Genomic DNA, 248166 nt, shown 5'->3' with positions numbered 1-248166 from the left:
ACCAAACCCTTTCTTCATGGGATGCCTTTGTTTTCTAGACACTGTGGGACCAGGGAAGACATCATTCTGTTGTCGTCTTCTTAGTCATTGTTCTCTTTCTTATTTTTCTTCTTTTTCCTCTAGATTCAGTTATTTTTCTCATGTGCATGAGCATTTTACCATCATGAATGTCCATGTACCACACCTGTGCTTCTGCCCACAGAGGCCAAAGGAAAGCATTCCCTGGAACTGAGGTTACAGATGCTTGATAGCCACTGTGTAGGTGCTGAGAATCGAACCCAAGTCCTCTCTTAACTGTGGAGCCAGCCATCTAGGCATCCTCCTCATCCTGCTTTCTTCTTCAATGTATTCTTAGGCCGAGACCTCAGCAGTCCTCACACAGAAGAAACTAGCTGTTCAAGGTCCCTGGTGATCTCATTTGCCATTCTATCACCACGTGGTAAAAAGCTTTGATTGTCTCCTCTATCATACATAGGTCCTCCTGGGCAAACAATCACTAACTGGTACTCCAAACTGGCCAATATTTTATATAAGGGATGGGGAGTGGGCAGCTAGAAACCTCACCTTCTGTTGTGACAGGAATTTACTGGTCCACACCTGCTCACAGTCCCCTAGAAGAGGAAATCTCGATATTTGAAAACCAAAACTTATCTCAAACCATTTTCACTAATATGTGTTTTAAAATCTTCTATTGACCTTTCTTGAAAAATTCTGCAGCGTATCACTAATCTACAGCTCTGACTGTCAAAATATGGCATTTTAACAACACAGAATAGAATGGAATATATCAGAGGGTATCAAAATTATAAAGATATGAGGAGACTTTTGCTCTCTCTCTCTCTCTCTCTCTCTCTCTCTCTCTCTCTCTCTCTCTCTCTGTGTGTGTGTGTTCTGGTTCACAATGCAAATTCTCTTCCTATAGGTCACAATCCCTGAAGTTTAAAGGTGCTGGACTAGAAGTTCCAAGAAAGAAAAGTACACACCACTACAAACAAATCTATGGATTGAGTAAGAGCAACTGTTTGGTGGTGAGTGGGAAGATTCATGGGAAACTGCTCTTCTGTCTCCAGAGATTAAGAGGGCACCTCTGGGAGGGGTGGACTATGAATGCCCCAAAAGAAACTCTTGTGAGGCTTCACTCCTACGGTGGGGGCGGGGGAGGTGAGAAGTGACTGGCAGAAGCCGTGGAAACTCTGAAAGCAGATTTTGGCAGTGCTTGAGCTGCATCGAAAGTGGAAAATGAACCATTTTGACCTTAAACTAGCAGAAAAACCAGGTAATGGTCAGCTAGCACGGGGCTCCACAAACTTCTTTTGCTAACCTATGGTAGATGCTTCTGGGTCACCAAAAGACTTGATTTTAGCTACAGCCTTAAGACACTGTACCTGGAACAAAGACCGTTTTCTTATTTACCTTCTATTCTCTAGCACCAAATGCTATTGAGCGACCAGCCTGTCCAGGACACATGCATGACAGGAAGAATTAGGCCTTGTAGGCAGGACAGCCTATCTTCAGGGCCATGGGCTGCGCAGGATTGGACCTGCAGCTCTCTTTACATCTAGACCGAGACAGATAAGGCTTTTTGCACAGACCCCTGGGAGGGTCATAGACCCATCATCGTAGCCAGTAGCTGGCATATCATGTGTGGGTGTTCATGAGCTCAGAGCCGCTTTTATTCCCAGAGAACACGCTGAGCCTGGAGTCTAGAGGAAGACTGAGAATGAGTACCCAGATGGTTTCCAGTCCGAAGGCTCCATCCCACTCCAGGGTTACTCACCTCCAGTCTGTTCTGACCCACAGCATTCAGCATTCCCAGGGGCAGGGAGTGCAGCACACTAGCTTTGTCACCCACCCGGAGGTCTCACTATGTATCAACCCAGCAGTTCTGACCTTTATTCTATTCCAGGATTGGCTCCTGGCCCACTGGCTGGCCTTGGACCTAAAGGCATGAAATCTGCTCTGTGGTCTCTCTGGGTCCTTGGCCAGAAGTCTGGTGTGACAGGCTTTAGACACACCTGATCAACCATGCATATCTACTGGAACATTTGGAAAGGCTTCAGCTCAATCGTACCTAGGTATACAAGTTTTTGTCTCTTAGCTCTTAGCCTGGCTGTTGGATTAGTTCCCACTCTCCACTCCCACCCCTATCCCCCATCCCCATCCTCTGACCTGGCTCATCAGCTTTTGCTTGCTCCCTCTGCACCTTGGACTAGGTGCTCTCCTCTGGGCTCCTACACAGCCCTGCAAGTGTCTCTCCAACACCACTTAGTCCTCGATTGGGAGTAGGTCCCTGTTCTGAGCCTGGTGCTCAGTGGGTGCTTTGTCAGTTCCTCCCGAGTGATCTCTCAGAACTTGGATTTGCTGCTCAGCCATCCTGTTTTAAAAAGACTATTCACCATCAGCTAAGCCACAGCTTTAGTTCAGGGTTCAAAGAACAGGGGAGGCAGCCTAAATGAGGTAATCCATCCTGAGTCACTACCTGAGTGCTCCAAAGTCACAGTTGAAGACTCCCAGGGACATAACAATTAAACTATGTGAGTCCCGTTTCTGGGGAGGCAAGAGAAGGATTTCTGCATGGAAACAGAATAGCTACAACTCCACTCTTGTGGAATGCCCTCTGCCACCTTCCCCAAGGCCTGTGTTAAAAAAAAATGAGAGTAAAAAGGCCGTGTCATGGCAAGATGAAGTCAAGGTGGACTTCTGACCGTCAAGGCCTCTCCCCAACCACTTCCTGCTGCCAGTGAAGGACATGTTCAATGTTCAATGGCATCTCTTGTGTTCTCCATGTCCTGGGCCTCCTGAAGGCCACCTGGGCTTGGAGAGCAGCAGATGGAAGTAAGGGTGTAAGGAGTACACGGCTCTCACCAAAGGGTTGGTGGCTGGGAGTCCAACAGGAGCCTGCCCTAGGCAGTATCTCAGTCTGGCCTGCAGGACACAGAGCTAGGAGGTCCCCTGAGGTCTGGGTGAGGAGCAACTTGAAATGGTAAGGCAGGCCTGGGCTTGCAAAGTTACCTACAAGTCCTCAAGGCCCATTTACAAAAGCATGTCCTCAGAAATGACCCTGAGGGGGATGTGGGGGTACAGGGGCCCCATCTCAGGGAAGAGAGAGAGGAAGACAGGGGGGGGAGGGAGAGAGCGAGAGCATTGAGACTTAGAATAAGAGGCTACTTCACTCCCACTAGTGTGACTGTCATCTAAAAGACACGCAATGACAAGCGTTGGCAAAAACCAGAATGAAACAAAAGCTGTTTCTAAAGTCAGGCCTTCCCTACCTAGGGAGGGAGGCAGAAACAGCCAGATTGCCCAGTCTCACAGCCCAGCCTGCCTACCCAGCAGGCTCCAGGTCAACAAGACCCCCATCTCAAACAATAATAAAAACCAAAACAACAACCACAATCTCCCAGACCAAACATCAGAGCAAAGTAAAAGGAGACCAACAGCTGAAGAGCGACACCTAATGTTGTCCTCTGTCCTCCACAGGCACGTGCTTAAGTACACACACACACACACACACACACACACACACACGAATGTGGAGACACATCTCTCCTAAAGAGTTAACTTAATGACCTGGCAGGCCCACTGGAGGTGTAGCTGAGAGAAATCAACCCGTTTACACAGACATGTATAATAACATTCTAGCCACTTTATTCGTAACAGCCCAAAGTGGGACCGTAGATAACCATCGATTGATGAATATAGCTAAACAAAACGCTTCATATACATACAGTGAGAGATGAGTCTGTCGCAGGCGCTGCTACACTGGACCACATACATACAGCCTGAAAACACCATGGAAGAAGCCAGTCACAGGGACCACATGTTGTATGACTCCATTTATAGAAAATGTTCTGAATAGGCAAATCCGCCGAGGCCGAAAAGCAGATTAGAAGTTTCCAGAGGCTGGGAGGAGGGAAGAATGAGGAAAGACTACCCACAAAGGTTTTTTTTTTATTTATTTAGTGGCCAAAATGTTCTGGAATTAGATAATAACTGTGGTTGCACAACTTTGTGAATATACCAAAACCCCACTGAAATGCGTACATTCAGCGTTATAGGATCCAATCTCAAGTCTTGTGAAAGGGATGGCCAGGGTGGGGGAATGATTCCTATGGAGTGGAACAGCTAAATGGTGTGCGACTGCCGCCTCCCATCCAGGTCACTAGCAAATTCGCATGACCTTTGAGGCCTAAAACTTCGCACCTAGCAGACCCTCAGAACCCTGGGGTTCTGGGGACGCTGTTGACAGGAGTCGTCTAGGCCTGGGGAAGCGTCCTCAGGTCTCAAATTGGCGGCGACTACGGAGAATTAAAGATTGGAGCTCCGAATCTTTTAAAACCTCCCGGGGCGAATTCTCATTAGGTGTTCCAAGTTCGGCGGCGGTTCCGGGCTGCGGATCGGTGCGGTGAGTGCGTGGGGCCTTGGGACACTGCCGGATGCCAGCTGCCCCAGCGTCCGCAGTGGTGCCGGTTTTGGTGGGTCGCCGCGGCAAACTGGAAGGCGCTCGAGGCGCGGGGTGCGCGGTCGCTTTAAGGCGGCGGCGGGGCGGGGACGGCGGCGGCGGCGGCCGGGCTGGCTGGCGTGGAGCCGTCAGTCGGCAGCGCGGGGCCCGGCGGGTGCGGGCGCGGCGCTGCTCCCTCCTCCCGGTACGAGCGAGGAGGCGGCGGCCGAGGGCCGGAGCTCAGCCCGAACCAGAGCGCGCGGTGAGCGGCAGGGCAGCCCAGCGGGGAGGAGGGCGGCGGGCGCTTTGTTCCGGGGCTGGAGGTGTGGCCGGCGGTGTGGCCCGCTCCGCGCTCCTTCGCCCTGCTGCGCTGCACCCCGGCGCCCGACTCCGGTTGTGCGTGGCCTCTGCTCTCACCAGCCACCCCATCGTAACGGTGTGCTGTGAAGTCGCTCGCCACCCGACCTCAGTGGGGAGGGCCTGGCCACCGCTCAAACAGACTCCTTCGACTGTAGTCACCCCGGGGTTCCTCGGCTGCCCGGGTAAGGACTCAGCGGGGAGGTGGGCGGCGGGGCGGCGGGGCTCTCCTGGCTAAAAATGGCGTTAACTGGGTTAGGGATCTGCGGAGGGGTGGCACACTCATGTAGATAATGAAAGGCAGCTTGCTTCATAAACAACTCTTTACTGTACCCCGAATTCGGGTTGCTGGGGCTCTGGTCACAACTGGGGCCTGCGCTCACACACTTAAGTGACATGGGCCCGGTGTCCCACCATGTGTCAGGCTCAGTGCCAACTCCTGTCCCACCCGGAGGGCAGGAGCACAAACTGAGCGACAGCCCAGTGTGGTCAGTGGGAGAACTCAAGAGACCCTACTCAAGGGTAGGAGGTCCGGGAAGACTCTGTAGAAGAGCAGATATGAACCTCTGCGTGGGCTCTTGACATCCAGTTAGACTCCCCCCCTCCCCCCCGAACTGAGCTGGCCTGGGGCTTGGGGGCAAATTGCAGTCTGGAGAGGGGACAAAGACAGTTTCACCTGAGCGCTGGGACAGCTCCTGGTGGTGGGGAACCTCCTTGGGCTTGTTACAATGGCTTTTGCTCCTCTGGACCATATTAGAGAGCAGACTGATGGGGCTCAGGACTGTGACCTCTAGAGGTATGCCTGGACTGGGTGGGGGTGGGGGCTTTTGTAAGTAGAGAACACTTAAAAGCAAAGCTTACATAGACTGAGCACTTGATAGGGGTTTGCCCATCGTCAGTCAGGGCGCCGGCAGAAAGATGTTATAATGGTGGTCTCCAGAAAGGGGGGGAAATGGACAGACACCCTACCCAGGACAGTGTCGCAACCTGTACTTTTGACCCCGTGTCTGTTCTGGCCTGTTGTGAGTGGGGCTCTCTAGTGCCTGGTTTTAAGGCTAGTGCAGCCGCTGTTGTGCATTTATAGTGCAGCGGTCCCGCATCCTGCAGTGGTGGGCTGAAATGTGAGGTGGCGGCTACAGATATTAATAACCGACACATGTCAGGGCTTAGCTAAGAACAAAGCGCTTTCACTGAAGCAGCTCTTAGAGTTTCTCCTGCCCCCTTTCCCAGAGAAGAAATTTGAGCTGCTAACATTCCGTAAATCTTCTAATTTCCTGTAAATTGCATGTCCCTGCCGACTGGGGCTGAAAATGTTTCAGGCGGGCCATGGTGTTTACTCATGGGTCTGCCTCACACTACCCAGCGGGCAGTTAGCATCTCTGTCTGTGGTTTATGGCATGGTTGGGCCTTTCTCTGCCAGGGTGGGGGGGGGGGTGTGGGCTCTGTGGCTGTGGGGTTTCAAGGTCAGAGTCTTCGGTAGTGGGAGGTTAAGCAAGCCCCATGCTCTGATGGAAGCTGTCACCCCCAGATGTGACCTTGGTTTTTCCTTATGAAGCAGAAAGGCCCTCTGGGAAGGCAGGTGACTGACTGACTACCTTCCAGAGCTGTCAGCCTTGCTTCTGCATGAAGCAGTGTCCATTGGTTGTACTGGAACTCACTGTGTAGACCAGGCTGGCTGGAACTCACTGAGACCTACCTACCTTTGCCTCCTAAGTGCTGGGATTAAAGTCACACACCAGTACACTTGGTTGCACTTATAAGATTTGTGTGTGTGTGCGCGCGCACGCGTGTGCACGTGACAAATGTAATTTTTACTAGTTTCAGTCACAGATATTTTACACTGTTTTATAAAGTGACAGGTCCACACCCTCCCCCAGGTTGGTCCTTGATTTCCAGTGAGCCTCAGGAATTACAGAGGACTCTAATGAATTGAGCCCTTTGAGTGACTGGTCCTGACATCATGTGTTTACCAGTCTCTTGGGTCTACTGAATTTACAGGACATTGTCATCTCTATGCTATATTTGACACACGTTGTTGTCGTTGAAATCTTGTCTACCGATGAAAAACCCCCAAACAGTGTGCCACCCTGGAAGTAACCTGAAAAGTCACTGCTCCCAAGTATTATGTTGTTTGTACAAATAGTACTAAGTGGGAACTGGTCCTTGTGCAATGCTGGAATGTGCTCTAGTGTCTGTCTACAGGGTATGAGTGCAGGCATGATCCAGCTATGGGGTATCATCACCTTTTTATGGAGATCAGAAAATCAAAGGAGCTGGATGTGAGCTCCTTGCAATTTGGAACACCTAGTAGGTGCTCTTATGCAGTTGCTGAGCAGAGCATTTTGTTGATAAGACTCTGAAGTTTTATATGATGCCTCTGGGCCCTATGGTCCAAACCCATAGGGATGCATTGGGTTGCAAGCAACAAAACTCAAATAACAATAGGCTAGACAAGGCTCAGTTCTCCCAAAGACACCCTTGGTTCCTGTGAGATCTACTTCCAGCAAGTTATTGTGTGGGGCAGGTAGCCTAGGAAGCTGAGGCTCTGGAGTTTAGAGTCATAACTTGCATGATCTTGAGACACCACTTTTTAAAATATGTGTATGAGAAATCAGAGAACGTTGGTGTGCAGAGTTGAGCCCGTGTGTTGGTTATTTCACTTGTCACTGTGACAAAATGTCTTACAAAAGCAACTTACAGAAGGAAGGGTTCATTTTGACTCGCAGTTTGAGAATACAGCGCCTCCTGACAGAGAATGCTGATGAGAATGCTTGGTCACACTGCATCCATAGTCAGAGAGTGGAGAGATGAATGCTGGCCTTCCTCTTGCTTCCTCCTTTTTTATTTAGTCCATTGAATGGCATCGGCTGCATTCAGGGAGGTATACCCTTCTGCATTAAACATGTCCTGAAACACCCTCACAGACATGCCCAGAGGTTAGTCTCTCAGGTGGTTCTAAATCTCATCATGTTAACAAGATTAGCAGTCATAGCATATGATGCAGGGTGGTTAGGAATCTCTGAAAGTGAGCCACGGATTGGCCCTCCTGCTCTAATGCCCATTGCTTCGGCATTGGTTTTTGGAGACTGTTGTGTGACCTAGCCAGGTACTGTTCTTCTCTAGAACAGCCTAAAAGGACAGAGATGGTGTCCTCAGCCTGTAGCTTACACTGGGAAGTTTCTGAGAAAGGGAGTTATGTTGTTACTGCAAAGCCAAAGGCCAGGCTGAGCCCATTATTACCTGCTGTGCAACCCAAGATGGTGTCTCTTATCCTCTAGGTAACATTCTTATTCCTTGAGAGTGTCACCCCACCAGTACTCCTTGGCTTGTCTTCCACACCCCCACACTCCCCAGAGAACCTTTCTGGTTGGCCTGTGTGCTCCAAGATCATTTTCTTCTGGCGTTTCTCTCATAGAAGTCATGGGGCAACCTTGTGAATTTATCCTGTTACTGTCCTTTCATATTCTTGGCAGCTCCATTAGACTGGCTTGAGGATAGCCAGATGGCCAAATGAAAATATGGGTCATCCCCAGCTGCTAAGGTGACACATTGGATCCCAGAAGGACGTATTCTCTGTCTGGAGAGCTTGACATGAGACTGCCTCTCAATGGATGAAAGTCACAATTTATATTTGGGTTGTTCCATTAGTGAGATTTTGGAAATTGCAAGAATGGAATTGATTCTGCAGCAAGGAGTGATGGGTTAAACTGGGCAGGATAGGGAGCTCTAAGGTTAGTCCTATTACTTTGAGACTGTCTATAGGGCCTGGGTGGATCCTGTGCACGGCAGGCCCCGGCTGTCTGTGGCTTCTCTGCCCAGAGTTGTCATGGGGATTAGATGAAATACACAGATGAAATATACTGATAGAGAGGGCCACAAGAATAAGAGCATAATCAGGGTTGTAGCCATCTCAAATAACCGAATCCTGACCCAGCAGGCCCCTTCAGAATATTTAGTGTAAAGTCACTCCCGGCAGAACCATTTCTCATCATGATGGGAGAGGTAATTTAAGATGTGGTTCAGACAAATCTCTCATTTGAATAGTTGTTAGTATGATATACTAAAAAAAAAACATACAAGCAGGCATCAAATCAGACTAGTTTTTTTTAATGGATATTTTTCTCAGATTAATGCTTCAAAACGAATTTAGAGCCAGGTGTGGTAATACAAGCCAGTAATGCCAGCACCTGAGGTAGAAGCAGGAAGATCAGATTAAAGTCACCCTAAGATACATAGCAAGTTTGAGGCCAGCTTTGGGTCACAAGAGACTGAAAAACAGTTAGATGGCTCAGTAGGTAATGGCACTTGTTGCCGAGCCTGTTGACCTGAGTTCCCCTGGGAACCACATGATAAAAGGATAGAACTCCCTCCTGCGATTGTCTTTTGCCTCTTGTGTGCACATGCACACACCCACGAGCAGACTTAAGTAAACAAATAAAATCAAAGCAAAAAGAAAAGAAAATACTTTTAGAAAGTATATCTTAAGGTAAAGATTAATAACAGTTGATCAGTGGACAGACATGGCCCCAGTGGGAAGCTGACCCCTGTGTAGAGGTAGGAAGCTTTCCACAGAGGAGTCCTTCCGTCTGTGACAGCTTTGCCTTCAGGTGGACCCTTGAAGAGGTGGCACTCACTGCCCCTGAGGTTAGTCTGTTCCACCGGGGAATCTGTTCATTGTCTCAGAGTTCTTTCCTTTCACCCCTTACCCTGTCCCCTACAAGCCACTCAGTTGTGTGTTTTATGGAGTGGGCAGTTTTACTTTCTTCAACTTCTCCTCAGTGGCTTGGTTTAAAGATATCCTACCTGGATGACCATCTATACATCCACCCATCTGTTCATCTGTCTGTCCATCCATCTGTCCGTCCATCGGTCCACCTGCTCACCCATTTACCTGCCCATCTCCCCTCAGCAAAGACCCGTGGACTTGCCCTGTTCTGCACACTTCGTGTCTGCCATCTCTGAACCTCAGAATGACCACTGGGTGCTGTTAGCCTTTTGCTCTTTGGAAACCAGGATTCAGGAAGGCTAAGCGGGTCCCCGCCATCACGAGCTTAGAGATGCTGTGCCAGGGAGGAGTCTGAGCAGTTCTATTTCAAGCATGTGCTACTTCTGCTGTCTCTGCTGTTCCCAGAACTGGAAGACCAGACAACCCAGTCCGTTCTCTGCTGGTGCTAGGAGGTCTGATTCTACATAACCAATACCATGGGGCCTTTTGAGGAGAGTGGGTGGAGTACCTTTTGCATGAAAACACCGTAGGCGGCAGAAACCTCAAAGATAAGCCTGTGGCTGATTCACACAGGTAGAGAGAACTGACTGGCAGTAACCCTGACTCCATTAATCCAACAACCACCTATGAACCCCTAAATCACTTTCTCACTTTATGGTTTTAACTTTGAAAAGAAAAATGTAAAGGATAATGTAATGAACACCATGACTCAGGATGAACAGGTGTGACCATTTTCTCTGCATTTGATCCTCCCAGTGATAACACAGGACTTAAAACCAGAGCCCCGTCATTTGGCCAGATGAGTTTGGGCCCAGGAGGAGCCTGGTGAGGGCTGTGCCTGGTTTCCAGGTTTTAGACCTCTGTTTGCCCTCATACCCAGGGAATCTACTGAAAATGCTAGTGAGGCCTCATACCCAGGTAACCCACTGAAAATGCTAGTGAGGCCTCATACCCAGGTAACCCACTGAAAATGCTAGTGAGGCCTCATACCCAGGTAACCCACTGAAAATGCTAGTGAGGCCTCATACCCAGGTAACCCACTGAAAATGCTAGTGAGGCCTCATACCCAGGTAACCCACTGGGGATGCTGACGGAAGCTCCATCTGTGACCACACTGGGAAGTAAGGTGTTGTGCACTGTTGGGTTTTGACCTTTCTCAAAGGTCTTTTTCAAATGTGTCCATCTGTTCATTTGTCTTCACAAACATCTGCCTTGGTCACTGAGTTTCAGAGTAAAATTTAGTTCTAACCCAGCTGTAATTTAAATGGAGACTAGAGGGGGTGGTTTGGAAAAGACAGAAAAGCTATGACTTTCTTTTTAGAATCTGATAATTTGTGACGTTCATCTTAAACAATCATTGAAAAAGTCCTTAGTAAATTCCGAACTGTAGGAGTAAGTTGGGCACAGAGGTGCATGCTTGTAACCCTGTTACTTGGGAGGTTGTGGCAGGAGGATCAGGGGTTGAAGGCCATCCCAGCTACATTTCAAGGCCAGTCTGGATTACATGAGACCCTGTCTCAAAACAAAAGTATAAGGCTCAGTATAGTGGCTCACAATGTTAATCCTAGCCCTTGGGATACAAAGGCAGGTAGATCTCTGTGGATTCAAAGCCAGTGTGATCTACATAGTGAGTTCTAGGACAGCCAGGGCTCTGTAGAGAGACCCTGTCTCAAAACACAAAACCCAACAAACCAAAGTACAGTACTAGCTTTAAGGAAGCTGACAAAGTCGAGTGGAGGCACTCTCTGATCCCCAGTTCTTCATGTTCCTGTTTTTCCTTCAGAATGAGCCCCAGGTGCCTCATAGGGGATTCTCAACCCTGCCAGGTGGGGATAGCCAGCTCTTCAGTCGCAGAGGGTGGAAGCGCCTGGTGATGACTGGAGGCAACCTCTTCTTTCCACCCACAGGCTAGCGTTCAGCTTGGGCTTGAGTAAGAACAGCAGAGAGCGACTTCATAAAGCTGCTGTAGAGATACAGAAGGTTCTGGAAGGCCTTCCTTACTGGCAGATTCTTTTTCCGATGCGTCACTAGTGGGGCTGAGATTCGAACTAGTTTTGTAATATGCCACAGGGACCTGGGGTGGTCCTGAAACCCTCATGAATTGGTGAGGGTGAAGCTCCTGTTTTTTGAGTTGCCAGCAAGAGGTCACACTTCTGGAGCCTTCTCCATCTGATGGAGATGCTACAAAAGTCACCAAGGCTGAGAGTGGAGACCTCAGAAGAACCTAGGGTTTGTCTTACTGTATACAAGGGGCACCGGTGAGAGTAGCCACATATAAAACTAAGTTCTATTTGACTATACAGAAATGTATGGGTGTGTTGTGTCTACAGACCCAACTTCTAAAGAAAAGTTTGGGTTCACAAGAACCTATGCCACATATTGTGTGTTGGGTTGCCCACAGTGTATCCCAAGCACTGAGATTAAAATATCTGTAGTCAAGTGACACTGTGTGTGAATTGGTAGAATCACCAGTCACGGGGAGGGAACTTGGGGGAACCACCTAACTCTTTAAGAGCTGATCATTTAGGGGAAAGTTTGGGGCAGGCTCTCGCCTCCCAAAAGTGTTACATTCATTTCAAAAGATGAATTAATTTCAAGTATTTACCGTCCTTCTTTTTTTCCTTTAGAATTTCAACACACTTTCTGGAAAATTCTCCCCTTTTTAGATAATCACAAATCCACCTCTTCATGCTTGAATTAATACCAGCAGAAACTGAAGCTCCAAGGGAGCGATCAGAGCAATGCATCTTTCTCAGCCAGGGACATCCTCTTAAGAATCGTGCCCAAAGTCCAAAATAGCCCCTTGTCCTGTGCTCTTGTAAAACCTGCTTTATCAGAGATGAGGAAAGAAGGGTGGAGACACTGTCCCAATGCCTTGGGGACATACGCTTTTTAAACCGTTATATAAGATACGTCTCCTCAGCCATCCTTCCACACCCACATTCCTCAGGTTGATATTCTTGGCAAAGAGTGGGAAGGTCTCCCACTAGGCACACCAAGCCCTTTTCCCACTGAGGAATTCAGGGGCTACAAAGGTCAGGTGCCCTCTTGGCATTTAAGGCCAGCAGGCTTCCAAGTCTCCTGTCCACTACACTCAGTGACCAAAGATCCACCCACCGTCCGTGGATTGTGGCCTGAGTCCACTTATCTGGGACTGGGTGGGTGTTTCCTGCATGTTTAAGATTTTATGGAGGAAATAAAAATAAAGGAACAAAGCCTTTGTTTTATTTCTGGACTCCGGCGGGGATGGCTGGAAGGATGGAAAGGGGTGCAGGAACCGGTCACTTGGCACCTTAACAAAATAACCATTCTAATAGGAAAAGCAGCTCACAGGGACGGTCTATTTAGGGTTGGTGTGGGTGAATAGGAAAGACGGGCAGCGGGTTTGGAGAGAGCCTGCGCATGGGTGGAATGGAATAGGACAGGGTGGAGTGGCATTGCCCTAGGCAGGGTCTCCAATAGTGCCAGGCAGGGGTCTGGGGCCACCCGACTAGGGTTCCGAGCAGGCAGCCTACCCTTAAGGACTCTCTGGTTTGTCTTTCTTGGAAGAAGACCCTGCTCTAATTTCTGCCACTCTGTTCTCTGTGAGATCTTAAGTGAGTCCCCTACTTCTGTGAGCCTCCCTTCCAAACATAATAGAAGAGCTGCCCCAGCCCCCTCCTCTCTGTCTTTCCCCGCTGGGTCAGGCCTGCATTCCATATGTGTGGGGAGATAGGTACCCAGCATTTCTCGGGTCTTCCCGGAGGATTTTCTCCTTACTTACTGAATTTCTTCAAGGGTACTGTTTTTTAAAAAGTTGCCTGGGACTGGAGAGATGGCTCAGTGGTTAAGAGCAACAGCTGGTCTTCAGAAGACCAGGGTTCAATTCCCAGCACCCACATGGCAGCTCATAACTGTCTGTATCTGGCACCCTTGTACATACATGCAGGCAAAGAAGTTAGTGCATATAATTAAATTAAGAAAAAATAAAGTCCTTAAAAGTTGTCTAAGCACCAGTGAAAACCCCTAGTACCCACTATTTCTGAGTATTTGAGGGTGAGGACCATGCCTACTGGCTGTCTGACCTCCAGTGTCAGCCACCTACTGTGCCTCACATGAGGATGTGACTACAGTAGGCTTGGATTATTCACTCCCTAAGCCCTTCCCGACTACTACTGTGTTACACAGCAGGCTTTCACCAAGGGCTTAGAGGAAAAGGGATTGCCCATGGCTCAGAAAAGCCAGAGGTAAAGTTGAGTTACATTCATCCTCTTCTTGCTTGGTCATTCCCTTGGAGAATTTCTCCAGTGGTTGACTCTCTCTCAAACCTAACTTACTACAGCTTCCCAGGGACCAGTTTTCCTGGACACTTTCAGGATCCCAGAACTAACAACCCCGCACTTCTGTCACTTGATTGCAGAGCTGTGATGACAGTCTCTTCTAGATTAAGCCTGAGTCCAACCCTCTAAATCCAAAAGGGCCATTAGAGCACTTCTCTAAGCAGAATTCAGTATGCTAGATGAGAACACGGGTGCTGTAGGGTGGTTTCTGCCATCGTTAAGGCTAGTGTAAATTCTAAAGTCAGGCTGTCTCTCCTGTGCTCCTGTGACCAAACCAGGAGTGGATTTATTTTTTAGCGTCACTGAGAGGAGCAGAAATGATATGGGACCATAGATGGTCACTGAGCTCCGCAGGGAAGTCACCCTACAGCATATACAACTAAGCACTAAGTACCAGCCTGTGAATTGTGGTCAAGGTAGATCGCAGGGTGCTCTGGGAGGACAGAGCTGGAATCTCACCAGGTCTAAGCCACGTTAGGAGTCAGGGCAGTATATCATGGGGCTTAGGAAGTGGTCGGGGTTTAATGAGCAGCTGTTATAATGATACTCCCAGGCCACAGGCCTCAGCCTGGTTCTTCTTCCAGCTGGTTGCTGCTGTCACTCACCAACAATAGCTTTGCACGGTTGTTAATTTGCTGGTGATTATACAGCTAGCAGAGGGGCAAGACTGATTTTTTTCCATGACAAGTTCTGTATCCCTGACTGACTTCAGACTTGTTATGTAGCCAAGAATGACCATGAATTCAGATCTTTCTGTGTCTGATTTCCAGGTTTTGGGACTTTGGATGTAAGCTTTTGTATGGTCTGTGCAGTACTGAAGACCAAACCCAGGACTTCATGAATGCTAGGCAAACACTCTACCGATTGAACTACGATTCTAGCCCCTAGATGAATGACTTTGAATGGAAGTGCTATAGAAAGCAGAGGGATCTAAGTGTGGTGGCACATACTTTTAATACCAGCACTTGGGAGGCGGAGGTAGGTGGATCTCTGTGATTTTGAAGCCAGCCTGGTCTTCATAGTGAGCTTAGGAGAACCACCATGTGTGAGTGGCCACCCAGTCAGTGCTGACCTTTGGTGAGCCTTGCCCTTGGGTCTAGAGCAGTCTGCCTGTTCTTCCTTTCCCTTCCAAATCAGATCTGCTTGGTTAGGAAAGCAGAGGAAAAACAGGAAAGCAGAGAAAAATATGGAGCTCAGAGGGCGAGATGTAGCAAGTGACCCCCTGCGTTTTCAGCTAGAAAGCTTAAAACCCTGGGTTTGGAGGGTTGCTGAGACAGCACCCTACCCTGCCTTGAGCCTTGATTGGATGCTCAGAGCCAGGCAGCTGGTCCTCCTCCCTGGGCCAGTCCACAGGCCTTCACACAGGAAAATCCCATCAGCCCCTTCATTGCCATGCCCAGCTCCTTTCCAGGAAGTTTCCCTTTATTTGGCCCGTGCATCTGGTTACTCTTTAAAAATGGAAATTAGCTTGCCTCACCCTACCTCTGGGAAGGGCCTAGTCCTCATTTCTTTCTTTTTCGGTCAAGCATAAAACATGTTCACATTCTTTGATAATGGCGTTTAATGTTTTGAAAATAAATGAGGGAAACAAAATGCTATTTGAATGTGCCTTTTGCCCTCACCTCCCTGGGTCTGAGCCGCTCCTGAGGCAGGCTGTGTACCCTCTCTGTGGAGAACACACCCCTGGAAATTTCCCTTCAGGCTGAGGAACCCTGTCACTGTATGGGGTCAGGTTCCATTGCTTTCATCCTTTGGCTCTTTGTAGCCAGATGCAAGCCAGGCTAGCAGTGAAAAGAGTCATCTGTCCCCAGGCCACCACAGCCCTGGGATTGTATACATGCTGGAAAGAGCCAGGGAGGTGGCCATTGATCCAGGACAGAGCCATTATGAGGTATGGGGGTCATTTTTTTTTTTGGCTTATACAATGAAAACCTTTTAAATTGATGGTCAGCATTCTAATTTATTTTTTATGTATGTCTATGTAAGGGTGTCAGATCCCCTGGAACTGAAGTTGCTGACAGTTTCTAGCTGCCATATGGGTGCTGGGAATTGAACCTGAGTCTTCTGGAAGAACAGCCAGTGCTCTTAAGCACTGAGTTTTCTCTACAGCCCCAATGGTCAGTCGGTATTTTAAAATCTCACACAAAACCCTAGACCTCTGGTTGCTCTAAAAAGGAAAGGTAGAGGCAGAATAAGCAAGCTCCAAGTCAGCCTCGGCCATTCAGTGAGACCCTGTCTCAAAAGGCAAACCCAACAAAACATCTGGCCTGCTGTGGCACTCTCTAGCTGCAGGTGTCAGCTGGGCCAGTTGAAGGTCTGCCTTCAGCCCCCTTCTCCATGCTAGCAGTGGGCCCTGGTAGAAGGGGCGGCACAAAGGGACATGCTCCCTAAAAGAGGCAGTGTGGCCGTGTGGCCAAGTAAGAGCTTTGTGGTGAGACCTCAGCCAGACGTGCACCAAGCCACAGAACCCTGTCCTTAAGGCCTCTGCCTGAAACTCCATAGACTGAAACATAGGACTCCATGGGGCTCAGAGAAAGAGGCCTTTTTGAGGTTCAGTCAGAAGGGCCTGTGAAGACAGAGGCAGCTCCTCAGAGTGCTGGAGGGAGTTCAATCGGAAGGTCCTTACTGGAAGGCTGACTGTGGGCGCTGGCATTCTGTAGTCTGGACACTGTCCCTGACCCTGAGGACGCCCTGCGACGCATTAGTGGGAGCAGAGACTGTATTGGGGAAGGAGTGCTGAACAGCTGAGGGAAAGCCCGGAAGGCCTCGTCTGTTCAGAAAGCGGAGATTCTCATGCACAAATTTCCAGGAGGGTCTTTGTGCTCAAGGGCACTAAAGAGTAACAGTGCCCAAGGATTGGGAGGACTGTGCTGGAGGAGGGAGCCCAAGCTGGGAGCAGACTGCAGCCACTGAGGCAAGCCGCTTGCAGCAGAGGTCCTGGACCTTGGCTTTGGTTTTGTGGTAAAAGGATGAAGTGAAGGAAGAAAGCAGAAGAGAGTTAGTTTGGAGTGAGAAGGTGGGAGAAGCCTGCCTGAGTCAAATGACCCTTTCACGGGGGTTGTCTGAGACCATTGGAAAACACAGATATTTACATTATGATTCGTAAGAGTGGCAAATTGCAAAGTAGCAACAGAAATAATTTTACGGTTGGGGGTCCGCGCAGCAAAGGGAGGCAGCATTAGGAAGGTTGAGAGCCCCGCTGTGCTGGCTGAATCTATCTAGCCTGAGCATGGCTGAGTTGGATGGGGCTGTGGAGTAGCAGTGAGAGAGGCTGTAAAAGAGTTCAGCTGAGGGAGAGCAGCAGGCGGGGCAGGACTGGTGTGGAAAGCCCTCAGTGTGGGGAACCCTCCCTGGGAAGTGACCACTAGGGTGACCTAACCCGGTCACATGCAGATTCCTGTGGTTGGCTGGAGAAATCTGTCCCTTCTCTGCAGGTGAGACTGCCCCAGTACTAGGGAAATAGTAATTGATTCCCCCGCCCCCAGGGACTGAGAACAAGGATTTTAAAGCAAACCAACGACATCTGCTGTTCCTCTCAGCTGCCCTCCAGCCGGAGCCCCGCCCTCACAAAGCCTGCACAGTTCCTCACCTTTGGACTGAGATCTTCCCGTTCCTCCTGTCCTTGATGAGGTACTGGGCACACATTGAGAAGCAGAGCTTCTGAGGCCAGGTGAGACCTCTAGCCTAAAGGCCGCATGGGTCCTGAGATACTGAGGCCCCTGCTAACCCCTCAGCTCTAGGAAGTGAGACAAACTAGTAGTCTTGCAACTTGGCCAGGACTTGGGGGCAAAAACCTCAGACTCTCCATTTACTAACCTTTGGGCAGATGCCTCAGTATCTCTGACTCTGTCTCCCCTTTGATAAAATGGAGTAGCAGCCCTCCCTTGGTTTCTGCCACTGGACCTCACATGGTTAACTGTCTCTTTTCCTGTCCGTCTGGACTGTCTAATCTTTCCCTAACCCTGCTGGTCTCCTCTAAGCTTCCAGTACTTTGAGTTTGTATTGTGCAATCTTTCCAGCCTCACACACACTCTGCTGGGATGTGTCTACTGTGTAATCTCCCTGTGGCCATCACAATGAGATGGAGGCCCTGTGTCACTGGGCAGCCGTGCAGCAAGCCTAATTGCATGATTGTGTTGGCCTGCGGGTAGAAAGGATCTGTGGGCCTCCAGCATGTGCAGGCTCACCAGAACCTCACCTGCCCGCCCTGCCGCCCTGGCCACTGGCTCCCTTATCTTCGGCTGTTTCTCCAGCAGCACTGTCTGCTGTTGCACAGCTCTGAGTATAAAGGTGTAAAGATGAAGATCCCTGGTTTCTGTCCCACCCTTACTCTCTTAGGCAGGAGAAAGGATGGGTGGGGCTGGCATGCAGAGGAGAGAGAAAAGAGAGGAGCAGGAAAAAAGAGGAGAGGAGGATTCGAGGGGCCAGCCATCCAGTCAGATATGGAGTAAGAAGGAAAGAAAAGATATGCAGAAATAGAGAAAGGTAAAAGCCCAGAGGCAAACGGTAGACAGGATAATTAAGAAAAGCTGGCTAGAAATAAGTCAAGCTAAGGCAGGGCATTCATAAGAAAGAATAAGTCTTCGCGTGATTATTTGGGAGCTGGGTAAGGGGCCAGCTCCAGGCCCAGCTGGAAGCAACTCTGAATGTGGATGGGCTGGGGGCAGGGCCCACATGAGAGTGATACAAAAAGAGGGTTCAGAGCTGTCTGGTTTCTCCCCCTTTTTCTCTGGTCCACAGGGTATCTGCTGAGACCAGATCTGTGCAGCAGGCTTTGTCCCAGCAGGGAGTGGGGAAATAGGTGTGTGTGTCTATCCATAGGCCCTGGCGTTTGCCCTGCTCTGGCCTGCCTTGCTGTCCACTGATTTGGCCCTTGTAGTGTCTGACTCTGACACCACGTCCCTGGCTCACTGCTGTGCCCTCTCTGCCCTGGCCCGACTTTGCACGCATATGTCTATCTGCCTGTCAGCCACAGGACACCCAGAGTGGTGAGTTGGAGGTGACTCTGGGGTCACATTACTACTTTACTTTCTAGCTGGGAGACCTGGGCAGGGGTAATTTTTTTGTTTTTTGGTTTTTTACGAGACAGGGTTTCTCTGTATTGTTTTGGAGGCTGTCGGTCCAGCCCGGCCTCGAACTCACAGAGATCCACCTGCCTCTGCCTCCCGAGTGCTGGGATTAAAGGCATGCGCCACCACTGCCCGGCGAGCGGGGGTAATTTTAACTTCTCTGTCTCTGTTGTTTTTAATTTTAGATTGCATTTACTTATTTATTTGTTTAGCTCATGTGTTTGTGTGTGTACACATGCCATCGTGTGTGTGTATACACACCATCGAGTGTGCATGGAGGTCAGAGGGCAACTTGTGAAAGTCAGTTCTCTCTTTTTTACCTCTTGGCAGCATGTGCTTTTACCCACTGAGCCATCTCATTGGCCCTGTGTTTCTGGAGCTGGATTCATCAAATCAGTACTTGTGAATTAAATGAGTTGTTTGGATGGTAGACTCTCCCAACAGTTTTGACACATTGTTTGTGTTAAGTGTTGGCTGTTGACACGATCATTGCTATCATGACTATAGCCAGAGGTTCCTGCACACTGTTTGGGGACTCAGTGTTAGATGGTAGATGGTAGATGGGTGCCCAGGCCCTGTCCAGAAGTCACTCCCAAGTGTTAATGGTTATGACAGAAGAAACCTAAGGTATAGGATAAGGGCCCCGGGCTTTCTCCTTGCTTGCTTCCAGAGTTGTCCTTCTGGTTCTCTTGATGGTAGAAGATATTGGCAGAAAAGAGGAGCTATTGAGTTAGCAGAAGACAGTGATAGAATCATCCAAAGATGACCAAGCAAGATGTTCCTAAAGACCCTGGGCCCTTCCCAAGCAAAAGGATAAACACTTCATGAGGTACTCGGCAAGGACAAGAAGGACAGGGGTTAGATCTGGGGTGCCAAATACATTTTCTACTATGCCAATCAGCTTGTGTCTGCCTGTCAGGAGCACTAGGTAGGAGAGGACTCCAGGAGGAAGGAAAAGGGCCACCATCAGTCAGCATGGCTCTGGGAAGGAGCAGCCACACATTTGTCAAAAGGACTTGGGTTTAAAGTCTTCTGTGGTGAGCCCTTACATACATAGCTGGCTGATGGTTAAATGGTAGCAATGGAGGGAGCTGGGTGCAGAGGTGGCTGCTTAGAGGTGATGAGTGGGTCAGGGACAGTGCTGACACAGATGCCACACAAAGAAGGGGAAAGAGTTAGGGGCGCTGCCAAGTGCCCCAGACTCCTGGTGGGTCCTGTATTACTTACAGCCTGTAGGTCAGCAGCTGGGGGAAGCATCCCATTTCTGGGAATTGTGCAGAAGGGAAGGGCAGCTCCTGGAATGCACAGCCATTTCCTCCATATGGGTTGGGTCGATCCCCCCAATGCGCCCTCATCCCCCAGTGCAGGGCACACCCAGACATCACAGAGATGAGATTAGCTTCCCAGGACTGATTCAGCTCCATGTGAATGCACTCTCAGAAGAGCGCCATTAATAATGAATGCAGCCTCCTCTCCCAGCCTGCTTTACTTAGAAAACTCCAGCCCAACTGTGGGACTCAGGAGCAGTCTTTAAAATAATTAGTATCAAACCAGAGAGGTAAAAAAATGGTGGGTACCAGATCTTCACTGAAGTTGGCAGCATCATTGGGGTACTTGTACCCCTGCTCCGGCCTCTTAACAAACTGTCGTCTTGTTTTCAGTGTCAGGGAAGCTGCCACAGGATAGACAATGCCCAGAGTAGAGAATTGCAATAGCAGATGAAATTGTGTGATGCTGCCAATGAACTCAAGGTCAGCTGACCAATCAGGGGCCACATGGCCCAACCTTTGGTATCTTCACTCACAGCAAAGATCCACTAAGGAATGGCAGTTGTTATCACTCTGGGCACCATAGGTTTAACCAGGACTATATGACATTGCTTTGAAAGTAGAACTAGGTGAGGTCAGTGGGTGGCCAGGGACCTCCTTGGACTCCTTGACAGCATCTGCCACCAGCACCATTTCTTTTGCAGGCACAGCTCTCTTGGAACAGTGGGTAGTGGGTTGGAGCTATTCTTCTGGGGGGGGGATGCTCTGTGGGACCTCTAGAACCTGGGAAGAGGGAAGCAGGCTGATGCCAAAGTGAGCATCCTCCCTCACCCCTGTGTGAGGTACCCTCAGTCAGGCCCATGCATGGGCAAGGAATTGACCTAAGTCACTGGAACCTAGCAGGTTGGAAGAGGAAGCAGGGTCAGTGAATTCCCCGTCCCAGCACACGTGCCTTTGCTCAGCTACCTTCCATGTTATTCCCACTGGGCCCTTGTTCTCTTGGCTTTTTTTTTTAAACTGGGGAACAGAGGGTCCAGGAGATTAAGAAGCCTCACCTTGGGGCATTATCGTCTGCCTGGCTGTAGAGTCAAGACTGCTACTGACCCCCACCCCGCCCCCAGGCTGCCATACTGACAGCCACTGAGCTTTGTTTGGTCTTGTCCCTGGTTTTTCTCAGATGTAGCCACCACACTTATTATTTACTTTAATTTTATGCACATGGGTGTTTTGCCTGCATTGTTGTCTGTGCACCACATATGCCTGAGGAAGACAAAAGAGGATGTCAGATCTCCTGGAACTGGAGCTGCAGTTTCGGATGGTTGCAAACCACCATGTAGGTGCTAGAAATTGAACCCGGGTCCTCTGGAAGAGCAGCCAGTGCTCTTTACTGCTGACCCATCTCTCCAGCCCCTGCACCCACCATACTTTGGAAACTTGCTGAATGGCAAGGTTATGCTAGGCCCAGCACCCAAATACCTGCTTCTCAGGGGTGCGAGCTGGTCTCTTGTGGAAGAAGGGCTGTTAGTGGGCAGAGTGTGGAAGGGCTAAGTGGGGCAGAAGGAAATGGCTAGGGAATGCACAGACCCCTGCAGCCCTAGGAGGGAATGGGAAGGTGTGGCCGTCATCCCCCTGGAGCTCGTGATTTGCTTGGGGAGGTGGTTCTAGAACTCAGGAAATAATTTCATGTTAAGATGGTGTTATGGAAAGAGAGGGGTAGAGGGTGCAAAAAAATGACAAAGAAAAAGCTTACTTCTCAATTTAAAGATGCTTGAGGTTCTTATGTAAAAACCATCTTAAAAAGCAACATTGCCTTTTAGGAGGAAGTTTCCAGTGCAAGTAATGGTCTAGACTGCTGGTGCAGCCTGTGGGCTGGGCGGGGTTCTGGGAGCAGTGGTTACCATGGGAACCAACTCAGCTGCCTCCACTGCCAAATGGCTGCTGTTCCAAAAGTTGGTTCCTATGTGGAGGGAGCTGGAGCCTCAGAGCCTTTCCCATGGAAACAATGCCCTAAACGATGGGCGTCATTCCCACACAGGCCTGCATCATCTGGCTGTAACAGAGATGAGGTGGCCATGGGACTTCAAATGAGGGACGAGGCCATGGCTAGGAGTCACGTGACTGAGATGGAGATGCTTCTGGGAGCACAGTAAACAGTCGAGAGAGGAAATATCTGGGTGCCTTTTCTGAGCTTGGCATGTTTCGTGCTGTTTTATGTCATGCTTAGAACAGATCCCAAGGCCACGAAACGTGGCTTACCCTTATACAACTGGTCAGTGGACAGAGACACATCAGAAGATGAATGGCAAAATGTGATGAGAAACCATGCCTATCTTGAGCTATTTCCCTACCTGCAAGGGGCCACCTATGATCCCCAAAAGTGAAGAACAAACATTCAACAATGACTTCTATTAGAACAGCAGAGTGCTACAAATATAATCAGTTTGCTCGGTGCCCCTGTGGTGACTGTTATTTTAGCCTTTGAGTAACATTTAAGGATCTCTTTTCTTGCACTAGATACAAGGTCGTCTTATTTTATATAAGTATGGCATGTACCCCCATTATCTTCATGACTCCATTTACAAAGACATTTGATCCATTCTTTTCCCATGGGTGAAAAACATGGCCCCCCAGGAGAAGAAGCACAGCCAAAACCACTTCTATATTAACTCTCTGGATCCATTTTGTCCTGGTAACCCCATCTTCCTTTTGGCTCACACTTATTCCAAAAGAGTCCTGTCTGTGAGGGTCATCTGACCCCCTGGACACAGTCCCAATGCCTTCCCTTAGCCCCGTGTATACTGAGGCCCGCTCTGTGGCTGGCGGGTTGTGTAACTGTTTTGGGAATGCCAGTGCTTAAGCCCTGGAGCTTTCAGTCTGTCTGTGCCAGGCTTTGTGAGGACAGAGGGGAGCAAAGGCGGCCCATTCCCTTAGTACATAACAAATATTAGAAGAGTCCAAATGTGATGGTGGCCTCTGAAGGGGACCATGGAGCTCCAAACACAAGGTGGAGGCTGTGTCTCCCCTGTGAAGTAACCCTTGGGGGGCGTGAGCTGGCTAGCCCCCTCTGCTCGCTGCTATTCTGTGTACAGCAGACATTTTATGACTGTAGGGCACACTGGGAGAGCAAAGGCTAGTTGGGGTGAGCATAGAGTGTGTCTGGTGCACAGGTGTGGCCGGAGCAGTGACTGGGGGTTCCTGGTGATAGGCTGTAATTAAGCGCAGTGTAGAAGTTTGGACTTGACTCATTAGCAGAGGGTGGTATGAAAAGGGTCTTTAGCCAGGTACAATGTGAGCCTGTTCCATTGAGTTCTAGGAAGAAGGAAAGACCAAGAGAAAGGGAACCCTGACCCGATGTGGTTCCCTGTGGCCTAGGGAACCTCAGTCCCTGAGGTCAGAGCACTAAAAAAAGGAGGGGGCCCTCAACTCACCACTTCCTGCCAGCTGCCTTAGCAACAGAAGGTTGTTTATAGCAAATCCCCAGGTGACTCTGCTGTGGGTGGTCTGAACTCTGACTCAAAGGGCAAGTTTGTAGAGTCCTGTCTTGCTAGTCTGTGTCTCACCTTGTGGTCTTTGACACAATCCACAGACATGGTTTATTTCCTCATCCGTCCCCATCTGCTCACTGCTGCTCGCTTGCCCATGTGGCTTCCAGTGGAGAACGAACAAGTGTCTCTTTCACCAGCAAGCACCTGAGCTCACTGTCACCAGTCTCGTTGTCCACTGGGGAGAGGACAGTAGTCGTTAACGAGGGGCAGTGGCACGAGGCTCTGCCGACCCCAGAGGCAGAGAAGAGGATGTCTGTCCTTCCTGTCGCTATGGTCCTGTGGTCTTGTGGTCCTCTCTCCTGTGGCCCTATATGTGGCAGCTCAGCCAACTGAAGCTGTAGCTCATCTTCATTGTTGATTCTGGGGCTGCAGCCACACCCGACTCCACCCTAAAGCGCTTAAAAGAAAGTGGGAAGAATATTTTCAGATATCCTGAACATTTTATTTTGTGAGGGACATTTTAACATTGTCAAACTGTTACACTATGCAAATCTATTACAGTCATGCCTTGGCATGGGATTGGAGCATTGGTTTCAAGACCCCTGACAGACACCCAAATCTGTAGCTCCTCAAGTCCCTTGCGTAAAATGTCATAGCACCCCCCTATACACTTTAAATCACCTCTGCATTATACATGCCCAATGTAATAGATATGCTGCATAAATAGTGATATCATACTGCCTGAGGATGACCTTGAACTTTTGACCCTCCAACCTTCCCCTCCCCGGTGCTGGAATTATAGGCATTCGTCACTACATCCAGTTTACGGGTGCTGGAGGTTTAGTACATACTAAGCAAGCACTCTACCAAATAACTTTTTCACATGCAAAAATGTTTTATCAATACAGCATGTATGAACTATGAAAGACTGATGAGCTTTAATGTGTGTATTGTGATACAGAGGTGGAAAGTCACCATCCAGGGCTGAGAGAAGGCTGGAAGAAGAGTGCCACATTTTATATTCCCAGTGCGGTCCTCATAGACCAAGGGGGTTCAGGTGCAGCAGCTTCCCAAGGCTCCCCCTGGCTGAGAGATCAGCGTCAGTCAGGCTGGCCATGCAGTCCAGAGCACTGGGAGGGTAAGAGCCTTCCCCCTTCCTGACAGGTGTCATCAGAAGCTGGAGGGGAGCGTTAGGTTTCCCACTGATCTTTTTCACAGTGAAGGTTGGTTGGTTTTGTTTGAAGGGCTGTCAGTGTTTTTGGGCTTTACTCTAGTACTGCTGACAATCCCCAGAGCCTACCTGCCAGCTTTAAGGCTGGTGAAACACGGACCATTTTCGCTAATTAATCATGTTAAACCTGTGATTTCCCATCTAAGGCCTTTAGCCCATCCTTAGGAGCCACATGGGTACCTGATTCTCCACTGTCCTTACCAACAAAGATCAGAGTGGCCACTGTAGGTCTCCAAGACTCCTACCCCAAATAAACTTTCAAATATTTACAACCTATGGTTGGCTGAATCTGTAAATGTGGATCTCATGGCTACAGAGGGTTGACTGTGCATATGTGTGTGTACGCGTGTGCGTGCGTGCGTGCGTGCGTGCGTGCGTGCGTGTGTGTGTGTGTGTGTGTGTGTGTGTGTGTGTGTGTGTGTGTGTGATAGAAAACAGACACAGGAAATCAAAGAACCCTGCAGTCTGATTTTAGGATAGGCATCCTCCAAATCTTGCTGTTCTGGGATCCACCCCTGGGCTGGGACAGTCATGGATGTGTGCCCTCCTGGAATAGGTCTGGTATTTTCCCGTATATAGTATATGGAAAATAAACAGATGGTTTGTTATCCATCCTGCTTTGGTTTTGTTTCTATGTATGCATGTATGTATGTGTGCAAGAGGGTTTTGCTATGTATCCCAGGTTTGCTTGAACTTGTGACCCTACTGCACTGCCTTAGCCTCCCCAGTTCAGGGATTACTGGTGTGCACCCAGCCAGTTAACTGGTTGCTATGTGTATTTTTTTCCTCTTAATTCCCCCCAACATATGAATTGTTTACACCTCCATCTCCCCATTCCTAACATTTTTGTCAAATTCCCCAATTCGACATTTTCCTTGCAATAAATTCTCACTGTAAAAGAGGGTGTACCCCTTTTTAATTTTGATCCATTTCTGAAAGCGTATTCTCAGCCCAGCTTTGACAGATTTATATTCCTCCCTGCCCACAAAGAAGCGTCTACTTCCCCCACACTTTGGGGCAGTCCTAAATGTCAACATCAGCTTTCAGTGACTGCAAAGGTCCAGCAGCAGCCTTGGCCTTTAGCCACATGCAAATCAACACGGCCACACAGCCCACATTCTTGTTAACACCCTTTTTGAGTTGAAGATCTTGTAGAGCTGAAAATAATTATAAAAACCTCTCAAAGCAGCCACTACTCTAGTGTAGAAGAAAACTATGATTCTGGGTGGGGGAGGGGGAGGGGTAGAGTGGGGGAGGGGTGGGGGTGAGGTAGGGAAGGGGTGGGGGAGGGGTGGGGTAGTGGCAGGATCCAAAGCCCTAGTCCTCTGGGTTATGCTACCCCCACCCCCACCCTTCTATACCAGCTACACCCTGAGCCTCTTTCCTTCCCAAAGCAGCACTGGAGTGTTTTCTTTTCATCTTTACAGAGACAGGAGCAAGCCTCTACTCCCTCAGTGCTTAGGATCAGTGTTTCTGCTGCAGGGAATGGCCTGCAGGGAGGAAGGCTTGCTTTCCCCTGGCAGGATCTTCAGTGGGCTGCTTTTGCCCCTGTCAGCACTCCTAGTTGTTCTTTTCAAAATATTTTTTTATGGAATGCATTTTGATCACATTCACCCCCTCCTCCTGCTCCTCTCACATTGCCCTCTCTCCCCTTACTTCCCTACCCACCCAACTTTGAGCGCCGCCCCCTCCCCCTTCAGTCTAGTCCAGTTTGTGTTACCCAGCTAACCAGAAAGCTGACTCTCCTCCGAGCGCTCCCCACTTGTGGTGTGGACTTGGTGCCCGACTCCACAGTGGGATTTCACCTGGCCTAAGCTTGTGCGGGGCTTGTGCATCTGTGAGTTGGTGTGTGCAACTCTTCATGTGGCTGGGAAATACATTCCTTGAAGTCGGCCACCACCTCTGGCTCTCACAAACTGTTCTTCCCTCCCCAGTGTGTGGCTTCTGCTGCCAGCCTGCTGGAGACTGACAGCACTCCCACTGTGTCCCCTCCATGACCCCTGCTTGCCACTCTTTCTGGGCACTCTGTGGCAGCATTTCCCAAGGTCACTCTTTATTTCTCTCATCACAATCAGTCTTGGCCTGTGAAGGCCCCCATCATTCTTCAGAACCCTGGGCCCACATTTCCAGCTCTCTCCTCTGCCTTAGCTGGGAGCTTCTCAGTCCCACAGATCTTTGTGGGAGAGGGCCAGGCTGTGATTCCCAGAATGGGAAGCAATATCCTTGGCCTCTGCCCACTTTGTGCCGGTGATACCCAGAAACATTCCGACATTGCAGATATCCTGGTAGGGGAGAGAACTGCCCTTGGCTGAGAACCACCACAACACCCGCTCCTTCCTCCTCTTTGTCCCGGCTTAAATGGATGGGTGAGATTCCCTTTAACACCAGCATGACTTTAGCGTGATACAGAGCAAGAAGACAGAGGGAAGGATGGCAGATTTGAGCTGCAAGGGGCCTCCCAGAGCACAGGCATGCTAAGCTTGCACAGCCCCTGTGTCCTCTGGGCTCAACAGCCTCAGCTCTTTCTCAGCAGAGTGTCCCAGTCGATAAAAGATGTTCTAGTTGATAAGAGGTGATGTGAAAGGTGAACTTTGGTGTCTTCTATCCCTCCAGAGCTCAGAGCTATCTTGCTTACGTGTGTAGCTCTGGGGCAGATGCTCGTTGTACAGGAACTCCCTGGACACAGCTTTTAGCTGTACTCATTAAAGACCAGTGGTATGATGTGAATCAGACCAGACCTGGCATGTAGTTGCTGTTCAGTGAGTAATGGTGAACGAATCCTATGAACAGCGATTGTCTCTGGGTGGTGGGACCATGTGTGACACACTCACATTGTTTTCCCTTGTTTCACTTTCTAATCTACCTTTGGGAGTTTTTGTTCCATTATAAGAACCAAACCCATGACTATTTCTCTCAAATTCAGAAAAGAACGCCCATGGATATTTTCCCCTAGTTCAAAAGGAAAAGACCCCTCCCTCATTCCATGTGTCTTTCTTCCCTAGGTTTGACTACCAGCAGCATGGCAACAAGCGCTGTTCCGAGTGACAACCTCCCCACCTATAAACTGGTAGTGGTAGGAGATGGAGGTGTGGGCAAGAGTGCCCTCACCATCCAGTTTTTCCAGAAGATCTTTGTGCCTGACTATGACCCCACCATTGAAGACTCGTACCTGAAGCACACGGAGATTGACAATCAGTGGGCCATTCTGGATGGTGAGACACAATGACAGTCTTGCATGGGGTGGGTCATTATATGGGTAGGATCGGGGAAATTGGATAGGCTTTAGTGGTTTCCTGCTTGATGTTATTATGGGATGGTTGCTATAAGGCAGTATGCAGCTTCCAGGGGGGAATTCTAGCTAGAGGTCAGGTCCCGGCAGAGTGCTTAAAGACCTTAGCGACAACGGAAGTGGACAGTGAGTGAAGAGGCCAGGTAGAACCCTGCCAACTCAGAAACGCTGGACTGCGAATTGTTTCTTTGAGCACAAGTTCTGAGGAGCAGGCACAGAAGTCCAAGCTAATGAGTGGGAAGACAGAAATCTTCCTTTTTTAGATTTATTAAGGAAAACCGAGGAAGAGCTCCCAAGAATAGGAGGCACTCACAACACCTGAAAATTTATTTCTTAATAATCAGAGTTTACTTAGGAGGTGTTCCTTTGTTGGGAGATCTTGCATCTGGGATTGTACTTCTACTCTAGTCAAAATGAGTGCTTTTCAAAGTGTGGTGGTCAAGGAGCTTCCTAGAAATGTGAATAATTCCCAGGCCCCTTCTCATTGTGAAACTCAAGGGTGGAGGGCAATGGCTTGTTTTTAGCCTGCAGGGGTTGCTGAAGCTGGAGACCACTGCTCTAGATTCCCACTGGCCATGAGTTCCTACTGCCGAAGTATCTTTTCTGGACACTGGTCTAGGAGGAGGCTTGGAAAGCTGCTGACTTACAAGTTTCTTTTCAGATAAATATTTTTCTCAGTCTGTGTCTTGTTTTCCATCTTCCCGACAGTTCCTTTCAAAGACTAGACGTTTTTTTGTTTTGATGACGTCTAGTCTATTCGTTCTTTTACAGGGTGTACTTTTGGTATTTTGTCTAAGAAATCTTTGCTTAACCCAAGGTCATGACAGTATTTCTCATGGTTTCTCCTGGAAGTTTAGTTGTTTGGATTTTTCATTTACATTTTGTTCCATTCTGTACACGTTGCATGTGGTATGGGGGTGGGGGGGAACAAACCTCCCAGAGTTCCTTGTTGCAGATTCTTTCTTCCAACTCCCAGTCAACTTTGTCCCAGTAGTGAGAACCAATTCCCCATGTAATCTGTTTTTGATCTGGATGTGTCATTTAGGACAAATTACCACTGCCTTAAAAAACTATAGCTTTATGATAAACTTAGTAGTCAAAGCCATGAGGATGAATATATGAATTATAGACTCAGTTAAAGTTTCTGATTTTGTTTGGAATAGTACTGAATTTGTGTACAATCTGAAGGAATTTTTGTAATGTTTGGTGCTGAACCTGGGGCCTTAACACATGCTAGGCAAGTGACATAGCCCTGAACCATGTCCTCAGTCCTGAGAGCTGTCTTAGCTGACAACACTGAACCTTTTAACCTGTGAACACTGTCTCTCTCCACTTATTTAGGTCTTCCTTGATCTCTCAATTGTTTTGTACTTTTGAATACATGGGTCTTTTACGTACATTTTGTCAGATTTATACTTATATCTGCATTGATGTTACGATAAATGTTTTAAATTTCAGCTTCATTGTTTGCTGCTAGAATATATGCGTATAAATGATTTCTAATTTCTTGGGGTCTTTTTGTTGTTGTTGTTGTTTTTGAGACAAGGTTTCTTTGTGTAGCCTTGGCTGTCCTGGAACTCACTCTGTAGACCAGGCTACCATTAAACTCATAGAGATCCACTTGTCTCTGCCTCTCAAGTGCTGGGATTAAAGGCATGCACCACCACCACCTGGCTATGAGTTCTAATTTTTAAAATTAGCTTAAGATAGTGTATGGGTTTCATTATGGCTCTTTACACATATATGCTATTATACTTTATTCAAATCCATTTTCCCTGACACTGCATTCCCTGTGCCTCCTGACCGCCTCCAATACAATTGACTTTTTCTATTAATCACAGAACCTGCTGGTTATTAACTTTAGTGGCTCTTTATGAGATTCCTTTCTGCATGGATGGCCATGCTGTGGTAAAAACAGTTTTATCTTTTCCTTTCCAATGGATGTTTTTTATTTCTTTTTCTTGCCTTATTTCAGTGACTAAAGCCGCCAGTATTATGTTGAGTGACATCCTTGCCTTGTTCCTAAGGGGAGTGTTTGGTCTTTGGCATCAGTCTGATGCTAACTGTAGGTTTATTTGGTGGAGATGCTTCTTCCCCTAGTTTTCAGAGGGCTTCAATCAGGAACGGATGTTGGATGTTGTCAAATGTCGTCTCTGGTTGAGATAATCACACGGCTTTCCTTTTTTAGTTTGCTAATGTGGTAAATTATGTTGCTTCCCCCCCCTAATTTTTAAAAACATTGCAATTACTTGTAATACTTTTATTTAGTGTGTGTGTTGAGGGAGATTGGGGCACGTGCTATAGCCTCTGTATGGAGGTCAGAGCACAATTTGGGGGAATCCATTCTCTCCTTCCACCATGTGGGTCCTGGGAATTGAGTTCATGTCATCAGACTTGGTAGCAAGTGCCTTTATGCACTGAGCCATCTTGCTGGCCCTTTTCCTAATGTGTAACTAATTTTTCATCTCTGAAATAAATGGAATGTGGTTATGATGAATTGTCCTTTCATATGCCATTGGCTTCAATTTGAAAGAATTTGATACTTGTCTTCTTGAAGGATATTAGAACATTTAAAATTTTTAATTTATTTATCTAACTTTAGTATGAAAGTAATTCTGGCCTTCTAGAATGAGTTGGAAATTAACTCTTCTTTTTCAGTTTCTCTAGGAGAGTTTAAGTGAGTCTCTTCTAATTTTTCTCTTACATGTTTAGTAGAATTCACCAGCAAGATCATCTGGACTACAAGCTGTATGGAGAAGATTCTAAACTACAAATTAAATGTCTTCAATAGATATAGTGTCATTGAGTTGCCTCTTTAGTCTTCAGTGAACTTTGGTAGCTTGTGATTTTTTAAAAAAAATTTGGTTCATAATATTCTTTTATTATCTTTACAATACTTGTAGATTCTACAGTGATGTCATCTCTCATTCCCAATATTAGTATTAGTATATTTTTTCCTTTTCCTGATCAGGCAGGGTTGGGTTTTATGAGTATTGATTTTTCTCAGAGTCAGCAATTGCATCCATTGATTATTCTCATTTAGTTCCATTGTTTTTTTTTTTCACTCATAACTATTCTTCCTTCTTTGTTATTTACTTTGGATTTAAGTTTCTCTTGTTCTCATGTCCTTGAAGAGGAGTGTCTTGCTGTTCTGCCCAGGCTGGTCACCTTCTCATGGGCTCTGTGATCCTTCCACCTTAGCCCCCAAGTACCTGAGACTCAGGGACTCACTGTCATGCCCCACTTCATTCTAAATGCCTGAAATGCAAGCTGATGCTGTTGAGTCATTTTTTCCTTTTCTTGGGATATTCGCTTAGCACTATAAAATTCTCTGCATTACTCCTTTAGCTGTACTTCACAAATTGTAACATGATATGTCTACCTTCCGTCTCTCCATCTGTCTGTCCATCCGTCTGCCTGCTTGCCTGCTCTCCCTCCCTCCCTCCTTCCCTCCCTCCCTCCCTCCCTCCTTCCTTCCTTCCTTCCTTCCTTCCTTTTTTCCCATGACAGGATCTTACTATTTAGCTCTCTCTGGAACTCACTGTGTAAACCAAGGTGGACTTCAACTCACAGAGATCTGCCTACCTCTGCCTCCCAAGTGCTGAATGGGTTAAAGACATTACACCTGGCATATATTTTAATTTCTATCCATATCAAATTCTAATTTCTCTTGAGAGTTCTTCTCTGACCCGTGGGTTATTTAGAAGTATCTTACTTAGTTTTCAAGAATTTGGGACTTTTCCAGAGATCTCTGTGTTCTTGATCTTTAATTCCAGTGTGTCAGGGAACATACAGTACATTATTTGAAGTCTTTTTTTTGGGGCTTGTCTCAGTGCCCAGAAGATGGACTGTCTTCATAGATGTTCTCAGAGTCTGCTGTCACTGCCTCATAGATCACACTGACTGATAACATCCAAGTCCTCTGTATCTTTATTGGTTTTCTGAATATTTGTTCTGTTTTATATAAAGAGGGGTACGTTTCATGTCAGGGTGTAATTGTAAAGTTCCTTATTTTCTACTGCACATTTTTTAAACACCCTGTTGTTAAATGCATAGATGCTTAGGACTGATAGAGCTTCTTGACAAATGGTTCCTCATAGGCGTTTAGGACTGATACAGCCTCTTGACAACTGGCCCTCTGGTCATATTAACATGGCTTTCATCATTCCTTGCATTCACCTCTCTGTACTGCCACTTGAAACTGTCAGGACTTTGCAATGGGCACCTGCATTCCACCTATCAGCAGCATCCCCACCCTCCACTGAGGGGATGCATGTTACGGTATGAGAAGTGCATCGTCTATGGAACACACCAGCCTTTGGGGGCTTGTCTGCAGTTATGGTATGAGAAGTGCATCGTCTATGGAACGCACCAGCCTTTGGGGGCTTGTCTGCAGTTATGGTATAAGAAGTGCATTGTCTATGGAATGCACCAGCCTTTGGGGGCTTGTCTGCAGTTATGGTATGAGAAGTGCATCATCTATGGAACGCACCAGCCTTTGGGGGCTTGTCTGCAGTTATGGTATGAGAAGTGCATCGTCTATGGAATGCACCAGCCTTTGGGGGCTTGTCTGCAGTTACGGTATGAGAAGTGCATTGTCTATGGAATGCACCAGCCTTTGGGGGCTTGTCTGCAGTTACCGTATAAGAAGTGCATCGCCTATGGAACACACCAGCCTTTGGGGGCTTGTCTGCAGTTATGGTATGAGAAGTGCATCGTCTATGGAATGCACCAGCCTTTGGGGGCTTGTCTGCAGTTACGGTATGAGAAGTGCATTGTCTATGGAATGCACCAGCCTTTGGGGGCTTGTCTGCAGTTACCGTATAAGAAGTGCATCGCCTATGGAACACACCAGCCTTTGGGGGCTTGTCTGCAGTTACGGCATGAGAAGTGCATTGTCTATGGAATGCACCAGCCTTTGGGGGCTTGTCTGCAGTTACCGTATAAGAAGTGCATCGCCTATGGAACACACCAGCCTTTGGGGGCTTGTCTGCAGTTATGGTATGAGAAGTGCATTGTCTATGGAATGCACCAGCCTTTGGGGGCTTGTCTGCAGTTACGGCATGAGAAGTGCATTGTCTATGGAACACACTGGCCTTTGGGGGCTTCTCTGCAGCCTGAGGTTTTGATCATGTCATTGGTGACAGGTAGACAGGTGTGTCCCTACTGGGAATTTGTGTGTGGTTCTCTCCCCTTCTAGCATGTCCTTCCTGCTGAAATAATTCATTAAGATTTTGTCTTTTGTTGTAAGGCAGATCTCATGTATGGCATGCTGGCTTTGAACCTGCTGTACGGCTGAGGTTTTGAACCTGCTGTGCGGCTGAGGTTGAACTTGAGTTTCTGATCCTCCTGCCTCTGCCTCCTGAGTTCTGGGATGATAGGTGTTGTGACAACAATAATAATTTTTTTAAAAAGCAGCACGAAAGAGGAAGATGCCATGCAACAGAGTTCAAACAAAGGTTTTTTGTTTTTTTTAATTAGGGAAAGGGATTGTAAAAAAGGGGAAAGAGGAGTGGGGAGACAGGCCTGGGGGACAGGAACAGCAGGAGAGAGGAAAGAGAAGGGGAGAGGGAGAGGGAGAAAGATGGGAGGTGGGCAGGGCCCTTTTAAAAGGGAACATGGTGAACAGGCACAGGTGGTCTCTTAGTGGCTGCAGCTGAGGGCCTTTCCTGTCAGAACTTCAAGGACAGGCCAGTACAGATGCCTGAATACTAACAATAGTATATGCCAGGCCTTTGGGCATTGTAGGCAAGCACTTTACCAACTTAGCTATGTTCATAGCCTATTAAATGTTATTTTATTGGTGAAGTCTTCTATGACCAAGGCATCTACATTAGTGTTCACTCACCCCTGTTATTTCTGTCAGTAATAAATAAATGAATTATCAAATACTGAACAATGACTGTACAATATCAGGTTCAATGGATTAGCTACATTATTTTCTTAATTCTTGTAAAAAATACTCATAACTATTAACATAAAATATTTACATTTATGCACTTCATTACATTTTATTTAGTGCATGTATGCATGCTCACACACAAGTGAGCTTCCCTTAGCTTGGGAACACATGTGGAAGTCAGAGGATAACTTGTGGGAGCTGGTTCTCTCCTTCCACAGTGTGGGTCCTAGGGATCAGAGCGAATCCTCAGGCTTAGAGGCTTTACCTGCTGAGACATCTATGCACTGTCTTTGTTGTTGTTTGGTTGCTTTTCCCCCGTCTTTTCCTTTCCTTTCCTTTCCTTTCCTTTCCTTTCCTTTCCTTTCCTTTCCTTTCCTTTCCTTTCCTTTCCTTGCCTTTCCTTGCCTTGCCTTGCCTTGCCTTGCCTTGCCTTGCCTTGCCTTGCCTTGCCTTGCCTTGCCTTTTATATGACGTCTCACTATGTAGCTTTGACTAGCCTAGAACTCATAAGGCCAAGCTGACCTTGAACTCACAGAGATCTGCTTGCCTCTGTCTACAGAGCACTTGGATGAAAGGCACATGCCACCATGCCCAGTTTTCACTTTCTAAAATAATTGCAGGCGTCATCTATTGAAATATATACCATACCTTAGGACAGACTGAATTAAATAAGTGGAAATAAGTTTCTTTACTACAGGCCTTATAAAACCCTTTACTGTACAAATGTATATTAGGAGCACATTTAGTAGAGTATATCGTTAGGATTTCCCAAAAGACCCATTTTTTTTTTTTTGCACTTCATTTTGGGCTCTGTGCCACAGAAAGCATTCAGAGACATATTGCATAATACATACAGAGAAGAACACGGCTTGGTACAAGTTGCGGCTCAGCCACTGTTATTTCTTTTTGTTGCCATGTAAGTCCCTTTAATGTTTTTCTAAGTAAATTTGAACATTTGATTCTGAGGGGGGAAAATATTTTCCAGAGTGCCTTTTAGATTTTGTGATAGCATTTCTTAGCAGCAGAGACAAGGAAAGCATGGCTGCGACATTGCTTTGGAAGCTCGGATCAATGAAACCAGGCCCTGACTTAGTGTCTTGTTAGAGTTTCTATAGCTGTGATGAAATACCGTGACCAAAGCAAGTTGGGGAAGAAAAGGTTTATTTGGCTTACAGTTCTTCAACACAGTCCATCGTCAGAGGAAGTCAGCACAGGAACCTGGAGGCTGGAGTTGTTGCAGACGCCATGGAAGGGTGCTGCTTACTGGCTTGCTCCCCACAGCTTGCTCAGCCTGATTTCTTATAGAACTCAGGACCACTAACTCAGGGATGATACCAGCCAAGGCTTTTCCTGGGCAACCAGTGTCCCGAGGTCCTGCTTCCCTGCTGGCTACCATCTAGAGATCTGCCAAACCTGAGGGTAGATGCCTTCAGTACTCCACATCCAGTCAGTCTCAAAGTGCTCTGGATTCTGCTTTCTGTTGTTCCAGACTAAGGGAACCAAAAGCATGACACCATAAATCCATGAATGATGATGGTAGTGACAGTGATTGTGTGTATGGGGGGGGGATCATCACGATAGGTATGATGTCGTTGGATGTTGCTGATGGAAAGCTCTTAGACACATTCTTTACTACTTATGAACACTCTAATGGTAGGTGCTGTTGCAGGTGAAAATAAGGGTCAGTGTTATGGTGTGAATACAGAATGTCTCCCATGGGCTCATGTGTTGAATGCCTGGTCACCAGGTAGTGGCAATAGTTTTGAAGGTGAGAGCTACTTGGCAGAAGCAGGCCACTAGAGGTATGCCTTTGAAAGTTCTACCCAGTCTCTGGTCCCTGCCTTGTGATTTGCTACCTGTCTACCATGTGACAAACAGCTTTGTCCTCCACATATTCCTGCCACCCTGATATCTGGTCTCCACACAGGCCCACAACCAAAATACCAAGTATAGTGAACAAAAAAAAATCTCCAAACAAATCCTTCCTCCCTTGAATTGGTTTCTCAGGGACTTGGTCACAGTGCTGGTGAAACTGACTGATACATTGAGTTACTGACAGCCAGCACTGGCTCAAACACCCAGTGACCACCCCATGCTGCATGATCTATTGGGCAGGAGAATCTTCTTCAGTGTGACAGCCTTCTGATGCCTCTTGGGAAATGGGAGTTGAACTCCCAGGGAGAAGGCACAGGTTGGATGGTCAGGATCCCATCCCACTCCTGGCCCATCTTCCTGTGCTCTGCTCCCAGTAGCTGTGGTCACGTATGCAGGCAGACTCAGGAGGAGCCCTCTGAGGTCCCACTCCAAGGAGGCCCACAGGCTTCTTGCTATCTTACAGATCTGCTTCTTGTTTTACTTCAAGGAGCCGCACTATCAGTGTCCTCCCAGAACATGGAGGATGGAAACAAGTCTGTTCATCCCAAGGCTGTGCAACCCTGGGCTTTGGAGCAAGTTGGCTCTGATTCTTTCCCACCAGGGTGTGAGACCCTCATCTCCCATCCCACAGTCATGAGTGGGGACATCTCCTCTACAGAGTCTGTCCACCCCTCGACTGAGGCTTTTCTTTGGTGCTTCCTCCTGGATTTCTGGTTCTCTTCTGGTCTCTGCCTTTGGATCCTTCCTTACCCTGGCTCGTACTGTGTGCCTTACTTCACTCCAGTTCTCCTGTTTCATGAATCAGGAAGCCCTGAACCTTCGGTAGAGTCTTGGAGTTGTATGTTTGTACACACACACACACACACACAGACACACACACTCACACCCTACTATTAGAACTATGTTTAAATATATAGGCTCTATAACCATCCTCACCACCTATTTCCAGAACTGTATCCCCCCGACCCCCGTGGATACTCTTTACCTATTTATTACACACTGACTTTCTGTTTCTCCCAGTCCGTGACATTCACTATTCTACATGCCTTGTGCACATGTTAAGGATCAGTGGGATTGTATCCTTATCCTTTGATAGATGACTTTGTTTACTTAGCGTTAGCTTTCTTTTTTTTTTTCCCAAGACAAGGGTTTCTCTGTGTATCCTATCCTAGAACTCACTTTGTAGACTAAGCTGGCCTCTGCCTCCCAAGTGCTGGGATTAAAGGCGTGTACCACTACCACCTGGAGGCTTTCCTTCCTTTTTAAAGCAGAATAATACCTCCCTACATTCTGATGATAAACACATGGGCCTTCCCCTCTTGACTGTGATGAAAAGATTGACTATGAGTAGTCTGTAATTCTCTTTGTGTCCCTCTGCTTAGCTCCTTGCTTTAGCAGTGTTGTGTCCTGTTGGTTCTGCCGGGTTAGCATCTGGAGGCTGCTGAGCTCATCGTGTCAGCCCGTGTGTTACACCCGGTGCAGATGGAGAAGTGACTTGCTTGGAACCACACCTGGCTAATGGCGGAGGTAGGCCTCAGCCTCCCGACCTTGCCAAGCACGTTCTCTGTCCTCTCATGTTGACTTCTACTTTGGCACAAGCTTTGAGTGTGCACAATACCTGTGGACACACACCTCTGTCCACTTACAAGAGAAGCAAGTGTTCCTGGACTTCCCCTCCCCACATGGCTCACTCCCTGCCAACCTTCCATTGCCACAAAGCAGCCAAGAGCTCTTCTCCAGACCCCTTCCTGCCCAGGAGCTCTCAGACCTTTGCTGTCCCTTGCTGTCTCCTCAGCAAGGGCTGTCTTTGTGAGGAACGAAAACCTGGCTGTCCTCTGGCACCCTGAGAAGCCAGGACATTTCCACCCTGGCTTCAGCCCCAAACACTAGACACAAGTGCTCTTGTCTTCTCTGGACCTGGCTTTTCCCCGAACATTTGAATCCACGTTCTTTCTGGAGAGCAGGAAAAGAGGAGGACATGGGAAGGGCAGGAAGGAACTGGAATGCTGCTTATGGAGAGCTTTTTCTGGGCTGAGTTTTAGCCCAGTGGTCACGTATGCTCACCACCCATGGCCAACAGTCGAGTGGGCCCATCAAATGCTGTCCAACCAAGAAGCGAGTATAGTCAGAGCTGGCTCTCCTACCCTTTGTCCTCTGTCCCAGACAGTGACTTGGAGAGAATTTCCCTTTTTCCTTGTATGAGCAAATATGGCCCCTGGCCTCAGGTGATAAATCCAACCTTGCAGGTCTGAACCTGACCCTTTCTCCTGGCTAAGGGAGCCATGCCTGCACAAATACAGTGGCCTGGAGCTCCCTGTTGTCCAGGGTGCTGGGGGCAGGGGTTGCAAGCAGCTCTCACTGTTCTCAGTGTTGCTTGGTGGGCCGTCTGCTAGCTCCATCACTTTAGGCCCAAGGTAAGGCAGCCCATCACTATAGCAGGAATATAGTGTAGGAAGCTGTTTTACAGGAAGCAGAGACAGAGAGAGAGTGGGGGGGGCGAGGAGAGGGGCCAGAGACAAGAATCCCTTCAAAGACCTGTCCCCAGTGGCCTGCTTTCTCCCTCTGCAAGTTTTCGCCACCAGCTGGGGGCCAAGCCTTCCGAGTGTCCCTGGCTCCTCTCAGAACTCCGGCGAGTCATGGAGCATCTTCCCTACAGTTCGCACACCAACCCAGGGGATCTTGGGCCTCACACACACCTACCCCACGGTCCCCTCTCTCCATGCACCATGACTGGAACAGTATGGCATCAGGAACACACACCTCTGGAGCTAGTAGCTGTGGAATATTACTTGCTGTTGTCCTTTCCCAGTCACGTTGAGGAAGCTGGGGTCATTGCCAAAGGGAATCCTCCCCCAAGGGCCAGGGAGCCAGCTGGAGGCTCCTTCCCTGAGGCAGTCCCGGGTGACCTGGCTTTCATAGCCTGCCAGTGCTTTGCAGCTGAAAAAAAAAATCCCCTTTTCTGGGGACAGTGGTGCACTCAGCCTTGCGGCTGGTCACCCAGCCTTACCCTATTACACGCCTGACCAGAGCGAGTACAGTTCAGACAGGAAGGAGCAAGCCTGTCGCTGAATGTGGTTTGATGCAAACCTGTAAGATAGCGAAGGAGGCCTAAAAGACAGGCTGACTGTCCTCCCTCCACACAGCAGGCGTGGGGAGTACAGGAGGCCAACGGCCTCTAGATGGGGTCCTCGTGGATGTTGTCATCTCTAGAAATCACTATCTTTATTGCTTTGTGTTCTGGAACCCTGATTTACCCCGATTAGTGAAAAGTCAGCTTTTAGTGCTTTTCCTCAAAGTCCAAAGGGACATGTCACCAAGGTCAAAGCATGTCTTGCCTGAGCCAGGGGATACGCCTTGTGCTTTTGCACACCTGTCTGGGCCCTCTTTGGAGCTGTGTCTTGGGTGAAGAGCCAAGGGAACGGTGCCTGGCTCCTGACCTCTGCCACTCGGCTGCAAAGTGTAGAGTTGAGCCAGGTTAAGAAGCAACTTAACCTGTGACAACCGAAGACACATGCTGGAGGCGGGGTCAGAAGCCTGCCACTGAGTCAAAGGACAGCTGGGACAACCGGTGGGGGCTTAGGCTTTCAAGTTGGAAGTCACAGCTTCAGCATCTGTTTGGAGTCCGGACAGCTAGTCTGGATCCAGGTAGCCAGGCCCACAGCTGGATAAATAAAGATGAGGAAGAGAGGAGTGGGAGTGAGAGGTGGGAAAAGGAAGTGAGAAAAGGAAGAGGAGAAGGGAAAGAGGAAGAGGAGGGGGAGGAGGAAGAAGAGAGGAGGAGAAGGAGGAGGAGGAGGAGGAGGAGGAGGAGGAGGAGGAGGAGGAGGAGGAGGAGGAGGAGGAGGAGGAGGAGGAGGAGGGAAAGGAGGCAGTCTCGACAGAGACATCGGGGACCCTGGCTGGCACACTTCAGTGCTGGCTGCCCTCCCACCTGAGACTTGTGTAAGCTAGCATGTGGGACTAGATCTTGAGCAGTCTGCACGTGACCCTGCCGCACTGGTGTCTTCCGTCTCTAGACTCTCCCTGCCTCCTAGTTGTGCCTGCATCAGCACACCCGGGCAGAACACCTCTTCCCACAGTGAGGAAGACTTTCTGTCCCCGGAGGCCTCCTCCTACCTTCTTGATCACAGGGAAAGCAGGCAGTTAACTTTCCCGAGAGCATAAGCTGGGTCCCTTCAGGGTCCTGGCCCTTAGGGAGGCTGGGTGGCAGGACATGGCTGGAGTCTGTCCCAGGTGTTTGCAGGTATGTGTGTCAAAACAGAGGCTGTCACCTCCTGGCTGCATGTCTCCTCAGGCCAAGAATAACTTTCGCTCATTTGTGTCCTCAGTTTTACATGCAGTTATTGGCATGCCAGGTTGTATGTGTTTTGATCATAATTTTCTATAATTACTATTTAAATGTTATTAGCATATAATATACAAAATAATGGGCCTTGTTATAACACTTTCATACATGCATATAGTTACTCCCGTTATCCCCTCTTATCCTCCACCCTTATTTTTTTCTCTTTCCAAATTGTCGCACACACACACACACACACACACACACACACAGTGATAGAATCTCTCTGTCTTAGACTAGGCTGGTCTCGAACTCAGTTTTCCTGCCTCTGTCTCCTGAGTATGAGACCACTCCTGACTTTTATTTTTAATGTAGATTCTTCATATGAGACACAATGTGGTCTTCATCTTTCCGAATCTGTTTTGTCTCACTCAGGGGGATGGTTTCTACTTCCATTTTTCTGCGGACAACAGCATCTCATTCCTCTTTATGCCTATGTAGTTCTGTAGTGGTTTATACTTGTTCCGGTATGTTCTCAAGAATGATATGGCTGGGCCATGCAGGTGTTCCGTTCTCGTCTTTTGAACAATTCCCATGGATTTCATAGTGCAGCACCCACTTCTATTCCGACAGCAGTGTATATGGTTCCTGGTGCCTGTGTCTTTGCCTGTGTTTGGTGCCAGTGCCTTGATGACAGCCATTCAACCAGGCTGGAGTAAGTAAGATAGGATTTCAGTAAACTCTTGATTTTCATTTCCCTCATTGTTAATGACAACGTACACTTTCCAGTTCTACTTTAGAGATTTGTCTCCTATGTGAATTTTAGAATTTTTTCTAGTTCTGTGAAGAATGCCTTTGAAGTTTTGATAGACTTATTTCTGCCACCTTGTTTCATAGCTACTTTTAATTAGGTTTGGTTTTGCCTTGTTGCATACTGGCCCCACATTCCTTGTTCTCCCTTTATCTCTTGTATTGACTAGGAAGTCTGAGGCTTTATTTCTGTTTCTCAGTGTTATGGTATAGACATAAGAGCATGCCTAGTTGTGTTTTTCTATCAGCAGCAGTACAGAATCAGGATCTGCAGTGTCTTCTCAGACAAAGCAAACTTCAGGTGGGGTTAAATATCCTTCACCACTGCCAGAATAAGGACATTGCTTAAGGCTGGGACATGGCTCAGAGGTTAAGGGCGTGGATTATTCTTGCACAGGACCTGAGTGGAGTTCCCAACACTCATGTTGGGGAGTCCACAAGAGCCTGCAACTTCAGCTCCAGGGGACCTGATGCCTCCTTCTGGCCTCTGGGCACTGCACTCCTGTGAGCATACCAACACACACACACACACACACACACACACACACACACACACACACACACACAATCCAAAACAAAAATAATTTTTCAAATTTAAACTAGTGTTTATCTCTTCTTCCCAAGGTTTTTTTTTCCCAAGGTTTTTTTTTTTAATTTCAAAATGCTTCAGATTTTAGAGATTTTATATTTGGAAATAAAACATTTCAGAGTCCTTCAGATGTTGAACTTGCTGGTTAGGTCCATTCTACTTGTAACTAATTACATTTTCCTGACCCCATAGCTCCCACATAGGTGATCATAGATTTTAGTTCTAAATTATCATACATTCTCTTACTCTGTATTTGTGCTGCTGCAGTTCTAACTAGGACTTCACCCATGCCTGGCCAATGCTCTACCACTGAGCTACACCCCATCCCCCCTTACCGGTTTATTTTGAGGCAGGGTCTTACTAAGTTGTCCGAGATCACCTTAAACTTCCCATCCTCCCACCTCAAGCTCATAAGTAGCAGAGAGGGTAGACCCGACCACCAAACCTGCCTTCCACAGTCTTCTAACTGAGCAACAAGTGCTATCTTCATTCAAATGTTTGCCTGACACCATTTATAATGCCACTCATCTTTCTCTTCCCTGGACTTAGTTTTCACTTTAATGACTTGTCTTCTCCCAGAATTCTCTTAGAAAGCATGGGTATGCTCCTGCAATGTCAGATACGAGTATTTCCCCTCCCAGAGGGTTTTTGTGTTATTGTTGTTTTGAAGATAAAATGTCTACATGTAGCCCAGGCTGGCCTTGAACTCCTGGTCCTTCTGCATTCACCTCCCAAGTGCTGGGATTAAGGTGTGTGCCATCACGTCAGGCTTCAGAGGGTCTCTTTTTTTCACATTTGTATTGATCTTTACTTTTTGGATGATCTCTAGGTTTTGTTTTTTGATAATATGTAGCTTCAAAGTCTGTGAACATAGTAACTACAGTATTAGTATCGTCACTTCTGCTCACAACTAATCTCGTCCCATGCACATAAACCAATCATACCACATTTGATTGGCAGTTAGAGTAGGCTTTACCTAGGAAGAAAGGCAGAACTGGAAGAATCCAGGCTACCTTAGACGTGGAATCCTGGGGGTCCTCAGATTACTCATTCTGTGGCTTTCCTTGTCACTTGTCCACAGGTGATTCTACATGAATACCCCTCCCCTCTTTTCTTCTCAGGATCTGACTTGAGGTGTTCCGTGGGCTCTGCCAAGCTCAGCAGCTCGAGTGAGAAACTGAGCCCCACAAAACTATCTTCACCTCAGTTGCTCAGTTCAGGGCCCAGCGGCACCCTCAGTTCAGCTGTGTCTTAGAAAATGTTCCACATCTTGTCACTTTGCCAACCGTGGTCCAGCCATGTCCATCACATTGTGCCTGGATTACCCTGAGCCTCCTGACTAGTTCCCTGCTTCTACTGGTGGCTTGTCCCTTGACCTCATAGCATGGGGCTAGCCTTTTCACAATGTCCTCTGGTTTGTGTCTTAGCCCACATTCTCCACTGGGCCCCATGATGCTCAGGATGAGGAAGGGTACAGGACAGCAGACCTTCCTCCCCCCCCCACTTCCAGCTGTTGGCCACACCCTTACCTCTCAGTTTTTTGGGGGGTGTTTACTCTGCTGGAATGTTGCTCCCGGGATCACATGACTCTGATCCGTCCTGCATTTAGTCATTGCTCAAAGGTTGCCTACTGGGAGGTAACTTCTTGACCTATCCAGAATGACAACAAAGGCTGCAGTCACCCTTCAGCTAACTAGATTGACCTCTATACTGTGTATTTGCCTCTGGTAAGGTTCCATCAGCCATTCAATTGCTTATCTGCTTCACCTCTGGATTTTGACCCCATTTATCCTATAACCAAAGGTCCTGCACCCTGCCTGGCATATAGTAAGTGCTCAGATATTTCTTAAATTAATAGACATAATTGCCTAGCTGTATACTCCTTTAATTATGTAAATACAACACAGGTATTTTGGGGGTTGGGTGTGAACTAGACAGGAACATTCTGTGTCAGGGAAGGAAGAGTGAGCATCAGGAGACCATGCAGTGGAGAGTGGGGGAGGGGGTGCTGCAGTGACCCTCCCCAGCTACACCTGGTTCCTGCCTCAGATGCCCCTTACTGCCATTTCCATCCTAAGTTGTGGACCTTGACTCCTGGAGGCTGTCCCTTTCTCAAGGCCTGCATGGTGTCTGTCTGCACATGGCTTAGACAGGCCCTCCTGACCGGGCTGGTTTCTCTGGCGCTTTCTCCACCCGAGGGCCTCAAGGTGGAGGCCCTGTTTCTATATAGGTGAAGGAGGAAATGGAGGTGCTGAGAGTCAGGCACACCCCAGAGAACCCCAGTTTGTAAGGGCTACACCAGCAACCCTAGCCCAGCCCTGGGGTTTTCCAGAGGGGCTTGTGAAAATTGACCTGTGACTTCATGAGGCTGGCCCCTGGGCATAGTGTTGTGATCCAGTGAGCACAGAGGCTGAAATGAGCCAGGCAGATCCTGACACTGAAGCAGGCTCTGAGGTGGCTGCCATCCTCCTGAGAGGACAGCTGGGCCCGAGCCGCAGCAGCCTGGAGGTTCTACAGTCTGTAGTGGCTCCAGTGGACTCAAGGGCACGAGTGACCTAATTCCTCTCTAGTCCTAGACACAGCAGGGCAGGAGGAGTTCAGCGCCATGCGGGAACAGTACATGCGCACTGGGGACGGCTTCCTCATCGTGTACTCCGTCACCGACAAGGCCAGCTTCGAGCACGTGGACCGCTTCCACCAGCTCATTCTGCGCGTCAAGGACAGGTGAGGGCAGCAGACAGGGCCTCCCTACTCTTGTTCCTGCCTTAGGAAAGCACAGTCCTCCCTCTCCCTCCCGGCCCTCCTCTCTACCCCCTCCCCCTCTTCCCTTCCCTCCCACCGCCTTCCCCTCTCCCCCCCTACAGATCTCCCCTTTACTTCCTCTGAGGTCTCCCTTGAGTCTTGGCTCCTTAGCTGCTCCCAAGGCTCCAAGGCCCCTCCTGTTTTTATAAACTATCCCTCAATCAAGGAATCGTTGGTTACATCTTTGTTTTCCAACTCCAATTTAACCAAATTGCATTATATGCAAAGAAAAGTGAATTTCCCCTCCAGAACACACTGAAATTGGTTAAATTGCATTTGACTACAAGATGTAAAAAGTCGCTCATTAAAGCCCATCTCACACTGCCAGTCAAAGAAGCAACACAAAAAGAAAACCCAAACGAAGGAAAGACAACAAGCTTTGCTAAATGCCGATAAAGATGCAGCAATCCAGTCAGTAACCATTCCACGGGGAAAGGGCTTGTAACTTTACCTGGCAGAGGGACGAGGGCATGCGGAGCAATCTGTGATTGGTTGCTGTGCATTCAGCCCATGAATATACGGACCTCAGAAGAGACACCCTCGGTGGTCCAGTGGTGGGGAACTCCTAATGTACTCACTAACCAAGGAAATAAAAGAGTAGCATATTTTCATTACAAATTTATATGAAAATATCTAATATTGCCCAGAATTCCATGAGGCTGATGTTTGGTTCACACGTCAGTAAGATGCGTATGGGGTACGCCTCTCCATCCCACACTTCCTCTTCTCAGAGCCGTGTTTATGTTGTAGCTGCCGTTTGTACAGTACCAGCCCTGAGTGTATCTGGGAAACCAGGCCCCTCACCAACAGCCTCAGGCCAGCCTCAACACTAACCTTGCAACAGACCCCAGGCTCCTTTCCAAGCCTTTGTCTTCTCTGGAAAAGAGGAGGCCCACTGGGGAGTTATTGTGGGGTGGCGTGGCACAAAGTCCTGTTGACATCGCCTTGAGTCGGTAGTGCAGGAGGATGAATCTCACTTGGCTATTGTTCTCCTGCTTCCCAGGGAGTCATTCCCAATGATCCTCGTGGCCAACAAGGTGGATTTGATGCACCTGAGGAAAATCACCAGGGATCAAGGAAAAGAAATGGCGACCAAACACAATGTAGGTGTGTGCGCGCATGTGCATTAGTGCGTGTGTGTGTGTGTGTGTGTGTGTGTGTGTGTGTGTGTGTGTGTGGTATGTGCATGCGTGCATGTGTTGGAGCCTCAGGGCTATGTGTGAAAGTCTGTATGTCATTCCTCCTGCAGTGCTGGTCTTTGGAAATGGGACTAAGGCTTCCTCCTGGGCAACTAGGCTCTGCAGAGAGGCCAGAGGGTGCAGAGTGACAGGATATTACTTGAAAGGGGCAGGAGGCCAGTGAGAGAGCACCCTCTGCAGCCATAAGAGGCTCTGGGGTGAGGGTGGACAGCTTCCTTCAGAGTGACCCAGAAGCTGTGGTATTTGGTACATTCCTAGCTGAGGGCTGCTCTGCCTGAGGCAGCACATAGCCAGCATGGGCCATGCTAGGTGATAGTTCTTCTGACTCAGGAACTGGCTCTTCCGGCTCAAGAGCTAGCACCTGATGACCATAAATGGTGGAAATCTGCTCTGTTCACTGAGCCCATCCTATGCCCAGCACTGTACTGGGGGAGCATGGATATCAAGTCCTCTACCCTTACAGCCATAGGCATCATTGTTGATAAACATTAACACTGAGGTCTCTCCAGCTGTACCCCATCACAAGCATGTTAGCTTTCTGAGTTCATTGTAATGTGCTTGCCCTCTGGATAGTGCTGGTCAGGTCCTTCCCATCCCCATATTGGCATGGTGCACTGACCTCCTTGCAAGGTAGTCCCATCTCTGCCCACTGGCTTACCCTACATTAGAGAAAGGCATGCTGGGAGCTAGTTTTGCCTGTTTAGCTTCTCTGTTTATTCCTTTATTAATGCCATTATCCTAGGTGCTGGGGAATAAGAGTTCCATGCCTTTTGGTTCTTACCTTTAATGATGGAGACAGGCAGTAAGCAAAGTGTACTGCAGTTTGTCTGAAGTTGACACATCTATGAAAACATGCAAACCAGGAGAGGGAGGTCAGGACTGGGGAGAGGAGGTGCCTTTTAAATAGGGTGGGATGGTCCATTTCACCAAGGACTTAAGGAGGCAAAGGGATACCCAGACAGATGTTTGAGAAAAGAACATCCTAGCAAAAGCCCCGAGGCTAGAGTTTGCAAGCTGTCAAACAAGCCACTGTGGCGAAGCAGGGGGATGAGGGTGAGTAGTCGGAGAGCTGACTGAAGTGTGGCTCTCACCGAGGCTGTGGAGGAAAGCCACTGGATGCTTGAGAGAGGTGTGACATGTGGCCACGCAGCTTCTCTCCTGTGACATGTTGAGAATAGTCCACTGGGAAAAGAGAAGAACAGAGAATCATGCAGGGGCTGCCCCAGCATCCCACGTGAGGCTGAGCAGTATGGGGGAGCAAGATTTGGGCTGTACTTCTAAGAACCAGCAGCACTTGCCCCCACACCGGATAAGGGGTGAGAGAGAAAGGTGGGACCATGTGTTCCGAGACGCCTAGACACTGAGGATTGCTGAGCTCCCAAGAGTGTGGGATGCCCAGGGGTAGGTGGTTTCCTGCCTCCCTTCCGAGTGTGTCCAGGGCTGTGCAGTATCTGATCCATAGGTAGGTTTCTACCTGGTTCCTAGCAGGGATGCCTACCACGGCTAGACATGTGTGGAGTTCACCAGAAGCTCCAAAGCTGATATAGCACGCAGCTGCCCGTAGGGGGCCAAGTCGGGAAGTAGAAGGTTCCCACTGACCCTCTGCTGGCCTGGCAATGTGGGGTTCTTACAGGCATTCCATTCTGAACCCTGTCTCCACACTGCAGGATGGTGCTTGCCTCCAAGGGCTAACTCAGCAAAGGCCAGGGACATGGAAACCTGGGAAGCCAAATAGCCACCCCACTGTGAAGGACACTGTCCTCTCAGGGTTATCAGCTCTAATAAAAATGCCAAAGGCCTGAGCTGGACCCTTCGTGTGTCTCTGCACTACACTAAGACCTGTGCTCGAAGCCACTGCAGTGTGTGGACATGTAACCCCACACTTGCAGACGCTGACCCCCGGTGTATCGTGGGCAAAGCTTCCCACTGACTGCTGTAACCCCTCGGCTTCCCCTGCCACTCTCCCCCACCCAGCCCCCATGCATTTAAGGAACCCATGACTCTAATATTCCTCACTGTGCTTAGCTTCTCTAAATGTAGTAGAATAAGAGGCACTAATTTTGTGATCAGGAAAAGTGAATGTTACAAAATGTAGCAGTCCTTTGGTCTAACCTCAGCCAGCTTACTTCTGCCCCACCCAGGAGGACAGGGCATGCTTGCGTGTGGAGGGATAAGTACTTCCTGACTCTCTGGGGTACCTATCTAGGACCTAGAATTGTACCTTAGCCTCCCAGAGCCTTTGCCCCACTCAGCCTGCCCAAGGCGTGGTATGGATGTGATCTGTGAGCCACAGCTCCCAAGTGCTGCCCCCATCAGCATCCTTGGATAAACATGGCTGCCGAGCTCCCAGGCTTATAGATACAGAGTCAGCCCAAGTGGGGCTGGGCTAGAGAGCTGGGGGCAAGGAGCCAGGGGACCCAGGTCCAGAATCCTTTCCACAGCACACCTCTCCTCAGCCCTCCCACTGACGTTCAGGAGCCCAAGGAAAAGGTCAGAGGTCACCCCAAAGGAGGAGTGTAGGAGATCACAGTATGCCTCCGTGTGGGAAGCGAAACAGTTTGCTCTGGAGTGTAAAAAACTGTCTGGGTTCTATTCTAGGAACTGTTAAGTACCTCTGTGACTAGGGAACAGGAGGGAATTAGAGAAGCCATTAGTGACTCTCTCTCTCCAGCCTTGCAAGGCAAGAAGCCTCAGGGCCTTGTGGGGGTTCTGTCCGATCCTCAGAATCTCTAGAGTCTGTTTTAAATGTGGGAGAGGTCTTTGTGGGTCACTGTGCCAGGCTGACTAAAATGAGCTTTGCCTTCCAGATCCCGTATATAGAAACCAGTGCTAAGGACCCACCTCTCAATGTGGACAAAGCCTTCCATGACCTCGTTAGAGTAATTAGGTAAGCACTGTACCCTCCCTGACAGCTGTGCCCCTCCCTGGCAATGGCCTCTGTTGTGGAAGGGGACAGCCATCTTGCAACTGGAATGCAAGAGGAGCACAGTTCCTGTGCTGGGCCAGGAGCCTGGGCAGTCCCAAGCCTGGTTTGCCATGTCTTGTACCTCCTTGCATTTCCCCCCTGCCCTTTACCTCACCTGTTCACTGCCCCCAGATATAATGGGGTGCGGGCGTGGAGGCTGCAAGCATTGCAGCATCAGAGGTCCTGGTACTCAGAACCCTGAGCTTTCAACATACCCACACAGCGAGGACCAGGCCCCTCTTTCTGTGCCCCGAAACAGCCAATTATGGTTCCTGGGCTCAAATTTCAGAGACCCTGTGTGTGTGTGTGTGTGTGTGTGTGTGTGTGTGTGTGTGTGTGTGTATGTGTGTCTGTGTGTGAGTGTGTGAGAGAGTGTGTGTCTGTGTGTGTGTCTGTGTGTGAGTGTGTGTGTGTGTGTGTGTGCTCCTAGACTTACAGCCTGTGGGTCTTCAACTGCCAGCAACCCCAAGAACAGATTCCTGAACATTCCTTTAAAACCTTACTCACTTCATGTTGGATGACTGAAGTTGCCTCAAATCTAGGTTCCCTGCCACCATCAAATCTGTATTATAAACCTTTAATGTTCGCAACAGTTAAACCTCTGTCTTCAGTACCTTATGTGGGCGACTCAGAGGCTGTTGGTCAGCTGTGACTCAGATCTCACCTTGTAACGTGCCCCTTGTTTACCACCTCATGGTCCCCTGCCGGATGCACCCCCTGCCTAGAGCCCCCACACTTCACAGCCTGATCTCATCTTCACTCCTCTGTGCGGCCCTCACTTAGTGTTGTGTGGGCAGTCGGGTGTGTTGGAAGTGATGTGGTCACCAAGCTGCCGTGTACTGCATCAAAGGAACCCCTTAGACCTAGGAGATGTTAACAGAGACCACGTAAAAGGCTTTTGTACTCAGCTGCCTAGTTTTTATCTAAAATATAAAAAATAGAAAAACAGAAGCCAACACAGTTACAAAGCACGATCCAAATAAACTAGTCAGCACCTATTGCCACTGGTTTCCAGTCCCTTCCTCTCCAGTCTTATTACAGTGACTGCTTCCCAGCCTGGTCTCCACCCTAAGGCTGTCCAGAGCAGGCTCCTGGAGTCACAGAGAGGGCACAGAGGAGAAAAGCTGGTCTGACTTCATCTTTCCATCCTTCATTGTTTGGCAGGCAACAGATTCCGGAGAAAAGCCAGAAGAAGAAAAAGAAAACGAAGTGGCGAGGGGACCGGGCCACTGGCACTCACAAACTTCAGTGTGTGATCTTGTGACAGCCTGGAACCTCGGGCACAGCACCCATGAACTGCCAGCCCCCAGGACCAGCCCACTGCCTAACTGCACTGAGAATCACTTCTAACCACAACCCTCGGCTCTGGACTGGGCACAGGAAGGGAGCGAGGGAGGACGGCAGAGCAGACAGGGTCTGGCTTTGCCGCCTCTCCCAGGAGAGCAACAGCTTCCAAGCCCCTCGTGTGTTGACTGAGCCCTGTTCCCAGTCTCCTGGTGGGTGTGTTGTTTCTTTTAAGTACATAGGGCTGGTTTTCTGTGGAAGTTTTATCCACACCCAATATACCAGACAAGCCATGAACAAGTTTCCTCGCCCGCCCCATCCCCAGTGTCTGAGCTCTGGTGTCTTTTGTAGATTTTTAAATTATTTGAGTAATGATTATTTTATTAAAGAGGTCTGTGCCCATTGCCTGGTGAAGCCCAAGGCTTTGGCGGACCTCTCGGCTAGTGTCTGGAACAGTGCTCTTGTCTTTTTAACTGAGAGTTCCTAGCAGTGCCAAACTCCAGCCAGGATGAAGGACTTACCTTGGCAGAAGCCTGGGGTGGAGTCAAATCCAGGAAGCAGACAGGCCCCGGAGACTGGAGAGAGGGAGATGGGTTTATCTGGAGGACTCGGTGTGGCTGAAAATGCAGAGATTAGAAGAGAAAATGCCCTCACTGCTACCCCACCCACCCCCGCTGCCACCGAAGTGAGAGCTAGCCGGGACCATTTCCCCACTAGAGGGGTTTCCTTGTCCTGAAAGTGGGTGAGGCGAGCGGCTGGCTTTGCCAAAGCGCTCCTTTGCTTTTCAGGCAGTGGATGAACTTTTCAGGCGTTCAGATGTGGACAGGGCCCTGGGCTTCTCAGATGTGTCCCTTCCTGCTAGCTCACATCCCGTGTGTTGCTGTGCCTCTGACACAAACATAGGGGCATGTCCAAGGAGGTAGATGTGACACCATCCAGAAAGCTGTTGTCTATGATGGCTCTGACCTGAAAGCGCCCAATACCGTTACCACAGAAGCACCAGGACAGAAGCCATTTCCACCTGAGTCGGCTGGCCAGCCAATGAGCACGCCCCTTCTGGCCAGCCAATGAGCACGCCCCTTCTGGCACCAGCGGTATGGCTTTCTTCTGGTGCACACTTTCCTTGCCCTCTCTGTCTTAGGTCGAAGGGGAAAGGAGGGTTGGGCTGACAGCACAGTCCACACACTCATTTCATCAGGACACCCCTCTCCTACCACGATGCGCCCCCCCCCCCCCGTGGTTCTGCTGCTGGGGCAAAGATTGGGTTTTCCAGCTGGGATCTGGGTGGGGGGACAGCAGAGACCAGGTACATCCCGTGGGAGGGTCAGCAGAGGAGGTGGCACAGCTAGTGAGGTCACTTGCCAGCTCACCGTGCAAAATGGAGGGCCCCCACCCGGTGGCTGGGCCACTCTGGAGAAAGAAGTTCATGGAAAGAAATACAAGGCAAGGGAGCACCAAGTGGATGTCCAGCCTCACGATCCTTTTGCAACCCAGAAAGTCCTAAAAGGGTCATCATCACAGAAAGCCCGTCCAAGGGACAGTTCTGCTTCAGAAGGAAATGATTGCCTGCTAAAGATGAAACTCCTTAGTGTCAAATGCAGCCCCCACCGCCCCACTTTTTCCTGTTCCTAGAAAGGATACCAAAGAACATTCCAGATGCGGTATCTCACCATTTCCCGGATCCCATAGTACTTAGGAATTTTTCAACACTAAAAGGACCAGGATTTCTCCAGCCTTAGGCTCCCTGAGCTGCACCCACAGCACCTGCCACCTGGGGAGAGGGGGAACAAAAGTGAGGTCCTGGTGCTCCGCAGAGACAGAAGGCTCTGCATTCACGACAGCAGCCACTGCCAGCGAGGCCCTGTCTCTTGCCACCTGCCACCAGCACACCCTGCCTCTGTGGTGGACACCTCCACTGTGCCAAGTGGGGACTCTCACTAGAAGCAGAGCAGTTGCCTAGACCAGACTCCCAAGTCACACAGGTAACTAGAAGGGAGGCTCCCAGCATTCCTGCTCCTCTCAGAAGAGGCAGTGTATCGAGGCCCGTCATCCAGGGCATCCCTTCTAAACTGACTCCATACTGGCCAACATCTGGCCTCCTACAGTCTCTGATTCAGGGCTCCTGGTAAGCCTCATCTCCCAGATTCCCATTTCTCCAATAAGTGAGCTGGATATGTAACACCCCAGAGTTAGAAATGGGCCTTTGACAGAGTTTCCAGAGAGGCCCAGTAAAGTACACTCAGCACACCTTCATCACCAGCTGTCAGGGAAAGCCTGAAAACCTGATTGGCCATGCACCGGGTGACTGGGGACCCTTTGGATCTATAGCCAAGTTGTCATTCTGAGGTTCCCTCTAATTTTGCAGAAATGTGTGTTCCCATCATGTCCCCTGGCAACCCCTCACCATCCCTGGCAACCCCTCACCCCACCCCTCTGTTGTGAATCCCCTCACCCCTACCCCTCTGTTGTGAACCCCAATTTTCTCCCACTGCTCTGACACCACCTTATAGGCTCCTTTTCTCTCCTAAGCCATCCCTCCCCCTCCCCAGAATGGGGCTATGCCATGGCCCTTCCTTCCCAAGCACTTTGCCACGAGGGGGACATCTGGATGTTTCCCTTAGGAGTTTCCCACCTCCCCATGGCTCTTGCTGTGAGAGTACCTGATTGAATTAATGTAGCCTGTCTTGCCTGCCAGGAGATGTGACCCACAAACCCTGGCAGCTCTAACCCTAGCGCCCCTCAGACCTGCTACACTAAGTCCAGGGCCACAGAAGCGTCCCTTCCTTAGCAGCCCTCCTGGGTGGAGACTCCACATTGGCTGGGGTTTACCAAGAATGCCAGATACTTGAAACTGAGCCCTTTGAGTGACAGTATTAACGGATGGCCGTTGTCGAGAAACGAGAGTGATATCTAGACATCTTGATGATGCTTGAGTCTCTTATGTAACTTTTTATCGAGTCTTTGTGTATCTCTACTTATTAATAAAGAAACAAAGAGAAATGCTGGTCTTACTTCCTGTGGCTCAAATACCCCTAGTTTCGCATTTATCAGTCCTTTACCCAAACACCTCTTCCAGAGCACGGCCGTGGGCTTAGCTGACCCTAAAGCACAGAGGATGCCCACTGGTGGCCACAGGGCACCTCCTGTAGGAGCCCACTTCATCAGCGGCATACCATCTGTCCCTCTGTCTTTCCGTGGGAAACGGTTCCTATATTCAAAATGGTGTTCCTGACCACCCTCCCCCATGACTATTTCACCCAGCTCCTTGCTTCCAGTTCTCAACCCCAAAGTCTTGGACTTGGCCTTCCTCCACCTCCACCCCGTCCTGTAAGCAAAGACTGGTGATTCCCCCCTGCAAGCTATATCTAGAATCCACCCTTTCCTAATGCCTCCACTGCTGACATTTGAGCTGCGGGCGCCATTGTTCATGTCTTGCTCTTACATTCCCACAATTCATTCTCAACACGGCCAGCAAAGAGGTCTGGGGGAAATTTATGAACTTATGTCTCTACTCTGTCTACCCCACCCTCTACCCAATAGCTTCCCGTTATTTTACAGGGATGCTGAGGTGGGCTATGTCATTACACACAGGCAATAGATGAGTAGGTGGCCGTCAGCTGCAGAGAAGAGCAGCCGAATGTGTTCCTTCACTTGATACTAGATGCTCACTGGGTTCTGAGCCCCACCGCAGCATCAACAGAGAACATCAAAACCACTGACTAGTTGAAAACCACAGTCACATGTGAGACCCACCAATCGCATCACTGTTAAAGTGTAAGACCTCTCTCCTAGGCCTAATCTATAAAAGAACCACCTCTCTCTATCCCCCCCCCGTATATGGTCCACGTTCAAGCTGGTGTCACGTGTCCTCCGCAATTGCTCTCCGCCTTTTTGAGACAGGCTCTCCCACTGAACCAGCAATGCATCAGTTGCACTAGGCTGGGCTGACCAAGCAACTACAGGGATCAGGCTGCCTCTGCCTCCCCAGTGCTGTGATGACAGTACGCTGCTCGATCTGCTTTGCACAGGTGCTGGCACTCAGGACCCCATGCTTGCACAGCAGACATTTTACCAACTGAGCCGCTTCCGTCTCTAGAAGGACTATTTGAAGAATCCACTCTGATTTCTTTTGAAGAGGCTGTGGGTCAAAGGCCCCAGGTGTCACAGGCATCAGCGTTGTCATCACGCCACAACTTACTGACATGTAGACCTGGGCCCTGTCACCAGACCCCAGAGACCTCAGTGATTCGTGTGGAAGGTGACTCGAGCAGCGTTGCCCTAGTAGCAATTCAGTCCAGGTTCACTACCTCCGGACAAAACTCTACCATATCCACCCACAGGGATTGCCCAAGAACATCAGAAAACAGATATTTACATTATGATTCATAACCGTAGCAAAGTTACAGTTAAGAAGGCAATGAGAATAATTTTGTGGTTGGGGGTCAGCACACATGAGGAACTGTCACAGCATTAGGGAGGTTGAGAACCGCTGCACTAGAGGAAGACAGACTGCTGCAAACAGCTGCAAGAGTCTGCCTAGTGACAACATGAACGCGGAAGTGTCGTCCCACAGGCACCGCACGGAGCCATCCGTAACAGGAAGATTTTGCACAAAGGACAAATGGGCTCCCAGGGTTTTTGTTATTTATTTATTTATTTATTTATTTATTTATTTTACTCTTGGCCTATTCTCCAAATGGGCTCCCAGGGTTTCTGTTATTTATTTATTTACTTACTTGTTTTACTCTTGGCTTTTTCTTAAAGTGTAGGCAATTGCCACCTTTAATCCCAGCACCCAGGAGGCACATGCATGCAGACTACCTGTGAGTCCAGAGGCCAGCCTGGTCTACACAGTGAGTTCCAGACTAGCAAGGCTTACATAGTAGGACCTTATCAAAAAAAGAAAAGAAAGAAAGGAAAAGAAAAAGCAGTCAATAATCTTGCAGACAGTGAAATCCCACCATCTGCCATCCAGGCTGGGGATTCTTTGAGCATCTAGATAAAGGGTAGAGCATTCTCTGCAAGCAAGGGATGCTCTCATTCCCAGGATCTCCATTCTCTGCAGCTTCTGGAGCCTCAGCATCGTGCCAAATAGCTCATCACTATGCTTAGGTGAACATTTAAGGATAAAAAGCGCTGAGTTCCCAGGAAGCCAAGAACCTACGGGGGCTTTCCGTGCAGAGTGCAACTGACCACACTCATGCACACAAACCCTCTTTCTGTTCGGTCCTGAGACCTATGCCTGGGTGACAAAGGTAGTAAGATCCTGGATAAGTGCTTCTTTCTCATCATGTCCTCCAGAGCAGTGGCTTCAGCATCAGCAGGCCATTTGTTAAAATGACCATTATCCTGCTGCGCCCCAGACTGTCTGCTGAGCTGAGGTCCTACACTCTGTGTTTGACAAGGCCTTCATGGTACTCTAACGCTCCCTGTAGTTTGCAAATGACCAGGTTAGGCAAGTGTGGTAAAAAGTCAAAGCTTCTCCACGGTGGAAATGAACAGCTGCAGAGGTTGTTCTTATCTGCTAAGCAGCTGTGGTCCCATTGGGTGACGACACTCAGGTCATTCCTCTTTGCTTCCCGCATCTAATTCATAAGGGTCCCTCAACATCAGTGTGACGATGGAGCAGCCCAAGAGCTCTCTCGTCAAAGCCAGGCTCTTCTGGTGGTTTCACACAGCCCCAGAGAACAGGAAGGGGAAATGAAAGGAGTGAGGAGCCAGCTACTCTGAAGAAGCGCTGACAAAATTGTTAACTGAGTGGACATGTCCCTGCAAGTCCTCCTACGACATCCTGCAGGAGGGGATGGGGTCAAACTGCCTTTCTCCCAGTTCCCCCTACATGACCAAGTGTGTGACCTACATGACTCACCTACCTCCTTCCCCACTGTGGCAAACATCATGAGTGTGTGTGTGTGTGTGTGTGTGTGTGTGTGTGTGTGTATTTGTAGCAGTGCTGGAAGGGAACCCAGGAACTGTGCATGCTAGGTCAGAATTCCACCACGGACCTAGATTCCCAGCCCCACAAGCAACTCTTATATTTTCATTAAAGCAGGTCCCCTTTGAGGCTGGTCACAAACCTCACTGACATTTCATTTGTCTATCTATATTCCTTACATTTTTATTCTCACCCAGAGAAGGAGCTGGTGGCACAATGGTGATACCTAATGCTTATAAAATAAATCAGTATTACAGATATTGGCCTCTAAGCCTTAAAAACCCAATCCTCAGTTCAGATGGCCTTTTTTTTTGCCCCTATAAGGTATGGAACTCTCATACCTTATAGCAGACCCAAGGTCACCGCAAACTTCAGTTTCCCAAAGTCTCGCTCTCACAGAGACCTCTGTATCTGCCTCATTCCATAGCCCCTCCCCTCCCTGCCCCAGTTTCCACAAAGAAAGCCCATCCTCATAACCACCCTGAACTTTGCTGAGGATCAGCAATGCCATGAGACCCTCTCCCAGCTTAGCTCCTCCCCCATGTCAAATGCCCTCCCCTCAGACCCTCTGGATGCAGATGCGTTTTAAGAACCACACTCCACAATGTCTTCTTAGGGTGAAAAAAGAGGGTGACCCAAAGTCTCCAGTTTGCTCAGGTAAGGAATTTTCTGGATGCTGTTTGTCACAGGTGTAGCACAGGTCTCAGCCAAACTTACGCTAGTGTTAAGAGGCAAATGTTCATCCTGTTCTAGCATAAAAGCCTAATAATTATGAATTATTAATAACCCTATGAATTACTGGCAGGTCCTCGGGCCCTCGTCACTGTCATCCTCCCCTCGGGGGAGGGATAGTTGGAACACGGGCTTGGGAGTTAGCATCTTTAACGTGCTTTTAGAACAGGTTCTAGGTCGTTGTGTGCTGTCTGTCTGGGCCCTCTGAGGACGGGGAATTAGCACATCCAGGGGACACACGGGGAGAGTACTTGCTTGCATTGTAGAGTACTACTTCCTGGAAGCCATTGTAGAGTACTACTTCCTGGAAGCCATTGTAGAGTACTACTTCCTGGAAGCCAGGCACTGTCCGGCCTCTGTGCCCACCTCCTTACTCACGACCCCACTGTGACATAGGTGACAGTGTTTTGTAGAAAAAGAAACTGAGGCCAGGGACAGACAGGAATGACTGAGCCTCGACAAGTACCCAGCTTTGCTCCCGAAGCCTACGCTCTGTTGCCCATCACCCAACACCCTGAAAATCGAGCTAGCCCAGGCTGTCTCCCCACACCCGTTTTCTATCTTACCCGGGTTTGAGAGAGCATTTCCAATGCGTGTCACACTTCCTTACTTTCCTTCAAGAGAGCCGAACGCAGCCCAACTTCCCCCGAGTGACTCATCACAGCATTTGAGCTCCAGTGACAGTCATTTTCCAGTGTCTGCATTGGACCTCCACCCAGGGCAGCCCTGGCGTGACCTTGGATGACCTTGGAAACCACCTCCAGTTCTTTCCCTCTTACTGTCCTGCCAGCCGAGACTGCCCAGGTTAAGAAGCCCCAGTGGATAACGTATCGGGTGCTCTGGCATTCTGCCTAGAGAACCACCCATCACCAAGGGGGCAACTGCCATCATCTGCCATCACCCCCTTTGGGTGGGAGTAGTTAGAAAACAGGATTTAGCAGCTTTCTTGTTTGTTTGAGACAAGGTTCCTCTGTGTAACAGTTGCTCTGGCAGTCCCGGAACTCGCTCTGTAGACCAGGCTGGCTCCAGACTCACAGAGATCCGCCTGCCTCTGCCTCAGGAATGCTGGGATTAAAGGCGTGTGCCACAACCAAGCATCTTGGGTTTATCAGTTTTAATTTGCTTTTTGAACGGGTTCCAGGTAATGCTGTGTCGGGGCCTCTGAGAACCATAAGTTAGCAAACCCACAGGACAGACACACACTTTCTTTGCCCCCAGTCTCGATGCAAATTTCAAATAGTTTCCCAAGGTCATGCCCTCATGGTGGCCTCTTCATCTGCCTCTATCCCACGGCCCCTCCCCTCAAGTTAACTCATGCCTCAGTTTCCACAAAGAAAGCACTCCCTCATAGCCACCCCAGAGCTTGGCTGAGGACTTGTGGGCCCTAAGATGGCCTCTCATGACACGCTTGACCCTGCTCCTTTGCTGTAGCAAATGGTTTGTGGAGGCAAGGCACCATGACTATGATTTGTCAATAGAGAAGTTCCCCTCTCTCCACTCCGCCCAGCCCTTCGGGTCCCTCTGTGGTTGGCATTGCTGAGCCTCCAGTGTTGCTGGTGCAGGGAGCGTGTGAGGTGGTGGCCAGTACACAGGCTGCCTAGGTCTAGCTTGGCTACTCCACTCTCTGGTGACCTTAGCCGAGTGGCCCAACCTCCTCGAGTCTCAGTTTAGTTGTTAAACTTTAAGTGGATTGATGATAAGGACGCTTCTTAAGGCTACAAGGCAATTGTTAAGTTTTAATTTAGCATATGTCTTCAGAATTTTGACTGACACATAGAAATTCTAAATGCCAGCCAGGATCCCAGGATGAAATCAATATATGCTCCCCAGGCTCCAAAGCAGCCTTTTGTCGTCCTCTTGTCTGGATCCTGGGGCTCGGCTCCTGCCATCTCTCCTTGCCAAGTAGATTCAGAGGCTTGTATGCTTGCTTATAATCCCAGGAAGGGGAGTCATGTGTTTGAGAGTAACCCGGACTATACAAGTTTCAGCTCAACCTAGAAGACAAAGTGAGATGCTATCTAAAACAAGACAAAACAAAAAATAAATAAATAGGGCCAGGGGGATGTCTCAGTGGATGAAGTGTTCGCTTTATAAGTGGGAGGCCCCAAGACTGACTCCTTAGCTGCCATGTAAAAAGCGAGGAGGGTTGGTATGTGTGCTACGGGACTATCTGCTGAGCCAATTGGCTGCCATTGTGGGAAGTTCAGCAGCACTCTCTCACAAAAGGATGGTACCAGCTGGGCTGGCTAGTAGTTTATAGCCCTTCACGGATGGGTGGGAAGAACCACAGACTCTCACCTGAGCTGCCGACCTCCTGATGAACGAAGTGCTGCCTTAGGCGAACTAGGGAGGAGCTAGAGTGTACATGCAGGGAAGCCCAAGGGGGAGGGACTCCACTTACCTGGCTACTGGAAGCCTTCATCCCTTTGGGGTAAAGACTTACCAGTCGTGACCTATTAAGGGAAGAATGTCCACGCCTCTGTGAGCAACTCCTTCACCTATGATCTGTTAAGGAATCCCACAAAATTCATTGGTCTTCCAGAGTGAACTTTGATGGAATTGTGCCTCGATTTGTCTTTGGGACCTTAGAGGAAGGGGAGGTGGGACTCACATCTCCTGTGGGAAGGAGTTTTAGCAACTGTGTGTGTCTGAGGGACAGAGACAAGAGGACTCTGGAGCTCACTGACCAGCCAGCACAGCTGAAGTGGACCTCCTGGTTCGGTGAGAGAGAGTCTGTCTAAAAAATTAAGGTGCAGGCTGGGTGTGGTGGCACACAGGTGAGGCAGAGGCAGGCGGATCTCTGTGAGTTGGAGACCAGGCTGGTCTACAGAGTGAGTTCCAGGACAGCCAGGGCTAGGTAGGGAGACCCTGTCTCACAACAAAAACCAGTTAAATCTGGGTTTCAACCTAATGCCTCCCCCTTAATGTCACCATCTCCTAGTAAATAATCAGAGAGCCACAGTTAATAAAGATGGTCTTTGCATTCATAAACAAAGTGTGTCAAGGACCTAAGTGAATCACGGTTAGGGGATGTTTAAAAAAATAAAACTACACCAGTATAACTGACTGGTGACTAGCTTAAAATCTTCATTTCCCGAATTCTCCCAGATCTAGAGGTTATAATCTATTTTGAAAGACCTGGGTGTCTCCAGATGTCACAAACCTGGTGGCAAAGCTAGATGGGAGCCTCCTGCACCTGATTCCATTCCTTGCCACGCCCAAGGAGCAACTGCGATGACTTTATGGGCCTGGGTGCCTTCCTCTGAGACTGGAGTCACATGACCACTCACCTCTAGTGCTAATGTGGGGATTAAACGAGTTAATGCGTTGGAAGAACCTAGCAAAGTATACTGGCCATGTGCCGATGAAGCTTCTCAGAGCCCTGTAGTTGTTATTTCTAGACTCTCTGTCGTTATTGTCCTCACTTGAGGACACTCCGGCTGCTTAAGAAAGCCTGAGAAGCTGGGCCAATGTCCATCTTCACCACCAGAGGGCGCCATTGTAGAGCGAAAAACAGCCTCTGGCTGCATCTCCAGACTTTTATTCAGACAGGTTTTCTCTGTGGCTTTGGAGGCTGTCCTGGAACTAGCTCTAGCTCTTGTAGACTAGGCTGGCCTCGAACTCATAGAGATCCTCCTGCCTCTGCCTCCTGAGTGCTGGGATTAAAGGCGTGCGCCATTAATGCCCTGCTGCATCTCCAGACTCAGGGAAGCTCTTTCCTCCGCGGTGGCAGTTCCTGCTTACTTTCTTGCCCATGCCCTGTAGGACTTCCTAATCTTCTAGGGCTGGTAGTACCAGAGAAATGTACACTTGGGAGTTGAAGTTCACCATTTGTATGTGTTAAATGCTTGTCACACTGCCAGACCAAGGGCCCATCTAGACAGCTGTTCCATCAGGCTTCTGGAATTAAAGTTTGCCTCCCCAGGCTCACCTGGCTCTTGCGGACACTTTGTGCCTAAGGACCATCTCTAGTCCCTCACAGTTGACCTCAGATGCCTTATGGGGACTTCTCCATCTGCTTGAGCTTTCCAGGTAGGTGCAAAGAACCCGACCTTCCTGAGGTCCCCAAGATAGACTTCCAGTCTGTTTTCTTGGCGTTGTTCACACGATTCTACATTCTACACGTGGAAAAGGCGTCTTCCCTGAGTTCAGCCTTCCTCAGTCAGATGACCCCCCTTGACCTTTGGAGTCTTGCACACTCTGAACCCTGTGTTTCACCATGTTTGGTGAGGGCCACTTCCGGGATAGGGCTTCAGGGAAGGATTCTTAAGGTCCAAGTCTGGGTCGGTAGCCTTCAAATAGCAGTCCTGGTACAAAGGCTACATTCCTGGAACATTCTCCAGACCCACTGCACCCCAGTCTCTGGAGCAAGGCTGGGAAGCTCAGTGGGTAGCACTCTTAGAGTGGCACTGGGCTGTTGGGGATGTCTCAGCCTGCACTCTGCCCATCTTTGGGAGATCCACGATCCCTTCCCCAGACAGGTGAAGCTTGTCTAACTTATAATTGGCCAGGTTGAGTGTCACCCTGTCTGACATAACCTTAAACATTTGTCTGCAATGGTATGGGACACTACTGTGGTTTTAGCCCCAATCTTGATGAAAATATGTCCTGTTTTGCTATAGTTGCTTAGCGAAGAGCCCCAACTTATGACAGTCACTCCACAAACTATCAGATAATGTGATTCTGCTGAGATACTGCCCCTTCAAGGCTGGGGCAGTTGGCAATGAGACACAGAGGGGAGAGGAGAGAAGGCAGGGAGTTTATAAAAAGGGTAAGAGGCTGAGAGGATGTGAAAAAAATACCATAAGCAGCCCTTTCCCAGCAGAGGACCGGCTCCCATCCCAAAAGAGACCCTGTTTCTCCACCAGGCCGCTGAATTCCATGTCCCCATTTCAGGGGTTGGATAACTCAACTGAGGAGTGCTTGACCAGCATGTGTGAGGAGTCCCCGGATTCCATCTCCACCATCACAGACATCAGAGAAGAGTGCTGGGATTCTCACGCACAGTGGCACAGCCTGACCCTGTGTCTTCCCGTCACCAGCACAGGTGCCCCACTGTCCTGGCACAGCTGCCTTTGTTCTTCCGTCCTTCACTATCCCCATGGCTGGCCCGCTGGCTGAAGAAGGTGGCTGAATTCAGCTGCCACAAAGGAACATGCAACTCTCACGAGATCACATGGTCAAAACCCGGCAGAGGCTGAACTGCAGGACAGGGTCTAGGAAGTAGATGCCTTCCTAGGCATTGTGGACTTCTCAGAATGTTTGTTTTACTGTGATAACTAGAAAAACAAAAGATACAGAGAGAAAAGAAGAGAACCTTGAGGCGTTCTGAGTCTTTGGCAGTGATGGTTACCTTAATGCAACAGAACTACGTCTTGTGATGATCTATGAGAGCCAAGCTAACAGAACATGAAGTCATCAGAGACACAGACGGCGATGGAGATGGGCAGTCAGCTATGAAGAGCTTGCACAGCTGATGGTCATAAAATGAAAACCAGCATAAATAAGTCCTCTCTCCAGTAGGATGAAACTGAAGGCTTTACACCCTTGTGGCATCAAGGTCCTTTATCCCTCCTGTTTCTATTTAAGGAGAAATACCAAGTCTTCCCAGTTTATAATGGGCATGCCTTCTCTCACCAATAAAGAAGGGGATCCTTAAGATTCTATTTATGAATTCCAGCAAGATGGCTCAGTGGAAAGAAATGTTTGCCACTCAAGCCTAACGACCCAAGTTCGAGTCCCAGAACCCACAGCAGAAGAGAATTGATTCCCAAATGTTGTCCTCTGATCTCCACACATGTACTGTGGCACACATGTGGCCCCCATACACATCATGCACCCACAATAGCTCTTTAAAGTTGCATTTGTTAAAGAATGATAACCTGGGCTGGTCAAGTTCTCATCAATGCAGCTTGATGTTTAAGCATAGTCAGGTGTCTGTGTTGACTGACACACTGAAGAACAAATTCAAAATCTGTTTAAATGGTCTGTAGTTCAGTTCATTAGTGTATGTTATCATAGACGGTTTTCAGTGAAAAACAAATATTTCAAGTTGAAATGTTGGAAGGGTGTGTGTGTGTGTGTGTGTGTGTGTGTGTGTGTGTGTGTGTGAACAGACACTATTGAAATCCAGAGAATAATTAGAAAAGAATAAGTTTCTCAATGCATATGATCTGCCAAAACTGAATCAGGAGAGTGGAGAAAGCCTCAATAGATCAATAACACATTATAAGGCTAACGTAGTAAATAAGTCTCTCACCAAGGAAAATTGCTGGATGGAAAGATTTATTGTTGAAATTTACTGGACTGTTAGGGTAGAACTGATGTCAAAGTACCTCAAGTTCTCTCTAGAACTAAGGTGGATGCTTCCAAGTCTATGAAGCCAACATCAAAATATGACAATAAAGAAAACTAGACCAATGTACTTGATGAACATATATGCAAAAACCCTTAAAGTACAAGCCAAATTTGACAATATGTAAGAAAGACCATAACACCTAAATTAAACATTGTATTTTGTGGAGATCTCTAGAAGTCTCTTTTAATATTTAAAAAAGATCAAATTTGAGGGATGAGAGGATGGTTCAACATATATATGCAAAGCAATAAAAGTAATGTAGTGAACAATAAAAGGTATACATGAAGACCCGTGGACCATATCACACTGAATGGACAAAATCTGAAAATATTTCCTTTAAAATCAGGTCATTTAAAATAGTGCCTCATCACTAATAGTCAGTGTAGTATTTGAGACCCTACTCACTGCAATAAAGCATGGGAAAGAAATAACAGGGGCAGAAACAAAGGATAAAGAGGTCAGACAGCTCTACTTACAGATGCTCAACTTAGAAGACCTAAAGAGTCCACCCAAACCCTTCCAGACCTTCCAAGAAAGATTATAAACTAACAATAGGCAGAATTAAAGAACAAAAATCCAGTAGTTTTCAAAATACCAGTAACAAACCCATTGAGAACCAAATAAGTAACACAGCACCATTCAAGATAGCCTCAGAAAGAATAAAACATGTAGGCGTGAACTTAACCCAAGTGGTGAAAGATTTCCCTAATGAAAAACTACAAAAACTGTAGAAAGGCGTTAGAAAAGACAGAAGGACTGACATGCATTAGCAGAGTTAATATTGTGAAAATGGCTACATTACTAAATGTGGCCTTAGCAGATTTTATGAAATCCCCCATCAAAATCCCAATAATTTGCAGAACTAGGGGGGAAAAAAAGTAAAATTACCATGGAGGCAGAAGGACCCAAAAGAGCCAAAGTAACTCTAAGCAAAAAGAGACATGCTGGAGGTGTTGGAACGACTGACGTTAAAGTCTGCCATAGAGTTGTAAGAGGAAGACCAGTGTCACACTGGCATGCAGACACTGCACTGATTAGTTTTTATTGACAACTTGATGCAACTTAGAGTCATCTGGGAAGAGGGAATATCAACTGAAGACCTGCTCATAGCCATGTCTTCCAGGAACCGTCTTGATTGGTAATTGTTGAGGAGGGTCCACTATGGGCAGCACCATCCCTAGCAGATAAACCCAAGCTATGTAGGAAATCTAGCTGAGCAAGTGAGAGAGTGAGGCAGCAGGCCGCATCCCTCTGTGGCTTCTGCTTCAGGGCCTGCTTGCTTTCTCCCCTGACTCCCCCAGTGATGGACTGTCATCTGGAAACGTAAGCTAAAATAAGCCCTTCCCTCCCCTAGGTTGCTTTGATCAAGGCGTTTTTATCACAGCAACGGAAAAGCAAACAGGAATAGAGGCCGACAGAAAAGAACAGAGAATCAGCCCCCAAAAGAACAAAGAACCCATAAACAAATCAAGTATCTACCCACAGCGATCTAGTTCCCAATAAAGCAGCCAAAACATATTAAAGAAAAGACGGCCTTTTTTATAAATGGTATTTGGAAAGCTGGATTTCCATATATAAAAGATTTAACTTGGAGCCATCTCTCTTCCACACTCTCTAAAATCAACTCTATGTGCTGGATATGGTGGCACACTTCTGCAATTCCAATACTCAGGAGGCTGAGTCAGAAAAACTACGTTTGAATCTGGCTTAGGTCATACAGTGTGCTAAAGGCCATCCTGAGCTATATACCCAGACATCATTTAAAAAGAGTCTATTCAAAAGGGATCAAGATCTGAAACAAGGGAAGTACTGGAGGAACACACAAGGGAAACACTGAAATACAGCCATAGGCAACGGCTTCCTGAATAGGCCTTCAAGGGCCTGGGAAATAATAGCAAACTGACAAATGGAGTTGGATCCATTTAAAAGGGTCTGCATGGCACCGCAAAGGCAATAGCAGCATGGTAAAGAGACAGCTGCAGAAGGGGAGAAAACCCTTGCTGGGACTCTCCCCCAGTGGAGGTGAAGGATTTGAAAAGTGGAACACCTAAGGAACGATCGATCCTAGTGACAAATAGTGAGCAAATGAACTCAACAGACCTGGCCCATTTGTTTGTGGCCAAGTCTCTCCCACATAGCCTAGACTGGTTTTGCATTCTGATCCTCCTGCCTCAGCTTCCTGAGTTCCGGTGCTACAGATAAGCATCACTGCGGGTGGATGAACAAACTTGTTTTAAAGGAGGAAATGCAAATGACAATTATATGAACAAAGTTCAGCGTCATTAGGGATTTTTTATTACATTCCTGAGTTTGTGTATGAATGCATATTTGCTACTGTGAAGGTCAGAACACAATTTTCAGCAGTTTTCCCTCACTACCAGGGTTCAAACTCAGGTCATCATGCCTGGCAGCCAGTTCCTTTACCTACTCAGTCATTTTGCCAACCCGTGTTCAACATCTTTACATTTCCTATGAGGGAAATACAAGTCAAAAGTATGTTGAGATTCCATTGTACCCTAGTCAAATGGCTATCGTAAGAAGACAAAATAAAACAAAAACCGTATAGCCAGGTAGTGGTGGCAGACACTTGGAATCCCAGTACTTGAGTGGCAGAGGCAGGAGGATCTCTGAGTTCAAGGCCAGCTTGGTCTACAGAGCAAGCTCCAGGACAGTCAAGACCACATCAAGAAACTCTGTCTCAAAAAAAAAATCCAATGAAACAACAACAAAAATGCTGTCAGATGTGGAGGCAAAAAGAGCCTTTATTCACTGTTGATGGGGACTTTATTAGCTCATTATGAAAATCAATATGAAGATTCCTTAAAATAAAAGTGCAACTACTATGTGATCCAGCTATATACCCATTGGGTATGCTCCCGGAGGAACCAAAGTCAGCCTATGGTAGAGATAACTGTGTTTATTGCAGCACTGTTTACATCAGCCAAGGAGGAGACAGCCTGAGTGTCCGTCAGCAGATGAACATTTATAGAGTGGAGTATCATTCAGCCATAAAGAATGAAACTATATTGTTTGCCAGAAAATGAATGGAGGCGGAGGCCATCATGTTAAGTGAAATGAGCCTGAGGCACACAAACATTCCGTGTGTCCTTTTCCTACATGGTGCAAAGAAAGGCACAAAGCATGAGAGTAGAGGGGGTGATTTTGGAGAAGAATCAGAGACATGGGAATAGATGGGAAGAGAATATTATCAAAGTACATCCCGTGTATGTATGAAAATGTCACAGTGCAGACCATGATTTTGTACAATTAGTATGCATTTAAGTAACCACTACCAGAAACCGAAGGCTCCTTTCTGTTGGAAACTGTTGCTACCCAGCACAAGCTCCCAGCATGACTGGCTTCTCTTTCCTCCTCAGGTTAAGGACGGGGTCTCCCAGGCAGAGGCTACAGGAAGCAGTTCCAAATGGGGAGAGCGCCTGAAGCCACTGTTGTCCAGTGGCACACTTTGTGAAGGCATTCTTAAGCAGGAGGCATGGTATTTGCATATTTCCTATGGACTGGAGGGAACCCTATAGGAGATAGGGGAACTTACAAGGGACTCCCCAACCTTGTTAAAAAAAAAGGCAGGGGACAGAAAGAAAGCTCTATTGGAGGTGTTCTCTATAGGAAAGAGAGCCTATGTTGGGGAATGGGTGACCCCAAATTGTAAGTGCAATACACCCAAAGACACCGCAGCCCACCAAACCACCCTCCTCCTCTCTGCTCTCACCTTAGGGCTCCAGTAGTGGTTAGCTTGAGTAGATCACAGGGCACCAAGACATTTGCTGTAATGTTATCTCTGGGTATTTCTGTGAGAGGATTTGGGAAGAGATTAGACTGGGGTTAATATACTGTCTAGAACAAATGGCCTTTGCCGTGTGGGTGGCACCATCCAATCTACTGGTGTCCTGAACAGCACCATCAGTTGTTGAAGGAGAATTTAATCTCCCTAAACCACTGAGCTATAGCATCTGTCTCCCTTTCTTGGACCGAGAATCATGTCTTATGGTCCACAGGACATGAGACTCAAACTGCACCACATACCTGGCTTTCTTAGGTTCCTAGCTTGCAGATGGCAGATCATGGGACCCCTGGGCCCCATAGTCACATGAGCCAATTTCTGATCATGAATTTCTATATCTGACTGGTTCTGTTTCTCCAGAGAATCATGACTAATGTAACCTCCAAAACAACACTTAGGAGAGGTGAATGAGGTGAAGCCATTGTCCCCATATTTCTGAACTGATGCTGGTACAAAAAGAAAGGGGAAATTTAAATCAGATGAAAATTAGGAATTTTAATATTAGATTGCATAGGACCTCATTATTATCCTCATTAGGAAATGAAACTGTTCTTAGAGCAGAAAAGACTGAAGAACTCTGAAAGGTGGCTGCACTTTCTTGCAGGGTCTTTGTGGATTGCCTGAGAGTTGAAAGGCCTTCCCCACTGGACATGGCTAACCACGCTGGTGTCTGCAGCACTGGGAGAGTCTATGGGGCACAGTCATGGGTCCTAACAGTTATTCAGGGATCTGAGGAGCGATCTTCAGCTGTGTAGTAGGCTCAGCCTGGCAAACACATAGAAGCCTAGACAGCGTGAAATGGCAAGACCTGTCTCTGACACCTGTGTGTGAGGGGACCCGGGACAGAGACTCTGCTGGTCACTAGGGCTGCTGACTGAGGTCAGGTTTGTTCCTAGCCACAGGAAGAACCTCAACAGTTATTTTAGTCCCCACAGGGTAGACTTGAAGACACTTGACCAAATTTGCATTAGCTAGGCAAGTGGGTTGAGAAACCAAAGCTATAATTAGTTTACTGAAACTATCAGCCTTAAAAATGAAGGCCAAGGGCTGGAGAGATGGCTCAGTGGTTAAGAGCAAAACTGACTGCTCTTCCAGAGGACCCCGGTTCAATCCCCAGGATCCACACGGAAGCTCACAACAACTGTTTGTAACTCCAGGATCCAATACACAGATATACATGCAGGCAAACACAAAATGTACACAAAATAAATATAAAAATTATGTTGTGAAACATTTACTACGCTGTGCAAAGGCATGTCATTGTGATTGGTTTAATAAAAAGCTAAATGCCCAATAGCTAGGTAGGAGGTACAGGGGGACTTCTGGGAAGAGAGAGCTCTGGGATAAAAGGGGTCAACAGCTGGATGCAGAGGAAGCAGGACATGCAGGAGGAGAGGTAAAAGCCAGGAGCCACATGACAGAACATAGATGAATAGAAATGGGTTAATTTAAGTTATAAGAGCTAGTTAGGAACAAGCCTAAGCTAAGGTCAAGCTTTCATAATTAATAAGAAGTCTCCATGCTGTTTTTTTTTTCTGAGCTGGCAGCCTAAAGAAATATCTGTTTACAAAATTTTTAAAAAGGAAGGCAAGAATATGACAAAGCAGGAAGGAAGGAGGGGTTGAGTGTAGCTGGGCATGCTGGAGTCCCAGCCACTCAGGAAGCCGAGGTGGGAGGGTGTCTTAGATCCGGGAGTTTGAGGCCAGCCTGGGCTATGTGGTCAAACCTCAAGGATTTCTTGACACACAGTACTGTAGGAATGACTCTAAGCAAAATAAGCCAGTCATAGAAGAGAGAAAGCATCCTGTGCCTCCCCTTAGTACATGGCACCTAGCCCAGTGACAGTCCCAAAGACAGAAAGTTGTTGACACCAGGGTCTGGGTAATGGGGTGGGTGAGGATTCATGTTTGTAATGGGTACAATCTTTTAGGTTTACAGGATGGTAAGAGTTGTGGAGATTGGATGTGCCAATGACACACCACAGCATGAGTGCCCTGTACACCAGGTAAAGCCATGTGAAGACTGAGGACAGAGGTCACACACAGGCCTGGGTTTGATCTCTCTGCCCCCATCCTCTATCCCCCCCCCTGGCCAAAACACACCATGAACTGATTGTGGTGGTGTCCTCCTGTGATCCAGCCATCAGAGATGGAAGCTGGAGGATCAGGAATTCAAGGTCATCTTCAGCCACAAGGAGAGTTCAAGGCCAGGCAGGACCGCAGTAGACTGTCTCAAACAGAACATGTAAAAATTAACTCAATTTGAAAATTGTAAAAGGTGTACCCAAAATGTACTCTTGCTTTAAAAATCAAACAATTCAAACAAAATAAGTTTCCCCTGCCAACTTCCTCAGCTGTGCCGGTGTGCCCAGCATGCCTTACATACAGCAAGGCTTACACGACAGCACAGCCGCCCTCTGACTCAAGCTTTATACTAATTCCCATGGTAAGGATGAGGAAGTAGAACAGCCGAGAATCATGGATCTTTTCCACCATCCCAGAGTCCAGAAGTGCCTGAGCTCGATTTAACCCTGCAAGTACAGACCCCTCTTCTCCAGGTAGCTCCTGGAGTCAAGCGGATTCCCTGGTACCGAGACAAGAAAGTGTGTCACTAGCAGATGCTGTCCTCAAGGAAGCCTGGTGTGACTGTGAGGAGCAGGACCCATGTGGGATGCAGAACTAATGGCACACACGTGACAGGGGGTTTTACCTTCCTGTTCCAGAGGAGAGACGATTCGGCAAGGTACTGAAGGTTTTTAAAAGGATGAAATTGTATGTACCACACGTTTTATATTTAATTCTTAACTCAAATGCCAGATCTAAGTTTCCAAGTCACTCTGGCCAAAGCAGCCGTCTGCCCCTGCTTCTCTGTCTCACACACAGGCTTCATTGTCCCTTTCCTCACCCACATTCACTGTGTGTCATCGGTTGGTCGGAGACAGCATCCTCTCTGCCCCCCTCATCCGGAATCTCCCATGCCTGGACCAGTCTGGCAGCTGCTAAGTGGCTGTGCACTTTTCAGAGGATTATGCTGCCAAGTTACATAATTTGTGTGCCTTGAATTTTGTTGTAAGACTCTGGTAGCCTGAAAACAGGGTCTCCTTTGCTTTCTTTCTTTTTTTTTTTCTTTTCTTTTCTTTAAATATATGTGTTTTTTATTTATTTATGTATTGTGTCTACAGTCTTCTGCCTGCATGCCAGCAGAGGGCACCAGATCTCATTCAAGGTGGTTGTGAGCCACCATGTGGTTGCTGGGAATTGAACTCAGGACCTCTGGAAGAACAGTCAGTGCTCTTAACCGCTGAGCCATCTCTCCAGCCCCTCCTTTGCTTTCTGCTGGGCAGTCAGCATCCATCCTTTGGTTTGTAGCTCCATTACTCCAGTCCTAACTTTCGTCTCCACACGACTTCTCTTTCCATATTTCCCCTGTGTCTCCACGCACAAATTTCCCTCGTGTGTGTATGTGTGTGTTTCGTGTGTGATGTGTAGTTATTTGTGTATGTGAGTGCCTGTGTGCCTGTGAAGCAAGAGGTCAAATTCAGTTGTTTTCCTTGATCACTTTCCACGTGATTATTTATTTATTGATTTTGAGATAAGGTCTCGCTATACAGCCCTGCTGGTCTGGAACTCACTATATAAACCAGGCTGGCCCTGAACTCACAGACATCTGCTTGCTTCTGCCTCTGGAATGCTGGGATTAGAGGTGTGTGCTGCCATTCTTTGCTCCACCCCCTTTTTTAAAAAGACAGGTTCTCTCAGTGAACCAGAGACTCCTGGTTTCGGATAGGCTGCCTGAGCCTCAGGACCTACCTGTCTCTGCCCACCCACACAGACACTTGCTGCTTGTGCCCAGTTACTTACGTAAATGCTGGGAATCTGAACTCAGGTCCTCATGTCTATACAGTAGGTACTTTATTGACTGAGTTTTGTTCCCATCTCCAATTATCCCCTTTATTAAAAGGGTACTGGTCGTTGGAGTTAGGGTTTATCGTATTCTGGCCTGATTCTGACTTACTTTCACGTGTAATGGCTATTTTCACATAGGAACATTCTACAACAAGGGTTAGGACTTTAGCTTTTATACCTCACCTGTAACAGCAGTCAATTCCCATTTAAACTGCTCTTCTGTGAAGAGCTGGTTATAGTGTGATGATCTCTCAGGTGAGTGCAGGCACAAACTCTGGAAGGTTCTCCCTGGAGTGCCCTGTGATCAATCCCCAGAATACCTCCATGGGACATTAGGACTAGATTCAGGTGAAGAGAAGGAACAGCAGTCATGTTCTCAGCACAAACCTGACTGGGGTTGGGTTGTGGAGTTAAGATTTTAGATGCAATATTTTCAATCATCTCATATAGGTAACTTACGAAGGTGATTTATTGTCATTATAAACAGGTTTAGTAGAACAAAATAAATGTCTACTAACATTCTCACCACTCTGATGTGGTGCGTGGACGACTCAGGAGGTGACCATTCTGGGGAGAGGAACCCAAAAACTTTGGTGTAGGATGAACTTAGCATGTTCAGGAACAGAAAGAACAAGGCAGCTGGAACATCCCGAAGGATGTCCACAGCTCTCCTGTTGGATATCTGTCACATACAACCAACTACTTCCCAATAGCAACCCTCCCTCATGTCCTCGTTCTCTGTAAGCACACTAGCCAGGTGGTACAGGAGGCTCGAGCCTGGAGAGCATGACAAGCTAGCGAAGGGATTGATAGACAGCAACGCATCCTTTCCCCCAAGGAGTCTGGCAGTCTAACAAGGACTGGGCACTGTCTCTGAACCTGTGCCTGCGGTGTTGGATGCCGGGGGGGGAGGGGGGAAGGTGCGGAAGAGTGAGGAGATGGACCCCGGGGGAAGGCTCGGCCCTCTACAAGGGTGAGGAGATGGACCCCGGGGAAGGCAAGGCCTCCTACAAGGGTGAGGAGCAGAGTGCCGACAGGTAATTTCTCCATCTATGAACCTGTGAGTTCCTTCTTCCTCACAGTCCTGAAGACAGCTCTGAATCCTTGATATACATGCTCATGTCTTTGGCTTCTGAAGACAGCTCTGAACCCTTGATACACATGCTCATGTCTTTGGCTTCTGTTGACCTGGGCCAACCAAAAGAGAAGTGTGAGGGATGAGTTCTACAGGAAATAGTTGGAGAAACACTGGGTTAAATTGTGTTTTAACAGCCTTCATCTGTAAGACTTTCAGAAAATTAATAAGCTTTGAGTAGAGTTGGCTCTTCAAAGGCACTAGAAGGTACAATGCTTTTGTTGATTTTCAGGGTAGCCTGAGGCCAGGAAGGCCAAGATGGGAAGGGAGGATCCTGGTAGTCTGACCTCCAGGAACATACCCATTGTTGTAAAACCTTGCTGCAGCAAATGACTCTTTTTGAAATTTTTTTTTAAAGACAGGTTATCTCTGTGTAGCTTTGTAGACCAGGTTGGCCTCGAACTCACAGAGATCCATCTGCCTCTGCCTCTCAAGTGCTGGGATTAAAGGTGTGCACCACCACTGCCCAGCTTTGAGATTTATTTTTAATTTTGAATTATGTATATGTATATGTGTCTGTGGGGGGGTGTGCACGTGGATGCAGGGGTGTATGAGGCCATCCCTTGGAGCTGTAGCGACATGAACTTGGAGAGCCTGTTGTGGGTCTGCATAAGCCGTAAATGCTCCTAACCAAGGAGCTGTCCCTCAGACTCCTAGCAGCAAGTAATCCTATCCTGAGGGAAGGGGAAGAGAGGTGGGAGGGTTCGAGAAAGAATGCTGTCATCTTTTGATTGTTCATGGGGCCGAGCCTTTCGTCAGGTGATGGATGAAACTACTCCAAATCGAGCCTGGACTGCTGTCAAGCTCTGTGTCACCATCTGCTCATTGCCGTGATCTCTTGCGTGGGCACCTACGATGAGTGTTATCCACAAAGTGAGTCACGGTCTGAACTTTAGGGATCCATGCTCCCTCTTGGTCTGATAGTTCAGACATGGCTACACTGACTTCCAAGCACCGCAAGGTTTGCTCCCCCTTCTTCCGCTATTCACGGGTCATTTGCCTTCTTTGGGTGCACCAAGGGAGAGCCAATGACTTGTGAGTGAAGATGGTCAGGCTCCTGGAAGCTCTGGGTGCCGCGAATGGTGATCCAGACTAACTGACTCCCCTTTAGAGAGGGTTTTGAAAGTGATGCTGTGGATGGGGGTTACAGAGTGTCCCTAAATTCAGCTTGGCTGTGCTGGAGGCTGAGTCCAGACTTGACAGATAGCTTAAGAGAGCGCAGTGCAGCACTGCAGACTCTAAAGACCAGCTGCAAGTCCCAGACTCAGAGTTAGCTCCACCCTGGTGATGATCTGGTTCCTGAAGGGCCTAGAATGCCCAGTGGAAAGTACAGATAATACTGTGTTTAAAGAACAGGATTTAGGTGACGTTTATCCATGGTAAGCCAGTTGGGCCCCTTCGTAGAGCAGCGCTTAGCCCATCCCAAATGGCAGCTGCACCCCTACAAACTTTTGGATCCCAGGGTGCCGGCTGCTGACCACGCCCCCTCCCACACGGGTCCGCCTCTGGGGGCGGAGACTTCCGGATTTCTCTGGCTGTCACGGCTCCACCCAGTTGGCCCTATTCCTAGACACGGCAGTCTAATGCCAGAAAGAACCAGAAATCTGAGCGCGCTGAGGCTGTCATAGCAGGGGCGGTACGCAGTGCAGTCCTCCTGCTGTGAGGACAGATGTGCCCAAGCATAGGGGTGCTCCAACCTGAGCTTGGGTGAAGCTTCTGGAGAGGGCAAGCCGGCATCAGCGAGATGCAGGCGGAGGAGCCGCGCGCCCCGAGTGCGCCCCGAAGCCCCGACATCCCGCAGAGAAGTCAACGCTCGCGGAACCCCGAGCTGCGCCTGTCGGGCCAGCTGCTGCCCGAGCTCTACGGCTTCGTGGCGCGCGTGCTCTTCTACCTGGCGCCCGTCTACCTGGCAGGCTACTTGGGGCTCAGCGTCACCTGGCTGGTGCTTGGCGCCCTGCTCTGGATGTGGTGGCGCCGGAACCGCCGCGGGAAGCTGGGGCGCCTGGAGGCCGCCTTCGAATTCCTAGAGCACGAGCGCGAGTTCATCAGCCGCGAGCTGCGGGGCCAGCATCTGCCGGCCTGGGTGAGCCGGGTTGTGGGCTTGAAGGGGAGGGGTGAAGCTGGGACGCACACCCGGGCTTCACGTGAGGGCTCTGCGGCCTCAGAGAAGAGTTGGGGGCGGGTCACACCCAGGAGTTAAAAACAGGGCGTCCAGGACTTCCCAAAGTTACTGGGAAACAGAAGGCGCTTCTTGTACTCGCTTGTTGATTGAAAGAACTCGCGCAGGGCGTGGCACGTAGATGGTCACACACACCAGCGATAGGAGCAGCGGGCTCTGGTCGCCTTCAACCAAGGGCTAGCAAGAGGCCCTGCTAGGCTGGAGGTGCCTGGCCTGGATGCTGCGCAGACCACTAGCCTCTTCCTCCCTATGCCATGGGGATGCTCAGGCCTTGTCCAGGGACAAACCCGCCTCCTGGTGGCGGCTGGCCTGGCTATGGTTTCTCAAATGCATCTGGTCCGGAGAACCACCTGAACCACCTGGCTCACTTAAAAACAAGTCTGTGCCCGCAGCTTATCTCCTCGAGTAGGGCCCACAGACGCTGGGCAATCCTTAGGATTGATTGGAAGTCTAAAGGAGTCTATTTCCAAGGGTTGTTATATGACAGATCTGCCCCTTCTGGTCCTGGGGCCTTCTGCTCCTCAGCTGTAGCTCAGACTCACAAGACAGATTTACAGAGGTCCCCAGACTCCTCATTTCCTCTGGTTTGCATGTTTTGCATGTGCCCTGAACTCTAAAACCCAGCTAAATGTAAGCGCCTCACACCTGCCTGGGATAGTAGCCTCTACAGTGGGTTTCAGAAGAAAATGTTAGAATGGCCTATTGGTACTCATTTGGAAATTAAGTCTTGCTGTATGTAGTTTGCCTACAAAAAAGCAAGGTACCACAGAAGCAGTGGCTCGAACAACGGAAACTTAGTGTCTCATGGTCTTTGGTGATGAGTTCAAGATCCAGCTGTGTCTGCAGGGTCTGTGTCTTCTGTGGCCACCCTCTTCTCTGCCCATGGATGGCTTCTGTGTTCACACATGCTTCCCTCCATGTACCTGTGTCCAAGTATTTCTTTTTCATGCAAGGACAGCAGTCATGGCATTCAGGTCCATTCTAATGACCTTATTTAATTATATCTGTCAAGACTTTCTCCAAATGCAGTCACCTGAGATCCTGGGGGTCGGGAACATGCAAATTTTGGGAGAGGAGGTTGAGTTTATCCCATAGCATTAATATGTGGATCAGCAGCAAAGCTTTGTACATATGAGTAAATGTATTTGGGTATATACACACTGTGAAACGTTAGTGAGTACTTTCCTAGAGTAGAACTGTTCCTATGGGAACAGATCTGATCTCGCTGGCCATGGAGCACACAGAGGAAGATGACGGTGTCTTATCGATGTCCTTCTCAGGTAGGAGATTGGCACATGATAGGAAATTGTTATGGAGGTCTTGGGTAAGTCAAGAGTAGGTGTCAGGGGGTCAGAGGCCTGAAGTGGACCTTACTGATTCTCACATCAGGTTGTCCCTAGCCCAAGCCTCCTGCTTTCTAGAAGTCTGACCTCTTAGCTGGTATGGCTGGCTGATGTTGGGGGCTAAATCCTAGTTAAGCTTTGGGACTGAGGGGGTGATGCTAGGCTGGGCTCTGCAGGCCTAGAGGGCTTTGTGAATACAGTCCAGGGGAATGAACTGGGCGCTCTGAGGAGCAGTGCGTGCTTGGCCTGTCTAACGTGTGTTGTCAGGGTTGATTGACACGGCTGAGAGGAGGCAAGCATGAAGGAGACAGGGTCAGATTCTGAGGGCTGTAGCTCTTGTAAGGTGCCGGTGGGAGACTTTGATAGACATTGCAGACAGGAGGAAGGAATAAGCAGGAGTAGAAACCCCCCCTGGGAAAATTATTTGAACCTGGCAGTAGTGGGCACAGCCGGAGGAGATGAGGAGCATGATGGAGAGAGACCATGGCTGCTTGTGGTCTCTAGAGTGAGGGAGAAGCCTAGGGGTCCAGGTGCTGCTTTCTGTCGAGAACTGTGATCGTTAGGATGCCTGGGGTAACAAGTCTAGAGAGCTTACTTTCCCATGAACACCTGGGAAGGGTGCATGGCTTGATGCAAACGTGACCCTTTGGCCAGCCTCATGGAGGACAAGGCGGGAAAGCCGGGGCCCGCCTGGTTGAATATTCTGCGCACTTCCTCTTTTTCTACCTCAGAATAGGAACACGCATACTCTACTTGCAAACCCGAGGAGCGGGGGAGCCCTGCCTGCAGTGTGGAGGGTCACAGGCAAATAAACAGAAGACCCTTCACACTGCTGGCTGAACCCCCAAAGCTCTGTCTCCCTGTGTTGGCTGCAATGAGTTAAATATTCGAAAACCCCAAGTTCAGAGCCAGGCACACCTTTAAGAGTCTGAGCACTCTAGAAATAGAGAGAAGAGGACCAGGAGTTTAAGGTGAGCCTTCACTACACAGCAAATCTGAGGCCAGCCTAGGATATATGAAGCTCTCTCTCAACAAGGCTACCAAAATAAAGTGCTTGTTCCGAGCCAGTCACGAGTGGATGTTCAGTAGAAGTTGTTGCTTTATCATCCTCAGTTTTCTGAGCCTTCTCAGGACCTTTGCCCAGTGTTAAATTAATAAATAAGTATCTCAGGAGAAAATGTGTCTTTTGGGACCTGGTTGATGGCAGAGAGTGAAGAGGGGCGGGGACACAGAGAACCTCAGGGAAACCTCACTCTGCCAGGCTCCTGCTGGGCCTGCTCTGTGCTCCTGGGCATCCCGGGGAGTATTCGCCCCCTGGCCTTCAGAGCTCAGCCTCCCCGCTGGTCCTTGAGGCTGGCCACGGGGTCAGCATCTGCTGCTTTCCTGTCACCATAGCACAGAAGTGGGCCTCCACCAGTCCCGCCATTCCCAGGACACTCACCGAACCACCCATTGGCCTTATTTATCAGGTATTTACTTTGGCTCTGCTTTGGTAAAGAGTGAAGTCTGGTGAACGCCTCCCCTGGCTCCTGGTCTGATGGGGTGTGTGAGGGATGAGAGCTTCTTGGTAGGCAAACAGCTCGAGGCAGGGTAGAGACTGGAAAGAACTGTGGGAAACATTGGCAGTTTGTCTGTCTGTGGTTCTGGGTCTAGCCCAGCTTGTTATTGCCAGCTGATAGCAATCGGCTGGCAGCCTTGCTGGGGACAGTTAACCCTTGTGGAATTGCTGGCAGGTTGGTGCTGTCGTGAAGGGGGAGGAGGCAGAGACTTGGAGGTCTCACAGCATTCACCAGGGTAAACCTGTCTCAGGGCTTCTGAAAATAATGAACCTGTCGGAGATGCTTATCTGGAGAGTCCTTTCAGCCACAAATCAACCCCAAGTCAGCTCATCTCTGGCTTCACCCCCCCCCACACACACACTAGGACCTATTCCTTAATCTTCCTTACTCACCCTCCTTGTGACTGGGGAAGCCAATGCAAGAGCCAGGGAAGACGACCCACCCACTCAAAGTGATGAATGTGTGGAGGCCCCAGCAGCATCCCCGGACGGATCCAGCATCCCTGCCGGCCATTCAGGCAGACAACTAGGGCCTGAGTGCCGCCTTTTCTGGGGCCAACCATCAAGCATTCTTACTGTGGAAAGAGCAACACCCCCTCACCCCCCAGGACCCATCTCTTCTTGTCTGTCCTCACTGATAGTTCTGTTAATGAGAGGAAGTCAGTGCAGGTGAGCTGGGCACTCTCAAACAAGCTTGCAAAGCCTGACACTGCAGCCAGTGCCACGGAAGCAGCTGAGGAGAGCCATGGGGGATGGGGGATGGGGTGGGGGGGGGGGGTGGGGGTGGGGGTGGTGTGCCCACAGCCCTAAGAAGTCATATGAGTCATTTGTAGTTGGGCCTGTCCTCAGGAAAGAAGAGGCAGGGCTAAGTCATGTCCTTTGTGTCTCTGTTCCATGTCTTGGTGATGCTTCACGGACTTAATGTGTCCTAGGCTAGAATTGGGCAATATGTGTGACAGAGTGTGGGCGTCCTTTTCCTCCAAGCCCAGCACAGGGATTTTAGGCATCTGTGTGTTCACCCTCTACTCAGTCAGCAGACATCTAGAGAGGGCTTGCAATGTGGGAGCCCCAGTTCTGAAGGACGAGCCACAGATGTAAGTGTCCCATGTCTCTGCCCTTGAGGTGCCATCGAGCAGAGTGGGGACACAGGCCCGTGGGAACAGTCTGTTCTAAGACATATCAGAATCCAAGCATTTCAGGGAGGGATCTGGAGCAGGTGGGGAATGGCCCAGGAACCCTTCCCAGAAGAGGCCCTATGGAGTGGACTTGAGGACTGTGGTCAGGGTGGAGGACTCTGAGCCCAAAGTGTCCCACAGGTTTGATCACTTAAGATGCAGATTCTAAGAAAATATTTTACAAAATTCAAATTCATTTGAGATTGCCTGTGGCTTCATTTAAAAGTCCTGATTATTGCTTGGACAGGAGTGTCTGGGGCAACCTCTCCTGCAAGCAGGTGCCCAAAGACCTGAGTGACCAGGGGGTCACATGGAAGATTCAGGTTAGTGCCATGGGTGGGAGTAGCCCCTGCCCTCCTGTGTTGTAGGCCCCTCCCCACAGAAAGGAGTGGAGGCTGGCTGCTGGATTCCTCTAGCTCCCGTTGTAGCACTTCAGAAGCAAGCAGAGATAGCACTTTGTGGGAGTGTCCGTGGTGACTTAGGGACATAGGGACATTCATGAAGAAATGTGAGGGTCACAGCATGAGGGCCATAATCCAGAGTGAACTGGGTTTTGGGGACCCTTGCCTGTCTTTCTGTGATAGCTTTATCAATGTAACAAACACCTTGGAGAAACAGTGTTTAGAGGAAGGTTTTATTTTGGCTTGCTAACCCAGTGGTTTCTGACTGTGGGAGCATGTGGGACCGGCTACTCACACCGAGAGTGATCTGCCAGACCCGCCCCCTAATGCTTCCATCATCTCCCAGCAATGCCGTCGAACTATGACTCTACCGGGGATTAATTCATTCATGAAGTCAGAGCCCGTATGATCCGGTCACTTCCTCCAAGCCCCGCCTCTGAACACTGCTGCGCTGGAGACTGGGGCCTTCTGCACATGGGCCTATTCCAGGACACTTCATATCCAAACCATAGTACATTTGTCTTCTCCTCCTCCATGCACAGCTCCTCCTCCCAGCTGAGCCCCAGGGATTCCCAGTCTCTGGGACCCTAGAGCTTCAGTACAGAGCTGCTCACAGGTACCAGAGGCAGAGGGCCTCCTTTCTCCCCCTCCTCCTCACCCCCTCCTCCTCCCGCTCCTCTTCAGTAAATATTGAGACAGGATCAAGGATATGTCTGGTTGTCTCCCCGGCTCCCATGGGACCTGTTATAGGGACAAAGCAACATTTTTGACACACCCTATATGCCAACTAGGGATGTGAGACTTGGTCCTCTAGTCTCACAGGGACCCAGGACCCATGTCTCACACACCCTATCTCTACACCAAGACAAGGTCACTCCTGCCCAATAAACCTATGTGTCATGTGTCCTTGAAACCAAGGGACCTTTCTGGATCATTTCAGAATCCCATAGTCCCCCACCCATCTCTTTGCATATTTATTTTTAATTAAAAAAATCTCCCTTTCTTCAAAATTTTGTTTTCTCTAAAATTTTAAGGTTAGAATATATTGTGGAATTTTCTTATATATGTATGTCATGTCAGTATGTCAGCTTTTTCCTCATCATTTCCCTTCCTCTCTGCCCTCCCATTTTGTCCCCTCTCACTGGTCCCCTTGCTTCCCCTGGCACCCCTGCTTTCATAACACGTATTATATATGATATTATCCCCTCTTTCCTCCACTCCATTAAGATCTCTTCCTCCCCTCTCATGATCCCCTTTCTGGTTTCACGACCACATATACGAATGTACACGTCTACACATACCCTATGTGTGACTTTAAATTTCAACCACTCATGTGAAAGAAACTGTGCTATTTTTTTGCATCTGGCTTATTTCACTTAACACAATGATTTCCATATTTTCCTATAAACGTCTTGATTTTCTCTTCTTTATGGCTACATATATACATATGTACCATACTTGGTCTGTTCTTCTAGCTGGTTCCATTTCCTGGCTCTTGTGAACAGTGCAGCAATAAACATGGATGTGTACGTCTCCCTGTGGTCTGTCAGCTTTGGGTCGGTCTGGTGTAGACCCAAGAGAGGCGTAGCTGGTGCACGTGGTACCTTTATTATTTTCTTCCTAAGAAACCTCTCCACTGCTTTACATAGTAGCTGCACAAGTCTACACAGTGAATAAGGAAGGGCTCCTCTTTCTCCACACCCCCATGTGCCAGGATTTGTCACTTGTTTTCTTGGTGACGGTCATTCTGAGTAGCATGAAGTGGAATCTAGAAGTAGTTTTGATTTGTCTTTCCCAATGTTTTCCTTTTGTGTTTACTTCGTAATATTTTAGTAGTGGTTATAAACCGGTTCAAACTCTGGCTTTCTTAGCTATGAAGGCACATGTATGTGGACGGTACAAAGTATAGACTTAGAAAACACACAGGTCCTCCACCCAGAGACACATGTTCTGCTCGAACACTCGTGTGCAGGTGGTATGTGAACGTTAAAAGCAAAACAAACTCATACCTTTCCTTATTGTTAAATATTCCCTTAAAAGATTTATTTTATTGGATATGCATGAGTGTTTGCTTGCATGTATGTATGTGTATCGTATGCATGCCTGACTCCCTCAGAGACCATAGGTTGTGACAGGGCCCTTGGAACTGGAGTTACAGTGGTGGTGAGCCACCGTGTGGGCGCTGACAATCAAATGTGGGTTCTCTACAAGAGCAGTCAGTGCTGTTAACTGCTGAGCCCTTCTCTCCAGCACCATTATTACTTTTGTATAGTCTTAGTCTATTACAAACATTCTCTAAGAACACTGTTAACAACTGTGCTTCCATGATGTGGATATGCCATTTCTTTAACCCCGACGGTGTGTCTTCACCTTCCCCCCTACGGCCAGCTAAGGTCCCTGCTTGGAGTTTCTCCCTCAGATCTTCCAGTCTGAGGCTTTCCTAGCTCCCCAGCCTGAATCATCCTCAGGCCTCTAGGGCTCGGGCTCCCCAGCACTCTCTCTCCCACACTGATTCGCTCCTTCCAGTGTGTGTCTGACTTTCCTCCAGACTCAGTCTCTTCTAGGGCAAGCCTGCTGCTGCTTTTCTGTTCCCTGGGCTCCTGGCTCAGGGCTCAGCTCACAGGCAGACCTCAGTAAAAGCCTGCTGGGCTGGAGAGAATGGCTGTCATCAAGTGGTAAAGAGCACTGCTCTTCCGCAGGACCTGGGTTCAGTTCCCAGCACCCACCTGGCAGCTCACAGCGGTCTGTAACTCCAGTTCCTGGGGATTTAACATCCTCTTCTGAACTCCAAGGGCACCAGATACACACATGGCGAACAGACATGCTTACATGCAATATACTCAAACACATAAAATTTCAGTCTAGAAACAAAAGAGTAAATAAATATAAAAACTCCTTGAGCTATAACTGCTGTAAAACTCTTAGTCATTTCTTTAACTTTCCTAGAGTAGGCTCATAACAAAGCTTATGAACATTTTAAACATATGTTTTATTTGTGCTTTTGAGAATTTTATGCATGTTGCAATATATTTTTATCATATCCACTGCCCAGACCAGATCTCCCGACATGTACCACTCGCAATTGGATGTTTTCTTTTTTAGGGTTTTATATATCAGCACATTGTATTTGCATCCTTTCCATGCCCTTCTCTTCCTCCTCTAATTCCTCCCTTGTCCTTCCCCAACCCCACACCTCCTCTTGAGTTCATAACCTCTTTGTCTACATGCATTGTTGTTACACACACACACACACACACACACACACACACACACAGGCCCATTAGTGCTGCTCTTATTTGCATGCATTTAAGGCTGACCCCTTAGGATTGGGGTCTTATCCTTGAGGGAAAAATTAAAAAGAGGAAGGAAAAAAGAGAACAAAACAAAACTGGTTCTCCTGTTGGCAGCCATTGACTACCTCTAGCTCTAGGGCTAAGGCCTTTTCTTGTATCCATGTTGGCCCTTTGTGGGTCTTGTGCAGGCAGCCATCTTACTGACAGGCATGGAAGCAACAACCCTGTCCTGTCCAGAAGAAACTGTCATGGAGCAGTCCTTGTCCTCTAACTCTTACAGTGCTCCCTGAGTCTCAGGTATGGGGTTGTGTTACTGATGTCCCATGTGGAGATGGGTACCTCACGGTCACTTTATCTCTATGTCTTGACTGGCTGTGGGTCTCTCTTGTAGTCTCTGTCTGTTGTAAAAGGAAGGTTCTTTGATGAGATGCGAGAACCGTGAAATCTAGTTAGTGCTGCCTGTGTGTGCATGGTTGTTGGACCATCCACTGGATGAGTGGTTCTCAACCTTCCTAATGCTGCCCGACTCTTAAACACAGTTCCTCGCATTGTGCTGACTCCCCCACTGTGAAATATTTTCATTGCTACTTCATAGCTGTAATTTTGCTACTGTTATGAATTGTAATGTAAATATCTGTGTTTTCTGATGCCCTTCTTAGGCGACCTCTGTGAAAGGGTCATCCAAACCCTCCCACAGGTTGAGAACTACTGCACCGGGAGCATGCCAGTACCCCTGAAGAAAACTACCTCTGCCTGCTCCAGCAGCTTTCAGCTACCAATAGCTCCTCAGCTAGGGTTTGCGACCCCCTTCCCCACCCACGCAGGAGCTTCGACGGCTTGTTCTTGTCCAGGTCTTGTTCCGACCGCCACAGGGGCTCATGCATTCCTGAGTGCAGTGGTCCCGTCATGTCCAGAAGACCCTGTTTTGCAGCAGCTCCCCCCAGTCGCCGACTCTTACGACCCCTTTGCCCTTCTTCTGTGATGCTCGCTGACCCCTGGAAATAAGAGGGCACAATGCGGATGCCCCATTTAAGGCCCAGCACTCCCCTGCCCTTGGCCCAGTTGTGGGTCTCTGTATTAACTGCTCTCCACCGCAAGGGGTCTCTCGGATGAGGGCTGAGAATCTCACTAAGCTGTGGGTATAAAGATAAATGTATGGGAGGCAGTCTGATTCTGTGTCCGTGTAAAGCTTACATCCATTTTAAAGAGACTTTTGTCCACTTCGTTGTTGCCTCACCGGCCTCAGTGACTGTTATTTTCTGCCCTTTATTAGTCCAATGAGCAAGATGATAATATTTCTTAACCTGTCCAGATCAGTGACCTTTCTAGCCACTTATGCTATCACTGAGGTCTCCTGGGAAATCTGCTCTGGGGATGGGCAGAGGGCTCAGTTGATAAAGTGCTTGTTGTGCGAGCATGAGAACCCAAACTCAGAGCCTCAGCACCCACATAAAAACTGAATGTGTCTGTCACCTGAGTGCTGGGGTGGAGCAGGTAGACCTGGAGCTTACTGTGTAGTCAAATGGTGAACCCAGGCTTGAGTGAGAGGCCTTGTCTCAAAAATTAAAGGGGGGGGGGGGGGTGGAGAGATGGCTCAGTGGCTAACAGTGTCTTCTGCTCTTGCAGGGGACTCTGGTTTGGTGGCCAGCACCCACCTGGCAGCTTACAACCATCTGCAACTCTAGTTCCAGGGGATTCAATGCCTCTTCTGACTCATGGGTGCTTTCAGGCACATACATGTGCACATAAATAAATACTGAAAAAGGATTTTAAAAGGGGGGGGGAAGACACCCAGTGTTAACCTCTATTCCCCACACATATGTACACACACCTGCACATACATAACATGTACACATCATATACGAGAAAACCTGCTTTGTGACCAGCTCTGAGCCCCTGTCTTTGGCAGGCTGCTGGGCATCTGGTCACTGATGGCTGCTAATTGGAGCTCCAGCTGATCGGGTCTTCCTATTGTTGGGCCCAGCTGGTTTAGACCAGTTTGCTAGCTGGGTGTGTTAGTAAGAGCCTGTGGATTACAGGATAGCACCAGACAGGTTGGCAGAGCAATTACTTCTGTGAAAGCATGTTTAGCAGGGTAATTTACAGCAGAAAGGTGCAAATTAAAAGTAGTTGTCAGCCAGGTGTGTCGCACACCTGTAATCTCAGAGGGTGAGGCAGGAGGACAGCCAGGATTTCTTAGTGAGATTCATCTCAAAACAAAAGGTAAAAATGGGGGTAGTTTTCACAGCTAAATATTTGCCTCCTGGCAAAAGGGGGAGGGGCAGACTGTGCTTCCTCATGAGAAAAATTAGGGTAATAGAGGATTGCTTTCCTGTGGTGTGGTCTCCTGTCCCAGACGGGGCAGCCTTTACAGGACGTCTCTCTGCAGTACCCAAGACAGGTCTCTCTCACCTGGGCATGGGGGTAGCAGTATCAGTTTGAGCCAGCATGTGTGTGTGTGTGTGTGTGTGTGTGTGTGTGCACGCGCGTGTGTGTGTGTAAAGCCATTAATGTTGCCGGAGAGGGTGCAGCAGCCCAAAGCTCCATAGTGACACCTACTATATGTGATTGGTGGGATTTAACTGTCCCACTGGGCAGTTTTTTCACTGCTTTGGAACTGTTGCTCCTAAAGGCTTTAGGAGGTATATTTCAGGCCTCTACACATGAAGATGGACACAATGTGTTAGGTGGGTTCTGTCTCACTGGGGATTTGACTTGATCCTCAGCTTGCTTTAGTTTCTCTCCTCAAGCTCCTGTTACCTCTAGTTTCCTGGTCAAACTGTCATTGGAAAAATAGCAGCTATGGTCAGGCATAGGCTGCCAAACTTGATGACATGTACCTGTTTCCCAGGACCCATATGGTTGGTGGAAAGAGAGAACTGACTCCCTCAAGCTGTCCTCTGACCTTCTGACTTCTATATGCATGCAAGGAATGGTCCTGTTCTAGGGACACATTCTTGTCTGCGGTACATCAACTAGGAGAGTACACAAATTTCTCTGGGAATGAAGCAGGCCAGCACCCTAGTCCACTTAGAAGTAGGCCCACTTCCGTATTCCTGGATCCTCTATATGAGTGGAGCAGGAGTGAACACACACACACACACACACACACACACACACACACACACACGCACACGCACATGCACATGCATGAAAACTATGGGGCCATCTCTTCAGATCTTATCCTGGTACTTCAGAGAGCTCAGGGGAGATACAAATGAAACCTTTACTGTGAAAAGGCCCTGGGGTAAGGGATGTTTTCCTGTCAGATTCTCCTGCTCTTAAACTTGTCAAGAGAGTGCTCAATGGCTCTTGAGCCTAGGCTGTGGCTCCCTGCTCTCTGTTGCCATGGTGACCTAAGCATTCAGGATGCTAGCACTCCACTCCCTGGCTACTCTGCCTCCAGCAGCTCTGCAGACACCTTGGCATCAGCTGCCTGGGAAAGCCAACCTTCCAATGGCCGGCCAGCCGATCACAACTGGGTTCCAAAGCTCGTTCATCTCAGGAACCCAGACCACCCCCAGATTCTGCGTCAGCCCTGATGATCCAGGTTTAGAGTTAGTTAGTCTGAAGGCTTCCTGGTAGGACAGAGCAGTAGCAAAGAAATGGAACCAGGCTTGACATCTAGCGTATCGATGGATGGATAATGACAAAATGACATATATGTAATATGTGTACAATGAATGGGTTCTACTCAGGTCTTAGGAAAAATGGAGTTATTGGAATTTCAGTAAAATGGGTGACTGGAAGGTATGAAGTGAGGTGACCTAGTCTCAGGAGGACAAAAATCACACGGTGCCTCATGAGTGGATCCTGACAGTAAATGTCTGTGTTTATGCAAATAAAGGTTCGTGAGAGCAGGTGTAGACTACGGGGATAGACAGGAGGCCATGAGCCAGAGCAAGAGGGGAGAGGACATGCAGGCACAGGTGCTATGACAGAGGAAGGGCGGCTCCCAGTGGAGAGAGAGCACAGGGAGGATGCGGGAGAAGAAGCGGACAGAGAAACAACAGAGATGATTTTTAAAATCCCCTCTGAAGCCTAATTGTTCCTAAAGACTTTTTAAAATTACATTTCTATTTTATTATCTTTTGCACTGGCTCCCCTGCCCCGTGTGTGTGAACTTGTGTGGAGGCCAGAAGATAACTTGGGAGAGTTGGTTCTCTCCTACCATGAGTTTCAGGGATTGAATCCAGATCATCAGGCTTAGTGACAGGTGTCTTTGCCCACTGAGCCATCCTACCAGCCCCCAAACTTAATATTTTATAAGCTAGCAAAAGAAAAACTTAAAGAAAAAAAAAGGTTGAGGGCTGAGAGTCCCACAATTACGAGAAGTTACTGTTATGCAGAAGCCCTGAGCTCAGTTCATAGCATCCGTGTTGGGTGGCCCACAACTGTCTGTAACCCCAACTCTCCGCTGGCCCCCTCAGATATTGCACTCGAGTACACATATCTCAAAGTCTTTTTTTTAATATTGAAAATAGTATGTAAAGGATACAACTGAGCAGTACGGCAACAGCAGCAGTCTTAAATAGCAGTTGCCACATTAGACAAAGTGGAGTTTAATGCAAGTCTGAAGGCAAGGAAGGGTGATGCATGCTCGCAAAGGGTGATAATTAGATGTCATCATGGACACACTGATTTCACAGTACAAGGCTGAAATCGAAGTTGGCGGCTGTGTGAGGAAGTAGATGGACCAGCAGTGGGGCTTGGAAATCCTCGTCTACCCCTCTGTGACAATAGCCAGCCACGCAAAAACCAAACCCAAGGCAAAACATATCAGCAAGACATCATTCATAACAGTCACCCATGGAACGGTCACAGGGGTTAATCATGTTCTAGACCCTAGAAGGATTACCAACAGGTTTCATCTTTGTTCATATCACAAAGAAATAATAGAAAATTTTATTAGATTTATTCATTTTATTTTACTTGTGCTTTATTTATATGTATGTATTGCACCGTGTGCATGATTGGTACCCAGGGAGGTCAGAAGTGGGCATCAGATCCCCTGGAAGTGGAGTTAGGGATGATTGTGAGCCACTGTGTGGATGCTGGGAACTGAACCCACCATATATAGCTGGATTAGTGAGCTCCAGGGTCAGTGAGAGACCTCATCTTGGAATTTAAGGTGGAGAGAGATTGAGGAGGACACCAGATGTTAACCTGTGACTTCTATGTGCATGTACATACACATCTCTCTCTCTCTCTCTCTCTCTCTCTCTCACACACACACACACACACACACACACACACACACACAGAAAAAGAGAAAAAGTTTTAGGCATCACTTTGAATCCCATGAACATAAGGCCCAAGTAAAATATAACATCAAATGGAGTTTATCCCAAGAGTTAAATAGTTTTTTTTTCATTTTTAATCATTTCTCCTTAAAAGTTACATTTTTGAGAAGGTTATGAGACAATTAACACCATTTGCCCTGTTCCTTTCCTCCTCCAACTCCAAATACTCCCATGTACCTCTACTACCTTGATTTCTTTCTAATTCATAGTCTCTTTTTAATTGTTCTTGTTGTGTGTGTGTGTGTGTAGACACACATGCATATAATCCTAAACACATGAATACAACATGCATATTGCTCCTTGTATATATGCATTTTCAAGGATGATCAGTTGATTTGAATAATTGATGGGTGTGTTTTTCCCTGTCTCCCCAGCTCCCAGCATTCCCTAGTTGCCTGTAGTTCTTTGTGTAGGGTTGAGACATCATGGGCTTTCCTTTGTCCATTTTAGTTAGCATGGCTATGAGTTGTCCTTGTTCAGCTTGTGTTTATGCAGTCATGTTGGTGAGACTTTATGGGTGTAGCTTTTGGCATTCCTAGGAGAGACAAGACAATCCAGTAGCAAACTCCCTGGTCCCCTGGCTCTTACAGTCTCTCCCCCTCCCTCTTCTGCAATGACCCCGAGCCTTAGGTGCAGGAGTTGTTTTGTACATGCATCCATTGGGACCAGACTCTGTAACTGCGTTTTGACTGCTTGTGGTTTCCTGTAATGGCCTACATCTATTGCAAAGAGAAGTGTTCTTGATGAATGGTGAACACTACACGTACCTGTGGGTGTAAGGACAGATATTTATAATGTCGTTAGATATTATGTTGGTTTAGTTAAGTTGTAGTTGCAGGGTTTTCTCTAAGGTCCATGAATTAACAGCCCAAAGTAGTTAACTAGGCTTCCAGTATCAGGCATGGCTCCCCACTTGTTGGGTGAGAGCTGGCTCTGTTTCAAAAGCACGACCACTTAAGCGGACAACATTGATGATTATCTCAGTGGGCATGAGAAAAAAACTAGATATCATAAATGCCCTTGTGGAATGAAAGCATGTCGATTAAAGAGCCTCCCCGACTCCAGCAGGTGCTGACCTGCGTCCACAGTAAAGTGTTTTATAAAAGAGACCCTAGGAGCTTCCCCTGAAGGCCAGGCAGAGATGCCCCATTTCTCCACTGCTGCTCCTCAAACACAGGGCCTGGCTGGTTAGGAAAAGCACAGGAAATGTGCAAAGACAAGGTCAGCAAGGAAGAAAGAGAAAGAATGCTACAGGAGACAGTAAATATATAAAAATAACCTAGGAGAAAACTGATGGGTGTGGATATGGTGTGTATCTGTATGTCACGCCAGAAACAGAGAGGGAGGAAGGGAGGGAGAGAGAGAGAGAGAGAGAGAGAGAGAGAGAGAGAGAGAGAGAGAGAGAGAGAGAGAGAGAGAGAGAGAGAGAGAGAGAGAGAGAGAGAGAGGAGAACAAATAACCCAGGAATATCAAGGAACAATTATTAGAACTATTCAAAATTCTCAGCGAAGTTTTTCAGAAAGTGAAACAGCAATTTTGTTTAAACTGCAAACCCCACAAAGTTATCTGACAAAATGTATAAACTTTTTATAGAAAAGGTTTATGGTCCTAAACACAAATGTGATAAACCATGGTGTAAATTTCAAGAGGTACAAGTGTCAGTGCCCCTATGGGAGAACAAATGTCCACTGCAGGGGTTTGAACTGGAACCCCCCCCAAGCCCTGTGGCAAGGGCTTGGTCTCTGTCCAGTGTAGGTGGAAGGTGATGAAGCCTGTAAGGGGCGGGGCTTAGTGGAAGGAAGTTAGTACATTCCTGGTGTCCTCAAATGGGGTCCTGGGCCTCTGTGAGCTGAGTGTCTCAGGTGTTTTATCGCAACCACGCAAAGTCGGCTAGCACCTTCCCATTATCTACATATGTTTGGGAAAGAAAAACAGAAAGGGACAATCTCTGCCCAGGTCATTTAGAAAAGACACGGTGACTGCAAGTCTGAACAGGCAAACAAGCTGATGGGGTTGACGCTTAGCTAGAAACACACTCCAGACACACTCACGTGGACCATGGAAGACTGCCGTAAGGGAAGTGGGACGGAGACATATAGAATGATATCCTTATCTTATCCTGTTAAAAAATTCCAGGGAGAGTACAGATCTAAATCTTCAAGACGCAAATAAAAACTTAGGATAGCCTTGAGAATTTGGCATGGATAGACAGTCCAGAAAGACAATAAATAAATAAACAAACAAACAAATAACTAAATAACTAAATAAAAGGCAGGTGTGATGGGGAGATAAGTTGGCTGGCTTTTCCACATCACAGCGTGTTAGTATCGGGCTTCTGTTTCCTGCTCACCGGGCACAGTGTGTCATGGCTCCCGTGTGTCAGCTCTCCAGGGTAAAGATAGGTGCCAAGATTCAGGCTGGGGGTGGGGGGGAGGCACCAAACTGGACGCCCTGGTGGTGGTAAAAAGTTTTCTTAGACTGACTTGCTGTCCTTGGTGGGAGTTCAAACCATTTGTGGAGAGCCTCAAAGGCAGGCTTGGTAAACTGACGGAGACCGTGGCAACTTCAGAAACATGGGCCTGATCATTTTCTTGTTCCCACCCTTTTAGGGCAGGTGTGGGTCCCCTTAACACGAAGCGTGGGCTGTTCATTGATATCTCACAGCCAGCCCTGACTGTGCTCCAGAGTCACCCCGGGAGCTTGTTAAAAATAAGTCAGAGGGCCCCACCCCAACACACTCTGATTCAGGAGGTGCCAGGCTTAGGAACTGACATTTGACCAGCTCCCACGGGTGACCAGCATTGGACCTGCCAAACTGGATCGACCTCCAGGGTCCAGAGGCAGAACAACTCAGCTCCCAACGATGGAGACCCACCTGGGCTGGGAATGTGGAAGGATCCACGCCTAGAATGTGCTAGGGCAGGAAGTATGGTAGCTTGGGATGGAGAGGGAATGGTCCAGCAAAGAGGCAGTACCATCAAGGACCGGGCTGAAGCCAAACTCTCTCCTCCTGGTCCCTTCCTCCTGTCTCAGTCCTGACCCTGTGCCCAGGTGGTCTGCTCTCTACCTGTCTCCTTCATCAGCCTGAGCCCCAAGGGCAAGAAGCTAACCTTCATGCCTGCACACATTCAATCAGTGTTCTTCCATGTCACTTCATTCCATGAGTGTTTAATGGGACATTCCTATGCTAGGACCAGGCTGCAGCAGGAAGCCAGACATTTCCAGGCTGGTAGGGAGAGAGGGTGACACCAAGAGGCTGTCGTGAAGCCAGACATTTCCAGGCTGGTAGGGAGAGAGGGTGACACCAAGAGGCTGTCGTAAAGTGTATTGAGTTCTACAATGGAGAACCATCAGACACCCAGAGGGACATCTGTCCTCTACTTTGGGAACTAGAAGTAACAAATGGCAGTCCAAGAGAACAGGGATGTGTCAGGGGGACTGTTCGACACCCTGGGAACTGGAATGTGTAGGACCTTGTTAGGAAGGTGGGTGCTTGGACTAAGAGATCCAGAGGATATCATGAGGATAGAGGCAAGCCGTGTAGAGGTTAGCCTGCAACCTGGGGCCCACTAGCCCTGCTGGCCCCTCCAGCTCACCAAGAGCAGGAAGAATGGCTGAGACTTAGAGGAATTTATGTGGCTATGTGACAAGGCCTGAGGGTTCCTTTGTGCTGGAGAGAGGGAGGCTTGTGTGGGACTCCTGAAAATAAGGAGAAAGGAGAAAGGATAGATTCTTCATGACAGCCACCCCCTAGTGGCCATCGGAAATGGCACCCTGTTAAAGATGGCTGTCACTGAGGGGTGACATTTTCTGATAAACTTCTGAATCTCCCTTTGCTTAGCTAAGCTTTGCATTTGTGTTTGTGTTTTGTTTTAACATGGAGTATATCTCTTGCCTCCTTGAAGTGAATGAATGAAATCTGTAAGGTGCAAACTTGCTTACTAGCTCAGGGAACCTGGGGATGTCCAGTGCAAAGAATCTTCCTCAGGCTACCACAGGCCGAGACGGCACTGTGGAGCTGGCTTCTCCTGTGAAATGAAAGCAGGGCTAGGAGAGTAAACTTGCCCCAAATAGGCAGGGGCAGGTGTGCAGTGGGTGCTGAGGACACCCTGTGACCTACACAGAAGCAAGGGGTGAGAACTCACTGAGCCACCTTCCAGGCAGCAGGACAGGGCTTGCCAAGCCTCTTGCTGGGGGCATGTGGCTCTTGCCTAAATTCCTTTTGGGGTTTCTCTTTTCTAGATACATTTCCCAGATGTGGAGCGTGTGGAGTGGGCCAATAAGGTAAGGCCATTGGTGGGCAGGAAGAGCTGGGTCCGTTGCAGGCCTGGGCACCCCACATGCTGCCCTTTGGTGGGCAGGAAGAGCTGGGTCCGTTGCAGGCCTGGGCACCCCACATGCAGCCCTTTGGTGGGCAGGAAGAGCTGGGTCCATTGCAGGCCTGGGCACCCCACATGCAGCCCTTTGGTGGGCAGGAAGAGCTGGGTCCGTTGCAGGCCTGGGCACCCCACATGCAGCCCTTTGGTGGGCAGGAAGAGCTGGGTCCGTTGCAGGCCTGGGCACCCCACATGCAGCCCTTTGGTGGGCAGGAAGAGCTGGGTCCGTTGCAGGCCTGGGCACCCCACATGCAGCCCTTTGGTGGGCAGGAAGAGCTGGGTCCGTTGCAGGCCTGGGCACCCCACATGCAGCCCTTTGGTGGGCAGGAAGAGCTGGGTCCGTTGCAGGCCTGGGCACCCCACATGCAGCCCTTTGGTGGGCAGGAAGAGCTGGGTCCGTTGCAGGCCTGGGCACCCCACATGCAGCCCTTTGGTGGGCAGGAAGAGCTGGGTCCGTTGCAGGCCTGGGCACCCCACATGCAGCCCTTTGGTGGGCAGGAAGAGCTGGGTCCGTTGCAGGCCTGGGCACCCCACATGCAGCCCTTTGGTGGGCAGGAAGAGCTGGGTCCGTTGCAGGCCTGGGCACCCCACATGCAGCCCTTTGGTGGGCAGGAAGAGCTGGGTCCGTTGCAGGCCTGGGCACCCCACATGCAGCCCTTTGGTGGGCAGGAAGAGCTGGGTCCGTTGCAGGCCTGGGCACCCCACATGCAGCCCTTTGGTGGGCAGGAAGAGCTGGGTCCGTTGCAGGCCTGGGCACCCCACATGCAGCCCTTTGGTGGGCAGGAAGAGCTGGGTCCGTTGCAGGCCTGGGTACCCCACATGCAGCCCTTTGGTGGGCAGGAAGAGCTGGGTCCGTTGCAGGCCTGGGCACCCCACATGCAGCCCTTTGGTGGGCAGGAAGAGCTGGGTCCGTTGCAGGCCTGGGCACCCCACATGCAGCCCTTTGGTACTCAGCATCAGAGTCCCTGGGCAACCCCAGCAGGAGTGCTGTGCAGACCCAAACCTCAGACTGCACTTTCCTTGCTAGGGATGGGCGGAGAGGCCCTCCACTGCCGAGCTCCCATTGGTTCCTCCATTGAGTGGTTCACAGAGTTTTCTTCTCTTTAAGTTTTTCCTTTAAGTAAGTTTTAAATTAATATCTGGACTAAAATTACACAGAAAATTTATAGAGAAAAAAACAGCCCTTATTTCCCTCCTCTCAAGATTATTTTATAAGTAAAGGAAGAGACTAGTTAGACACAACATCTGGGTTCCATGTGGCCCCCAGCCCTGCCACAAAACCACTGGTGTACAACCTTGGGCAATTTGCCCAACATCTCTGAGCCAGTTTCATTATCTGTAAAATGGGAGTGGTTATGATTCCTTCCCAAACCCATGGTGAGTATGTCACTCTTGTGACTGGTGGAAGGTTGTCTACGGGAACTCCCCTTGTTCTGGCTAGCTGCTCCATGTTCTGCATCAGGAACCCTGAATTTCCAGATGAGAAGCTTAGGTCTCACCCCCTGACCTGATCTATCAGGGGTCCCCTGCAGCCCATTCCTGTAGACTCCTGACTCTCTGACTTAACCCTGGGAGGAGACTTGGTCCATAGCGGCACTCACTTAGGTCAGATGTTAGCACATGTGACAGTTGTTCATCTAAGATTGATATTTCACGTTCCTGCAAAGGCCGTTGCCAAGTGCATCAAAAGCTGTCCCAGCTCACTGCTTTAAGAGTGACCTGAGTTCTGTAGTGAAGAACTGGGTACCAGGCCTCAGGACCATACTCTGCAGAGCCCTTCCTGTGAGTGCCAGCCAGGCCCTGATCACTGCAGAGCCTGCATCTTCACTGAGTGCTACTTGACCATGGAGGCGGCTGTTAGGATGAGGACGGAGGCAACTGTGAAGGGAACTGTACATGAGGGTGATGCCACAAGCGCTGGAGAACACAGGAAGGTGGTGCAGGCAAGGCCTCCAAGAAAGAGACCATAAGCCCCTGGGTCCCATATAGCTTTAGGCTCTGCTGTGCTTATAGGGAGGAGCAGAGTGGAGGAGGAGCATCTTTACCCTGAAGCCCAAAGCCCCTGCTACTACTGTCACTTGCCCTTGCTACCCAACATCTTCACTTCACTCCCACTACAATAGGAAGTTGCCATTACTAAAAGAAACTAAAACAGTCTATAGGTCATCTGAAAACATTGTGCCTTGCCAGTGAGAGAGCTTGCCCATCCCTACAACATACATGTTAGACTCCTGTAATCGTCCTCTGACCTCCACGTGAGTACTATAGTGCAAGCCCACACATACACACAATGTAAAGAATAAAAATATTGTGTCAATGTCCTTTGGGCAAATTTTGATCTTTTTTATGTCATCTATGAACCAAATACTATAGTGGTCCCATAGATTATAATTGGAGCTGAACATTTCCTGTCCAGTGTTTCAACCATGTCTTTTCTAGGCTTGGTTCTTTTTACAAACACTGCCTACTGTGTCATGGTTGCCTGCAGTATTCACCACAGTAACTTGCTGGGCAGGTTTGTAGCCTAGGAGCCATAGGCTGTACCAATCAGCTGGGTGTGTAGTAGGCTAGACCATCTGGGCTTGTGTAAGCAATTTGATATTTGCATAAGGACTAGAGCATGGGTACATGAGGCCCTGGCATCAGGAGAAACTTGGTCCCAAACATGACTTTCAGACCAGCCCTTTGACTCATCCTGGTACAGAAATGGACCAAAGTCTACCTTTTCTGGCTTGTAGAAATTATACTCACAGAAAACAATTTATCAATCTCCTCTGCTGCTGTTTTTTTCTTAAACAGTTAGCATGTTACTGTGTATGAGCTGCAGTGCAGAGAGAGGATGTGTTTGGGGCAGAGTTGATGGCCTTATATTACTGAATTAAACATAAGTGTGTTTCCATGGTACTCTGAAAAACTCTAACCCTCTGCCTAGAGGTGATCTGCTGCTGTCCTCAGGTGTTACAGAATGGATGGATGGGTAGGTGGGAGGCCTATGGGCAGGCATCATGAAGACTGTGGACTCCACCCATGAGACCAGGCTGCAGAGGATCTAGGCTGCTGCAGATCTGCATTCTGGGGGCACAGACCTGACCTGTGAGGGCTTCTGTCCCTACTTGCAGATCATCACGCAGATCTGGCCCTACCTAAGCATGATCATGGAGAACAAGGTGCGGGAGAAGCTGGAGCCCAAGATCCGGGAGAAGAGTGCCCACCTCAGGACCTTCACCTTCACGAAGCTCTACTTCGGACAGAAGGTTGGTGCTCCCTCAGTGAGGTCAGCCTGGACTTGCTGGGCAGTCTTTTCTCTGTCCTCTCTTCCACCCAGGACAGTCACTTGATTACAAGGACTCCACTGGGCCTCAGAGAACCACAGCCTTTGCCTGCATTTCCCAGCTCATCAGTTCCAGTGCACAACTCTCGCCTCCTGTCCCCCTACCCAACTTTCCAGGTTCCAAGGAAGCGAGGGCCAGAGAGCAGAAAGAAGCTGGGGGAACTAGTACCCCCTTTTCTAGAGATTTTAGAAACATGCATGGAAGGAGCCAGATGGAGAGATGAGCAGGTTGTAACTGCTAACCCCAAGTCAGCTGTGACCTCTGCCTAGTGGTTTATGACAGTGCCACAAAGTAGTTCTAGACCTTAGGAGTTCACACTTGTTCTGTGGAGACCACAGGCATTCCAAAAGGAGTGATGTCTGAATTATGGGAAAATTTAGCAGGCAGAGCAGGGGGACTTCATACTGCTGAGTTTAGAGCAGAGCCTGTGCCACCCCAGGCTACCCCTTGGGCACTGAGCCTGAGGAGGTTGACCAGATGTTCTAGCCCTGCAGGCGACTGCTCTCACTCTCCATCCTGCCCTTTCAAGGCCTTCTGTTCTTGGCCTTGCCCATCCCATCTGTTCCTCATCCTCCCATTTCCCCTCCTCCCTCTGACTGTGGTGTTCTCCCAGGACCTAGACAGGCTCAAGCATACCCCTGTGTATTTGTCCTACCTGCTTCTTTCACAGTTGCCAGTGTCTTTAGCGTCCTCGGTGCTGCAGTGACCCAGCTTCCTAACACATAAAAGGAAAGGACCCATTTCTAAGGGCTGCCGTAAGCATGGACCACAGGCCAGGCCTCAGATGGCTTCTGCAACTGTGTGAACAATGTCTGGCATGTGGAAGCCACGTTCTGGTCTGGTGCCCTTGTCCAACTGTGAGCCTGAACCAGGACTATCCTGCCTGGCATACAGTGGACACCCTAATCATCCCTGAAGATGAGGTATTGGGGTAGCTAAACATTCATAAATGCCAGGCAATCCAGTAGGCCCCAAGAAATGGTGACTGAGCCCAGTACCCCTCCCCCCAGACCAGACTCCAATGAGCCAGGGCAGAGCCAAGCTGTGGGTGCCCTTAGCAGCTTTTACAATTCTGGAGACTTCTAAAGAAAAAGGTAATATAAAATTCAAAGTTGCCCAACACATGGAAGGTCTTGGGCTCAATTACAGGTACCACAAAGAATCTAAAATACAAAATGAATATTAATTGTGAGAAAACAAGCGGTACAGATAAAACATTGTTTTAATGAACTCCATAGTCTGAGAATCTATTCAAAGGTTAATATATTTCTAGATTTTATGTATATGCCTGAGTGAGTTTATATGCATCGCACACATGCCAGAGGCTCCGGGGAATGAGGGGAGGGCAGCAGACCCCTGAGCCACTATGTAGGTTCTGGAACCAAACCCTGGTCTTCTCTGAAAGCAGCATATTCTATTAACCACTGCGCCCTCTCTCCAGCCCCAGTAATACATTTTAAAATGCCCCTTTCCATGGAGTGAATAGAAACTTAATAGAATCCCTTCTCCTTTTATAACTGGTTAAATTTTTTCAATCACTTATTGCAAAAATTTTCAAACATATAAAATGTTTAATGAATTATTCAATGAACATCACAGATCTGTTATCTCAACTGTACAGATTTTAATATCTTGCTGTGTTTGATTTATTATGTCCATGCATCTGTTTCTATATTCATCTTTCTGTAAAATGCATTCCAAACTCAAAGGCAGACGCCCGTGAACTTTCCACCTCCGCACGTGGGCATGCGTGTTACTAGTTCAGGTGCAAATGAAATTTAGTTTTTACTATTGATTAGTCTTAGAGTACCTGAGAGAACAGTGAGCAGAGGGAGAGATGAAGACAGGAGGGACTGGATCCCTGAGCCAGTGACCCTGCCTTCACCATACCCGTGTGGGGCCAGCTCCTTCCCATTTGTCACACTCCTGTTAAACTCTCGTCCCCCAAGTCCCTCCTGGTGGGGAACAGAGTGGCTGTTCCTTATTTCCATTCCACTGTCTCGGGGCTAGGCTGTGGACATATGAGGCCAAGCTGTGTCCCCCATTGCCCCGTGTCTTCTCCAGACTGGTCAGTAGCTGTGATAGGAAGGAAAAACAAGAAGGGGACCCACAGCCCTTCTTCATCTCATCTCTTCCAGTGCCCCAAGGTGAACGGTGTCAAGGCACACACTGACAAAGGCAACCGAAGGAAAGTGACCCTGGACCTGCAGATCTGGTGAGAACTGCAGTCTTGGGGACAGGCAGGGTAACTCTAGTCAGCAGCTGAAGCCTTCCGAGACCCCTGTCTTTGTAAAAGATGGGGTGCAGAAAAGAGGATGGGGTGACTTGTCTCAAATAGCCAGCCCTGGCTCACTCTTCAGCCTGAGCCTCATCTTGCACCCCTAGCTGCTCTGAACAGCACAGCCAGGGCGGCAGAACTCTCTTGCAAGCCGCAGCTGGGCCACTTGGAGCATCAGTGCCGCCTCCGCAGAGGAGATGGTTTGAGGGGGCGGGTGTGACAAGAGGAGACAGGCACTTGTGCTGAGGCCAGGGAGCTTCGAGCACAGAGAAAAGCTGTTTGGAGAGCTGGCCTCTGACATGTCGGGAAAACCAGAGAGTCAGCTGGGTTGGCTGTTCAGTGGGCTGCACTCCGCACTGGTCGTGAGCATGCCTTTCCGGTGAGGCTCATGATGGGCTTGGGCCAGGAAGGGAGAGTCAAGCAGTAAGTCTCTCCGGAGGTGCTGAGGCATTGAAGGTGCGTTAGGGGACAGCACTAGCCCCTGCAGCTGTCATTCCTTCCCAGAGTCTCTCATTCCTGGGCCAGAAACAGACGCTGGTTCCGGGGCCACCCACTTAGGAGCTGGCCTCCATTGTGTCGGAATGGTGGCAGACCACAAAGTGCTCCCGACCCCGGATGCTGTGCTCTCATATGAATAGTTCAGCCTCTTGGGTGGTGCTTGGCACCCCTGTCACCCTGTTCTGCTTGTCCCTGGGCGTATGCGCCTTCAACAGCAGTTCGTACGCCCAGGTGTGCGGGTGTGTGACAGTCACCTCCCCTTAGCCTCCTTCAAACCTTTGGCAGTCTCCTGACCTTTACCCTCAAAGACACCCATTCTGGGCTCCTTTGTACCCATCACCTGACAGGGGCCGCCAGCTGGTCCTGTCTCCAAGGCTTTATCACCTACCTCAACCTCCAGCAACAACTAGGGGCGATGGCGGGATGAACCTGGGGGCGGTGCACATGCGTCCCTTTGGTGGGGATACGGAAGTGGTAGAGGAACAATATATTTCCCACAAGTCCATCCTTTTCATCCATGGGTGCCCTGGGATGAGGTGGTAGTGCAAAGCCCTGCTTTCCTAGGCAGAGGTGGGAATGTGCCTAAGATGCTAGGTGTAGGAGTCTGGGAGGGGCCCAGGAAGGCTGAGGCTACGGAAAAAGTGACATGAGACTCGATGGCCAACAATGAGGGCTGAGGCTGCAAATCACTGGGCAAGTTTCCTGCCTGCTCTGAGCAGGAGCCCCGCCCCCGTCCTGTCTTCATCACCCTCCCTATTTCAGCTACATTGGGGACTGTGAGATCAGCGTGGAGCTTCAGAAGATCCGGGCAGGTGTGAATGGCATCCAGGTGAGTGAGGGTGCCATGATGGCTGCTCCAGCACCCCCCCCCCCCCCCCCGCAGTGGGCCAGGGAAATGGAAGCAGCTCACACTGGAATGCTGCTTATTACTCCTTGTTCATTTGAGGAGCCCACAGCCCAGCTCCCAAATAAACCCCACACAGAGGCTTATTCTTAGTTACAAATGCCCTGCCTTAGCTTGGCTTGTTTCTAGCCAGCTTTTCTTTCTTTTTTTTAAATTTATTTATTACATATACATATACATATATTACATATACAGTGTTCTGCCTACATACCGGAAAAGGGCATCAGATTGAATTGTAGATGGTTGCAAGCCACCATGTGGTTGCTGGGAATTGAACTCAGGACCCCTGGAAGAGCAGTCAGTGCTCTTAACCTCTGAGCCATCTCTCCAGCCCTAGCCAGCTTTTCTTATCTTTAATTATCCCATCTACCTTTTGCCTCCAGGCTTTTTCCTTTTCTTCTATATATCTTACTTTCACTCTTACTCCGTGGCTGACCAGGCAGCTGGCCCCTAGTGTCCTCCTCTACTTGCTCCTCCTAGTCATCCTCTCTGCCTGCCAGCCCCGCCTGTCCTTGCTCCTGCCTCGCTATTGGTCATTCAGCGCTTTGTTAGGCCATCAGGTGTTTTAGACAGGCACAGTAACACAGCTTCACAGAGTTAAACAAATGCAGCATAAACAAAAGCAACACATCTTTGCATCATTAGACAAATGTTCCCCAGCATAAACAAAAGTAACACCTTAAAATAATTTCCCGCCGGGCGGTGGTAGCACACGCCTTTAATCCCAGCACTCGGGAGGCAGAGACAGGCGGATCGCTGTGAGTTCGAGACTGGGCTGGACCGATAGCCTCCAAAACAATACAGAGAAACCCTGTCTCGTAAAAACCAAAAAAAAAAATTCCCACGACGCTGGAACACGCTGTGAAGGACACAATGGTACCAGGCAAGGGCTGGTGACACAGGGGCAGCTGTGAGGTCACAAAAATCAGCAGGTGGTGCTGGGCTTCACTAGCCTGCTGGACCTTGGGCTCTTGAGCCGCCTTGTGTCAAGTTTTATCTGCATCTGCCTAGGGAAGTGAGAGGGTGCCGTAGCTGAGACCCAGGTAGGCCTGGGAGGCGGACACATCCTCTATAGAAGCTGTGTGCAGATTTGGAAGTCACTTCTGTGTCCCAGCCACCCCAGCTGCCCACACACCACAGTGTAGTTAGTTCGTGGCCTTTGGTGGCCAGCAGTGGGGTCCTAGCTATGTCCAAGTCCCTGAACATGAACTATGGTCCCTTCAGTGACAGCAAGTGACCTAGGCAGGTCATCCTGACAGTGAGGGAGGGTGACGTGAGTGATAAGGAAACCATGGAGGACTGACCTGAGTGGCGGGTCTGAGAAGAGGTCTGGTCCCTCCCTCACAACTCTGTCTCACAGTTGCAGGGTACCCTTCGTATCATCCTGGAGCCCCTGCTGGTGGACAAGCCCTTTGTGGGAGCTGTGACCATATTTTTCCTTCAAAAGCCGGTGAGCTCAAAGCCTAGGGACAGGCCTGGAGCTCTCCATGAGCCGACATCAGACCTCACATATTGGGATTTAGGCAGAGAATGGACATTGCTTCAATCCACCACGCTGGACGCCTATGGCCCAAACCTAGCTGGGTCCTTAAGGTGACCTCGGGGAGTTAGACTGAGCTCTGCCCATGATGAGAGCTGAGCTGGAAGAGGGTTCCAAGGTCAGGAATGGAGCTGAGACAAACCTGGGCTCTTGAGAAGTGGCCAACCGGGCTGTGTGGCACAGCCCCCTTCTCTGGTGGTCCTGGCACGAAGCAGCAGGCCTGACCTGCCTCAGCTAAGGCCTGGGGCCTTGTTCTAGTTTCATTCTGTTGTGTTCAAACACTGCCCAGAAGCTACTTGGGAGAGGAATGGGTTTGTCTCAGCTTATGGATAACAGTCCGTCACTGAGGGAAGTCGGGGTAGGAATCCAGAGACCTAAAGCAGAAACCAGGGAGGAAATCTGCTTGCTAGCTCACGTAGTCTCAAGCTTACCTAGCTTGCTTATTCAGCCCAAGGCCCCTCCTACCTAGGGGATAGTGTCACCCACAGTGGATGAGCCCGCCTATATCAATTAACAATCGAGGCACCCTCCTATGTATGATAGGGGAAAATCCCTCAGTTGAAGCTTCTCAGCTGCCTCTAAGCTGTGTCAAGTTGATAAAGCTAGCTGGGATACTCTCCCATGCCCCAGGGCAGAGTTAACAGGCTGAGAGACATCTCCCCTACCTCAGTCCTGCAGCAGGGGCACCCTAGCAAGTGGGCTTCTCCCTTTGGGGGGGGGTATGAGGAGTTTGGAGAAAGGTATCAGTCCTGGGTTCCCAGCTTCTTGAGCCTAGCAGCCTCCCTCTGCCCTCTGCAGCACCTTCAGATCAACTGGACAGGCCTGACCAACCTGCTGGACATGCCAGGTATCAAGTAAGTGCCTGGGGGGGCGGGGCGGGCTCCCTGGAGTCCTTACCGTGCTGTGAGCAGCACAGAGGCTACACCCTCTACCCCACCCTGCAGAAGCAGTGGGAAAAGGGGGCAAGTACTGGTGTGTGTGTGTGTGTGTGTGTGTGTGTGTGTTCATGTGTTGTTGGGGAAGACTAACCTGTGGACAGGTGCACACATTCCTGCTGAGGTTCCCAGAGCACACACACGCACATATGTATGGTAGAATCATACTGTGTGGTGAGTGTCCTCACTTTCACCCTTCACTACCCCAGTGCACTGAGAAGCCCAGGTGGCTCCTGTGACCGTGGTTGACAGGCACGGAGATGGGAAGGGGGCATTTCCCAGCCTTCCCGGGATGGAGGGACATCTGGACTGGTCAGGAAAGCTGTTGGCTGTCTCTCTAGGATCCAAGGAGGGCCACCCATGTGCTCACTGGCTTGTCCCCTCTGATCTCACTGTTCCCAATGGAGCGAATCCAGTCCCTGCACCTCTTCCTCCATTCTTTGAAAATCTCAAACATGCAATGAAATCTATCCACCTTTCACTTCCTCCTCTAACTCTCCCTGCCCCCCCCCAGCACATCCTTCTCCCAACTTCATGTCCCCTTCTTATTTTTATTTTAAATAACCCGTGAAGTCCAATTAATGCTGCCTATATGTGCACGAGTGAGGGTCCATCTACTTAAGCACAGGAAAATCCACCAGTGGCCACACCCTCAGGAATGATTCTCCCTCTACCAACAGCTGTCCATTGCCAAAAGGTTCTCAGTTATTGGTGAGGCCTGGAGAGCTCCTCCCCATTTAGCCTTAAATTTTGACTGCTTGGGTCTTGTGTACGTCCTGTGCAGGTAACCACAGCTGCTCCGAGTTCATGAGTATGATAGCCATGGCATGTCCAGGAGCCAGCATGTAACTTACCCTGTCCTCTGGCTCCCCATTCTCCCTCCTCCTCCATGGTGCTCCTTGAACTTTGGCAAGGGGGTTGATGCGGATGTCCCATTTAAGCAGTCATGCGCTATAATTCAAAGGAGACTTTTTGAGCACCTTTTGTGTGCTGGTCCTGCTCTCTGGGTACTGTCCCCCCAGCCCCCCTTCCCCCTCCCTCGGGGGAAGGTGAGCCAAGGAACAGAGAATGTCACAGGGTCAAGGAGGAGAAAGGCTTCAGTGGCCAGCTGTTGGGTCTTGTGACCTCAGCACTGTTCTCCATGCTGTACCCACCACTCCCCTCGCATCCACTCCAGGTGCAGCCATTAGCAACCCTGTGTCAGGACCCTGATGTCAAGGGACGGGGACACCCATCTGAGCCAGGGCAGCTAGGGAGTAAGAATGGGAATCTTGACCTAGGCCTGGGATCTGTCCTTAAAGTGCCGTGTTGCCTGGGAACAAAGCAGGGCCCCTTTTTTTTTAAATTGGGGTTGGGGAGTGCAAGCAGGATGCTGCTTCTTGGGTCAATATGTCCACATCTCACAATGTGTATCTGCTTGGAACCCAGCAGCTGGTCAGGAAGAGATAAGTGTAGTCTCTCTGCTGGAGCCTTCTGCCAAGCTAGTCTCCCAGTGCCAGCATTGAGGATGGGTACAGGGCAGGTGGCTCGGGGAAGCAATGTCACCCCTCCACAACTGGTCATGCTTGATGTTGTAGTGATGTGTCAGACAGCCTGCTGGAAGACCTCATCGCCGCCCACCTGGTGCTGCCCAACCGTGTGACTGTGCCTGTGAAGAAGGGGCTGGATATAACCACCCTGCGCTTCCCTCTGCCCTGCGTGAGTACCAGCAGGCAGCCGGCTCCAGAGCATCGGGCCAATGAAGAGGGACGCTGGCCAGGGCTGGGTTCTGAACAGGGCTCATTGGTGGCCATTGTCATCCTCTAGTATGAGCCAGGGCAACCCATTTCACAGGGGGCCAGCGGCTGGGAAGGATGTGTGACTTCCACACTCCATGACACCCTTCCTCCTCAGGAAGGCTCCTTTGACTCTGTTTAGTGGTGGAAAGGACCTTGGCATCTATAGAAATAGAAGGTTCATGGTTGAACCAGGATGCGAATTCTTTGGGTTCTGAACTGAGCCCATTTCCCCCAACTTTCCTGAGGTCCATTCATGAGGCCCCTGGAGATTGCCCTATGGCTGCCCTACAAAAAGTAGCACTGGCTAAGGGGCTTCATTTAGGGACCCTGGAAGAGGAAAATGTATCTATTTCTCCCTCTGCCAGGTGAAGAGCCTCAGGCCTTCTGCTCACGCTCAGCCTGACACACACTGTAGTGCACACGAGTTCAGGGGTCCGGGCTGGGTGGGGTGGCAGCGTGGACCTCCAAGTCTTCCCATGGCAGCTCACTGGCTTTCATTATATTACGTATGCAGCAGTCCTGTAGCAATGTAAACACCATCTCACCCATGCAAGAATTGCTAAAAACATGTTCTCAAATGCGCATATTCCACTAGGAATGCACTGACAATTTGCCACATTTAGAACTCTTTGGGGGATAGCTTCTATGTGTTTTTGGTAACTGGTCGTGAATATTTACATTTATTTCATCATTCTCTATCTTCAAGTTTTACTTTTTAATTTCTTATTATAATATAGCTATGTGTTTCTAAAGGTCAATACCAAAACTGCATCTTAAAGAGTTTCACCACTCCTTGTTCCTTTCCCCCAACCCCTGCCCCCACCCCCTGCCACGTAAGTAATGGTTTTCTCCCATTGTATGTGAGTGTTAGTAAATGTGGGCACAGACACATAGTCATATGTGTGCACTTTGTTTATATTCATGGTCCCCATTTCTTTCTTAGATTTTGATTCATTTTTTGAGAATTTCATTAGTTTATTTTAGAGAGGGGAGATGGACACAAAGGCCATGGAGGCCCAGTCCAATTAGCTGAGGAGCTACCGGAAATTGGTAGTTGCCAGTAGATTATAACCTTTCTGTCTCCCTGGAATTTTGTTTGAGCTTGCACAGGTCCTGGGCGCGCTGCCACAACCACTGTGAGTTCACATATGCAGCTCCCCTGCTATGTCTGGGAAATACTATTTCTTTGTAGTCACCCATCACCTCTGACTCTCACAATTTTTCCTCTTCCACAATGATCTCTGAGCTGGGTTGTGATATATCCCATTTAGGGCTGAGCATTCCAGTCTCTCATTTTCTGCACCTTGGTGAGTTATGGTCTCTGTGCTAATCACCATCCACTGCAAAAAGTAGTTCTGGTGAGGGCCAAGAGATGCTCTAATATACGGGTATAACAGTAAGTCATTGGGAGTCAGTTTAATACTGCATTCATTTAGCAGAATAGTGGTATATTCTCCTCTGCAGCCCTGGCCTGTTTAACTATAGAGTCTAGAAACCAATGAGTCCCAGGTATGGATTTCATTTTGTGGAGTGAACCTTAAGTTCAGTCGGAAGGTGGTTGTTTACTTCTCTGCTATTTGTGCTGCTATTGCACCAGTGGACATGTATTGCCAGTCATTCTTGCAGCGTTCAGGGGTCACAGCTGGGTAAGACTGATCACTTTTCTCTCCATGAAAGTAGAAAATGAAGCTTCCAGAAATCAGTGCCAGCCTAATTTCTCCAAGTTCCATGACTCGGGGATATGATATCTTCAGCAACAGGGTTGTCTTAGGGTTTTTATTGCTGTGAAGAGACACCATAACCACGGCAACTCTTATAAAGAAAACATTTAATCGGGGTGGCATACTTACAGAGTTCAGTCCATTATCATCATGCAGGCAGACATGATACTGGCTACATTTTGATATGCAGGCCACAGGAAGTTGAATGAAAGTCACATTGTGGGAAGTTTGAGCAAAAGAAACCTCAAAGCCTGTTCCTACAGTGACACACTTCCTCCAAAAAGCCACACCTCCTTATAGTGCCACTCTCTTTGGGGGCCATTTTCTTCTACATCATCACAAGGGTCTTATCAAGTCCTGGAGGTAAACAAGAGCATTGGCAATAACCTGTAATGTTTGGGAGTCTGTGAAGCCAACAATTCCCACAGAGGAACCCCTTCCTGGTACCTGAGTTCTTGCTAGCCGGGGAAGTAGGGACACCGTCACCCTACTGTTACTGAGTAACTGTGTGTGTGTACATGCTTTAGGAAGCTTCTACAGTAGAAAAGGCCTTAAGTGGTAGTTATCATGGCCCCCATTTCTTTGATAGGTGTTAATGTACTATTTCCCTTCCTTGCTTTTATTGCTAAATCTATCACAGAACCCCACTGCCACAGTACGGATAGAGCCTTCTGCATTCCTGCCGATGGCTGCAAAGTACTTCACTGTGGGAGTTACCATCACTGCACCACAGCCCTGTTGATGGATAGTCAGGTTGTGTCTGGACTTTGCTGCTATAAGCAGTAGGGCAATGAGCAGCCCATGTGCAGATCTCTTATGATTTTGGCCAGTGTACCCATGGATAGATTCCCCAAAGTTGTTTTGGAGATCAAAGAAAATGTGTATTAACTGACGGTTTAAAAAGTATTGGTCTAGGAAAGAGGCATACCCTGAGACTCAGGAACTGTGACTTTCCAAATGGCTTTGCATTTCTTTTCAGCAGTGGGAGTATGGTGGGTGATACTCAGGGCATTTACACATAGACACCTACCACCAGTGCAGGCAGGCCCACAGCATGCTGCCTGGAGTATCCCTAGTGTTCAGTTTATGTACAAGTTTCACAGCAGTACTGAAGTGTAGCACAGATCATAAAAAAACAGGGATAGATATTGGGGTTCAAGCTGATGGGCAGATAAGCAGCCAGCTACTAGCTCTTACATCTACCTCAGACTGAAGGGTGATCCTGTCTCCACCAATCCTCAGAATGAAGTCTCTCAGACTGCACTGACTTCTGCCTTATATTTTCTCTAATGCTGGATTAAAGGTGTGAGCTCTGTATCTGTTTTAGACTGATTCAGTCTTATGTATTCCAGGGTGGCCTTGAACTCACAGAGATCCATCTGCCTCTGTTTCCCAAGTGCTAGGATTGAAGGTGTGGCCACCACTGCCTGTCCTCTAGGGCTAACTAGTGGCTTAGCTCTTAACTAGGTGTGTGGTTAACTAGTGGCTTAGCTCTGCATTCTGATCTTCAGGCAAGGTTTGTTAGATTACAAAATGTCACCACAGTGAGGGAAGGAGGGACAGAAACAGCCTCAGCTGAACCAGCTGCTCACGTCGAGTCTAGAAGAGTGTGTGGGAAGGCCAGAGCCTTGGGCAGAGCAGTGGGCCCTGCCACCAACTGTTATGTGGCCTTGGCTAGGTCACTGTTATCTCCGGCTGCCATCTTTGTTCATACTGTGGAAGGGTCAGCAATGACCTCTGGTGGCTTTGGCCTTGGGATCCTGGACTTGAGGCTGTCAAGTCAAGGAGGCAGTTGTGACCCAGGTCATGGGTGTTTCTCAGGGGGTGATCAGAGTCCATTTGCTGGAGGCTGAGAAGCTGGCCCAGAAGGACAACTTCCTAGGGCTTGGAGGCAAGTCAGATCCGTATGCCAAAGTGAGCATTGGCCTGCAGCACTGCCGGAGCAAGACCGTCTACAAGAACCTGAACCCCACCTGGAATGAAGTGTTTGAGGTGAGGTTCTCTTCAGTCTGTCTGGGGAGTCCTAGTGTCTCCAGGCTTCATTCACCATGGGCTTTGATGAGCACAGCGATTCTCATGGCCCAACAGGCAAACCATGGTTGGGGAAGAGACTTGTTAATGAGCAGGCAGGTCTTTGTAAGCCCTGTCTAGCAGGCAGGCTATTCTGACCCTGATTTCTGTGCCCTTTCCCCACAAGAATCGCCTGTTGGGTGTTTTCAAGTGGAAGGAAAGCAACAGTGCACAGGCATTTCCTATGGCTCCCAGCCTTGCCTGTTGCCGGAGGGGTAGAACCGACGGCCTGTCAGTCACATGCTTCAGGGCCACCTCCTAGTGCCCCTTTCCTTACATCACTGTCTACACGCCCTGTTATGTCTAGTCCCGGGCAGTGGAAGCGGGATAAGAAAGGGAAGCTTAGTTTCCTGATGCCCCACAGCCCCCAGGTGAGGAGAATGTGACAGATGGCAGCCAGTGTCCTCTGGGCACCGTGCTACACTGAGCTTGTGCGGTATCTGGTCCTCTGCTTCCTTATAGGCAGGGCCCTAAGCTGGGCTTAGACTGTGTGACTGATTCAGCAGTCAAGACCTGTGGGGCAAGATGCTTCTCTCTCCTTGCAGTTCATGGTATATGAAGTGCCTGGGCAGGACCTGGAGGTGGACCTGTATGACGAGGATACAGACAAGGATGACTTCCTGGGCAGGTGAGGGGTGGGGATCTGGGCTTTGGAGCTTCTTCACTGCTTCACTGGGATACAAGGCTGGACCTTGGGGCATTTAGAGGGCACAGGCCTCACTGCTCAGTGACTTCAGCTCTCTGTGGCCACCGTGACAAGAGCGACTGTACCAGGCAGTCTGCTCTAGCATTGTGCAGTCCTGTTACAAACTTCCCCAGGTGTCCGCAGCCCTAACCTAGGCCCTGGAGGAGAAGGGTAATACAGAGTGGACCCCACGGCTCAGGTCCCCACTGAGAATCTACCCAGAGTCCCATTTGGAACAGTGAGTAAGGTGACATGATGACTAGGTACTCCCCACGTGCTGATACCCAGAACTCAAGGCGGAGGAAGGACTGAAGTGACCCCATGGACTGCTTGGCAGAATCTCACTTTTAGTCTAGACAGGTTCTGCCTTGAGGAGTCACCTATAAAGGTGCTAGCCCGTAAATGCTTACTGTCAAAGTTTCTATGACCACATAACGTCCCCTCCCATGGAAGACACTAGCTGAATGCTTGACTGCATTTGCCTTTCTGTAAAAAATATTCGGTACAGAGCTTGTGTAGTGAACAGGGCCATTGTGGTGTGCTATCGATCAGGGAAGGGCACAGTGCAGTGGGATCCAGCCTCCAGAAGAGGGGCCAGGATGCATTTTTGCCAGTGTATGAGAAGAGGAGCATGAGGGGGTGACATAGCTCAGAGCCGGAGGCAGGTGAAGAAGCAGCTCAAGTCTTATGCCCTGTAGTATGCAGCTTGTTTCCCTGAGTATGGAGGTATAACAAGTTTAAACATGACCAAGTAAATGAAAAACAGAGCTCACTGCCGGGTACCCCTCACTTCCAGTTTCTTCGTGGTGAGCCTCCAGTTTTAGTGTTGCAGGTGGGAAGTGAGGCTGAGTTCAGGCCCATGGTGAATGCATGCACACTTCAGAGTCACATAGGAACCGCATCCTCCCTCTGGCTGGCAAGACCTACAGGTTGGGTTTGGCTCATGATAGGCTAGGGGAACATTGTGGTATGGGACTTCCGGGCTTCCTCACACATACATATATCTTCAGTTAGTGCCACTTGCAGGGCACTGGTACCAGTTTTCAAGTCAGGGGGGCATCTGACTGTTAAAGAGCCTCTGGCATTTAGATGGCACAGGTTCAGCCAGAAAGCCAAATTCCTGTGATGCATGGACAGTTTTGCACAATGAAGAGTCACCCCACTCAACATGCCAACATCTGTGTTGTTGAAAAACCCAGAAGTGATGAATGCAGACTTCTGCTTGTCCCCTTTGGGGCGGGGAGCCACTCCCTCCCCACAGCATAAGTCCAATGGAGCATAAGGTTAGCTAGTCCCTCCCTTCTCCTGAGCTGCAAATGGTCTACTCTGTCCCAGTGGCCACATCCACTCATTGAGAACAGAGTCAGTGTGTGCCCCCAGGGCCTGCTCTGGCTATGCTTGTTTTCACTCTTTCCCTGTCTTCCAGCCTGCAGATCTGCCTTGGAGATGTCATGACCAACAGAGTGGTAGATGAGGTAGAGGTGGCGTCCCCCCGCCCCCCGGGGGTCCCGGGACACCCCTTTCACTGCATGGCTCTAGCAGGTCACTTCAACCATCTGGCCCTATGCGATGGGTCCGCTCTCTTCAGGGCTGTACCCATACTCCTCCTCAGGGACAATGGGTGATGAGGTCCAGATGACTCCAGGGAGGACCTTAGGGCTGGGGTTAGAGAGGAAGGCAGGCTGGAGCTGGCTTTCCCTACCCCCAAGTGTAAGACTTCTGCCCCACACCTGCCAGTCCCGCTGCATGTGCTGTGCCCTCTTTGGGATGGTTAATCTTTTCCCTAGTATGAAAACTAAGCAGTCCCCATCTGTGAGTAGCGCGTCTCCATCCTGAGCTCTCCTTTCCTTCCGCCCCACAGTGGTTTGTCCTGAATGACACCACCAGTGGGAGGCTGCACCTGCGGGTGGAGTGGCTGTCCCTGCTCACTGACCAGGGAGCGCTGATGGAGGTGAGTGGCCAACAATGGATCCGTCACAGAAAGGATGGTCAGCGGAGGAGACTCACTTCTACCTACTGTGTGCAGGCAGAGGAGCGGAGTGTCCACTTTTGCCTAATGGGTCAATAGAGACAGGAAATACCCCACTATGACCTACTGTGTGCAGGCAGAGGAGAAGAGTGTCCACTTTTGCCTAATGGGTCAATAGAGACAGGAAATACCCCACTATGACCTACTGTGTGCAGGCAGAGGAGAGGAGTGTCCACTTTTGCCTAATGGGTCAATAGAGACAGGAAATACCCCACTATGACCTACTGTGTGCAGGCAGAGGAGAAGAGTGTCCACTTTTGCCTAATGGGTCAATAGAGACAGGAAATACCCCACTATGACCTACTGTGTGCAGGGAGAGGCAAGGAGGCTCCGTTTGTTGCTCATTTCCTAGCGAACATGATAGTCTAGCTCTTCTTCTCACCAGAGCAGCTTCCTCACCTCTCTCAGTAAACAGTCTCTGAACTTCATTTTCAGGAAAGATGGGTCCTTAGAGCTCGGTGTCATCCAGTTTCATAGGGATATCTACCTCTGTCTAACATGAACCTATGCTGCTGCAGATGTGTTCTCAGCCAACATAAAGCTAGGTTGTTAGTGGTGGGCTGGCTGGCTTCCTTCTGCCCTGAGTAGACTTTTCCAAAGCCTGCCTGTCTTCTGGTTCTGGGAGTATTCAGTGAGGGCCGTGTCTGTTTGCAGGACCATGATGGCCACTCCTCCGCCATCCTTGTGGTCTTCTTAGAAAATGCCTGCAACCTGCCGGTGAGTCATGGTACCCATCTGCCTTACACTCGCCACAGCAAGATGCCCATGTGTTGCTTTAACCCCAATTTTTGTGCTGCAGAGAAACCCTTTTGACTACCTGAATGGTGAATACCGAGCCAAAAAACTCTCCAGGTTTGCCAAAGTAAGTGCATATAGCTGAGAAGCTGACTCCTTTTCCCTAAAGTGACTACAGCCAGGACCTGTCTGTCACACAGCCTGGGCTCACTGGGTCTACTCTGCAAGGTATTAGGCTTGACGATTCATTGTTCTGAAGTCCCATAATGATGTATTCCAGGTTTTCTTGTTTTGGGCAAGAGTGGTTGCCATTTTATAAAAAGGACCCAGAAGGTGGAGGGCCTGGGCATAGTGGAAGATGGAACTGGATATGTTTGTTCTAGTTCTGGTCTCTGGTCTGCAGCTCAGGGTTCCTCCTCAGGGTTAGTCCCACACAGTGCTAGGGCCATAGTGGAGGCTTGAACACTAGGCAGATCTTTCACCAACAGGAGCTGCCCTACAACTGTTAGCATGCCTGACAGGGAGGAGTGAGCATGGGGAAAGGTGAGCTGTCTTGGCTCCCCCCTGAAAACATGACTTTAAACATTGTGGGTTTCCCCTTACAGAATAAAGCCAGCAGAGACCCTTCTTCGTATGTCAAGCTATCTGTAGGCAAGAAGACCTTTACTAGTAAGGTAAGACAGTTCGTGTTTAGGCCTGAGGTAAGGAAATGGCACTGCCACCCCTTTTTTAAGGAGAGGAATAGTGAAGGGAACTCCCACCCTGAATGCCTAGAAAGCCTTCAGACTTCCCTCCCTATGTGGCCTTTTCATTCAAAACCTAAAAACTACAGAGCTAAGTGACTCCACCAAGAAAGGGGCAGCAGAATTAGGGTTTACGTTGGGGCATGGTCTGAAGCATGCTTCTCCTGTCACACTGGCTGTCCCCTGGTTCCTCACGGCCGGTGGTGGTCACACACAGCAGAGCATGTTGAACCCGGCTGTACCTGACCTCTCTCTGTTCTCAGACCTGCCCCCACAGCAAGGACCCGGTGTGGAGCCAGGTTTTCTCCTTCTTCGTGCACAGTGTGGAAGCCGAGCAGCTCTGCCTGAAGGTTTGCTTGAAGCTGGGCGCTGGGGATGCTGGGAGCTCTCTAGTTCTCCTTGCAGCGGTCTTCATGGTTGCACAGTGGGAGGGTCCTGGGCTAGACTCGAGTCTTTACAAAAGATCTGCAGAAGAATGCCCTCCTTTTGACATGAGCAAATAGAGCTAAAGCAACCATCTGCCCAAGCATGCATGGCCTACAAGTGCTGGAGCTGAATGGCATCATTTTGAGCCCTGAACTGAGCCTAACCGCCCCACCATACTGCAGCACAAAAGCCCCACTGGCCCTGGGTGTATGCCAGACTGGCCTCACGCAGACCTCGGTCACCTCTACTCCGAGTCACTCCCTTCCCTAGACTCCAGGCAGGTACAAGGTCTGGTCTGTTGCCAATCTCATCCGCTGAATAGCACCAGATGCTAATTGCTCCACAGTGCAATACTTACTGAAGTAAGCTCAGACTCACCAGGGCCAGATGGCAGTGGTGGCGTAGTGGGCTCAGCTCTCCCCTGGTTTTGTGACTGGCTCACTGCCCAGGTGCTGGATGATGACCTGGAGTGTGCTCTGGGAGTGCTGGAATTTCCCCTGTGCCAGATCCTCCCCTGTGCCGACCTCACCCTTGAACAGCGCTTCCAGCTGGATCACTCGGGCCTGGACAGCCTCATCTCCATGAGGCTGGTGCTTCGGGTAAATATCTCCTTTCCTGGCGGGCAGGGCTGGCGTGGAACAGGCCTCAAGCCTGAGTGAGTATCTGCTGAATGCAGAAGTCAGGAGAGAGGTTTATGTCTTAAGTGCTCTCAAGGGTATGAGTAACTTTGCTGTGAGGTCTACCAAAAGTTCAGCCTCTTTGGGGCCAAGAGATATTTTCATAAAATGTATCAGCCATCATCTCTTGGTTGCTTCAAACCCTGCCTCTCCCATTCATCTAATCCTTCCTTCTAGAACTTCCATACTAGACTCTTCTTCTATTTTTGATCCATGCCTCAACCTTACCTTCTGTTCCCAACCCTGTGATCTGCTTCCAGTTCTTACGTGTGGAGGAACGAGAACTGGGAAGCCCATATACTGGGCCCGATGCTGTAAAGAAAGGCCCTCTGTTCATCAAGAAGGTGGCCACCAACCAGGGACACAAAACCCCATCCCAGGGAGAAGACCCTGCAGATGTGACAAGTGCCTCGGATCTTGCCTCTGACATCAAGGAAGCCTCCAAGAGCACCGATACCAGCAGTGCTATGACCAAAGCCACTGAGCCTGAGCCCCAAGAGACAGGCCTGGAGCCCAAAGGCAAGGACAGTGCCAAAGGACTCTGTGAGTCCATGGGGAAGAAGAGGAGCCCAGCTACCATCTTCCTGACTGTCCCAGGCCCCCACTCCCCTGGGCCCATCAAGTCACCCAGACCCATGAGCCGCCCTGCCTTCCCATTCGCATGGCCACCCACAAGGCTGGCTCCCAGCATGTCCTCACTCAACTCCCTGGCCTCTTCCTGCTTTGACCTGACAGATGTCAGCCTCAACACTGTGTATGCATCTCTCTGCTTGATCTTCTCTAATATAACCTGCATGGAAAGTAGGTTCTTGAATGGCAGAGTAGATAGGAACTTACAGACCTGTACAAGTCCAGGTTTTTCACAATATGTCTTTACAAGGGGCAGCCTGGACTAGTAGGAAGAACATGGGGTAAGAGGGCAAGCCCTACTCTTGGCCTACAGTTCTGGCTACATAATGACTTCAGTTGTTAAGGTCCCTTCCATAGAAACTTTCCTGAATTCTGAATATAGAGAGATGACATGAAAAGTTTAGAATGTAGACTTACATAATAAGTGGCTGCCATGTATTAAGTGCTTCCTATGGCTTAGCAGGTTATCTGATGTAATTCAATCTTCCTTATAACCCTACAAGACAGAGGAGACCATTATAAAATCCCAATTCCCTCAAGCCCCACAAGCAGTCAGGATATAAGGGCTAATTCTAGAGTTTGTTATGCTTTCTGCTGAGAAGTAGAATAATTGCACTGAATGCTGGATGGAACCTTGAAGAGAATTATTGACCCAGCCTGTGTTCCTCACGTAGTCATCCTTCTCTATCTTCAGGTGAAAGGAGAAGGACAGTTTTTACTGTGACACGCTCCCCTTTTTTCCTACAGAGATGGGGATCCTAGGCAGCGACGGTTGGGTGAGATTCAACTCACAGTGCGCTATGTGTGCCTTCGACACTGTCTCAGAGTGCTAATCAACGGGTGCAGGTAAGGAGATTCTGGGACCATAGAGGTCCTTTGGAAGTATCAGGTGACCATATAGCAGGGTTGCTTAGGGTGATGACAAGAGTCATATACTCCTAAGTGACATTTGAGGACCTACAGGCCATGGGTGGCAAAAATCCTCAAAGGGCCATGTTGAGTGGCCATTCTTTGTTGGCACTGATGGGCTCAAGAGTCAAGGCTCTGCTCAGACTCACAACTGTCTCGGGGTGGCCAAGCGCAAGCAGGTTTTCTAAGCAGGAACCCCCAACTTCCTTGGGTACAAAGTTCTTGGCTCTATCCCAGACAGCACAAAAATGTTCAAAAACAAAAACTCAGCCGATATCTTGTCCTTTAATTCTGTAGGCTTTTGCCTTTTGTTTGAGTACAGAGACTTTTAATCCTCCAGCCCATCTAATCCCCAGTGTCTGGTAAATGAGTACTCAGGCACTCTTTTTCTCTGCACATCAGAAACCTGACACCATGTACCAGCAGTGGAGCTGATCCCTATGTTCGCATCTACCTGTTACCGGAAAGGAGATGGGCAAGTCGCAAGAAGACCTCAGTAAAGCGGAAGACCCTGGAGCCCCTATTTGATGAAACGTGAGCAGGGCAGGGCTTAGCAGACCACTTACTTTCATAGTACAGAATGTCAAACACTGGCGGGTGCAGGCAGAGGGAAGCCTGAGTGCTGGGCTGAACGGGACACTGTGGTCTGACCTCATGCAGTACCTATATACTTTTTAGTGGGGAAAAGGGCTGCTAGGCCAGTTTATCCAATAATGTGACCAAGCTGCTCACATTTGCTGTTCTGAAGAGGATAAAATGTTCATGGTGGGATAGTGTACACTCCCATTCTATGGCCTATCTTCCCTCCTGAAACATAACAAGGTTGGCAGGTAAAAGAGATCCTTTCTCTTCATCTATATCTTTGAGAACAACACTTACAGACAGTCTGTCTCGGCACATTCTTGCTTTTGGTGATGAGTCCAGTAGCAAGTCCTTAAATTTTTTATTTTTTATTTATGTGTATTCCACATCTGTAGTAGTGCCTTCAGAGTCCAGAAGAAAGTGTTCAGTCCTTAGCAGCTGCAGTTACAGATGGTCTTGAAGCACCTTATATGGGTACTAAGAATTGAGCTTCAATCCTATGCAAGAGCAGTGTCTTAATTAGGGTTTCTATTGCTGTGAAGAGACACCATGATCACAGAAACTCTTATAAAGGAGAACATTTAATTGGGTGTCTTACATTTTCAGAGGTTTAGTCCATTACCATCATGGTGCAACATGGTGGTGTGCAGGTAGGCATGGTGCTGGAGAATGACTACAAGTCCTATATCTTGATCCACAGGCAACAGGAAGTGGTCTATCTCACTACGTGTAGCTTGAGCATGGGAGACTTCAAAGCCTACCCCCACAGTGACACACTTCTTCCAACAAACCCACACCTCCTAATAGTACCACTCCCTTTGGAGTCTATATTCTTTCAAGCAGCAAGTGCTCTTAACCACTGAGTCATTGTATTCTTAGTATCTTCCTCTGTTTTGCAGTCCTAAGACAAGACATTTCTAGCCAGGTTGGAAACATGATTTTTCTTTTCTTCTTATTTTAATTAATCATAACTAAAGGCTGAAGCCAAGTCCTCTTTGATCTATGTCTATCCTCACCAAGAAAGACTTCAAGAAAGCCCATCGAACATTCACTGAACCCTATGACGGGCACACCGTCCGCAGCCACAAAGTGGACACTGTCTTGAAGGATAACTCTGACACAATTATACAAATATGTTAAAAAGAACACAGGAGGGAACATCTGACTATCAAGACAATCTGTTAGACATTCTTTCTAAAAATTGCAACGAGATGAAAGCCAGGGTTATCTGAAGGCAGACTGAGCAAACCCCACTCTAAATAGAAACCTAGAAGTAAGGTTCCATGTGCCTCTCTGATGAGGCTGATCATGACAAGGCAGGGACACAGTCCTCTGAGGGACACAGTCATTATTCCCCATGCAACTCCAGCAAGCCTACCTCCTGAGCACCCCGGCCTTCTGCTGTCAGAGCAGAGAGGGGTAAGGTGTTCCTCTGGGAGGGTCCAGATGAGGATATCAGTGAAAGCACATTCGGTGTAGAGTCAGGATGCAACACACTCCACACAGCAGCCATCTGAGAGGCTCATCATGGGTCTCTCGACACTTCACAGATTTAGATGACATGTTACCTGTGAACCTAGGAGCCAGTGCTGATTCTGTCGCTTTTAAAAGTTGACAGCTCTTGTTTTAGTGGGAAGTGGAAGAAACACTGTTTTCAACAAAGGTGATTACATGTAAATCTCATTTTAATGTTTTGACTTTTAAAGATTTGAATTTTTTGTTCCCATGGAAGAAGCACAGAAGAGGTCACTGGATGTTGCAGTGAAAAACAGCAGGCCTCTTGGCTCACACAGAAGAAAGGAATTAGGAAAAGTGAGTAGTTGTCATTTCCTTGTATCCTAACACCTGATGGAACCAGTCAGCTCCTACTAGAGCAGAACGTGGAAGGATGGACAGCCTCCTTGAAAGGACTTTTTGTTTTCATATTCTTCAGGCCTAATATAAAAATATAAACTAGTGTATAGACTTTAACAACCCAGAGACTATCCAAATTCCATATTCTGTAAGTATGTGGCATCTACTCTGGTATTACCTATTACTGTTATAAATAGATCATTAAATAAAACTTGAATTGAATTAGGTCAAGGTTTCTGTGTTAACAGAATTTTACTTAAGAGGACATATAATCCCAGGAGTATACCAAGGAGATTCTGCCATGGCATTCGTACTGTAATTTTATTTTAATAACTACTTTCTGCACTCATCTCTCTATCACCTACTTCTATAAAACTGGCAGTATTTTCTGCCTATGAAGCAGATGGTATTATGCTCTTTTTTTTTTTTTTTTTTTTTTGGTTTTACAAGACAGGGTTTTTCTGTATTGTTTTGGAGGCTGTCGGTCCAGCCTGGCCTCGAACTCACAGAGATCCACCTGCCTCTGCCTCCCGAGTGCTGGGATTAAAGGTGTGTGCCACCACCGCCCGGCTTATTATGCTCATTTTTATGGGTAAGTTTACTTTTTTATAACACTCATAAATAAACTTGAAAATTAAATATCTGTAATTCTTGAAGATAGTCTTTGAATATCTCAAATTGTATCCCAAACAGGAACAGCTTTTGTTTTGTTTTTGAGACAGGGTGTAACTACATAGCCCTGGCTGGCCTCAAACTTACAGTGTTCCATCTGCTTTGGCCTCCCTAGTCCTGGGTAGAAATAGTTATTCTAGAACACTGAGGCCGATGTTTGCATTCTCTCTGGAAAGATTCCAGGATGAAGGAGGGGTTCAGAGAGTCCCACCCACAGCTGAGGAGCTATTGGCAGTCAATAGGAGGTAGAGGCATTCTTCTTTTGGGGCATGGCCACACAGCTGGCTCCATACTATGCACATATGAACAGCCCTAATTGGATTTAGTGGGTTGTTCAAAAGAAAGACATGAAGTTGGGATGTGGCCATATGGCAGTGCTCTAGTGGGAGCTGGAGGAGAGAAGTGGGGCATGTGTGGATACAGTTATATTTAATTATGTATGTGTATGAAATTCTCAAATGATACATTTTGAAAAGAAAATACCCTGCTGAAAGCTGAGACCCTTCACCCTCAGCCCAGTTTATCCCAGAGTGTTCCCATTTAACACGGTGCTAATATTTGTGATTGTGTAGGTACTGATTGACTTATCAAAAGAAGATCTGATTAAGGGCTTTTCACAGTGGTAAGTGTGCCTTTCATTATCACTGTTAACTGTGGAGGACACTATCTCAGGCAGCTGCCCTGGTCTCCAGACTTCTTTCCCTTTCAGTATTGTTTCAGGTGCTTTGGTTTCCAAATACTCAGGTTATGACTGTAGGCCTGCCTGCAGCCCTCTATAAATGCAGAGTTAATCCTGGCCAGCGCCTCTCAGACAGTTGGGTTTAGCCGTCTCCAGAGACTGTGCTGCTTGTGTTGTAGCAGCCCCACATCCTCATTACTAACACAAAGCCAAATGTGACTGTCTTACAGGTATGAGCTGACTCCAGATGGACAGCCCAGAAGCTGACGAAGAGCTGTTGTCACCAAATGTTAGAAGGTGTATGGGTGTATTTTTATTTAAAGAACATTTATTTGATGGGAGTGTATGCTGAATGAACTCTAACTACATGACTGGATAGAAAAGGGGGTATTGTGTGTAAAAGAACTATTTCTTGTAATTCCACTAGTTCAAAACCAGAAATTGTTCACATCTCATTTAGGACTTGCTTGAAGGTAGTATGCAAGAGAGAGTGCCCTGTCTCCAGCACCAGGTTGGGGTAGCTGTTCATAGAGCACCTACCAGCATTCCTGGGCAGTTCTGACCAAAGGAGAGCACTCTTTTGTGGAAATAAAAAGTAACCAAACTCAAAACTTCCCAGAACTAACACTATCAAAGCCCCTTTGCCTGTGATGCTTGTGAGCCCAGACATTTGCCTCTGGTTCTGACTTGGAACTACAGTGTATTTCCTAGGGGCAACAATGTTAGAGTGATCTCCTTAAGTATCCCAAGTTAAATTTTCTGGGAAGGCCTAGGGACAAACCTCTGGCATATGGCATTATTTCCATAGGAAAATTTAAGCCTAGCCCCAAACCCAGGTCTACATCTGAACTCTGGGTACTGGAGGCTGCAGAACGGTCACTTCCCAGGAAGAAAGGGAGCTTTCTGTATTTCTCTTAGACAATTTTGAGACTTAGTTCTGCTGTCCTAATAGATTGTTGGGTCACCCAAATATACATGTTAAAAGGAAAATATGTAAATTGTATATTTAAACGAGTGCCTTTTACACATTTCAGTTTGTAAGACCAGAATTTTTGTTCTTATGTTTCTTGGGTGATTGTCAAGGTTACACCTTCATCTTTCATCCACTCGGGCAACACTCCCTGCTGTGTTTCTGTTGTCTTCAATGATGCTGTTTTATTTATTATTATTCTGTGTATGGTGTGAGCAGGAGGCACCCATGTGTCATGGCATACATGTGGCAGTTAAAGGACAACTCTGTGACAGAGTTGTTTGTCTCTAACACCTACATAGGTTCTGGTCAGGGTTGCACAACAAAGCCCCTTTACCCACTGAGCTGTCTCACAGGCCCTTCTCCCATGCTCTTCTACAAGAATGGAAACACAGTTGGGGATGGCAGCACACGTGTACTGGGAGGCAGAGGCAGGTGGATCTCTGTGCATTTAATGACAGTCTGGTTCACATAGTGAGTTCCAGGCTAGCTAAGGCTACAAAGTTGAGACTACATTTCAAAAATCAAACAAAACGAGAAAACCCAATAAATCCAACTGGGCATGGTGGCTCACACCTGTAATCCTAGCACTTGGGAGGCTGAGGCTGGCCTGCCTGGGTTAAATAACAAGATTCTGTCTCAAAAAAGAAAACGATAGTGTTTGTGCACTATAACTTGTAAGTTGTCATTTATTATAGTGTGTAATAGCCATGGCTCTAACACTCCTATCAAATGTGAGACAGCCTGGTCTTTGATTTCTCCTACTGTACTCCTGTGCAGATGTGTCCAGCTGCTGTGTGTTCAGCAGCATCCTGAGAACAGAATAGTACAGCTACTGTATCATCTTTTCCAATGGCCAATCCATACTGTGTAGCACTTTCCATTTGAATAAGTCTCAGTGTAATTTACAAACTCTCTACTAGGTCACATGCCAAGAAGCTACAATATAAGTTTTAGTTTATATCTCAATTGAACCACAGACTACTTGATGGATAATAAAGTTTTTGCAGATATTTCTATTTTGTGTGTGTGTGTGTATGTGTTATATATGTGTGTGAAAGGGAGACTAGAGCATGCCCCTCTCCCAGGATCTCTCACTGGCCAGGAACTCATCAGGTAAGCTAGATTGGCTGGCTAGTGAACCACAGAGATCCAAGTCCCTATCCTCTCCAGTGCTGGGAACACAAGAGGCACCACCATACCTATTTTTATTATTATTGTTATATTTATTAGCATTGAGTTCTGAGGCTCAAACTCAGATCCTTGTAAGACACACACTTTTATAACTGAGCCAACTCCTCAGCCTGATATTTCTATTTTAAATAACAAATTCTCTCAATAAAATATGGCAATTGATAACTACTTTACATCACGATGATATTTTTATTTCTTCCTAAATAGACAAGTATCATGAAAATGGAAAAGCACCAAAGAGAAATGGATGTACCATATAAATATTAGCCATTCTAAAACTGATGGTGACTGATAGGGGGAAACTTACCACTCCCCAAACCCATGAAGAACTGGAATATTACTTACTTTGCTGTGATAAACCTCCATGATTAGAGCAACTTAAGTGTTCATTTTAGCTAATGGTTCTAGGGAATTCTACAATGACAGGCTGTAGCATGGCTGCAGGCAGCAGGCATGGTGGTAGGAACAAGAAAGAATTCACCTCCTGGATGGAAAGCACAAACAGAAACAATGAACTACAAGTAGGTTGAGTCCTTAAACTCCCAAAGCTGGATCCCAGTGAAGTACTTTCTTCAACAAGGCTGCACCTCCTAAACCTCTCAAACAGCATCACCAACTGGTGACCAAGAGTTTAAGCATCTAAATCTACATTCTCATTCAAACACGTACATCTAGTTAAATAATGAGCATGGCTAATTTAAAAGTACCATGGGTGAAGTTTCTAGTGATAATATAGAGAAAAACTGAAGCAGTGTTCAGGAATTAAAGGTTACAACTGAAAACCAAATTTTAGTATCAGAGGAAAGGCACCATGTGAGGACAGGACCAGTTAGCAGCATGTACAACAGCTAATCTCTGCTACTGGAGTGTAGGGTCTGACAGTATACAGAGCCAAGCTGGTGTAAAAACACCCAAAACTAGAAAATGGGTTTAGAAGCTGCTACCCTGTGGAGCCTCATTAACCAAGCACAAGTTCACACTTACAGTTCTTATTATTTGTGTTACAGGTGGGTACTTCCAAAATTCCCCCAGTGATTTTTCACGGTCTAGTAGAAAAGAAACTGCTTCTTAGAATAGTTACCACTTTCCAACCAAGGAGGACAGACAGAAGAGACATCTCAGGTTCCTGTTTGACACCAGCTGGACTGGAAACCAAATCAGGCAGCTAAGTGCAGAGGCCTGGGACTGTGGAGGGCAGAGGAACTGTGTCAGTGTGGACAGGCAGGCTTCTGGTGACTGACTGACTATGTGATACTCGTGACCATCTCATGTATATATGCATGAAGCTGAAAGACTTTCTGAGTTTCAGTGGGGTTCTAGGCATGGAAACTGGGCAGCTGGACTTAGAGGATATTCCGATTTCTAAGCAAGGATTTTCACAGTGATGCAAGGCTACTCACCCATTTTCTTAGAAGGTGGGTACTTTTCTGCTCCTGGTTCTGACAGTCTTCTGGGGTTGTCTATAGTTCCACTGGTAATTTCTGGAGGGATGGATGACGAGTCAGGCTGGATTCTTCAGCCTTGCAGAATTGCTTAACCCTGCTGAGCAACAAGCTGTAAGGTTAGGTCAGTGGGTCAGGTAGAAAACGCATCAGCAGCATAATGCATGCATAAACTAGTGAGTGCTATTGCCAGCCCACTTGGAGAGCAAATGGTTTGATTCTTGCCCATGGCTGTGGTTTCTAAGGATGAACTAAACTCTTCTTATTGCAAGATACTGAAGCCATGGCATCAAATACTGAACCAAAGAAAACCTATAGGCAGTTGCCAATGACGGTTCATCCTGATAAAAATCATCTTTGACTGAGGAACTTGTCAACATTTTGTCAGCAGCTTGCCACACTGTCAGCTACTGAAAGGCAGAAGGAATATGAGATGAAATAAATGGTAGCGAATGTGCCAGAATGGTTAGTGAGTTGCTATGCAGTATGTTAGAGGACCTCAAGAAGGCAGTGACTACTATGGTGCATAGCACACAGCTGATGTCAAGGAAAGCTTCAGGGGTTTGAATTGCACCAGGCACTTAAGAGTGCCAAGGGTAATAGACTATACCCTGCTGAGGAAGGAGACTTTGGAGTAGCAAAGCATGTTGGGCCTCAAGATCACTTCCCTTGTACTGATGAATGAAAGTCTATGACATCAGAGTGGGAGATGCCAGCATAAGAATCTCCCTAGATACCCAGAGTTCCATACCACATGACATTTGGTTCTGAGTTACTAGGTACCAGTGGTCAGAAGAGAGTCATCCCAGATGTCTCTCCTACTGATCTTCAGTATTTCTTGAGATTCATTTTTCAATTAGCCCCAGGCCAGATGTCCACTGGGAACTTCTGTGCTGTTCTTCAGCCTGGCCATGGGGTCACTGTAGCCTCCAAGTCCAACATAGTACACAAGAGCTGTGGAAGAAAGTGAGGAGGCCTCCACTACCAACATCCATCGCTTCCTTCCTCAGAATAATCTTAGGGTGAGTCAAGAGGGTTGGGTACCACACAATACAGTACCTGGTTTGTCTCAAGTATTTAGTAAAGGGAATTTTTAAACCATTCACTCAGTCTCTGTGAGTTCAAGGCCAGGCTGGACCGACAGCCTCTAAAACAATACAGAGAAACCCTGTCTCGTAAAAACAAAAACAAACAAACAAACAAACAAAAAAAAACATTCACTCAGTACTCATAGGAAGTTCCTGAACCACTCTCCCTCCTCTTCAACTCAGAAACTGACAGCATGAAAGAAGCAGTGGCTGGCTAGAGAAAGTAGGACCTGGGCCTGGAATGAATTGCGCATTCCTTTATGGTGAAGGGACGGGGCATTTCTCTGAGTCTGCATGCCTTTGTCTTGCCTTTAGCTTCAAAGCAGATGACATATATTCCCCCACTTTTAAACTGAGTATATCTCACTGATTAATTAACGCAGTTCAAGGAGATCCCCTTTTCACACCAAGAACAAAAAAGCATGCAGCCTAATTTTGGAGCTTTACAGAGTTCAGAGTAGAAACTGATTTGTTTTTCTATATACAAGAAGCAACTGCCACTGAGAGCCAGCATTTACGGTTTGGGATACATATGCTAGAAAACTTGCACATGCGTATAAGAACACGTGCTGACAGCAGCACAGTTCTCCATAGCCAAGACCTGGAAACCACTCAAATGCCAATGCTCAGCACAACAGGAAGACGAATACTCTATAGCAATGAACACAAAGCACAACATTGAACAAAAGGAACATTAAAAATAGCATGCACACTATAATTACATTTTTATAAAAAGAGGCAAATATTGGTTCTGGCATGCTCATGAAAATCTCCCATTTCTTTAAAATACTAAGGAAGTGATTGACATAAAAGTTATGATGACAGTGACCTCTAGGAACTTTTACAAGGTCTGAGAGAGCCATCCATGCACTCTATTTCTTGGTTGTTACATGGGTGTTGACTTTATAACAATTTAATTACACATGGCATTTATAATTGATACATATTTTAAAAGTTAGTACAATAAACTAATTAGTCACCATTAAAATAAAATCAGGAGCCAGGCATTGGTGGCACATGCCTTTAATCCCAGCACTCGTGAGGCAGAGGCAGGCGGATCTCTGGGAGTTCAAAGCCAGCCTGGTCTACAGAGTGAGTTCCAGGACAGGCTCCAAAGCAATACAGAGAAACCCTGTCTCAAAAAGTAAACTAAAGTAAGATAAAGTCAGGCTGCTGAGATGACGCAGTTGGTAGAAGGAGAGAACTGATAAGTCAGTTGTCCTCTGACCTCCACATGTATGTTGAGGCGCATGTGTGCGCACATACACACACATACATAACACAAACTAAAAAGTGTAATTTAAAAATGATCAAAGCCAGGCAGGGTAGTGCACGTCTTTAATCAAGAGATAGATTCAAGTGGATCTCTATGAGCTCCAAGCCAGTCAAGGCTACATAGTGAGTTCCTGTCTCAAACAAAACAAAACTGTAATAAAATGATGATGATATATGAAAACAGAAAAGAACAAAATTACATTCAAGGCAGTGAGCATGAATAGCAACAAAGAGGGATATTAAGATAGCATATCAGGTATATTTATATGAAAGTAGAAAATGGGTTCAAAATACACAATGAAATTTGGCAAAAGTATAGAGATTTTAGTATCTCCTAGAAACTGACAAATCAAGCAGACAAAAAAAAATGATAGGTCTATGAGTCTCAATAACACAATAAGCAAAATGTACCCATAATAGAGATTCATTTTTTTGAGATTCAATTTTTAAAATAGCTTGTGGAATATATAAAAATGCATCTCTAATCATAAAGTCTGAACAAATTCTAAAGGCTCAATAGCAAAAGACCATATTCTGTTGCTGTGATAAAACACATGAACAAGGTGACTTATAGAAGAAAGTTTATTTGGGCTTACGGTTCTAGTCCATCATGGTGGGGAAACATAGTAGCCAGCAGCAGTCATAATGGCAAGAAGCAGGATGCTGAGAGTTCACATCAGAAAAGGTAAACACAAGCAGAGGGAATAAGCAGGAAATGAAACATGTAAATACTCAAATCCTGCTAGTGATGTATTTCCTTCAGTAAGGTTCCATTTCCCAAAGGTTCCCCAACCTCCCCCAAACTGTGACACCAACTGGGGACCAAGTGTTAATAGCTAAGTCTATGGCGGATGCTCTCATTCAAACCGCCGCAGCATTGCAAATATAGGTATGCACCAGAACTCTTCAAATTTTATACTCCATGTATAGTTTTTACGTTAATATACATCAAAACTGTTTTAAAGCAAGTGTGTGTTTTGAATGCTTATATTTAGATAGTTCTCTATCTAAGCCAGAAACAACTGTAGTCCTTTTAGTTTTAAACAGTTAAAAATCGGATAAAGGTAGACATAACAGAAGTCTAAAGCTACTTGCATTAGTGTAACTGTCCTTAATGGCCTTTGAGGTACTTCTAAAATCCTGGAAAAGGATTTAGAAACTTCTGTTTTAAATTGAGTTAACTATGAGATTAAAACAAGCCACTGAAATTTACATAATCTTTTAAGATTTTTATTGTATGAATACAGGTGCTCATGGAAGCCTGAGGCAGGAAACACTGGATCCCCTTAGAGCTGGAGATACAGGCAATTGTGAGTCACCCAATATGGATGCTGGGTACCAAACTAGGATCCTCTGCAAGAATAAACTTTTTGTTTGTTTGTTTTTATTTGTTTGTTTTTTGTTTGTTTGTTTGTTTTTCTGAGACAGGGTTTCTCTGTGTAGCCTTGGCTGTCCTGGAACTCACTCTGTAGACCAGGCTGACCTCAAACTCACAGATATCTGTGTGTCTCTCTCCTGAGTTGCTGGGATTGAAGGCATGCACCATCACAGCCCAAGAATAAACACTCTTAACTGCTGAGTCATCTCTGTAGCCCCCATTATGATCTTAATTGTATTTCTTCTTTTATTCCTAAATATTGTTAAGGCCAGGTGTGGTGGCACACGCCTACAATATTAGCACTTGGGAGTGATAGAAAGAGGTCCAGGAGTTCAAAGTTAGCCTTGGCTATAGTGGACTCAAAGCCAACCTGGAATACGGGACAACCCATCTCAAACATGTGCATGCACACACATTACACACATTGTCAAGACTTGCAACCTTTGGGCTAGAGAGATGGCACAGTGGTTAAGAGTGCATAGTGCTCTTGCAGAGGACCAGAGTTCAGTTCCTAGTACCCACATTGGGCTGTTCACGACTGCAGGTCACTCCAGTTCCAGGGGAGCCAGCATCCTTTTCTTGGACTCCAAGGGTACCTGCACTCAATACACGCATATACATGTGCACACAAACACACACACACACACTTTAAAAATGAGAGTAAATCCTTTAAAATAAAAGACTTCCAAACCTCTTCACAGAAATTTCTTAAGAGTAACTTCATCAATTCAGAATGAATAACCAAATGCTTTTTCTAAGGAAGCTATCAAACATTCTACAGATTATGGGTTAGTTACATTGGCTTCTCAACCTGTGAGTCACAATCCCTTTGGGGGTTAAGCAACCCTTTCACAGGGTTTGCCTAAGAGCATCAGAAAACACAGGTAATTACATTATGATTCATAACAGTAGCAAAATTACAGTTGTGAAGAAGCAAGGAAAGTAATTTTATGGTGGTCAGCACAGCATGAGGAACTGTATTAAAGGGTCGCAGCATTAGGAAGGCTGAGAACCACTGGGGTTAACTGCCGGTTAAAAGAACCTAAGGTATTATTTTATGCCATTGAAGTCACAACCCTAAGGATCTGGATGCCTGTTTTTTGGCACTCTCCACACTACCATGCTGCTTCCTAGAAATGCTTTACTATAGTAGTTCGTATCAACCAACAAGCATTTGTAAAGGAGGATATGGATATGGGGTAGCCTAGAGTAGCTTGTGTTCATGGATGTCATTCAGAGCACTGCCCGCCCCCTTCATACTGAATATAGAGCATCGAGAGTAAGTAGAAAGCAGTAAGAATAGGACTCTTAGGTAAAATGCCGCGAGGAGGAATCCATGGCCCAAGCAAGCCTCAGCCTAGGAAGATACTATGACTCATGATTTGTGAATAATACAAGTAAGTCACTAACGACACTTACATTTGGAAATTCTTTATAAAAATTTTATTTCTTTATAAAAGTATACTACATCAGTATTGCAAATAAAGACACATTTTCTGAAAGACTTCTACCTAATCATCCATTTCACCTCATGATTAACTTCCTATCTTAATACAAAGACAAAACCTTTTCTTTCTGCTTTGAAAGGCATCTTAATAGAATATGCCCATTAATCCTGGTGGGAAAGCAGTGGCTTCCTATTGGTTGGGCTTAGAAAGCAATTGGCATTCTTTCTCTGACCAAAAGGTCATTAAAACCTTGAACTTAAATGCCACTTTCTATAATTTGCAACCTCTCCCTTAAAATAACCATTACATTTAAAACACTCAAGCATTACTTAGGAAACGATTAAGAGATCTAAAGTGAATTTACTATTTTAATAACTTAACAGCTCCTTTCTGTTAAATAATCAAAAAATAAAACTTATATGATTGAAAATGATCCAGTGCTCAGAGGCTGAATTGAGAGCTGATACATTTTAGAATCTTGTCTCAGGACTGGTTCTTTGAAATACTTAAAATGTTAAGAATACAATTTACACGGTAAAATTGATTTGATTTGTTTTCAGTATGAAAGTACTTTTAATTTCTTTACTGCAGGTACAATGGCATCCAAGTCATCAATTTCTGTAATAGAAAAATAAGAATTATAAACAGTAATTTTTTGTAGTAAAAAGCTCATAAAAATAAACTCTCCACAGGCAAAATTCAAACCCTAGGGCAGCAATAGCAGTGAGTGTTCTCATGCACACAGAGTCTTCTCCAAGAGCAGCTATCTGTGAACTACCACTGCCCTGCACAGGTGTTCCATAGGGTATCTGTGATGTATGTCCCTTTGACTTTATCCGCAGCATGGTCTTGGTAGCGCATCCAATTGACCACATTTATGATACCTTGGTACCTCTTAAATGGGTAAGCCAACGTGGGTCCCCCAACATGTGTGGTCTCCACCTGAGGATCTGGGAATTGATCTCTTAAAGAACACAGCATTCTTTCCTGATCCTTTTATTCTCAGAGTGGGTGCTCTCAGGCCTTCTTTTGGGAGGTCTGTTCAGTTAGAGGTGTGTGGCACACCAGAACAGAACTCAGAGACACAGCTGATCCTAGTCTGCATTTTTAGACAAAGCAGTTCAGGTTCTTCAGCAGCTTCTTTCTGAGTTTGCTCGCTTTCTAAGACATCAGATTTCAGTGAGCCTCAGCCAGAGTTCACTTTCTACAGCTCCTGCTCACTGAAGAAGCAATATTCTCCTTTATCCAAATTCTATCCCTATTAGCAGGTTTCAAGTGGCAGGGTATGCCTTTTTCTAGCTTATTTTTGCTTGGTCATTGTCTATAAACAAAGACAGAGCTAAGAGTCTCACAGAATAATGCCATTTCCCATGAGAACGTCCCAAAACAAGACAGTCTCACAGGGGTGGAGAGATGACTCAGCAGTCAAAAGCACTTGCTGCTACTGTAAGAGGACCTGGGTTCAGTTCCCAGCACCAACAAGAGATAACTGTAGCTCTAATTCTAGGGGATATGACACCTCGTCTGGCCTCCACAGTCACCTGCCCATACATATAATGCAGGCACACTCAAACACATAAATAAAATATTTCAAAAGAAAAAGATAGTTCCTATCTCCTTTTAGACTGTCTTTTTTTTATTCTGTGAATTAATCCTAACCAAATTTTCCTGCAAAGCAGTTAATACTTTATAGACACTTTCCACCAAACACTAAAGATAAAACATGAAGTCAGTATCTAAGGAACACCCTTCTCTCAAACCCACTGACATCTTAAGATGGAAAATTTAGCCACCATCAACAAATCTTACCTAATATTTCAAGAAGATCGTTAGTAAAAGCTTGAAACGCTGGAAAAAATTCATCATGTTCTTCCAATTTGTTGATAATGCTGTTTAAAAAATAGTTTATGAAAGTTTCCAACTTAGAGTTTTTGCATTTGATTGTAACAGGTAATTGCAGACAGAACATTTTCGAAGTGAGAAGAAACTGTCTTGCTAAATTAAAGATAAACTTAATGTTCAATTACACTAATACTTTCTTTTTAAGATCTTAATTCATATACCATTTTCCTTTTTTAAAAAAGTGTATTATTTAGAACATTTACTAAAAGTAGGCTTCTCTACTCAGTATGCTATTAAACATTAAATACCAGTGTTCAGCAAAACAGTGAAAAGGAGGGAAGAGACCAAAAGTGAAAAGCATTAAATATGAAGACTCAACTGCCAGATTATATAAGGGTTCTTCCAGGAAAACTTGCAGAATATATGGATGATGTGAGGTGTGTGTGTGTGTGTGTGTAGGGAAGGGTGTGGGTGTGTTTCACTATATTCTGCAATATAAAATTAGTTTGCTAAAAGTTGCTGAAAGCATGCTAAACACAAGCTCTACCATTGAGCTATACATCAACCTTAGCCCTATAATATATATATATATATATATATATATATATATATGTTTTTTTTTCTCGAGACAGGGTTTCTCTGTGGTTTTGGAGGTTGTCCTAGAACTAGCTCTTGTAGACCAGGCTGGTCTCAAACTCCCAGAGATCTGCCTGCCTCTGCCTCCTAAGTGCTAGGATTAAAGGTATGTGCCAACACTGTCCAACTTAATATATATTTTCTTAAATATCAGGTTTTATATTAGTGGTGCCTAGTCTTTTTTTAAAAACCTTTAATACTTATCTTCTAAACAAAAAAATATATGACTAGTAATTACTCAGTAATTTTGATTGTATCCTAGAAATAGGTTATATGTTATAATCCAACTCAAGAATTGATTATAAATATTTTAATTTCCCTACATGGAACTCCCCCCTGGGAGGCAGAGATAGGCAGATCTCTTTGTGCTCAAGGCCACCCTGGTCCACACAGAGTTTCAGGACTCAGACCCTGCCTCAAAAAAATTATCATTCCTGATAAGTAACTTATAAAGCTTTGAAAGTTTTTACTTTGCATCACTTCAAGCATTTTGGATATATTTCTAACATGTACCTTTGTAGGTCTTCGGGTCCTAATACTTGTTTAACTTGCTCATTTACATCCTCATTGATTATCTTACACAATTTTCCAACTGTGCTGACCACCACACACAACGAGGATGAACTGTCTGCAAGAGAAATGAAAACGTAGGATATATACATACACACATACACACACACACACACACACACACACACACACATATTTTTCAAGAATTTCCAAAATCATTACACTCACCTAACATTTCCTGCTTTAGTTACTCATTTTATTTTGGGTGGGGGAAAGGGATTAAGATTTATTTTTATTAGTTAACACATTTGTATGGTTGTGTAAGTATACGGGTGTGTGTACCTCTGAAAGACAGAGGCCAGAAGAAAGCATTGAGTATCCTCCTCTATCACCCTTTGCCTATTTCTTTAAGACACACTAGCTCTTTGAGCCTGGAGTTCACATTTTCTTAGCTAGGCTGGAATTAGTGGGCTTCAACAGTTCTGTCTCCATTCTCCTCAGAGCTAGGGTAACAGATGTTTGTGGGATACCCAGCTTGGGATCATAAGTCTGGTGCTCAATATTGCAGAGAATGTGTTCTTAACCACTGAGCCATTTCCCAACCCTGGGGGTGGTTGTTTTAAGCCAGGCTCTTGAACTTTAAAAAGAAAAAGATTTGCCATGGTGTAGCAAACACCTTTAATCCCAGCACTCGGGAGGCTGAAGGCAGGTGGATCTGGGTTAATGGTCAGCCTGGTCTACAAAGTGAGTTCCAGGACAGTCAGGGCAATTACACAGAAAAACCTGGTTTTGAAAAACCAAAAGAAAAAAATAGATTTGAATGTGTGTGTGTGTATGAGTGTATGCATGTATGTATGTGTATGCAAGTAATTTTGCACACATGGAAACCAGGAAAGGATGTTGGATTCCTTGGAGCTGAAGTTACAGGGACTTGGAAGATGTCTGGCTTGTTATAGAGGTGCTGGCACACGAACTCCAGTGCTTATAATTTCACAGCCAAGTGCTCTTAAATACTGGGCCATCTCTCCAGCCCCTGACCTTGAACTTCTAATCCCCTGCTTCCCATCTACTGAATATAAGGATTCTACATGTGCACCACCATGCCCTGTTTATGCAATATTGAAAAATCAAACCCAGAGTTCATTCATTCTAGGCAAGCACTCTACAGACAAGACAAAATTCCTACCCCTGGTTTTTATGGTTTTGTTGTTGTTTTGCTTTTTAATTAAAAGGAGTTTTGTGAGGTGTGGTGGTGCACACCAGCAACCTGAGCTCTTGGGAAGTGAAGGACAAAGAACAGGAGTTGAGGTCACAATGGCAACAGTGAGAGCAAGGCAACATTGTGAAAACAAAACTCCACACCTAATTTTTGTTGGTTTATTAGGAATAGTTCTTAAATCAGTGCCCAAAATGACAAGGGTCATCACCTAGTTCTAAGAGCTCCTGGAGGTTTCTCACGGCATTGTTCATTTCTCCAAGCCTGGTATACACTTCATTCATTCGGGGATAGACTCCATTTAGAGACTGCACATCAAATAGCTTTTGGAAGTGAGAAACAATAGCTTGCAAAGTTTGAAAGTTTGGCATGTTGCTGTTCTATAAGGAGAATGTGAAAAAGATAGTTCACAATTTGAAATAATATTAAATATTCAATGTAAAACTTTAAAATGGGAACAGTTTTATAACTGTGAAGTGTTACCTCTTTCTTGTTTTCAACCTCTTCCAACATGGTATCCACCATAAACAACAGATCTTCTACTTTGACACTTTCATTTTCATTCTGTTTCTTTAAATTATGCCAAGGTACCAGGGCTGCAGACAGTATTTTTAAGGACTTATGCAAATCCTTTACAATAAAAGAAACTACATGTGTTAATGGTTATAAAATGGTTCATATTATAACACTAACAACACAGTAGTAAGGTGGTCTAAAAATACATAACCCTATGATCATCATCAGTATATTTTAATACCATTGACAACTTAAACAAGTCTGGATGCTTTAAGTATTATGTTATTTAAGTAGTTATATTGTTTTAAAATTATTTTTTTATCAGTGCTGGAGATATCCCAGGCCCTCCCTCACAAATATAAGACAAATACTTTACCCCTGAACCATATCCCTAGCCTAGGCTTTATGTATTTTTGGAGCACCTTTGAGGTAAAATTTATATTCCAAAATACTTTTACTAGCACATAATTTGATGGTTTTCATCTTTTCACAATGGTACAAAACACCACCACTAATTTTACAACCTGTCGTCCAAAAAGAACTCCCACACCCAGGGCTGGCGAGAGGGCTCAGTACTAAGAGTGCTTTTTGGTCTTCAGAACACCCAGGTTCAGTTCCCGGCACCCACACGATGGTTCACAGCCATCCATAATTCCAGTCCAGAAGATCTGACACCTTCTTCTGACCTTCCACAGGAACCAGGCATATATGTGGTGCACAAACATATATGCAGGCAAAATGTTCAAACACATAAAAATTTTAAAATAAAAAAAACCCACACCCAAAGTTCTTTTCTATTTTTCTCCAGCCTCTATAACCACTAACCCTGCTATAACTACTAACTTCCTGCTGCGATGGATTTACCTACACTTGGTGTTTTATGTAAATGAAATTATATAAGTGGCCACACATGACTGACTTGTTTTGAGAATCACCTACATTTATTATTGGTGGGAATGAAAATTGTATAGCTATCATGAGGTGCCTCAAAAAAACTAAAGATAAAACTACCACACAGCCTACAATCCTACATCTGGGTATATATCCAAATAAAATCAAACTATAATATGTCAAAAAGATGCCAGTTCTCACATGTTTACTGAAGCATCATTCAGAACTGCTAAAACATGGGACCAATGTAGGTGTCTGATGATGGATGAATGACTAAAAGCAAATGTGTATGTATGTGTGCATTCAAACATGCATGTTTATAGAATGGATACTGGCCATAAAAAGGATGACATCTGCCATTTACTGAAACATGGATAGAACTGGAAGATATTATGTTAAGTCTATAAAATAGACACAAATACCGCATGTTCTTACTTATAGGTAAAAGGTTCAAAGGTTAATCTCATAGTGACTCCTAAAGCCTGAGAAGGGTTTGAGTAAGAAGGAACAAAGACAGCATGGTTAACAGTCACATTGTGCAGTTGGATAAGAGAAATCATTTGTAATGTTCTATATCACAGTAGGGTAACTAAAGCTCACAAAATTAACTATTTTAAAATGGCAGGGAATTTTTCATGTTCTTAACACTGTCCCACTGTATGTACTAAAATGTCACACATATTAAAACATATAATAAAGCCAAGTGGCACATGCCTTTAATCCCAGCATTAGGAGACAGAAGCAGGTGGACCTCTGTGAATTTGAGGTCAGCCTGGTCTAAATGGTGCATTCCAGGCCAGCCAGACTTGTATAATGAGGCCTGACTCAAAAAATAAATAGGCAAGCAAGCATGTAGGGTTCTATAATATGTATTGCTACATTTCTATTTCCCATTCATCTCTCAAACTGGTCATTCTCTTTTAAGTCACAAATCAGACCTAAGGAAAAAATAATTACTGGGGAGATGTCTGTCCCAAAGTAGAAAGTTCTACATTATAAAGAATTCTCCATATGCGGCATCAAAGGACTTCATGGGCTTTCTAAGTTGGCTCCTGAATCTGTATTGTAAATATTAGAAGCACTACTAAAGGCCATGAGCTATTTCAATGGCAGAAGAAACTAATTCTAGCCAATTTCCTCAAGTGTCCTTACAATATTCTAACTATAAAGCTAATTTCTTGTCTCTACCTATTTAGAAAACTACACAGTAGCAAGAACTCAGCACTCTTGCTAAGCCTTTCTTGGGAGCTATGATCAGAGTGATCTCCTTTCTACCAGATACTGGAGTACAAGTCATCCATATCGCTTGCTTGTACTTCACCACAGGTGCCCATCTTTATGACAGTCACATTTTTCTAACAATATACTGCAGAGTTATTTAATGTTTTAGCATATTTGTCTCATCAATTAGTCTAAATTTTATGTTCACATTTTTGTAACACTTTCCCTATCACCTCACACATAGAAAAATAACTGTCTATTAATTTGGTTCTTCCCTTTGTCACTTTTCTCATCTCATCTTTCCCTTCTGTTGGAAAGGCAAGGGCTGGTCCTATGCTAACTCTTCTGAAAGGGAGAAAATAATTAGCCCTGTTATCTCATAGAGAGAGAACTCTGCCAAGCAGTTTCCACAAGTCATCTTTTTTCACCCTTTCCTGAGAAACAAACTAGAGAAACTCAGTCATATAAAATAGTATATTAATCCAGCACTGTCAATCAAAAATACTTATATATTATGTAGCTTTGTCTAAACCCTAATGAAAAAAGGAAATAAAAGTTAGGCAGACTGCCAAGATTCTTTCATGACTTGCATAAAGATAAAATTTTATAAATTAAACAAAAACCTCAAGCCTGGTGTGCTGGTGCATGCCTTTAATTCCAGCTCTTGGGAGACAGAGGATCTGTGAGTTTGAGGCCAGCCTGGTCTACCAAACTGAGTGCCAGAACAGCCACAGTTTGTTACATAGAAAAACCTTGTCTTAAACAAAAAACTAAAAGAAAGAAAGAAAGAAGGAAAGAAAGGAGGGAAAGGAAAGATAGTAATAAAGTAGTTTTTAAAAGACTGAAAACAAAACAAATAAATGAAAAATACCTCTAGTTATCTGGGACTATAGTTATTCTGGATAATTAGAATAAATACTAATTGAGCATTCATGCATCATGAAGATCTTTGAGGCATATAAGAACAAATAAAACTTTTTGTTCCCAAGAAGGTCCTCATTCTTAACAAGTTTCTTCAGATATCAGGACAAAATACTGACAAATGCTGTCACTGAATCATATCTTCATTAACTATAGCAGGATTTTGTATATTAGTTACTGAAAACAATCTAAAATTTAAAAGGCCCAGAAATGCAATACTATTAACTTTATAGCAAATCACTTCTCAATAAATCAATCAAGAAAATGCAATAAATTCAAGTTACACAATAATCTATAAATCAAATGTGAACACATTTAATTTCCTAGTTGCTTGTTGACTATCACTTGCTCTAGTGATTAGACAAACACAAAAGTAAACTCAGTTCTGAGAAAGAAAAATAAAATGTGAAGACAGGAAAAATAGTCCCAATAAAGATGAAAACAGGGATAAGACACAGCATCTGAGCACGTGCAAAGGTCAGGAAATGTGCAGCACAGATAGTAGCAGCAGGGAGAGGGCAGAACATGGAAGAGCTTGGAAGTACAAAGATAGATCCAGGATCTCAATGAGGCAAAGTCTAAAAATCTTCTAAAGGACTTTAGAGGAGGCAAGCTTAACAACAACAAATTTACAAGATTGGAAATACATTAAGTCTGGGCATAGTGGCACATGCCTTTAATTACAGTGCTCATGAGGCAGAAGCAGGTGGATATTTGTGAGTTCAAAGCCAGCCTGGTCTATATACAGAGTTCCAGTCCAGCCAGGACTACACAGTTGGACTCTGTCTCAAAATAAATAAAACTGGCACAAAACATGTAAGCAGCAATATTCCAGTTTTAGAAAAGCATTGTTAGCTTTCAGTTAAAGAACAAAAAAGCCAAAGTCCAACAGATTTTCAAAACATGTAAAGAATATTCAGTTACTCACCTTTAAGGATGTCAGTTCATCTGCCCACATTTCTATTATAGGAACGAGATGTTCAAATCCACAGTCCTGAACAGTATCTCTATTAAAGTTTGGGGGTCCTCCCTTGCTCTGCTTATAAATAATTACTGGAGCTCGAGGATTGTGGATAACTGAGTTGATGCTGCACAGCACCTGTAAACATGGACAGTGTTTGTAGTTAAAATGTCTGAGTCTGACCAGGGAGGCATGGGAAAGGAGTGCACAGATGCCACATGGCGTCATTTCCAGACATTTGTAAATATTGTTGCAATGCAGTCTCCTCAGCACAGCTATACAAATTCTAAGGGAAACTAAATAAATTAATATATGTTTGAAAGCAGTTAGCATCCATTATAATCCCACAGATTAATAACCATCTAGACATCCTTATCTAAGTCTGGATGATTCCCTAATTCTGTCTCCTCATATTTAAGCTAAATATGGGTATTAAGGGGAGCTTTCTATTTATTTCACAATTTCAGTTGAAATTTCAAGTAAAGATAGTTACTAATTAAACCCCACTCACTCTACAGAGAAGTCCTGGCCAGCCAGTCCAATAATTCTTAACGCTATAAAATCCCAAGACAGAGCTCTCTGAGAGTGTCTGCACAGGGTTTCTAGAGCTAGGAGCAAACACTACTCTTCCCATCTGCCCAGAGCAAGCTACAGCAAACAGGTGCTGAGAATCTGACTTCTGATGCTTCTTTATAAGCAAGTTTTTGTTTTGGATTCATTTGTGTTTCAACATTTCATTTCTATTAAAAACCCATATTCTTCTCCAAGTTATGAATCAAAGCAGGGAGACAGTCCTCTTTCCCCGGACACCAAACGTCAGGAAGCAGCTTCTCCCATCAAAATGGAGAGAATTTTTTAACCTTTGAATCTGAGCTGGTCTAGGGTCTTACTTTGGTCCACAGAATTTACTAAGAAGAATGTCATACCAATTTGAGTCTTTAAAAAAAGTTTGCTTGGCCGGGCATTGGTGGCGCATGCCTTTAATCCCAGCACTCGGGAGGCAGAGGCAGGCGGATCTCTGTGAGTTCGAGGCCAGCCTGGTCTACAGAGTGAGTTCCAGGACAGCCTCCAAAACAATACAGAGAAACCCTGTCTCGAAAAACCAAAAAAAAAAAAGTTTGCTTGTTTTGTTTTGTTTTTTTATTTTTTCAAGACAAGGCTTCTCTGTATAACAGCCCTGGCTGGCCTTGAAATCAGAGAGATCTGCCTGCCTATGTCTCCTTAGTGCTGAGATTAAAAGTGGGCACCACCATGCCTAGCCAGAGGGGGGAAAAGGTCTTAAGTGGTCTAGATCACTGTTTACACTCTGCTGCCGCCACATGGCCAAGTCCAGGCAGAACTGCACAGGCCCATTCATCCCCATCACTTATGTAGAATTTCACTCATCTGCCACAAGAAGAGGTCTAATGACACACTGTCAACTTATGGCCAATATCAGCAGAAATATATACTGTATGACCTATTAAAGGTTACTGTAAGTCACTAAGTTTTAGAAGATGTCTGTCACATAGCAAAGATGAACTGGGCCATATGTGGACATCACAGTGGAGAAGAAGAAAGGGACAACAAGAGAAACCTGCCCCTTCGTCTTGTGACAGGGTAAGAATAGACTCTGGCCAACTAGAAATATTGGAAGAGAGGTAAGCTTTACTTTCATAAAAACAACAACAACAAACTGTCTATGGCTGGAGGACCACAGCAGTACAGCACCTAAGGACGGGAGAAGAGTTCATAAAAAGTCAGTGTAAAATTCACTGCCCACAAAATAAATGCTGTGTTGTTAAAAGTCCCCATTTAAGAGAAAGGAAAAAAACTAACCACACACACACACACACACACACACTCCATGAAAGAAAAGCCGAGGCTATATTTGGACATCAGGCCACCAAGGGCACCAGCATTATAACACAGCAGCACCAGAAAGAAAGAAAGCCCCGCCCGTCCTTCTCTCTTCTCACCCATCATCTACCCTTTACTGCCACTCCCGGAAATGCCAAACTTAGTAGGTGACCAGAAGAAACAATCAAGCAAGGAGAACATACCCCTTGACCACATGGTAAAACAGCTCAGGTATGAGCTAGAATATTTTTTGACTGAGGTTTGAATGGATTGTTTTAAATTGCCCAATTTTTCATTATAAAACATTAAAACAAGCCTGGCATGGTGTCACATGCCTTTAATCATAGCATTCCAGACAAGACTAGCTTGGCTAACAAGTTCCAAACCAGGCAGGACTACAGGTGAGACCTTGTCTCAAAAAGAAATTAAATAACAACCAATATTTTAAACATACAACAGGTTTGCAACAGAAACACCAACAGGTAATATATTTGTGTGTATAGATAAGTGGGCCTTGTGAATTCACTTGAAGGCTTGAAGGCTCAAATACAACACACACACGAGAGAGAAAAAGAGAAAAAGAGAGAGAGAGAGAGAGCTCACTATATTTAAAATAAAAAAGATTTACTATAAGAAATTGGTTCAGGCACTTAATCCCATGACTATCAGTTAACAATTTGAAAGGATAAGAATTGTAGTTCCAAAGCTCTAGAAGGTTGATATTTTGATTCAAATCTAAAGGTAGGAGAACTAATCAAAACCAAACAAAGCATGTTAAAAGCATGCATTAGAAATTCCTCCTGGTTTTTTGTTGTTGTTGTTGTTGTTGTTGTTGTGTGATTAGATGAGATCCACTTACCACAGGAGTGCAATGTGTTTGTCTGCCATTCACCCACAGGCACACCGTTTAACCAAGTATCTGGGCAATGTTAAAGCCCAATCAAACTTACACATAAAATTAACCACCACAAGCACTCACTCTGTCTGCAGGGTCAGCTAAACCAAGGAAGGAAATACAGCTATCATCATTCTTTACCCTCAAATAGTAAAGCATACATCCCTTAAAAGTTGATATAGTCTATACAATCTAGTGCCACTGTTACACTGGAGAAGAGTGACAATTCCTTTATATCACTGATATCTGAAGTTTTATATCTTATTATGTGTATTATTTGACTCTCTCTCTAGATAAGTACTACATTAGGCACATCCCAAAGACAGGTAAAACAGATCATTCTTTCAATATTGTTTGTTTTCTCTCTTATTTTACCTCTTTAACTTCAAAGCCTTTTAGAAAGTGTTTTAGTGAGGCCCCAAGTCTGTCATATGGCCTGCCCTCCTGTCTCTACCCTTTCATAAACAAAAATGGTCCTTGTGTGGTGCTTAAAAAACAAAACACACATAATTTCCCATTTATCAACATCAAGTCTAGCCTATTTAAGAAATAATCATCAAGTATGAAGATGAGGGCCAGTGACATGGCTTGTTTACCACAGAGCTGAGTTCCATCCCCAGGACCCACAGGGACCACACACGACTTGTTCTCTAACCTCCTCTGTATACCTGGAACCCATGAATTCATGAATACATGCGCACATACGAGCGTGCGCGCACGCGTACACACACACAAATAGAGCATGACAATGAAATCAGCATTTTATCTTGAATTTCTGTCCTGTGCATACTTCAAGCTGCAACTAATGGGTCTCCTGATAATATGACTTCAGAGGTAATTGAAAAGGTTTTTAGTTTTCATGAAAATATATCTCAATATTTCATTTCAATTATATGTAAACTCATGATTTTAATGGAAGAAGTAATTCCATCAGAATTTTTACTGATGGCAATTTATATTCTCCTGTATGAATTAACTACCTTTTTGATGATTGGCAGTAAAAGACAGTAACAATGTGGAAACCATAAAGTGACTTAAAACAATTCCAGCAGAGATAACAATTTTTAAAAGAAAAGCAGTAATTCATGTCATTCAGAGAGCTCACTGATACTGATAAAAACTCCCTGTGTTGTTGTTTAAAGCAATCTAAAGGTGATCAGAGAACAGGAAAAGTTAAAATGAATTAAGTTAATTAATTATGGTAGGGAATTTTCTTAAAGGACAAAAAAAGGGGTGGGGTGGCATAAGCCTTAAATCCCAGCACTCAGGAGGCAGAGGTAGATGGATCTATGAGTTCAAGGCCAGCCTTGTCTACCTAGTGAGATCTTGTCTCAAAAAAACAAAAACAAAACAAAATTAAATTAAAAAGGACAAAGAAACATGTGTCAATCTAGCAAATGCCAGAAAAAGAAAAGAAAACCAAAGAGTAGAGCAGGAAACCAAGTGTATGAAAAGCAGTAAGACGCCAACAGTAAGTGAAATTAGAGCTGGTCTCCACACTCCCAGGCTCTCAGACTGAGCCATGCAAATGAAAGAGACCCAGTAACATACTCACAGAGAGACAGTTAAAGTAAAATTCTCGCAAAGTTGCCTGGATCTTATTCACAACAGCAATGAAAGTCATTAAATACCTAGAAAATAAACCTGACAAGAAATACACCTGAACTAAATTTAAAATATATAAAACTTTATGGAAAGCTGTAAAAGATTCCCCCCAAATTAGAGATGTTTCTGAATGGGATGACAAGGACACGGGGAACGACAGCTGATGAAAGGGCGCGTGCTCACAGCTGACGAGGGAAACACGTAACTCTGCTCTGATAACTGACATGAGGAAATCAGAGCATTTTAAAAATACACTCTTAGAATTGAAAATGTTAGTAATTAAATTCAAATTTCAAAACCCATGGCCAAGTATGATGATGCATACTTAATCTCAGCATTTGGGAGGCAGAGTTTGAGGCTAGCCTGGCCTACATAATAAGTTTCAGGACAGCCCAGAACTTCAGAGAGAGAGACCTATCTCAAACAAACAAAAACAAACCTTTCCAAATGGCTAGAGATCACATGTTCAAACACATGGACCTTTAGGGGGCATTTCACATTCAAATCACAACACAATGTGGCATTTTGCAAATTTGGGCATCCACAACTATCACAGAACCAAGCCCCCACAGATACCTAGAGCTGTCTGTACAAACACTCTTACCAAGTGACAATGAATTGTACTGCATTAAAACCAAGGATCCTCACAAACACCAGTCTTAATCAGCTATTCAATACCTGAAAGTATCTCTGGTCAATTAGAGCCTGTTGATGGCTGTCTTTGCTGGGTTCATCTTTTTTCTCCATGCCATCAGTCTTTTTTTGACCAATAAGATCTTGTAGTCTAAAGGGGGGGGGAGTCAATAAAAAATGCTTTCTTAGATAGAAGATTAAAATAATTAAGCACAAAGATGTGAAATATGCCAAAAGATTAACCCACCAAACAGGTACTCTCAGTCCCCAGGACCCAAAGACAAGCACTTTGTCTAGGAGGAGACTAGCAATTTCACTTCATTCAAATGCGAGGAAGGCCAAATTCTATGTCCTTTTAGTTTTAGTGAATACCTTCATGGTCTGGATAGGCTTTTCCATGCAAAACACAAAGGGCATCAGGCATGGTTAAGATTTTACTAACAGAAACAATCCCTTGATTTGGGCTTTCTAAATGCCTCCAAGTGATAACAGATCTGCCTTTGGGGCAGAAGTCACTGAACTCTAACTTAACACTTTAAGAATTCAGTTTCATCTACATTGTACCTGTGTCTTCAATTATCAGGCAAGCTGGGAGGCTAATGAACTTTAAAGTGGCATTTATTTACAGAAGCTCATTTGGGAAACCAGATATCCTTAAACTAAATTACCCCTAGCTTTAGGCAGACTTAGAAACACCCCTATCAGGGCCTAACCCTCTTTGAGGCACTACATGGCAGGCCATTGCTTACCAGTGATTTGGGGTCTTAGTTAAAATTCCTGATGCTTGCTCACCCGCTATGAGACAACCCACATCCTGTTATTGTACCCTCACCTACAGCAGCATGGACAGCAGGATGCATAGATCCTAGCCTCAAACCTTAAACTGCTTCTCCTGATACTCCTAAGCTATCAGTGGATCCTGAGACCAAGACCAGCTCATCTCAGTTACTCTTGCGAGCCACTGGGGGAGCTTAAGCTGCTCTTCAAACAACACCTCCAACTAAAGAGAAGTTTGTATGAGTGTGAAGCCACTGTTGCTGTGGCTTTTCATTTATATCTCACTTGTGTTGTGCCTACGGTAGTTTGTGGTGTCACTTTCCCCATTCAGGATGACTCCTACAGTCACTCTGTTGTATCTCCAGATGAATTTTTTTAACTACTCTAACATCCACTCTTCCCAAATTCCAATGTCCCACCCGGGAACCTAGTATTTTGAACCAAGTTCACAGACCTGGAAAAAAAAAAAAAGGAAGTTCCTACATTATCCGATTTGAATCAAATACAGGACTGTCCCAATTTTTGGAGTGGAAGAAAACTACTCTAGATCTTTATAAAGGGGACCATTTCTCAGGGATTCTTTACTTCATATCTGGAATTCCAATTGATAAAGCAATTCCTTTTGGGAATCCCTTTAACACAGACCAAAATAAAATATCTGGTTCTTTCTCTCTGCTATGGGAGGAACAGGGGGGTAATCCTTATTAGACATCACTCTCACTATTGGGTTGCTATTAACGTTCCACCTGAGGCCTCTAAGAATCCCTTCAAGGACTGGGCAAAAGTCTGCAAGGTCCATTGTTCTGCCACACATTGCCCATCAAATTCCCTACCTGCAGCTGTGGATGGATTATTGAATTCCCAGTGACACAAAAGTCTCAACTTGTTGGAGTGACATGGTGGACCCACATCCCAACGAGTAATAATGCTATCCTTAGGCCTGGAAGACTCTGGAAACCTTTATGGCACACTCAGGCCTCAGCCTATCTGGGAGTCACTTCTACTAGGCTAACTCTACACTGGGACATTTTGAGACTTTGGGTCCATACTCATTACCCTAACTGTACTTAAGCTACTGCCCTTCAATGGAGCCAATACTCCCAGTGAACTTCCTAGAACTGGCTTACAATCCGAAAGAAAAGAGATCTTTTTGGTAAACTAGGCACTGGACTCATGGAACAAGTTGAATGGGCCACAACAGAGGGAGACATTCTCTAGAAAAAAGACTCTCCAGAATAGGAGACAAGGTAAAGTTACTATTTCAGAAGGAAACTGGAGGATGGGAGACACTCCCAAATGAAAATTCAAGCCCAACAGATTGGCTATCTCATATTAAAGCAGGCTTTACAAAATTATTCTCTAACCCAAAACTGGGAAAGGGCCTGCACTCTAACTCAACAGGGACTATTAACTATGCTGGTGCAGATGGAACCAGAATTAGCTATGGGACAATGACCAACCATCCTTAATGCAGAAGCACACACCAAAAACCTATGGAAAAACTATGGGGAACTCAGGCTCTGGAAAATAATAACTAATAAATGCAACATGAGTCATTGCACTCTAACGGCCTAGGTTCCTAGGTTAAATGAATCAACAAAGTATATCAGCAGTTAATTGGGCTAGGGGAAATAGAAGAGGATATTTGCATAATGCCCATTGGACAAAGGTGGGCAGTCCTCCAAAATGAGTCTCAGTGGAACTTTATTTCTCTGAGTGTGAACAAAAAGGTGATATGTGGCTATGTCCCCAAAAGAAATGAACTTCTGATTTTTCCCAGGTCTGGCCCTTAGTCTCAGTTCCAACTAGGAATACCGTTTGGCACATGGGAAAAGGAATATTTGGGAGGGAATACATAATGAAACTGTCATGTTATCAGACTTCTCCTGTAAGAAGACAAATCATACACTCCCTCACACTGGAATTTGGTGAAATAAAACAGATCTACTTAAGGTCTACTAATAAGACCTATGATAACCTTGATGTCCAAGAAACATCAACTCTAGAGCTAAAACAAAACACTCCATGACATTAAAATCATGGGTGCACAATGGCCTAAGACCCAATTAGATTTGGCAAATAATAAGGAATCAAATTTCTTAGAGAAGACAATACAAGAATAATTATATATGAATAAGAGAGGAGGAATACTGAGTGTTAAGGGGTCAGGTGGGGGTAGGTAGGGTTAAAGAGAGAACCTATTAACTGAAAAACTAAAGCTGTATGAAAAAGCCTTCTAGAAGCCCACTAGCTGGTTTGAGATTACAACTTAAAAATATTTTTTAATGAAAATACCCTACATGGGTGGAAAATGACACTCCTAGAATACATGGGTGTAAGGTATGGGATACTTTCTAGGAATTAATGGTCAGGGAGGCCCCCAGAGGTCTCCAAAACAACACAGGCTATTCTCATAGCCCCTGGTTACCCACCAAACTATTTGGCAAGACTCTATAAACCATATTGGTGAAGACACAAAATACTTTGGCTGTATGACATACAGAAATAGATCTGAAACCAACCAGGAAACTTTCTAATGCTGGTGCTTTCATAGAGATGCTATGTAGGCTTCTGAAGGAGAAAAGACATCAATGGTCTAACCAGTGCTGGACCCTGAATGCTGCAGCACTGGCCTGCCAGGTGAGATAAGCCTGCTGGCTCAACAGTGGCATGGGATGCCAGCTTTGTGGTTGGGTTTGAGGACTGCTCCACAAGAGGGAACTTCATGCATGGTCCTTTAGTTCTCGTCAAAAGCCCATGACTCAGGAGTCATAGGCCCTAGGGGAGAACCTGCAATTGTTATTTTGATGAAAATGCTATCTAAACATCTATGTTTATACCTATAAACCTAGGATGCTCTCAGCTTTGATCAAAGTAGTTTCTTTGGGAAGTGAGCAGCAGTCAATGAAGAGAAACACAATTGGTCAAAGTGCTGAGAATAAGGGGCTAAATGCTCAGCCCAATCTCATCCCCACACCCCAGAACTAAGGCAGAAAGAACAAAAGAGTCAGGCAATAATGGAGGGGTGCTGTGAAACTCTGTATTCAGGACATGACAATCGCAGTCATGAACCCACAGCACCATGATTATGAAAGTAAGCCAGACAAGATTCCAGCATAGATCATCGAGGCCCTACTCTTTCTGTTACTGGTAGTTAAGTTTCTGGGGGGTGGAGGGTGGAATCATTCCTTTTGAGGATGTGGACACCAACAAGATTCCCATGCTTCAGTGAACAAACCAGATCCATACACATATGGGTAGCCCCCAACTGGATTTGAAGGATAGTTTTTTTTTTTTTTAAAGCACAAAGTTAGTTGAGGGACATGTTAAGGAGAAGGGAGTTACAGAGGAGAAATGATGTATATGATCGTATCTCATTATCTGAATGCATGAAATTCTCAAGAATATGTAAAATAAAAAATAAAGCCAAATCCAAATTGCTTTTAAGCTGTTAGAATCAGAACTATCCCTTTTTATTGTCTTGTTTTTTGAGACAGAGTTGTAATATATAGCCCAGCCTAGCCTCATATTTGTGATCCTCTTGCTCAGCCTCCACAGTGCTGGGATTTATAGGTTCATGCTAGCATGTCTGGCTCAAAACACTTGTAATGTCACATCTCTCATCAGCCTGGCAATTCCAAGCCAAGGTTGCTATAGTATGATACACAATAGCTGAGAAATATAAAAACAAGGTTGCTGTAATATAATACACAATAGCTGAGAGATATAAAAACAAATAATAAAATACAGGACCCAACTATAAGCTATAACTTTGACAAAATGTAATTACTTGATGCTTTTCTTAAGGGCTTTTTCCAGTTTCTTCACCTGTTGTTTATAAAGTCTTAATTCATGTTCTGTAGGCCTGTAAAAAAGAAATCATGGTGAATACATTAAATTTATTGAAAAGGACAAAAATACTTAGCAAAAAATACATCTTGTATTATCAATAAACAATAAACTTATTAAATTAAATTTTATGTATATGGGTATTTTGCCTGAGTATATATGTGTGTGTCTAGTGCCTGTAGATGCCAGAAGGCAGCATTGGAACCCCTGAAATTGGAATCCACATGGTTGTGAGCCACTGTGTGGGTTCTGAGAATCAAGCCCTAGCCATTTGGAAAGTAGCCAATGTTCTTATCTGCTGAGCCATCTCCCCAGCCCTTTATTAAAATCTTAATTCTTATGTGTTTACTAGGCATTTGATTTATTCTGTATAATTTATTTAAAGTCTTTATTTACTTTCATGCTATTATGTAATCTGTGGTTTTGGTGAATACACTATCCTCTGTAATGGATGGTTTTTGTCAACTCGACACAAACTTAGATATACTAAGAAGATGAAATCTTAAATGAGAAAATGCCTCATTAAAATTAGTCTGTAGATGTTGCAGAGAGGAAGGAATGATGAGCAAAGGGATCAAGATAAGGCTGGAGAAACCCACAGAAACAGCTGATCTGAATAAGGGGGGAGTTCATGGACCCCAAACTGGTAGCTGGGAAACTATCATAGGACTGATCCAGACCCCATGAACATGGGTGTCAGTGAGGAGGCCTCGGCAATCTATGGGACCTCTGGTAATAGATCAGTATTTATCCCTAGCATATGAGTGGACTTTGGGAACCCATTCCACATAGAGGGATACTCTCTCAACCTAGACACACAGGTGATGGCCTAGGACCTGCTCCAAATGATGTGACAGACTTTGAAGATCCCCCATGGAAGGCCTCACCCTCCCTGAGGAGCATAAAGGGGATGGGATACAGCATTAGTGGGATGGGGATAGGGAGAGGGAACTGGGATTGACATGTAAAACAAGCTTGTTTCTAACTTAAAATTTTAAAAACAGAATTTAAAAAATTGGCCTGTAGGCAAGACTTTAGAGTACTGTCTAGGTTATTGATTGATGTGAGAGGGCCCAGCCCACATCTGGTCCCAAGGTCCTGGATGCTAAGCAAGTCATGAGGAACAAACCAGTAAATACATCACTCAATGGCCTCTACTTCAGTCCCTGAACCAAGGTTCCTGCCCTGACTTCCCTGGATGATGGACTATAAGCTATGAAATGAAACTAATTCTTTCCTCCCAAAGTTGAAACCCTAGCTAAGACATCCTCATTAGTATCATTCCTGTTTCTCTCATATCACAAGTAACTACTACCCTAAATCATAGTTTGTTATTCCCAAACATGCTGCTAAATTCTTATTTTTGAGATAGGTTCTCTCATTGGACTTAGAGTTCATCAACTGTCTATGCTGGCTGGCCAGACAATGAGCTCCAGGAATCTGCCAGTCTTCACACCTTCTCCTGATGCTGCAATTACAGATATACACTGTTACAACTGGCTGGCTTTTTACATACGTGCAGGGGATCTGAACTCAAGTCCTCACATGCTTGCACACAGGCAGTTTTCCAGAGAAGCCAACTCTCCAGCCCTCACTCTAGTTAATTTTAAAAGAAGAAGGAAAAAAAAAAAAAACAAACAAAGACTGAACCTGGGCCTGGGGAGACAGCTAAGTCAGAGTTCAAGTCCAATAACCTAAAAAGGCATGGGAGTGCACACTTACTACCCCAGCACTGGGAAGGGGGTGCTGAAGACAGCTGGATCCCTCAGGCTCACTGGTGAGGCAGCCTAATTGGCATGCTCCAGACAGGTCTCTCTCTTTTTTTTTTTTTTTTTTTTTTTTTTTGGCTTTTCGAGACAGGGTTTCTCTGTGGCTTTGTAGGCTGTCCTGGAACTCACTCTGTAGACCAGGCTGGCCTTGAACTCACAGAGATCTGCCTGCCTCTGCCTCCTGAGTGCTGGGATTAAAGGCGTGCGCCACCAACGCCCGGCCAGACCGGTCTCAATGAGAGATCCTGTCTCACAAAACAAGGTGGACAGAGACTGAGGAATGACAGAGGCTGACTCTTGTTTCCATATGCATGAGCACAGATGCACACACACATTTGTACCCATACATATAAACACACAAACACAAGAAAAGTCTGAATCTCCTCAAAGTTCTTATCCAGTTTTATCAACAACATGGATTCCTATTTTCTCATTTCCCTTGCTTGCCTAAGGATTCTTACTCATCATTTGCCATGAAATACAACCAACCAGGAGGAGTATAAAAGTGTCAAGAAGGATTCATCTAACATTCTAAAAGGTAAAGAAAACTTAAGTTTCCCTCACCTGCTCTCCAGGTCTTTTTGGAGGTTCAGCTTTTCACCTAACAGTACATCAATCTTGGATTTTGATTCCTTGAGTTGATTCTGTAACGACTGCAATGCATTTCACAGTAAAATAAGTAACTCTCCTAGGGGATTATTTTGCTCTATAAAAAGGTATTTATCAGTTCTCTGGTCTCCATACCATCAGAAGGCCTTTATAACTTGGTGAGGCATGCATGTCTCTGTAGTCTTTTTCTTCTTCTGACTGACTGTCGTCTTCCTTACCCTGTCTGAGGGGAGACAAACACCTTATATATCCTTAAAGAAGATATTTAGCTAGCAAAAATAAGCCAATCTAATGAGGGCTTAAAATTTAAACATGAATTAAAAAAATCCCAATTTCCTACGTGTTCTACAGTGAATAGTATCACAGCACAGCACAGTACTTTCTAGTCCTAGAGTACTCTGTTTACTATTTTACTTAGAATGTGTAAGGACCAGAAAATTCTGTCACAGGACACAGAGGGAATAAAAAATACTTCTTGAATGAACAAACAAAACACAAATAGAACATTCCTGGTCCTAAAAAATATACTGTGCATACTGTTTATTCCTTCTAGTACTTTCAATTCATAAAAAAAATCAAGAAAAAGTGTCGAGTGTAACAATACACAGTGCATGCACAACTCACCTACGCTGTGCTTCAGACTGCTTAGATTACTTAAAATTCCTAAATACATTCACTCTTCCTGCTGTGTATTCATCTAACTGAAAAATCCTTTATCATATCTGTCTTGGAAACTCTGCAGTCCATATGCAAAGCCTACCCATTCTCCTACCATTCACTCCTGTCTCTCTTTGCCACACAACTGTCCCACCTGCCTCACAATTACACACCACTACATCTTGCATTTACTTACACAAGTATTGACACACATCTTCCTAAGTACATTATCAGGACAATCTCATTCTAATTCAAGCCAGCTGGGGATTCACTATGTAGCCCAGGCAGGCTTCAAACTTGTGGCTACCCTCTTTTTCCTTCACTTCCTCAATGTTACAACCTCTACCTCAGGCTACAAGGAGTAGGAATACAGGCATGAACTTCCATAAATAGCAATAAGACAATTTTTCACTGTCATTCTATCTTTGGTATATTTAAACTTTCATAACATTTTGCTCCACAGCCAATATACCATATGTCCATATACCTTATAAATATACTTACTATCCAGTGGCTAAATAACATAATGCTTCAACAAAATAAAGGAAATAGCACATTGTTTACCTAAGCAGTAAAATACAATCTTATAGAACTTCATTAAAAGAATTTCAACACAAAGTTGTGAGGAAGATGTGAGGGGGAACCAAAATTTGTTGGGGAGAAATGGAGGATAAATATTTCCAAAATACACCATATGCCCCCCAAAATACACTGTATGTGTAGTGGTTTGAAAGAAAATGCCCCCCAAAAGGAATAGCACTTGTTGTGGCCTTGATGGAATAGGTGTGACCTTGTAGGAGGAAGTGTGTCACTGTGGGGTGAGCCTTTTGAGTTCCCCTATGCTCAAGACACTCCACTGTCACAGTCTACTTCCTTTTGTTGTCTGCCTGCACGCCACCATGTCCCACCATGATAATGGACTGGACCTCCAAAACTGTAAGCTACCACCCCAGTTAAATGTTTTCCTTTGTATGAGTTGCCATGGTCATGATGTCTCTTCACAGCAACAGAAACCTAAGAGTACCCATGTATGAAATTCTCAGAGGATAAAAAATACCATATTTGAAAAAGAATTTCATAATAATAAACAGACTTCCAGAACATAAAGTCTCAAAAGCTACAGAAACTTAATTTGTTCCTGGATAATATCCATTCTATATTATTTGCCAGATGGTGGTGGCACATGCCTTTAATCTCAACACATGGGAGGGAGAGGCAGGCAGGTATCGGTGAGTTCCGAGCCCAGCCTGGCCTACAGAGTGAGTTCCAGGACAGGTTCCAAAGTTACACAGAGAAATCCTGTCTCAAAAAACAAAAGAAAAATTATTATTATTTATACCTTTGTGTACGGAGTTTTCGAAGTTTAGATTCATAGTAATCAATTAGACAAAGCAATCTAGAAAACAAAAATGTGTTATTTTCAAAAGGTAGTATCTACTATTCTTTTACATAATTTCTAATCATAATGATAAAAGTTAGCACATGCTGGGTATAGAGAGATAGCTTAGCAGCTAACAGCATACTGCAGGGCTGAAGAGATTGCTCAATGGTTAAGAGCAATGGCTGCTCTTGGACCCAGGTTTGATTTCTAGTACCTACATGGTAGCTTACAATCATCCATGACTCTATCCCAGGATATCAAACGCTTTCTTATGGCCTCCACAGACACCAGGCTCACATGTGGTACATACACATACATATAGGCAAAAACTCATACATAGAAAAACTTTAAAGATTGTCAGGTAGTAGTGGCACATGCCTTTAATCCCAGCACTTGGGAGGCAGAGGCAGTTAGATCTATGTGAATTTGAGGCCAGCCTGGTCTACAGAGTGAATTCTAGGACAGTAAAGGCTACAACAGAGAAACCCTGTCTCAAAAAAAAAAAAAAAAGATTTACGCACGCACGCGTGTGTGTGTGTGTGTGTGTGTGTGTGTGTGTGTGTGTGTGTGTGTGTGTGTACAATCTGTGTTCAAGTGCCCATGGAGGCTTGAAGAGGACATCTGATCCCTGGAGCTAGACAGTTGTGAACCCGTGAACCACCATGTGGGTGATAGAAGTAGAACCCAGGTTCTCTGCAAGAACAATAAGCACTCCCAACCTGTAAGCCATCCCTCCAGCCCTAAAAAAACCTAAAGTGTATACTGCTCTTGCAGAGGAGCCAAGCTCAGTTTCCAGCACCTTCTATAACTCCAGCTCTAAAAGGCTTCCTGCCTCTGGCAGTACCTGAACTCACAAGCACATAAACCCATATACACATAAACACATTATTAAAAATAATAATCCTTTTTTTGGGTTTTTTTGAGACAGGGTTTCTCTGTGGCTTTGGAGGCTATACTGGAACTAGCTCTTGTAGACCAGGCTGGTCTCAAACTCACAGAGATCTGCCTGCATCTGCCTCCCAAGTGCTGGGATTAAAGGTGTGCACCACCACAGCCCAGCTATAAAATCCTTTTTAAAAGTAAGGATTGTCTGGCAAACTTAAAAATTTTTCAACCATTCTTGCCAGAACACAAGTATTACACTAAGCTATATTTATATTAATATATTTATAAACATGTCTCATTTTTTAAAATACATACTCTTCCTGTCCTAACTATCCTACTTCTGGCAATCTGCCACAGAAATATTTGCCCAAGGCTCAGTGTTTAAGGGCACTTGCTGCTCTTACACAGGACCTGGGTTTGATTCCCAGAACCCACATGGCAGCTCACAATTGCCTGGAATTCTAGTTCTAGGGGACCCAACACCTTCTTCTGATCTCTGAAGTCTCCTGCAAACCTGTGGTAGACATACATATACTCTCTGACCTCTGTGGGCACTTGTATTCAAATACACATATTCCCACCCCACCCCTACATAATTAAAATAATAAAGGATTTAAAATAAAAATTTATGCCAGGCATTGGTGGTGCAAACCTTTAATCGCAGCACTCAAGAAACAGAAGCAAGTGGATCACTGTGAGATCGAGGCCAGCCTGGTGTACAAAGTGAGTTCCAGACAGCCAGGGCAGAGAAACCCTGTCTTAAATAAATAAATAAATAAATAAATAAATAAATAAATAAATAAATAAATAAATAATTTCCTCAAAATACTCTAAGAGAAACTTACACACCCCCATACACGAACTGAGAAAAAAAGACAAAAAGGAATTTCTCTAGCAAAAGATATAATCACTGTCAAGATAAAATCAGCTGAAAAATAACCAACTTAGTTCCATTATCATCTTATGTACTAAGCATTACTGTTTATCCAAGACTGAGTGAGGAACTCTCTTGCAGAGATAGGCAAATACTCTGTTTTGCGTGACAATACGCTCTTCTTCCTCCTTGGTTAATCTGTAGATATTCTTTTGCAAAGAAGCAATGGTCTCCTCTTGCTCCATTCGTTTTTTCTTATAATGCTGGCATTTCGTCTGTAAGAAAATTGTAAATCCGTAGTTATATTTATACATGTAAGACATACTACTCTATAATATCCATGTCACCATTTCCACTCAGCTGCTTCATTCAATAATCTCATCAGGGCTACTTAAAAACTGACGCAAAAAATAATATTCACAAACGTGAAAACCTATAAAATGAGGAAACTATGACAACTACATGCATTTAAGATTTCATAATAAGTATTTTAAGAATCTCTACAAAGTCAATATAATTTTATATTTCAATGGTTTTATGAGATCAGGTTTCTACATAGCCCACACTGGCTTCCAGCTTGCAATCCTTTTTTATCAGCCACCTAGTTGCTGGAGTTACAGGTGTGTACCACCATGCCTACCTTTTATCTAAGTTGAGATAAAACTAATAATCAAGAAGAGAACTACATATTTAAAATATTTTTAATGAGCCACAAAACAGCTGGGTGGTGGTGGCACGTGCCTTTAATTCCAGCACTCAGGAGGCAGAAGCAGGTGAATTTCTGTGAGTTAGAGGCCAGCCTGGTCTACAGATTGAGTTTTGGGACAACAAGGACTATTACACAGAAAAACCCTGTCTCAAAATACCAGAAAGAGAGAGAACCACAAATGAAAATTAAGGTTTCTTTTTTAAATGATTTGTGGATTACAAATGATGTAGTCAGTTTGGGCATCCAGGCAATGGAGAAGACTATAAATCAGGATAGGTCCATAACCAATATGTGCCTTAGATTTATAAAAAAAAGATACCACTTTCAAAACATAACACTCACAGCTAAGCACATGGTCATCTGTCCAAAATGTCAAATTTATTGAAACTTAACAACCCTCAAAGGGGAAATAGTCTTAGTTTCTGGTAACATAACATCTCCTAGGGAACATGAAATATGCAGTACTCCACCCTCTGCCTTGGCCTTCCATGAAACTAGGCACGACCTCTACAGCTAAGTGATGAGGGTGCCAGTCTCCCCTCAACATGTAAGTTAGCCAAAATCTAGAAGTAATCACTGAGGTTTTTCCTTGGCATATATTCATTACACACTGTGATGAGATTCACAAGAACATTTTTGTATACCACGTATTTTGACCATGCTCACCTCTGTATCTTTATTTTTCCTCTTCCCTATTCTGGCTTCAAATTTCAAGATGCATGTGCATACATACACACATACATACATATTTACACACACACATACACACACACACTTTTAGTTCACTCATCTCTTGGACACTTTGACTGATTCCATAACTTGACTATCAATCTTACTGCAGTAAGCACAGATGTGAAAGTGTCTCTGGGATCATTAACCTAGTCTTTGGAGTATATACCCAGAAAGAACAGAACTAGGTCATAAGGTAGTTCTAGTTTCAGTTTTTGAGGAAACCTCCACAAATTTATACTCCCTTCAGTACAGGTTCTCTTTTTCTTCAAAATTCTTATTATCATTTGTTGTTACCTTTTGCCTTAATGATAGGCATTGTGACTAGGTGTGAGATAGAATCTCAATGTAGTTTTAATTTGCATTTCCCTTCTTGTTAGGGTGTTGACTATTATTTGTCTATTAGTCACTGGTACTTCAATTTTTTGAGAACAGTCTATTCATTAATTAGCCTATTTATCAAATGATTTATTAGACTGCTTGGGTCTAGTTTTTGTTTTGTTTTTCTGAGACAGGGTCTCACTATGTAGCCTTGGTTAACCTGGAACTCACAAAGATCCTCCTGCTTCTGCCTCCTGAATGCTGGGACTAAAGACATGTGACACCATTCTTCCCTGAGTCCTTATATATTCTAGATAGTAATTCACAGGTAGTATAGTTTTCTCCCCTTCTATTAGTTGTCTCTTCACCCTGTTGGTTGATTCCTTTCCTGTACAGAAATTTTTAAAATTCATGCAATCCTACTTGTCAATTCAAAGTTCCTGTCTATGTCTATACTTTTAAGAGGTTTCTTTTTTCCTAACAGTTATAATTTAGATTACTGAAATCTTTGGTTCATTATTAATTTATTTTTATGGGGTAAGAGATAAGGATCTAGTTTTATTCTTCCACATATAGACATCATGTTTCCCTGTACTATGTTGAAGAAATTGTCTCTTTCTCTGATATATGTAAAACCAAAATTCAATTGGGTATATAATGTGTTCATTTCTGGGTTGTCTATTCTATTTCACTGATACACATATTTTTGTGACAGTACCAAATTGTTTTTGTTACTACCGTTTTGTAGTTATAACTTGAAACCAGAATGATACTGTGACCAGCATTATTAATTTTCAGAATTGCTTTCACTATCAAGGGCCTTTTGTGCTACTATATGCATATTAGGATTGTTTATTCAATTCTATGAAGACTGTCACTAGAATCTTGATGGTAGAAATTACTTTGGTAATATAGCCACTATCTAGTCTGATAATCCATAAACTGAACAGAAAGTCTTTCCATCATCTAATGTATTCTTCAATTTCTTTTTTCAGTGTTTTACTTTTCATTGCATGGCTGAGATGAGGGCTCAGTGGATAAAGTATGTGCCAAGCAAGCAGGAGGATCTGTATTTTGAGTCCCCAAACCCATATAGAGCCAGGCGCAACAACACTCATCTATACTTCAGCCATTCATATGACAAAATGGGAAACAGAGACAGAAGAATCCCCAGAGGCTCACAGGCCAGATAACCCACGCTCTGGACAGAATTCATTACTATCTGCTCACACAGCTTTATTACACATAGTACAAGGCAATATGACCACATAAGAGAAATATCTATGCAGGCCACTTAAACCTTACATAGGGCACTGAGATCCATAATGAGAACTATGATCTCTAGCATGGATTCAATAAATTTCCAATTTGAGCCTCCAATGGGTGGAAAAGATCTCTATTCATGAGCATTATGACACCATACTAGGCCATGATGAGCTCTGTATAGGACACTGAGCTCTAAACACAGCAGCATGAGATGTGCCCATAGCACTGTAATCTATATGTAAGACACCATGAATTTTATGAAAGGCATAGGACCTCTTTAAAGTATCCTATGCAATCAACATACATGCAATATGAAACTTCTGTAAGCTGCATGTAAAGTGCACTATGAGCTACATAGATGAGACTGTGAAGCTTATATAAAGGTGCATTATGATCTGTACTACTTCAGTATGGGCTCTAAATCATGTATACTGTGAGCTCTATAAAACAGCCACTGAGAGCTCTGTTAGGGCACCTGGAATCCATAAAGGACACTATGAGCTCATTATGTCCTTTAATCTACGGAGGTACACTATGAACTTCATAAAGGACATTGTACAGATACACTGTTGGTTCAATATAACTCTTCCACATGCACAGAGGGGTGGGTGGGTGTGCACTGCAAGCTATTTACTTGGGATTATGAAGTCTAAACAGGTGCTTTATGAGTCCTATTCATGTGTGATGTGAACTCAATTGGAGAGACACTATGCTGGCCCAACCTGGTTTCTTTTTTTTTTTTTGGTTTTTCGAGACAGGGTTTCTCTGTATTGTTTTGGAGACTGTCCTGAAACTCGCTTTGTAGACCAGGCTGGCCTCGAACTCACAGAGATCCGCCTGCCTCTGCCTCCTGAGTGCTGGGATTAAAGGCGTGCGCCACCAACGCCCGGCCCAACCTGGTTTCTTTTGGGTGTTTTGTTTTGTTTTGTTTTGTTTTTCAAGACAGGGTTTCTCTGTGTAGCTTTGAAGCCTGTCCTCAACTCACTTTGAATTCACAGAGATCTGCCTGCCTCTGCCTCCTAAGTGCTGGGGTTAAAGGTGTGTACCACCACCACCCAGCTTCCAACCTGGTTTCTTATCCAGGATCACCAGCCCAAGGGTGGCCTTACCCACAATGGGCTGGGGCCTCCCACATCATCAATCAGTAATTATGAAAATGCCCCAATACAGGTACTCTATATAGAACACCATAAATTCGAAACAGCATTATGGGCTATATGAAAGCACAGAGAAATATATGCTTAAAACAGGGCAACAAAGTTGTATGCTGGGTATTGTGACATTATAAAACACACATTGGTTGGGCGTTGGTGGCACACACCTTTAATCTCAGCACTCAGGAGGCAGAAGCAAGCGGGTCTCTGTGAGTTCGAAGCCAGCCTGGTCTACAGAGCGAGTTCCAGGACAGGCTTGAAAAACCAAAAAAATTTAAAAAATAAAATAAAATACACATTTACTAGGATTTCTTTGTAGATAACTATGACTTTCTACAATATTCATTATGGGATGTACATGGAGATTATGAGGCATTTACAATGAAATCTGAGCTCATTGCAGGGCAATATGAGATCTACTCAGGAATTGTTACCTATACACAGGACACTGTCTCTAAACATGGCACTATGGTTGCTATCAGGTAGACTACTAGACATTATAAGTACAGGAAAATCCCTGTGCAGGCACAATGAGCTATGCAACAGTGCAGTATGAGATGCCAAAGGACTCAGTGGTTAAGAGCACTCCTTGATCTTCCAAAGGATGTGAATTCAGTTCCCAGCATCCACATCCTGCAGTTCACAAGCTCTTGTTGTTATTACTCCAGTTCCAGGAGACCTAACACCCTCTTCTGGCCTCCAAAGGTACCCATACATATGTGGCATACACTCACTTAGACCACACATGCATCTTTTAAGGATACTCATGAAACTATAACATGCAGCCTCATAGATGAATCTCAAACATGAGGTGCTAAGTAGAAAAGATCACCCATTAACATTATTACCCTATGCCAATGTAAATTGCTTTCCTCTAACAATCTTTACACATACCTCAAGCATTTGGATTTCCTTGACCTTTGCCACAGACATACTCCCTGGAAGTGACATGGAAATTACCTGGGACTATGAAGAACTTTCAGTATTAACCATCAAATAAGAAAAGATATGTCGGGATGGAGAGATGGCTCAGGGGTTAAGAGCACTGTCTGTTCTTCCAGAGGACCTGAGTTCAATTCCTAGCAACCACATGGTGGCTCACAACCATCTGCAATGAGACCTGCCGCCCTCTTCTGGACTGCAGAGATGCATGAAGGCAGAACACTGTATACATAGTAAATAAATAAATTTTTTTAAAAAAAGGTATGTCAATAAAATACCTGTAATACTTTATGCTCCTTTTGAAGGTCTTTTATTCTGTTTTGTTGCTGGCAAACCCTGTTTAGGGACTCATCTTCTAATTCACCAATTTTGGATTTCACGCTGTCCATAATCTGCTCCAGGTCATTGGCTCGCTGTTCCTGGTGTGTTGCTCGGTTCTGTTCCAGTTGAAGTTCACTTCTAATTATGAGAGACAATTCCTTCCCTCAGTGTTAAAATAAATCAGATCATACATGACATATAACAGACAGCTTTCCAAAATGTCTCCACATTCTTAACATTTTTTACTTTTTTTGGTGCTGAGAATCAAAAATTAGCATAATTGGCACTGAGCTGTACCCCAGTCCCAACACTTCTATCTTGTAACAGGTGTGTAGCCATGCCCCTGACACACCCAATCTCACCTATGTTATAAGAGAAAGTAAATAGAATAGAGGGTACCATTACATAACGATGCTAAGTGCTACAGAAAGTCATCTATTTAATTTTTGCCCGTTTATTTATAAAAACAATTTTGTTTTACATTTAATAAAAATGAAATTTCAGGGGGCTGGAGAGATGGTTCAGCAGTTAAGAGCATCAGCTCCTCTTCCAGAGGACCCAGGTTCAGTTCCCAACACCCACATGGTGGTTCACAATCATTCATAACTCTAGCTCCAGGGGATCTGATGTCCTCTTCTGAACTCTGGGTTCAAGTACCCACATGGTACACTTATGTACATTGCTGACAGAAACACTTATACATGTAAGAAGTAAAATAAATTTTTTAAAGTGTACAACTAAATTTCAGAATCCTCCTCAGATGAGTTGTACTTAGAATGCATGCAAACAATCCCACTGTCTTACTTAAGCTGTTGGTTCGTGTCTATGAGCTCCCGTATCATGCTCTGCTGACGAGTTGTTTCTTCCATCAACATTTTCAAAGTCTGCCTCATTCTTTGTGATGACTGCTTGTCAAAAACGATGAGCTCTACATTGTAATATATATATATTACACATAATATATATACATACACACACACACGCACGTGCACGCGCCATGGCAAGAGCAAAGAGAAGGTAAAGCCATTTTAAGATAAACACTTTTTAAAGAAAAACAAGCTTTGTTCCTAACAGAGCAAGAACAGTGTCTAGTTACCTTTGAGGTCAGTTCTTTTGATTAGACACAAAGGTTTGAAGCCATGTGCCATCAACAGTCCATTTATGTTTTCCCATTCTGCTTCCTCCTGCTACAATCACAGTAGAGAAAAAAGGAACAACTTTAAGATGTGAAGAAAAACCTTTTATATAACATCCAATGTTTTCAGAACAGAGCCTGTATGCATTTGTTTGTCTATTATGTGGGTATGATCTTGTGAAGTTCCAGTGCAGCAGAAACCAAAAAAGGGTGTCAGCCCCTGGGGTATGAGGAGGTTGTGAGCCACATAACACGAATGTTGTGAACTGAACTAGGGAGCCGTGGAAGACCAACAAGTGCTTAAAAACAGTCTTATAATTTTTTTAGACAGGGTCTCACTATGTATCCCTGCCTGGGACTGGAACTAGCAATGTAAACCAGACCAGCCTTGAATTAAAGAGGTGTGATCGCCTCTGTTTCCCTAGTGCTGAAATGAAGGATGTTTGGCATGCCTAGTTTTTTTGTTTTTTATGTTTTTTTTGGGGGGGGAGTTTGTTGTTGTTGTTGTTTTGTTTTTCGAGACAGGGTTTCTCTGTGGCTTTGGAGGCTGTCCTGGAACTCACTTTGTAGACCAGGCTGGTCTCTAACTCACAGAGATCCGCCTGCCTCTGCCTCCCGAATGCTGGGATTAAAGGCGTGCACCACCAACACCCGGCGGCATGCCTAGTTTTAATATGAAATTTTATGTATCAAATTATAATTTTAAAAGATTTAGGTTTTACTAAAATCAGCAACAGAAGTATGCAAATGAATAAATTGTTGTATTACATAAAATATCCACATGTAGGTCCTTTAATGAGCAAATTAAAACAAAAACAGCAACAAAACTTGTGATTTCAGTGAAACAGGTAAGTCTAATTGAATAAGGTCAGGCCATACTCAAAGGACACAACTGAAAACTAAAACTAGCCACTCTAAAATAAGTATCCCTTTAACAATGATGAAAACAGAAAATCAAGGGTCATGTGAGGGCTGGACTTGGAAAATGGCAGCTTCAGGGATATGGTAGCTTCCAAAAAGCCAGGGCTCTGGGCAGGTGGCACAGAAGAGGCTTTTGTGATCTTCTTCAGTAAGGCTAAACAAATAGAAGTTCTACGTCTAAAAATCAGACTGAAAGATTGACCTGTCCAGCTTCCTCTTTAATGTGAACCCATTTGAGATTTTCCAGCTATTCCTGAAGTGACAGAAAAAGAAATAAGAGAGAGGTTTCAGCAGCTGTATAACACTGGTACATCCTGACAAAAACCAAGACGCTGCAGGTGGTGCACAAAAGGCTTTTGACGCTGTGGACAAAGCTTACAAGTGGGCTACTGCATCCGGAACAGAAGAGGTTCTGGATGTGATTCAGGCAGAAGAGAACACACTGTTAAGAGGCAGGAGTAAGGAAGGCAATCCTACAGATGTAGAGGATTACCCTGAACTGACAAACAACCACTATACAAACAAACCATGAAACCATTTGCTAAGCTGGACATGAAAAGAAAAGAGATGTCAAAGACGCACAAAGCAGAGGCTGAAACTCAAGAAAAAGACAAACAGAAAAGAAGAGATGGTCAAGTAAACAGCTGGTGAAATCTGCAGGCAAATACCAAGCGGAAGAACACAAAGAATCAGACCTTCCTGGGCCACTGAAAGTAAAAACGGAGCATGAGCGGCCAGCTGTCCCCTTCCTGCTTCAGGGGACTCATTCCTTCCTCCTATTTCCACCAGCACAAAATAACATTGGCTTTTTCTTCCATTTTGTCTTCACTACAATTTAACCTCAGAGTAATCCTCTGGTGAACTGACAGAAGGGGCTCCCAGCCCCTGCCCACTGAACAAGCACCACTGGGAGAAGCCACCATGCTGCCGCCTTCTCTTCTCCCCTGGCCACGCCTTCATGTTCTGTGCCTCTCTGGACTGGGAGAGTCAAACTTCATGTTCTGTGCCTCTCTGGACTGTGAGAGTCACAAACTTCATGTTCTGTGCCTCTCTGGACTGTGACAGTCACAAACTTCATGTTCTGTGCCTCTCTGGACTGTGAGAGTCACAAACTTCCTGTTCTGTGCCTCTCTGGACTGTGAGAGTCACAAACTTCATGTTCTGTGCCTCTCTGGACTGTGACAGTCACAAACTTCATGTTCTGTGCCTCTCTGGACTGGGAGAGTCACAAACTTCATGTTCTGTGCCTCTCTGGACTGTGACAGTCACAAACTTCATGTTCTGTGCCTCTCTGGACTGTGACAGTCACAAACTTCATGTTCTGTGCCTCTCTGGACTGTGAGAGTGACAAACTTCATGTTCTGTGCCTCTCTGGACTGTGACAGTCACAGACTTCATGGATGTTCGTGGAAATCACCTTGCTTACTGTGAATTCAGACAAGGCCATATCAGGAAGTCCCTGTGCTTGCTCTGAAGGTATCATCCTTAAAGAAGGCATTTGTGAACACAGCATGCTGTCAATCAATGCCCTCAAACCCTGTGGTGTTTGATGTATGTCCTCTGTTGACTGACCAACCATTGTGATCAATAACAACTGTCCGGGATAACCCCTGAGCAGCCACACCTAGACCTCCAGTCTCCTTACTATCATACCCCAGAGGAGCCACAGCTGCCAGAACCTGCCCCAGTCACCATCACCTCAACCCTGAACAGCGAGACAGAGAAACCTAACAGCTGTCTCTGCCTCCACACCCTCAGCCACCGAGCTGGGCACCATAAAGAGCTATGTATGCAGTATCAAGGGACACTAGGATTGTAACTCTAGCTCCAGAGGGGATTCAATGCCTCTGGATTCAACAGACACCAACAGTCAAATCTTCTGGAAATGTAAAATTGGGGAAGCTAAAAAAAAATAAAGACACTTGATAGTCTTTAATCCCAAATCCTTCAGTAATTTATCCAATCTTTTTTTAAGATTCATTTTTACTTATTTATTTATTTACTATGTATACAGTGTTCTGTCTGCATGCATGCCTGCAGGCCAGAAAAGGACACCAGCTCTCATTACGGATGGTTGTTAGTCACCATATGGTTGCTGGGAATTGAACTCAGGACCTCTGGAAGAGCAGCCAGTGCTCTTAACTGCCGAGCCATCTCTCCAGCCCCAGAAGATTCATTTTTAATTACATGTACTTGTGTATGAGTTTGGGGTTGGGTACAGGGAGGGATTGCATTTTCAGGTGAGTGTAACTACCTGGAGCTGGAGTTACAAGTAGTTGGGAGCTGCATACTGTGGTGCTAGCTGGGACTAGAACTCAGGTCCTCTAGAAGAGCAGAATACACTCCTTTTTTTGAGACAGGGTTTCTCTGCATAACAGCCCAGGCTGTCCTGTCACTCTGTAGACCAGGCTGGCCTCAAACTCACAGAGATCTGCCTGCCTCTGCCTCCTGAGTGCTGGGATTAAAGGTGTGCACCACCACCGCCAGCTCAAGCAGCTATATCCTCTTAACCACTGAGCCATCTCACAATCCCAACCAACCATCTTTTTAAAGTCAGAATTTCAGACCAGCAAAAAGTTCAGTAAGTAAAGATGCTTGTCACCAAGCCTGACAATCCAAGTTTGGTCCTGAGATTCACATAGTAGAAGAAGAGCATCTTAGTCCCTGCAAGGTTTCCTCTGACTTCATGCATACCACATACAAAAATAAATAAATGCAAAAGAAAATATGCCAGAGTTTTCTATTTGCACACCTATCATTCTTTTGGCATATACTCTGAGAAACAGTGATCTAAAATATTTTAAGCTTACCATTTTTTCAATCAGGAGTCTGTTTGATAACTCACTGGAGTCCTGGGCCTTAGGGGCGGCTGGAGGCATCGTTTCTTTTGTAGACTCCAAAGTAGAGACAGGCAATAAAAAAATTTGAGTTCCCTAAGTGAAAAAAGAAAAAGTGCAATAGAAGTTTAAGAGGTTTGGGGAGGTAGCTCAGCTGGTAGAGTGCTTGTCTACTATAAATACAGTGCTGGGTTCATCCTCCAAATCTACATAAAACTAGTGTGGTACACAACTATAATCCAAGGACTTGGGAGGGGGAGGCAGGAGGAGCAGAACTTCAAAGTCATTCTTAAATACCGAAGTTAAAGGAATTATACATAGGGCCACACTCTTAGACAAAAACCACACCCATGTTCTTAGGTATATCATATTTTCTCCTGAGTGCCTTTTTCCTTCTTAATCTTCATGCTTACACTCTATATTTACTGGGCATAGTGCCATACTTTTAACCCCAACCCTTAGGAGGCAGAAACAGGTGGATCTCTTTGAGTTCAAGGCTTTTCTGGTCCACATAGTGACTTCTAGGACAACTAAGGCTATGTAGAGACCTGTCACAAATCTAATGTAAAATGTTGTTTAATAATTTTGCCCCCAAAATTATATTTAAAAGAATCCACAGCCAGGTGGTAGTGGTACACACTTTTGGTCCCAGCACTTGGTAGGCAGAGACAGGAGGATCTCCGAGTATGAGGTCAACCTAGTCTACAAAGTGGTTCCAGGAAAGCCAGGGCTATGCAGAGAAACCTTGTCTGGGGGTGGGGGGTGTAAAGAAGGAAGGAAGGAAAGAAAACAAAAGGGAAAAAGAACCACTTTTACATGGCAAATTAGGCTACTCTTACGTCAAAATTTTTACTTTGTAGACAGCATGCTTGTACATGATTTATTTGGATAAATTCTATGTTATGCTGTTCTCTGGAATATAGCATTCTAGTTTCTCATATAAAGAATGAGAAAAATAATATATGAATATATGTGTTATATAAATGGCAGAGTCTCTGATGTCCTGGCTGTCTGGAATTTCTTATGTAGACCAGGCCGGCATAAAACTCAGATCTACCTGCCTCTGCCTCCCTAGTGCTGGAATTACAGGCATGTGCTATCATGCCCAGTCCCAGATATTTTGAAGATTGTGAGACTCCTGAACTTTTAACATTCACTGGGCTACAAGGAGAGACTAGGATCACTTTGTTAAGCAGTCTTTATTCCTAAGTAGATCAGAAAACAGGAAGAAGAGGTTCTGTTTGACCCACAAAAAACAAAAACAAAATGTTCAGTCTACTTTATCATCACTCTCACAGTATAAGATTACCATTCTGGGGGAAAAAGAATTCCTTGATTTCTTTGATACACAGATAAAACTTTCCAGTGGTTAAAAAAATAATCATATTCTTTAGCATAGCAAAATTGCTTAACTTAAAACTTCTAACTGTTCCTAGCTAGCAGGAAGTTTGGAGAACAGACCAGGTCAGGAAAGATCCCAGAGAAGGCACAGCAATCACAAGAAGTAGCAAATCAACCATACATACCAAGGAGGGGGAAGGTAGCATTATTCCCGGTTCCCAGATGGTATGCAAACCAGGCATTATAGGTCTGCTGAGAAACTTGTCCTTGAAAAGAAGTGGACTAGAAATGTAGCTAGCTTTGCCTGGACATCAACTCAAAACTTGAGTCTAGGGGCAGTGGGAAAATAAAGGACAGACACACAGATGTGCATATAATAAAGCTAGGATTTGGTGAGGTTCCCTAGTACTACCACCACAACCTGGAATCTCACAGCATTTATTAGGTACAGCATGGGGGAAGGGCTAACTGTAGGTAAGCAGTTTCAGCCTGTAAGGATATAGGACGACACCCCAGTTGCTAATTATTGTACTGATCACTCTTTCATAACCAGGCATGACAACTTGTGGCAGCTGAGGAAAGCTTTGCCACCCTCTTTAGTCTGGCTGAGAAGTACCTATTCTCCATGGGCCATTTGGTCGCCAAGTCCCCCACAGGCTTTGCTCATGTCACAATACACATTCACTCGGTGCTTCACTCACTCAGGGCTTCCTTCACTGCCTACCACAAAGAAAGTCCTGGTTGTGTCCCCAGCACTGTTTAAGTTGGATGTAGCATAAATCCTAGAACTTACGGACAGGCCAGACAAACAAGAGGTGGAGCAAGCAACCAGTTGACAGGAAGTGAATATAAGATGATTAAGGAAAAAACAGAGTAAGAGGGAGTCAGGAGGACAGATGCAGATAGAAGTTTCTGTCCCACCTGTATGTAAACATACAGATGATTATATTAATTATAATCTGTTTGGCCGATGGCTCAGGCATCTTACTGGCTAGCTCACTCTTAATTACTAACCAGTCTCTATTAATCTATGTGTCTCCACATGGTCTTGGCCTACCAGAGAATTCTCAATGTCCTACCTTCCTGGTAGCTACATGGTGTCTCCCCCCAACTCTTGTCTCTGTTCCTCTTCCCAGAATTCTCCCAGTCTTGTGGCCCTGCCTATACCTCCTGCCTGGCTACATCCTGCCTGTCCATTGGTCAAAACAGCTTTATTCATCAACCAGTAGGAGAAACATATATTCACAGCTTATAGAAGGACATCCCCCATGAGATAACAGACACACAGGAATAGAAGGGAGGACATTGAGTTAGGAGAGGTTGGTATGAGACAGCATAGGAGGAGGCGGCTTTGGGGATGTCAGCTGAGGAGGTTAGCTGGGTACTTTCTCTGTCTCTCTTTGCTAGCAGGCTTTGACTCCAGCATCTGACTCCTGAGTCTTCATTGAAAAAAAATTGAACGATTGAGGTTTTGTTAAAAACATTTGGTTCTGTGAGTTCGAGTCCGGGCTGGACCGACAGCCTCCAAAACAATACAGAGAAACCCTGTCTCATAAAAACAAAAACAAACAAACAAACAAAAAACCCCAACATTTGGTGACCAACATGGGGCATGACTATACAGAGAAATCATGCCAGCTGCAGACAAACTGAATGCAAACATGCTACTCAGTTCCCTTTCTCTGCTTGTATGACATAGTATTCTATCCATGTAATGACACCACCCAACTCCGGTGGGTTTCCCACCACAATTAACATAATTAAGGTAAATCTCAACAGGCATGCCCAGAAGCCAAACTTCCAGGTGATTCTAGATTCTGCCAAGCTAACATTAATCATCAAAATTGGTAAAAAAAAACTACAGTCCGTATCCAAATAAGCCAGGCCAGCTACTTAAACTAGTCATTTTTTCTCTCTTTCCACGTTAGTCAGGAGGCTTCTTGCCTATGAGGTAACATCACCCCTAAACTCCATGTTGCAATATTAAGCTCAATAAAGTCGTCTCTCAATTGATGTCTTGCCTGCTTGTAGACTTTAATCACAGGAAGACCTGATTAAACTGGTTGCCCAAAAATTCAACAAAATCAGCAAGCTTCTTGCTCTGGCAGAGACAGCTGAAAAGTTTCTGAACGCCACCAAGAGCTAAGACAACAGGAGTCAATGGAAAATTCCATTGAGCCACTATAAGCCAAGGGCATGATACCAGAACCATCAGACAAGAAAGCAGTTGAGTTCCAGAGAACAACCAAGAGCAGAAAGAGCAAGATGCTAAAACCACAAAAAAAAAAAACTGGTGTGCTATAAAAGCGAGAGTGTCAAAGTAGAGAGACTATGAAGAACTTCAGGCAGGAGCTGAGGCTGTGAGGACTGTAAGTCTCAGGTTCAAGAGCACAGGTCAAAGAGCCATAGCTCAAGAGCTGGAACTGTAGCTGCTCAGTGTTGGCATTCCAAGCCTTTGAAAGCGTGGAGCCTAAGCCTCTAGTCCTCAAACTCAAGGCTATCAACACTAAGGAACTGCTTCTTCCCTATCCAGGATTTCTACACAAGCTCCCAGCCAGCCACTTGAGACAGGTTTTCCAAATCAAAACAGCAAGAAATGTTTAATACAATACTAACAAAAGAAAGCTAGCATATAACCAAACTGCCTGGGGATTCTACCATACAACCAGGAGATACTAATTCCTCTCTGCTTTGATTTCTTCATAAAGGAGGAGGAGTAGGAAATGTCCTTAGCTTGAAGAAGTACTGCAAAGATTAGAAGACTAAATACGCGCTGAGCATGGAGGATGCTAGCCCATCATAGCACGACAGATTCTCTGTGTATTGAACTCATTGGACTCCTGCTTTCTTACTGAGCTTTACTTACTGAGAATTATCAGGTAGTCTAAAGGAGAAAAAAAACTTGTAATATCCAGTAATTTTTTTTGCTATCTCCCTAAATTGGAAAAAAACTAGAATCATCCATTATATCAGACATACCTCAGTCATGGTGATTCCTCTTGCAGTTTCCACCTGGTCATCCAAGCTGATCTCAATAAAATGATCACCCAATGAGTCTCATGTCCAAAACTGGATCTTGATCTAGGCTTCAAAAAGATACAAGCCAAAGTCTTAAAATGTTCAGCCTGTCATTAGAAATAACCGTGCGTTATTAACAAGGCAGGAAACCGTGGTGCAGATAACCATGGAACCAAAGCCTAAAAACCCGCAGCAACAAGAATGACCTAGAGCTCTTCATCAAAGGCCTCCCCTTGTCTTTTCTTTGCTTTGTTGAAACGTGCTGGATATCCAAAGCTACCATTCTGATTTGTGGCTTCAAGGGTAGTTATTCTTATTTGCCCGTGTATTGAGAACACTCAAGTAAAACCAGGCAGTGCAATACTCGCCTGCACCTGTGATCAAGCTTTTCCCAGAATTGAGTTACTGTTCTGCAAGTAAAAAGGAGAGTTAGGCCTGGAGATCATCTCAGTCAGATTATTGCATCCCTGATGACAAGAAAGGCCAGAATTGGCTTGTCCTGTGCTGAAGCAAAAACTGTCAATAAAACGCCTTCCTATCCTGCCTTATCAACACAGCAAGCAGCACAAATTCCTTTCCCAAGGGAAGCTGGAGGAGCAGGTGTATTGGACAATAAAGACAAAAGCACTTTCAATGCAGAAGGTAGAAACCCAACATCTGCCGCGCTAAAAGGTACGGTGACAAACAGCTCAGTGGGTATAGGCAAGAAAGCTTGAGACGCAATCCCCAGAACCCAGGGAAACAGAGAATTCTGTAACTCCAGCACTCCCGTGGGCAGGTGGAAGGATACTGCAGCTCTCCTTGCTAGTCTGAGTAGGACGCAGAAAAACAAAAGACCTTGTCCCAAACCAGGTGGAAGGCAAGGACCTACACCCGAGGTTGTCCTCTGTTCTCTCTGGTTCATAGTGATGGGAACCTTGATTAGACTTTGTGGTATTTTTCACATTAATCAACGTGGACTCTACATAAGGGCGGAGTTCCCCCTGAATTTCTAATGAGTCTGACAGGACGGAGGGACACTCCCCTACCCTTACTCCGCGATCTCGCACTGCGCTCCAAACCGCGGTTACCTAACAGCGCTGCAAAAAGAGCTGGAGTGAAATCAGTCCCGAGGACCTACAACTAACCCAAACCCAGCCGGCGCCACGTACGAGTCTAAGCTCCAGTTCCTGCCTCCTCTACCGGCTCTCTCACCTTACTCGCTCGGACAGGAGCCGGGGCTCGGGGCTGAGTGGGAAGCGAGCCGCACAAAGTGTCAGGCGGGCTCTCGTAGGGTGATCCACGCTCAGCCCTGCACGCGCGATTCCCAGCTCGCACCTAGCCGCCGGGGCGACTCCGCCCTGGGGGCCCTGGCTGGTCAGTGTGGTCATTCGGGTCCCCAAAGAGGACCCCTTTGAGCGTGCTCTTGAGAAGGGACCCCGCGACGCCCTCGGGGACCCCAAGTACCACTCACCTCAGCCGCAGCCGGCAGCTTGCAGCGCGCCCGCCCCTCAGCCTGAGCCCCGCCTCCCCGACCGTTGGCGCAGCCAGGCTGACCAATCGAGCGGAAGTAGTCGATGGCCTCCCCGCGGGGCGGGAGAACCATCTGGAGCGCCCGGGAGGCGGGCTCCGCGCGTGGAGCCGGGGCTTCCCACCCACATAGACGCGCGGCGGCGGGTCCTTAGTAGGCACTCTGGCACCCCCGGGACACTCGGTCGGGTAGACGCTCCGTCACCAAAGTGGAGACTCTTTGATCCGCGGTCGCAAGTGAAAGTGAGGCTCGGGCTGCCTCGCCGTCACTGGACGGTTGCCCTCCCTACAGTGTGTGTGTCCCATCAGCGTTTCTTGATTACCTTTTATCTCCTCCTTAAACACTTTTAAACGTCTATTTAGATGCCCGACTGAAGAAAGTCGGTCTATTTGGGGGGCGGACTCCTGTGAGACACGGATATAAACATGTTTATTTAGCAAAGGGTTTGCAGCTACCGAGAGGAAAGGACCATGACGTGAGGGGGGCACGACCCTTCCCGTTTGAACGGCTGAAAAGCTTTGAAAACTTGATCCGCGGGCCTCCAGGTTAATTAAACAGAATCTCTGGAGTGGGGGCCCACGTGTCCAGAGTCTGTAAGGTTCCTCCAAGTGACTCTAATGTATAACTAAGGGAGAAGTGCTCACGGAGATGTAATTAAGGCCGATTCTAAACCTGGTGGGGAGCAGGAACTGGGGATATAATTCAGTTGGCAGAATGCCCAGCATGCACGAAGCCGTTGGGTTTGATCCTCAACACTGTCCAAGACAGGCGTGGTGGCACATGCTTGTAATCCAAGAATTTAGGAGGAAGAGGCGGGAGATTAGGAGTACATACATAGCAAAAGTCAAAGTCACTGGGAGCTACATGGGGCCTTGTCTCAAAGGAAAAATAAAATTAGGGTCCCTCTCCACTGATAGAGGGTTAAGAAATCCAAAACATTTAAGAGAACATCCACCCTCCATAAACCTGAATGAAGACCTCAAGTTTCCGGGATCTACCGTACTTGTTCTTGCACCTGGTAGCCACGTGGTGTCGCTATTGACAACAGGCCTTCCTGAAAAGACTGTGGACATGCAAGTCCCATCAGGGCCTCCTAGGACCCAGCACATCAACTAAGGTGACTCACCAAGAGGTCCAAGGGCCCATCTCTTAGAGAATACTGCTTTCAAGCCAGGTGAAACTGCCGTGAGTATGAACCATATCTATTCCCTGCAAACATGGCTCCCTCTATTCCCCATCCCTGTCTATATCTAGGTATTCACATTAACAAAGGCTGGCAGATTTTCAGTTTCCACTCCCTAATAGTCTTTCTGCTTGCCCTTTCCTTAGTCCACAAGCTAAGCATCCCTGGGTTATAATTATTTCTGATGCCAGTAACAGAAAATCTAATTCAAACTGTCTTAAACAATATAGCAATTGATTAGTTCACAAAACAGAAATCCCAGAGGTAGTGGACTTAAAGATTGGTTAATTAAGTGGTTCAATACGTCCCAAAGGATCCAGTTACTATTAGTCTGTGCTGTTGTAAACATGATAAATTCATACTAAAATGAGTTTCCAACTGACATGAGGAGCAACCAGAGCCACATACTTCCTTTTCCCTCAGAAACGTCTCAATTTTGCTTTTTGTTTAATTGAGACAGATCTGCAGATGCATCATGCCTCCTGATCAGTAGTTGCTTAAGAGATGCACAGGTGGTGTAAGCCTGAGTTCCAGAAAGGAAGCAGTCTGGAGGCACCATAACTGTAAGTGGTTTCCAAAGTGATGTTTCCTCCTTGAGTCCATAGCTAATATTGGGAGGGAGACAGTAAAAAAATTAAAATATCTGGGCATTTGATGTAGTTACTTTCCTTTTATTTTATTGTCCATTATTTTTAAAACTACATTTGGAAAAAAATCGGAACTCGTTTCAAAAGGAGACCCCCAAACAAGCACATCCCATTGTGATGGAAGTATTTCCAGCTGATCTCTTAAGGCAATAGTGTTCGTGAGCACATTGGTGAGAGGCAGTTTCTGAAGCTGAAGAGCCCTTGGGTGCCTCCTGAGAAGCAAGGAAGCAATCTGAGACTCAGAGCAAAGGCAAAAGTTCAATGAGCTCCAACAAGAATGTTTCATGCTAGTCCAAGACCTTTCGTGTGTTTCGTTGAGACATGATTTCCTGCCATATAGTCCTGGCAGGTAAGAAATGACTGTTCTCCCCATGGGTGTCCTGCCTCTGCGGAACAGATAGAAACCACAGCCCCAGCGATTCTTCAAACCCAGTATTCCAGAGCAATTTCAGTGTACCTTGGGGGATAAACCCGAAATATTAAGCCCAAGTTTTTCTTCAAGCACAATGTTTTTCTAGAAATATGTTCTCTTAACATAAACATTTCAAATCCTATGTGCCTAACTCCAAATATAAAGCCTATAACTTCTGAAGGGCTTTTGGCTCCCTGTGTAAAATAGAATAAATATAATTACTGGGCTGTTGAGAACTAGAGGAATATAGCAAGAAATTCATAGATTGTTTTATTAGTCTCATAAAAGATAGCTAGATTCCTTGAGTTTTATGAGAAAATATCATCCTTCACAAAGCTGTGAGCTGTGACTCCACTAGAGTTTCCTGGTCCTTCCACCTCAGAGTTGTTTCTCATAATTAAGGACTTGAGGAAAAGGAATTCAGAAGGGGACAACTAAGTATGGGAGAGGGCGGTCAGCCAACCCTGTCCCAGCTCTGGAAACTTCACCACCACCTCTTCGTTCTTTCAGAAATCATTTATTACAAGTAAAACCATAACAAGGAAAAGGCTGCAGTTAAGTCTTCCTCTTTAGGAATCTTTCGATGCAAGATCGGGAACAAACCATTGCTCTCCTGGCAAAATCTCTGTAGCACAATTTGCTGAGGGATTCAGTCATATCACTTCCAAGATCTAGTACCTAATCAATAGGTCGTTCCTCTGGTCAGCTGTCTTCTCTCCCAGACTGTACTTGCTTAGTACCTCAAAACTTTATCCACCGCATCAATCCTAACACTGGAACAATCTTTCCTTTCATTGTCATCCACTGCAGAAACAAACTGCAAACCTGGTCTACAGAGTGAGTTCCAGGACAATACAGCTTCCAAAACAATACAGAGAAACCCTGTCTCGAAAAACCAAAAAAAAGAAAAAGAAAGAAAGAAAAACTGTAATATGGGACCCATTCCAACCCCTATAACAAAATGCCTTTGACTAGATAATCTCTAAACCACAGAAATTTGTTCCTTTTTCTTCTGGTTAAGAAGCCCGAGACCAAAGTGCCCAAAGATTGGGAGTCTAGAGAGGGCTTGTTTTGCCCATTTCAAAGATGGTGCCTTCTTCCTGCCTCCGTATGAAACCAAAGAAAACGTAAACAAATTCTTCACACAACCAGTTCTACATACTCTCAATTCCAGACTAAACCCTCTAGACTTAACCTACTTCACAAACTCCTGGATGCTTGCTTTTAACTGGTTTTAAAAATCACCAGTTTCAGAGCTGACATTTGGGTCATTGTCATTGTTAAGGTTTGATCATGAATGTCCAAACCAGCCCTTAATCTCTTCTCTCCATGCCCCAGTCCATAAATATTCCTAAAACCCTGTCTTCCCTGTGATTGTTGTAATCTTCACTGTCAGCTTGACTGGATTGAGAAATGCCTGGAGAACTAGTGAGTCAAGTCTCCGTGTGATGATGTTTCCAGAATAGATCACCAGGACTCTGACCTAACAAATAGAATAACCCCTTGATGATTCACAGTCTATCATGGCTTTATCAGGAGGGGCTGAAAGTAAGAAACAGGTCACTGGGAGCATGTCCTTGGATGCTGTCTTGCTCTGGCCTCTTCCTGTATCCTCTTTTCTCTGCCGCCAGTCTGTCTGTTATAATATGAGATGCCAGCTCTGCTTCCTGGGGACCAAAGTGTAAAGTGCTCCATCATAGCATGTACTCATAAGTGGATACCAGACATAAAGCAAACGATACCCAGCCTACAATCCACAACCCCAGAGAAGCTAGAACCCTCTTCCAGAAACAGACAGAAGCAAATGCAGAAATCTACAACTAACCATTGGGCCAAGCTCCTGGAGTACAATTGAAGTGAGGGAGGAGAACAATATGAACAAAGGAGTCAAGACCATGATGGGGAAACCCACAGAATCAGCTGACCTGAGCTAGTGAGAGATCACTGACTCAGGTCTGACAAATGGGGAACCTGCGTAAGACAGAACTAGACTCCCTTGAATATAGGTAACAGTGGTCCAGCTGGGACAATGTATGAGGCACTGGCAGTGGGCCCAGGATCTAAATCCAATGCACAGACTGACTTAGTGGAGCCCATTCCATATGGAGAGATACCTTGCTCAGCCTAGACATGGGGGGTGGTGCCTTGGGCCTGTCTCTACTAAGATTTCCTAGGGGAGGCCTTACCCTCTCTGAGGAGCAGATGGAAAGTGAGGTGTGTGTGGGGAGGGTGAGGGGAGCCAGAGGGGGGCTGGGATTGGAATGTAAAAAATAAATTAATAAATTAGAAAAAATGTTTTTGAAAGTGCTCCACCTACCATGCCAACCCTGCTGGTGCCTCTAGAATCCTGAGCCAAAATCAACAGTCCCTGTAAGCTGTTTTATCACTTTGGTCACTAACACACTTGAGGAGGCAGACATAAAATTTGCCCCCCCCATCTTCACACACCTCTAGAATCATCTCTCTTTCACAAAAATCATCTCGGTGATGGACATATTTTGAGCCGAGTAGAATAGGACCTGGTTCCAAAACATACATCCAGTGGAAGAGACAAATGGAATCTGTCACATTTATAAAGGCACTAATCCCATTCATGAAGGCAGAGCCCTCGTGACCTAATCACCTCCCAAAGGCCACACCTCTTAATATTTGGGTTGGAAGCCAGATTTCAACACACAAATTTTGAAAGGACACCAGCATTAAGATGACCATGGCCCTCAAATCTGCTAGGCCCTCAAAAGCCCTCAATATCTTTGAATGTCTCTATTCTGTTACTGGGCCTTCTGTCTGGGACCACTGGTTAACTTGTAAGGTGGCTATGCAGGCTAGTTTTAAAAACAATATAATATATATATATCAACTCCAAACTGGCGTTGGTGGCACATGCCTTTAATCCCAGCACTAGGGAGGCAGAGGCGGGTGGATCTCTGTGAATTCGAGATCAACCTGGTCTACAAAAGCTAGTTCCAGGACAGCCTCCAAAGCTACAGAGAAACCCTGTCTCGAAAAACCAACTCCAATATGCCAAAAAAATCTTCAGAATGTCCCATTCTCCTACAGTAATATTTTAGAGTCGGTATATCCTGAGCTCTAGTCTGCCCAAGCCTCTATTCTTCATTCACATGTAATCCTAGGGCTGGAGACGCTAAGGTACGACAATCAGGAATCCGAGGCAGCCTGAGTTATAGTGAGTTCCAAGCCAGAACGGATTTCACAGCAATTTTAAATTTTAAAAATAAATGAAAGACATTAGAAAAACAACTCAACTGACAAAGTGAAATTTTGGGGAAGGGATGGAAAGATGCATCGGAGCAGAGCGAAGCGCACTTGGGAACGCGCCTAGCAACAAGTACCTGCCTGCCTCCTTAAGGATGGGAGTAAAGAGACGGCAAGGGTTAGTTCACACAGCGATGAAAATCCACCAAGAGGCGGCTGAGTCTTTAAAGAAATAAAGGATGAGCTCTGGAGAATTGCAAGTCTGAGATCTGTCTGGGTTACAGAGTGAGTTCAAGGCCAGTGTAGGCGATTTATGAGACATCGAGCATCGGCCCAATCTCCAGTATCACGATGGGGAGAAAAGAAAAGGGATGCCAGAAAGTGGTTTTTTGAGAACCAATGCCACAAACATTTACCTTCCTCGGGCTTCAGAGCAGCACCACTCCTAGGGTTTTGCCCACCAACTTCACCCCAGCAACGGAGCCAGGCACCCTGTGAAGATGGCTCTTAGCAACGTTTGTTGATGGGCGTTGCTCACAGGGTGGGACTTGGTGATGTCTGGCTGAGGAAAGCTGTGCAGAGAGCAACACATTAGACAGCCACACCGGTAGGGTCAAGAACGCAGGGCGGCAGGTGGCAGCCTGTACTGTTCCGCGCGCATGCTTCCAGAGCTTCCAGTCCCCAAGCTGGCTGCAGGAGCAAGGCTGTGCTGTCTAGAGTCAGACCCAACACGCTGCTTTGCAACACTCTGCTTGCAAAGTGGTCCGTAGGAAAAGATTGCACAGGTGAGACCACAACCCAGATTGTTGAACAAAAGCCAGCTTGAAGCCATCCATCTATGGTGGTCATACCCACACCTCAGTAGCATCTGACCCTGTGACCAGGCAACTTGCCCCTGTGGTTTTATGATATCCTACTCAAGAGGCTCCAGCAGTAGATTTAATGCTTTGCCCATCCTTCCCCACAATCCCTCCACCCCCACCTATTAACAACACTTCTGCTGGTCCGCTTCCTTTTTCCAACTGGTCTCTGCTTTCATGCTTTGTTTTTCTGGTCTGTTTTGCTTTGGGTCTTTGTTTGTGTCTTTCTCTGTTTTAATTTAGATTCATCATGTAACATCTGCCCTTCTGGTGTGGTTCCTGTTCCTCAGCATGCTGATTTTCAGTTCCATTCATTGTCCAGGAACAGCATGATTGCATCCTTCTTCCTGGATAAATGATACCTCACTGTGTTTACACAGACTTCATTTTCTTTATCCATTTACATGTTGATAGGCACTTAGGCTTATTCCATACATATTGCACAAAGTGCCCAAATAAACATGGGTATATAGTTATACCTAGCATATGCTGAGTTAGAGTCCTTCGGGTTTCTAATTAGTCCTGTAGCTACATAGTTTTTGTTATTTCGGTTTTTGTTTTGTTTTTGAGGCCCTGGTGTCTTGCTTCCCCAGCAGCTACATGGTGTCTCTTCTACCCGCCTTCCTTCTCTCTCTGTCTTTTATTTGGAATTCCCACCTAGGTATATTCACCCCGGCCATTGGTTGAAACAGCTTTATTCATCAACCAATAAAAGAAACACGTATACATAGCATACAGAAGGACGTCCCATATCAGTTCCCTCCCCCTCTCTTCCCTTCTTTATCCTCCCTCCCTCAGATAGACTCAGTCTGTAGCCTGCCTGGCTAGTACTAATCATAAAGGTGTTCACCACCATGCCTGGCCCCAGTAAATACTTTTTAGATCTCGTCTTTCGATAATTGTCTAGTTTTCCCCTTTATTGGTTGGATTATTTGTTCTTTTAGATTTTTTTTTATTGAAAACAATATATTCTGGATATTAACCCTCTGTTGGGTGAAGTTCTGATAAATATTCTCCCCTAGTCTATTTGCTGCCTCTTTTGCCTGCTGCATCATTTGCTGTGCAGAGCTTTTTAATATCACAAAATTCCATTTGTCTTTAAAAGTTTTACTTAGATTTATTTATTTTATGTGTGTGAGTCTTTTGCCTGTATACGTGTCTGTGTACTTATGGTCATGCCTGGTGCCCAAAGAGTCAGAAGAGGATATCAGATGGTTGTGAGACACCATGTGGGTGCTGGGAATCAAGTCTGAGTCCTTTGCGAGAGCAGCAAATGCTCTTACCTGCCTTGTGAGTGGTGGGATTCCAGGCGTGCTGGACATATGTCTTCTTTCATAAATAACCCACTATATATTCAAGACTGTACTTATGGTAGTCAGATGTGTTAGCTCATGCCTGTAATCCCAGCATGTAGAGGCTGAGTCAGGAAGAGTGGGAAGTTCTAGTGGGAAGTGGGAAGTTCTAGGGCAGCCTGGGCTACAGAGTAAGATCCTGTCTCCAAAAAGCATGTATATTACTCCTTTTCTGTGCATTCCTATAATTTCTGCAGTTGCCTTGCTGCTCATTCCTAGTTTTAGCCCATTGTGATCTGATATAATAAAAAAGAAATTACTTCAATTTTGTCATATTCATTAAGATTTGCGGCCTAAAAAATGGTGTTTTAAAGAAATTCTAAGGGCTACTGAGAAGAAGATGCATTCCACACAGGCCCACACATGCTTAAGCACATGTAACCACATACGGACAAGTCTTTTAAAAGATATGAAAAAACAAAAGGTAAGAAAGATAAATAATAAGATGAAAACATAAAAGATTGAAAAAAATCAAGCCAGGAATGGTAGTGAAAAACAATAAAGAAAAACCAAGCCGGGAATGATAGCTTCCATTTGTAGTCCCAGCACTCAGGAAGCTGAGGCTAGCCTGGACTGTAAGTGAAACTAAAAAAATCCCTGAAAGCAAGTGAGACTATCTCAACACCCCAGAAGGGATGGGGTTATACCTTAGTAGTAGAGTGTTTGCCTGGCAGGCACAAGGTCCTGGTTGCTTTAATTATTACATTTTAAAGGTGTGGGGTCTAAAATATACTTGAAATAAATGCACTTGGTGGGGTCTAAAATATACTTGAAATAAATGCACTTAAAAGGTAGATTTTAGAAATTTTTTAAAAGGGAAAACAGCAGCTTCCTTTTGGTCCTGTATTATTGGCATCTGCCAGGGGCCAGACTTTTTTTTTTTCCTGCCATTAAAGCTGGTGTGCAGGGTATAGCACAGGTCAGAATCGATTCTTTCCTTCCTGAAGCCACTTGTAGTCCCAGGGAACTTCATGGCCTGTGGGTCAGGTAGGTTCCCACAGGCCTCTTAGTTGTTCATTTCCAAGTAGCAGTATATCTGAATGCAGAAGAACAAACAGAACACTGGGATATGCTCTGAACGGGGGACACTGAGATAACCTAGCACTCTTCTTGTTTCAAGGTGTGCAGATCCCACTCAACAGGAACCAGGGCACTGGGACTGGGCTTGGAGCATACGTCCCTCTCATGGGAGGTAGGGATGCTATACCAGGGATGGCACTCTGCACAGTGATTTTAGGTCTTCCTTGCCACGGAGGACAGGGCCATCAGCCACTACATCAGTCATCGAAAACAAACTACTACTTTTCAGTGAATCCGCTGACTTTATGCCATGTTGTGGTTTGGTTTGGTTTGGTTTGGTTTGGTTTGGTTTGGTTTGGTTTGGTTTAGATTCAGTCTCTGGTGGTGTCACTGTATCAGAAAATGACCTTGGACTCCTGATATCCTCCTGCCTCTGCCTCCCAAATGCTGGAATGGCAGGTGTGTGCCACCATGGCTGCCAAGAACAGTATCCTTTGAAAACAGGTTCAAATAAACAATGACTTGAAAAGCTGAAGGCTGACATTTATAGGGAGAGTACATGGCTTTGAACAAATAAAGAACACAGCCACTGCAGAGCCCATAAAACCACAGACTCGTGTTTTCTATGATGTGTGAGCATGTGTGTTGGGGTGTGTATTATGAATCACGTGTGGAGGACAGAAGACAACTTTGTGGAGTCATTTCTCTCCTTCCACACTTTTCATGGGTTCCAGGGGTCAAACTCCAATCATCAGGCTTGCAAAGTATATTGAAGGCAGCCTGGAATACACAGCACCCTGTCCAAAAGAAAAAAGGAAAGAAAGAAAGAGTGAATGAAAGAAGGAAGGAAGGAAGGAAGGAAGGAAGGAAGGAAAAAGCAAAAGAAAGAAAAAAGCAAAGAAAGAGAAATTGTTGTTTTCATCTTGAGAGGATTAACTGGATATTCATTACTGTTTTAGCCCATTTTAATGGTTTCATCTTTATTTCCTTTGCCCTCTTTATAGCCTGGGGAAATGACAGATATTGTAGCTATTTGGGATGTTATTTTAAACGATGGAGCCCACAAGATTGAATTTGAACATGGGACGACATCAGGAAAACGAGTTGTGTATGTGGATGGGAAGGTAGGAAAACATAATGTGACTTTGTAAAAATATGCTACAAAGAAGCTCACATTCCTTCATTTCTCCCTCTCTCCCTTTCTCTATCTATCCCTCCCTCTCTCTTTGAGGCAGAGTCTCTCTCTGGGTGTCCTGTAACTTGCTATATAGACAGGGCTGGTCTAGACCTCATAGAGAACCTCCTGTCTCTGCCTTCCCAGTGCTGGAAGTAAAAGTATGCAAGACTACATCAGCATGCTTTCTTAAGCATTTCTATTTATTTTATTTGTATGTGTAAGGGTATTTTGCCTTATGCATGCATGTGCAACACATGTGTGTCTGGGGTCCTCTGAGGATACAACAGGATATCAGATCCCCTGAGCCTGCAATTATAGAACCATGTGGGTTCTGGGTATTGAACTCAGGACCTCTGGAAGAGCAGCCAGTGCTCTTAACCTCTGAACCATGTCTCCAGCCCTGAAGCTTGGTTTTATCAGCATAGCTTCTTCATATATAAAGTTAGGGCTTTTTCTCACAGTGGTTATGTTTTTTCATCTATTTATTTTTCTGTATAATGCAATCTAGTGGTAGTTACAAAAGAATAATTACATAAAGGAATATGAAATCTTCACAGAGAAACCCTGTCTCAAAAAAAACCAAGAATATGAAATCTGGTATTTAAACTTAAAATGGTTTTTTTTATTTTCAGACAGGATCTAAGTAGTCCAGGCTGGCCTCAAAGTCACAGAGATCCACCTTCATCTGTCTCCCAAGTACTGGGGTTAAAGTTATGTGCCTCCACATACAGAAAAGTGATTTTTAAGAAAAACCTTAATATTATGAATTCATAAAGTACAAATAACATTGGCTTTTAATCCCTGTCTTAGTCAGTGTTATATTGTGAAGAGGCATCATGGCCAAGGCAACTCTTATAAAGCAAAGTGTTTAATTAGAGATTGATTACAGTTTCAGAGGTTTAGTCCATTGCCAGCACGGCAGGAAGCATGGCAGCAGGCTTGGCAGAAACGGTGCTAGAGAAGTACCTGAGAGTTCTGCAGGAAGAGAGAGAGCCACGGAGCCTGAGAGTTCTGCATCCGATCCACAGGCAGCAGGAAGAGAGAGAGCTGCTGAGCCTGGCATGAGCTTTTAAAACCTCAAAGCCCGCCCCCAGTGACACACTTCCTTCAGCAAGACCACACCTCCTAATCCTTATAATATTTCCAATAGTACCACTCCCTGATGACCAAACTTTGAAATATATGAGCCTGGGGGGGGGGCATTCTTATTCTAACTACAACAATCAGCCAGGCAGTGGTGGCGCACATCTTTAATCCTAGCACTGGGGAGGCAGAGGCAGGTGGATCTCAGTAAGCTCGAAGCCAACCTGTTCTGCAAATCAAATTCTAGGACAGTCAGGACTGTCTCACAGAGAAACCTGTCTTGAAAAACAAAAACAAACAAACAAAACCCACCACAATCACCTTGAAGTTTTTATTATTTCTTAAATGTTAAATATTAAAATTCTCTCCATCTGTACATTCTAACCTAGTCTATTTTATCATCTAGGAAGAGATAAGAAAAGACTGGATGTTCAATTTAGTGGGCAAAGAAATCTTCTGCGTTGGAGTGGGAAAAACCAAAGCCGCCATACGTATACTGTCTGGCAAAGGTTATGTTTTTAAATATATCCTGGAAATTGAGGGGAAAAGCTTCAGGAAGTACATGGAGAACAGATCAAAGACCACCAACACCTGGATACTGCACTTGGACGGCAAGAACTTTAGAATTGTTTTGGGTGAGTCAGGGCTGTTTCTGAGGATGATTTTTTTAAAGATTTATTTATTTATTATGCATACAGTGTTCTGCCTGCATGTATCCTTGCACACCAGGATAGGAGTCCAGATCTCATTATAGCTGGTTGTGAGTCACCATATGGTTGCAGGGAATTGAACTCAAGACCCCTGGAAAACAGCCAGTGCTCTTAACCTCTAAGCCATCTCTCCAGCCCCCAGATTTTTTCAATTAAAAATTCATAAAATATATTCTGCAGTATATTCTGATCATGGTTTCCCTTCCCCCATCTTCTCCCAGATCCTCCCCACCTCCCCACCTACCCAACCCCATGCTTTCTTTATCTCTTTAGAAAAGAAACAGGTAAATAAAAAAACAAACAAACAAAGCAGAATTTAAAAATTGGAAAAATCACAAGAAGCACACAGAGACACACAAATAAAATCAGTAAGAACACAAAATTGGAAACCATAATATACAAGCAAAAAAAACCTAAATTTTTTAAAAAACTGAAAGAAAGCAATATGAGACAACAAATCTGTAAGAACACCACTGAGTGTGTTTTGTGTTGGTCACCTACAGCTGGGAGTGGGGCCTATGCATAAGTGAGATTCCATTGGGAGAAAACTGATTTTTTTATTTGCAAGGGATTGTCAGTAGGAAATCGCGTCCTGTTTAAGGATGGGAGACTGTGTTCACTTCCCCCTCTCGGCTCTGTAACCCCATCTGGCTTAAACCTATGCAAGCCATATTAGATTTTTATAGTGATATGTGTTTCCTCCATAGAATTAAGTAGGGGATTTGAACAGGATAAAAGAGTGCAAGAGCCATGCTTTCCTCATGCATTCACGTGAGCAGGTCATCATTCAATATTCAATCAACCCTCAAGGTTTTTGTTTTGTTTTGTTTGTCAGGAGAATAATTTATTTTTACATAAACTTGTGAAGAATTTTATTTCTCTCATTATTTTTTCCATATTTTTTATTTAACTTTTTATGAATGTCACTTTCATTTCCCTCTCCCTCCCCTCCTCCCCCACCCCCAATCCTCCCAACCATCCCCTCCCTCCATCCCCTTCCACTCCCCAGGGAGGGCAAGGGCTTCCATGAGGGATTTTCAGAGTCTGTCACATCATCCTGGGAAGGGCCTAGGTTCTTCCTCCTATGTCCAGGCTGAGAGATCATCCCTCCACGTGGTATGGGTTCCCAGAGTCCCTCTGTATGCCAGGAATAAATACTGCTCCACTCTCCAAGGTCCCACAGATTGCCAAGGCCTCCTCTCTGTCAGCCAGGTTCGGTGGGAGGGATGTCTGGATCAGTTATTTCTCTCATTATTTAACAGGGAAAGATGTTAAGGGCTGGTTCAAAGGAGAATGTCAAAACAAAACATAGAGCTGAAGATGTGGGTTGGTGGTACAGCACCTGACAAGCATCGCAAGGTGCTGGGTTTGATCCCCAGTTCCAAGATAAAAGCAAAAGCAAAATCACCCCCAAGCAAACTCATAAAAACAGAAATCGGAACAAAACTCAACATATGTACACAGGCAGTAATACTTACATATATATGTACACATGCAATTACATTTGTACATACATGCTTTAGTGTGCAGATCTGAATTTAAAGTCATCATCCATCCCTTGCCTCCTGAGTGCTGGCGTTACAGGCATGACCGCCATGCCCAGGTTTTTCTTTTCTTATTTGGTGCAGATAATTCAGGGGAAGGGAATCTGGCACCCTCTTCTGGCCTCTGTGGGCACTTGACACACAAGTGTTACACAGACATATATGCAACCAGAACACCTTTACACGTACAAATTAAAACAAATACAGTAAGTTAACTTTGAATGCGGAATTATAACATTGAAATGTTATTACTTTTACAGAAAAAAACACTATGGATGTGTGGTGCAATGGTAAAATAATAGAGTCAGCGGTAAGTCAGCCTTTAATTATTCCTAGTGCATACGTGACCAAATGTTACTGCATTTCCTCATTCTAGAACTTCTATTTTCCTGTGTAGACTAGGCTAACCTCAAACTCAACCCTCTTGCCTCAGCCTACTCAACATTGGGGTTGCAAATGGGAACCACCACCACAACCGAGTTCTAATTCTAGTGATTATGTAATTAACCAAGGTAATCCGAGTAAAACCAAAAAGTATAGGAATTGCCTTTTACTCCAAGTTCTGAAAATCTTTGCCAGACGGTGCCTGGGGCAATTGGAGACATAGCCACACAATCCACCTTGCCTCTCCTGGCTAGACTTTTCTCTCTCTCTCTCTCTCTCTCTCTTTTTTTTCTTTGGTTTTTCGAGACAGGGTTTCTCTGTGGCTTTGGAGGCTGTCCTGGAACTCGCTTGGTAGTCCAGGCTGGTCTCAAACTCACAGAGATCCGCCTGCCTCTGCCTCCCAAGTGCTGGGATTAATTTAAAGGCGTGCGCCACCAACGCCCGGCTTCCTGGCTAGACTTTTATCCTGAGACGTGTTCATTTTCAAAAGTTACTTCCCCGAGAGCTGCTGTCTTCCTGGTTTTGTTCCTCTAGAAATCAAGTGTAGTAGTCCCCTAGGAGCTGATAATAAACAAATTCTAGCTTTCAGCCCTCTGCACTGCCAACGCTGCTGACCCAGATCCCACGTGGGTAGGAAGGCTTTGCACATATCCTCAAAACCGTGGGGGTACTTTCCAAAAGTGAGGGGCCTTTGGTTTGATTTTTAAAGAAGTAGTGATGTACACAGTGTCAGATGACATGAAGGTAAACATCAAAGGACACTGTCACAAAAGCCAGAAGACAGGTGGAATTTGTAGACCAGTATTGTCAAGGTAGGAGGGGAGACGCTCCTCTGCAGGGAGGCCAAGCATCCCGCAAAAGCCAAGCAGGCTCCAATGTTCTCAGCTTTGCTCTCCGGGACTGGGAGTCGTGTGACTTGGAGGGAAATGGATATAGGGATGAATTTCAAGCAGAAATGAATTAACATGGTGGCACAGGGAATGTGGGACCAGGAGCTGAAGTCATTGGGAAGAAACTCCGTGTCTTGGGGTCTTCTGGCAACACAGCAAGTGTTGTTCCTAATGCCCGAGTTTGTGCTCTAGGGAGGAAGGCCCAGGTTGGCAATGGTGAGCAGCTAACTCTCTGCTCTACTCGCCTTCTCTCTGGTTGCATGGGTCAGTTGCTCCCATTACAGGTGTAGGAAGGTGAGTTAAGGCACTCAGACGAAAGGTTGCTTTGGGGGTAACAATTCAGTTGATTACCTCGAATCTACTCGATCTCCTAACTGTCTGGCTGAGGAGACAAGAATCCACAGTCACAAAGGTAGATGTGTTCTCATTTCTATTCTGGAGGGTGGGGGTTCAAGATAGGGTTTCTCTGTATTGTTTTGGAGCCTGCCCTGGAAGTCACTCTGTAGCTCAGGCTGGCCTCAAACTCGCAGATCCGCTAGCCTCTGCCTCTCAAGTGCTGGGATTAAAGGTGTGTGCCACTAACACCTGGCACATTTTCATTTCTTAAGCCTGGCAGATGTAACCTGGTCTCTCCAGCTTTGTCTCTGAGAGACATTCCCTGGAATAAACCTGCTGAGAGAAGCCTTGTTCATGCAGAGGTCCAGGGAGCTCTCCAGGCCAGAAGGAACCTGTAGAAAAGAAGTAATTACCATGCATTTGGTCAGGTACCTACTGTGGGCCAGCTACACCAGACCTATTGAGGTTCAAGCTTCAAGCTGAAGATCAGAGGAACAAAGCAGCCAACCCAGTAACTCTTAACTCTACCAAGCTGAAATAGTAATCCTGTCTCCACAAATCCTCAGAGGCAAAAACTCTCAGTTCCTGTCTCCACCTGCTTATGCTCCTTTCTCTGCCCAGCCATATCACTCCAATCTTCACCTCCCTAGTGCTGGGATTCCTAAAGGAATGTGATCCCAAGTGCTGAGATCACCTTTGTGTGAGCTGTTTCTTTTATGACTGGAACAAGTTCGTGTTGTCAGTGTGGCCTTGAACTAACAGAGATCCATCTACCTCTAAATTCTGAGTTCTGGGATTGAAGGTATATATCACCACTGCCTAGCTCTATGGCTGCTGGATTTAAAGGGGTGTAGTACCACTGTCTGTCTCTAGTGCTTGAGGCTGACTTTGCTTTCTGAATCATCGGGCAAGCTTTAACAAATCATAAATAGCATATCACCACAGAAGGAATTATAATTTAACATGTAATCAACAAAGGATTTTATTAGTGAGTTATACATATTTATAGGTTTCAGATCAGGTAAGTTTCAGATCAAGGTATGTACTTTAAACTTAGGGTATGAGTTTCATTTCTAAGTAGACACATTTAAAGTGCTCAATAAATTTAGTAGTCTGGTTTTCATTAGTAAGCGTGTATTTTATTACAAATTACCTTTTCCCCAAAGGAAGCAGAATTTTGAAGTGGTTGAGAGTAGTCTCCTCGCAGAGTGGCACTTTCAAGTCATCTGCCTCTGTTTTCTTATCTGTCAAGTGGGCATAATAAAAGTATTTCTATAGTGATCATTGTAATGATAGAATTAAGTGAAGGCATGAGGATCAGGAGATTAAGGTCATGAGCTCTGGCTTAACCTAACCTTGGCTACACAGTAAGATCTTATTTCAAAGTCAAAATAATGAATGAATGTGAGGAAAGGAAGAAGCTCAGTTTATAACAGAATCATAAAGGTATGTGAACACAAGCTTCAAACTCTGAGTCTGCAACCCTTAACATTTTACAAACGTGTGATTTCATTATACCGCTGGTACTTTTTAGATGAGGCTAGTGCCCCGACAGAGATTTCTGGACCACTGATGCTTCCTCCATTGCTGTCCTAGGGCAAGTTTGTAGATGATGGAACTGAAACACACTTCAGTGTTGGGAACCATGAGTGTTACATAAAAGCCGTCAGCAGTGGGAAGAGAAGAGAAGGGATTATCCACACACTCATTGTGGACAACAGGGAGATTCCAGAGCTCCTCCAGTGACTACTTGTTAATGGGTTCTGAGCTGAAGAGGAGACATCAGGACTTGCTAATGGCTGTGGTAATTAAATGTGTTCACTGTGTACATATCGGTAGATTTAGTCTGCAATGTTTTCATTTTTCTCTTTTGTTACTTGAAACTGTAATATTCCAATGGTCAGAAAAATGTGTTTTATTATTTCTATTGCATTTGAATGCATGCTTGCATGCCACACTGCATGTATAGAGGTCAGAGAACAGCTATCTGGAGTTGGTTCTCTCCTCCTGAACTTAGGTTGCCAGGCTTGGCAGCAAGCTTCCCATAATTGCTGCCCCATACCTCATCTTTTAAGTGATGTAAAAATGTTGTAAAATTAAATGGAAAATAATATAGAAATCTAAATGAAGAACATTGCACATCAGTAATCTTCACTGGAGTGTACCCTGTAAAATAAAACCTATGCTGTACCCCATGTATTTCTACAAGTAAACTTGTCGGCATAACTTTTCTTCTCCTGTGCAGATAGGTTGCCTCTACATTAAAGCATATCTCCAGGGGGTTATTGTCATTTTGATTTTGTAGCCCTGGTTGTCCTGAAACTCACTATGTAGACCAGGCTGGCCTCAAACTCAGAGATTCCCCCTGCCTCTGCTTCTTAAATACTGGGATTAAGGGTGTGTGCTACCATTGCCTGGCTGATACATCCAGTTTAATTGGAAAAAGTAACATTTTCTATTTGAAAAACATCAAACAGTGTCACATAACAATTTCATTTGAAACTGTGCTTCTGAAATTGCCATTATTTAATTAATACCATAACAAAAATACAAGAAGAAAAACGGCAAGCCTGTTTGCACCTGTTATGTTACCTTTCCTGTGGGGGGGGGGGTAAAGAAATACCCATTTACCTGTTAAAGCATACCAACAGACCAAAGGAATGATTCCATCCGAGCTCAGCAGGATGAGCCTAAGAACTTATTGACATTACCTGCAGGGCCAGGGTGACTCCAAAGCGCTAATCACTGGAGTCCTGGCCCCCTGGTAAGCCTGCCACTTCCTCTGCTCTAGAACCTCATAGCACAGTAAGCCAGGAGACAAGCGCAGCTGGAATCTCAGATGAGAGTCTTCTGGCCATCCCTCATTTCTTCTATGAAGGAATGTTAACCGCCCCCATTGCCGATGCCGTAGATCTGGCTCTCACTGTTTGTTTATTGTTTTCATCATCGTGATGTCCAACCAAGAAACCATGTAGGTCACAGCCATTTGGCTTCATGATGGCCATCTCTCTCTCTCTCTCTCTCTCTCTCTCTCTCTCTCTCTCTCTCTCTCTCTCTCTCTCTCTCTCTCTCTCTCTCTCTCTCTCTCACTCACACACACACACACACACACACACACACAAGCTATTCTGCAAAAACTCAGGCTACATCAGACCAGGTGCATCCTCAGGTGGGGTTTCAAAGTCAGCTCAGCACCAGAGTGGGTGTCCCTGTGACAGAGCAGGAGCCCCCCCCAAGGCAAACTCACGAAGAAGCAGTGTCATAAGTGCTCCAGCATGGTTTGTTTCCCTCCCGATCTTTGCAAGTCTTTCAGGTGCTTGAAGCTGGTACAAGGGGGTTTGTTCTTAAGTCTCCTCACAGGAGAAGATGCTGTTACAGAGAGATGTTCTTGGTCTCACACTTAGCTTCTGAAGTGCAATCACAGGCAGGCATAGCACAGCCTCTATGCAGACAAGTGCACAGTAGAAATTAACTGCACCTCCACCAAGAAGCCCCTGTAAGAGCACTTAGCTTGCCGACAGATGTGCTGAACTCTGCAGAGCGTGGTTTGAGAGCCCAGCCGTAAATGGAATGAATCTCACACACCTCTTTTATATTGCCTCGGTATTTCTGGGTTGAAGAATCATGGTTTCTTGCTAAGTGGATTGTGTTCATTGCCTGTTTTTCCCAATTTTGTGCTGAAACCACTGAGGATTTCAAGCGGAGTCTCTATGGAATTAGACTTCAGGTATTTTTCTTGTTTTGTTTTTTAAAATAATTTCTGTACCAATTTTAAAAATTCTTTCATAGTCCTATTTAAATGTTTTCAAAACTGAATTTATATGACTCAGATGAATCACCCTCTGCCTGTGAAAGTCACATATAGGAGCACGAGATTCCTAATACACAATTCAACCAGTGCAACCATAAACACTTAAGAAGAGGATCACAGCCAGGAGGTGGTGGTGCCTTCGATCCCAGGACTCAGGAGGCAGAGGCACATGGGTCTCAGTGAGTTTGAGGCCAGCCTGGTTTATTATAGCAAGTTCCAGGCCAGTGAGGACTACATTGGGAGACCTTTTCTCAAAATCAAAAAGGTGTTGGAGGAGGACAGGATAGATGAAAAAGACAAGAAGAAAGTGGGGGGGTTGGGGAAAGAAGGGAATCAGCTGGGTTGGCAGGGTGTGGGGGTGTAACAGGGAAATGGGGGCAGCAAGTGAGAACAAAGTAGAATGACATTTGTGTGTAAAAATGCGAAAATAAAGCCCGTTACTTTGTAGGCTAATTAAAAAGAGAAGGAATCTAGTTAGCAACTCTGGCCGCATTCCGGTACTCAGCAGTCACCTGTCCAGGTATGTGGTTGATGCAGCTACCGACTAGGTCCATCACCACCCCAAGCTCTGCTGGGCAGTGCTTGTCCAGACACTGCCTCAGGCTCTGGGGATTGCTGCCCAGGAAGGGTTGAAACTCAGGGTTTCCAGACATTACCACCCACACCATTTAATACTTTGTAGTGAACTAACGTCGTTCCAAGAGAGGCTGGGCAGACATGAGGCAGACACAAGTTCCAACACCAGGAAAGAGGAACTGACAGTCAGGAGACAAGTGAGGATGGAGGTCTGGACAGGACGTGATGACAAGGAACAAGTGAAGAGCCTTTACTGCTTGTTTTCTCTAACAGCATTTGTTTTGAGCTCAAAATACTTACCTTTTCTCCTGCGCGTGCGTGTGTGTGTGTGTGTGTGTGTGTGTGTGTGTGTGTGTGTGTGTGTGTGATTCATTAGACTGTTTCATAGGATGTGATCTGGGTGGTCTAGCAATGACTGACAATGGAAAGACTTAGAATTCCAGGATTGTTTGGGCCACAAAGCTGGATGTCTCAGCTTCCTCAGTTGAACACTAGAGTTTGGAGGATTCCTGGAGAGCTGCTGGTCTTCAGTTTGTGTTGAGAACATGGAGAAGCTTTGTTTAATACTGGCCACAGGAACAGGGTAGATGAACTTGCCAGAGAAAGTGAGGGCAACAGGAAAAAAAAGCTAAGTTTCTTTCATGATCTTCTTGTATGTGGGCTGCAACCAGAAGATGTGGCCCAGATTTAGGGAGGGTCTTCCTGCTTCAGATAATGTGATTAAGAAAATCCCTCAGGCTGGAGAGATGGCTCAGCGGGTAAAAGCACTAGCTGCTCTTCCAAAGGCCCTAAGTTCAATTCCCAACCACCACATGGCGGTTCACAACCATCTGTAATGGGATCTGATGGCTTCTTCTGGTGTTCATGAAAACAACACTCATGCAAAAAATAAATAAATATTTTTAAAAATGGAAATCGGAGGGCTGGACTCAGTGATTAAGAGCACTGACTGCTCTTCCAGAGAACCCAGGTTCTATTCCCAGCACCTACATGGCAGCTAGCAACTGTCTACAACTCCAAGATCTGACATCCTCAGACATACATGCAGGGGAAACACCAATATACATTTAAAAAAAAAGAATGGAAGTCAGAGAGAGACAAAGAGAGAGGGAGGGAGAGAGAGAGGAGAGAGAGAGAGACAGAGAGACAGAGAAGAAAAAGGAAGAGAAAATCCTCATTACCTATTGCTTGGTATGGTGGTATATGCCTCTAGTCCCAGGCAGAGGCAGTCAGATCTCTGTTGAGTTCCAGGACTGCCTGGTCTACAGAGAAATTCCAAGACAGCGAAAGCTGTACAGACAGTGAGACCTTGTCTCAAAATCCAAAAAAAGAAAGAAAGGAAGGAAGGAAGGAAGGGAAGAAGGAAGAAGAGAAGAACATCCCTCACAGGTATGTTCAGCAGCTTGGGTTTTATTTCCTATGTAGTCAAGCTGACAACTAAAATTAGCCCTCACAGTCAGTGTGCTGGCACACTTGAAATCCCAGTGCTGGAGAGATGGAGGCGGGAAGTTCCCTGGGGCTCATTAGACAGCCAGGCTAACTTAATTGGTGAGCTCCAGGGCAATGAATGAGACAGCAAATCTCAAGGGAGGGAGACAGTGTTCCTGAGGATGACACCAGCGCTTGTCTTCTGATCTTTATACACACGCACACGTGTGCACACACATACACATACACACACATTCTTACACACTTATATACTTCCTCTCACACTAAAAACATCTATATTTACCAAGCTGAACATTGTGACACAGGCCTATAACCCCAGTACTCTAGAGGTAGAGGCAGGAGGATCAGGACTTAAAAGTTATCCTTGGTGATATATTAAGGACAGCCTGGGCTACATGTGAACCTGTCTCAAGCAAACAAATTTACTGAGAAAACCAGCTGCTATTCCCTTTGCTTCACTGCCTCTAGAAACCAGAAAGACAAAGTTCAGTGCTGAGGGACATTAAACTCAACTGCATTTGTTTTCAAGTGTTGGGATGTTGTGGTTTGTTTACATTTTCTCTTTTAGCGGCCGTATTTGTATCTGGTACAAAAGTGTCTTGCCTCGAATTCAAAACAACAATTAAAAAGAAAACACACACACACAAACGTTTTGTGTTGAACTCTAGCTATTAGAATCAAAGCCTGTGATTTCTTTCCCCCGAGTTTCATGCAACTCAGCACACACCAGGAGGACACTTTGATTACATCTTCCTGCGCTCACACTGTGGGAATGTAGTTTTGATTTAACTGGTGACTCATGTTTCAGTTTTGTTTTTTAATGAAAAGCAGCGTGTTAGTGTGGATTTGGTATAGACTAGGCCTGAAATCTGTCACAGCCTGAATTCAAAGATAATGAAATTGTAGACATGCCAAACAAAAACCTAAAAGTCTAGCTGCATAATCCCAGAACAAGGACTGCTACAAATTCAAAGCCAGAGACATAGTGAGATCTTATCTCAAGATACCCACAAATAAACAACTAGTTTTCAAAATGATCAATGGCTTCAAAGAGGATTAAGACGCCCAGTTGACAGCCTGGAATGTGGCTCAGTTGGTTAAATGCTTGCCTGGCTTGCACAAAGCTTTAGTGTTTCATCCTCAGCACCACATAAAAACACATGGCGCTATATGCCTGCAATCCAGGACTCAAAGGATGAGATCAAGGTCACCGTTACCCATATAAGGAGTCCAAGGCCAGCTTAGGCTACATAAGAACTGGTCTCAAAAAGCAAACAAACAACAAATGAAGTAAAGGAATCAAATGATAAAGCAGATGATGAAGTCCGCAACATGGATGAGTTTCAGTGGCATGAATGAAAACAAAATCCATGTTTTGAAAACAAAATACATTTGGGAAGAGAGAACCTTCATGTAATAAAAACAAAGTGGTGAGTATCATCAGTGGGCTAGACCAAGCAGAGGAATGCAGATTAGAGATGAACGATGAAACTGAGAAAATATTATATTGAGACAAATCATTGAGGGGGTAAACAAATATAAACACATCTTTCAAAACCCTCTTCTGCTATACAACACCCAGTAATACCTAAGAAGCCATGGTACAAGAGGTGCTAGGATTCAACCCAGAGGCACAGAAAATTAGAGAAATTATAGCAGAAAATTGTTCAAACTTGGGAAAAGACGTGGACATCCAAATGCAAGAGATGTGGATGTCCCTAATACATACAAACAAAAGAGAACTTTACATACAACTTTATACTAAAAAAAAAAATCACCTTACACTTAAAGTCATTTAACTTAAAAATACAACGAATAATATTTCAAAAGACCTTTTTAAATGCACATAGGCAAACTCTGAAGAACATTAAACTTCTCTCCAAAAATCTTGAAGCCCAGAACACACAGAATGAGATATTTCATGTCCTGAAACTAAGTAACTAGTTAGTTAGATCCCGTGACATGAAAAGTGGAAAGCCAAAAAAAAAAAAAAAAAAAAAAAAAGTGGAAAGTGTTATTGGGTGTTGTCTAACAGAAGAGGAGAAAATAGAACTAAAGAGTGTGGTAGTGTGGGCAGATAAATATGAGCAAAGTACATGTTATGCCTGTGTTATAACGTCATAATGAGGGACGGAGACGAAGCTCAATTGGTAGAGTGTTTGCCTAGAAAGCAAAAGGCCTAGATTTGACTCTTGACAATTTACATGCTAGGCATGGTGACAAACACCTGTCATTCCATCACCAGGAAGGTGAAGGCAGAAGGATCATAAGTTCAAGTTTATCCTTTGCTAGCCTGTGACTCCTGAGACCCTATCTCTCTGTGTGTGTGTGTCTCTCTCTCACACACACACCATAATGCAACTTTTTATATATTCGTTAAAAACAGAGAAAGAGACTTTCCTCAAAACAAACGTTAAAACCACCAAAGTGACAGATAACCCAATAAATAAATTAACAGAATAGTTAAAGTGACATTTCAGAAGGGAGAAAATCCAAGTTGATAAAGACAAATATGAAAAGCTAATTACTACTAATTAGATGTGATAGTCTGAATGAGAAGTGTCTCCGTGGGCTTGTGGTATCTGAGCAGTTGGTGGTGCTGTCTGCGGAGGTGGAGGAGGTTCAGCCTTGCTGGAGGAAGCTATCGATGGGGGTGGGCTTTGAGAGTTTGGGAACTCCCTCACTTCCAGTTTGCTCTCTCTTCTCTGTGCTTGCAGTTGCCATGTGACCTGTCACCTTCCTGTTCCAACCACTGTGCCTTCCCGCCACCATGCCTCCCTACCTGACAGACTCCTATCCCTCTGGAACTATAAGCTCAAATAAACTTTTCCTTCTGCATGTAGCTGTGGGAATGGTACTTATCACAGTGACAGAAAGGTAACTAATATATCAGGGAAATGGAATTAACTCACTACACACCCTAAAGGAACTAAATGATTGTAGGTTTTAAGGGGTTCCCCCTGACCTTTGTTTTTCCAGATAGGGTTTCCCTGTGTAGCCTTGACTGTCCTGGAACTTACTCTGTGGACTAAGCTCAAACTCAGATATCCTCCTGCCTCTGCCTCCTCAGTGCTGGGATTAAAGGCACCACTGTCTGGCTTGTGCTGTTTTTTAGAGACAGACTCTCAAAATGTACCTCTAGCTGGCTTGGAACTCACCAAGTATGTTTTTTCTGTTATGAAAAATAGATGGCACCAAGTGCATAAACCATTAACAACATATAAATAACAGTGTATTATAGTACAGATGCTCTTGTGACTCGAGCATACATCCAAAACACTGTCCACACGTGAGTAACCCTACATGTCCCCCTACTGGTCAGGACCTCCCCCCTTCTCTGGCCAGTCATCTGCTTCCTTATGTTGGAAAGATGGGGTGTAGTTGCTGGTGTCATTCATTGTTACCATTGTGCAATATACTATTTTATGGACATCCTGTAATTTATATGCCCTTTCTCCCATGGGACACACAGCATTTCTAGTCTGAGGCAATGGCAAGGGAAATGGCTGTACTTGTCACTTATTTCCTGGTTCACGTAGGTGCATACTTCTTTGGATGTAACTGCTTTGAAAACTGACAGGTAATAGGGTTATGCATGCCTTTATCTAGATAATGGTAAAAACAAGCCAGAATTCTTGTCACCACTCTCAGCACTATTGCATTAATGAACAGTTAACAAGTTTTTACCTAAAATAGGGTTTTAAATAGAGAGGATTTTGAATTTCCCAACAAACAAATGTGGTATGTGAGGTGATGGAAATGTCAATTATTCTGACCTGATTATTACTCAATATATTGAAATGTCACACCACACTCCATAAGCATGCCCAACTACTATGTGTAGATTAAAATTAGAAAACACTAAAATCTTGTGATAGTGGTATATGATTTTAACTTCAGCACTTGGGAGGCAGCTAGCTTGGGCTAGGTAACGACACCGTCTCAACTAGAAGGTGAAGGAGGGGAATTCATTGCTGAATGAAAAGGAAAATAAAGAAGGTTGTGAAAGGCTAACTTTCTGAATTGTTGAACCCAGGCCTGCAGAGGGTGACTACTCAAGTAGGGCATGCTGTGGCAGAAGAAGCCCTCTGCTCATTTCCACAAATCGGTAAGAGGGGGAGAAGATAGAGTTTAGGGGTGCCGCTGAAGACCTGTAAGCCTGGGGAGGGTTTGGGGGGAGCGGTGCAGTCTCCTGGAGAGATTGTCTTAGAGAATCATTGAGAGAGAAGGAAGAAGAGAAAAAAAGCTGAAGTCAGCTCACTCTTCACCCAAGCCCCAAATTCAGAGAATTTTAATCTCCCCCTAGTAAAGGCTAACTTCTTCCCCTACATTATTCCTAGTACTGAATTCCTAGCTTTGTCAAGCAGACTGGCCTTGAACTTGTGATCTTCTGCTTTCTAGCTACTGAAACTACAGGTGTGCACCACATCTAGCACCTCAAGCTCTGTTTTGACCTACATTTTCTTCCTGGGTGTTCTGGTTTCAATGTAATTGGCCCCATAATCTCATGGAGAGTGGCACTATTAGGAGGTGTGGCTTTGTTGGAGTGGATACGGTTTTGTTGCAGGAAGTGTATCACTGTGGGGGTGGGGGTGGGGCTTTGAGGTTTCCTATGCTCAGGACATAACCCAGTGTGTCAGTTAACTTCCTGTTTCCTGCAAGACGTAGGACCCCCAGCTGCTACTGCAGCCCCACATCCGCCTGCACGCTGCCATGCTCCCGCCATGATGATAAAGGATTGAACCTCTGAAACTGTAGGGGAACCCCTTCAACTAAATATTTTCTTATAGGAGTTACCATAGTCGTGGACCTCTGGGCAGCTCCAGGAGGTTTGCAAACTGGATTGACCAAGGTGGGAAGACACATCCTGAATGCAGTCTGGGTCCTGAAGTTAGCACCACTGTCTGTCTCTCACTGCTTCCCAACTGCAGATGCAGTGTGACCAGATGCCTGTCCCGACATGATGGATGCACCTGCAAACTATGAGACACAATGAACCCTTCCCTCCTTGAGCTGCTTTTGTGAGAAATGTTGTCACAGCAACAAGAAAAGTAAGACATTGAGTCACTCTCCACTGCGTTTACCTTGGATTCCTTGAGCAACAGAACTCATGTGTTTAAAACCAGGGACCAAAACTACCCCCAAACATCAGTGAGAGCTGCAGGACAGATCCCCACACACTCCACAAGCACAGTTGCCATGATAGCCAGGTTGCAGCTTCTCATGAGCACATTGCTTCAACATTCCTTTCTGAACCAGAGGCTCAGCAATCTCCAGGTCTGTCGTCTGTGCGTGTCCCGCCAGCCTCCTTTATTTGCCATACCTTAGAGTTCACAATCCCTTGAGGACAGACATGAGGTCTCCGAGTCCCTTTAACTGTTCTTCCCAGCTTGGACACACTAACTCTACCTCCTTTCTGTGCCCTGTGCCACTACTCACCTCTGTAATTGTGTGTTAGGGTAGCTGGCTGTGCCTTGTCTGTGGAGACTTGGAGCCGGAGGGCTTCTACCATAAAGTCTGGTAAGAGAGCTAAATTATACCTTCAGTAGGGGTGGTTCCTGCCATAGCCAAAGAAAAACTAAAACAGATTTCAAAACAGGCAAGCTGCACTGCCAGTAGCTTAACTGACAACCAAGAAAGACAAAGATTCTGATCACTGTCATTTACACATGCAACATCAGTTAAAATCTTCTAGTCAAGCTAAGAAACAGAAAACTAAACTAAACAGGGGAAAAATTAGCTAATAAAAAAGGAACAAGAGCTGGGCAGTGGTGGCACACACCTTTAAGCCCAGCACTCGGGAGGCAAAGACAAGCCGAGATCTGTGAGTTCGAAGCCAGCTTGCTTTACAAAGGGAGTTCCAGGACAGCCAGATCTGTAACATAGAGAAACCCTGACTCGAAAAACAAAATCAAACAAACAATTTCAGGAACTTAGAGAGATTGCTCAGTGGTTAAGAGCTTGTATTCTGAATACAGATTTTGTTTTTCACTACCCATGTTGGCCAACTCACAACTGACTCTTACTCAGGGGATCTGATACCCCATTCTAGCCTCCAGGAACACCTACACTCACAATGCACATACCCATTCATAATTAAAAATAAATCTTTCTTTAAATAATTCAATTGAAGGGGCTAGAGGGATGGCTCAGCAGTTAAGAGCGCCGACTAATCTTCCAGAGGACACAGCACCCACATGGCAACTAACACCAGTCTGTAACTGTCTGGGAGGCCGGACACCCTCTTCTGGCTCTACGGGTATCAGGTATGCATATGGTACACAGACATACATTTAAGCAAAACACCTATAAAAGTTTAAGGCCAGCCTGGTTTACATAGCGAGTTCCAGTCTACACAGAGTAGCCAAAACTACACAGTGAGAATACTGTCTCAAAATAAAATAATTCAATTGTGAAAGAAATGATGAAAAATATCAATAACATGCAAACACTTTAAAATTAAAGGAAAATATATTTTTATTTTTATTTTATATGCATTGGAGTTTTGCCATGTGTGTCGGGTCCACTGGAACTGACATGACAGACAGTTGTGAGCTGCCATGTGGGTTCTGGGAATTGAACCCAGGTTCTCTGGAAAAGTAGTCAGTACTCTCAACCACTGAGCCATCTCTCAAGCTCCTAGTTGTTGTTATTTTTAAGAGAGGTAGGTTTGAAAGGGTTTCATATATGTCTAGAACCATGAGAAAAATTTTTCCACCAGTGTGGCATCTCCTTGCCACAGCCGTGAGAAACTAGCATATCCCTAAAGGTGGGCTGGAACAATGGATCTTTCCAGTGTTGAATTGGGGAAAGTAACTTTGTTTTCTTGGAGGTTTATTTGTTTAAAGACAGGGTCTATTGTAGCCCAGGCTGGCCCCAGATTTGCTTTACCTTGAACTTCTGGTCTCCCATCTACACCTCACAATGCTGTGAGGTGCCCACCGGAAAAGACCACTCAGACAGTCAACAGAAAGTCTTTATTACCTGGCCAGCAACTACACTGTGTGTTTGAGACCCGAGTGCAGTCCTGAGCCTTTCTCAGGGTGAACTTTTAAGCACAAACCCCCAGGTGGACACACCTCAGTTAGCAAGAACAGTTAGCCAGAAGCAGAACTACAGAAGCCAAAAAGCAAGGTTAGTACATTTAGGGCCTTTCCCAGAACCATGGACTTTGATGGATTAGGCCTTTGTTCTAGTTTTAGCAGGTGGTGCTGTCTGTGTGCTGGCAGATCTCTGAGTTCCAGGCCAGCCTGGTTTACAGATTGAGTTCCAGGAAAGCCAGGGCTACAAAGAGAAACCCTGTCTTGAAAAGCCAAAACCAAGCTGGGCGGTGGTGATGAATTCCTTTAATCCCAGCACTCAGGAGGAAGAGGCAGGCAGATCTCTGTGAGTTCAAGGCCAGTCTGGTCTCCAAAGTGAGTTGTTCCAGGATAGGCTCCAAAGAAATCCTGCCTCAAAAAACAGACAAACAAACAAACAAATGCCAAAAGAAAAAAGAAAAAAAGAAAACCCCTGGACTGCACTCTTCGGCTCAAAGCTCTTTTTTTCTATTTTCTTATTTTTTTGAGACAGTCTCACTACGTAGCTGTTCTAAAACTCACGGCTGGGCTGGAACTCACAGATATCCACTTTTCTGAGTGCTGGGATTAAAGATACCCGCTGCCTGCCCATCCTGCCCTAATGTCTTTTTAAAAATGAGACATACTGAAGCTACAAAGATGTCCTATTCTCCAAAACTGTTATACAATTGAATACAGATTTTTAAAGGGTCAAGTTGATTGTGAAACATACCATGAAAAAACACGACACTGGGCCTTTCTGTCAATGCTGTGGCCATGGGGATGGGACACTTTCATCTGCTGAACTTTTGTCTTCCTTGTGACAGGAAGTTTCCTACATGACAGCCTCACCAGGTGGCCGTGAAGGAAGAGGAGGTTAAAAGTCCCATCACTGTTCCCTGAAGGCAGGTACGCAGTGGTATCAGTTGGGTACAAAGCAAGCCCCCCAAAAGGCAGTACTCATGACTCCTTAACAGAAGGAGCCGGACTGGATGAACAGAAAGTTGTTATTGTGTAAACAGAAACCTAAACTCAGCACTCCTCTCCTAAGGCAGGGTTCTGTTTAAGAGGAAAGCCACTACTTCCCTTATCTGCCCCAAATGTCAGCTACCTCGGGCAAAAGCCTCTAGCTCCCTATTAACGGAAACAGCCAGCACTAACTCCCAGGCCATCCTAGCTGCTTCTCTCCTTCCACTGTTTCCTGTCCCCATAAAACTGACAAGGCGACAAGGCTCTTCCAACTACCATTGTTCCCTAAGCCCAGGAGTTTGATTCCCCAAATAAACTTTTTCTATACATGGAGACATCTAGTTTGGTGGTTTCATTACAGCCTAGATCGAAATGTGAAGCTGGGGACATGACCTTCAGAGTAGCCTACAGGGACCTGAATGGGGGAGGGGGGCCTCACTGAGCAGCTGCCCCTTTGCAAGGTCATCATAGTCTAAGCGCTAAAAATCACTTTTGCAAATTCTATTTCCTTTGTCTATACCTGGCTCACCTATGGAAGGCTGGTTGGTCCCAGGCTGAGCTCCACAGGCATATGTGGAAATCAGAATTTGGGGGCACTTTTCTTGACAACCAAGAACCAAACCCAAAATGGAAAAAAAGGAAAAAAAAGACAATTTGGGCTGGGCATGACAGTGGCTCATGCTTGAAGTCTAAACATTTAAGAATCACCCCAAGTTTTAATCCAGCATGGATTCAGCAAGTTCCATGTCAAGCAGGGTTACACAGTGATTCCCTGGCTCCAAAACCCAAGAAAGAATTGAGAGTAAAGCAGGAAGGATGGAAGAGAGAAGGGAAAAAGAGAAAGAATAGGGAGACAGAGACAGAGAGCAACAATCTGGGTAGGTAACTCTCAGGAAAATGCAAAAATGGTTATGGTTATTCGTTTCTATTATAATGACTCTTCATCCTTATAATATACCATTATTTTTCTCACATCCCAGCTATGGAAACAGAGGCACAAGACCCTCAATAACTTACCCAAGCCAAGTGTGGTAACATAGACCTTTAGTCTCATCTCTCAGGAAACAGAGGCAGGAGGGTCTTGAGGCCAACCTCTCTACATGAGTGTTCCAGGCTAGCCACAGCTACATAGAAGATCCTGTCTTTTAAAGAATTCCAAAGCCAAACTGCAAATGAATACTTTTTCTGGGGTCTGAAGTCAAGCCAGCTGGCCTCAGACCCTATATTCAGCAGCATATTGAAGAGAAGCCAAATTGTAATAGAGAATTTCATGAAAGTTTGTGAAATGAAGGGTAGAGGGAAACTAGAGAGTGTCTTGTGTAAGGCATAATAATAATAAAAATTATTCAAACACCATTTCATAGTCATATGTACAGGAAGCACAGAATACGGATGTAAAAATATGCGTTGTATCTGGGCATGGTGGTTTGCCTCTTGGAAGCAGAGGCAGGAGGATTGCTACAAGTTTTAGGCTACTTAAACAACCTACCCAGTCTAAGTTAAAGAGTAAGATCATGTCTCAGAAAATAGAATAACATGGAGCTGGAAAGATGACTCAGCAGTTAAGAGCACTGGCTGTTCTTCCAGAAAAATTCCTTACATGCTCACAACTGTCTAGTTCCAGGGGATCTGACACACTCTTCTGGCCTCTGCATCAGGCACACAAATAATACACAGACACACACACACACACACACACACACACACACACACAATGCCCATATATGTAAATAAATTTTAAAAATTAAAAAATTTGAAGAACAAAATAAAATAGGTTATTTTGTAGCTTAATTGGTAGAACATGTGGCTAGCATGCATGAAGTCATGTATTTGATCTCCATAACTACATAAAATTAGTATGGTGGTGTATGTCTGTAACCCCAGCACTCAGGAGATGAAGACAGAAGGGCCAGAAGTTCAAAGTCATCAAGCCCTATCAAGTTTGAGGCCATTCTAGGACACATGAACACCCTGGAACTCTCTTTGTAGACCAAGCTGTCCTCGAACTCAGAGATCCAATTGCCTCTGCCTCCCAAGTGCTGGGATTAAAGGCTTAAAGGCTATGTCATCACTTTGTGGCTATATGTTTTAACTCTATATTTATAAAGTGCCTCTGTGTGTGTGTGTGTGTGTGTGTGTGTGTGTGTGTGTGTGTGTGTGTGTGTGTGTGTGTACAGGCCTGTGTGCATTGTACATGCTTGGAGGCCACAAGAGGGTGTCTACTTTCCCTGGAACTGAAGTTACAGATGGATGTGGATACGGAAAACTGAACCCAGGTCCTCTACAAGATCAGCAAGTATTCTTACTTTTGTTTGTTTTCTTGTTTTGTTTTTCAAGACTCACTGTGTAGTCCAGGCTGGCCTCATACTCAGAGAGTCATAAGACCCTCACCTGGTATCCAGCCACTCCCTGACACCTGTGATAGGCAACTCTGCCCTAACTGCACATGGCCAATGGGAAAAGCTGGTGTATAGGCTGAGGAAGACTAGGGGATTCTACAACTAAACAACTGTGGGAAGACTATGCAGCTATAGGAAGACTACGCAGCTATGGGGAAGCCCTCATCCCCACTAGGTAAAGGTTCTAGTAAGGCTTTAGAGTCAGGAGCACTCATACTCCCTAGGTAACCCCTCATCCAGGCTCTGTAAATAAGCCTAATAAACTTATTGGTTCCCCAGAGTGAACTTTGGTGGGATTGTGTTTCTGTTTGTCCTTGGGACCTCAGGAGAAGGAGGGGTAGATATTGTTTATGACTCCTGCTGGGACGGAACTTTAGCAACAGAAGTAAATAGTGACTTGGAATAGGGGGGTACCAGAAGTGATGAGAAAAATTCAACTAGACAAAGTGGCACATGCTTACAACCCCCAACATCCTAGAGGTTGGGGCAGGCAGGAGCCAGAGACACATTTTCTCACTGTCTGCCATGTGTAGTACCCGAGTTCTTTTCAGAGGCTGCCACTTGGGTCTCTTTTTTTTATAAAGTTTTTTGTTTTGTTTTGCTTTGTTTTTTGAGATAGGGTTTCTCTGTAGCTCTGGACCCTATCCTGGAACTTGCTCTGTAGACCAGGCTGGCTTCCAACTCACAGAGATTCACCTGTCTCTGCCTTCTAAGTGTTGGGATTTAAAGGCGTGTGCCACCAACACCCAGTTTCAATAGTGTCTCTCTGTGAGTGATCTTCACAGCAAATTTGGTTAACTGTGCTGAAATTCTAGACTCTCAGCTGACATGAGACTTCAACCAGACTCTGGAATGACAGGCTCTTTTTGTTTCTCATATCCCCTTCATTTTCCTATTTTGCTATTCTGAGGAGGATCTAGCCTGGGCTACACAGTGAGACCCTGTCACTTTAGTTAATATTCCTTCCTTCCTTCCTTCCATTCTTCTTTCTCTCTTTATTTTTTTCTGTTTGTTTTTTGAAACAGGTTTTCTCCATGTAGCCCTGGCTGGCCTGAAACTCACTCTGTAGACCAGCCTAGCCTCAAACTCATGGAGATCTGCCTGCCTCTGCCTCTCAAGTGCTGGAATTAATGGTGAGTTATTCTTTTGATGGTTATTTGGTTCGTGCCTCTGGACATACTTCACCCACCCTCCTATTGGTGTTTGTTTGTTGGCTGGATGGTTGGTTGATTCGTTGGTTGGTTGATTTGAGCCTAGGCTGACCTGAAACTCATGACCTCAGTCTCCTGTGTAGTAGACTATAAGCATGAAGCACTCCACTCATCTAACCTCTTTTAATCTACCTTGGGTTCTTTTTCTTCTAAGTATTTAATTTTTAAGAAAGTCTGTTAACTTTTTAGTAAAGATTTTTATTTTATTGCATTCTAAACTATATGCATATATGTTAATCTGTGTGTAGGTATGTACACCTGAATACAAGTGTCTTTAGAGGCACCAGATATGGGTGCAGTGAACCAAATTCAGTTCACTGCTCATGCTTTGGGGATTGCACAGTCTCTCTGACCTCCATTGTACACCTCTCTGACATCTGTGAACACCCACACACATGCGCACACCCACACAGACACATACACCAAACTAAAAATAATGAAAACTGGATTTTAGCCAGGTAGTGATGGCACACTCCTTTAATCCCAGCAAATTGGAGGCAGAGGCAGGTGGATCTCTGTAAATTCCAGGACAGCCTGGTCAACAGGGTGAGTTATAGGACAACCAGGACTATACAGAGAAACCCAGTTTTGAAAAAAAAATCTTTAATAAAGCACAACTCTGTTTCAAAACAAAATAAAAAAACTCATTCAATAAATAAGATGTAAAAGAGAAACTCATGGAGCCGGGTGGTAGTGGTGGTGGTGGTAGTGCACGCCTTTAATCCCAGCACTCAGGAGGCAAAGGCAGGTGGATCTCTGTGAGTTCAAGGCCAGCCTGGTCTACCAAGTGAGTTCCAGGACAGCCTCCAAAACAATACAGAGAAACCCTGTCTCAGAAAGAGAGAGAGAGAGAGAAGCTCATGTCCACCATTCTCACTATCTGACTGAGTTATTCATTTGTACATACTTCCCATGAGTGGGGATCACACCCAATCTGGGGCCTCCCCTCCCCGTTCAGTGCTGGGCTAACAGGTATGCACCACCACAACCTGCAGTTCTTTGTAGATTCTGGACATTTATCCCCTCTGACAATAGATTCATATATCTTTCCCAAGTTTCTATAGACAGATAATGTGACTCCCAGTTTCTCGAGCATCGCTGTAGGCCAGATACTCTGGGAAGTAGACTTGAGATACATTTGTGTGTAGATAATTCACTAAGAGGAGATCTCAGACACATATGTAAGCAGTGAGATAAACAGGATTAAGTTTAAAGCAATGCTAGGCTGTGATGTAGTTGCAAAAAAGGCCTCAGCAGGCCCTCGGGGACCTCTAAAGCTAGAGTAGCCTTTTAGAACTGGTCCAGACTAAGGCAAAGGCCTTGCGCATGTGTACTCATGAAATAACCAGAGACTGAAGGCAGTCTATCTCTGGGCAGGGTGTGGCTTGAACTTGGCAAAATAGAAAGTGGATACCAGCCTCCAAAGAGGAACCGGTAGTGTTAGGATGACAAACATCCACCACATTCAGAAAGTCTCGAGACTCCTGTTTCTAAACTCAAACGCACACATATTCCAATATTCTTTTTTACCTAAAGAGAGTGTTAAAGTTTGCATTGCTCCATTGCTTTGTTCGCTTGGGTTGGAAATCTTTCTGTTGTGTGTTGAGTTTCTTGTTTTGTTAATTTTTTAAAATATTTATTATGGGGCTGGAGAGTTAAGAGCCTGGTTGTTCTCAGAGAACCCAGATTCAAATCCCAATACCTGTATAGCAGCTCACAACTGTCTGTAATTCCAGTTCCAGGGTTTCTGACACCCTTATACAGATATACATGTGAGCAAAGCACCAATGCACAAAAAAATTAAAAATCTTAGAAAAATATTATTTTGAGCTATGAATATGTGGGGATCTATGGAGGCTAAAGGCAAACTCCACTTAGAGCTGGAGTAACGAGTAATTGTCAGCCCCCCAGTGTGGGTACTGGGACTTGAACTCAGGTCCTTTGGAAAAGCAGCAAGCAGGCTTATTCATAGTACCACCTTTCTAGCTCCTTTTTGTCAATTTTTAAAAACTGTAGTGTGTGTGTGTGTGTGTGTGTGTGTGTGTGTGTGTGTGTGTGACATAGGTCAGAGGACAACTCTATGAAATTAATTCTCTCCTTTTCACCATGGGATAGGTGTCAGGATCCAACTCAGGCTTCAAGGCTTCTGTCTTTACCCACAGAGCCATTTTGCTGGCCTGTTTTTGTTTATTGATTTTTGTTTTTTGTTATTGTTGTTCTGTTTCATGGTTTTTAGATTTACTTATTTTATTTGTATGTGTATAGTGTTTTTCTTGAATATATGTGCACCACATGGATGTCTGATGCCCACAAACGTCAGAAGAGAGCATTGGATCCCCTGGAACTGGAATTATATATGGCTGTGAGCTACCATGTGATTGCTAGGACTCAAACCTAGGTCCTTGGCAATAGCAGCAGCTACTCTTAACCATTGAGCCACTTCTCCAGCCCCTAGTTTTCGTTTTTCTAAAGAACAATTGAACATCTGGATGCATTGGTGCATACCTATAATACTAGCACTTGGGAATTAGAAGCAGGAGGATCAGGGATTCAAGATCAGCCTGGGCTATGTGTGAATCTGTCTAAAAATAACAAAAGGGTCACTGAGATGACTCTGCTCATGGAGGTGCTTGCTGCCAAGCTAGACATCTGAGTTCCTGAGAATCAACATGGTAGAAAGAGAAGCCAAAATGGTAGGCGAGCACGGCGGAGCACAGTGGAGCACACCCGTACTGCCAACACTCCGGGAGCTGAACAGGAGCAAAGAAAGAACTTATCTCAAGAAGGAGAAGGAAGGAGAAGGGAAAGGAGGAGGAGGAGAAGAAACCAGGCATGGTGGCAGAGGCAGGCAGATCTCTGTGAGTTCAAGGGCACCCAGTTTGGTCTATACATTCGGTTCCAGTCTAGCCAGGACTATATAATAAGACCCTGTTTCAAAAAATAATAAGGGGCTGGAGAGATGGTTCAGCAGTTAAGAGCACAGGCTGCTCTTCCGGAGGACCCCGGTACAATTCCCAGCATCCATGTGGCAGCTCACAACTGTCTATAATTTCTGTTTCAGGGGATTCAATGCTTTATACAAACACACATGCAGGCAAAACACCAATGCACATTAAATAAAAGTAAATAAATCATTAAAATAATAATTTTTAATTTAAAAAGTGATAATTTCTGTTGTGTTAAGACTCAGACCTAATGTGAAACTAAAGAAACACACACACACACACACACACACACACACACACACACATACGTAGTTATAATAAGGGGAGGACTCAAGGGACTAATCTGGAGAAACAGCTCTGGAACTAAGAGCACTTGACTGCTCTCGTGGAGGACTCAGATTCAGTTCCCAGCACCCATATTAGACAGCTCACAACTATCTGTAGCTTTACGGTACCTGACCCCCTCCTCTGAACTTCATAGGTACCCACACTTATGTGCACGTACACATACATGTAATTTAAAAAAAAAGGGCTGGAGAGATGACTCAGTGGTTAAAAGCACTTACTGCTCTTTCAAAAGACCTGAGTTCAATTCCCAACAACACAAGGTGTCTCACCACTGCCTGGGACTCAACACACTCATATACAAATGGACACACACACAATTTAAAATAAAAATAAATTTTTAAAAGTGGTAAAATAAATTTGACATTTATAAAAAGTTTGCAAAAGGTAAAAGACAAGTGATACATTTAGAAAATATTTGTGAAATGCACATAACTGTTCAACTACTAAGGAAAGATAATAACAGGACTGGAATGCGGTTGTGTGGTGGAGGATGAGTGAGGCACGCGCGTGCACACATACACACACACATACACACACATACACACACATACACACATACACACACATACACATACACACACATACACACACATACACACATACACACGCACACACACACATACACACATACACAGGCATGCACACACACATACACACACAAACACATACACACATACATACACACACATACACACATACACATGCATGCACACACATACACACACGCACACACGCATGCACACACATGCACACGCATACACACACATAGCACACACATACACACATACGCACACACATACACACACGTACGCACACACATACACATGCACGCACACACATACACACGCACATACACACGCATGCACATACATACACACAAACACATACACACACATACACACGCATGCACACACATACATACATACACACACACACACACACACACAAAGGCAGAAGACTGAATGTGATTTATGGATGAAGCAATACAAGCAACCATTAAAGGGTAAAAAGTATCAAGTCACGTTGGTCTATATCTATAATCCCAGAATTGAGAAGACAGAGGCGGGACAATTGCCAAGAATTTGAGGACAGCCTGGACCGCCTAGCAATTACAAGACAATTTAGGGAACATAACAAAACCCTGTCTAAAAAAAAAGTTAAGAACTGAAGTTACTCATCCCTACTAGAAATACAGAGATGATGATTAAATACCCCATAACACAGGGCTGATGAAATGCCTTGATAGCTGAAGTACTTGCCACGAAAGCCTGACAATCCCCAGAGCTCAAACGAAGGTGGAAGCAGAGAACTGACTCCATAAATGCTTACTGTCCAGTCCGCTGCCTCATGCAGAGCATTCAGTACCAACCTCCATAATACCAGTGCGGCCAGGTGGTTAAAAAACAACAATAATCTCCATTTCTGGAAAAGCTATGGAAGAATGGATGTTCTCTTTTGTTGTTGAGCAAAACACAAATGGGCAAACTTTTGTTTTGTTTTGAGACAGTTTCTCTATTATGTTCTGGAACTCAATATGTAGACAAGTTTGGCCTTTAACTCAAAGATCTGCCAGCCTCTTCCTCCCAGTGCTGGAATTAAAGGTGTGCACCATCATGCCTGATCCTTAGGCAACACACACACACACATACACACACACCACAAACAAATAAATGTGATAAACTGTTCCAAAGAGGAAAGAGTAACAGAGCCACTGGAAAATACAAAAGGTGACAGAGACAGCAGCTGTAATCCTACAACTAACAGAAAATCTGTCAACATTTTCTAATGAGACTTTTGAACTCCTTCCTTTGTACGGCTAATTTTTAACTTATTTGAGATCCAGACTGAACAGTATTCAAGTTGTAGTTATCGTCCTGTTCTCGGTTTAAGTTTCTGTTCCAGGAAGTTGCCTAACCTGGAATTTTCCCCTTCCACTGAAGTCACGTACTATCTTCCTTCAGGTCCTGCCTCTGGGAGAAACCCAGAACTGTGATGTTAGAGAAGCCTCCTCTGCTAATCTCTGGCCTGGAGACCCTGGGTCCTAACCCCAGAGCACAGGAAATGCTCACCTGGGCTATGACCTTTAGACTGCTTTTCAGCTTGTGGGAAGGATGCTCTAAACACAGGCAGGCAGTCACAGGGCTAAGGAGTCTTGATGATTGAATGGAAACATATATATCTGCAATTAGGAAGAAGACATTTGCAGTAAGGCGTAGTAGCCTTCTTTCTGGAAACCTAACCCCCCCCCAACCTCTCTCAGGCTGACTACACCTCCATTTAGATTGCAAAGCAGTATGACCTGGAACAAAGGACTCCTATCACTGTGTTTGTTACAATCAGTAGCAAACTTACCCTAGTCCAGTGGGGAGAATGTCAACTTGAACAGCAAACCAAGGCCATGCTCCTCTAAACTTGAATAATGACCATCAGGAGGAGGCCACCAATGGTTCCGCCACCACCGCCATGCACCACCCCTAGCTGTTCCTGCAAAGAACAGTGCCATCTCAGAGTAAGTCTACACTTCCAGTAGGTGATTGGACCCTAGCAATCCCAGAGAAAAACCCACCAGTTGAAATAATATTAGTTCAATGGTGATCCTGTACATCATGGAATTTTAAAAATCCATGAACAGGCTGATAAGCATAGCAACTAAACACTGGGTTTTCAAGAGTCCCGGAGATGGAAGCCAGGCATGGTATTACACTCCTGTAACTGGAAGCCAGGCACAGTATTACACTCCTATAAGTCTAGAACTGGGGGTGAGGTAGGGTACTGAAGTCAGAAAGATCTGACAAATAAAACCGGGCCAGGCCATATGAGACCCTACCTCAAAGCAATCAGAAAACCAGGGATTGGGGGTGAGAGATAGCAGAGAACTGTATTACAGACCAAAAAAGGAAACTCAATTTCCAAGACTGTAAAACATATTAGGCATACTGGTATACATCTGGAGGCAGAGGCAGAAGGATCTTTTGAAGTTCAAGGACAGGCAAGCCTGGTCTACATAGCAAGTTCCAGCCAGGGCTGGATAGCAAGGCAATGCCTCAAACAAAACAGAAGGACACAAAAAAAGAGATTGTAAGATCTTTTTGAGGTAGGCTACATGGCATATAATTTCTCTTGCCAAATTACCTGCTTCATCGTGCACTGGACTCCATGACACAATTGGAAAAACCTATACTAGGATTTAAAGGGGGGATGAATCCTAGTCCTGAAAATCACAGTTACTTCCTGAAATTATCCACTGCCATTTTAGCCGAAAAACAATCTGTCTGAATTCCTAAAGATACCACTCTCCTAGGAAGCCCATGCTACACTCTACAATGTTGGGTTTAATCTTCTGACCTTGTTTTAGGCATTTCTCTTGATACTGGTACTTGGGCTGGGGCTGTCTCCCAGTGCTGCTGGCCTTTTCTTAAGCAAAATGAACCTGGATGCCCAATTGAGACTCTAGGTTTTTGGGCGTTCCTAGAGTCAGGACCAGGCTGTGCCCTTCCCCAGGTTATTCCATATTGTGTGAAATGGGTTTTTTTTTCAGGCATGCCTTGCTGTGAGAGTCTCCATTTCACAAGCAGCATTTGACTCTATCTTGAGTGTAAAAGCAGAAGCTGGGTGATGATGCAATTTGATGGGCATTTAAAAGGCACCATCTATCAGACCCCACCCAAAGGCAGACTTGTAAGTGACATATTCTTAAGAGTTAAAAAAAAAAGCAACACCCTATACAGATTTATCAGAGTTGTTTGGGACAGTATGAACACATGGGTATATCAAAATCACATCAGGAAAACCACACCCAAGAAGTCAGCCTAAGGACCAACTAAGGAAGCTGAAAGCCCACACATAGACCCTACAAACAGGATGCCTAAGACATAGTGACAACCCCCACCAACCTGTCATCAGACCACCCAGTGTGTTCTTTAAGGACTGATTGTCCCAGGGGCCACAGTTTGGCTTAGTTGCTGTTGTGGGTGGGCTGCCGTCCATTCCTCTTCCTGTTTGCTCACATGGACTTGGCCCTGCACTTCGTCTCTCTGACTTCCATAGCTCTGCACTTCACTTCTGCAGCTGCACTCAAAGCTAGGGCTCAGTGTGACTCTGCAAAGGCACCTCTGGAAGACCTCCAGCAGGATCCAGTATCTAATTCCTCCCCAGATGCTCTACACATTCCTGTAGACTTTCTGCCCCTTCAACTCTGCTGCGGCCTCTTTAACCCATTGTAGCTATCCAGCAATCCCTATATAGACATATATAGAGACTCATTTACTGCGTGCTGCGTAATAGATGACCTTAGAGTTGATATGAACAGGTAAGATTGGGGTAAAAGAACCTATGTGCCCCAGCTGGCTATCAAGGGATATTGGGATTACTTGACAAATTACACCCAATAAAACCAATGTAGCTTGTGCATTTGTTGGTATCCAGTAATTCTGGCATCATGAAAAGACACAAGGTGTCAAGGTTTCTGATGCTGGACGCTCATGACATTGAGAAGGCAGACTTGTTAAGTGAAAATGAATGCTAGGTGTAGAGGCTCACCACCTTGATGACATGCAGGTGGCCAAAGCAGGACTGATGCAAGGTCCAGCCTGAGCTACCAGGTAAGAGCCCGTCTTTTTTTTTTTTTCTTTCTTTCTTTCTTTTCTCTTTGGAGACAGGGTTTCTCTGTATTGCTTTGGAGCCTGTCCTGGAACTCGCTCTGGAGACCAGACTGGCTTTGAACTCACAGAGATCCACCTGCCTCTGCCTTCCAAGTGCTGGGATTAAAGGTGTGCACCGCCAATGCCCAGCTGGTCTGGTCTTAAAAAAAAAGTGAAAACAATTGCAGCAAGATTTGTCTGTGACTTTAATCCCAGCACTCAGGAGGCAGAGGCAGGTGGATCTCTGTGAGTTTGAGACCTGTCTGGTCTGCCAGGACAGGTTCCAAAACAATACAGAGAAACCCTGTCTCGAAAAACAAACAAAAAAAATGATGCCATGAAAATTGGTGGTATTTTAAGTCAACTGCCTTTGTAGTCACTTCATAGTAATTCCTGGACACAAACTAATTAATCAGCAAATCTGTCCTCCGACTCCTTCCAACAGAAATTTCCTGAACTACCTTCTGGGACATGAAAGAACCTTGGCCAAGCAAATGCTTTTTCCTAGGGCTGTTGGCATTTGAACAGACTGAGAGTAAGGCATGTTCTCTAGTCTCAGTGAGATAAAAAGTGAGTTAGCACCCTAGAAATCAAAAGGAACTTCTATCCTGAATTCAATTCCTTCACCAGTTTCTCCACTCACTTGATGAGCATGCAGGGTATACAAGATGCTTTCTCATAGTCATCCCAGGAACACAAGAGGGCAAATTCAAACACTATCGAGAGTCCAGGCATGGTGGCACACACCTTCAGTCCCAGTACTTGAGAGGCAGAGGAGATGGATCTCTGTGAGTTCCAGCCTGGCCTGTCTCAAAAGCAGACTTTGAAGAAACTTGCTGGAAGTCACACCCAGGTCAGGAGGGCTATTATTTAATTAATTCCAGACTCCAAAGTTAGTGCTTTATTAATCCAAAGGTGATTTCTGGTCTTTCCTATAGGACTGCAGTTATATAGCTCAATGGTCGTGGCTTCAATCCCCAGCACCAGAAGAACTAGGCAGAGGGACATGGGAAGTCTCCATGGAAGATGCTTAAGCATGAGCATTCTGCGCTCTGGATGACAGTTTGGTGCAACCTTTTCCTGTGTTGAGATTGCTTTGTTTGTTTGTTTGTTTGTTTGCTTGCTTGCTTGCTTAATTACTTACTTGATTCCCAGAGATATGATCTTGCTATATAGTCCTGGGTGACCAGGAACTCAAACTGTAGCCCAGGCTGGGCACAAACTCACTGCGATTTTCTGACCTCAGTCTCCCAAATGCTAGGATTATAGGCATATTCCAGCATGCCCTACAGGGTGACTTTTTTTCTTGCTTTTTCAAGACAGGGTTTCTCTGTGTAGCCCTGGCTGTCCAGAAACTCCCTTTAAAGACCAGGCTGGCCTCAAACTCACAGAGATCCACCTGCCTCTGCCTCCTGAATGCTGGTATTAAAGTCATCACTAGCATGAGGTGACCTTTTAAAGATTGCTTTAAGGGAAATTTTTTTAGGTTTATTTATCTGTATGATCATTTTATCTGCATGTATGCCCACCACATACATGTCTAGTACCCAAGGAGGTCAGAAGAAGGCATCAGATGCCCTGGGACTGCAGTTATTGAAGGCAGAGTAGTAATGACTTCGCTAAACACAATATAAACGATAAACGTGTGTTTAATCAGGGAAAAACTTACACAGATAATAGTAAAGAACCACCATGGCATTCTTGCATAAGAAGCTGCAGTCTCTGCCCTTCCGAACGCAATCCACAGCCCAAGAGAGAGAGCTCGAGAGAGCGCCCGCCCCATGCTTTTCCTTCTGTTCCTGTTTACACCTGAAGTCAAGCCCAAATGGGTGTGGCCCCTAACACAAATTCCTTGGCAAGGCGGGATGCTACAAGTTACAGATGGTTGTAAACCACCATACAGTCCTGGGAGCTAACCTCTGCTCTTCTCCAAAAGCAACAAGTGCTCTTAACCACTGAGCTGTCTCTCTAGCCCCTCCAGAAAACAAAAACCATCCTGAAGCCTTACCCCTTAAATTATACAGGCAGCTGCTATCATAGTTGATGGTTGAAGACATCACATGCTCTGATCACTGAACATACCAAAATCAAGCTGGAACAGAACTGGAAGCTTGCTTTCTCCTCTCTCACCCTCATAGGGCCAGAAGGAGCTGTGCAGACTGCTGGGGTTAATTGCCACTAACAGTTTTACTCAACTGTGATTCCCATGTGGGGCGATCCTGGAGAGCCAGGTAAGATATGCTCAATGGTGCAATAGTGGCTGGTCTGTTAATGGAGTGTTGGAGTTTGAAGGAGAAATATCCCCGTAGGTTAACTTATCTGAACTTGCTTGGTCACCGGTTAGTGGTGCTGTTTGGGAGAAATTATGGGACCTTTAGGGGTAGAGCCTTGCTAGGGGAAGTATGCCAATAAGGGCAGGGTTTGGGGGCTTATGGCTCCCCACTTCCTGTTCTCTCCTTGTTCTCTTCCTCTTCTTCCTCCGTCCTCCCTTCCTTCTGCTTCCCATATGTGGATGAAAATGTGGTCAATTAGTTTCCTGTTCCTTCCAGTTGCCATGCCGTCCTCGCCACGATGGACTCCATCCCTCTGGAATCATGAGCTAAAATAAGGCTCTCTTCCTTTTTTAAGACCAGCCTTTTCAGGATCTTACTCTGGTGCCCAAATATCTGGGATCCTGGGCACACACGGGTGTGTTCACTAGTGTGTTCACTTTTAGGATATTTTCTTCCTTTAAGTGCTTTTGGTCCTGGCAACAGACTAATATATGGGAACAACCAGATGCTTTCTGATTGCTTCTGAAGCCTGCTCTGTGGAGGAGGATTCATGTCTGCTGCTGTTACCTGGTTAAGAACCAACAGGAAAGTCCGAGGTCCAAGTGGGAAAGCTACCGCTACCACATCAAAAGGACATAACGTGGCCACCAAACTGTCATCGAAATGGTTGTGTACTGCTGCCATTTTGTGTTAGAGGAGCTTCTTCTTAGAAAGGACAATATTGGCCAGGTATTGGTGGCGCATGCATTTAATCCCAGCACTCAGGAAACAGAGGTAGGCGGATCTCTGTGAGTTCAAGGCCAGTCTGGTCTACAGAGCGAGTTCCAGGACAGGCTCCAAAGCCACAGAGAAACCCTGTCTCAAAAAATAAAATAAAATAAAATAAAATAAATTACAAAAAAAGAAGGGACAATATTAAAAGCAGAGACTTAACCACTGAGTCATTGCTTCTGCTCCCCCCTTATTTCTTCTCTCTTTCCTTCATTCTCTCCCTTTCTTCTCCCTTTTCATCTCTCTCTTCCTTTTTTCTTTTGTTTGTTTTTTGTTTTTTCAAGACAGGGTTTCTCTGTGGCTTTGGAGGCTGTCCTGGAACTCGCTCTTGTAGACCAGGCTGGTCTCCAACTCACAGAGATCCACCTGCCTCTGCCTCCCGAGTGATGGTCTTAAAGGTGTGTGCCACCAACGCCTGGCTCTCTTGCTTTTTTAAGACCAGCCTTTTCAGGATCTTACTCTGTTGCTCAAATATCTGGGATCCTGGGCACACACGGGTGTGTTCACTAGTGTGTTCACTTTTAGGATATTTTCTTGTTAACACCAGCCTTAAAATTATCCAAGTTAATATGTGTGCTTATTATCTCCCTCCCCCCATTAGAAGATAGACTCCCTCAAACACAGCCGGTGCTCCCCAACACAGGAATCTGTTTGCTATTTTCTTCTATCTTCAGAGTCTTACATAAGCACTCAGTAAATATCTACTAAATTAATGAATAAATGGACTCCCTATTCTAGGTCTTGAAGGGTTCTTTTCTTGTACACATTACTTCTCTTCAAGGTTCACCCACTCATTTCCCACAACCCATATCTGTCATCCTCAGAGTTTGGCGAGGAATGATGTGGCCTATTGTAAGTCCTGCTGACTCCCCTGTCCTTGTGACCACAGAGGGACTGTGGGACCTTATCATCGCTCTTGCAGACACTGGATATGCTGTGTCAGCAGTGTCCTCAGAGACCATCCTGTTTGGTAACACATCAAAAGTGGGCATGGGGTTAATTTGGTAGGAACTGAGGTCAGTTTAGCAACTGATGGTGAAACATTGAACAATACGGAGGTTAACACTAGATGAAGTTAGTGTAAGGCATGTTGTAAGGCAGAGAAGTAAGATCACAAGGGGGTGAGTTGTGGAGACCCATTTGTGCTTAGAAAGGGAAGTTCCCTGTAAATGAGTGCTTGCTTTGTATGTGCCCTGAGCTGCAGAGCACAAGGTGGAGGAGTGTGACACAGCTTTTCTGGAGATGCCTGCAGGAGAAGAGCTGCGACCAAAACCAATTAGCACCATTAACTGGGTCTCCCATAGTTAATCACATACTATCTCCAATCCTCCAATCACCCTGTTAAGCAGGCAATCACACCCATCTCACAAAAAATGCAAGAAAAGTTGAAATCACTCGCCCACTGTGGTCAGCTTCATGTCCTATCCCTGTGTGGCCTTTTGCTCTTCTGTGTTGAATAAAGGAAAACAATGTAGACCCAGGGCCTAATGGATTGTAAGCCCAACATTGGCTTCATTTATCTGCTTTGAAATAAAATGCTTAGTTAATTCTAAAATTCAATCTTGGGAAGGATTATTTTGTTGTTGTCATTGTGGTCCAGACACGCCTCAAACTCACTCCATAGACTAGGCTGTCCTTGATCTCCTGATGATCCTCCTGCCTTAGCATCCTAAGCAGTGGGATTATAGGAATGTGCCATCATTTGCATCTTGGAATTAGAAGAGTCAGTGCAGAACTATAGACAAAAGGATGGTTATCAAAGAAGACTATTGTGGGGGAGGGGGCAGATCAGGTCTACAGGGCAAGTTCTAAAGTTCTAGGACAACTACACAGAGAAATTCTGTCTTCAAAAATCAAAACAAACAAGCAAACAAAAAGCTAATACATAGGGAGAGGTTGAGCTAACTCCATGGATAAAGATTTGTGTTGCCAAGCCTAACACCCTGACTTTGATTCTCTGGATTCAGTCCCCAGCACCTACATAGAACTTGTAACTCCAGCTCCAAAAGATCCTTTTTAAAATATGCATTTTAAAAAGAAGAAACAGAGAATGAATGAAGGGAAGAATAGAGAGGGAGGAAGGGAGGGAAGGGGGAGGGAGGAAGGGAGGGAGGGAGGGAGGGAGGGAGGGAGGGAGGGAGGGAGGGAGGGAGGGAGAGAGGGAAAAGACTGTGACTAGGAGCAGGGGAGGGGATCTCTTTTGGCCTGGGATGGTCCAGTGAGTATTCACAGAGCTTTGAAAGAAAAGATGGGTACAGTGGATGTACTGGCTCACACCTTTAAAAATATTTATTTAAATTAATTTTATGTGTATTGGCATGAAGGTGTCAGATCCCCTGGGAATGGAGCTACAGACAGTTGTGAGCGGCCATGTGGGTGCTGAGAATTGAACCAGGGCCCAGTGCTCTTAACAGCTGAGCCAGCCCCATGGCTCATACCTTTCATCTCAACACTCAAGAAGTAGAGGCAAGAGGATAAGAGGTTCAAGGCCAACCTTAGCTACATATTGAGCTCGAGCCTGGAATACACGAGGTAATAATAACATTTTAAAAAATAAATAAGGTGATGGACAGGCAGTTTTCCAGTTCTAGAAGTCTACTAAACAGGCACTCCAGATGCTGGGAAGCCAAAGCCTCTCTTCCCAGACCAGATCTGCTCCCAGGTCCACATGCTATGTTGCTGCATCCACATAGCATCCAAGACTCATGAGTCTGATGGAAGCAATGCAGGCCATGTGACTTGCCCTGTGGTGGAGTACACACTGGGTCACACCATCACCAAGGGCTATGTAGAAGTGGCAATGCTGAGCCACCAAAGCAATGATGGAGTGGTGGGTACCACTAAAGTCAGGCTGGGCTCAGTGTAGTACAGTGTGCTTGAAATTCCAATGATTGAAAAGACTCAGGAAAAGACATCACTAAAGAAATTCAGCCAAGTGAACATTGACAAAATCTGTCTCAAGCTCCCTCCTCAAGTAAAGCAAACCAGAAGGAGAAAAACATTATAACGTTATAATGTTCACAAAAAAGTGATCTATAAACGTAATGTAACTATGTAATTATGTTTTGCTGTTGTTTGAAATAGCATTTTTTCTATAGAGCCCTGGCTGGCTTCCCAAGAGCTCCCATTATAGGTGTGTGCCATCTTGCCTGGCCATAACTCAGATGAAAATGTCTCCTGTGTTTGTTTGCTTGACTTGTTGTTTTGTTTTTGTTGAGTCAGGCTCTCATGTGGTCCAGACTGGCCTTAATCTCCACAGGCATCAGGGACTCTTGCCTTAGCGCTGGGGTTATAGGAGTGTGTCACCACCTCCACAGTTGTCTGTTTTTGCTTTGTTTGCTTTTGTTTTTGAGACAGGCTGTCTTGTACTCTAGGCTAATCTCCAATCTTTTATATACCTGAGGCTGGCCTTGAACTCCTGATTCTCCTATCTCCCCCTCTCAAGTGCTGGATTACAGGCTTACACCACCTTGCCTGGTGATTCATTTCATAATTAAAATGATTTAATTTAATAGCTGTAATTAGCTCAGTGGTAAAGCACTGGACTTCTGAGTACAAAGCAAGAGGCTCTGTCTTCTCCAGCACCAATACCAAAAAAGAAAACAAGGAAACAAGCTCTAATTACTTTTACCTGTAAAATATATATTTGTAGAATATATACCTGAAAGCAAAATGTTGGGCTACTGGTTCATCTCACCAGTTCCACATAGATCACTTTTCTAATTTTAAAAGAAATTATGATATCTCTCACTTATAACCCTTCCCATTCTCAGTTGTTGTGTTTTTTGTTTTGTTTTGTTGTTGTTTGGGTTTTTTGTTTGTTTTTTAGGCAAGGTCTCACTATGTACTCCTAGTTAACCTAGAACTCTCTAAGTAGACCAGGCTGACCTTTAACTCAAAGAAATCCTCCTGCCTCTGCCTCTTGAGTCTTAGGATTAAAGGCATGTACCATCACACCCTGACCATTTTTGAATATTTATTTATTTTATTTTATTATGTTATGGGGGTAACCAACTGGTTTCTGTGCAGCCTGTGTTAAAAACTCTCTCTCAAATAACAAAAAGAGACCTAAACTATGTCTTGACATCTGCTGAGCCGTCTGATATTCACAGGCAACAAGGAGCTGTCACAGTGTTCAAAGCTGTAGGGTCACACAGAGACAGAGTTGAGATACATTTTCCTGATGAAGGAGGTTCAGTCAGCACATTGTACCTTTGGTTTGTTAAAACAAGTTTATTTGTTCGAAGTTAATGGACCCAGAAGGTTGACTAGCATATTCTATGATCCCAATTTACATAACATCAATAAACACAGCTACAAGTGTAGCCTGTGACAGTTCCTTCTTGGGTCTTTAATTATTTATCACTGGTCTTCCTGGAGTAACTACAGAAGAAGCTGATCTATACCTGTATTTCCTGGAGACACTGGCCCCAAAATACAGGCTATTATCACTGTTCTTGGTCACCAGCCAGGACTTGTTGATGAGACACTATTGCTGAAGACACCATACACATTGGTTTTAGAACATAGGAAAGTCAAGTGCCACTGACAACAATCTTCCTCCTTACTTGCTAGATTTCATAGTGTTGAAGAGTTCTATGTAGTCTACAAGGGAGAAAAAGTCATCAACAATCTTACCCAGGTATGAACCCTGTGATGTATAATAATGTCTATGGAGGAAGTAGTGGCATGAATGTTATGGGGATAACCAACTGGTTTCTGTTTGACTTTAAAACCTATTTTATAGAAGGAAATACATGTCTGATACTGTAAATATGGCCAAGAACCCAAGGCTGGGGAACTCACAGGGATGAACCTACTATTATTCTGATAAATGGACATAGTATCAAATGCCCTCTAGAACTGGTATCCCTCCACACATGGATAGGTCTCATGTCTCATCAGAGACATTTCAATGTGAAGTAGATGGTGGTTTAACTCAGAAACTAACAGTTTTTCAAAATTCAGAGAATGTCAGAGGAGTGCTCAGCCACAAATGGACATCTATAGGACAGACGGACACACACACATCCTGAGGTTCAGGTAAATTGTGGACAGAGAAGAGAAGAAGAAGAAGAAACTGAAAGACTGTACAAATCAGAGGTCAAAGTGGACTGGAGTAGGCAGGGTCATCTGAACATGACAGCACTACTGCACTCGTGAACTCACAGCAACTATGGTTGCCTGCACAAGACCTACTCAAGACCAAGACAGTCAACATTCTAGCACGGAATGGTAAGGGGTTCACAAGCCTAACACCTATCCCCCAGTTGAGGATCTATAGACTGCTGATGGCTTCTGAGAAAGACAGAGTCATTTTTCTTTAAAGGAAACAAAGGTCAAATCCTCTGCAAGAGCAGAAAGCACTTTTAGCTACTACATCATCCCTCCAACCACTAGGCTGATTATCTTACAGTACTTGTCATCACAATGACAGGAGTTAGCACAGGAAAATTGGCTCATGTTATTACTAAAGCTGAGAAATCTAGTAATGAGCCATTTGAAATTTGAAACCACAGAGAAGTCCCAGGCATGTCTGGAGATGGAGGCAGGAAGAGCAGGGATTGAAGGAGGATCAGGAGGTCAGGATTATTCTCAACTAAACAGGAAGTTCAAAGCCAGCCTAGGGTATAGAGACCCTATCACAAAAAAATAAAATAAACAAAAACATGGATTCTGACTAGTATTTACTTTGTGGACTAAAACCACCTTGGGGGAGGGATCAGAACAAAAGGAATTCTGAAGCCAGGCAATGGAGGCACATGCCTTTAATCCCAGCACTCGGGAGGCAGAGGCAGGTGGATCTCTGTGAGTTCGAGACCAGCCTGGTCTACAAGGGTTAGTTCCAGGACAGCCTCCAAAGTCACAGAGAAACCCTGTCTTGAAAAAAACAAAAACAAAAAGAGGGATTCTGGATAAATAACATAATCTAAAGACTGTAAAATCCAATGTTTCTACATTCAAGGATAAGAGAATGGTATCCCAGCTTTAGGAAAAGATAAAATTTCTTTTTTCCTACCCTTTTATGCTTGGGTTTAGGAACACAGTTGACTTGAGGTGCCTGCCCATATTGGGGGATGTTCCCCCATCAGAGTACCAAGTCCCAAGCCAATTTTTCCAGGAACCATCTTCACAGACATCCTCAGAAATGGTGCTTTGGTAGATCTCTAGAGACTGTAGCGGGGTGGGTGAGAAAGAGGAGCAGAGGTGCAGAGCTGTAAGTAGAGGTTCGTGTAGCCCAGGACAACCTGAACTCCTGATGTTTCTGCATCTCACTCCCCAGTACGAGGGTTACAGGCACGTACCTCCATGTCTGGTTCTCCAACGCATTCTCAACCCAGTCACGCTGACACCTAAAATTAAACAGCATAGTCAGGTATTAGAAAGATATGGAATCTTAAAAACGGGATGGAATTATAGTTTTCAGGAGCTGAGTTATACTTTTATGAGAGTAAAGAGGTGATTCGAGGGAAGGGGTAAGGAGAAGGCTATTTTAAATCTTGTATAATAACAAACAGGCTGAAAATGTAGCCTTCCTAAATATCTGGGTTGTACCTTTATGTGACAAAACTATTCATGAAAAAATGTGTAACCAGAGCTGGGGATGTCACTCAGGTATTAGAGTACTTGTTAGTGTCCGAAAGGTTCTTTTCTCCAGTGCCACATAAAGCTAGACACGGTGGTGCAGGCCTGTGATCCCAGCACAGGAGGTGGATGAAGGAGGATAAGAAACTCAAGGTCATCCTCAGCTATACAAGTAAACTGGCCTTGACTTCATAAAACCTGTTGCAGGCTGGAGAGATGACTCAGCAGTTAAGAGCACTGACTGCTCTTCCAGAGGACCTGGGTTCAATTCCCAGCACCCACACTGGCAGCTCACAACTGTCTGTAACTCCAGTACCAGGGGACCCAGCACCCTCACACAGACATATGTGCAGACAAAACACCGATATACATAAAACAGATCATTTTTAAATGCCAAGGAAAAAAGAAAAAAGAGAAGAAAGGAAAGAAAAAAGAGAATGGGTAATTGCAGTCAGGGATTGTTGTACATACCTGTAATTTTAGCATTCTGGAGACTACGTATCGAGATTGAGGCCAACTTTGGTTGGTTACATGAACATTAATCTCAGATCAGAATAGGAAGAAGAAGAAAGCTGAACTTGAGCTTGATAGACCAGGTTTGTAACTTACCCAAGAGACTAATGCAGGATTGCTAAAGACCATGTTTAAGGGGGCTGAAGATGTAACTCAGTTATTAGAGTACTTGATTAGCACACATGAAGTCCCGCTCTCAATTTCCAGCCCTCAGGAGTGATGGTATAGGCTTTCAATCCCAGCACTTGCAGAGAGGAGGCAGAGGAATCAGAAACTCAAAACCATCTTTTGCTACACAGTGAGCTGCCAAGGGAATGCTGGGGACTGAACCCCAGTTCTCAGGAAAATCAACCCGTGCTCCTTATCACTAAGCCACCTCCCCAGCCCCAACAAATGACACTTTTTCTCATGAGCCAGACTGATGTAATACAGTAGGTCATGGAGATTGGCCCCACCCCTACTGAAGGACCAAGAAAGCAGAAATGGACAAAATGAGTCCAGGACTGGGCTTCTTCCTGTGAAAACGGAAGCTGTCCATGCAGCCTGGTGCTTGCCAGGGCTGTGCCCAGCCAAGCAGAGCACAGTGCAGGGTCAGAACACATATCCGAGTGGGCCCTTGCCAAAGACCCTTTTATGTTTCTCCTGGGAGCCAAGACAGAGCTGCTGCTGAATGAAATTCTCATCTGAGCTTCCTGATCATAAGCACTTGCTTCCCTCTGCCATTGTCCCTTCAGGGTTCCTTATACATACATACATACATACATACATACATACATACATACATACAGTGTGTGTGTGTGTGTGTGTGTGTGTGTGTGTGTGTGTGTGTGTGTGTTTTCATGACAGGTTTCTCTGTGTAACTGTCCTGGCTGTCCTGGCAACTGCTTTGTAGACCTTGAACTCATAAAGATTGACCTGCCTCTGCCTCCCAGGTGCTGGGATTAAAGGCTTGCGTAACCATGCCCAGCTGGTTTCCATATATTTCATTCCTGTGTTTTGCTCACATGTGGTAACATGCAGATTTGAAACTGAGAAGGTACCAGCTGCTCCCTTCTTCCCTCCTTTTGAGGAAAGAAAAAGAGATCTAGCTCACAGTTCTAGCACACAGTCCACTGTGGCAGCAAGAGCCCTGTACCTGGAGAAAGGGGTGCGAAGCAGCTGCTCACATTGAACAGCAGTCAGGAAGCAGAGGGCTATGGTTGCTGCTGCTCGGCACGCTTTTCCTTTACTGTTTTATTCAGTCCAGGACCTAAGCTTACTGAGTTGGTGCCACCTGCATTCAGGGCAGGTCTTTCCATCACTATTAAACCTCTTCCCAGAGACACCCCGAGGTGTGTTTCCCAGGTAAAATTGGTTAAATTGACAGTGAACATTAACCATCACAAGCCAACCCCTGGTAAACTTGGTGCCTAACCCTACCACTTTGAAAGAAGACAAATCTGAGACGTGAAGTTTGTTGTGCATTGGGAAAACCTTTCCCTGGAGCAGGACTGTAAGCTGCTATACTTTAAGTGACTTTGTGGTATTCCTTAGCTCCCAATTGCTTACATGTATCACGGCTGCAATGCTCACATGTATCACGGCTGTAATGCTCACATATATCACAGCTTGCAAGTTGTCAGAAGACAACTTGTTGGCAACTGTGTGATATGGGAACAGTGTGTGTGTGTGTGTGTGTGTGTGTGTGTGTGTGTTCACAGTGGATGTGTGGAGGCCAAAAGACAGTGTTGTGAACTCAACTCTCTACTCCTACCTCTGCTGCGGGTTCCAGGGATCAAGTTCAGACTGTTAAGTTTGCACAGCCAGGCCTTCCCTGCCCAGTCATCTCAAGCAGCCCATTTTTAAAGACACTTTCCCTGTCTCATTCTCTCTCTCATACAGTTTGTGATCTTTTAAGCAAATGTATGTCAAATCAGCTACATATTTGTTACACCTGCTCTCTGGCCCACTGTCAGTTCCCTTCTCACATACAAATCTCAATACAGCCTCATTTTCATTAGTCCTGCTCTCTGGCCCACTGCAAAAAGCGCAACAACTCAAAAGTATAGCCACAGATGGTAACTCATGCCTGCATTCTCAGCACTAGGGAGGCTGATGCAGGAGGATTGCCATGAGTTAGAGACCAGCCTGTCACAAAATAAAAACATAGAAAAGCGCCATTTAGATGGTTCAAAGGAGAAATGCACCTTGTCACCAAACCTGATGACCTGAGTTCCGTCCCCAAGACCCGTATGGTGAACAGCAGAAAGAGAGAACCAACTCTGGAAAGTTGTCCTCAGACCTCCACAAGCATTGCACACACACACACACACCTAATAAAGAATCCTAAAAGGGCCAGGACTGTAAGTCACTCTCCAGCATCAGTGGACAAAGAGAAGGCAAGGGGCATGGAGAACAAAGATGGTGTTGTTATACCCCAAGGGCTATAATCCTAGCCCTTGAGAGTATTGACATAAAAAAACAAACAGCTCTCATCTTAAAGGGAACAGAGGCAGTTTACTCTGGAGTCATTTTAAGTGACCATGGCCTGGGAACACAGCTTTAGATTGCACTAAACTCCATGGAAGCACTTTCATTAAGTTTTTATAGTTTTACAGAGCAAAGAAAGCCACAAAGCAAGACAAGTATAAAATACATTGGTGCAAGAAGCTATTCTATAGGTCTAAGAAGCTGTTTGATGGCATTCTTAGCTTTGGACTGATGGAAGTTAGTGTTCTGCTGAGTCAATAAATGCTAAGAGGTTTTTATTTGTTGTCATAAGATGTTAATTCTGATACAGAGTCAGCCAAGGAATGGCTGCTTCAGAAGGCTAAAACTAACCCAAGACTAGGAAATTAGCCTCTGAACCTGCAGAATTCCAAACGCTCCACAGTACTGAAGTATCAACTGGTCCATCATTGTTAACAGCCAGTGAACACAGCAATTTTCACTCACAAGAAGTAAAAGTGGGGTCAGAAGTTCAAAACTATCTTTGGCTACATAGCAAGTTGGAGGCTAGCCTGAGCTACATGAGATCCTGTCTTGAAAAAACAAAACAAAGGGACCACTATCCCACTAATGTCATCCCAATGTCCGAGGACATGGTCTGCTTGTCCAGTGTCAGTCTGTAGATCCCGGTACCTTGCTTGTGATTATTTTGAGTTCCTGAAACAGAAGTGGGGCACCACGCATGGTATCACTGAACTCCTCAGATACCCTACGCACCGCTGAGAGCCTCTTCAGATCAACCTATTAGTACATCATCATGAAGACAGCCCTCAAGGGGAGGGGTGCCACTCTGCACAGCTAGGGTAAGCACCAGCTGCTGTACCTGGAGCTCTTTAAGGACATGTCATTGGCCGGGCTGTGGTGGCGCACGCCTTTAATCCCAGCACTCGGGAGGCAGAGGCAGGCGGATCTCTGTGAGTCTGAGACCAGCCTGGTCTACAAGAGCAAGTTCCGGGACAGGCTCCAAAGTCACAGAGAAACCCTGTCTCGAAAAACAAACAAACAAAAAAGGTCATTCTTCTACATGTTTTCCCCTGTGATGGCTGTGCTTACTGCACCATCTCCATGTGCTCCTGCCACCAGGTCCATTGAATTCTACTCAACAAAAACTGCTAATCTAACTTCCAGAAGCCCCGTAGCTGACAGAGAGGCAGGTCTAACAAGGCCACCGCCTATCTTGGACCAGACCTCCTACTGGCTTCCACCTCAAACCACCCTCTGACCACGTGTTACCTGGAATGCTACCTGTCCTGTCCTGCCTGCCGGGCAGACTGTCTCTGTGAGTTTGTCTTTTTCTCTATGGTATTCATCCCCCTAACCAGCTTGTACAGCCCTAAACCTCCACCTTCTTCTGTTGTCTTATTGACAACCGTATGCATTTATTAAAATTTAAAAAAAATCACCTAGAACCAGGTGTGGAGGTTTCCTTCCTCCCTCCCTTCTTTCCTTCTCTTTCTGAGGCAGGGTCTATGCCAGGTTAGCCTTTCTTCAACAGCCTTCTAAGTAGTGGGCTTAGAGCATGCACCACCACACCCAACAAGTTCTACAGCAGCTAATGTCTTCTCTAAGTCATTCTCCATGTTTCCAAGCACAGCATCAAGCAGAGTGGGACAACATGATGCTGCCATCCTTTCTGTAACCATTGATACCAGGCTGCGGTGGTGGTGCTAACCCTCCTCTAAGGATCAGACCCAGGTCAACCAAATCTTCAGTCGCCCAGGAGCCCAGACCCAGGATGCACAACCACACCAATAATCAAAAATAGTCTTGGTTTCCAAGCTCCTTTCCTGCCTCCTGGAGTAAAATGTGTTCACAGTTAATCTGACATTAGTGCCGTTGGCATCTTTCCTTTGGCAACCTTGACTTCAGACGACTCCAAAAACAAAGGGTGGCAGATCCAGCTGAAACTTGCAGGGTGGGGAAGAAGAGTTTCCAATGGCTCTTCATGTTCGGCCTCCATGTAAATGCACTTCTCCTGCAGGGCCCAGGTCTCCTCCAAGGGCTGGGCCACGCTAGGAGTATGTTATGCAGAGATCGCTAGCAAGGCCGGTCACGGGAAGAGCGGATGCTCCAGGACTGACTCATCTGTTCCTTGGGGCACTGATACTCAGTATCAGGCCACAGCCTTTGATGAAAATCCCCAGACTGGCTGACTTGGAACTGTCTTTCCTCTCCAGATGCCTCAGCAGTCTTTACTGACAACCTACCCAGTTCAGTACTGAGGTCTTTACTTTTTTGCCTCCCTGGACAAGCAAGTATTTGTTACTAATTTCCCAACACCCTAACTTCAGTATGTGTGTGTGTGCACTCACTGTTTCAGCTAGGGGCTCCTAGAATACTGGTCTCTGCCTCCTCTAGCTCAGGTTAGACACACATGGCCAGCCTGTCTTTTTGGGGTTTGACTTCAAGTCTTCATGCTTATACAGCAAGTGCCTATGGAATCTCTTTTCTTTCCTTTTTCTTTTGTTTTCCTCCCTCCCTTCTCTCTTCTCTCTTCTCTCTTTCTGAGGCAGAATCTCAGGTGGCCCATCTGTCCTGGAACTCTCCCAAGCAGCCAAGGCTGCCCTTGGTCCTCCTGTTTCTACCTCAAAAGTTCTGGGGCTTTTTGAGACAGGACCTCTCTCTACACGGTCCTGGTTGTCCTGGAACTCACTCAATAGGCCAGGAGGGCCTTGAACCCACAGAGATTGCCTGTCTCTCCCCCTAGAATGCTGGCATTAAAGGTGTATACCACCCCATCCTACATGCTGGGATTTCTTAACCCTCCTTTCTTAATTCCTTCCTTCCTTTTTTTTTTCTCTTAGTGCAGGGTCCTGGTAATTACCCTTCCTAACTCAGTTATATCTTATTTTCCCCACTTCCTCTTTCCCTTCACTGTTGAGAAGAGGAAGGGGCAACTCCTGAATGTGCCTGAAGGAGAACTGGATTAAGTAGCCAGTTATCTCAGCTTTCTCTTCCTGGTTCTGTCTGCACTTGAGGTCTCACTTCCATCTGTCTTTCTACCAACAGAGTTCAGTCAGTGGAGGGGTGGCTGGCACTGAACAAGTGCCTTGGCCGAGGCACTAATGGGAGGTTCTGGGAGAATTCAAAAGTGATGGTATCTTGTTACTCAAGCGAGCCAGAGGCTCTAATCCACAAGAACAACAGGCTGAGCAGATTATGTACAGGAAGAAAAGGTATTGGGGGAAAAGACCAGGTTGGTTCAGGAAAATCAACACATTTACATAAGATTCCTAACTATGGTACCAACTCTGTATCCTTGAGTGAACCCCTCCTCCCCATTTTTTTTGGAGTGTGTGTGTGAGAGAGAGAAATTTTGTATCGTATTGATTGTGTCTGTACAAATTGAGGTACCAAGGACTTCTGGGATTGTTTCCCTAAACACTGCCTGGGATAGAATTTAGATCATCAATGTTGGTACAGGAACCTTTACCCAATAATCCATCCCATTAGCCTGAGACAGAGTCTCATGTAGCTCAGTATGCCCTCAGAAACCTATCTGTAGCTGAGGATAATTTTGCACCTCTGATCCTCCTGCCTCTGAGGACATGTGCCTCCCCACCATGCCTTTGTGAGCATCATGATTTCTAGACAAGCTCTCTGCCCCCTTAGCTGCACCCTGCCTTTTGTCTGTTCTCTTAAATGATAGTTCTTGTCCTACTGAGAGTCTCCTGTAGAGCTCTGATAAAGGATGGGCTCCTGCCAGCAGAAAAAAATACCTACAAACATACAAGTCAAACTCTAGGGCCCCACTGCCCGCTTGAATCGCACTGAAGCATCTAGGTAAGGCGTGTAAAGAGCTGTGGGAGGCCTGTCCTTTGTACATCCTGTTTGGAGTTCATGGCAGCTCAGAGAAAGCATTGACTTGTTCATCCATTCAACAAGTAATTCTTTGAGAAACTTCCAAGTGTCAAGCCCCATGCTGGGGAGCATTGGGAGACTGAAGGAGGTGAATCAGACCGGGTGTCCATTCCCTGGAACACTCATGGTCTGGTGGGAGGAGACCAAGAAAGGACAATGAGTGTTCAGTGATAGAAGAGGTAGCAGGAGGACCTGTGGGAGCCTAGGGAGGGGGGAGAAGCAGACTTACTTCCCCCTTTGCTCCCTCCCACAGCAGTGAGTTCCTAGACCTCTAACTGCAAAAGCAACTGAGAGGAAAAAGTTCCCCACCTGGTAGACCGAAGTTCCCCATAGGGCTACTCGGGTTTGCCTGAGTCAGACTTCCCCCAGCTCCCTCCCCCCTCCCACCCCCACCCCCATGACACAGTCTGGAGGTTGCAACCAAAGGCATCACAGGCAGACTGTCCCCCAACACCCCAAACTTGTAGTGTTCTCCCCAACAACCCCTTTGAATCTCTTCCCTCCTCCTTTATCATCTTTTCTTTTTCAAGTCGCTCATTTTCTAGTTAATTTGTCTTGAGTGTCTTGCCTGCATGTAAGTCTGGTACATCACTTGAGTGCCTGGTATCTGCAGAGGCCAGAAGAGGGCGTCAGATCCCCTGGAACCGGAGTTACAGATGCTTGCGGGCCACCCTGTGTGTGCTGGGAATCAGACCCCCAGTCCCCTGGAAGAGCAGTCAATAATCATTTTTTTAATGATTTATTTTTATAAATTGTACATTGGTGTTTTGCCTACATGTGTGTCTTGTGAGGGTATCAGACCTTCTGGAACTGGAGCTACAGACAGGTGTGCTGTCATGTGGGTGTTGGGAGTTGAATCTAGGTATTTGGGAGAGCAACCAATGCCCTTAACTGCTAAGCCATCTCTCCAGCGCCCGCTACCTCCCCGAAGCCAGTACTTTTAACCAACCACTGAGCTATCTCTCCAGTCCCATGAGGCATGGTCTCATGTACCCCAGGTTAGCTTCTGATTTTATGTGGTGGTGATGGTGATCATTTTCCCACATGCCAAACAAGCTCACCACCAAACTGAGATACCTCCCTGGCCTGGCCCTACTGCCTCCTTTCTCCACATTAACCCTACAGGGAAACAAGGAGTGACAAAAATGACCAGTTTTGGGGAAGTTGCAGATTTTTTTAAAGGATTTTATTTATTTATTATGTACACAGTGTTCTATTTACATGTATCCCTATATGCCAGAAGGTAGCACTGAATTTCATTACAGATGGTTGTAAGCCACCATGTGGTTGCTGGGAATTGAACTCAGGTCCTCTGGAAGAGCAACCAATGCTCTTAACCTCTGAACCATCTCTCCAACCCGAATTTGCAAATTTGTTTTTTTTTTTTTTTTTTGGTTTTTCAAGACAGGGTTTCTCTGTATTGTATTGGAGAAATTTGCAGATTTTTAAGTGACCTGAAGAGTCCTGGTTTGAAATGATCTTTTTCACCAAGACCAAGATAGGGCTGGGCTTCCTCCTGCCTCTTCTGAAGCTTCTCCTTTCCTGTGTTTCTTTGAGGGAAAGTCAGTATCTCCAACCTGGAGCATAGGTTAGAAGTTGGGTGCACCTGCTTTTCCGGCTGCTGTATCACCCATCTTGTCCTGGCCCTTCAGCACCCCCTTTGAAGGATCCTCCTGCTCCTTGCTTTCCTTAAATTAGACCCCTTATTTTATCTTTTGCTTCTGTTTTCTTTTCTCAAGATATCTGGACTAACTATGTAGACCAGGCTGGTCCCCAATTCCTGCCTCAGTTTCCAGAGTAATAGTGACTACAGGTATGTGCGTCACAACAAGTTTAGCAGTTTGGTTTTATGTGTTTAAGATAGGGTCTCATTATGTAGTCACAGCTGGCCTGGAGCTAGCCATGTAGAACAGGTAGTCTGGAATTCACAGAGGCCTGCCTGCCTGCCTTTTCTTCCTGAGTGCTGGGATTAAAAGCTTGCACCACCACAACCAACTATTTATTTTTAAGGCAGGGTCTCACTATATGGTCTAGGCTAGCTTCCAACTCACGATGCTCCTGGCTAGCATCCCAGTGCTAGAGTGACAGCTGTGTGCCACCATGACCAGCCTTCATGGCAATAATTCTGGCCTCATCTAATATCCAAAATGCAGCAATAAATCCATATTGTTCAACTGCCTAGTTGGTAAGGTGCCCTGGTTGCCAGATGGACTGACTTATATACTCAACTTTGTTTTGTTTTTAGGCAGGGGGTGGGGAGGGTTAGGGACTGCTGGAAAGGGTGAAATGGTTTCATGTCTCATGTAGCCCAGACTGGACTCAAACTCACTATGAGGTCAACTATGGCCTTGGATTTGTGATCGTCCTGCCTCCACCTCCTACATGCTAGGATTAAATGTGTGTACCATCATGCCTGGCTGGCTTGAACATTTCTGAGGAGTCATTGTGTCTTTGATCCAGGAAAACATTCACCTCCGGGGACATCTTTACAAAAAACTCAGCTCTGAGTTCTTTTGGTTTATGGTGTTTTGGGACAATGTCATGAGAACTGCAACAGACAGATGAACATATTTGTGTCTTCTACAATGCCAGGATTCATCAAGTAGCAATCAGTTCACAAAGTACAGAGTTTTGTTGGCAGCAATTTGCTAAGTAATGTTCATTGATGTCCTCGATGGCTAATTGAGGCAAATGCAGGTTCTTTTATCCCGTTCTTAATTACTAATATTAACTTTCAGATCACACACTGTCTCACATCACACAGAAAATGGGGTGGGGGCGGTTAGAGACTGGAGTTAAAGAGAGTTAAACAGATTGTAGTAGAATTTAAAGAGTTTCAAAGAAATCCAATAGTCAGAAACTAGGAAACTGGAGAGGATGCAGTTATCTGGGTAAGGGAGTGGACTAGCTAGCCCCGCTGGAGGTTTCCTGGAGGCACAGCTGTTGAGTCAGGGTCTGAACCAAGCCCCAGGATGGACTTGAGCTGCAGAAGTAAGTAAGGGGCAATTGGAGGAGGAAGAGGTAAAGGACCAGGCTCACATGAACAAGCAGGTATATGGACAGACTACAGGCGATTTTTCTCAAATCACGACACAGAGACTTATTATTGATTATGAAAGCTTGGCCTATATTAGCCTTGTGTCTCACTGGCTCTTTTAAATTAACCCATTTCTATTCATCCATGTGTTGCCATGTGGCTCGTGGCTTTTACCTCTCCTCCTACATGTCTTGCATCCTCTCTGTGTCTAGCTAGTGCCTCTGCCTTCTTCTTACCAGCATTCTCTCTGCCCAGAAAGTCCTACCTAGCTACTGGCCATTTAGCTTTTTATTAAACTGATCACAGTGCAAAGGAATATTCCACAACAACAGACAAGCAAGTCCTGCTGGACGAATGTGTAACCCAGCAAGGCACAGCAATTTGAGTAGGCCACGTTGTAGCAGAGACTGAGAACCAGGAGCTCTCTACATGTTGATCTCCTGATACACACATTAGATGGTTGGATGACAAATTTTGGGGCCATCACCAACTCAATGCTAGGTGTACTCTTTATAGGATCCAAGTGAGGGAGTTACACACTTTCCTCAGTCTAATATGTCCAGCAAGTTTTCATCTTTGGTTTCCCTGATAGGAGTTTAATACACCCACATGCTCCTGTAGTCCCAAAAGACTTTGATAAATGTATAGGGTAGCACCCTTCCTACTTTAAGGATAAGTTATTCATCAGTTTGTGCCTTGTAAGTAATCCAGGCAGGTGTTGGTGTTTACAGTGTCTGCCAAGGTGCAGAATCATCCTGTATTCTATCTCTGAGCTTGCATTCAAAACAAGGTCAAATGCTGCTTAAAAAGAAAACAGTTTTACACAATATGAAGTAACTCGGTAGGACTTAGCTTGATTTCAACAGACAGTCATACTATCTCTGCTTGCCAAGAACTCTCCATCTTCCTGCTTCAGACTACTAACTGTCAAGCCTCAGTCTGGTTCTTGTACCTGTACCACCAACAAGAAACACCGGTGCAGCCAAAAGCCAGACATACACACAATGCTACTATTTTGGATTCGTATAGCCTGCTACCCTGCTCACCCCAGTTCCTGTCCTGAGTGTGCTCTCCTGAACATCCCTGTCAACTTTGTGTTTTCCTGTGACTTGATAAAGCCGGTGGTTTGAGTGTTCCATCTAATTTGAGAGGCCTTTTGCTTCTTGAGCTCTGATAGCTGACCGGACGACACACACCCTCCACACCTCTTGTTCCTCCCCCTCCCGCTCACTGACGATGACGATGAAGCCCAGCCAGGAGTCTCATCTGGAATCTTAACCTTTTGTCTTCTTCTTCTTCATCCCACTGCCCCCTTGACCCCAAGTTTTTCCCTTGAGCCTGAATTCAGTGAAGAAACTCAAGGACAGGTTACCAAAGGTTATACAATCTTGTTGTTCAAAGGTTAGGCTTGGACCTCCACTGCTGGAGGAACACAAATAGTTCCCGCCTCCAAGAGACTGCCTCACTGGTCCTAGGTGAGGGTCACTAGGAGCAGATCTTTCTTGGGTTTTCTTTTTCTTTCCTAAATGTTGAGGTCCCCACCATATTTGGCAGAGTAATGGTGAGGGTTTTCCTAGCTGTATCCAACTATTGCCTATACTTACCTATGTTCAACATTTTTTTCTATCTGTTTTTGAGACAAGGTTATTTGTTTTGTTTTGGTATGGCTTTTGTTTTGTTTTCTCCCAGAAGGGTCTCACCATGTACATCTGGATGTTCTGGAACTCACTATGTAGACCAGGTTGGCCTTGAAATTACAGAGATCCTCCAACCTCTGTCTATTTCTGTCTACCTCTGCTAGGATCAAAGTTGTGTGAATGCCTGAATCTCAGCATTTGCTTCTCAATTCTATAAATGTGTTTGTTTATTATGTGTGTATGTGGGGGTGGGGGGCACATGTGCCATGGTCTGCATGTGGGGATCAGAGGACAGCTTACAGGAGTTGGTTCTTTCTTCCACCACGAGGGTCTCTGCGGAACGACAGAATGTGTCCTTACCTACTGAGCCATCTCCCCAGACCCTGTCCCTCAAATACTATGTGATTAATTGGCCTTAGCAAACTACTTCAGTGTCATCTGCTCTGAGTAGCATCCCCTGACTGCTCACATTAAATTAAACCCATCTGATTAGCACTCTTAGAGTGATGTTAAACTAAAAATTTTAGTTAACTTTTGATTTTATTTAATAATAGATGAAAAACTGTCTGTAAATTCCATCAGGGTAAAAATTCTTAGCTCGCCGGGCGTTGGTGGCGCACGCCTTTAATCCCAGCACTCGGGAGGCAGAGGTGGGCGGATCTCTGTGAGTTTGAGACCAGCCTGGACTACCAAGCGAGTTCCAGGACAGCTTCCAAAGCTACAGAGAAACCCTGTCTCGAAAAACCAAAAAAAAAAAAAAAAAATTCTTAGCTCTCTGCTTCCAACTTAATTTTTTTTGTAACAGAATATCTCATTTATTGTTTGACAGTTTCATGAATGTAAACAATTTATCTTGCTCTATATCCATCTTCAATTTTCCCTCCCATTTTCTCCAGGCACATGCTCCCCTCCTTCCTTCATGTCCTCTCCTCCTTTTTTGTTTTGTTGGAACCCGCTGAGTTCAGTTAGTGCTCCCTGCTAGCATATTAACTGATCTTGTTGGCTTGGCCTTGTGCGGGTAACCATGGTTGCAGTCAGCTCAGGAGTGCAATGGCCATGGACACACTTTGACAGCACTCCTCCCCACCTTCTGGCTCTTACGTTCTTTTTGCCCTGTCTTCCTCAATGTCTCTGGATCAGTACGGATGTCCCTTTTAGGGCAGTGGCTTTCCACCTTAGTCACTGTTGCAGTCCGGCTCCTGATTCCTTTACATGTGGCAGTTATCCACACCCTCGTTTACTCAGAGAACAATGGGTGCTGGGGCTAAAGACTGGTGAATAAAGTGTTTGTACTTTTGTGTTCAAAATGTTTAAAGTCCCGTCGTAGACTCTGTGTGTGCATTGGGCGAGTGTTTTTTTTTTTTCAAGCTATGAGACTCAATGGGTAATAAAACTAGCCTAGTAAGGCTGGACTTGGTGGTGTATAAACTGTATAACCTACTTGGGAAGCTGAAGCAAGGATAATGTTAATTCCAAGCTATCCTGGTCCATATAGTGAGATTTGTCTCAAAACAACAGCACAGCACAGTGAAAGAAAAAAGAAAGAATAAAGAAGAAGCCAAACAAACAAGAGCCAGAAGCCACTATATTATATGTAGCTGCAGCTCAACATAAGGAAGAGTTCCAGGCTCTCCCCATTAACCAGCTGTGATGGTTTGAAAGAAAGTGGCCCCCAAAGGGAGTGGCACTAATGGGAGGTGTGGCTTTATTGGAGTAGGTGTGGTCTTTTCGGAGGAAGAGTGTCACTGTGGAGGTGGGCTTTGAGGTCTCATAGATGCTCAAACCACACCCAGTGAAACAGACCACTTCCGGTTGCCTGCAAGATTTAGAACTCTCAGCTACTTCTCCAGCACTATGTTTGTCTGCATGCTGCCATGATGATAATGGACTGAACCTCTGAACTGTAAGCCAGCCCAATTAAATGTGTTCCTTTATAAGAGTCGATGTGGTTAAGCCGGGCATGGTGGCCCACGCCTTTAATCCCAGCACTCGGGAGGCAGAGGCAGGCGGATCTCTGTGAGTTCGAGACCAGCCTGATCTACAAGAGCTAGTTCCAGGACAGCCACCAAAGCCACAGAGAAACCCTGTCTCGAAAAAACCAAAAACCAACCAACCAAACAAACAAAACAACAACAAAAAGAGTTGCTGTGGTCATGGTGTCTCTTCACAGCAATAGAAACCAGGATATGCAGAATGGTGAGTGTACAGGCTCTGCCCAATCTGTCATCAATCCCCAGTCAGCCAGCACTTCCTTCAGGTTCCTTCATGATGGCTAACCTGTAGACTGAGAACCCTGCTGCGTGCTATTCTCCTAACCAAATGACTCAACTAAGACCAAGTTAGGCGTGGAGGCACACGCTTAATTCCAGCACTTGGGAATCAGAGGCAGGCGGATCTCTGAGTTCAAGACCCATCTGATCTACAAAGTGAGTTCCAGGACAGCAAGAGCTACACAGAGAAACCGTGTCCCAAAAAAACAAAAAAGACCTAGATCTCATTGAACTGTTTCAGGGTACCAGACCTTATCCATTCCAAAACACACTGGGTGCTACCGGCGCAGCTGCTCCCAGACCACCATTTAGTACTATGAGGTCAGCTTCCTTACAAGTTCCAGGAGTTTTATCAACACACCCTGTGGCTAACACATCAACACAGACAATGGGTATGCATCCTGCAGCTGCTGTCTGCACTATTCCCTGGTATAAATACCCTGCAGGAGTCTACAATCCCCAGCAACTTCTTAATACACAGACTTAAGTTACCGTGCATCAGCCTGCTGTTCATGTACAAAGTCAAGGACTTTTAACTACTTCCTTGTTGGCATCTATCCCACTTCAAGGGCAAAAGAAAATGTTGAGTGGATATCTGTTTCCTCTTATTCAAGACATGGCTGTTAAAATCGCCGGCATGTTGTTGGACATTGATAACGCAGAATGATGTCATATGCTCGAGTCTCCAGAGTGCCTGTACTCTCAAGCTGATGGAGCTGGAACTGTAAAATATAAACCCACCAAGCCGAAGAGCTAACAGTGCTAACTGTTTAAAATTCATCAGGGACCACAAAAAAGACAAGCGTGCATCACCACAGAAAAATACATAAATAAACATTAAGACTTTTTAAAATGGCTTTTTCAAGACAGGGTTTCTCTGTATAACAGTCCTGACTGTCCTCGAACTCACTTTGTAGGCCAGGCTATAAATTGTTTTATAGACCCTACAAAATGGCATACGCCACCACTGCCCGTCAAAATTTGTAATTTTTTCCTGGCTTTAATTTTATAATTATTTACTGTGAAATAAGTTAAGATGCCAGTTCTGTTTTAAATAATAGAGGACTGCAGAAAGCCAGGCGTTGATGGTGCACGCCTTTAATCCCAGTACTTGGGAGGCAGAGGCAGGCGAATCTCTGTGAGTTCGAGGCCAGCCTGGTCTACAAGAGCTAGTTCCAGGACAGCCTCCAAAGCCACAGAGAAACCCTGTCTTGAAAAACCAATAAAAAAATAATAATAATAAATTTTTGCTTCAGTAAAAACTCCTTTAATAGTGATGGGAATGTGGGAGAAGACAAGAATGAAAGTTAACTTGAAAGTTTATTATTTATACATACACAGACAAGGTTTCACCGAGTATCCACCATTTGCCTTGAACTTCAACTTGAAGCAGTCATCCTGCCTCAACTACCCAAGTGCTGCTAGAATCAATGCACCCACGTGCCCAACTTGTGACTAGATTTCTTTCTCTTCTTTAAAACAGGGTCTCACTGTATAGACAAGGCTGGCCCTGATCTCATAGAGGCCTGGGCCTCCTGAGTGCTGGGATGAGAGCTGTGTGCCTTCTCTCCCTGAGGTGCTGGATCGTAGGTGTTTACCCCCTAACAGGCTTAGAAGAGATTTGCTTATGGGCACAGAGGGGCTGAAAAAAGCAGAAACAAAGGACAAAAAGCAAACCAGGAGACAGAACAATAGAAAAGTAACTGATTAGTTAGCCTCAGATTACCTTGTTTGCACAGGGATTAAAAGGGAGAAAATGTCGTTATCATGTCAGTTGATAATTTAGGAAATTTGGTGTTGTTTGTGTAATCCTGATTTACTTAAGGTCAGATAATCACCTTAGTTTCAGTGTAGAGACATCAACCTTTAATCAGTGACTCTTGATTGTTTTGTTTGGGTCTGGCGGCTTTTGATTTTATGAAACGTGGTCTCATTCGTGCAACATAGCCTCAAACTTGCTATGCAGCTGAGGCTGGCCTTGAACTCCTGATTCTCCTACTCCTGCCTCCCCTGGTGCTGGGATTACAGGCATATGCCATCACACTTGTTTTGATTTTAGCCTGTCTATGCAGGAGCTTAGTCCCAAACAGTGACCTCCTGTCATTTATATTTAACAATGGCAAATGGTTATTCTAGTTCTCACTAGAATAGTCTGCTGCCATCCTGGCAGCTTTCCAGTTAGCTCTCAGCGTTGGCTAGAGCCCAGAATGCTCTCCTTGTGGACTTTTGTATTGTCATTCAAGACAGACAGACAGACAGGACCTAGATAAACATACTGTGGTTTATTTCTCAACACAGCACCTCGCCACATGGTTCAGGTTGACCTCAGACTCCCTGAACCTCCTTTCTCAACCTCCCGGGACTGGGGTTATAGGTGTCTGCCACACACCCAGCTGGCACTGCAACTGAGAAGTAAGGGCTTTTTGTCCCCCCCCCCCGCCCCCGCCCCTGAGGGGGGTGTTCTTATCTGTCTTCTTTCTTGCTTTTTGCTTTTTTGATGCTTATTTGTTTGTTGCTTTTGTAATACTAAGAGATCAAACTCAGGACTTCTGTGTGTGAGTGACAGCTACATCCCTGGCCCCTACTCTGGATTTTTCTGGATTTCTCCTTTGGCCAGGTTCCTTCCTGCTATGGGCCCACAGATCTCTTCCCTAAGTTGTTTTGAGACAGAGTCTTAGGGAACCCAAGCTAGCTTCAAACTAACTATATAGCTGAGGGTGACCTGGAGCTCCTGACCCTTCTGCCTCTCTCAAGTACAGGGATCATCAGCTATTTCAAGGCCGCCCAAGCTGTTGTTTGTGATTGCAGTACGGTTAACCAACCCTCTTCCTTTTAAGTCCCAACTTCCATCGAACTTAAGCTATCTGTCCCTTCCTTAGGGAAACCCTCACTTCCCCTCTGACTAAGCCAATTCCCCCTATTATTATTTGCTTTCACAACATCAGGCGCCCCAGCTTCATGTCACTTAGATGTAATTTGCAGTTAATCATGTGATGACTTCATTTATGACTGTTTCTTCCGCTGCAGCCCCAGCTGCAGGAATCGTGTTGTTTTGTTCACTCTTCCATCTCCACCCCTGCCTCCCAGTGCCTTTAGATGATGCTGAACGGAAGACTGAATCGTCTTCAGACTCCTCGAACAAAATTTCCCCTTCTAAATGTATTACTGAAAGTTGAAAATCAAAGCCTATGTGAACTTCTTTGGGTAACTTTTTCTTTTGTTTAAGATTCATTTATTGCCGGGCATTGGTGGCCCACACCTTTAATACCAGCACTCGGGAGGCGGAGGCAGGCAGATCTCTGTGAGTTTGAGACCAGCCTGGTCTACAAGAGCAAGTTCCAGGACAGCCTCCAAAGCTACAGAGAAACCCTGTCTTGAAAAACTTAAAAAAAAAAAAAGATTTATTTATTGTGTGTGTGAGAGCGATCTATGGTGTACTCACATGTGTGTGTTGGGTGTATGTGCCTGTGTGTGCAGAAGCCAGAAGAAGGCTTTAAGTATTCTCCATCACTGTTCCTTTGAGGCAGAGTCTCTCCCTCAATCTGCAGTTTATTTTCTCCTTTAGCCTGAGAGCAAGCCCCCAGTGATGTCCCTGTCTCTTTCTACCTTGGAGCTGTAGTTACAGCTATAGCCAGATGCCTGACTTGCTATGTAGGTGTTGGAATAAAAATGCTAGTCCTCAAGCTTGCACAGCAGGTGCTCTTAGCCACTGGCCTATAGCTCCAGCCCTTGCTTGCTCTGTTTTTTTTTTTTTTTTTTTTTTGAGACAGGGCTGGCTTTGGAGTTGTGATGATCCTCCTCCGGACTCTGCCTCATAGGTGCTAGGATTGCAGGTGTATAACAAGACCAACTTGTGGTATGGTGTGTGTGTGTGTGTGTGTGTGTGTGTGTGTGTGTGTGTGTGTGCGCGCGCACTAGGTAATAAAGCTGGGGCCCTTTAGATGTTAGCTAAATGCTCTACTCTTATTGACTGATATTGGGGATCAGTTGATACCCTCTTCCAGATTCTATGTTCTGGAACACAGAATTCAGCAGACATACACCACAGTAGAAACAGGGGCAATTTTTAAGGAAAAGATGTACTTCTGGGGGGTAAAAAGGTTCAGTAGCTTAAGCTGAAATGGAAGAGAAAGACTGGAACGTTATAGAGACACAGAAGAAAAGAACCCCTATACCTAGGAGTCTGGTTAAATCCTTTTGGCAGCTAAAAATCAAGAATCCCAACATGATTAATATGTGCTTTTCGGAAGCCGGGCGGCGGTGGCACATGCTTTTAATCCCAGCACTCGGAAGGCAGCAGCAGGCTGATCTCTGTGAGTTCAAGACAAGCTTGGTCTACAGGACAGCCTTCAAAGCCACAGAGAAACCCTGTCTCGAAAAACAATAACAACAAAAATATTTACTTGTCAGCTGTGGCGGTGCACACCTCTCATCCCAGCACTTGAAGGGTATAGGCAGATGGATCTCTGTGAGTTTGAGGCCAGCCTGATCTACATAATGAGTTCTAGGACAGCCAGAGCTACATTGTGAGACCCTGCCTCAAAAACCAAAACAACACAAACAAATAAACACAGAGCATCAACAATGTTGAAATCAGAATGTATAGCCTGAGTGTCCTATGGGAGAATGTGAGATAGAGGCAAAAGGACGCCTAGAAGCTGGTGGGCTCTATAGCCTGGCAGAAAAACAACAAAAAACAACAAAGAGAGCCTGTTGCAAATAGGGGAGATGGGGTCACTGGCCCCCAAGGTTGTCCACTGACTTCCATACAGGTGCCATGTCATGTGTGCATGCGTGTTCTCTCTCTCTCTCTCTCTCTCTCTCTCTCTCTCTCTCTCTCTCACACACACTACATACAAATATAAAAATAAAAGGTTTTGTATCTTTTCTTAAATATTAAAAATTTTATTTGTAGCCAGGCAGTGGCAATGCAAGCCTTTAATTCCAGCACTTGGGAGGCAGAGGCTTGTGAATGAAAAGTTACGTTAGTGGGAGTGGAGAGATGGCTCCGTGGTAGAGAGTACTGGCTGCTCTTCCAGAGATCTTGAGTTTGATTCCCAGCTACTACTTGGTGGCTCACAACCACCCATAGTGGAATCTGATGCCCTCTTCTACCATAAAGTTGTACATTCAGATAAAGCACTCACATACATAAAATAAATAGAATCTTTTTAAAAAGCTGTATTAGCATCCTGTTTTTGTTTTTGTGTTTTGGATTTATCAAGACTGGGTTTTTCTGTGTAGCCCTGACTGTCCTGGAACTCGGTCTGTAGACCCGAACTCACAGAGATCCATTTGCCTCTGCCTCCTGAGTTCTGGGATTAAAAGCATGTGCCACCAACGCCTGTCGGAACTCACTCTTTAGACCAGGCTAGCTCTGCCTCTGGAGTGCTGGGATTAAAGACCTGTGATACCACTGACCAGTCATTTTTTTTTCATATGCTACATTTATATGGCTTTTTAGAGGTCTCTTTGCCCTGTTCTCCTACCTGGCTACCAATGAGCTACATCCCTAGCTATCTTTTGGTAGATTTGCAGGAACATCCTTGTCAATTTCATTCTGAAAGTTTAGTCTGGATGACACATCTTTCATCACCGCTAGGGATCAAATCTACTACTGAGTCATACCACAGCTCTGTATGTGTCTTGTTGTAGTTAATAAAATACTATTTTTATTATTTTGTGTGTGTGTGTGTGTGTGTGTGTGTGTGTGTGTGTGTGTGTGTGTGTGTGTCCCAGGGGCTGAACTCTGGTCGTCAGGCTTTGTAGCAAGCACCTTTACCAGCTGAGCAGCGTCAATTGCCCCAGAGTGTGAACCTTGATCACGTAAGAGGAACAACATTTATCTGTCCCTGTGCAAAGTGTAGGGAACTGAAGATTAGGGAAGTCACTTATTTATCCTGTCCCCACCCTTTCAGATTGAGCAAGGCAGGTTTTTGTTTTTAAAAGGCATCTTGTACCTGTAAGCTTTCTCATTCATTTGCATAAGAATTTTTCAAGCCTGCCACATCCTTCAGAGATCTACTTAACTAATTATCAAATGCTTGTACAAGAATTCCAACTGCCTGTTGGAACATGTTTGCAATCTAGAAACAAGTTAGTAGGATTGTCACTAGTTCAAGGCAAACCTGAGCTACATAGAAAGACCCTGTTTTGAAAATAAAAATAAAACCTGACTGCCTTATGCTCTCAATTCCTTTATTGTTCTAGTTATTATTTTTATTGTAGTGTGTGGATACAGCTCAGGAGCGTCTCCGTGTTAGGTAGGTGCACTGCTACCAAGCTGTACCACCATGTTCTAACCTCACCTTGTTATTCATTCATTTTGATGTTTCTGTGGTAATAGGGATTAAACCTAATGCTTCACATGCTTGGCAACTGATCTACCACCATTGGTTCATTTCCGCAGCCCATTTTGGTTTTTAGATTTGTTTTTGCTTTTGCTTTGTTTTAGTCAGAATCTCATTTTGTACCCCAGGTTGGCTTGGACCTGGAACTCAATATGTATCCCAGGCTAGCTTCAAACTCATGGCAATCTACTTGCCCATGCCTCCAGATCACTGGGATTACTTTGAATCACAGCCATTCATTCATTCATTCATTCATCTTAGGAGCTCACTAGCTTTGACCCCTCTGGGATATTCAACACCCAGACCATTAGTTACACTAGTATTGAAGAACAAATTGTGGTTTTAAATTTAGCTGTTTAGGGCCATCAAGGTGGCTCAGATGGTGCTGGAGAGATGGCTCAGCGGTTAAGAGCATTGACTGTTCTTCCAGAAGATCTGGGTTCAATTCCCAGCAAACACATGGCAACTCAGAAGACACCATCACACAGACATACATTCAGGAAAAACACCAATGCACACAAAATGAAAATAATTTTTTAAAAAAAGTATTGTGGGGTATTTACCAGAGAGACTGCTTAGACATGTGTCTAAGCCAATTAAAAGTCCTTATTAGCCAACCAGTGACTACACTGGGTGTTTGGGATCCCAGTGTGAGGGTGTCAGATCCACTGGAATAGGAGTCACAGACAGTTGTGAGCTGCCATGTGGGCGGTGAGTATTGAACCTGGGTCCTTTGGAAGAGCAGCCAGTGCTGTTGCAACAGGGCTCCAGACTTTAGTAGGCCCTCAGACCTTAGCATAACTGACTCCATGATGGAAATACCATTCAGGCTGTAAAACTCAGCACACATATAGGCAAAACACGGATGCACATAAAATAGAAAAAAGGAAGAAAGAAGGAAGGAAGGAAGGATGTGCCCCCTTCCTACAGTACATAGATAAATCATTGTAACACAAAATTCAAAACAAACACCAAGTTATGGCTATCATCTATGACTAATCAGAACTCATGTGATATCTCTGGATATCCCTGCTCACTTACGTGTGCCCTTTCCCCTTCTTAATAAACCGACTCCATTTCTGTTTCTATTCTATGTGTCCCTGGGTCAATTTCTTTTTGTGGGACACAAGAACCTGGAAACCAGTGGGTTTCCACACTTAACTGAACACCTGTGACATTATCTGGCAAGTTGATGCGTGTGTGCATGAGTGAGTGTGAGTGTGAGTGTGTGTGTATGTGTGTGTGTATGTGTGTGTATAATTCAATTTTTTAAATTTCTAGACAAGAGTACCATACTGTTCCTCCAAAGTTACTAAATTGCCTATGCTGGGCTACAGTCCCCACAGACCCTGAACTTTCAATCCTCCTTTCCCAGGTTCTTGAGAGGCTGAGATTGCAGAACCAAACCACTACAAATAGCCCTGTTTTGGAAATAAAGATTTGAAAAATTGATCATGATGACAAATATCTGCAATTGGAGAACTGAGGAAATGGAGACTGAGAGTTAGAAGTTCAAGACCATCTTCAGCAACATGTTGAGTTAGGAGCTTAGGCTAATTGACATTAAGACATGACAGATGGGGGTGGGGGGTTACTTATTTATTTATTTGCAAAGAAAAAGGTTGCAATAAAGTCCATTTTTGGTTTTTTGTTTGTTTGTTTTTGTTTTTCAAGACAGGGTTTCTCTGTATTGTTTTGGAGGCTGTCCTGGAACTTGCTCTGTAGACCAGGCTGGCCTCGAACTCACAGAGATCTGCCTGCTTCCGCCTCCTGAGTGCTGGGATTAAAGGCGTGTTCCACCAACACCCTGCTACAACTTTGCTTTTAAAGGGCCTTGTGAGCTATCTAGGAAGGTGAACTGTATCCCAAGAATTTACTTAGGAATCAGGAAGAGCTGCAAGAGGGCCACTGGCGTCGTGTGGACATTTCTGCCTAAGTGCCCCTCCTTTCTTTCTGTAAGACTAGATCTCCTTTTTGTTTTTGTTTTTGTTTTTCGAGACAGGGTTTCTCTGTGGCTTTGGAGGCTGTTCTGGAACTAGCTCTTGTAGACCAGGTTGGTCTCGAACTCACAGAGATCCGCCTGCCTCTGCCTCCCGAGTGCTGGGAAGACTAGATTTCTTATATTGCTTATGCAGACCTTAAACCCCAGAACTTTGGTGTGCACTCTTTCTCCCTCTCTCTCTGTGATGCTGGAGAATGAACTCTGATCCTCTTGGAAAATAAATATTCACTCTCCCAATGAGCCACCCACAGCCCCTCTTTTCTTCTTAAGTAGTTTGTAAACAGTGTAAATTGTTTATTTACTTGCATTATCTTCTTTAAATTAAAAGTAATTTAAATTGTAGTTTAGAGAGGCTTGTCCACAACAAACAGGGCAATGCCTTTGTTGATAAATAGTTCACATTCCACAAGGCAGAGTCACTCTTAGGAACCAGGGCTACAACTCCTTGATCCAGATGACTACATTTCTGGCACAAAATAGCTTGCAAAGTACCCTATTTATTAATTATTCCTTATATTCCTGTGTGGAATGACACCTTCCTAGGGCCACAATTTTACATGACTGAATACTATGTATTAAAATGCTGTGTGAAATGGCCTTCTCCTTTGCAAAGCTAGTTTCACATCCAGCCCACTTCCTTCCCTTTGAGCTACCCTTGAGGACATACTGTCTTCCTCAATAGCCATCTGTCTTCCCTCCTTTTGCTTTTCTTTCTTCAGTGACAGTCATTTTCTCAATAAATTACAGTCCTCCCTTTTTGTTGTTGTTGTTGTTAGTTGAGACGTATTTTTTATTTTGTTTTTTTTTTTTTGTTTTTTGTTTTTTTTGCTTTGGTTTTCAAGACAGGGTTTCTCTGTGTAACAGCAGCTCTGGCTCTCCTGAAACTCTTTGTAGAGTAACCTGGCCTCCAACTCACAGACTTGAGAGGAAATCTCAAACAGGCCAGGCTGGCCCAGCAGTGGTAGCACACTCCTTTAGTCCCAGCACTTGGGAGGCAGAGGCAGGCGGATCTCTGTGAGTCTGAGACCAGCCTGGCCTACCGATTGTGTTCCAGGACAGCCTCCAAAACCACAGAGAAGCCCTGCCTCGGAAGAGATGGGCGTGGAGCAGCTTTCTGCTTCACCTTCTTCCTCCAAACTTCCTCCCTCTCTTACCTGTAGGTCAGCCAGGGCAGTTTGTCCATCTCTGCATAAGTGGCTGCTGCTTGCTCATCCCCCCTTCCTCCATGCCATCTCTCAGTCTTTCTCTTCCTGCCCCCTTCCTCCCAGGCTAGTGGCACCAATATAGGAGGCCGGATCTTCTCCTGGTGTTTGAAGGGAAAAGAGAGAAAGGCAGCAAGCCAACTTTGTGGGTAGTACAGGATGAGGTTTTCTTGGCTTTCTCTGATATGTGAGCTCACCATTTAGGCTTTCTCCACAATTCTGTGATAGTAACTAATTTATGCCATGTGCAATCATTCCCACTTTTCAAAAATAAGTTAACATTTAATATGTATATATATGTATATATATATTTATTTAATTTCAGGGGTTGGGGATGTAGCTCAGTTGGTAAATGCTTGCACAGACCCTGGGTTCTATTCCTAGCACTGAGTAAAATCAGACATGGTAACACAGGACTGTAAGTCCTGCATTTGGAAGACAGAGGAAGGAGTTCTAAGGCAGCCTGGAGTACAAGATACTCTCTCAACATTCCCCTCCATTTTATAATGAATGTGCTGTGCAATTTGAATTTTAAGTCTCAAATGTCTGAACGATAAAATTCCAACTAAGGGCTGGAGAGATGGCTCAGCCGTTAAAGGCTAGGCTCACAACCAAAAATATAAAATTCCAAACAAATAACTGGTTGAGCCTAGGTACATGTCTATAATCTCAGCACTGGGGGGACTGAAACAAAATAAGTGCCACCCCTATAAAATTCTTTTTTCCAGTTGCCCTGGAACTTGATTTGCAGTCAAAGTTGGCCTGGAGCTACAGACATCCTCCTGCTTCTGTTTCCTGAGTGCTAGGGTTAATGCCCCATTTGAGTGTCTGTCTTTAACTTGAGACCAGTCAGCATACACAGCAGTCTACAAACATGAATACCCTTTCACCTAATAAGTCTGGTTCTTTTTTGAGAGAGTCTCATATAGCCTAGGCATGTGTCATGATGCCAGGTTTAGTAATTCTGTTAGGAAGTTGTTCTATAGTTATACTATATATCAAAAGACACACACACACACACACACACAGAGAGAGAGGGAGAGAGAGAGAGAGAGAGAGAGAGAGAGAGAGAGAGAGAGAGAGAGAGAGAGAGAGAGAGAAAGAGAGAAAAGAAGGAACATGGTGTGACACTTGGGAGTCAGAGGCAGGTGGTCTTTGGGCATTCAAAACAAGCATGGTCTGTACATCGAGTTTCAGGAAACCCAAGACTACATAGTGAGACCTTGTCTTATAACTAACCAAATAAATAAATGAATAAATAAATAGGGCTTGGGATATGCTCTATGGTGGAGTCCTTGTCATGTGTGTACAAGATCTTGGGGGCAGCCTCAACATTGCACAAAAACAAAGCAAACAAACAAAAAGGTGAATACCATCAAGATACATTGTATACATGTGTGAAATCGCCAAATAATAAAGTAAAACTATTCTTTTAAAAACATATTTTATCTCAGCTGGTGGCACATATCCAGCACTCAGGAGGCAGAGGCAGGCTGGACTCAAGTTCAAAGCCAACCTAGTGTACAGGGTAAATTCCAGGGCAGTGAATTCAGGGACATCAGGAGAGGGTATCCTAACTAGTTCCTATCTGAGCTACAGTTTTCAGCTGCCATGTGGGTACTGGGATACAGTCCAGGTCCTTTGGGGAACAGGCTGTGCTCTTTTTTTTTTTTTTTTTTTTTGGTTTTTTGAGACAGGGTTTCTCTGTATTGTTTTGGAGGCTGTCCTGGAACTCGCTCTGTAGACCAGGCTGGCCTGGAACTCACAGAGACCTGCCTGCCTCTGCCTCCCGAGTGCTGGGATTAAAGGCGTGCGCCACCAACACCTGGCTAGGCTGTGCTCTTAAACAATGAGCTATCTTTTAGGCCCCAACAGTCAACATTTTTTTTTTTTTGAGGCAGAGTATCTCTATGGCTTTGGAGGCTGTTCTGAAACTAGCTCTTCAAGACCAGGCTGGTCTTGAACTCATAGAGATCTGCCTGCCTCTGCCTCTGCCTCCCGAGTGCTGGGATTAAAGGCATGTGCCACCACAGCCTGGCAGGCCCCAACATTCTTACAAACATAAAATCAAACCAAACCAAAGACAGGCTAGAGAGATTGTTGAGTGGGTAAAATTACCTGCTCCCAAGCATGAGGACCCAAGTTCAATCCCTGAGACTCATATAGTGTAAGGAGAGAACAGATTCCCAGAAGGAGGCCTTTGACGTCTATTGCCATACTGTGGCCCCCGTTAACAAAACCCCAAACCCACAGACAAGCATAACGGGAAGACTGGTAATGGGGATGGAAGTGCACACCGGCAATCCCAGCACTTCGCACAGTCAACGTTGTCAAAATTAATGAATAAAATAAAAACCTCTGCACAAACAAACCAATATGTGGGACTGCCGATTGTGTTGCCCCCCTTCCAGTTCCTTCTGTTTGGCAGGACAGCAGTCTCCCTACAAGCATTTGTGCTAGCCTTTTTTTCTAGTTGGGGAAATGATTGCAAAGTTTGTGCTTTAAAAAAAAACCAGAAATTTAGTTCCTCATAGTTCTAGACTCCAAAAGTGATGTCAAGATGTCTGCAAGGCTGGTTCCTTTTAAGGAATGTAAGAGTCTGGTTTATGTCTCTCTCCTAGCTCCTGTGGCTGCTACTAACTTTAGTGCCCTTAGGTTGTAAGATGTATTGCTTCTATGTACATATTCTTTATACCACCCTCCTGTTTGTCAAACCAATCTTTTGTTTTTGTTCTTTCTTTTAATTTTATTATCATTATTTTGCTTTTAGAGAGAGAGTTTCTTTGGTAACCTTGCCAGTCCTGGAATTCTGCCTGCCTCTGCCTCCTTAATACCAGGATTAAAAGTGTGCATCACCATTCACCATGCCCAGGTTCAACTCTCTCTCTCTCTTTTTGTTTGTTTGTTTTTGTTTTTTTGAGGCAGCGTTTCTTTGTGGCTTTGGAGGCTGTCCTGTAACTAGCTCTTGTAGGCCAGGCTGGTCTTGAACTCACAGAGATCCTCCTGCCTCTGCCTCCCGAGTGCTGGCATCAAAGGCGTGGGCCACCACCAGCTGGCTCTTCTCTTTAAAGCTGGAAATATCTTCTGTTTTCAAGATATCTCAATTTTGCCGGCCATTTTCATTGTATGAACCATAATGTTTTAAACATAACCCTTTTCTGCTGGGTCTGAAAGCCATCTCTAGTCTCTTGCAAGATACTTTCTCTTTTGTCTTGGGTCTGAGGCTGACCTTGTACAGGGGAAGGAGACTTGGTACTTGGGTTGAGGGTCAAGTTGTGAAGGTCCTTTATGGACATTTCTGACTGTGATCTCGCTGAATCTTTAAGGAAAATTTATACATTCGGTATCTTAAAAGACCCGGGGTTCACAGATGGAATAAGCATTTTGATGGCTCCAATGGTAATGTTCTGAAACCTTAACAGCCAGCTCCACTTATATTTGCTTATTATAGAAGCCCCACACTCCTACGGGCGTGGTGACATAGGTTAACCTGTGTTTTGTTTGTTTGTGACAAGAATCCTGCTTTGCATCTCTGCCTAGTCTGGAACTCACGATGTAACCCAGCTGGCTGGCCTGGCAATGTACTTGCCTTAGGGTCCTGAACGCTGGGGTCTACAGGCATCAGCCACCACGCTTGATTTGTTTTGCCGCCTTGCCTCGCTTTTGCTCTACTTGTAGATTCTATCCCAGACCACTCACGTATTTGCCTGAACTGTTAAGAGTAGCATTAGGTTACAGCAGTAGGTTTACGACGTGCAAACAAAAAGACTATAAGGATCCCACTCAGGACCTCACGCATACTATGCGCCTGCCCTACAGCTGAGCTCTGTCCCCAGCCCCCACAATTTCACAGAAAGTGAAATTCAAGCGTCTCACTAAAGGAAGGACTATGAAATTTCCCGACAGCAGGGAGATGAGGCAAGCAAAAAGCGTTGGGCGAAGTGTAAGGTTCGGCAGCCAAACGTCAGCTGCGGTCGTGTGGGGAGACAACACATTAGTGTTTCAAAGGCTGGACTCTTTAAACCAAAATGATCGCTCACATCGCAGGGAATGGAAGACCAGCTGGGCCGTGGGAACAAAGGGTGTCTGGGGAGGTGCGAGTTTTCCCGAAGGCGGCGAACCGGGGGCTGCAGACACCGCAGTGCTCCGCGAGCCAACCGAAGCGCGCCGGCAGCGCAGTAGGAACGCGGCGCAGACAGCCGCACAGGGAGAGGCTGGCGCTGCCTCCCTCGAGGGGCGGGGCCAGGACCCAGCCTAGCGCAGTGAGTGGGCGGGGCCGCCTGGAGGCGGGCGTCTGGGGATTGGCCCTAGAGGGTGGGCGGGGCCGGCCGGCGGGGAGGAGAGCCCGGGAGGCCCGAGCGCGCACTCGCGCAGGCGCGGGCACGGCGGTGGCGCGCGCGTGCTCCGTCGGGCGGTGCAGCGGCTGCGACGGAGCCGGCCATGGTCGTGGGCGGTGGGCGGGTGTTACGCTGAGCCCCGAAGGCAGCAGGAGGCTGAGAGCCGGGCATGCAGGTGCCGGAGCCGGGCGGGTGCGGCCGCGGGAGCTGCTGATCGCGCTGCGGGATCGGGAGCCGGTGGCGGCGCGCAGGGCAGGTGAGCGCGGGAGGCGGCGCGGGCTGCGGCGCTGGCGGCTCGGGCGGGTGCTTCCTGCCGGGCTCGGCCGCGGCCGCGCGGGCTCCGAGGTACTAGGCGCCCAGGCCTCGGGCGGCGGACACCGAGCAGCGGAGAGCGCCCGGTGAGCGACTACAGAAGGCGCGGGTGCGGAGCGGCCCAGCTGGCGTCGGTGCGGACGCCCGGCTGCTGCCGACCCTCAGGTGCCTCGGCGCAGCGTTCGCAGAGCGATTCCGGGCTCTCCGGCTTCGGACGGGTCACAGTCCCGGTACCGCCGCTGACGGGTCCCGCGGCCTTGAGTGAAATACCCCCGGGAGATGTGAAGCGGGAACTGTGAATACTCACCTCCCGGGGGTTGCGGGAGGCCGAGCTAACCCTGCTGTAGGTACTCGGTGGACCGGAGCTCTTGGGAGCAGCTCGCTGTAGCATCCTTGCTGGCTCTGGCCAGTTCCATCGTGCAGGTTTGCATTGGGGGTAACATTGATTTCTGAACCGCTCTAGTACTGCAATACGATCAACTCGAGTTGCTTAATGCAGGAATCTGTTATCTTACAGCGGCCAGAGTGGGATTCTGTAGTCTCCTTAGAATTCTGTAGTTTATCTCTTGCAAAGACTGGCTTGGAAACTTGTTTCAGGTCGGAGTGAATTACTGCAACGAAAACCATCAAAATCACTATTTACACAAGGTGGAAGATGGTGGGACATGTAACTTGACTTGCTTTGTTGTTAAGCCCATCTCTGAAGTGACGCTTAAATTGTCACTTGTTACAGAGTATAAACACAGGAAGAGTATGGAAACATACTCCTTTTTTTCTGCATTGCTACATCCGAAGGGAGTGACAAGTGCTTTTGTAAACATGATTGTGGGCAGTATTACTTACTGTCTGGTGAAGTCATCATAATTAAATTAGATGAGTATTTATTCTGAAGTGTTGAATGGATGTTTGGAAATATGATTCCTAATGACATCTTCAAGGAGTCTGAGTTTACAGAAGTTTGTTATCACTTGCGGATTTTTGTGCTAATTTGTGTGTGAGGATTTTTGTTTTGGATTTTTATGACACAGTTTTGCAGTGTTAACCTCACTCTGTAGACTAGGCTGGCCTTGAACTTGCTTCCTTCTCCCTTGTCCTTGGATTACAGAACTCTGTAAAGTAGTGGGACTCTAAAGTGTTTGTTATGCAGACAAGAGGCTGAGTAGATGCTAAAGAGAAGAAACCAAAAAAAAAAAAAAAAACCAAACCAAAACAACAACAACAACATCAAAAAGCCTGGTGGGATCCACGTGTAATCCCTGAGCTGGGGAGGGACACACAGGTCGGTCCAGGGGTTTGCTGGTATATCTGCCAGCCTGGCAGAATCATGGCACCCTAGGTGAATGAGAGACCCTATCTCAAAAAAAATAAAAAATAAAAAATGACATGCTTGGAACCTGAGGAAGGACTTTTAGCCCCTCCCCCATATTTTTTTTTTAAAGCAAAACTGTGTAGCAACAGTCTATAATATGGCAGAGATCAAATGCCTTGGGTTAGGATAGTGCCCAGGTTTCAGAAGACAAAAATCTGAAAATGTAAAACTGAAGTTGTATTCACTGAAGCCACAAGGATTTAAGAAACATCTCTTACCCTTGTGATTAACACACTGAGTAGGACATTCCACCTTCAGGGTGTTTTTTACCAAGTGGAAAAATCAGGTTGTTTCCTTGTGGTGCTAAAGATCTTTGGCCTGACAAGTTGGATGTTGATTTGTTTTATTTATTTATTTTTTAATCTAGGGCTTTATTATGTTAGGCAAGTGTTTTACTTCATAGCTTATATACCCTTAGTCCCTTGTGTATTTAAAACAAACTAACAAAAACTAGAATATTGCTTTATAGCTCAGTCTGGCCTGTAACTTACTGTGTAGCTCTGGTTTCTCGTATCTCTAGGCAATCCCTCTACTTCCCTAGTTGTGGAATTCACCACACACCTGTAAACCACACCTGGTTTTATGCTCACCTGGGGATCCATCTCAGGGCTTCCTTGCATGCTAGGGAAGCTCTTTCATACCAGCTTGACTCCCCTCCCTCCCCTCCCTTCCCCTCCCCTCCCTCTCTTTGCCTTACCTATTTCTGGTGTGTGCATGCTGAATATTGACCCCAGGTCTACACACATACTAATGCACTTAGCTAATATCCCTAGCCCTGCTTTTCTGCTTTTACTTTTATTTAGTTTTTGCAGGTTGATTCATAAAGGTTTCTGATCAACTTGTTTTGTGAATGTCAGCAAGTTGTATGGAAAGCAAAGGTGACTCCTGTAGCCTAAGTGTTCTTTAAGCCTTCCTTGTCTGCTTATGGATTGTCGCTTGTCACTCCTGCTACCCACTATGAAAAGGCTAAGGGTCAGAAGTGACTCCTTGGTTTGGTTCTAGACCTTGACCTAAGTCAAAGTCAAAATAGCTGTGGCTGTAAGTGTTTGGCCCAGTCTTTTTAAGCATCAGATTTTTTGTTGTTTTTTTGTTTGTTTACTTGTTTTGTTTTTCTGAGGCAGGATTTCTCTGTAGCTTTGGAGCCTGTCCTGTGTAGACCAGGCTGACCTTGAACTCACGGAGATCTGCCTGCTTCTGTCTCCTGAGTGCTGGGATTAAAGACATGGGCCACCACCGACTAGCTTGTTTTTTATTTTTCGTTTTTACATTCCAACCAAACTCCCCCTTCCCTCTTCTCCCCCTAGGCCCTTAGCCCCCATTCACTCCTCTTCCTTTACAGATTTTTAATATATAGAATCTGGATAAAAAATGTGGCAGATATGAAGAGGTCTTGGTGGAGGAGATGTATGGTCTGAGAATCAGACAATGCCAAGGAACTTTCTAGGCCTTAGAGTTGTAAGGCTTTCTTCCCAGCCAGGTGGTGATGGTGCACATCTTTAATCCCAGCACTTGGGAGGCAGAGGCAGGCGGATCTCTGTGAGTTATAGACCAGCCTGGTCTACAAGAGCTAGTTCCAGGACAGCCTCTGAAGCCACAGAGAGACCCTGTCTCGAAAAACCAAAACACAAAAAGGCTTTCTTCCCTCTTTCCTTTGCCTTCACTCCTTGAGAGCTGAAAACATCCAAAATCTCTGAGGGCCTCCTGGCTATTCATTTCTTTACCTGTGTTCATCCTGAGTGATGTCATTCTCTTCCCTCTTTAAATATTATCACATGGTGTTGACTCTCAGATTCTTATCACCAGTCCTGACTGTCAAACTTTGCTATATCTAGACCTATACTTCTTTTCTTTTTGGTCGGTGGGGGTCTGGATAGGATGAGGGTATTGTGATCCTTGCTTAACAAGTGCTCTACTATTGTGCTACTCTTCTGGCCTCTGGCTGTGTTTATAGGCATCCTTTTTTATTTTTATTTTATTTTGGTTTTTCGAGACAGGGTTTCTCTGTGGCTTTGGAGGCTGTCCTGCTAGCTCTGTAGACCAGGGTGGCCTTGAACTCACAGAGATCTGCCTGCCTCTGCCTCCCGAGTGCTGGAATTAAAGGTGTGCGCCACCAATGTCTGGCCCTTTTTTATTTCTAAAGTTTATTTTATGCTATGGGTATTTTGCTTGCTTGCTTGCTTGTATGTATGTATGTATGTATGTATGTATGTATGTATGTATGTGAACCATGTGAGTGTCTGGTTGCCAGTGGAGGCCAGAGAGGGCATTGGATTCTCTCTTTGGTTCTGGAATTGCAGTTGGTAGATTTTGGAAGTAAATTTGAAAGGGCTGAAGAACTGGTTATCTATAGAATAGAGGGAACAGTGATTGAAGAGGCGATTTGTGAAT

At 45.6% G+C, this 248166-nt stretch overlaps 5 protein-coding genes, 4 long non-coding RNA genes and 1 pseudogene across 19 annotated transcripts in view; 6 read left to right on the top strand and 4 right to left on the bottom strand.

Moving 5' to 3' along the window:
- Positions 1-4581: 4581 nt before the first annotated feature.
- Positions 4582-52893, top strand: Mras (muscle RAS oncogene homolog). 4 transcript variants are annotated; one of them, XM_005072003.4, is made up of 6 exons: positions 4582-4703; positions 27899-28108; positions 44214-44367; positions 45449-45548; positions 48452-48531; positions 49774-52893. In XM_005072003.4, exons 2-6 carry the CDS (start codon positions 27916-27918, stop codon positions 49871-49873), a joined length of 627 nt encoding a protein of 208 aa, XP_005072060.1. In that variant the 5' UTR covers positions 4582-4703; positions 27899-27915; the 3' UTR covers positions 49874-52893. The 4 variants fall into 4 exon arrangements, with proteins under 4 accessions (XP_005072060.1, XP_012970398.1, XP_012970399.1 ...); XM_013114944.3 differs by lacking the exon at positions 4582-4703 and adding an exon at positions 4732-4983; XM_013114945.3 differs by lacking the exon at positions 4582-4703 and adding an exon at positions 17359-17513.
- LOC121137457 lies at positions 35240-45493 on the bottom strand. Its single transcript, XR_005874691.1, has 4 exons — positions 45280-45493; positions 44897-45022; positions 43173-43293; positions 35240-35577 (listed from the first exon to the last, which is right to left on the bottom strand). It is a non-coding gene; the product is annotated as an uncharacterized LOC121137457 (long non-coding RNA).
- On the bottom strand, positions 46424-49748 carry LOC121137458. The gene is made up of 3 exons (XR_005874692.1): positions 49605-49748; positions 46736-46826; positions 46424-46486 (listed from the first exon to the last, which is right to left on the bottom strand). It is a non-coding gene; the product is annotated as an uncharacterized LOC121137458 (long non-coding RNA).
- Positions 52894-73315: 20422 nt separating the features above from the next.
- On the top strand, positions 73316-119053 carry Esyt3 (extended synaptotagmin 3). 2 transcript variants are annotated; one of them, XM_021228330.2, is made up of 23 exons: positions 73316-73843; positions 91256-91297; positions 94509-94643; positions 96860-96936; positions 98260-98326; positions 99762-99851; positions 100740-100795; positions 102454-102574; positions 106197-106367; positions 106991-107073; positions 108557-108605; positions 108992-109081; positions 109814-109876; positions 109959-110021; positions 110500-110568; positions 110901-110987; positions 111513-111662; positions 112001-112494; positions 113118-113216; positions 113682-113813; positions 115594-115673; positions 116960-117009; positions 117297-119053. In XM_021228330.2, exons 1-22 carry the CDS (start codon positions 73505-73507, stop codon positions 116968-116970), a joined length of 2568 nt encoding a protein of 855 aa, XP_021083989.1. In that variant the 5' UTR covers positions 73316-73504; the 3' UTR covers positions 116971-117009; positions 117297-119053. The 2 variants fall into 2 exon arrangements, with proteins under 2 accessions (XP_021083989.1, XP_012970282.1); XM_013114828.3 differs by having other exon boundaries at positions 73317-73843; positions 115568-115673.
- Positions 110523-114480, bottom strand: LOC121137546. The gene is made up of 4 exons (XR_005874824.1): positions 114159-114480; positions 112788-112866; positions 111442-111729; positions 110523-111102 (listed from the first exon to the last, which is right to left on the bottom strand). It is a non-coding gene; the product is annotated as an uncharacterized LOC121137546 (long non-coding RNA).
- Positions 119054-121413: 2360 nt separating the features above from the next.
- Positions 121414-153669, top strand: LOC121137549. Its single transcript, XR_005874828.1, has 3 exons — positions 121414-121694; positions 146395-146480; positions 153103-153669. It is a non-coding gene; the product is annotated as an uncharacterized LOC121137549 (long non-coding RNA).
- On the bottom strand, positions 125842-166893 carry Cep70 (centrosomal protein 70). 3 transcript variants are annotated; one of them, XM_021228329.2, is made up of 18 exons: positions 166875-166893; positions 165004-165110; positions 160657-160779; positions 156887-156977; positions 156595-156718; positions 155748-155928; positions 150454-150623; positions 148548-148604; positions 146687-146774; positions 146507-146595; positions 144115-144189; positions 139593-139698; positions 134543-134713; positions 130549-130695; positions 130277-130445; positions 128853-128967; positions 127671-127750; positions 125842-126479 (listed from the first exon to the last, which is right to left on the bottom strand). In XM_021228329.2, the coding sequence occupies exons 2-18, from the start codon at positions 165010-165012 to the stop codon at positions 126418-126420; spliced, it is 1857 nt and encodes a 618-aa protein (XP_021083988.1). In that variant the 5' UTR covers positions 165013-165110; positions 166875-166893; the 3' UTR covers positions 125842-126417. The 3 variants fall into 3 exon arrangements, with proteins under 3 accessions (XP_021083988.1, XP_012970302.1, XP_021083987.1); XM_013114848.3 differs by lacking the exon at positions 166875-166893 and adding an exon at positions 166496-166607; XM_021228328.2 differs by lacking the exon at positions 166875-166893 and adding an exon at positions 166237-166418.
- Positions 157928-158557, top strand: LOC110341235 (annotated as a pseudogene).
- On the top strand, positions 166683-183633 carry LOC101823731 (fas apoptotic inhibitory molecule 1). 5 transcript variants are annotated; one of them, XM_040740025.1, is made up of 7 exons: positions 166683-166794; positions 167575-167737; positions 168196-168298; positions 176247-176366; positions 177909-178137; positions 180017-180066; positions 182963-183633. In XM_040740025.1, exons 4-7 carry the CDS (start codon positions 176256-176258, stop codon positions 183110-183112), a joined length of 540 nt encoding a protein of 179 aa, XP_040595959.1. In that variant the 5' UTR covers positions 166683-166794; positions 167575-167737; positions 168196-168298; positions 176247-176255; the 3' UTR covers positions 183113-183633. The 5 variants fall into 5 exon arrangements, with proteins under 5 accessions (XP_040595959.1, XP_040595957.1, XP_040595958.1 ...); XM_040740023.1 differs by having other exon boundaries at positions 166683-166844; XM_040740024.1 differs by lacking the exon at positions 166683-166794 and having other exon boundaries at positions 167128-167737.
- A 60527-nt stretch (positions 183634-244160) lies between these two features.
- Positions 244161-248166, top strand: part of Pik3cb (phosphatidylinositol-4,5-bisphosphate 3-kinase catalytic subunit beta) — a 103408-nt gene continuing 99402 nt past the window's right edge. The window contains exon 1 of the mRNA XM_005071997.4: positions 244161-244353. The gene's annotated coding sequence lies outside the window, so the exon portion shown is untranslated. The remainder of the gene's footprint in view (positions 244354-248166) is intronic.

Source organism: Mesocricetus auratus, unplaced genomic scaffold (assembly GCF_017639785.1).
Source record: "Mesocricetus auratus isolate SY011 unplaced genomic scaffold, BCM_Maur_2.0 Super-Scaffold_100691, whole genome shotgun sequence".
Taxonomy (NCBI): domain Eukaryota; kingdom Metazoa; phylum Chordata; class Mammalia; order Rodentia; family Cricetidae; genus Mesocricetus; species Mesocricetus auratus.
Note: the sequence above shows the minus strand (reverse complement) of the source record. Positions and strands in the feature narration are given on the sequence as shown.

Bases quoted from the DNA above. Each gene is read 5' to 3' on its own strand.
- Cep70 (XM_021228329.2), bottom strand. The intron at 156,978-160,656 runs GTAAGCTTAAAA...CTGTGATTGTAG, and splicing joins GACTCCTGATTGAAAAAATG to CAGGAGGAAGCAGAATGGGA. The intron at 130,696-134,542 runs GTGAGTAACTGA...TTTATTGTAAAG, and splicing joins ATGAACTGACATCCTTAAAG to GATTTGCATAAGTCCTTAAA.
- Mras (XM_005072003.4), top strand. From the start codon at position 27,916: ATGGCAACAAGCGCTGTTCCGAGTGACAACCTCCCCACCTATAAACTG. The intron at 44,368-45,448 runs GTGAGGGCAGCA...CCTGCTTCCCAG, and splicing joins ATTCTGCGCGTCAAGGACAG to GGAGTCATTCCCAATGATCC. The intron at 48,532-49,773 runs GTAAGCACTGTA...ATTGTTTGGCAG, and splicing joins GACCTCGTTAGAGTAATTAG to GCAACAGATTCCGGAGAAAA.
- LOC101823731 (XM_040740025.1), top strand. From the start codon at position 176,256: ATGACAGATATTGTAGCTATTTGGGATGTTATTTTAAACGATGGAGCC. The intron at 176,367-177,908 runs GTAGGAAAACAT...TTTATCATCTAG, and splicing joins TTGTGTATGTGGATGGGAAG to GAAGAGATAAGAAAAGACTG. The intron at 178,138-180,016 runs GTGAGTCAGGGC...TTACTTTTACAG, and splicing joins GAACTTTAGAATTGTTTTGG to AAAAAAACACTATGGATGTG.
- Esyt3 (XM_013114828.3), top strand. From the start codon at position 73,505: ATGCAGGCGGAGGAGCCGCGCGCCCCGAGTGCGCCCCGAAGCCCCGAC. The intron at 73,844-91,255 runs GTGAGCCGGGTT...TCTCTTTTCTAG, and splicing joins GCCAGCATCTGCCGGCCTGG to ATACATTTCCCAGATGTGGA. The intron at 112,495-113,117 runs GTATGCATCTCT...TTTTTCCTACAG, and splicing joins GATGTCAGCCTCAACACTGT to AGATGGGGATCCTAGGCAGC.